The sequence below is a fragment of the Camelus ferus genome, chromosome 19 (assembly GCF_009834535.1).
Source record: "Camelus ferus isolate YT-003-E chromosome 19, BCGSAC_Cfer_1.0, whole genome shotgun sequence".
Classification (NCBI taxonomy): Eukaryota; Metazoa; Chordata; class Mammalia; order Artiodactyla; family Camelidae; genus Camelus; species Camelus ferus.
The window spans coordinates 3826295-4114652 of NC_045714.1; the positions used below are offsets into that span (position 1 = coordinate 3826295).

Sequence of the window (288358 nt, forward strand, 5' to 3'; positions counted from 1 at the left end):
ATATATATATATTTTGAAGTATAGTCAGTTTACAATGTTGTGTCAGTTTCTGTTGTACAGCATAATGCTTCAGTCATACATGAACATACATATATTTGTTTTCATATTCTTTTTCACCATAAGTTACAAGATATTGAATATAGTTCCAATTCAATATTATTATGTGATATATGGTCCGTATGAAAAACTTCCCCTCAAATCCTTTTTACATTAAACAGAAAACCCTGGATCTAGTCAAGGCCCACCTATTGCATTTGGTTTTCACCCCCTTTCCTGCTTTGAAATTTTTAAGAATCCAGGCTAGATGTTTTGTAGCATGCCCCACATTCTGAATTTGCCTCATTGTTTTTTCATAGTTATGTTCAGGTTAGCTATTTTTTTGGCAAGAATCCTACAGAGGGGGGAGTTATGTTTTCCCTGTTGCACCGTATCAGGAGACACATAATATTAGTTTGATCCATTACTGGTGATGCTGAGTGATAGTGACTGGCAATTTGATCACTTGATTAAGGTGGTGTCTGTCAGATCACTCCCCTGTAAAGCAAGCTCTTCCCTTTTGTAGGTAACAAGTTCTCCGTGGCATGATACTTCGGGACAGAATATATAGTGAATATACTATTGTCCCAAGAGCCTTTTATCCAGTGACTTTAGCATATAATATACAGCCCCGTGGCTTCTGACCTTGTGTCTCAGTTTGCTCATTTGAATGATGAAGCTAATAGTGGTCCTTACTGGTCCCTAAGGGATGCTCGTTTTGAGGATCCATATTCGGCACACAATAAACGCTCCATAAATGTTAGATATTACTAGACGAAAACAAATATGAGAAAATTAAGGGAAAGGCTAGGGTTGCATTCCAGTTCCCCAGCCCTGGCCGCAGCTCCCAGGTGGTAAGTGAGCCAAAGCGTCCTTAAGGTCCACACCGCCACGCCCTCGCGCCGCGGAAGCCTGACTGGGCGGGGCCACCCCGCGCCCAGGCCGCGCAAGGCCCCCTGGGACCGGTAGTGCTGGGCGTGGCCACGGGACTACATATCCCGGCGGCCCCCGCGCCGCGTCTCTAGCCGCTGCCGCTTCACCCCTCCACAGCGACAGCGGCGGCCACGGCGGCTGAGTCGGTGGCGGCGGCGGCGGCGGCGGCGGCGACGGCGACGGCTGCGGGCTGAGTGCTGATCGCTGAGCGGCTAGTTTCCGATTTAAAGCTGCTGCGAGGAAAATGGCGGCGGGCGGTGAGTGGAGATAAAGGAAGAGCGGCGGCGGGCGAGGGGGTGGAGTGCGAGGCGGAGGGAAAGGGCGAATTCCCCGGGCTGCCGCGAGCCGGCGGCTTCGGCTCTGGGAGGCGCTGAGGGGCGCGCCGAGCAGGGGACGCGCGGAGATAGTTTCGGGGTGTCGGGGCCGCGCGGCTTTCCTGCAGCCTTGGGGCGGCCCGTGGCAGGAGGAGGGGAGTCGAGGCTGGGTGGCAGCGTGTGTGGGGGTGCGAAGGGGTCGCCACGGGGAGGGGTCACCCCAAGGAGTTTGGGGGGACCGCGGGGCTCCACTTTCCTCTCCTGTCCCTAAAGTTTTATCCTTCCCCTGCCTCAGGGCTGCTTTTGAAAGCTCCCCTCAACCCCCTCTTCCCGCTGCCTCGGCTTCTCGCAGTTACTCGGAAGAATTAAAGGGCGGGGGAAGCCGCGCAGACCTCCACCGACCGCCCACCCCAGCCTCCACGTCCAACTCAGAATCGGGTTGGATTTTGTTGCTGTGTTGCCTCCTGCACTTGGGGCATTTTTAATATTTTAACGCTAATTATCTGCGGAATTTCCATTTTGGGCACGGGCAGGTTCTCAGCAGTTTTTCTCAGTAAAAAGGCATTTTGCTACCTCTTGTGTGAAGGCTGGGAGATGGCAAATGGAAGTTGGTGGATTAAATTTGAGGTTTGGCTGTCTTTATTATTACTTTTTTCCCCACCTCCATTTCTAATCTTAATGCATTGATCAATTTGTGATGATTTAAATTGTTGGTCTTGCACATGCCTTAAAAGAAGAAAAAAAAATCCATGAGTTGTTGGAGGACTTAGTTTGCTTCCTAAGGCAGTTTGAGGACACTTAGGGTGGAAAAGTTAACCAAAAGAGCAGTTGTGAGAGGGAGAGAGCATCGTCTCGAAGTCTCACTAGCAGTTCAGGCTTCCCCAATGGAAAGACGGGAAAGGTATGAAATTTTCTCGAAGTCGAAACTTTTTTCCCCTCTCCCGAATGTGAAAACTTCCTTTTTGCAGTTTTAGCAGCGCTTCAAAGCCAGCCTGTTTTTGTTATTAAACCTCTACCGTAAAGAAACAGGAAGGCCAGTACCAGCTGACTAGCTGCAGTGGTTTTAAATGGAGTTGAATGAGATGAGTGAGAGTGGTAGTAATATTCAGTGAGATTGCTCACCTCCTTGATTCCAAACGCCTGGTCTCGAATCCACCTAATTGGTCCCTGGCTGCAGGAAAGCTTCAGTATTTGTTGCAGCAGGTTGTTTAGAGGATTATGGGGAGGGGAGTGGGGAGGCTTGTGAGTGCTTTATAAACCAGAATGTTAAATGGAAATCTGTTTGTGAAATGTTTGTTCTTGGAAAAAAAGTAAAATTATTGCTTGTTTATTTAGAATAGGTTATACCCAGTATGACTGGTGTAGGCACCACTTGGAAGGTACAAAAACATTGAAAAGTGAGTCTCTCCTACTCTAAACCCTCCAATTTCCATTCCTAGGAGGCAAAGACTGTTACTGGTTTCTAGAGTGTTGTTGGTTTTCGGAATAATTGTTTTAAGAATTTCAATTTGAAACACACCCCTGTTGGAAAAGCAGGGAAAGAAAATGAACGGAAGAAAGGGACAATGTGGTGGGAGTACTGTTTTCTTTTTACTGCCTTAAACAATTGTTGATGGTTATTAGAAAACCTCTTCCAAACTTACTGTTTATATTGCCTTATCTACTAACACCCTTAAAGAAATAATCTGTGGGGCTTCAGGGTGAAGAACCCTGCCAGGGTTCATTGTTTGTATGTAAGATGAAGCCTCAGTTTGTAACATGTAAAATGATATTGAACACTATGCTTCTGTCACTGGAGGTTACTTCAGGTTCTGCATTTAAATAAGCTGTAATCTAGATTGCCTGTGATCCTAAATTATAGGGGTGTTTTATGTATCGATGGAAATGACTTATTTGTCTAATCAGCATTAAAAAAAAAAAGATAAGCCAGCTTCTGGTATACAGAAGTACGTTTTAGACATGAGGATTATGGACTAAGTCGGAGACTGTAATGTTTCTAGAGCAGTTATAGGAAATAGTTCTACCATAAAATACTCTTTAACTACAGAGGCTTTGAAAATGCATAACAGCCCCAGAATAATTAACAGGATTTCTGTTTTTTAAAGTTTTAGAATGGTGGTTTTAAATTTACCAACACTAACAGTTCATTTAAAAATTCAGTGATATTCGAGATAGAGGATTAGGGAATATTAAATATATTTTGAAAGTGAGTATACTGTGTGTTTTTCCCTCTATAGAAATTATTTCTATACCTCGCCCCCCCCCCCCCACAAATAAATTAGAATTTGTTCAGTAATGAGTGAGTGTTCTGTTGGACCCTGGACCCTTTTTCTAGGAGACATGTAAATAAAAATAGTTCTTGAAATGATTACTTACTAATGCCTTCTCAATTGATAATTTGAAATAAACTTTCTATGCCAGGGATATAGTCAAGATAAAATTTTTTCTTTTAAATTCAGTCTTTTGTGCTTTTAGCAGTATGATTCTAGAATAATTCCTTTTAACTTGAAGACTAGTAAGTTTTTGAGAAGACTTTCAAAAGAATGACTTAAAAATATTTTAGTTTGGACAATAGGGTGAGATAAGAAACCCCAGTTGCTATTGTCCTATCCCTAATTGGTGTTAAATAAATGGCTTTAGGGTTCTTTTTGCGTTTTTTTTTAGATTATATAATTTCAAGTTTTGGCCAGAGGATGTAGACTGCTTTTGAAAACTTAATTTGTCACAAGTTTAGAATGAAATGAATATAGCCTCCAGTGACTGTCTACACAGCCAAACAACCACAATTTAACACAGTTGTTACTCTTCAAATGCTACCTAAGACTAGAAAAACAAGAGTTGTTGATGATGATTGAAGAGGTACTGTAGTTTCTCGCAGGTTAAACCAGGGAATACCTGTCCCAGTTGGTTTGAATTTACTATATACTCTGTGGCATAGAATATTCCTTTTTTGTGTTACTGAGTGGTTAAAGCTCTGGAAGCAAAAAATTAGTATTGGAAATACATGTTAACTTTCCTTTTTCAACACATTAAAGAAATAGGTGAGTGTATGTTTAGATTCTCAGGGATAGCATTGAGATTGAGTGCTGCAGTAAAATGTAGGCATTTTCTCCCATTTTATGAGTGCTTTTTGGGGTGGGGGAGGGGATTACAAAATGAACATTTTACAGTTAAGTTGGAGGAGGGACTCTATTGTAATGAGGTTTATTTCTTCACTTTGTTAATACTTGCTCGGAAATTCACTTGGCTGTTTGGTTTTCTGACAGGGTTTCTGGGAGATTATTTTTGGGTTAAGGCTGCAATTTATCCGGAGTCTAATGTTATTTTCAGTCCCCTAACAAATGATGGGATTTACTCGAATTTAATCACCTTTTCCTTTCCTACCTTCTGGTGGAAAGCTGTTAAATGAACAGGAAAATGGCCAGAAGATACACAGCAGGAGTTGAAAGGAAGACCTGCAGTGTCTAGAAGGCTGATTTATCCACAAACTGGATAATCTTCTTAGACTCCATACTGCCAGTTCCCAGCTTTGTCAGCATTAACTCAGTTTGGTAGGTTTTGTGGCCTAGGTCAGTTTACTGCAGGGGCGTGGGGGGACGGGGGTTTGTAATAAAGGTTTATTTAACTAACTGTGTAGTAAACTTTGTGGCCCAGAGGCAAAGGAAGGAAGTCTGACCTAATTGGCAGAGACAATTTACCTATTTCAAAGAATATTCTAAGAGCAAATGGACTTGTCTTTTCTATTTGTCCTTTTCCCTATTTTTCATTAGGAACATTTGTGTCCTATTTTGTTTTCTGTTAATATTTTTTGTTGATATGCTAGGAAAGAGTGTGACTTTGCTGTTCACCTATGAAGGTATTCTTCTGAAATGTTTAATTTCTTTGGTTAGAGACTATGAGTGAGGGTTATGAAACTTCACCTTTTGGAAGATTACTAAAATTTAACTGTTCATCATCCTCATAATGATGAGGAGACAATATTGGCCTGGGTATAACATAGCAGTGGATAATCTACTGCTCCCTGGGGCTTTGCTTTCGGTAGCAATGGCAGCTGAGTAGGAGTGGTAGGTGGATAGATGGGAAAGGACTGCACAAGTCAGCATAATCCTCAATTAGGATAAGCCTCATGGTTAATTGAATGTTGAGTGTACAGGTTAAATCCCATTATAACAAACTCCAGGGGACTAGCTAAATTATTTTGTTGTACTGGGATTGAGCTTTATTGAATATTGTTTGAAATAAATTGATCTTTTTGTTTTTGTTAGAGATGTTCGAAAAATTTTTATTGGTGAAAACTATTGTAACAATTGGACAAATTGTTACTCACGAACCTTCATTTTTAATGCTTTTGCCTTTAAAGGAAAGAACCCGTGGTGAGCTGGGCAGGTAACTTACACTCCCTCACCCCAAACCCCCAGTGTCTCTGTCTAGAGTAGCTCCATTAGTTTATCTCAACAACCAAGTAAATTTATTAGTAAGCACTGCAGCCACCATCAAAGTGTGGTCAGAGGAAATGGGAAATTCCCCGGGTTTCCAGGTGACTGCTGCTGGTAATTTCTTTCTGCCCCTGACAGATTTTTAAATAAATGAATATACTTCATTTTAGTGAACCATTTTGTCAACAATAATAAAAGTAGCCCTTTTCTATTCAGCCAAATGTAGTTTGAGACCTTTAGATCTCTAAATGGCATTGTTAAAGTGATGATAATATTGTAATAAGATACCTTCCATATAAAAAAGGAATTTTTCAGAAATAGGGTTAATATACATAGGAGAAAAATACTATTTTTATGCTTGGCCAGAAATATACTTTTTCTTTCTGTCCTGTACTTTTTAATTGATGTTTGTCACACTTCAGGCATTTATATCCTACCTTCATATCTAAGACTAGCATTTTTAGTTTGCTTAGAGAGTTTTGATTGGGTGCAACAAGACATTTTTGAAGTCATTCTTTTAAATAGATATTCCACGAAGGAGGGAAGATCTGAAAGAGGGAATTTCAAAGCAACCCAAGCAGTGTTTTGAAAGTTCTCAAGTCCTAAGAATAATGACTGACCAGTAGGCAGGAAGCCTGCAGTTGTATTGTGGCATTGTTCCTCCATCTTATGCATTTGAGAACTTGAGTACAAAAGAGGAGAAAGCCTGGGGAAGGGGAAGAAAGGGTTTTAACACACAAAAAGGGGCGGGGGTTGGGGGGTGATTTTAAGAGTAAATATTCTTTGCTCTTTTATTTAAGTGAAATCTAAAACCAAATTATTTTTACTTTGAGAGGAAATGTTTCTCAATCTAACTGTTCTAAACTGACATTTTTATAAATGAGAGTTAATTGTTATTGGTGGAAAGGGCAGTGTGATCACATGCTCAGTTTTAAAACCGAACTTTAATGATCAAAAACCTACATACTTTCCCCCTTTGTTACCTGAGCAATATCATTTGTTTGCTTGTTATTTTGAAAAGAATAGTACCGGTGAAGATTGAGAATAATTTGCAAGTTTGTACTCTGAGATTGCAAATCAATCTCTCTAGGTCTGTTTTTAAATTTATAAGAGGGGTGGAGTATATGATCTTCCAAGTTTCCTTGTATTAGAAAATTCTATAAATTTAAAGCATCACATAGATATATAGAATTGGCCTTTTTATTTAAAAATTTTTGGTCAAATATTAAACGGATTGAGCTCTTCTTACCAGATAATGATGTGAAGATGCAGGTTTCTGTGCTGACTCATGAGACTGGGGACTGGATGACTTTGAAATCCTGACTTCACCCTAGTATTGTATGCTACCAGTGGCAAAATGTGTGTGTGTGGGCTGAGGCTGAGGTGGGGAGGGTGGGAGAGAGAATTTTCAACCTATTTCTTCTGGTGTAAGAAAATGTAGTCATATTTTCCTTACTCTCAGTAAAGCTGTCATCAGTGAAATGGATTATTGAATTTAAGTCACTCTGTAGAGTAGCTATATCAGCTTGATTTTGTTTTTAGATGGGAATTTGGCAACTTTATTTGAAAATGTTTTAAAGATCACCCAATTTTCTCCTAACCAAATTAGTCTACACACTCTCTGCTCCATCCAAGCTCATCTCCATCCTCTTCTACCTGCCTGGTGGTGGTTGTGTTTTATGATGGTACTTTCATCCCATCCAAGAGAGTTGGCTCCATTGCTGTCAGGCTGCATCAAGAAAAATCTAACTTCATCAGTGGGAAAAATAACTCCACATATGTTGCATCCATTGGAGGGTCAGTATCTTTTTGTATAATAACAGGACTGTTACTGTATTAAGTTTTAAAAATAATTTCGTCAGGAATCAGTAACATGAATTCAGGAAGCTGCTTTCAGAGTGCATTACTACATCTAAAATGTGGAAACCTTAGGTTATGGATACCAAGTTAGGCAAACCTGAAATCATGAACCTGCACAGTAACCTTCAGTCTCCCCCTCTTTTAACCCATAGTACAAAATAGCTCCCACCTGTGACTTCTTAAACTGAATTCATACCACCATTCTCTTAGCTATGAGGCCTTGAGCTTCAGTCATCTTTAATTGGCTACTGTTTGGCTACTGCCCACTCCCCCATAAATACACATACTTAATCAGTGTTTATTAAGCTTGTACTGTTTGAGACACTTTGAGAGTTAAAAAGGTTTTGACCTCCCAAGTGCATACAATCAATCAGGTACTCATATCACTTCAGTACAAGGTAATTTGTTTTGCCTACAAAGATCTTGCAGAAATTCAGAGGAAGGGGGCTACCTCTGACCGGGCGATCAGAATGTAAGACTTTGAAGCCTGACTATGATTTTAATACGGAGAGAGCACAGTTCATGTTGGTGGGAAATCATTAGCAAGAGTGCAGAGATAAGACAGTTCAAGACTTTATTTAAATATTCAGTCATCGTAAAGTGAGTTATGGCATTGAATAAACTGGTTTTGTTTTTGCAGAATGCTCTTAATACATTTTTTAAAAAAATATTTTCATTCCAATTTCTAAAACTAGACCAGGCCCTTTATTTCTAGTTGCTATTATAGCTTTCAACTAGTCTCTACTCTTTGCCTTCTTTTGCTGGTTTAAACTTATTAAACATTTTGATAACATTTTTTTGCTTTGAAATCTGTGGGGTACAATCCAAATTCCTTAACCTAATATTCAGTTCTTATTGCAGTCTTTTTTTTAATCTTTCCCACTTTTGTTGTCCTTTGCTTTAGTCCTGCTAATTTTTTTCTGCCTCTTCTCCCTTGCTACCTAGTCTAAGGTCCAACTCAGATCCTGTCTCATTTAAGTACATTTCCCAGACCACCACAACTGAAAATATAATTATTATTTCCTGATATGAATCTTAATTATCTCCTTCCATGCATTGGAGTCAGTATTTATTGATTGGTAGGATGGATTCAGTTAAACTGTCTATTGTGAGGTAGGAACCATTCCTTTTAAAAGCTTTTAAAATCATCTTTTCAAGTATACTTGCTTTCGGTTCACCCAAATACTTGGGTTTGAAAGTGAAAGTTTCTAGAGTTCGACTCTCAAGACACTTTTTATAAGTGGAAATTGAAATAAAATTAGAGTCCTAAGGATTTACTTGGGACCTATATCTCCCTCATAGAGCTATCCTGATAAATCGTGTCTGGGCCTTAGTATCCTACGTTCTTATTTTCCAATTTCCCTAGGACTAGGCAGTCCTGTGAGTTGCTCAAACGTTTTTATTTAGTCCCACTGGTCTTCAAAGAATTGTGCTAAGCATTGTAGTCATTTAAAATCCCTTTGTGATCTAGGAGTTTATAATGAAAGATGAGTAATTGAAAAAACATAGTTGCAGCAACATAAATAAGTGGTCAGAGGAAGAAAAGGTCATTTTCAGCTGGGATTGTTAGGGAAACTTCATGGAGGAGATGGAGTAGATCTAAAGGGGACTAATTGCTGCTTCTAATCTTGCCCACATCTAGTATTTTGTAGTGCTTACTTACAATAAAAAACTGTAATGTTTTAAAAAATCCATTTAAAAAAGGTATACGTGGAAAAGTAAAAGTAAGTCTCCTGGTACCCTTAGGTCTTTGGTCATTGTAGTTAACCTGTGCCCCTCAAGGCCACTAACTGTTAGAAGATAGTCTGTACATCTGATTATGGATGTTTCTTTAGTTTTTTCCTATTCTTTCCTCACTCTTTATTTTTAATTAGCAAATGGGAGCATAGTGGGTTCCCACTATTTTCATTTAACAAAAGAACTTGGAGAGCCTTCTATGCCTCGTATTTTAAAAGGCTGTATAATATTCCAATGTACAAATGGATTTGAGGTAACTTATCTAACGAGTTCCTCATTGCTATTTCCAATCTTGTATTATTTTGAATGATGTGAACTATATTTAGATCTGTGTGCTGTATGATTGTATTTTACTACAAAAATCTAGAAAGTAAAATTTCTGACTCGGAACAAAATGTACGTTTAAAACTTTCATAGCTCTTTCTCAGTTACCTCCAAAGAGGTTATAATATAACCTTATAAACTTATGCTCTCACCTGTTGTCCATGAGAGTGCTGTTTCTCCTTTTTAATTTGTCTTTTAAAAGCTTATCTCTTCATGTTGTTTGCCTGAAGGCATGAAGTCTTGTGTTGTTCATTGTTTAAGAGTTTGAAACTAAACTCCTTTCCATGGAGTTCCCATAGCTTTTCACAATGTGACTCTTACCTACATTTCCAGCATCATCTCCTTTTTCTGTCTATGCATCTTACACTTTAGTTTCTGTTGTCTCCTTTGTTCTGCCTTCCCTCTCTTGCCCAAATAAAATTCTCTTCCCTGTGTTCTGATTCATTTCTTAGATATAAAAGATGAAACCCACCATTTATTGAGTGCCTGTGTGCCTGGACATTGTGTCCTTACTTTACATGATCTCATTTAGTAGTCTGAGTTTTGAAGTAGAGTTCCCTTTTTTTATTCTTCAAATGAAGTCATACACAAAACCCTATTCAAAGTAGAAAAGGCGAGTTTTTAAGAATTTATTTTCTAAGTTGAAATTTAAACTGTTTATCAGTTACAAAGGCAGTGAAAACGAGACTTGCTGAGTATAAAATATGAAACTGGGTTATGAAGAACTATTATGGACCTAAATCCATCTCTGCCTCGAGTTTATTTCTGTATTAAAAAAAAAAATCCCAGCTCATACATAGATATAGTTGCAGATGGTTTCAGTTCAGAAGTATTTTTTGAAATATATAACAGGTGCACATGGGATAAATTCAAAAGGTACCAAAGCATATAGTGGAAAGTAAGGCACCCTTCCTCAAATGTCTCCCAGCCACTTCCTTATCTCCTGCCCAGAGGCAACTTGCCATTGCTGCTCTAGTCTAGGCATGTAAATGCATATACTTAAAAGCTTTTAAGTTTAATGAATTTCTCCCACATTTTGGGGTAAATTTTATGTTGAAGTGTAAGATATGTTCAGAAACCTGCACAAGTGTGCAGTCTGATAAATTTTCATAAAATGAACACATCTGTGTAACTGGTACTCAGAAGCCCTATTCTGGACTTTGTATACTTTTTAAACGATCTTGGAGAGGTTTTGTATCTGTAGCTACTAGGTTCTAATGGTTACACAGTAGTCTACTGTATGGGTATATCATAATTTATTCAGTTTCATATTACTGTGAACAAAGCTGTAAGTGAATATCCTCATACATATTTCTTTGTTCCTGTGTTATAAATATAATAACATTTCTGGATGAAGAATGCTAGAATATGAATTTAAAATTTTTATAGATATTACAACTTACTCCCTGTAGAGGTTGTATCAATTTACAAATCCACCAGCAGTGTATGAAGTGCCTTTCCCCCTCATCTCTGAGAAGTATTTTGTGGTATCACTGTTTTTATTTGAGAAATTTGAAGTCTTTTTCATGTGTTTCTTCTAGTGCTTTTTGGTTTCTTTTTCTTCTTGAACATAAAACATAAACTATAAAAATTAAACTGTAAAAATAAAAAAAGTTACCATGTTAGACTGGTAGCATAGATTAATGAGATTGTAGACTATAGTATGTTGTAGCTGTATATTTTCCTTTTAGTATGTTTAAAGATATTTAAGACGTAGCTGGCGTTTAAAAGCATTGAGTATGCTTTAAAAATTATTTTTAGGAAACTACTCTATTGAGGTATAATTGACTTATATAAAATTGAACCATGTTAAGTGTGCAGTTTGAGTTTTGACCAGTGTAAACGGTTGTTTTACTACCACCACAATCAAGATACAGAACATTTCACCACCCCAGAAAGTTCTTGCCCGGTTGCGTTCAGTCTTCTGGGTTTTGTATTCAGTCATCCACTGTTGTGCTTTCTGTCACTATGGTTGGCTTTTTTTTTGAAATTAAAAAATTTTTTTATTTCATGGGGGAGGTAGTTAGGTTTTTATTTCAATGGAGGTACTGGGGATTGAACCAGGATCTTGTGCATGCGGAGCACATGCTCTACCAGTAAGCTATACCCTCCCCCACTTAGAATTGGCTTTTTTCCTTACTCCCCACCTCTCAGCTTTATAGAGGTGTAATTGACAATCAGTTGCATATATTTAAATTGTACAGTTTGAGTTTGACATATGTCTGACTGTGAATCCATCACAATTCCAATAATGGAAGTATCTCTTACCTCCAAAATCCAAAATTGATACCTCCTATGTCTCTTTGTAGTCCATTCCTCCCCCATCTTCAGGCAGTTACTGATCTGATATGTCACAAAAGATTAGCTTATATTTTTGAGAACCTTTTATAAATGGGATTATACATACAGTATGTACTTTTTTGTGAGGAGCGGCTGACTTCTTTCACTTAGTTGTTTTGAGATTTATTTCCTATTTTTGCATATATTAATAGTTTCACTTTTTATTGTTTAGTACTATTGTGCCGAATAGGTCTATCAGTTTATCTATTCACCTGTTGATGAGTATGTGGGTTGTGTCCAGTTTTTGGTTATCAAAACAATAGAGCTTCTCTGACATTTGTGTTAAGCAGCTCTGTGTGAGCAAATACTTTTCTTTTGAGTAAATATCCAGAAATGGAATGGCTGGGATATATGCTAAGTGTATGTGTAACATTGAAAAATTTTAAGAAAAGACCACCTGTTTCTCAACATAGGTGTACCATTATATATTTCTCCCAGCAGTGTATGGTAGTTTTGGTTATTTCACATGTTCACTAACATTTCGTATGATCAGTCATTTTAATGTTAGTTAGCCATTCTGGTGGGTATATAGTGGTATCTCATTGTGGCTTTAATTTGAGTTTTCCTAATGACTGATGATGTTGAATTTAATCTTCATGTGCTTATTTACCATTGTTATATCTTTCTGATGAGGTTCCTGTTCATATCTTTTACCCATTTTTTTAAATAGCTTTTTTGAGGGAGTAGTTAGCTTTATTTATTTATTTTTAATAGAGGTCCTGGGGATTGAACCCAGAACCTCACGCATGCCAAGTGTGTACTCTACTACTGAGCACCCTCTACCCCTCTTGCTTTACCTGTTTTTTAGTTAGGTTTATAAGATGTAAGACCTCTTTGTGTATTCTAGATACAAAGCCTTTTTTGGATTTAATGTTTTAAAAGTATTTACTTTGAGTCCGTGGCCTGCATTTTAATTTTCATAAGTGTTTTTGGAAGAGCAAAAGTTTTTAATGTTACTGGAATTGAATTTATTGAGTTTTATGTTGCATTTAAGAAATCTTTGCCAAAGATTTTTCTTTTTTTCTGGAAGTTTTATTGTTTTGGCTCTTAAATTTAGTTCTATGACCTCTTTAAGTTAATTGTTATATATGGTATGAGGTAAAGGTTGAGATTCATATTGGTCTATGGCTATTGAATTTTTCCAGCACCATTTGTTGAAAAGATATACATTCTTCGTTGAGTTGATGTGACACCTTTGTTGAAAATCAAATAACCAAATAAGTGTAGGTCAAGTTTTGGAGTCTCTTCTGTTCCATTGATGTATATATCAGTCTGTTTCTACCCAGCCTTGAAATCAGATAGGGAAAATCCTCTTACATTTTTTTTTCCCCAAATTATTTTGGTTATTCTAGTCCTTTGCATTTCCATGTAATTGTTAGAATCATCTCGTCGATTTCTGCAAAACGTTTGTTGTGATATTATTTTTCATTTTTTATTGAAATATAGTTGATTTACAGTCTTGTGATTTCAATTCTGATTACATTATATCAGTTGAACAATTTGGGAAAAATTGATTTCTTAAAAATACTGTCTTATGTTCCATGAACACATCATATATCTATCTATTTGGGTTTTCTTTAATTTGTCTTAATAGTGTTGTGTAGTTTTCAGTGCACAGATCTTATAAAAGTTTTTGTCAAATTCATCACTAAACTTTACATTCTTATATGTGATTGTAAATAGTACTTAAAATTTCAGTTTTCAATAATTTGTTGTTAGTATGTATAAATACAGTTGGTTTTTTGTATATTCCCCTGTACCTTGTCACCTTGCCAAGCTCACTTGATTTAGTAGCTTTTAGGTAGTTTGTTTAGGATTGTGTACATAGGTGATAATGTTTGTGAATAAAGATAGTTTTATTTCTTCCTTTCCAGTATGCCTTTTCTCTTTTTTGCTTTATTATGGTTAATGTTTCTAATATAGCATAGGGCTTTTGATTGTGGTTGCACTGAATCATTTAATCAATTTGATTGGTTTGGAGAGGTGTTTATCTTTGCCTTGTTCTCAATCTTAGGTAAGTATTCCATCTTTCACCGTTAAGTAAGATGTTGGTTGTAGTTTTGCTGATTTGCTTTATTTATTTAATTATTATTTTTTTTTGGGGGGGGGATCGAGTTTACTTACTTTTAGAGAAGATACTGGGAATTGAACCCAGCACCATGTAAAACATGCACTCTACCACTTGAGCTATACTCTCCCCCCTGATTAGCTTTGTATCAGTATAGCTCCCCTCCTATCCCCCATCCTTTTGCTATTGAGTTTTAAGACATTTATTTGTTTGATGTCTTTAATGTATATTCTGGATAAACATCATTTTATCAGATGGATTTTGTAGATACTTTCTCCCAGTCCTTGGCACAGATGTTTATTGGTAATCAGTGATGTCTTTGTATTAATGTTCGAGTTTTTGGTCATAGGTATATTTTGGGGATAACATGTTTTAAAGCTTGAGCAACAGTTATACAAACATGTATTATAGATTTCATTCTTTAATTCATATAAATGCAAAGAAACTGAAATTATTAACCTGGACCATATCAGTTCTTAAACATAGTAAATTATTTTCTACTGTATTTAACTACTAGGTCATTTTTCATTTTTAAATAGTCTGGAACTTGATCTTTTTTATCTCTTTAATAATGGAACAATAAGTCCTTGTTTCTTTTCTCATTTATTATTACAAATTAAGATGAAAACATCAAATATTTCGGTCTGGTATAATCCTAATGAATCGTCCTAATGAAGACCTTTGTAAAAACTCTGCATTTTATCTGTGAGGTTTGTCACTGTTCTCTCTTTCACCTTTACTGAAAAACCCAGTCTTCATGGCTTACCTCTCTTAGCATGGAATGTATGCCTTTTTCACCAGGCTGTATTATATGGTCTTGTCTTTTCATGGTTTTTATGTTTAACTGTTCTGTTGGTTGTATTAGCTTTTGAATGCCTCCACTATAAGCTAATGAGAAAATACCAGCTTCACAGTGTGCTATTTGTCACATTTAATATTTATATTAAATTATTGTAACCTTAAATCACCTAAGTACCTTCCTGGACACTTTTTTTTTTTTACATGAATAGAGTGACACTCACTTCAGTTTACTTACCAGTCCCTTCACCCTAATTTCAAGAGATATATTTTAATTCTTTTCTGTCTGATTTATTCTTTCTGGAATTTTGGAACATTTTGCAATTTACATTTAAGAAGGCTAGTTTAAAAAAACCAGTGGAAATTTCCAGCTTTAAAAAAAATCCAACTACTGGTCTAATAACTGCTTTGTAGGAAGAAAGAAATATGAAAAAGAACCGCAGACGTTCTGGATGTCAGCCTGTGAAATTTTCCACTATTTCCCATAATAACATGCAGGCATGCTTATACTGCTGGATTCAGTGCGACTGCAGTTGCGCTCTGAGTGGAATTTGAAGCTACTCTATCAATGATAGAATAGCATCTGGCCAGCTTTTAGAGAGCAGTGCATAAGATCGCACATCTCAAGCACTGTATATTTGTTTCATCTCTGCTTGAATAGTGTGGCCATAACACTGAACTGGCCAAGTTATTTAAAAATCTTGATTCCCAAATTTCTGTTAGTTGTAAGTGATTTGATTTTTAAATTTTCAGTAGATTTATTACACCTGAGAATATAGATATATAAAATCATTCCTTTAGTCACAATGCTGTGTAAATTTTTATTTTATTACATTTTGTACTATACTGAAGAACGCTCAGAAAATTAAAACAGTTTTAAAAAGGTATGCAGGAGCTCAGCATAAATTTGGTGTGATTCAGGAAACATTTTAGACCTATTAATTTTTTTAGGTGTATTTCAGACCTATTAATCTTTCAAAGAGCTAATAGACTTTATATTAAAATTGATAATTGTGTTTTTATTTGGCTGTTTCAAATTTAAAGGCAAACAGTATTGTACCGTTTTCCTATTGAGAGAAGTCCAGGTTGCCCAGTTCTGAATACTGGCAGAGCAGAATGATGAAGAGTAGATTACAAATATTGTAGGGTAATTACCTACTTCTGCCTTGTTTCATCTCTTTCATGGCAAATGCCTAACAGTGGTATTAAGGAATTAAATTGAAAAATTCAAATTTTGTGAATTAACCTTTTAAACTCATGCATTTCTGCAGTGGGGAATTTGAGCATTCAAGTGATAACAACAGATGAGCATATGTATCTTTGTGTGTTTTAACACTTGTAAGTCATTTAACATTTTGGAAGTAAAGGCATATAATGTGTATCTTTTTCAGGACTGTGAGGTCTTAGATTTGAACAACAGAGTGGTGACATAGCAGTGGCCTCCGCCCCTTTCCTGTGTCCTCTCCTCCCCGCCCCCATACGGTCTCATCTCTGACCTCTCCTGCATCTGTAACTCTTCTCCCGGCCTCTTCATACACTTCCTCTTCTCAGCCCTCATTCTTTCTCCAACTGTGTTATCTCTTGCCTCTCAGCCTAAGTTTTCTTCTGGCCCATAGCCTTTTCTTTCCTTGTCAACTTTCTATCCTTCAAGTCTCTCACTTTTTCTAGTTGCTCACTGTTAACCGAGTCTCTTCTTTGGAAGGATTCTTTGCTTCGTTTCTCTGCTCTTGTCAGGTTGGTTTTCTTTTAGTCTTTGACCCCTCAAACATGCATATTCTCACACTCTCCCAAATGTTTTCTCATTTCTGCCTCCATGTTTTAATTTATCCTGCAGAGATTTGAGTGCTGGCCATGTGTCAAGCTTTTCTCTAGATGTTAGGAATACACCAGTAACCAGAATGGCTATGAAGAAAAAAAGCTGCATAAGGGGACTGGCAACTAGTGTGTGTGTGTGTGTTGTGGGGTTTACATTTTTGATGGATAGTTGTAACCTCTGAGAAAGTAACAGATCCAAGAGTCCAGGAAGTGAGCCTTGTGAATATTTTGAGGGAGTAGGAAGCGTTGTGTGTGGAGGGAACAGCCAGTGCAAAGGCCCTTTGGTAGGAACATTTTAAGTGTATTTGAAGAATAGCAAGGTGGCCAGTATGCTGGAGCACAGTGAAGAAAGGAGTAAGTAGTAAGAGAAGGAATCTGAGAGGTGACAGTGGGATCTTGTAGGTGATTGTAATGTCTTCACCCTTTATTTTGAGCAAAGTTGGGGAACCACTGCATGTTTTTTAATTTTGGTATTCCAAAAAGATCTTGTGATCATTGTTTTTTTCCACCCTCCAATTAAAGCATTTTATTTTTTAAAATTACAAGAGTAATTCATATTTATGTGGAAAATACAGAAAAATACAAAGGAGAAAATAAAGAAGTCAAAGGGCAAATAAAGATAAACCTCATCACCCATTATTAAAGATTTTTGGTGTCCATCTTCCCATTTGCTTTTCTTTGTGCTTGTACACACAACACACAGACACACACAGACCTGCCTCCTGAACTGTAGGGTTTTAGCAGAGAGCAAATAAACTGAATTAGGCTTTACAGAGATCCCTCCAACTGCTTTGTAGCCTAGAAGAAGGCAAGAGGTAGGGAGACCTATTAGAAGGCTATTACAGTAATCCAGGTACGAGATGGTGTGGCAGTGGAGGTGATAAGAAGTGACTGGATTCTGTATATATTTTGAAGGGAGAGCCTACAGAATTTTGCGATGGATTCAGCGTTGGGGGATGGTGGAATGGGGTAGGGCCGGGTGAGAGAGGAGGAGGGAAGAATCATGGGTGACTCAAAAGTTTCTGGCTTAAGCAACTAGAAACCTTTGGTTTCATTTTTCTTTCTCGTCAAACTACCCATCCAAGGTTCAATTCTGGCTCTTTTATTATGTGTTTTTCCTGTTCATTTGAACTCGTGATTATTTCTTTCACCAAACTTTTAGTCTGCTCTGCCCAGCTTGGCACTTGGGACACAGCACAAGATGCTGGATATAACATGTTATTTCACTAGTAGTAGTCTTCCTAACTAGGTAGTAAGCATCCTTTTACTGGATTGCGCTTAATTTATGAATCTGCTCTGGGACTAATGATTTTCTGAGTACATTGTGGGTATTTAGTAAATGTTAATTGTACATTTCTCAGTCTTAGAGCAAGGTATCAGAAAATCTTAAATGTCTACTTTAGCCTTTATTTTGGTATACTGGCGTCTTTTGAGAATGAATTGTTTTGGATGGTTACTTTACTCAGTTACTTTAAGTCTAAAAAACCATTACTTTTTATTTCCTTAGAATGTTGTGTATTTTCTTGAATTCAGTGGTATGAAGACTTTTTGGGGGCAGCGTGGGTAATTAGGATTTTATTTATTTATTTTTAGTGGAAGTACTGAGGATTGAACCCAGGACCTTGTGCATGCTGGCACACACTCTACCACTGAGCTGTACTCTCTCCCAAGACTATTTTTTTTAATATTCGATTTATTTATTATTGTATTATATAATTTTTTTTATTTTGGCAGTGGGTTGGGGAGGAGATAATTAGGTTTGTTTATTTTTGGAGGAGGTACTGGGAATTGAACCCAGGACCTTGAGCATGCACTCTACCACTTGAGCTTTACCCTCCCCACTCCAAGACTTATTTTTTAAATAATGAATATTTTTTTTTGCTCACTTGATACTTGTAAAGCTTTCTTGGAGATAGACAAATGGGTGAGAAATGTCCCTGCCCAGGAAGGAGCTTATGCTTTGGTGCTGACAACGTAACGTATATACCCATGTATTCCTCCTTTATGAACATAACATTGTACTATGATTGAATGCAAAACAATTTGTTACAGTGCCTTTCGCATTTTGAAGATTTAGGGGTTCTTTATTAAATGATGCTAGACTTCTGTGCTTTGGGTTCTTATTTTTAAAAATACTTTTTCAGACTTATGCCTAGCTGTTGGTACTTGATGATGTCAAGTGTGCTTGCCACTCCCCCTTTTACTTTTGCATGAAATGTTTCGAAGCCTTCATTTATATCAGTATTCTTTTTTCTATCCAAGAGAGTCTGACATTTAAATCTTTAACTACAAGCTTTGGAAAAATTAATGTTGACACATAATGTAGGATGATTTTTAAAAAATATAATTTGCTTGCAAAATGATTTGCTGACACAAATGATGACTTTTTAAAAATACGGTTTGCCTTGTCTCCTGAGTTGTGTTTCACACGTAACCAAAATGATTATTTCTCTCTTTCAGATGAATCTAATGTATGTATTATTTTCAGAAACCAGAGACGGTATGTCCTCTTTTCTTTTTTTCAAGCTTTCAGCATCTGTTTGGGCTGTTTTACTTTTTCCCAAACTTTTACTTTTTTTTTTTTAATTGAAGTATAGTCAGTTTACAATGTTGTATCAATTTCCAAACCTTTACCTGAAGCAGATAAAGCTTAGATGAACTGCTTGGCTTCCAGTACTTAATTTTGTGTTTTTTGGTAAGATTTTTCTCTAGGTAGTGTTGCCTAGCAAGTACTGTATTTTGGGGTCTTTCTGTTAACTCCTGTGATTTTTGGCTTTTTCTTCTTGTACCATGGCAAGTCTATTAAGAGCATAAACTCTGTGAGGGCTGGGAGTTATTATTATTATTTTTTTTTGTTTACTGCTATATCTTGAGTGCCTAGAATGGTGGCAGGCACATAGTAGGTACTCAGATATTAGTTGAATAAACTCAGATTAGCAGTAGCAACATTTGCTATTTATTGAGTGTATACTATATGCCGAAGTGCTAGGCACTTTGAATGGCTTAGGTGGTATTTACATCTTACTGCTGAATGAGCTGCTTCCTGTCCATGTGTTAGAATATGAATGGGTGTGAGAGAGGAAGAACAGCTGCCAGCTGTTAGAAAATTTAATAAAGTTTAAGGTGCCATCCATTATTACAACCAATGATTTTATCTCCCACTAGGTAAGAAAAATGTAAAACTGCCAGTTAAACTATGGGATACCATCAACAGCATGACCATTTTGATTTCAAAGATGTAAAAAACACGAAGAAAAAAGCACTAAGAGTTTCTATTATGAATCAACTATACCTCAAAAAAAGGTGAAAAAAATCTGAGAATCTCTGTAATAAATACCAGTAGTTTTACATAACCTCTCTCGTTTAATTATCATTAAAGCCTTCTGTAGGCAGGCATCATTATCCTCATTTTAGAGATGAAGAAATTGAAGTTTATAGGTTAAGTTCATAGATTCTCAAGCTAGAGGATACAGATTGAGACCATGTCTTTTTTGTCTTTTTTTCTTTTTAAAACCACCCCACGCTGCTTCAGGAGTCAGAGAAACAAAATAGTATATTGGCTTATCAACTCTGGCTTGAAGATTCTTGATTTGGCCTGGCTTTAAACGTTTTCTTAATGCAACTGATTTTTCTCTTTTTGTTTTAAGTCAACAAATACCTTTGTATTTACTATGTGCCAACTGCTTTGTATTTTTATGTGTATACAAAACAATATAAGGCCTTATCTTTTTCTCTCAAGGAATTTGCAGTCTATTTGGGGAGATGAGAAATAAACATGAAAGTCAGATAACTAGAGAAGATTTAAATAACATTTCAGAGAATAATGAAAGAGGTTTAACAAGGTAGTGCAGGATTAATTGCTAAATAAATTGTACAAATAATTGCTTTTGGAGTTCTGAGGAAGGAGATACCGCTTGAGGCTGGAGTAATCCAGGGAAGGATTTAAATGAATTCTTGGGAGATGGTTTCAGTTAGTGAGATTTACTTACTTTAAAATCATGTTAATATTTGTTACAAGTGGAATTGCAAACTGTTGAACATGAACTTTGGTACATTGTTTTTTCTTTATGTATGAGAGCAGTGGAGCTACCTGCAGTAGAAAAGGTTTCTGTATTTTTGAAACAGGATCTCTTAGCCAAAAGACACATTTGTTTCATAGCAAACAAGGAATAGTTCATTATGTTTCAGGAGGGATATGATTGGCAATGTTTCCGACTACATTCCTGAATCAGACACAGAACTCAGCATTGGATTGTAAAGTGTGTCACTTGTTTTACAGACCAGTTAAAAGCAAAGCAGTAAAGTCTTGGAAAGCAAGAGAATTGCATTTTGGACCTTGTTGGATAATCTTTAGCATTTTATTTAACCTTCTGAGTTAGATCACATCTAAAGTTCTTCCTCTAATTTTTTGAGAATTTTTTTCTTACTTTTTAAAAAGTTGGTCAATACATGTAGATGGCTAATAAAATCCAGTATCTACAGAAGGCTATAAAGTGAGGGTTCTGTCTACTTTTTTATTTTCTAGTTCCTTTCTCAGAGGCAATCACTGCTACCATTTTCTTCTGTGTATATTTACAAACATATCTTTGTGTCTTTATATATTGACTCCTGCATTTATAAGCACAAATTGTAGTATATTAAAAACATTGTTTTGCATCTTATTGCATTTAACATTGTATTTTGAAAATGGTTTCATATCAGTGCATGCAGATCTAATTCTTTTTTCTAGCAGATTGTCATTTTGTTAATATATTATAATTTGTTTCATCAGTTTATCACTAATGGACACAGTTTCCAGTATATTGCCATGTAACAATAGAGTGCTGGAGTGAATTTTCTTGTGTGCATTTTATTGTAGTTTATATTTGCATCTCTAATATAGGGAATGAGAGTGAACATTCTCCCCTACCTCCCAAATGTTTAAAGGGCATTTATATTTTCTTATTCTATAAATTCTTTTTATTGTCCACTTTTCTTTTGGGTTATTGGTGTTTTTCTTCCTGATTATTTTCATGTAATAAAATAAATTTCATATATTTAAAAAAGGCATTTGCCTTCGAAAAATACCTTGTTGCAAATACTTATTGTCTTTTAAAATAGTAATGGAATTGTACTTTTTTTGGGGGGATAAATGTTGCTTAATTTTGCATTAAAATGCCCTCTTTTCCAGTATTTTTGATTAAGTTCTTTGTAGTTCATCTTGTACATTATACAAGATGAAGTTATGATTTTTAATATACATTTTGTATGTAGTATACATGATATGTTTAAAATTTTTTATTGTGGTAAAATACACATAACATAAAATTTACCATTTTGTGTACAATTCAGTGGCATTAAGTACATTCGCAGTGTTGTATGACCATCATCACTATGCCTTTCCAGAACTTTTTCATTATCCCAAGTAGACCTAATGAGTTTTTAGGTAGCAGTTTCAATTTATGACTCAATAACTGCTTCAAATATTTAAAAGGATACTTGTGCACTCTTGTCAACCCAGAAACACAGAACTGTCTCCTTGCTTGAAGGAGAGAATTTGAGAAAGAGACAGAGCTCTCATTGGGTAAAAGTCTCTTGTAGTTTGAAGATTCTTTTCTAATTCTTATCTCCAATTTAGGTTGTCCTTTTCTTGATCCACTTTAAGCAAAACTGCTTCTTATGCTTTACATTTTGGAAAATTTCAAACATAAAAATGTAAGATAGTATATTGATCCCCATATACTCATTACTCAGGTTGACCAGCAGTTTATGGCCAATCTTACCTGTATCTCCATTTACTCCCTTCCCCAACATTAGTATGAAGTAAATATCAGGCATCCTATGATATCCTTAAGTATCTCTAAAAGGTTAACAACTTCCTTTCCAAAAAAAAAAAAGCACGACCACAATTCCATTATTACATCTAGAAAAATTACAGTAATTCCTTTAGTAACACCAAACACATAGCCACTATTCAGTTTTCCAGTTCTCTGTCTTGCTTCTCCTTTAAAAAAAAAAAAAGTTTGAATCAGATCCAAACAAGATTCACACATTGCAGTTGGTTATGTATCTTAAGTGCTTACTCCTCCATCTCTTTTTGCTCCTTTGAATTTTTTTTTCCTGTAGAATTTCTTATTGCCTAGATTTTGCTGAGTATATCCTTTGATGTTGTTTAAATTGCTCTTCTGTATTTTTTTTTATAAATTGGAAGTTGGCTCTTAAGCTTTGATCAGATTACGCTTCAGTTATTTTTGGCAAATGCATTAGTTGTCTATTGCTGTGTAACAAATAGTCCTAAAATTTAGCAGCTTAAAACAGCATTTGTTATTTTCCACAGTTTCTGAAGATTAGCAGTCCAGGAGTGGCTTAGCTGGGTGGGTCTGGTATAAGGTCTCTCACTGCTTGCAGTGAAACTGTCATCCAGGGCTGCAGTCTGCAGGTTTACCAGGGCTAGAAGAGCTGTTTTTTTTTTTGTTTTTTTGTTTTTTTTTTTTAAATGAAGTGCTGCTTTCAAGATGGCTCACTCCCATGACTGTTGTAGGAGGTCTCAGTTTTTTGTGTGAGTGTCCTAAAGGCGCTCTACCAGAGCAAGTGATCAGGGAGAGAGGAAGATAGGGATGAAGAAGCTGCAATGCTTTTTATGACCCTGAAAGAGTCATACTGTCATTTATGCTCTATTCTTTTGATCATTCAGATCAACCCTGATACTGTGTGGGAGGGGAGTACTTAAAGGTATGAATTCTAGGGAGATGGGCATCAATCACTAGGGGCCATCTTGGTGTTTGGCTCCCACAGTGAGGCTACTTCCACATGTGGTGTGGTTTATCTGGACAAATGATGTTTGCTTCTTGGTCTCTTTGTGATACTTGAAGCTATTGATGATCAGTACCAGTACCCTTCATCTGATTTGTCAGGGGCAGCAAATGCTGATATTCTATCATAGCCTTTTCATTTAATAGCTGTAATTTATCTATAAAGATAAACTTCTTGTAATCAACTATTTGGTCACCCTCTGTGGGTACAGTTCATATAGAAAAGGCAGGCTGGTTCTTTTCCTTTACTTACTAGTTTTTAAAATAACAGATTGGTTTCCTAGTGTTCTTCAATGGTGAAAAACATTGTTTCACAAACTTAAAAAAATTTTTTTTTTACTTTGAAATAATCTAGATTAACAGAAATATTGAAAATACTAGAGTGTTCCCTGTGTACTCCTCATCCAGGTTCCCCTAATGTTAACTGCTTAACCATGGTACAGTGATCAAAATTAAGAAGTTAGTATTGTTACAATACTGCTAACTAAATAGCAGATATTACTACGTTTTCCACCATTGTCTTATTTTTTCCCTTGTTCCAGGATCCAATCCTACTTTTATCTTGTTAAAATTTCTCCTTTTTTTAAAATTTTCTTTCTTTCTTTTTTTTTATCTTTTCTTTCCCTCCCCTCCCCTTCCCTTCTTTCTTTTTTGAGTTGGGTATGAAATATGTTGAGAGAATGTATCTTGTCCTTTATGTAATACTCTGTCTTGCCTGTTTTAGGTTAGAAAATATTTGACATTTGTACTTTTGTTCTAGCTGTTGCTTTTTATATTAACTCATTCTTGTTTGGTTTTTGTCTTACTTTGAGTACTATTGAAATTGCTTAGTAACCTCTTTCTCTTCCTCAGCATTTGATTAAAACTAGTATTCTTTTACTTTCAATTAATGTCTGTAAGGCAGTCAGCAAGTTTATTCTAATTTTTCTTCCCTTATTTTCCCCTCATTTTTTGACAGTTATGTTGTATCTACATTGTCAAAGCATACAGCTGTTATATAACATGTCCCTTATAACCATCATTCAGTTTTTTATAGATAAATATATATTTAATTTCCACCACTATTTTTATGTTGATGTGAATGTTCCAGTAATTTGTGTTGTCTGAAATTCATTCTCCAATAAATTACTCAGGAAGAGCTTATGGGAACAACATTTGTTGAGTTCCACTATGTTTAAAAGTTTGTAGCACTAATACTTGAGAGCTAGTTTGGCTGATGATAAAATTCTTTTCTACAGTGTCTGTCATTCCATTGGCTTTTGGCATAGAGCATTGCTGTTCCAGTCTGATGTCAGTATAGTTTTCTTTTTAAGTGAATTAGCGTTTTTGTCTTCCCCTGAATGTCCAAATGTCATAGTAGTCTTATGTATGGGTGTTTGTTATTCTGACTTATTTTCTTCAAGTATGTAGTAAGTCCTTTCAGTGAGTAGTTTATTGACCCCCCCCCCCCCCCCCCCGCAATCAGGATGGTTTTCTTGAGTTGTAGGATTTGTTTGTTTGTTTTTGTTGTTCCATTTCCTTGGTTTTCTTCTGTGGCAGAAGACTGTATCTAGGACAATACATTATCTTCTTTGGGGACATGCATTTTTTATATATATGTTGGATCTTTGTATACTGTTCATGTGAGATAAACCTTCTGTTTCTAGACTTGTATATCCACTTGTCTTTTCAAACTCTCCATTTAGATTTCTGATAGAACCTCAAAGTCAGCATGTCTAAAACTGAACTCCTGATCTTCTCTTCTAAATCTTCTTTAAGAAGCGATCCATGTCTCCTTTGTTGGTGACTTGATTTTTCTAGTTGTGCAGGCCAAAACCTAGGCTCCTCTTCCTCTCACCTCTGTATCTCTAAGATGTATCTAGAACCTGACCAAATCTCAATACTTCCACTGAGCCCACATCTTCTGTTGCTTACATTACTATAATAACACCCTAAAATGTCTCCCTGCTTTGTAATCCTTGCCTCCTTACTGTCTGTTAATAACATAACAGTAGGAGGAATCTTTTAAAATCCTAAGCCACTTGGCATTCTTCCCCTTGAGAATCTGCAGAGGTTTTGCCATTTCACTCAGTAAAAATCAAAGTCCTTACTTGATGTATGAAGCCTGGTGTGATATGATTTCACCTTTCGTTTGTCTTTCTGTCTTCCTCACCTCTGATCCAGTCTTGTTCTTCATGTTATAAGGGCACACTCCTGCCTTTGGGTGTGCCCTCTGTGTGGAATGCTTTTTTCATCAGGTACCTCTTTGATTAACTTCTTAGCTCTTTTAATGTCTCAAATACCGTCCTCTTAGTGAGGCCCATTCTTACCACCCTATTTAATACTGGGATCTCTCCCCTCATAGCACTAATCCTCTGACAAAGCATTTGACTTATTTACTTATTGTGTTTGGTGGTATGTTTTTTCCTCATGAATATAAGGATGGGGACCTTAGTCCCTCTTGCTCACTGATTTCTCTCTCCAACACTTAGAGATGTACCTGGTGTATGGTAGACGTTCATTATTCATTTGTTGAGTGAATAAATATGCCCTATATTTCCTTGAAAGGAAGGTGTCCTTCTCAAACTATTCTCCCACTCCTGTCTGTGGCATTTTTCTGGGGCATAGTGTATCTTTCATCTTTAAACTTTGTGGGACTAAGTTAGGGAAATCCCTGGTCTCTTTTGGTTTTGTTTTAGCTCCTGGTCTATTTAGACTGGAACTGGTTCTAGAAATCCGGTCAGGATGGAAGTTGGTTAAAGATAGCATGTTCTGTTAATATGAAGAGACTGTGAGCAGTAGTTAACCATTTATCATATGTACAGGGAAATTTCTTTATTTTCTTATTCTGCCAGCCTAATAAAAACAGTTCATATCTTTTACTGAATTTTCAATGGCAATTTGAGGAAAGGGGGTGGGATATATGTAGGTATTAATAAACATGTGATTGAAAATTGCTTTATTAAAAAGTATATGTGCATATTATATCTTGTCAATATTTCTGTGACTTTGTTTTCAGCAAATTGAGAAAGTTGCAATAGTCCAGAAAAGATTGTATCATGGCAGTTTGAGTAGTCTCCCCAAAAAGGCTACTCTACTCTATACATGACTATCAGGTACAAGATGTGGAATATAGCAGTGAGGCCTTCAATTGGAGAATGTGATAAAGTCAGTGAATGTTTTAAAGGGTCTCAAAAAAAAATACCATTTAGTGAGCTTTTTCTTTTTTCATTTACTGAGGTTTTAAAAAAATTATTAGTTATTATTGAAAACATTTGTTAAGTATTACTTTTCTCTGTTTGGATTAGATGTAATGCATAAAAAACTTAAAAGGTGTTACATTAATACACGTTCTCTATAGGTGATAGAAAATTAAAATGTTAAAAAAAACACAGGAAAGATCATTTTGGTGCACACCTTTTCAGTCTTTATAAGTAAGTATACACAGTACATAAGAAATGGAAATGGGATCATATTATATGTTATAATATATTGTGTCCATTTTAAGAGGCTGTCTAGTGTTTTATTATGATGTGGACGTATCATAGTTTATTCAGTATTCTAATGTTGTCCATTTAGGTTATCTTTATTTCCTAGTATAAAATAACTTTGCAGTGAAACAAACCGACTCAGATACAACAAACTAGTAGTTACCAGAGGGAAGAGGGAGGGGCAACAGATGTAGGGGGTTAAAGGGTTATTATGGGATTATATGAAATCATGTGTGTGAAACATTTGAAAACTGTAAAGTATGATAGAATTCAAAGAATCTTTCATTTAATAAAAAATAACATTGCAGTAAAAGTTTCTCATTATTTGATGTCTTATTCAGTTGAAGTGAAACTGACTCAATGGATGTTTAAGTATCCTTGAGAAATTTATATTTCTTTGTCAAATAATTTTAAAATTGTACATGAAATTAAATACGGCAGCCTTAACAAAAAGAGGACAGAGTTCTAGGAGTCTTTTAGACTATTGATACTAGTTAAGATAAAGTTCTTTAGAAGTTTAATTTGCCATTTGCAGTTATGAGTTCTTACTACATTTTTTTTGGGTAAGTAAAATGTTGGAATGAATGAAGGTTGCTTTAGGTGAAAAACCAACATGCCTTCAGCCAACTACAGAGGTGTTTTTTTTTTAAGTACTTGAGACAGTGCTTGAATAGGTACTGATATTAAGAAGTGTAATAGAAGACTGCGGTAACTTCCCCACAATGCGTGCTCATTTTGGTAAGAATTAGTACTGTGTGTTCCTGCTTCCTATACATACATATCTTAAAGTTCTTCTGTGGCACCACAAAGAGCTTATCTGCTGTATAATATTTAAATGTTTAATTAAATCAAGTAAATTAACATTTATTAGTTAAATATTTACATATTTGTTTTAGTTTTAACAATAATAGAATTTTATTTTTGGAAAAAGTTTCAAAACTTTCCATCCAGTTTCTTTTACATGTTTATTTTAGGCATACTGTATCAATACAATTAAGGAAAATGATTTCTTTCCAGATTTTTATAAAATAATTTGTTTATTAAAATGATAGATGCACATTTAAAAAAGAAATTCAAGCAATACAGAAAGTTTTTCTAGAGGTACCTAATACTAATATTTTTGTTATGCACCTTTCTGCATTTCTCTATGTAGACTTTAACGTATGTTAGAAATAAGGGTTTTTTGCATGCTGTTCTGTAATCTTTCATTATTGCATCTTAGGTGATGAACATCTTTTGAGGTTAATAACTTGAAATCAATATTTTTATGATTTGTACTATGCATTCAACATCTTTCCCTCTCCCCTTATTTCTATGCGTGCACTGTCCTTTAAATAGTCTGTCCTTCACCAATAAAATGTTAGGTTGTTTCCAATTAGAAGTCTATGCTTTAAATGCTTTACTAACTTCTTAACTAAATAAGACTAAGACTTGCATAGTTGACTTTATGTTTAAAAATTATCTCCTCTCCTCCAACCTGTTTTTTTTTTTAAATTGAAAAAATCTTAGGAGTTTATTTGAAGTTTAAAAAAAAAGGGAAAAGGGTCTTTATAAAAGCAAATACTGTTGAAGTGAAAAGTAAATCCTCCTTGGGTATGAATGATTTAAATATTTCTGCACTTTTAGTTAAGGTCTTAAACAGTAGTATATTTAATGCTAACTGATTATAGAACGTGTCCAGTAGATTATTTTTCAATTTCTATTTCCCTTAAAAGATTAAATATGTTTTTAGGATAGGATTGTTTATGTAAGTTTTAAGCCACTTAACCTGTGAGTTGATAAATGTGTTTTCATGTTAAAATAGAAGTAAGCAGGTAAGTGGTTGTCTGGTCATATATCATGGTATATATAGCCTTTTCTAAGTAGTTATTCTGCATGTTGTCTCTGAATTCTTTGGTGTTTTGTATAGATGAGACACATCTTTTCCCTTTTTAAAACTTAAATCAGCAAGGAGAATTTAAATTGATGGGACAGTTTTTCTTCACGTTGCAGTCATAGTTGGAAGCAAAGTATTGTGGTTTTTGGAATTTCATGTATTGCATTTTAATAAATCTGGCTGTTTATCTGTAAATACAAAATACAGTTTTCTGTTTTTAAAATTTGGCTGTAAGATTGCTTTGATATGAATTAACAAAGTACTAGTGTATAAGATATTTAGTTCTCCCCCTCCCTTTTACTTATTTAGAAAAGATGTAATAGGAAGAAGGTTTTGAGTGGATATTTGGTCACAGATTTATACTGTATTTTTTTTTTTTTTTTTTTTTTTTTTGTAGGGGAGGTAGTTAGGCTTATTTATTTAATGGAGGTACTGGGGACTGAACCCAGGACCTCATGCATGCTAGACATGCGCTCTACCACTGAACTATACCCTCTCCCCCAGATGTATACTGTATTGATGTTGTCTTAGCTAGATATAACTGTGAGGTAGAAGTTTGTATGGTCTGGAATAATGATACTTGGAATCAATAAAAGTCAGAGTCTTACACTCACTTTGATATGTTATTGTGGAGTCTTAATTCTTTTGTCCAGTTGCTAGCCTTCTGTTGGGAGGGTATACTTTATTTTTTTTTCCTCTTTTAAATTTTTTTTTCCTATTTTTGGGAGAGTATACTTTAAAAAATGAATAAAATAGGTAACTTACACATGTATGTAATTCACAATATATTTATATTGATATGCACAAATATATAACACATAAGATTGTTTACAAGTTTTAGGCCACTTAAATTTTTCCTGTGAGCTGATAAATGTTTTTTCACGTTAAATTGGCAGTAAGTAGTGATTTTTTGGTATGTCTCTTACAAATATACACTAATACAAATTAATAACTTTCTGGAGGAAGTATTTGTTTCCCTTTTTGTGGTCTTAGCTTTGGAATTAATGAGAATTTGTAAAGGAAAAGACAGTGTTCATTAATGCTCAGAGCATCAAGGTGCTTCTCTTCATGTTGATTTCCTGACCTCTGTTTGGCAGTAGGAGCTGTTGAAGTTCACTTGCTCATGGTGTCTTGATGTGGGTTTGGATCTCACTTGGGATCCCTGAAGACTTCCCAAGGTCTGTATGAGCACAAATAATTTTAATAAACTTTTCATTATGAAATTTCAAACATAAAAAACTAAGAATATTGTATATAATGAATTCTCATGTAACTGTCTCCCAGCTTTTCAAACAGTTAACTCATGGCCAATATTATTTTTATTTATACTCATTTTTTCCCCTGTATTATCTTGAAGCTTGAAGCAAGTCCTAGATAATATCCTATTCTGTCTGTAAGTTTTCGTAAATATTTTTAAGCAATAAAAACTAGTTTAAAAAAAGTCACCTTAAAAAATCGCTTGATATCAAATATCCAGGTGTGTTCAGGTATTCAGTTGCTTGAAAGGTAACTATATTTTATAGTTGATTTTAATTAGATTCACATACTCCAATTTGTTATATCTGTTACGTCTTATTTTTAAAAAAATTATTTATTTTTTGGACAGGGAAATAACTAGGTTTATTTATTTGATGGTAGTACTGAGGATTGAACCCAGGACCTTGTGCATGTTAAACAGGCACTCTTACCACTGAGCTATACGCTCCTCACTATGTCTCTTTTAATTTAGGTTCCTACTGCTTCCATCTTTTTTTTTCTTGCTTTTTTTTTTTTTTTGAAAAAAATGAGATTGTGTCTTTCAAAATTTTTCATTTTGTATCTGAGTAGTGTCATTTAGCACATTCTTCTGTCCTCTGTGTTTTCTATAAATCCGTGGTTAGATCTAGAGACAGTAACACAGATCATTTAAAGACAGTTTCCAGATTCATAAACTTTTGTCTTAAATCCTTAAGTCAGTCTGCTTGAGAAAGCCCTGCAGTCTTTCTCCAGGTGTCTTCTTTCACGATTGTTCTAATTGCCAGAAGAAAGAAATAACTCTTTTTACTTTGTTGCATTGACAGTGGGTGTTAGAAAAAGCTCTGGGTTTGAAACATGTGGGCAATTACAAATATTGATGTCAGGGTTTAGTAAGTGAAGGACTCTAATGGCTCAATAACAAGTGGTCTGTCAGGTGCTTCTGAGTCTGTTTTCATAAAAATCAAAATGGAAGGGAGTGTTAATCAAATTGGTCACTGGAAGATAATGAAAAAATAATTTTTGATAGTTCACTGAGATTTTTGTCATGTAACTAAGATTACGTTGTAAGACTTGAGTGACATTGCTTTCACATAACTCCTTCCACTTAATTACCTATTTATGTCAGCAAGTTTTATAATTTGACAAAGGAAAAAAGTATAAATTTTGATGAATACTGTTGCAGTTTATGAATATTATTTGCTGTGATACATGAATGCCCTGGGATGGGGGGATGGAGAAAAACCCTTGCCTGTGTATTTAACAGATTCACTTACAATGAAGAATGTACTTTTTACATATATTATATCAAAATTTGTAATATATTTTAAACAATCACATCCTAATACTGATTGTAGTAATTAGAATAAAATGTGTTTTCAATACCCAGAGCCTATGATCAGATGGAATTTAATTATTTCGATTTATATATCCTTTTGTTGCAGAGATGGAATGATCAATAAGATACTTTCAGGCATAAAATGATACTCCATTATGATTGAATACTGTTAGAGAAGAGGAATGGATATTTGTATTCCAGGAGAAAGGGACAGTTATAAAATTTCTGGCTGTTAGTGAGGGATGACGATAATCCAAGTTCTTTTGAATACTTAAGAGTGATGTAACAGTTTTAAAATGCTTGGAAATGCTTAAAATATCTTAGAAATTACTGCTTTGTAACTAAAGTTGATGAAGAATTTAAATGTCAACTTACAAATATTCTGGGTTGCATAGTTTTGAAAGATTCTTTTGGTAGGTATGTGAGGAAAAAGTTTGAAGTCGTTTGGTACTCACTCATGTCAGGCTTTGTGTCGATTTTTTTGGTGAAAAAATGACTGAAGTGTTAGCCTGGCTTTCCAGGAGTAGATTCTCTAGAAAAACTATGTCTATGTCTGAAGCAAAGACATGTAACTTTATATCAAAAGTCTAAATGTGGAGAAGCTTATGTCCTCTCCCCACCCCACCTTCTTGGCACACTATTGGCTAGCTCTTTAATGTGTACATACAGAATTACAAATTCATATTTTATATTTGGAATTTTAAGTCAACCCTCCCATTCCTCACATTTTCTTTGTCAAAATGCAGTTTGGAAAATAAATGTTCTTACTAAAATGAAAAAAAAAATGACAGTGATTAAAAGAAGATTAGTGGTGATTCTGTTAAATTTTTAAATGTGCATTTTTAAAAATAAAAATCATTTGTTTGTATCTTAGCAATTTATTTTGACCATATCGGAAACAAAATAAGGAAAAGAAGAATTTTTACATGGCTTAATATTTCACTGTTAAGATAATGTGTAGGGCCCCTCCATGAAGAATAAATAAGAAGGCTAAAATAGAAAGGTTAATGTAAATATTTTTTAAAATTAATTTTTAAGGGAGGGGGTGCTTGAAGGTAGCTCTGTTTCCGTAGATTTTTAAATCGTCATGCACCAGGTTGGTCCTTTTGCTGAGGATGAGGCATTTTTGTGGTAGTGTTGCCATGGTGACTGCCTTCCAAGTGCTGCCTCAAGGTCACTCATCACTCATAGCCCTGAATACTTGGATTTTGTTAAAGAAAAATATCAACACTCAGTGGGTAAATTGAAGTTAACTATCACATTGCATTATTCAATCAAATCTAGCAAAATTACATTTATAAACCATGTTTTCTGTCGGCAGTGATGATAAACTGCATTTTCTTTGAATATTGGATATTAATCTGCCAGATTAGAAGGCCAATGATGTATCTATAAATTATCCATAGCCTTATATTGTAATAATTTAATTTCATTTGTGACCATTTAAAAAAAATGAAGCTGCTTTATTTTATTGCTTTTACGTTTAGTATGTCTAAACTTAGCTGCCTCTAAGTATTTGTATTTTTGATTTGAGACAAGGGCAAAGATTCCTTAATATTCTTTTTCTTTTTGGTAAACTTAACTTGAAGTTGCCAGTTGCTTTGTTCATATTAGGATCATCTTTTTATTTTCTCCAAACTAGATTTCAGAGATCTATTGTCTACTTGGTTTCTACTTCATGTATTCTTTGTCTTATACTGCTGTTAGTTTTCCTTGTCCTTCCTGGATTTTTATCTTTTAGTTAAAAATAGATGTTAAATGATCAGAGATTTTCATGTCTTGTTATCAAACTGGTTTTCAATGAAGGAAGATAGGAAAAGAAATGCCTCCTTGCGTTATTGTTTATTTACTTATGAATCTTATTCTAAGGAGAGAAGAATCGGAGCTATGTGCCTCCATTAGGTTGGAAGGTGACTTTGAAATCAGAGATGAGAAACATTTGTAAAAAGGAAAAGTGCCATCGAAACAAACAAAATGCTGTTCAAACACATATGACTAGAAAATTTAGTCTTTAAGCTAATTAGAATCCAACTAGTAGCTCTACCTCCAGGGGAACTGGGTGAATTGGTTTTCATAGAGCATTTTCATCTCTGCTTTTGCAGAGCAGACACCTTTGCAGTGTCTGATCAGGATATTTTACATGCTTGAAATTGTAATGAATGCAGAGCTCTATAGATAGTATTGCAAATGTGCCAGGTAGTATGTGCCAGCTAACGTTTGTTTCATTTATGCATATTTATGAAACCAAGTATGTTATCTGATGCTATTTTTGCTAATTTATTTGAAAAAGGAATTGATTTAAAACTCTGTAAGCTATGATGTGAGGCAATATGATCTAGAAAAAAGAATATTAGACTAGGAGGTCAGGGCCCTGCACTGATCCTCCATCTGTCTTACTGTGTGAGCTTGGTCAAGTCACTTTTTATGCTTTATTTTTTCTCATCTCTAAAGCAAAGTAGTTCCATTTCCATTGTGACCTTCCATGATTCCAGTCTCAGTATTGTTCTGTGTATTAAATTTGGATTATATCAGAAATGGAGAAAGATTGCAGTTCAGACTAATCTAAAATGTTGACTCTTTGCAACTGATTTGTCTAATTTCCAACTAATTTTGGATGTAGATTTATTTTATGTTTTCTTAGGTAATAAATATTAAAGTAACTTAGCGTTCTAGGTGCATATTTAGATTATTTTGAAAGGAGGGGAGGAAGAAGTTTGAGAGTGTGGCTGGTTATGTGACAGCAGTTTTTCTTTTTTTAAAATTTATTTTAAAGGAGACGCTGGTCTGTGAACCCAGTACGTCGTGCACAGTAAGCATGCATTCTGTCACTGAGCTGTACCCTCCCCCTTTAAAATTTTTATTTGTTAATTTTTTAAAATGGAAAATAGCATTTTAAAAAACGTTTTGTGACTAACACCACAAAGTTAGAATTAACTTTAGAAATAGAAATTGAAAAATATCAAATAGAAATTTTGAACGTCTTGAGTGGGCTCATTATAGGTTTAGAATTTTTCAATAAAGAAGGAGGGTTAGTGTACAATATATTTTTCTTTGTATTATTTAATTATTTTATTTTGGCAGAGGGGGAGGTAAATTAGGTTTTATTTTTGGAGGAGGTACTGGGGTTTGAACCCAGGACCTTGTGCATGCTAAGCATGCTCTTTACCACTTGAGCTATACCCTCCCCCCCAATATATTTTTCTTTGAAGTATTCCTTTATGAAATATCTCATTCCATACACAGGAAAGCATTAGACTCAAAACATGGTGCATGTCCACATTTCTTTTTTTATAGGGGAAAAATTAATGAGTTAAAATTTGTAATATATAAGCAGAAAGTGAAAGCTATTGTGATGTGGTATTGCATCTTACATACCCATTTCCATGCATATATAAACATACATAGTTTTTACTTTGTTAGATCATATTACACTTATTCTTTTACTGCCATCTTTTTGTCAGAACAGAGAAATCTACTTCATTTAAAAAATAATGACAAAGAGGGATCTAGTATAGTCTAAGATTAAACAGACCTCTATTGATTGGCTGGTAAAACAGTACCACAAAGAACATTCTTTTTCATCCTTTTTACCCACTTCTGCAGATATTTCTGTTGAATGCTAAGTCCAATTTCTGGGTCATGGAGATATCCCTAATGTTTGGATAGATGTTTCAAAGTTGCCTTCCAGAAAAATTTAAAAGTTTACAGTTCTCTTAAGAGGGACGCCTCCTTTTCATGTACATTTTCTTTGGATGGTGATCTTATCATAGCTACCATTTATTGAGTATCTACCTTGTGTTGGGAATTGTGTCAGGTGCTTAATTTAGCTCTCGCTAATCCTGGTAATCCTGTAAGATATTATTTTCATCCCCCTTTATGGCTGAGGAATTTGAGGGGTCAGAGAGGTGAAACAACTTCCTTAAGGCCACATAACTAGTAAATGGCAACACTGGGGTTTTAATCTGTTTCTCTGAATCCAAAGTCTGTGTTTCTTCTATCAAAAAAACAGTATTTCTAAAGTTGCTCATCTTGAGAGGACTGTCTTTAATAGGTGCACATAAGAATTCAGAATATGCATATTTTCCTTCAAAACAAGCGATAATAGTCACATATTACATATTAATAGTGTTTTAGATCAGCCATAGCCCAAATAGTATAGATAATGTACTTCATTTAAAACAAAAGCATATACGATATATAATTCCTTACCCTGGCTTTAGGTATTTGATTTTTTGACTTTGGAAATGTGTCTAACTGGTATTGAGATTAGCTTGAGGAACCAATAACTATGACTAGAAATACCCTGCCAGTCTTCAAACCCAGTGTAGTTTTAGGAAGAGTAGGCTGCGTTAGTTTGGTAGGGCTGCCATAACAAAGCACTACAAACCAGGTGGCTTAAACAGCAGTTCATTTTGTCATAGTCCTGGAGGCTGGAAGTTCAAGGTCAAGGTTTCTGCAGGGTTGATTTCTTCTGGGACCTCTTGACTGGTAGATGGCCGTCTTCTCCCACTGGCTTCATGTGGTCTTCCCTCTGTGCATAAGTGTGTCCAGGTTCTCGCCTTTCATAAAGGACACTAGTCATGCTGGATTAGGGCCCACTGTAATGATTTTAACTTAATTACCTGTTTGGAACTTTATCTCCAAATACAGTCACATTATGAGAGTAGGCGTTTACCCTATAAGGAATTTTTTTATGTTCACTTTAGTATGAAACCGTCAACTGAACAGAGGAGTGTGTCTGCATCCAAAGTTTGTAATCTTTACTGGCTTTTCATTTTCTGCTTACTTAAAATTTGTCATTTTATGACAGAGATCTCTTCCGTACTATACATGATTTCATCTCTGGGCAGGCTAGTTCCTCACATTCTGCAAAGCGTGGAGGAGCCAGAGGTTTTCTCCTCTGTGTTTGGCAGAATTCCAAACATCATTCCTGGAACCGAAAACTGAAGACATTTGGTATTTTAACAGCATGAAATTAAGTCATAAGTGTGTGTGCTTTAAATTGCAGAAAACTGTAGTAGCTGTGTTGGCATCTTTTAATTATATTTTAACCTCTTGAATCCAAGAGATTTATATCATTACCACAAATTATTTGATGGCAGAGTTATTCTTATTTTTCAGTAGTGCTTTATGTTATTTTCCTTTGTGCTTAATAACCAAAAAGATAATCTTAGAATATCTTCTTTAGAGAATTTCTCAATGTTACAAAATTTTGTGTAAAACCTTCTTATATATTGGTAAGCAACTTCAAGGTGTTTTGACCTCTGTAGGGAACGATTCTCTTCTCCAAGATCTCTGAGCATCCTGTACATACTCACTTGAATGTATCTTTCCTCTTAGCAAGCACATACAATTTTGTTGATACGTGTTAGGTGCTGTGCTTGAAATAATGCCGAGACTTGGACTCAGCCTTCAAGAGGGAGAAGAGCAAGAAGAGAGGCAGTTACTAGATGATAAGCCCAATAGAGATATTCAGAGTTGTTAGTTACCAAGCTTACTGGAGGGGAGGGTATAACCTAATTTGGGATTTGGAGGACCAGCTGAAAGAGACAAAATTGAAGCATCTGGGTAATCTTTCATGAGAGGTTATAAAGTACAAATTGCAAATGGGTGATGGGTCAATAGAATAGCATTCTAACGGGGAGCAGCTTGGCCAAAAAGACTTGGAGCAGTTGCATTGTTCTCTGGGAAGTGGTAAGTTTGTGTAGCTGGACCATTACATACAAGAAGAAGACTTTAGAATAAAGTTAGACTTTTGGAGTAATCCAGGGAAAACGTGCTACCTGAACTACTAAAGGGAGGTAGTAATGAGGTTTGAAAGAAATGGATGGATTTGAGACATACTAAAAAAAACTATACCATGGGATGAAGTAGGTACAGGACATGAGCTCTTAAGAGCATCTTATGTCTGAGCTCCTAGTTTGCTTACAGTAGGCATTTAGTAACCATTTATTGAATAATAAATGAATAAAGTATATAATGTTGGTGATGATCAGAGTTGATACATCTAACATATTCTTTTTTTCAGTTCTACATGTTTTTGGACATCTGAGTGTTGCTGTTAGGGAATGTACTAGTGGGATCTTCACATAAGTCTGTATAAAGATCTGTTAATAGACAACTTGTCGGAATATTTCCTTGTATTTCCCCCTAAGGTCGCTTAAATGGCAGACCTCCTGCAAGAATTCAGATCTTCTCAATTTAGGTGTTCTTTGTGGGGTCTCCTAAGATGCTTTTTTGTCGTGGTCACATTACGTATTTAATTGAATCATATTAAAATTTAATAGAAGCCCTTTTGAAGTCTTTATTTGGTATTATTTTGTTCTAAAGATGATACATTAAATCTTTTTTGGTGAAGGGAGGTAATTTGAATGACTTTTTTTCCCCCAGAGGTACTGGGGATTGAACCCAGGATCTTGTGCATGCTGAGCATGTACTCTACCACCGAGCTATACCCTCCCCTCCTAATAAATTAGATCTTAACTCTAACTTAACCTCATTGATATATTTCGAGAAATGAGATTGAATTGGCAAATTTGGTCTGACTTTCAAAAGTAATCATGGAACACATTAAGACTCTTAATGGGCAGGTAGGAAGGATGAAGTGTTCTTCAAGTTGGGATATGTGAGATCTAGAAGAGGACTTGCTTTAGTTCACTGCTGCTCAGAAGTGTCACTTGCTTTCCTTCAGTGTTTATATCATTTGGGTGATGTTAGAAGACCTCTCTATCCCAGGCCCACTGAATTGTAATCCTTCTGGGTGAGTCCCAGGAATTTGTTTAACAACTCCTCTTCCCACAGAAGATTCTGCTTCCTGAGAAGCACTGTCCTAGGCTAGACAATAGGTCCCACCTTCAGAGTTTACAGTTCTAGCATAGGGTTCAAAAATTTGCATTTCTGAGTTCACTGGTATTGGTGATGGTACTAGTCTAGGGACCACAATTGGATAACCACTGCTCTGTGACAAACGGAGTGATAAGGGACGTAGCAAGCATTGAGTGGGGAGATGGGTTTTCTGATTTTGGCAGGATCTTGTCACCAGCTAATGGTTTTCTAGACCCAAGATTCCTTATTCTGAAAAATAGGGGATGAAAGTATACATATGTATTATAACCCTTGATTACATATTGGAAAAGCTCAGTTTTAGGTAGTTGTTGGGTACCTGTTTTCTACTTGTGTGCCCCCTCCCCACAAATTGCAAGGTAGTTACTACTGGGTACTTTTATAATTGAAATTTGTACAGTCACATTGATTAATACAATTAAAATTTTGCAGGTGGTGGGGGTATAGTATAAAAAGCATGAACTTGGTATCCAGGCAATTCTGAGTTCTAATTAATTCCTGTTCCATCAGTTGTGAGGCCTTGAGCAAGTTATTCTACCCTACCTGAACTTTAGTTTTCTTATCCATGGACAGTGAAGTGCTATGCACCCTAGAATTCTTGTAAATGTTTGTTCTGTTCCTACTCTTTATGGTGGGATCTAGTTTAAAATAATTTAAACAATTTGTTTCTCTAGGTGCAAAATGATGAATGAAAATAGTTGAAGTGACAACAAGGAAAGGTCAGTTAATATGTGATGCTACCCAGATTTTCTTAATCTAGATTCCAATCTAAGGCATCTGGGGAAGCACTGAATAAATCCTTTTAGGGCAGCTAATGTAGCCCATATTTTTAATGAATGTAAACTATAAGATGATACTTAGCAGAATAGTTCTAGTTTAAAAAAAATTGGTTAAAGTTTTTGGTAAATGATGTGGTTACTAAAAAGATTTTAGGGAGATTACGTTAGTTATCACAAAAACTATTTTTAAGATAGGGATAAACAAATGTTAGGTGATTTGAAAGAATGCAAGTTCAATTTGGGCTATTCTGGTTTAGGGGATATGTCAGATGCTAAGTAATTGCACCTGTTCAGTGTCACTCGCCTTGAGGTCTTATTTTTGAGTATTAATTTTGCTTTTGCTTTTCATTGATATTTGAAGAGAAAGATTATAATCAGAAAGTTGTTTATGAGTGGTTTTTAATGACTTTTTTTCTATTTAAAGTGTTTGTATGGGCATATCATTTTATTGTGCATCACAGGTAATTGCATTTTTTTTTTTTTAAACAAATTGAAGGTTTGTGGCAACCTTGGATCAAGAAAGTCTGTTGGTTGTGTAAGCACATTTGACTGTCCTATATGATTGGATTACCCCATTCTGTTTCTTATTTTGTGGTTGGCTTTATTCCTTTGTTTATTCCTATGTAAGTTTAAAAAGCTAATCTGTTCTTAGAAACAATGATCAGTAGATATATGTAAACTAAAAAAATTTCTGCAGTATATTGCATATATGTATTTACATGCAATGTAATGTGTATGTGCAGTCACACTGTGATAATTCTACCTAATAAAACTTAAAAAGGAAAAAAAGTCTATTGGTGCCAAATTTTCCAAAAGCATTTGCTCACTTTGTGTCTCTGTCACATTTTGGTGATCTCAAAATATTTCAGACTTATTTATTATTTGTTCTGGTCTGTGATCTGTGATCAGTAATCTTTGATGTTACTATTAAAATTGTTTTGGGGTGCCACAAACCCCGCCCATACAAGATGATGAGCTTAAATGACTGAAACGACAACAAAGGATTTAAATTTAGCATATTTCATAAAACTGAGTTGATAAAGCAGCAGCAGGGTTTGAGAAGATTGACTCCAATTTTGAAAGAAGTTCTGCTTTGGGTAAAATGCCGTCAAACTACGTTGCATGCTACAGAGAAATCCTTCGTGAAAGGAAGAATTGATTGATGTGGCACATTTCATTGTTGTCTTATTTAAGAAATTGCCACAGCCACCCCAACCTTTAGCGACCATCCCCCTGATCAGTGAGCAGTCAACATTGAGACAAGACCTTCCACCAGCAAAAAATATTACGACTTGCTGAAAGCTCATATGATGGTCACCATTTTTTAGCAATAAAGTATTTTTAAAATTAAGGCATGTGCATTGGTTTTTTGGGTGTAATGCTGTTGCCCACTTAATAGAGACTATACAGTATTGTGTACTGTACTGTATATGGCATATAACGTAATTGTTATATGCACTGCGAAACCAAAAAATTTGTATGACTTCACTGTATAGTGGTGATCTGGAACTGAACCTGAAATATCTGAGATATGCCTGTATAGGACTTACGGAATTGAGTTTTTTCTGGGTTTTAATCTAAATGAATGTAATCAGTGGCTCAAATGTAGCTAAATATCAGCAATTGGCTTAAGCAGATTGATTTAAATCTGCTTAGAATATTTTTATTATGTTAAGAATTCCCACCTACCATAGACAGAATCTTAGCATACTTGAGGGCGTGCTTCATCAGAAAGGACAAATCACAGCTTTTGGAGTCCTTTCTTAACTGTAAAATGACATACTTCCCTTATAAGTTAATGTATATTGTTACTGTAACTAATTTTATAGTAGTGTAAAAATACAAGTGTTATTGTTATATTTTCTGCTTGTACTCTCCAAGTCTCTTGGTAATGGAAATGGAAATTTTAAATTCTAATGTGAGATTTATTAATATCTTTCTTTTGAAAGCCTGAACATACTTTCCCACTATAGTGCTTGAAAACACTGCCTATGTGCAAACTTTTATATTCCCCAAGGCTTGTGATAAAGTGGTGTTTCCTGCTTATGTGTGTCTGGAAAGATATTAGTGTAATAGACAGCAATACCTTAAGTGCTCATTTGGTACTTACAGGCCTTGTCATTATTAGGAATTGTCAAGGTCAGTATTGGTTTCCTTCTGTGTGAATCTGCCCAGTTACTTCAGGTTAGTGGTGGGAGTAAGGAGCTGCCTTTGAAACTGATTTGAAATACTTTCTTCTCTGACTGATTTTAACTGCGTGGTTGTGGTTTTTGTATTTAATAAGTTAAATTTCTTCTTGGTAAGATAGTTCTGAAGTTTTTGTGTGAATTATTAACAGTCTGTAATTCTGCAGCATGTTTTGGTAACATCCGAAGTTTGTATTTTCCCACTGATTACTAGTCCTCAAAACAAGTTTATTGGAGATTTTTCAGTGGAAAATCAGCAGTTTTTGCCTTGTCAAGGAAGTTTATCTATCACAATATATCTGGCTTGGCATATAGTAGGCATTTGTTAAATGTTTTTGAATTGGTGGGGAAAATTCTTAAATTATTTTTTTATGCAGATGATATTGCAAATACTTAGGACAGGTGTATGAGAATTTTAAAGAAAAATTATCCATTTTGAACTAAATTTAAATTTATTATTGAAGCAAGTTTAAATTTTTGTTGAGAACTAACATGTTTGGATTAATAACCCACAGATTGCATTGTCTTCAATGAAAATTTCACATTACTTTTCCTTTTTGGGAGCTTTGGGTAGCATTATAGAAATGAGCATATGGTATAGAAATTCTGCAGCTGTATTTTTTAAAGTTATACAACTCAATTATAAAAAAAGATAAAACTTGATTACTTAATTTATGTTAGATATTCACTTGAGAACTACAAAGAAATATGCTATTTTATCATGATTGAAAAAAATTAACAGACTTTGTTTTTACAATAGTTTTAGGGTTACAGAAATATTGAACAGATAGTGCAGAGTTCTTATGTACATCCCCACTTCCTGCCCCACTGTTTCCCCTGTTAGCATTTTGCTTTTGTGTGGTACATGATACATTTGTTATAATTAATGTATCAGTATTAATATATTATTATTAACTGAAGTCCATAATTTATATTGATTTACTCTCTGTTTATAGTTCTGTAGTTTCGAAAAATGCATAATGTCGTGTATTCACTATTACAGTATCATACAGAGTAGTTTCACTTGTCTGAAAGTTACTTGTGCTTCACCTATTCATCCTCCTCCCTTCTCCCAAACCCCTGGCAACCACTGGCCTTTCTACTGTTTGTAAAGTTTTGGCTTTTGCAGAATATCATATAGTTGGAATCATACAGTAGGTAGCCTTTTCAGACTGACTTCTTTCCCTTATCAATGTGCATTATGGTTCCTCCATGTTTTTTTTGGCTTGACCATTCATTTCTTTCGATTGCTTAGTAATATTCCATTGCATAGGCAATCGACAGTTTGTCCATTCACTTGTTGAAGGGCATCTTGGTTGCTTCCAGTTTTGAGCAATTAAAAGTAAAGCTGTTATAAACATTTGTATGTAGGTTTTTGTATGGACATATTTTTGAATCAGTTGAGTAAATCCTGTGTGTGAATGTTGGATCATATGGTAAGAGTATGTTTAGCTTTGTAAGAAATTGCCAATTTTCTAAAGTGGCTGTACCATTATGCATTCTCCAAGCAGTAAGAGTTCTTATTGCTCCGTATTCTCACCAGCATTTGTGATTGTCAGTGTTACTCGATTTTAGCCATTCTAATAGATGTGTGGTGGTGTCTCATTTTTGTTTTAATTTATAATTCCCCAGGGGCATGCTATGGAGCACCTTTTCATATGCTTATTTTCCATCTTGTGTCTTCTTTGGTGAGGTACTTTCGCCTTTTTTTAAATTGAGTTGTCTATTTTCTTATGTTTCTTGTTGTTTAAGAGTCCTTTGTATATTTTGGATGCAAGTCCTTTATCGGGTAAATGTTTTGCAAATATTTTCTCAGTTTGTGACTTGTCTTGATTTTTTAAATTTAAATTAAATGAGGTCCAGGAAGTAGGCTTGGTGTTTAGCTTAGTAAGGAGTTAGTATTTCAAGTGGAAAATAAGGTTTAAGATTATTTTATGTGTAAATAAAATATACTCTTGTCACATGATCTTTATTATTTTGTGATTATAAAAGCAAAACAATGTATATTTTCTATATATTTCTGCATTTTGCTTTTAAATGTAATTGTACAGAACTTTTAAAGGCTACTTCTGTTATATAATTACTAAAAGGAATGCTGGTGTGAGCACTTGGTACATAAGCTTTGTCTGCATTTCTAGTATTTCCTTTAGATAGACTTCTGGAAATAGGATCTGGATCAATGATTTTTAAGACTCTTGGTGTGTGTTACCTAATTGTTTTCCTAATCTGTTCTTTTTATATTAAGAAGTTTAACATTTTGTAGAGCTTAAAATTTTTTATTGGCATTTCCTTAAATTTTTATTTAAACGTAGTGATAACACAAAATTATTTTAATCCCATCTCTCAAAAGTACAGTAATGAAGGCCTTCCTTCAGTATAGTCACTCATCGAAGTATGTGTACCTTTCTCTACTTATCCCCAACTAAAAGCAGATAAATCTGTGTAGATTGGTCTCACTCTTTAAAACAATCCTGTTATGTTGCCTGCAAGTTTCTTCCAGTTATTTCATGGACGTCTTTTTAGGTGATTATTTTTGTAGATCTACTTTGTTCTTTTCAATGGTTATATAATATACCATTTTGGAGTGTCCTTTTTAAAACCATTTATCCAGTAATCCAAGAGACGTTATTGAGTTCCTGCCATGTGCCAGTTACTGGTGATAAATATCAATGAAGAGAGCATACTAGAATCTCTCACCTCAAGGAGCTTGCATCAAATTAGAGTTTATATTCCCCTACTGATACTTATTATTTCCCTCCTCCCTTTTTTTGCTCTCCTGTTGGATGCTATATTGAATATTCTTGTACATATCTTTTATATCTTGATGTATTTGTGCTATATTCCTAGCTATGGGCTTGTTAAGCTTAAAGGATACTTGTTTAAGATTACTAACTCTTGCCAGCTGGTATAATTTTATTTCATTGCTTGTATTTTACATTTCCCCAATCCTTGGAAGAGTTGTGCATGTTTTCATGTGTTGGCCATTTGTACTACAGTGATCCTCCTATTTTGATTCTTTGCCCATTTTTCTTCTGATGTTGTCTTTCCTTACTAATTTGTGAGAGCTCCTAAGTATTCTGGGTTTTTATTCCTTGTTTGTTTGTTTATTTATTTACTTATTGATGATTTAAGTGGCTATTCCTTGTCTGTTTATACACTGCAGATGTTTTCTCCCAGTCTGTTATTGACGTTTTAAATCATTTTTTATTTTTTCTTAATCTGGGACTTGAAGAAAAGTTTCAAGATCTCTTCATTCATGTTCTTCAGATGTTAACATTTTTCTATATTTGCTTTCTCCTGTCTTTTAAAAAAATGTATTATTTTTTCTGAACCGTTTGAGAGTAAGTTGCAGATACGAAGCTTCTTTACTCCTGAATACTTTAGTGTAGAGAATTCCTCAAAACAAGGACTTCTTTTATATTATCACACTAAAATTATAAAAATCACAAAATTATTGTTGACAAAATATTCTGTAGATCTTATTTAAATTTCACCAGTTGTCCCTTTAGAGGGGAGGAAAATCCAAATTACATGCACTGTAGTCCTTTGTTTTGTCTCTTCAGTCTTTAATCTGGAACAGTTTCTGCTCTTTAGTTTCATGACATTTATATTTCTGAGGACTGTAGATGAATTATGTTAGGGAAGTCTCTCAGTTTGTATTTGTATAGTGTTTGCTCATGTTTAGATTCAGGTTCTCCCCTTTTGGAGGAGGAATACGATGGACGCGATGAGTTCTCAGTCCATCTAACCAGATTATTCCCGTCATTGATAATGTTAACACTGACCATTTGGTAGAGGCATGTCTGCTTTTTCCATTGTAAGATTACTTGTTGGGAGATTCTGTGAAGTTTGCTGTGGGGTTTAGCGGCTTTGAGTGTGTTATTATGGAAATATCCTATTACTCCTTCAACTTAAACCCACTAGTTTTAGCTTCCATTGGTGATTGTTGCCTCCTGAATGAATACTATGATTTTGCCAAATGGTGATTTTCTAGTTCCATCATTCCTTCTATATTTATTAGTTGGCTTTCTACTGTAAGGAAGAGCCTTCCCTTTATATATATATTTTTACATTTATTGTGGATTTATGAATTATTCAGTAGATTGTAATTCTTGACCATTATTATCTTGGTGCTTAGATTGTCCCAGATTTGTCCAGTTGGTGTTTAACTTTGATTACGGGTTTTTTAAAATTTTTTTATATGGAATCTACAAATATGTGCTAATTTTTAACACATTTGAATGTATTGATTTCTTTAGACGTCTGGATTTTGTGTCGTACATACGGAAAACCCTTCTTGCCTAAACTCTGATTTCCCACTGTTCATATCTGAGTCCCAGGTTTTCTAACCTTTGCTGCTTGCCTTCTGAACATTCCATTTCTTCTAAGCACTGCACTGGGGAGTGGCTGAGAATAGAGAAAAAAGGTAGAGAGAAGCCCAAATGGTTGCTATGCATAGTGAAAAACAACCATTAAGACACAAAGCTTGTTTTAAGAAAAAAGAAAAATCAAACTACAGAAATTGAAATCCTGAAGTGTATTCAAATTCCTCTTTTCAAGCAGTGTGCTAACTGTATTTAATCTTAATGATTCAGGACATTAGGAGCATTATTATTACTTTTTTCTTTTTTTTTTTTTTGGCTGTGGGTAACATCTTTTGTATCCCCTGAATTAAAAATTAGGCTGAATGACTTGAGTCTAGACCACTTTAATTTTAAGAGTTTTTGTGTTTTGTTTTTTATTTTGTTGCTTTTCTCTATTTTCCTTCTCTATTGTTTGCTAGCCAGTTAGCTGTACTTTCTTGCTGTTATTAATGCTTTTATTGCTTCTAATAGTCTCTCCCTTCTAGTTTGCTGTGAGTGTGGGAAGCCAGGTTACCCACAGTTCTAATAAGTTGGGCTTAAACGACAAACTCATGTGAGGCCTTGTCATGATTTTGCACTTTAGACATGGCTTTTCCTGACAGTGTTGGTGACAGCGAGAATCTCAGTCATTCAGTCGTCGTAACTGCCCTTTAAGATAGATATGGCAAGAGATGTTATCTCTAATTTATAGAGAAGAAATGGGTGGTGGTAGTAACATAGTAATTAGGAGAGCTGGAATTTGAATCTTTTTTCTCTCTAAATCTATTGAATAATCATTGCTTTTAGTAATATTCCTTTGTGCCATCCATACCTAATAATACATTCTAGAAAGCTATGTCGTATACTGGCTTTAAATACGGTTCTTTAATTGATTTTATTAAGCATAAGTTTTAAAATGAAGCACGCTACTAGCACATAATTTTCACGTTCCCATTAGTCTGCAGTGTGGGTCCCAGACCAGAAGTGGGATGAAGATTGAGAATGTTGAACTTAATGATAATAAAATAGATACTTGATAAGTATTAATTTCATTATCTATCAGTACTATTATATACAGTGCTATCTGCCTGGAACCCTCTTAGCACGGTTGGTTCCTGTGAGCTCTCAGGTTAAATGTTGCATCTTTAGAGCGCCCTTCCCTGACCTGAAATTACTTCCCTCTTCCTACGTCCCTTCTCTTCTATATCCTATTTATTTTTTTTATGGTACTTAGTCACTTTCTAGAAATATCTTGTGTATATGTTTGGTAACATCCAGAAAAATGTAACCTCTGTGATTTCAACCATTGTCCATCCTTAGGGCTTACCTTATCTGAAAACTAAGTGCTTAAGTCTTCCTTTGCCACCCCCATATCATATCTGGATATGATACATATGATCATATCATATCTGGAATATGATACGGTTTTCAGCAAACATTGTGAAATGACTGTAATGACCGTATTCGTCTTTTCACTTGAGAGGTATGGTTGAGGCTTGTAGTCTAATGTGCTTTTCAAACAGTAAGCATATAGCATAGTTCTATTATTGCTGATTAATAATACCATTTTATATGGTATACTACTTTCTATTTTTTTAAACAGAAATGTTCAATTATGGGATAGCCAGTCCATCCAGTTTGAAGCTGTAGAAAATAATTACTGGAATTTTTTTTTTTTTTTGAAACACTCTGTGACTCTTAAAGAGTGATTCTCAGACTTACGTCTATGAAGTACTCTGACAGAGCAAGGAGACATGCAGGCCAATATTTTGTTTGCTTTTATTTTATAGTCAGTATTTCCTTTTAGGTTCTATTTTTGTCACAGAAGCTGCATTAGTACAGGAAGAAGACTAGGCAGTTAGCTGCTGTACCCCCAGTTTGGTTTGTCTAGTTTGCCAAGTGAGGAACACATTGGGTGCTTGGATAAAACCAGGGGAGAAGAATGATTTAGTTGGAGATGTGAGGGAAGAATTGCACCCTGGTATGTGGCAAGAAGCTAGCTGCCTACTGTTTAACTCTATGTCTTGTTCCCAGTTATTTTTAGAATAACGCATTTGATGGAAAAAAAGTATAGAGGATAGGAGAAAATGAGGAAAAATTTATTCCCTCTCAGTGTTTCATAAGGTGTCCTGGAGAGGAGTATAAATAACTAATTTTAAACTTTGTCCATTTTAAGAGTTTGTTCCATCTCAAAGGCATGTGACTAGGTCTTGTTGAATTCCTGAATGCCTTTCTTTGCCATGCCCAGCTACTAGATTCTCTAAATTCAAGACTTCTCAAAGTAACTTTAGCTTAGTTGCCTTCCTTTTCCTAAGGTGATATAAGAAGCCCCTTTATATATACGTAAAACCCTGTGCACATTAAATAATAGCCCTTTCCTGCCAGTCATTGGAAGGTAAAAAATTTAAAAAAGAAAATCAAGCCATATCAGTTTGTTTGCACTTGAGCATCTAATATCTGGTTTTTTTTTTTTTTTTTCTGTTATTGAAGTTACTGAACCAAAACTTCAATCAGAGTGAAAGGATGGGGAGTATAAGGGAAGGATAAAATTCTCAACTTACGTAGAAAATAGAAATATAATGGCTTTGAACACGTTGACAATTAAAGGCCAAATTTTGTGTTTATTATACAACAGTTAGAAGCACATTGCTGATTATGTATCTCTGGAATATCATGGTTTAAGCATAACTCCCATTTGGTAGGTAGGAGGAATGAGGCACACAAAATCAGTCTAATTTACCCAAGGTTACGTAAAGACAGTTATAAGGGGCATGTAGATTTCCTGACTCTACCTAATATTTTAAGCGGTTAGTTGACATTTTATAGAACCTCAGAGAGGACAGGTGAAGTACTTAGTATGGTTTTCTAGCTGTACATAATAATTGCTCAGTTAAATCTTGCCGTTATTAAATTTTCAGGGAGGTTTGTTCTGGTTGCTGATAATGCATATCTTGATGATATGTTTGGGCACAGAGATACATTTGTATTAATGTTGATAAGAAGAAAATTGTATTTCAGTACGAAACTTCTGCAAATATTTCACAATATATAGGCTTTTGTGTTTTGGATTTCTGCTTTCATGACTTTTAGGCCATGTTTGGTTTTAGATAAGATAAATTTGAATCTCTGATTTCATTTTCTTTAGGGGTCTGTTTCTACCTTTGTAGGCAGTTTGCATAGCAAGTACAGGTTGTACTGTGTAGAATGCTAAGTTTACTTCAGTGTCTGGTATTAGATGATTTGTATAGTATTAAGTGAAATGTTTTAATGTATAGAAGATGCTTTTGATATACTTTTGACATGAGTATTATATATACTGATTAACTTTCTGCTTTTAAATGTTAAGGAGTGGGAATATTTTAATCTTTATATGCCAGGAGTTCTGGGATCTTCCAGTTCCCCTCTCCTTTTATAGCTGCTGGTGGAGATGGAAGCCTATTGCAGTGTTAATAAATGCCATCACCCATTCCCTTCCCCCAGCCTTACGCAGGAGCCTAGTTTGCCTGCAGCTGCAATGGTAGGCATCTTTCAGGAAGTGACCTTGGCTTGTATTAATCAAATTCAGAACACACAAAAAGCTTCTTGCTAACATGCTGACTTGATGTAAAATTTTATCGCATCCATTTTCTTTCAAAATGAGGCCATCTTGTAAAAAGAAGATATACAGAAGACTCTTCTAATTTAATACTAAAAAAGCTTCTGCAAGCCATGTTTAAAGAAAAAAAACATAGATTTTAAAAGTGTAGACTTTTTATAGACAAACATGCATAAACTTAAATCATGAAGGTTTGGGAGTTACTAGAAAATTACTTGTTTTAACGCTGAATTAAAAAAAGACCCTGTATTAGCATCAAGTTTATTTACTATCTTAACAACTACATTAAATTGCTATGGAAAATTTATACACTAGGAATGTATTTTGGGGCCCTTTAGCTTTTATATATTATAAGTAAAATACTTTTGTATATTGGTTATCTTTGGGTGTTCAGAAATAACTGTGGTGTCTTACTTTGCTGGTTTGGGTAAGAAAACTAATATCCTACATGAAATCATTTGCTTAGGTAGTGGTAATACCTACAGGGGCTTCTAAATATGACTTAAATTTAAGTCGGACTGCTAAAATTAGTGAGAAATATTGCTAACTATAAATTATCACATCCGTTTATTTGGTATTTAACTGATCATTATGATAGAGCAGTTAATGTTGCTGTTTCACTTTTATCATGTAATGCTTCAAAGAAATCTAGTTTTTATGTGTAGGATAGTTAAGGTATGTATCTTACAGATCTTCATTTTAACCTTGCTCAGTGTTAAATGTAGAATGTTGGAAAACGAGTATTTTTTGGATTAGTTTATTGATGTTTTCTGAATTTGGGGGAAATTTACATAAAAATGAATTAGCAGCTGTGCTATTGCCTAGGGGTTCACTCTTGAGTTTGTGGTATACAGGAATCACTTCTGGGTACTGAAGTGTTTTGGAGGAGAAATATAGGAAAAGAGAGCTTAAACCTTCGGGGCTGTACCTGCATTTTGGTTGATGTACAGTGTGAAAAGTACATATATGTTGCATGTTTATATTAATGATTTGGAGAAGAGGTGCGGAATGTATGCAAATAAAAATTTGGGGTTAGATAAATACTTTAATTAAATGTCTTCAATATCTGAGTTATTTTTAAAGCATTTATTGGAAATACAACCAGCATTATCTTTATTGTATTGTAAATTGTTCTTAGAATTTTGCAACCTCATGGAGATAAATCTCTTTTTAACCTGCCTAAGTTCACTCTTTGTCTTGATATCAGCATTAGTGACTGGTTTGTTAGATACTACAGGATAAAGAAACTGATTTCAAGGAGAATTCCTCAATTATTTTTACCCTCAAATACCAGTTTAAAGTGTATAGTCTTAAATAAAATTGTCACCTTGAACTTTAAATGTTCTTTGCCTCTCTCCTGCGGCTACTACTCCGCGGCCCCCCCTCTCCTTCCAAAAAAAGAGGGAAAAGAGGAAGCCTTACAAGAAAGGGAATATATGCAGAGAAGGAATCCTGGTAGCCAATGAGTTAATGTTCATTTGCAGCCTGAGGGGTCAGCGTGCAGTCTCCGTTTCCTGATTGGCTGCTAAAAGGTGAAATTGAAACCACTGTAAACTTTTGACCCTGTAGCAATTCTTGTGGAACGCCTTCCACTGGTGGAGCCCAGAGCTTCAACTCACCTCTCCACCCAGCCCCTCCCACCCCCTTTCCTGTATTTATTTTGTGTGATCGTGCAGCACTGCATGCAGTTTTTCCAAGAGAGGGGGGAGAGGGAGGCTGAACAAGCACCAGCAAGCGGCTGGCTTCATGCCTGTTTTAGCAACCATGTCATTACTAACTACAACTCAGCCAGAGATATGGGGCCTGTTAATAAACTGGTCTGCTAACTGGATTTTTTAGTTTTCTCCTTAATCTCAAGGTAATTTAAAAATTGCAGAATGGTAATATTTACCGCCATTGTTCATCAGTGAATAGTATCGTTGTGTAAGCAAAATGTATGGCATAATTTCCTGAATATGTTGAGTTAAAAATAGCTTTCATTTTCAGCAACCTGTATATATCCCATTAATGCTTCCTATATCTCTTGTAATTTTTACACAAATGGCTAACGTTTTACAAAAGTTTTTCCTTCTTTGCCTTTGTTTTTTGTTACAGAGAAGCTCTAATGGTATTTTGGTTCTAACTATGGAAAATAATTGCAGAAATTATCTGTACATTAAAATTTTTTTTCCCCTTGGCTGAGGTAAAGGGTTTTGGATTTGTCTTGCATTCACATTTAAATAGTGCTTTACAGTTGTCACAGCAATCCTGTGAAAGGCAGGGCTTTCCTCTCCTTTAATACTGTTGTCAGACTGTGTCTTTGACTTCTGGTCTTCCTTGTATCCCTGGAGTCTGGTGCAGTGTAGCATTTTGAAGCTCAGCAAATGCTTACTGAACGAAACGTAATCTTCATTTTGGAAACTCTAGTGGCTATTTGTGCCTGCTTCTTTCCTAATTAATGGCAGAAAACATAATCTGTTTATAGTTCTGAGTGACAGTGCACCACCTGGCATCTAATAGGTGCACAGCAAATTTAATGCTTTTTACAAGGTCAGCTCAAGAATCTGGACTTCCAAAACCTAGGTTTTCTCAAACTAAGGCTTCTATTTTAACTGCATTATTTAAATTTTCAGGTTGACTCCACGTAGAACTAAATATTTATTAAAATTTATTAAATGACTGTAGAATAAGTTATATAAATCATCTTGGTCCATTCTTGTTTATATCATAGGATAGATGGTAATGCATGGTTTTTTTTTTTTTAAACTCTGTCCTTACGTTACTATACAAATATATGCTGGAATTTTAAATTCTTGCCCCCCTTGTCAGAAGGATTATGGTATTTTAGAAAGTTTGTCATCATTGTATTGCCAGTGTTCTCTTGGATACCAAATACATTTTTACTTGTTTCCTTGAACACGTGATAATGGACTAAATAGTAAATTGTGAAAAAAATATTTTTTTACTGAGTTAAGTTTACACAGCTTTAAAAACAGTGGCACCTTTGTTGAAATTTTTATGTGATACTATACTTATATCTTTTTCTCCCCTTTCAGTATAGCTACGGATTGGCTGCATTTGAATGTTGCAAGTAAAATCTGTTATTACAGTTTTGACAAAGGGTGTATTTATCACTTGATAAATAATCTCAATTGCAAAAAAATCTTGAATTTGATTTGCACCAATATTATGTAAACTTTGAGTAACCTAACATTTAATTGGTGCGCAAACTTAATTCTGTAGTGCTTTGAAGATGAGCAGGCAACAGCTGGCTTTTCCCAAAGATGGTGATTCCCCATTGCTCCATGATTTTAGGGAACTGAGGAGGGAGTTCCTGGGAGCATCGCCGGCAGCTGCATGGGGAGAACAATGAGTGTAATATGATTAATAGTAGAGTTCTTGCTCCCTTCCATGTTCAACAGCAAAAGAAAAACACGTTTATAACATTCAGTGGCCTCTCTTTGTCCAGTTGGTGTCTCCAAGCTTCAGCGTTGTATAGTTTGGACTTTCCTCTTTGTCAACTCCCCTCCCCCAGTTTGATTCTTTGTTCTGGCCTCTAGGCACATCTCAGACTAGCTGTTAACAAAGCTCAGTTTGATCTTCCCCAAGCCCCTAGTAGCTTTCTAGTGATGCAGGTCTTGTTGTTCCTGCCCCTCTGCCCCAACCCCTTCCCCCCATATCTAATATTCTGGGGATGTGTCTTTTGATTTTTATGTTGGCATAACCTGATTTTGTATGTGTGATTGACTAAAGTCCAGATTATGAAAAGGGATAAAGATGAAGGTCAAAAATAGTCTCAGGAAATCTGTTATGACTTGCTTTTACAGAATCTTGGTTCTACACAGGGGCACTGCAGTTTCCCTACAGTTCCACACTTTACAGGATCCTGGCATAGGGTACTTTTTAGACCACCTACCTTTGCAGGTTCTTGAAAGTCAGTCATTTTGATTATTTGAGCTTCTGTCTAATTCAGCTACACACTTCTTGGGAGAAGAGAGTTTTATAGATGGTTTTCCTTCGTATCCTGGGGGTTTTGGGGTACAAATTGTCTAGGTCAGCATTCTTTTGGATAGTTCCCACCAGCAGTACAATAATACTAGAGTATTAATGGAGATTCTCTTGCTAATTTTCCAAATTAGGCAGCAGTACTTGTTTCCTGGGTCAGTCATTAGGGTACTAGGTACAGTCTGACTTAAATTCCTTTCCTGCCCACCCTCTTGTTCTCTAGGTACTAATGCCACCCCCAGACCCCCCCCCACCCCCCGGAAAAGGAGCAACAACAAGAGAACCATTTCTGAAGTGAAACTTAATTTAAAATTAGGGCCAGAAAATCTTGGATTTTCTTCACAGTAGTTCTGCCTACCTTTTCCCTCTTTACTGTTCTCTAATTAGAAAGAAAAATTCAAGTTATAAAGCATTGAATTGATTTAAAAACTTAAACTAATGATTGTGTTTTTTAATTTCAGTGTACTTGGAAATTCTTGCAACATGTGTCAGTCTTGTTTGGCTAGTAACTGTTTTTATTTATTGAGCATTTATGTACTAGATACTAATAAGTAATTTAAGCATTTTCACGTAATCTTCTCAAGAGGCTTACTAGATGCGATCCCCATTTTAAGATGAGACTCTTTAAGATGAGGCTCAAAGATGTCTTAAGGGATACCTAACGAGGAAGTGAAAGAGCTAGCAGTTGATTCTAGATCGGGTGGACTCCAAAGCGTTTGCTCTTTATAACCATTATGCTAACCACTAGCGATACTACTGTGGATTGGAAAATGTAGTTTAAGAGCCAGCTTACCTTTGGCATGTATCTTTATAAGCTGGAGACAATACTGTGATTATCGATAGACATGTTACTAGATGTATGAGCTCTTTTTATAACTTGAGTTGCATGACACTGATAGACTGATACCTGCTTTTCCCTTTTTCAGCCACATATGATGTGCTTTCTATCCCTCCATCCTCAAACCCCTCCCCACTGTCTTCTCACCTTTAATTTGGGTTTCAGAAATGCAGCAGACCCTTCATATCATGTAGCTAGATTGTGGTAGGTTGTCCCCTATCTACTGCATACCCTGACTGTGATGTGTTTGTTACTTGGAACTTGTGAATATATCATTTTTCCTTTCATCCTTTTCCTAACCTGCTGATTCCAGTGTGACTCCTATTAACTTCAGGGTATAGTTATGGTTGTTGTCTTGATATAGATACCTCTAGAATTAGCAGTAGTGAGACTGTTGCTTTATTGTTACATTTGGAAAATCGTAAGGTGAGGGTGAATGTTTTTATTGGCTCACTTTTCTGTTGCACTGGAGCCTGCTCCACATTTCCCCAAGTACAAAAGCCTGCTGTTCTATATGTTCGTGTATTTTATTGCAGATTATTTTGAAGAACTGCCTCTCATTTCCCTGTGTCCCATTTAAAATTATTTTTTGTTGGTGACTCAAATGATGCAGCCTGTCCTAGAGGGGAAGAAAATATCCAGGACTCTTTTTTCCCCCTTTCTTCTTGCTTGCTTTATCCATCCATCTGGTGGGTATGTGTCTTTTTTGGACTTGGGTATTTAAGCATTAGCTTCTGACAGGATATTCATATAGTTTTAAATTACCCATCTGGTTTGATCACTTTTCAGAATTTGGAGCTGGTCTCCTTCATCCCCACTTTGCATTATCCATGTTTACACACTGTGACAGAATATATTGTGTAGTCAATGACTGATTTTTCTAAGCAGAAGTAGTAATATATGGCAAAATAAGGCATCAGCTCAAATTTGTAGGAAGAGGCCTCATACTTGATAGCTTCTTGTTGTTACTGTTCATTTCATATGTCCAGGGAAGGGAAAGATGGGAAAAGTTAATTTGTGTGTGACTAATAATCATATTTATATTAAGAAAAAGCAATAAAAGTCAACACCCTTTTTATTTTATTTTTTTGTTCTCAGGATCAAAATACTTGCTGAACAGTGGAGTCAGAGACCAATAAAAATAAACTCCCACTTGAACGTCATTTGACTGGTTAGCCAGGTAATTCAGCTTTACTTTGACTGGATCCTTTGTAATTTTCTGACTTCAGCCTTTTCTTTGATTTACGATTTAATCCTAAACTTGTTTTGTACAACGTGTTTTCCTCTTTAATGATAACATTAGTTGAATGGATAAAGGGTCTTGGAATGAGTGATTATGTATGTAGATTCTATTTACAAACGTAACTTTTTTGGGAATGATCAGAACTGTTTGTTACAGTTCAATATAAGACGCTACCACCCAACCACTTTTTCCTTCATATGAATATTTGCATGGCATTTAGTCAGAATCTGAATTAGCCTCACCTATTTTGATTATTTCATCTTGTAAAGATTAGTTTCCCCAGATGGCTTTTGCTGCTGGCATATAACATTTCGTCTAACTACTCTCCTAACTTTTATTACTGCATCAGAATAGGAAAAATGAGAATAGAACAAATTATCTAATGGCTGAGAAAGTGGTTTTGCTTTGCTTAGTTACATTGCTTTTTGTGACTAACACCATCATTTTCTTGGTTAGCTAGGTTCGAAATCTGAGTTGTCTTTGAATCTTATTCTCCTTGATACATTTGGTAAACAGCCCTTATCTGGTTTTCTATTTTCATGTCTTCAGTATTTGTTCAACTTTCTGTTACTAATCTTAACTTCCTAGGCCAGGACCCCATCATTTCATGCTTGTGTTTGTCCAGATGTCCCTTTACAGCTTCTTATTACTATTTCTACCCACTTGAAAGTTTGCTAGAAATTTTTCTTAAATATATCCCTTTAATCAAGCCTCTCTTCTGTTCTCAGCTTTGTGCTACTCTTCCCTGGCTTACAGAAAAAAAGTACAAACTCCTTTGTCTTAAATTTGAAGCAGTCCTTTATCTGGGAATTTATCTATGTCTACAGCCTCAGCTCTTGTTATTTCTCTATAAACTCATTCAGTTACTTAAGATATATACCCATTATATCCTGAACGTAATAGAGCACTATCTCTAAAATATGTAGTATTCATACATAGTAGAAAAAACCCTTTATTTGGAGATAATTTCCAGTTTACAAAAGTTATAAAAATCTAGTATAAAGAACATCTAGATAATCTTCAGCCAGATTCTTCCTCTGGTTTTATTGTCTGTATTCATGTGTGCTCTTACTCTTCTTGCACTTGCATGCTCTCTGTCTCTTCTGAACTGTTTGAGGTTACATATGTTTAAGTTACGTATGGTGTGCTTTTTCCGTTAAATACTTTTGCTTTATTTCCTAAGAATAGGGTCGTTCTCATATAACCATTGTACAGTTGTCGACTTCATAAATGGACTTCAATACAAATCTGTTGCCCATCTTTCAGTTTGGTCAGTTGACCTAATACAGTCTCTTACAGCATTTCCCTTGGTTCCTGTAACAGAATCTAGTCTGGAGTCAGGTACTGCATGTAGTTACTATTTTTCTTTAGCCTCCTTTTCCCTGGAGTATTTCCACAGCTTTTCTTTGTTTCTTATGACATTGACATTTTTTGAAGAATACAACCCTTCCCCTCCCTTACAGTGTTCTCCATTTTACGTTTGTCTAAAATTTTCTTGCAATTAGAATGAGGTTATGGGTTCTTGGCTAGAATGCCACACAGGTGACGGGATACCCTGAGAAAGATGTATGACTTTTGGAGGCACGTGACGTCTTCTGTCCTTCATTGTCATGTTAATTTTGATACCTTGGCCAAAATGTTGCCAGATTTCTCCACTGTATAGTTTTTTTGGCCTTCTTTTGCAAGCAAGTAAGCGATTTGTGGGGAGACATTGATAATACCATGACTTTCATCACAGTTTGCCCTAGATTTAGTATTCATTGACTATTCTTTTCTTTTTTTCTTTTTTTATTGAATTATAGTCAGTTTACTATGTTGTGTCAGTGTCTGGTGTACAGCACAATTCTTCAGTCATACATGAATATACGATGAATATACGTATATTAATTTTCTTATTCTTTTTCACTGTGAGTTACTACAAGATATTGAATATATTTCTCTGTGCTATACAGTATAAACTTATCTATTCTATGATGATTCTTTTCTGATCTGATTTTTTTACCGTAATGGTTCCAAAATGGACATTTTCTCATTCCTGCATTCCCTTCACACTTAACCAGTCAGCTCCCTGCGTTATTCAAGAGTCCTGTCTATTGGTGTAGGCTCATGATATTTCTGATTTTTGAATTGTTTGCAATTCAGTACTCAGTTGTTTTGATGCTCATTGTCCTAGGTTTGGACAGTAGAGCTCTGAATCATTCTCCTGTGTCCTTGTGGGGAGTAGTATTAGAGACTAAGGTCTCTGAGTGTCCTCACTGCTCCTGGGTTGTCTTCTCTTCTCGACCCCTTCAGTGGACAGAGCTGGGAAATATATGCACATTTATACACCTATGCCTACATAAACACACTTGTACATATATACATGTTCTTAGCAGCATGCATGTACATAGTTTAGAAATCATGAGTTTATGTCAGTATGTCCAGTTTCACTCCATGTCTACAGGGTTCTTTCTTTGCACCTCTCATTTCTTATTTTTGTGTCCCTTTTTATGCCATGAGAACCCTGGTTCCCAACATGTCAGTGCCTTTACTCATTTGCTGTATCCTGTAATACATCTAAAATAATTTCAGAATAGCTTTGCCCATTTCACTGCAGTAAACAAACTTACTTAAAGTGAGTGGAGAATTAGCATATAGTTCCCCACTTCCCCACAATCATCCTGCCAAAGACTGCGAGTAAATAAATGCTGTGTTCTCAGATTACTTGAGTTAGCCCTCCCTCCTCCTATCTACGCTGCTCTTCCCTCCCCATTTTTATTTCTCACCCTTACTTTCTGCATAATGTAGTTACGGTATTTGTTTGAAATGAAATTAGGTTTATTTATTTATATGCTTGAGTTTCAAAGTTTTTTTTTAAAATGCTCCTTCCCATTCTGATTAGTTTTATTTTTGATTATGTAGAATACAAACATGTTTTCAAAAGTCAAAATAGCACAAAAGATACACATTCCCTTCTGTATCCCTTCTACTCCATTTCCCCATTTCTCAGAGGTAACCACCTTCAGTGTTTCCCTGTGTTTCTTTGTGTAATGACCAGCAGATACATGTACGTTTTATTTTTTTCCTTTTGTTTATAAAAAGGTAGCATACTGTATACATTCTTTTTGTGTTTAGCTCTTTTCACTTGCTAGTATCTCCTGGAAATGATGCCATACTATGCCAAAGGGATCTTTCCTGTTCATTTTTTAAAATTGTGGTAAAATTTACATAACATCTACTTTCTAACCATTTTTAAGTGTGCAGTTCAGTGGCATTAAGTACATTCACATTGTTGTGCAGCTGTCACCACCATCCATCTCCAGAACATTTTCATCTTTCTAGCCTGAAACTCTGTACCCTTTGAACAGTTCCTCATTCCCTCTTCTCCCAGCCTATCTCATTTATTTTTTACACAGATATAGTTTCCATTATGTGCATTTACCACAGTTTATTCAGTTTCCTACGTATGAGTAGTTATCTATGTTGCTTCCAATATTTTTGCAATTAAAATTAATGCTGCAATGAATAACCTTGTGAATATGTATTTTCATATATTGTTGGGGTGTACGTTCAGGATAAATCCTTGGAAGTGTGATTGCTAGGTTGAAAGGTAAATGTATGTGTAGTTTTTGTTAGATATCGTCAAATTACACTCGATAAGGATCGTACCACATGAATTCCCACCAGCCGTACGTGAGAGAGCCTGTTTCCCCACAGTCAAGCTGCAAAGGTTATTTCACTCAGCATCCAGGTCATTGAGTATATCAGTAGTTTCTCTTTATTGTTGAGTAGTATTTCACTGGTTCCTGTTTCTGGCTATCATGAATAACACTTCTGTGGGCATTCAAGTACAAGTCTTTGGATTTTTTTCCCCCCGCTTGAGTAAATACACAGGAGTGCAATTGCAAAGGTCTTATGTTAAGTGTATGCTTATATTTATAAAAACCTGAGACTTTTCTAAAGTGGCTATACCATTTTATGTTCTACCTGCAATATTATGAGAGTTTAAGTTCCACATGGTATCTCTCATGAAGTATCTGTTCAAATTTTGACCAGATTTTAAATTGGGTGGTTTGTTTTCTTACTTTATGAGTCTAAAATTATGTTTTGGATACAGATCCTTTTCAGATACATTTTGAGAGTATTTTCTTCTGGTCTTGGTCTTCCCTTTTTATCTTCCTAATTTTTTTTTTTTCCAGAACAAGCATTTTGAATTTTGAATGCAGTTAATCAGTTTTTTCCTCTAATGGTTAGTTTTTCTTTATGGGCTAAGACATCTTTGCCTACTGTAAGGTTATGAAGATTTTCTCCTCTGCTTTCTTGTTCTTTAGTTCTAGCTTTGTATTTAGGTCTGTGATCCATTTTTATTTAATATTAGCATATGGTGTGAAGAAAGGATTGCGGCTCAGTTTTTAAAATAAGGACATTACGTTCCACTGCTGTTTATTGAGAAGACACTCCTTTCCCCATTGCATTGCTTTAAGTAACTTAACCTACCAAATCTCTTTCTGGTCTTTATTGTGTTCCATTGATTTGTGTATCAGTCCTTACGCCTACATATATTGTCCTGATTATACTGCGACTTTATAGTGAGGTTTGGATATAGGTAGTATGAGTCTTCCGACTTTTTCTTCTTAGTCGTGATTGCTCTGCGTAACGTCAATCTTTGCATTTTGACATAAATTTAGGATCAGCTTATTAGTCCCTACAGTCTTGTCAGTCACTCTTACAAACTGCACTAGTGCTGCTATGAACATTGGGGTGCATATATCTTTTTGAATTAGAGTTCCCTCCAGATATATGCCCAAGAGTGGGATTGCTAGATCATATGGTAGGTAAATTTTAAGATTTTTGAGGAATCTCCATGCTGTTTTCCATAACAGCTGCACCAAACTACATTCCCACCAACAGTGTAGGAGGGTGCCCTTTTTCTCCACATCCTCTCCAGCATTTATCATTTATAGACATTATAATGATGGACATTCTGACTGGTGTGAGGTGATACCTCCTGTACTTTTGATTTGCCTTTCATTGATAATCAGCAATATTGAGCAGTTTTTCATGGGTCAATTGACCATTTGTGTGTCTTTCTTGGAGAATTGCTTGTTTAGGTTTTCTGCCCATGTTTGGATTGGGTTTTTTATTACTAAGTTATATGAGCTATTTATATATTCTTGAAATTGAGCCCTTGTCAGTCGCATCACTTTCAAGTATTTTCTCCCATTCCGTAGGTTGTCTTTGTTTTACTTATGATTTCCTTTGCTTTGCAAAAGCTTGTAAGTTAAATTAGGTCCCATTTATTTATTTTTGCTTTTATTTCTGTTGCCTGGGTAGACTGCCCTAGGAGAACATTGCTAAGATTTATGTCAGAAAATGTTTTGCCTATGTTTTCTTCTAGGAGGTTTATTGTGTCTTGTCTTACGTTTAAGTCTTTAAGCCATTTCGAGTTTATTTCTGTGTATAGTGTGAGGAGTGTTCTAACTTTATTGATTTACATGCTGCTGTCCAGTTTTCCCAGCACTGTTGCTGAAGAGACTGTCTTTTCTCCATTGTATATTCTTGCCTCCTTTGTCAAAGATTAATTGACTGTAAGTCATTGGGTTTATTTCTGGGCTCTCTATTCTGTTCCATTGATCCAGATGTCTGTTTTTGGCCAAGACCACACTGTTTTGATTACTGTAGCTCTGTAGTATTGTCTGAAGTCTGGGAGGGTTATTTCTCCAGCTTTGTTCTTTTCCTTTAGTATTGCTTTGGCAATTCTGGGTCTCTTGTGATTCCATATAAATTTTAGGATTCTTTGTTCTAGTTCTGTGAGAAATGTCCTGGGTAATTTGATAGGGATCACATTAAATCTGTATATTGCTTTGGGTAGAGTGGCCATTTTAACAATATTAATTCTTCCATTCCAAGAGCCTGGAATATCTTTGTTTTTAGTAATTTATTAAATTGAGGGCTAGAGATAGAAGAAAAAGAGACAAGTCTTCCTCTAACCTACTGGAAAACATAATATTAAACAATAATAATCGAAAACAGATAACTACAGTTACATTTGTTTATTAGCTCATTCAGTAAATCTGTTTTGCTTATTAATCTTTTTCTGCAGTCTTCTTTAAAGACGTCATCTGCTTACATGTATAAAGAGACCTAGAAATTTTGACTTAGTCCTCTAGTGCCGTTGTAAAATTGTTTGTTACCTTAACTCAGTAGTCTGTCATCCAGAGTTTACTTCATAAAATAGCAAGATTTAAAGGTACTTAGTATAGTCTTTTCCATGAGAATCTTAGACTTCAAGGCCGGAGGGAAGGAGAGCCACCTATTTGGCAGTAAGACATTTCTGATAAGCCTTTCATTCATCCTTGTAGATAGGAGTTTTCATCTGCTGTCCTTTCCCCTTGGGCTGACGGATAGATAGCCTTTTACTTCTTGAAATCTTTGAGATTGCCACAACTTTTATTTATGTGATTTTTATCTCACATTAATTTTTGAAGGATTCACTGTATATAAAATTGTGGGTCGATAATTTTTTATTTCAGCACTTTGAAGATGTTGTTCCATTGTATTGTGATTATTTCTGAAAAGGTAACTTAACCTTGTTCCTCTGGATGGTCTTTTTTTCCTATGGCTACTTTTAAGATTTTCTCTTTGTTTGGTTTGATATAAACAGTTTGACTATGACATACTTAGGTCTCATTTCCTTTGTATTTACTTTTCTTGGGATTCTCTGATCGTCTTCAGTGTGTAAACTGGTGTTTTCATTAAGTCTGGGGAAGTTTTGGCCATTACTTATTTCAAGTTTTGTTTTTGCTTCAGTCTCAGTGTGGGACTCCAGTTACATGTTTGCTAGACTATTTGCTATTTTTCATGTGTTCTTAAGGCTCTGTACATTTTTCTTAAGTCTTTTTTTCCTTCCATTCTTCAAATGGGCAGTTTTTTGATATACTTTTAAGTTCAGAGTTTTCTAGCATAGAAGCTAAGAGTAATAGTAGTCTTGGCATCAGTTTCCTCATCAATTTGCTGCTTTTATACACGATCTCAGGTTCTTTTCAGCTTTAAGTTTCTATGATTAATAGATTTGGTTCTTCAGAACAGAGCCTTTTAGTTACCCTACTAACTGCTTTCCCCCTACTCACTATAAATGCATGATGGTTAGATTAGGAGATGAAAATATTGGTAAGGTGAAGATACTTAAAACTAGTTTTTTTAAAAGGTGTTACGGGAGTGGGTTGAGAATCTATAGTACTTGGTGATAACCAGCCTATTAAGTAAGGGCCATAATTCTTAACTGTTTTATTTTTGTAAAGACTGGTAGGAAATTCTAGTGAATGTGGCTGGAAAACAGTAACTTCTTACTGGGAACTTCAGCTGGGCCATTTCTAATGAAAGCAGTTGTTAGAACAGCTGTAAATGTACAGTTACACTCAAGAGATTCCATGAAAAAAGGAATAGAATATTTGATTTTATAAGCTTTAAAGGTTTTTTTTTTAAATTAATTTTTAATTTTTTTTTCTTTTTCTGGAGTGGAAATGGTTAAGAGCTTAAGCTCTGACATCAGAAAGACTTGGATTTAATTTCTAGTTCCTTCTCTTACTAGATATATGACCGTGGGTGACTTATTTTACCTCCCCATATGTTATTAAGAGAGGGATAAAGTTGAGCTGCACTTTCATCTGTTCTGCATATCAGAGGACTGTAATGGGTATTAAGTGAGATAAATAAATGGAATACACTCAACACAGTGTCTGGTTGAAATGTTAGATTATTTGTCCATAGAGATTTTTAACTGAACATTAAAAATTATGCAATATTTTATGCAAGCAGGAGTATATACTGTATGTGAGTTATGAAGTGTACTTTGTTCTCTTACTTAGTTTGATCCTACTACTTACACTTAAGAACTGGAAAGAATGGGAAAGTTGTTAGGTGTATCTGCTCCCTCTGTGTTTCTCCATGAAGATCTCCATCTTTAATCGCACTAAAATAGTTCACTTGCTTTTTAAAAGCCACATGTGTGTATTCCTGAACAGTGTTAAGTTTTTCTTGTTTTTTAGCTTTAGAAAGAAGTTTTTAAGCTTTAGAAAGATAGTGTGTAATGTACCTGCTTTTTTTTTTTTAAACTTTTGATTGATTGTAATAGTCAAGCATGTTTTATATAATTTATTTCTACTACTATTTTGCATTTTGTATGATTTGATTAGAATATTTTTTTAAAATTTGGGATTGAACATAAGAGTTTCCTGTGGTTTTTGATGTATGAATGGTATTTCAGTGAACATTTTCATATATGTCTCTTGTTGCATGGAGAATTGTTACTGTTCTAAAGTTTTTAAACATAAACTTGATTTTTAACTGCTGATGCAATAAATTTACTTTTCATGTGGAGCTTCTTTAGAAAAAGTAAATCTTATTGAATCAGCCCTGTATTTTATTAGCTAATTTATCTCATACCAGTCACTTACTGTTTAATCACAGGATTTAGCAATATGTACTGTGATTCTCCTTACATAACTTTAAGTACTTAATTTATAACAACTTTATTAAAGTATAATTTACATATAATAAAATTCACCGTCCTTAAGTGTACAGTTTGAGTTTTGACAAATGTAACCATTATCACAGTTATTAGAGAAAACAGTTCTACCACCTCCTCAAGTTCATTTGTGCCCCTGTGATCTGTCCCCTCTGCTGGTAGCTTCAGCCACTGGTCTGCTTTAAGTCACTATAATTTGCTTTTTCTTGTATTTTATATAAATGGTGATCCCGTTAAGTGTATATTATTTTGTATTTGTTCTGCCATTCTTGGGTATTCTGTTTTTTATTCAACTCACTTATTTTTCTTTTCCCCTCAGCTCTGTCCATCAAGGGCATTCTTCATTTCTGTTAGTGATTTTCATTTCTAATATTGCCGTTTGCTTCTTTCTTACATTTTTCATCTCTCTGCTTACATTACCCATCTGTTCTTGCATGTTGTTTTCTTGTTCCATTTGAGCCCTTAGCATATTAATCATAGTTAAAATTGCACAATTGGTTCCAATTAAAATTTTTTAAAAAAGAACCTGGCCTCTTTCCTGTTTACTAGCAATCTTTGGAGGCTTCTTTGCACATATCATCAAAATCTGTTTTCATTAGTGCTCGTGATTTCTCATTTAAGAATATAGGTGGCCACATAAAAACTTGTTCTGAATATTCATAGTACCAGTATTCATATTAGCCCAAAACCGGAAACAACCTAGATGTCCATTAACTGATGGATAAATAAAATATGATATCTATATAATGAAATACTGTTCAGAAATAAAAAGAAGTACTGATACATATTACACCATGGATGAATTTGAAAGGGTTAGGCTAAGTGGAAGAAGCCAGTCACAAAGAACTAGATTCTGTGTATTTCCACTTGCATGAACTGTCAAGAACAGGTAAATCCATGGAGACCGAAAGTAAATTAGTGGTGGCCTATGGTGTGGGTGGGAGAGAGGTTGTGTGAGGTTGAAGGGAATGAGAAGATTAGGTGATTGACAGCTAAGGGGTATTGGGTTTCTTTTTATGATAATGAAAATGTTCTAAAATTGTGGTGTCAGTTGTACAACTCAATATAGGAAGAACCATTGAATTGTATGCTTTAACTGTATGATATGAGAATTATATCTTGATAAAGCTGTTAAAGAATATAGCTGATGTATTGAGGAATATTAAGAGCTCTGTGAAGCCATAACAGAATTTTACTGGAAAATGTGGCTACTTTTTTCATGGCACTGACCTCAGAAAGTGTGCTATCTCCAACATTCCTGACTTTCAAAAATAGCGTGTTAAACTCAGCTCAATTTTTCTAAAACCTTATTCAGCCTTTGTTTTAGTAGTCAACCTGTAGTTATAGTGTTAATGTTAATTCCAGCACCATACCTTTTTCATGTGTCAAGAAAGTTTTTATCAAAAAGACTTTATTCTTTTAAAACAATTAATTCAAAATCATACCCAGACCTATCTGTACTTTTTTTTTTGACCATTAAATGTTTGTGAGTTACTTATGGATATTTTGTAGCAGTATACCCAGCAATCAATTTTTGCACTCAAGGTTATAAGAACAACTAAAAAAATTACTGAGAAACCTGTAATTTTGATGGATCTCCTATTTTGTGCTAATGAAGTGCTATGGTTCTAAGTGGAAAAGCCTGAGTTATTTTACTTGAGATAATCTGACCACAGTTATTCCTTCACTCCTTTTTTATTTTCTTTTTTGATTTTAAAATTCTAAGAGCCTCCTTCTATGCAAGGAAGGCTGATAACTAGTGATACTATATTAAAATGTGGAGGTCACTGGTTGTGTGATATATACGAGAATATGAAGGCATTTATAATTTTAAAAGCTTAAATATTTTGAATATAATGTTGAAACAGCAGTTTACTGTTAAACGACGGTAAAAATTTTTTTAGCATAGGTCACATACTTCTGCTTTTAAAAAGAAAATTCTGTTGTTAGTTGTGTTCTGTTAAAGTAGAAAACTGATGGTTAAGCTGGTTTGCTATAGGAAGAAGCTTTCAGAATATGTAGAGAAAACTGTTAAGGTTGTAATATTTGCCTTTGGCATGAACAGGAAACTAAACTTACTAATCTAATCATTTTCTGCTCTTGGTAAAAATACGGTTGTAGTAATTTTCATAGAGTTCATAAGAAGGACAGTTTTATTGGACTTGGAAAATACAGACATAAAAAATCAGGTTAGTTGATGGAATACAGCTCTTGTAGTACTTAATTATTGTAACTTAGTTAAGAAATATAATTGGCCTTAATATCAGCTCAACGATCTAAAAAAGTGAACTGCTATACAAATAATCCAGTTTATATCACCGTTATAAATGACCCTATCTCTCTTGTGCCAAAACCTTAGAGTAATTACTTTCTTATGATTCTGTCTTTGTTTTCAAAAACTGTTTTAATAAGATTATGTTTTGGAATCTGTGTAATATTTAACATATAAAGCCTGCATTATTTTGACATTGATATTGAAAACCTCTAAACTTCTGACCTTGAATAGAGTTTTGTAAGTGTAACTATTGCATGCAGCTGGTGGATTCAAAATTGCCTTTTCTGGGAGTCTGCTTTGTGAAAAAAAGTATGTATTGGACACGAGTGCATGACAGCTGACATTTATCAAGGATAACAGGAGCCTTACTCATTTTCACATTTTAAGGTAACTTTGAAAGCTTTGCATGTGCACACATGCTCAACATATGTTCCTACGATTTAAATGTATTTTCCATCATGTATCAAACTTTAATGAGATTCTTATATTAAGCTTATACTATGTAAGTACACAAGCATCTAAAGATCAGAAGTGTAGGTTATTTAATTCACTTCCATAGAATTTTATCTTTTACAGTTTAAAAATCATTATAAGTATAAATGTACCTAATGTATTCCAGGTAGCATTTTTGTTACATAATGTGTGATTTGGCATTTCTTTCATTCCCCTACTATGAAATTTGGCCCTAATGTGGAAAACTGAATTATAGAAATTATTTTTCTAAATCAGCTGCTAGTATATTGCTCTTCTGTTTGAAAGATTTTTATAGAGCAAGTTATGTTATTTTACTGGAAGGTGACTGTGAATAGAATTGGAATTGAATAATTTGTAGTCTTGGTTCTTAGCCTTTTAAAATTTTCTTCTAAATGAGATTGATAATAATTTTAAAAGAATTCTAGAATAAAACCACTAAGTTCATAATATGTTGGCAAACTTGTTAATTAAAATAAACACCTTTTATGGTTGGTATAGGTTTAAGGTACTGCAACCCTTCTATATATTGATATGCAGATCACATTGACTTGCTGCCGCAAGGTAACAGGAGACATGAGCTTTGACTTCAGAAGATAAATTGGCTATGCACAGCTGTAATCTTACTGTCTTTTCATTTCCAGACATGATTCACTAGTATAAAGCCTTTGATTCCTAGGCTCTGGAAAGTAAGTTGAAATTTAATTTTTGTGTACATGAAAGTTTTTACGTGGGCTTTTGATAAGCCTATTTTGCGGTGTGAAGGTACCATGTAAACTATGGATGTTTCATTACTTAAGTAACTCCCAATTCCATTTGAAATATGAGGCCTGAGTTCCATTCTTTCCCATTTTCCTTTTGGCAGTTGAAAATGAAGCCATTTTATTAAGAATGATGAATGGTAAAGGGAATTTTAAATTTAGGCTGGTTAAATTGCCAGTGTCCTTATATTTTAAAAAATTGCAGAGCAACTAATTATGAATTTTAATGTGATTTTTTTCAAAGAAGAAATTGTCCTTAATCACTTGTGATCCAAGTGTCCTTTCTAATAAAAGATAGTTCCTACAAATCCTTTAACTGAGAAATGTACAATATCAGAGAAGTTTAAGGAAAATACTTGAAATGTTTACGAAAGAACAGTTTAAGAGTACTGCCAAAATTGCATTTGTAGAGCTCAGTATCTTTGAGAATTTGGCACTTCCTGAAAGACATCTCTTAGGTACCAAGGTTTAGAGTTGCTCAAGTGTAATGAGCTGATATTGGAGTTGGAAAACACACAAATACTTTGTTTCCTGAAATTACTTGGGTTGTAGACATAATTACTTTACAATTAGAGGCAAAATTCTGTTTTTTAAGTAACTTTGATTCTGTCTGTAAATGGTAAGTTTCTTGAGGGAGTCATTTTTAAGTCTACCGTTTGCCCACCACTGAGCTTTTTTTTTTTTTTTGGTGTGTGTTTTTTAATTCTTTTAGCACCTTGTAAAGGTGATGGTATGTCCATTTTAGAGAAGAGTAGATTGAGCTTCAGAGATTCATATTTGGTAAATACCATGCTGGATCTTAGATCAGCTCTGAAGTCTGTGTTTCCCCCTTTTTACTTCACTGTGCTGCATTCTAGTTGGAGTCATCAGTTATTTTCCAGGTGTGTGTGTGTTGTGTCCAGTCTAGGAATTAATCCTGTTGAGTTTTGTTTCAGATACGGGTTGAAGTATCCCATGCTACCAGATCTATTCAGAGTTCAGATATTTGGTGCTCAGATAATGGACAGTACCATATGTTTTTATACTTCATAATTTATGAAAGTTTATAATTTATTCTTTCTATAACATTGTTTCTTTTTGTGTATTTTTTGACACTGTTGAGTCTTTATCTCATTAAGGATTATAAACATTTAAAAAACTTATTTCAAGATATTTTATTGGGTGGTATTCATCTTTTGGTATTGATGGATTTCTCGGCCATCTTTCTTAGTTCAGTTTTTAAATCCACTTGGAAATGTTAGTTTACAGTTTTTGCATCTTGAGTGGGAAATTTATTTTTGGTGCCCTTCATTTGTCCCCATCTCCCTGCCACTGGCACTCCTTAATCTGTTTTTGTTGCCTTTACGAACCATTTCCACCATACCTTCAGTCTATGTTGAGGATTCTGTTCTGAAGTATTATTGCAGTATCAGAGCTCTGCATGACCCAGGCTTTATGTGTACTGATATTCCTTTGTATAACGATGAGAGTTATGTACCAGTGAGCCCACTGTAAATTGGAAATGCATTTAATGCACTTACTGAATGTCATAGCCTGGCCTAGTCTACCTTAAACATGCTCACAACACTTAAATTAACCTACAGTTGGGCAAAATCATCTAACACAAAGCCTATTTTATAATAAAATGTTGAATTTGTCATGTAACTCATTGAATACTGTCCTGCAAGTAAAGGACAGGATGGTTGTTGGGGTACAGAATGGTTGCAAATGTATTGGTTGTTTACCCTTGGGATGGCGTGGCTGACTGTGAGCTGTGGCTCGCTGCCACTGCCCAGCATTGTGAGAGAGTATTGTGCTGTGTGTCATACGCTACCTGGGACAAGATCAGAATTCAAAATTCAAAGCAAAGTTTTGACTGAATGCTTACTGCTTTTGTACTATGGTAAAGTTGAAAAATGAATCATAAGTCTGAACCTCTGTAAGTTGAGACCTATCTGTATTACCCTTTTTCCCCCTTCTTCTACAACTACAGTTAACAGTTTGATATAATCAGCTAACTAGGTAGTTATTGATAAAGCTTTTTTTTTAAAACCTCTCTTTCAGGAATCTTTTGTTTGGTTTCTATGTGTGAGCCTTGCTTTTAATTCTGTTATCTCATGCATAATTTGATTACCTGACTGCCTTTGCTGGTCCTGGAGTTTAGTAGGTTCATAGAGTCATCAATTCATTGCTGTATGTTTGCTTTGAGTCTTTGTCCATAGACATATTTGTTATGTTTGAGCATGACTGTGTCTTTCAAAATTAAAAAAATGCATATTTTATTTCTCATTTATAGCAAGGGGGAGAGTGTGGTTGGTTGAAAGCAATAATCCACTGCTTACTCATTTATTAAGAAGTCCTTTGTTCTTTTGGTCTCACAACGTGGCTTTTATGTAGGCCTGCATGTAGTAGATAATGAAGTATTAAGTGAACATGTAGAGGATCTTGGAGAAGCCATACCAATTTTAAACCCTCAATCCCAACCTTAATCTAGCACAGTGGTTCTCAAAGAGTGTTTCATGAACCCTTGGGTGTCCCTGAGAACCTTTTACGGAGTCCACAGAGTTAAAATTGCTTTAATAATAATTTCCATTTTCATCCTGTTGTTTGCACTGATAGTGCAAAAGCAGTGATACATAAAACTGCTGGTATCTTAGCATGAATCAAGGCAGTGGTACTACCAGACTGTGCTATTAGTCATTACATTTTTCACTGCCGTGCACTCATACTTAAAGGAACAAACGAAACAAAACACAGAAGCCCACTCATTTCTCACTTAGGATTGTCTTTGATGAAGGAGCAAAATTTGCTCATTTCATTAAATCTTGACCCTTGAGCACTGTAATTTTAAAATTCTATCTAGTGACAGTGTAATATGCAGAAAGCGCTTCTTCCTACCAAAGTATGCTGGTTGTCTTGGGGAAAAGCACTTGTGTGATTGGCTTGTGTACTGAACAGGCCACTTTTTTCTTGGAATGCCATTTTTACTTGAAAGAATGACTAACAGACTGTGGTTATTGAAACTTGGGTATTTGACAGTTTCTTGAAATTGAACAGGGTGAACCTATCACTTCAAGGAAAGCATCTGAGAGTATGTGTTGATAGTGGTAATTTTTGAGTTAAGTAAAAATTATAATGTTAAATTTGAATCTGTCACTGTGAGTGTGACAATTCCTCAGCACTTTAAGTCTGTATGGGTAAGATGGGTGGTGATATTAATGGGAAGTTCTTGTTATTGCATGATGTATCAGTATTTGAAAATCTGCTTAATCAGTGAGCCAGTATTATCCAAATGTTTGATGTTACAAAATCATGCATGAGTAAAAAATTATGCATGGATGACATTTTTTTCAGAATGTAAGTTAGGTTAGTGTATTTTAATGTAACAGTATGAAAGTTCATTGATAGGGTTTCAGATTTCACTTTGCAACTAACCTTTAAGAAAGTACGACTTGTCTCTGAATGCCAGGGATTACTAGCAATACCAGAAACTAAGAGAATGTGGAACAGATTCTCCCCTAGAGCCTTCAGAATGAGTATGGCCCTGTCAGCACCTCTATTTTGAACATTGAGCCTCCAGAACTTCAAGAGAATAAATGTCTGTTGTATTAAGCCACCCAGTTCACGGTAGTTTATTACAGTAGACACAGGAAACTAATAAAATAAGCAAATCTGAGTAAAGGGTATTTGCAGGGTTTGCCTTGTACTCTTTTGTTATGTTTTTTGTAACTTTTTGTTAAGTTTGAAAATATTTCCAGATAAACACTTAAAGTGACACTTGTTGAGTTTTAGCATAATACCAAGGAAAATTATTTATAATTAATTGTGAAAGGCTGTTGAAATGGTCCTTTTTACAAGTATGGGTATCTTTGAGGCTGGATTTTCTTCATATATGTCGGTCAGTGTACCATATTGGAATAGGTTAGATGGAGTCCTAGATAAGAGGATCTAGCTGTCTCTCTGTTAAGTCAGACATAAGTTTTGTAAAAATATGAAACAGTGCCATCTCTCACCTCTCATGGAATTGTTTTGTTTCAAAAGTTAGTTTTCATAAAATTGTTAACACATAGTAGACTTATTTTTAAATGTTTCTAAGTTTTAATTTCTAATATAGTAAATATTGACAGGTATAACTCACATAACCAAAGCTTTTTAGGGTTTCCAATTTTTAAGATATAAAGGAGCCCTAACATTAAAAAAGATTGAGAACTTCTGATCTAGTGAGTGTGGTTGGAATTCCAGAAGCGTTTGGCTTAAACTTTTTACCTTGCTGTATCTGTTTGCTGCCTTGTAGCACATCTAGTTCCTGCTACAGCTGTTTCTGTTCTGTCCCACTTAAACACCAAGATGGTCGGAGCTAACTAGTGAAGTTTGGCCAGTTCTAAAGACACATAGTTGTTGTTAACCTGAATCTGTCTCTCTTAGTAATGTGAACCAGATTGGCTGGAGGAGGTTAGGACCTTGAACAGCTATCTGACATGGTGTGCTGTGTCTGGTACTCAGTTGTTCCTGCTTTAAAATTACAGATGAGCCATTAATTTTCAGTGGAGACCTTTCATAGCACAAAATACAGTGTGATTCTATACATACTAATTGGTTGATCCCTGACATTATGTCATCAGCTTGTTGAAGGCAAGACCCCCCCAACCTTGTCTGTTTTGATAAACAGTTCATCCTAAGCACATAGGCAAAGGGAATGCAATCTCCTTTGTGTGGACAATACCCAGGCTGTTGAAGAGTGACCACTTTAGGGGGAAAAAAAACCCTTTTTCCTCCTAGTTTTATTGAAAAATAATTGACATACATCTCTGAGTAAGTTTAAGGAGTACAGCATAATGTTTGGTTTACATATATTGTTAAAATGATTATCGCAATAGATTCAGCTAACATCCATCATCTCATATAGATACAATTAAAAAAAATTCTTCCTTATGATGAGAACTCTGACGATTTACATTGGGGAAAAAAAAAACCTGTCCTATATACCATACAGCATTTTTAACTACAGTCATGTTGTACGTTACATCCCTTTATTTAGTGACACTACCTTTAAGATACTTGCTGAAGTGGGTTTTGGATTTAACCAGTTTAGTTGTATGAATGGTTTTATAGGAGTTCATAATTAAATTTTTGCCTCAAATGTTCTCTAACAATAATGAGGTTCCTGTAGCTTCATTTACTCCGTATGTACAGGTAGGTTTTGTGGTGCACACAGAGAAGCTCTTTAAAGTCATGATCATGAAACTGACTATTGGACAGAAATCATGCTGTTTTATTTTAGATTGTTTGATGATCTTTTCATCTTGTTCCTCGGTAGTTTATGTACTTGCTTGTTGCAAATTTCTTCCCTTAAATAATCACAACCTAGACGCACAGATTTTTAGATCCATATAGTGTGATAGCTGTATATTTTGGAGGGGACAGGGGAGGCAGTTGAAGTTCAGTTTTGAACATTCTACCAGTGCTGCACCACTGTCTTAACAGGTAAATTATGTTAGGAGTGCATTCTTAAATTTTCTTTTTGGACTTTGATATATATGCTCTCATTCATTATTTGTATTATTGTCATCCTAAAATTGATAATGACTTTTGAAGGTTTATTTGAGGAGATGACTTCTGTTGTTAGACATATAACTTCTAGGGATATGAAAACATTTTTAAAAAAGGATTTCTTTGAATTTAAAGTTACTTAGGGTAGGAGGGGGATTTTATAATCACTGAAGAGTAACAAGCTGTGAGGTCAGGAAAAGAAAAAAGACAATGGAAACAGCAAGACTGTGCACAGACTAACCTGCAGTCTAGATGATGACCCACTCAGGAAGTCTGATGAGTCAGATTCGCCATGTCGTGTTGCTAGAGTTAGAGACCATCTGCTCCGACCTCTTGGCTTGCTTTTAGAGAAGGAAATCTAGCTAAGATGTATTTTTCCCTTGATATATCTTACTCATTTTTTTTAATTAAAATGAAGTTGATTTACAGTGTGTTAGTTTCTGTTGTACAGCATAATGATTCAGTTATACATATATATATATTTTCACTTTTTATTATAGGTTATTACAAGATATTGAATGTAGTTCCCTGTGCTATACATACAGTAGGACCTTATTGTTTATTTGTTTTTTACATATAGTAGTTTGTGTCTCCTAATCCCAAATTCTTAAATTAATTCCCCCTTCCCCTTTGGTAAAGTTTGTTTTCTATGTCTGTGAGTCTGTTTCTGTTTTGTAAGTAAGTTCATTTGTGTCATTTTTAAGATTCCACATGTCAATGATATCATATGATATTTGTCTTTCTCTGATTATCTTAGTTTGTTAGTCTCTAGGTCCATCCATGTTGCTGCAAATGGTCTTATTTCATCCTTCTTTATGGCTGTCTGTTGTATATACATACCATATCTTCTTTATCCAGTCATCTGTCAGTGGCCATTTAGGTTGCTTCCATGTCTTGGCTATTGTAAATAGTGCTGCTATGAATATTGGGGTGCATCTTTTTGAATTAGAGTTTTCTATAGATAAGTGCTGTGGAGCCCAAGAATGGGATTGCTGGATTATACGGTAAGTCTGTTTTTAGGTTTTTGAGAAATCTCCATACCGTTTTCCGTAATGGTGCATCAAACTACATTCCCACCAACAGTGTAAGAGGGTTTCCTTTTCTCCACACCCTCTTCAGCATTTATTGTTTATGAACTTTTCAGTGATGGCCATTCTGACTGGTGTGAGGTGATACCTCATTGTAGTTTTGATTTGCATTTCTATGATAATTAGCCATGTTGAGCATCTTTTCATGTTGGCCATCTGTATGTTTTTGGAAAAATGTCTATTTAGGTCTTCTGCCCATTTAAAAAAAAATTTTTTTTTTTTGGTCTTTTGGTTACTGAGTTGTATGAGCTGTTTGTACATTCTGGGAATTAAGCCCTTGTCAGTTGCATCATTTGCAGATATTTTCTCCCAGTCCGTAGGTTGTGTTTTGTTTTGTTTTGTTTTGTTTTGTTTCATTTTGTTTATGGTTTCCCTTCTTGTGCAAAAGTTTGATTAGGTTCCATTTATTTATATTTGCTTTTATTTCTTTTGCCTTGGTAGACTGCCCTAGGAGAACATTGCTAAGATTTATGTCAGAAAATATTTTGTCTATGTTTTCTTTTAGGAGGTTTATTGTGTCTTGTCTTATGTTTAAGTCTGTAAGCCATTTTGAGTTTATTTTTGTGTACGATGTGAGGGAGTGTTTTAACTTCACTGATTTACATGCGGCTGTGCAGCTTTCCCAGCACCACTTACTGAAGAGACTGTCTTTTCTCCATTGTATATTCTTGCCTCCCTTGTCAAAAATTAATTGACCATAGATGTGGGGTTATATCTTATTCTCTCTTCACCTTCAGTATCTTTTCTTTGAAAAATTAATTCAAAGTGCTTCAGCAGCTTTATATTTCCAAATTGTTAATTTTTGAGATGTTAGTGTTGCGGGGAAACTCTGTAGCTTCTTTATATTGATTTCGGTAGACAGAGCTAACTTGAGTACTGTAGGGCGATGTGTCGTGTTACTTCAAGCACACGTGTTACTTGTGCAGATGCTCCATTTTAGGAATATCTGCAGTTGACTCATGGTTGCCATTCCTTGTATAATTCATTGCTTGGTTAGTCCCAACTTCCTGTACCAGCTTTGCTGCTCTCAGCCATTTGGTTACCAGGTGGCTAATGGCATTAGTTCTTTTAAGTTTCAACATTTCTTCTAGAATCTTTCTTCTCTGAGGCAGATAGAATAGATGAGGAGAGAATGGAGCACATGCTGTGATTATCTCTCCTTTATATCTTTATTGGTTGTTAATTAAATTTATATCAGATTTTATTTCTTTTCCTGCACCCACTCTAATTCCCCACTGCTTATCTTAATCCACAGTTTTATCACTCTTACCTCAGGGGGCTGAATACTTTCTTCTTCCTCTCTTTCTTTTGTTTACTGCTTATATTTTCATTAGGTGGACAACCTTAGGAAAGTAATACTTTTGATGTGGAAATATTTATGTCTGTTGAAGAAAAATTAAACCACAAATGCAGAAATAAAAAGATTAAAAAAACCCAGCACTGTATGCTTTACCTAGTACTATCTGAAGGTACTTGGGTAACCTCTTCAGAATCTTCTAAAAGGTGCTTACTTGTTCTCTGATTAAACTTGTTTATCTTGAGGGCACAGATATCTATGACAATAGTTTTACTCTATTTTCATGGCTTTGTTAACTACTAACTGCCACTCACCATACTGTTTCAGTGGGAAAATGTTTTGAATTCCCAATCAGCAGTCTGTGAATTGAGGATAGCCTGAATAGTTCTGGCTAATTTATTTGACTGAATCTTTTTAATTTGTTGCCATATGGGATATTTGTAACTATTTGTTTTTCAAATGAGAGCAAAATTGGTGTTGCTGAACATACATCTTTGTTCTTGGTATTGTGTACCTCAGCTCCACCGTTCCTGCGCTCGTTGCTTGCTTTGTATTGTCTTCTCATTCTCTCAGTAAATATAAGAATGTGTGAGATGTGATTATCTCCAGTTTTTACAGGCGATAAACTTTTTACAGGTGACAGAAGTTTACCTTTTAGTGAAATTGGGATTCAGTTCTCAAGTGTGATTCCAGCAAAGCTCTGTTGTCTTTTTATTGTATCATTAGTAAATCAGCTCAAGAATTCACTTTGAGCTTTATTTTGATAGACATTGTGAAGCCACCATATTTTTTGGATTGGGAATATCCACATGAAAAAGGACATGTCAGAAAGAAGCCAAACTGTTCTACAAGATATTTAGGTGTCCCTCCACCCTGACCATCTCTAGGAATACTGTGTAGAGTTGGTCAAAGTACAGCTAATGGGATGGGAAGGAAAAGGAGAACTGGGGTTGGAAAAAGGAACAAGGGGCAAGTAGTAGTTAAAAAAGAGAGGAAGGAGTTTGTAATAAAGTACCGTCTTCCAAATTCTTACAATAGTTTAGAGCTTACAGTGTATAAAAGTGGAGACAGAAAAGTGAACAAGACAAGAGTGTAGTGTGTGAAATGTAATAAAAATATGAAAAATGCATTAGGATAAAGAAGGGAGAGTTGGGAATGGCTTCACCAGAGGTGACGGTTGAGTTTGATCTTGAAGGATGAGTAAGAGTATTCTAGGTAAAAGAGGGATAAAGGGGAGATCTAAAAAGAAATTAATGACTCAGGTTAGATATAAATAGGAAATACTTCCATGATGATCTTTTGTCAAAATCTCTTTTAGCATAGGCCACTTGGGTGTTGGACGTGGTGGTGAAGAAGTACAGCTGGATAGTATGTTGTTCAGGAATGAAGCCAAAATCAGGTTTATGAAGCTCAGGTTTAGGTTTTTTACTGTGAATGAGAGAGCTTCATTGCATTAAATTGCAGGAGTCAGTGAACCTTTGAAATAACGAAAGAATTACCCAGCTAGTTAGTATGCTGTCAGGAGAGGGTAATTTGATTTAGATGTGATTGGCTTACTTAACTCCCTCTGCACAGTGTATATTTGTGAACTTCAACTCTCTTGCTCATGCAGAGGTTGAGAAGTCCGTTGGCAACAAGCTTCCAGTTGCAGCTAACACCTGCCTTGGCTAATTGTTATGCCCAGTTCTGGTATTAGAACCTCTGGGGAGTTTGTGTTTGAATTTAGCTTCATCAGGCTTAAACTGGAGCATAAATGTAAAGGGGCTTTGGGTCAGCCTGTTGATTGAGAATGAAAAGGCAAGACATACAAATGGAGAAGAAAGAATGAAACCTTGTGGATAAAATAGCTGTTAATTTACATTTGGGTGCTTTTCAGCTCAATTTATATATTAAAAATAGGATGTTTTACTATATTGCTCTCTGCTAGCCCCTTTCCAAATTTGCAGGCATTATTAACTAAAAGTACAGAAAAGAATGACCAGGATCTGAGATTTATGCTGTTTTCTGGCGTATGCCTGCATCAAGAGAGTTTATTGTAGACACCAATTAATATGCTGTTTCTCTGTTTTAAAAAAAACTGCAGGTTGATAGGTTTCCTATCAGCTGTGCTTTCATTTTAACACTTACCAAATTATGTTGTTAAAATTGTATATTTTCCTCTTCTGCTTGTCTGAGAGTTTTAGCAATGTGTGGCATCAGTTATCTCTATTTCCTGGATTTGGTCGGGGCTTGCAAGTGTTTGGACTGAAAGGAAGTGAAATTAACAAAAATGGGTTGCATTAGGTGTTTTATATTTTATTGTACTAAACATAACAGGTTATCAACAACAAAACAAAAGGATATTGCAAGTTAATTTTTATTTGGAACTTTGCCTTTCTTTCCCCTACACCATGTCTCTTTTCAGCTCTTATCCTCTATACCAGGGTTGAATTAAAACATAAAGGTAGGAGATACTGGAAGAGTCATCCAGTTGGTGAGGAAACTTCCGTAATGATTCCATGTTCATGGACTTTTCCCCGTGTCCCCACCCCACCCCCAACACACACAGGTTCTATTTTGTTTCATTTCTTTCCTCTGTGGTACTGGTTCTGATCTTGTAGGATTAAGCCTAACTGGTGATGACAATATACTAAATTGTCTTGAGTAAGAGCATAAATTTGGAACTTGAATTTTGGGTAGTGCCTTTAGGTATAGATGTCTTATAAATGTTTCCCAAGGACAGTTTTTTCCCCCCAATTAGCTTGATCGATCTCTGCTTTTACATAATGCTTCCAACAGTTCTCAGTGAATCAATTCAAATCCACAGTTGTATGAAAATTTCCTGAAGTTACTGGGATTCTCAGGAGACACCAAGAAACACTCCCTAATTAGCATATTTAATCATACCTTGCTTGTTTGCCTGACGAATAAACTAAATTACTGGTGGGATAGTCAAAGGCTCTTGGCCCCAGCATTTAATCTTAGAACCCCCCAGAATAATATAGTTTGAGTCTGGTTCTGCCACTGAGAAGCAGACAACATCCCAAGCAAGTAAAACAGATGCTATTTATAATTTTTTATGTTGATAATTAAGATTAATACCAAATAAGAAACTGTATGTAAAGAGTTTGTCGTAGTCATTTGTGCTCAGGAATTACTGTATATGCTGAAACTTATTTTTATGCGAGTGGAAATACTTCTGTTTTTTATTTCTCACATTGAACATTTTCTTTAGCCAAATGAAATTTAGGGGATGTATTTGCTCTACTTTGATTTTTGTTGTTGTATTTTGAAATTCACACTTGGACATCATGTGATCTTTTAGGCGTTGTTAATGTGGTACTAGGATTTGTCATTATGTAAGTAAGAACTAGAAAACTATGTCAAACTTGTCCTGAAAAATACAACTGTTTTGTATCTTAAATAGTTACGCCTTCATGTTTGGATAAACACCATCACCATAGTTTTAAATTAGAATCTTGCATTAGTACATTTCTGGATAATTACCTCTGTTGCTGGAGATCATTGGACTCTATAAAGAAGTAAATTCGGTAGCATGTAGACTGCACAGTCAGTCATTTGCACATTATAGCTTGTTCTGCTAGATCAAGGGAAGGAGCTACATGTGTATTTGGACATAGGTAGACGTGTTTAGGTATCTCTTATATGCACGTGAACATGGGCTTAACATAAATGACATGTATGCATTTCTGGTTTAGACTGATAATTGTGAATATATCTTTCATACTAAGAGATCGTCATGATTTTGATTTTTCTACTGATAAAATTTATGACTCAAATTCATATTGGTGACATCCTATATCAACCATAGAAATAAAAATATAAAAAGTTTAAAGTAAGCTTCCAACTTTAACGTAGATGAAGGAAAATCTAAAATAAGACTTGATAAGTTTAATGTTCCATTTACTCAGTACTTATTCAGTACATGTTTATTGACCACCTGTTATATGCTAGGTGTCTTAAATTGTACTGGAGATTCAGCATATTTGTAATAACAAAGTAAGGAAATAATACTGAGAATACAGAATAAATTATGTCTCAAATTAAAGAAGTGCTGTTACTCACTGAAGAGTTTGCTACTCAGTTTTGAGGATTCAGCTTATGTTTAACATTAAAGTTAGGAATACCTAGAATGTGGATAAATTCTTTTAAAAATGAAATGCTGTTACTCATTAGATAGTTTGCCACTTAACTTAAAAGTAACCTTAGAATGAAACAAATGTAAAACCAATAGTCTTGGTGGGGGGAGGGTATTTTAAAAAATTGTTTTGAGATATAGCTAGTTATTCCATTTCTGTACTTAAAGGAATCACTGTTTTAAATATGAAAATTAGAAATAAAAACTGAACAGACTTACGAACTTTATTTCAAAATAATTTTAAACTTAAAGCAAAGTTGCAAGAAAAAGAATAGTACAAGGAATTTTAAAATTTCTCACCAGCCAAGATTTAACCAATGTCAACATTTTGCTGGTCTTCTCTTCTCTTCTTCCCTCTCCCTCTTCAATTTCTTTCTCATTCACTCTCTTATAATGTATGTAATTCCCCTCCAAGAACCATCAGAGGGTTGTTTGTATACATCATAAGCCCTTTTGTCTTAAATACTAAGGATGAGGATAGTCTTTTAAATCAGTCATTTTTACACTGATAAAATACTTTTCTCTGTTGTTCATATTCTAAATTTTGTTATTCGATCCAATAATATCTTTCATAGCATTTTCCTCCTCTAGTACAGGATCCAGTCAGTATAGGATCAAATACTGCATTAAATTGTCACTTCTCTTTAGCTTCCTTTAATCTGGAATACTTAAAGACTTTGTCTTCAAAAATGATAGTGTCATAGAAGATACGGTATTGTGGCATTGTGAGATCTGAATATGCTTTAAAATCGTAATATTGAGCCACTATTGCTGAAAGTTACTTTAAGTTCTTTTCACTCCTTTATTTTAACTTATGTTGTGAGGAAAAAACTACACCAAGTTCTCAAAGCATATCAGCTTTTCAAAGCGTTTACATTTTACTACCAAAATTATTGGTAGAAAGAATTTTGCTGGTATTTAATTCATGCTTAGAACATCTGTAAAGATGACACTGTAATCTAGAACTCCTGATCATGTGATTTTTGATTTTTTAAAGCTTACATATTTCAACTTTAATCAGCATTCTGTGTGAAATTTTGCATTTCTATTAATGTGTCTCTCTTCCTGGCAGTATTGTGCCACCTAGTGGAAATTTATTTCCTTCGGTAATGTGGCTAGACTCTAGATGGAATGCAAGATCATTTTAGCTAGAGAAAGTAGTTTGGAATGTTTGAACTTCTTGATTGACTTGGAATTCTTTATAACAATGAGTATCTTCCTAAACAAGAGTTTAGGACAAATAAAATTCTTAAGTGAAAGCTTAGTAGATGTCTTAAAATTATGAGCCAGTGAGTGTTAAAATCTGCTCTTTTTTTCGATAAGAAATATCCTCCATTTCTTTTCTTTATCAGTGTGACTTTAGCCAAGGTATGTTATATTTCCATCAGTTAATATTAAAATAATTGTTGCTGTTTAGATCTTGTCAGAATCCTCCCCGTTGGAGTTTTATTATTGTATGTATCTACTTTATAAGCAGAATGTATTGGAGTTCACATGTTATTTACACAATCTAGGTTTATTTGAAGTAACAGAAAAAAAACCCACACTGGTTTAATGAAATGGTCTAAAGGAAAAAAAATGTGGCACCTTGAAAATAGCCTGAAAATAATTTAGACTTTTATCATTTGAAGGCTTACAAAGTGACAAGAAAGGCTCTTATTTGTGTAAAAATAAAATGTAGGATTTTATCAGTTGGAGAGTTGATGGTCTCTTTTTCTTGTTTTTAAATATGAGCAAGATGCTTTATTCTTTGTGAGGTGTTCGGTATATGCATTTTTACTAGTACTTGAAAACATTTGTCCTGGGGCTGGACATTCTGCATAATTAAACTGGAATATGAACTCTTGGGGTCTTCAGACTAGTCATTTATGATAAAGAATATTGAGAATTATCTAACCACTTAGGGAAAGCCATTCTGAATTACAAATGGTAGCCATTCAAGCATTCAGCACCTTTATATAGTGATGGGTATTTTATAATGTTTTTATCTCATTATTCTTTCTTAGTTGCTGACGTATTTTCACAATGAGTGGATTAGGAGAGAACTCTTTGGATCCACTGGCCCCTGATTCACGAAAACGCAAGTTGCCATGTGATACTCCAGGACAAGGGTAGGCAGTTTATTTCCTGATGCTTCGCCAAGGTCGCCTCCCTCTGCCTTAATTTTTTTGGTTGGAATATAGCATTTCAGTTGTCTGTTAGCTACAGTCTCTTGTTGGGTTTTCTTTTTGTTTTTGTCTTTGTTTAAATAATGTGATTTTGCTTGGTAGTAAGTAGAGCAGTGCAATGATGTGATGGGGACGTCCTTATGATGGGAGCTTTGTGGCTGAGTCAGATAGAAATGGGAATATTATACTAACTGTGATACTGTAAGATGCATTTCTCAGTGGAGGAGATAGGACTTAGGAATATATAGTCAAGATTATTACAAGTAAGAATTTTAGTATCCTTTATGAACATGTTATAAGTTAGTATTTCGGCATTTTTGTGAGGTTTCGTCCTTCTTTTCCTGAATGAAATTAGATGTTCAGAAAAAAAATAGAAATAAAATACTGCATTTTATGCAGTGATACTCCTTAGCCTTTTCACTTTTCAGTATTTGCCACGGTTAATATCACTTGAATTTCTATGTGGCAGTTGCAAAATAAAAAAGTCTACAATTTGTAAAACTGTATCATTAATAAATAGCTATTGCTGTTTTTATTATTTGTTAATTTTAGTGTCTCTTTGGGGTAAAGACTTTTTATCCCCATTTTCCAGATTATGAAGTGAGACTAATGCCTAAGACCACCAGGCTAACACAGGTGGACCTGAATTTCGGTTTCCATGAATTTCAGCTCTATTGTACTAGTTCTCTATGATAAAGTTTTGGTAGTCTCTGTAGGCTGAATTTAGTTGTTTGTATATGAATGTAATGGTGTAGGGACTGATTTTGCTCACAGCTCTTTTGTGATAGATATGTTTATGGCCTCTTTCCTCCTATTCCTAGTCTTACCTGCAGTGGTGAAAAGTGGAGACGGGAACAGGAGAGTAAATATATTGAAGAATTGGCTGAACTGATATCTGCTAATCTTAGTGATATCGACAATTTCAATGTCAAACCGGATAAATGTGCAATTTTAAAGGAAACAGTAAGACAGATACGTCAAATAAAAGAGCAAGGTAATACAAAGTAAGAAAAACACGTCTTTTAGAAGAAACTTGTTAACTGTGTTCATTGTTCACATTTGCCTTGTGCTACCTTGTTGCTTAGGTGGGAACTCCTACTCCTTGAGGGTTAGCCTCTGTGGGAATGGACGGATGGGTTGACCAGCTCTGTTCTTTGGGAAACAGCAGAATTGGAAGGAGGCCAGAATTGTTCACCTTGTCACACGTTACTTCCCTTTCAGGAGGCAATGGAATAGTATATTTAGTAGGGAAAGAAAATTTAGGGTATCTTCTGCCCTCTTGGGTAGCTCTAAAGTGTAATTTTAACCTTTAAAAATGGTAGCATCATTTTCTTATCAGGAAATGTTATGTGTGTGCATGTCTCTTAGAGTCTGTTCTGGTGACAATTTGAAGGAGGATTTAATCTGTAACTGACATATATGCTATTTGTAGTACTGCCTTATGTCTTTTCAGGAAAAGCTATTTCCAATGATGATGATGTTCAGAAAGCTGATGTATCTTCCACAGGACAAGGAGTTATTGATAAAGACTCCTTAGGACCACTTTTACTTCAGGCAAGTATAAGGTTTCTAGCTATCCAGTAAGCTGTGTTGATTAAAAAAAAATAAATAAATGAAAATTTTGCTAGGATACGCAAGCAAAAAAAAATGTTTCTTTTCATGAGACAGAACTCAGTATTCTGAATATGATGGTAAAATGCTCTTATATTTACAATATACATAACTCAGGAGGTCCTGTGGAGCTCCCCCCCCCCCCCCCCCAAATATAGTTGCAAACTGAGAAAGCAAACAAAAAGTATAAAGAAGCAAGAGAGGAAAGGTAACCCATAATTTCACAAATTTACTATTTGGGCATATTTTAGCTCTGACTTATTTGTGTGTTTTTGTGTGCTTGGTCATATGGCACACTACAATTTTGTATTTTGGAGGAATTTTTTAGACTTAAAATGTATGTTTTTTGTAAGTAGTTGTCTGAAATCTGATTAACCTATAGCACTTACAGCATGTTTCTCTTTCAGTCAGAGCCTGAAGCCCTTTATTAAAGTGCACTTGTCAACTTTTTTCCCCCAGTTAGTTTCTTCCAACTGCTTTTTATTTGATCAGTTCCGTTCTTCTTTGTTAATTCTCATTAAGGAGTAGTGTAGTTCCTATAGCTTGACTTGATATCAGATGGAGAAATGGGAAGCACTGAGGGTGATTTTCTTACTGTTTTGGGTTTTTTTTTTAATTTGGAGGAGGGTAATTAGGTTTGTTTATCTATTTATTTAATGGAGGTAGGTACTGGGTATTGAACCCAGGACCTTGTGCATGCTACTAAGCTTGTGCTTTGCCACTGAGCTATACCTGCGGGGACCTCCACCCCCCAATCTTCATATTGTTAAAAGCGCCTTTGAAGAAATCATTTTTCAAAAATTTGATTAGACAGTAATTCACATTGACTGTGTATGTCCCCCCCCCCAAATTGTCTTTATTTTTCATACAAGCCTGTATTGATGGTGCTAATGTTAATAGAAATGGTGGCTAGCAGTTATTAAATCAACAGTTTGTTTCATATTTTATTTAGTATAGTACTAAGGCTGGTGTCTTAGTCTGCTAAGGCTGCCATAACAAAATACCACAGACTGGGTGACTTAAACAATAGGCTGAAAGTCCAAGATCAAGGTGTTGGCTGGCTTGGTTTCTCCTGAGACCTCTCTCCTTGGTTTGTAGATGCCTGCCTTCTTGCATCTTCCTGTGGCATTTTCTCTGTGCTTGTGCATTTCTGGTGTCTCTTTTCTTACAGGAACACCAGTCCTATTGAATTAGAGCCCTTATGATCTCATTTAACCTTTTCCTCCTGAAAGGCCCTGTCTCCAAATATAGCCATTGAGGGTTAGGGCTTTAACATACAAATTTTGGTGATGGGGAGAGGACACAGTTCAGTCCATAATAGCCAATATTGACATATCCCACTTTAGGCATTGGATGGTTTCCTCTTTGTGGTGAATCGTGAAGGAAACATTGTATTTGTGTCAGAAAATGTCACCCAGTACCTGCAGTACAAGCAAGAGGACCTGGTTAACACAAGTGTCTACCATATCTTGCATGAAGAAGACAGAAAGGATTTTCTTAAAAACTTACCCAAATCTACAGGTAGGCTTTTAATGTGTATCTTCAAAGTAAGGTTAAAAAATGTTTTTTCTTTACCATTTCTTAGAAAATTGAATGTACCTTTTAGATAGCCAAGTGATCAGACTTACATAGAACAAGGCAAGTGGTAGATAGCAAAATTTTCAAATACGAATTTAGAATTTGGTATACATTTCATGGGTCTGAAATATACAGTGAATTACAAAATATAAGTGAGCTATCTTACAAATGTCTTCAAATTCTGTTGAAATCGAGTTTATTCCTATGTTTTATATATTGCCATTTTGAAATGTTAGTGTGAAAATTACTATGGAAAATGTGTAATGAAAAAATATGTAGCTTTAAATTCTTGATTATTGTTGTAGACTGAATTGCCAACTTTTAAAAAACTTCTTTCAATTTGTTTCCCAAAGTTAATGGAGTTACGTGGACAAATGAGACCCAGCGACAAAAAAGCCATACATTTAGTTGCCGTATGTTGATGAAAATGCCACATGATATTATGGAAAACATAAATACTAGTCCTGAAATGCGCCAGAGATATGAAACAATGCAGTGCTTTGCTCTGTCCCAGCCACGAGCTATGATGGAGGAAGGGGAAGGTAAGAGCGATCACGTTTGTGATGTTCATCAGGCAGGTAACAGCCAGACTTGTACTTCTATAATCGCCATTGTTGTAGTTCTTCTTTCTGAATTCCATGTCCTTATTCGCCTACTGAACAGACATATCCAAAGGGTAAATATAATCCTTACCTAGTTACATTTTTTTATTGTAGATTTGCAGTCCTGTATGATCTGTGTGGCACGCCGTGTTACTACAGGAGAGAGAGCATTTCCATCAAACCCTGAGAGCTTTATTACTAGACACGATCTTTCAGGTAAAAACTGTGTGTATGTGTGTGTACATTTTGTTCACTTTGGAAACTTTTATAAAAGTTAACTATTTGTATAGGGGCACCATCATTTTGTGCCTATAGTGAATGCCTTGCATGGATTATTTCCTATGTTTCTTATACAGCCCTACAGGAGATTCACCAAAACCATAGGCATTTGAGTTGGGTGTATTAAAATCCCTCAAATAAACAAACAAAAAAATACAGAGGAACTTGGCTTTCTCTCTTAATCGCATTTCAAATCAGAATTTAGTACTTCTTTTCTGTAACTTCAAACCCATTTTTCATAAAGAAACACACTTCAGAAAATAGGTGATTTAATGAGAATTACTAGGAGTAATTACTAGGAGTAATTCTTGACATCAACATGAATTCAGTCTTAGTTTACCGTTTTTTGACCATGAGAGTAAAGATTTAAAGCCAGTGGAGTTGATAAGGCACAATGATGAAATTAAACACAGTGCCAATATTATCTGTATTTACCTTCAGGATCACTTTTGTGATTATCTAACCCTAAATGGTGATGCCCAGGGTTGTCACATATGCTCCATCCCAGAGATGAGGAAATAGAGGCCTGGGGACAAGTCCACAAGCATGACTGATAGAGTCTGCAGCTGGGTCTGCCTGATGTCAAAGCCTGTACTATTTACTTTGTGTCCACCATGTGAACCTTCAATAAGTAATTTGAGAAAGAGGAATAGGTTTAAATAAACATACAATACAGAGCTATTATATATGTGTGTTTGTATATATATATACACAGGTATATATTCTATGTACACATACACACATGATAATATTTTACTATAAAAACTAGCTATTTTTGAAGTCATCATCATTGTATGCCAGGCTGCTTGAGATTAATTTTTACAGATGAAAAAGTTCTTTGTATTCTGAATTTACATTGATGAATATTACTTTATAATAGAAAATTTTGTCTTTCCTCACTTTCAGATTATCAAACCTGGTAATAGGAATTTTTATGATTTATATTACCCTTGCAGAATAGAGAACCTTTCAGATTCTTTGCATTTGTTATAATTTGTCAGTTTAAATTTTCCCCCTAAAAATGTAGGGTACATATTGTTATTTGTAATTGAAAATGCTAAATAAAAAATTGTTACCTAAGCACGTAGTTTAGTGACTAGAACCTTAAAAAATTATCTCATCGATATTTTCCTTTATTACAAAAGCAATACCTATTTATTATAAAGGTTAGAAATTACCAAGCAAAAAGAATCAAATGCTTCTGTCTGGTTAACATCTGAGAGCCATCTTACCATAGCTGTGGTTGGTACCTTCCAGTTTCTATCTGTTCTTTTGTGGGAGGTTTGTACTCAGTACAGTTGTGTGTTGTTTGTTTTGTTTCGGTTTTTTTTGGCCTCTGGAGAGATTTTCTTCTCTGTTCCTGATGTGTTTGATTTAACGACTTTTTCCTGAACATCTATTTTGTGTTTGCCATGTGGCTCTCAGAAGTGGTTGAGGACAGATGATTCTTACTCTGGCACAGTGTACATGTAGTTTACTCTTTTCATGGAATGCGTTTGTCCCTTCTCCACCCCTCCCCCCCCAAGATTCTTTATTTGTTACCATCAGATCTCAGTTTTAAATAGATTCTTGAGCTGGTGGCTGATCCAACATTAGTGCCTTTGGCATTCTCAGTAGCTTTTCTAGAACTATCTTTCACCATGAAAGCTACACAAGTTTTCCCAGTCCAAACTTGAGTTTTTCAGCGTTTTAGCTTTTCTTACAAATACATCATGGAGAGGATAGATAGGCAGACCTTTCCTGTATCTTTCCCAATTTTTCTGAAATGAAACTACTGACCACTTTTTCAAGTCATTCGTCTACATTTCTTGAGTCATGATTTTCATTGTCTTCCAAATTTGGTGGACCTGTTTGTCTTGAGCATAAGAGGTTGTCTGAATGAATATTACATTTTTTTTTAGTAAAACTTGTGCAAAACAGACAAAAGCAACCATTTGTAGTCTTGACATCAACATAAGCTTCCTTCATAGTTTGAAGTTTTTTAATCAGGAAGCATATTTTGTCATAGAAATCCATGTCATGGATTTTAAAAAAATTGTTTTATTGAAGTGTAGTTGATTTACACTGTTTCTGGTGTACAACATAGTGATTAGGTTATACACATACTTATATATTCTTTTTCATTATAGGTTATTATTAGATACTGAGTATAGTTCCCTGTGCTATAAGTAGCACCTTGTTGTTTATCTTTTTTATATATAGTAGTTTGTATCCGCTAATCCGAAACTCCTAATTTATCCCTCTCCCACCTTTCCCCTCTGGTAACATAAGTGTTTTCAGTCTATTTCTGTTTTGTAAATAAGTTGATTTGTGTCATTGTTTTTAGATTTTACATATAAGTGATAATCATATGATACTTCTCTTTTTTCTGTCTGACTTCACTTAGTATGATAATCTCCAGGTTCATCCATGTTGCTGAAATGGCATTATTTCATTTTTTTTAATGGATAAGTAGTATTCTATTTGATATGTATACATCTTTATCCAGTCATTTGTTGACGGACATCATGTCATGGATGTTTATCACAGTTGTTGCCTTGGACATTGTCAGTAATTATTTTGAATTTTCTAAATGTAATTTCAGCATTAGGCAGAGCTATAAGGCTCACTTTGAAAGTGTAACTCTTGAGGCCTTCCGAAGCAATTTTGGTTCCTTGAGTCTTGGGATTTTCCCCAATATTTTTTTATATCAAACATAGCTTGTACTTTCAGGTCAGACAAATCTTTCTTTAAAAGTGGAGCAACCACTCTTCTTCTTGGCTCCTCTTTTGATACTTTTTATAAGGTGTTTGTTGGTCAGAAAATGAAAAGGCCTAGCCATTTTTGAAGGCCATCTGCACAAAATCTTCTTTAATTTTGTAATAGTTTTGTGTTGTTTATATTCCATCTCTCTAGTGTATCTGATGTTAAGGAAAAGTTGTTGGAAACGTCCATACTTGTGGAAGTGAGTATTTGGTTAATCTTCCTAGTTTAGATTTTGAATGGCCCAAGATGCAGTCACCTCTCCGATGGAGAGAATTGTCCCTCTAACTGCTGAGGCAAGTTTTTCCCTTGGTTCATGATTTCAGGGACAGAATATCTTCAGTTAAACAGTTTTACTGGTATTATTTTTTTCCTTTAAATGAAGATGAACCTGAGGTAATCTAGACATGATATATTCTATACATTCAAAAGGTAAAAGGAGTTATGTGATAATACTCTTTTAGTAGATATCGCAGAACACTCAGTGTCAGAGAATCCTGCAAGCCTGTGTCCTTAAAGAGAGAAGCTCTGAAAATAGCAGAAATTTGGACCAGAGAACATGGGGTAGATTTAATGTCTTTATTTTGTTCTTCAGTACTAAGCTGTGCAGTATACAACCAACAGATACTTGTGGGTTGGATTTACATCTTTTATTTTCTGCTTAATAGGAAAAGTTGTCAATATAGATATGAATTCGCTGAGATCCTCCATGAGGCCCGGTTTTGAAGATATAATCCGAAGGTGCATCCAGAGATTTTTTAGTCTTAATGATGGGCAGTCGTGGTCCCAGAAACGTCACTATCAGGAAGGTGAGGGATTTGGAGGTTGATTGTTGATCTTATTCGTCATTGTGTCTGGTATGCTGTTGCGCAGTAAGTACATACCTGACCGTAGCGGTTGATGTGTCTGTGTGGGGTGGGAAAGTGATTCCTGAGCGTTCTTATTTTAGCCTGTTGCTAATTTTGGTGAGGCCCAGTCTTTCACTGGATTTTGAAAATGTTGCATTGGGGTATATTTTCTTTCTCTCTTCTCCTGTACGTATTTGTTATGCCAGTTGTAGTTACTAGTAATGGGATGTTTTCTCTAACAGCTTACATCCATGGCCATGCAGAAACCCCAGTGTATCGATTCTCTTTAGCTGATGGCACTATAGTGACTGCACAAACAAAGAGCAAGCTCTTCCGAAATCCTGTAACAAATGATCGTCACGGCTTTGTCTCAACCCACTTTCTTCAGAGGTAATACCAGATTACTGCGTGTGCTCATATTAAATGCAGCAGGGTTCCCCTGTTGCTTTATTATTAATGTAAAAAGGGAGAAAATAAGAGAAGGTATGCAGGTTGTTGGGTTTGCTGAAGTGCACTTAGAATCCTGGAACATGATCTGTCTTCTTCAAGGTTGTATTTTTATGTGAAAATGAGGATTTGTTCATTAAATAATTAATTCCTGGGAAAACTGGAGGATGGGAAGACTATTGGATAAAAGAGCATATAAAATCTGACTACCTCTGTTACTTTCCATTCTAATGACTTGTTACATTGCTTTTAGGAGTTGAATTTAAAATTGGAAGGTAGATGTTAAAAATAAATAGTTGCTGTTGCTAGTGGTAAATGGGCAACACATGAAGGAGAATATTCACCCATTAATTATCTTGAGTAATTTGCAGGTATCTCCAGGTTAACCCCTTGAACTCTGGTAAAGCCCCTTTGAGACTCCAGCTGACATAGCTGTGGGCTTTTTATGGTGCTCTGGTGTCACTCATTTAGATTCTGTGGCTGCTGTTATTAAAAAGGATGCTATTAGGTTAATAACTGGTCAATATCTAGATTGTTATTGCCACTAGATATTGGAATGGTGCCAGAGAAGTTAAGCTCCTGAGGCACTTACTTTGTCCTTTAAAAAAAAAAATCTGATTCAGGCGTTTAACATCTACCTGTAATTTTTTAGTGAAAAATTGATGTTCTGTTTCTTTACAGGGAACAGAATGGGTATAGACCAAACCCAAATCCTGTTGGACAAGGCATTAGACCTCCAGCAGCTGGTTGCAGCAGTGCAGTAGGCGGCATGAACATGTCGCCCAGCCAGGGCTTACAGATGCTGAGCGGCAGGACCTATGGCTTGGCTGACCCCAGCCCCGCGGGACAGATGGCTGGAGCTAGGTATGGGGCTTCTGGTAGCATGGCTTCAGTGAACCCCGGGCCAGGCATGCAGTCACCAGCTTCCTACCAGAACAGCAGCTACGGTCTCAGCATGAGCAGCCCTCCGCACGGCAGTCCTGGCCTCAGCTCCAGCCAGCAGAGTATCATGATTTCTCCTCGTAATCGTGGGAGTCCAAAAATGGCCTCACACCAGTTTTCTCCTGTCGCAGGTATTCATGTTGCATCTCTTTTCTTAATTTTTTTTCTTTTTCAGTAATTCCTTTCTTTCCATACCACTATAATTCTAGTAAAGCTAGCTCCTTTTAAAAAAGAAACTTTAATGTGTTAAGTGGTGTTTTGTTATAGCATCTGATAGTCTTAATTCTTTCCCTAATTTTTCTCCAAATCCAGGTGTACACTCTCCCATGGGATCTTCTGGCAATACTGGGAGTCACAGCTTTTCTAGCAGCTCTCTCAGTGCCCTTCAAGCTATCAGTGAGGGCGTGGGGACTTCTCTTTTATCTACTCTGTCTTCACCAGGCCCCAAATTGGATAACTCTCCCAATATGAATATAACGCAGCCAGGTAAAGTTAACAGTCAGGATTCCAGGAGTCCCCTAGGCTTGTATTGCGACCAGAATCCAGTGGAGAGTTCAATGTGTCAGTCAAATAGCAGGGATCACCACAGTGACAAAGAAAGTAAGGAGAGCAGCATGGAAGGGTCAGAGAATCAAAGAGGTCCTCTGGAAAGCAAAGGTCACAAAAAATTATTGCAGTTACTTACCTGTTCTTCTGATGACCGGGGGCATTCCTCCTTGACCAGCTCCCCTCTGGATTCAAGTTGTAAAGACTCTGCCGTTAGTGTCACCAGCCCCTCTGGGGTCTCCTCTTCAACACCTGGAGGCGTGTCCTCCACGTCCAATATGCACGGGTCACTGCTGCAGGAGAAGCACCGGATTTTGCACAAGTTGCTGCAGAACGGAAATTCACCAGCTGAAGTCGCCAAGATTACTGCCGAAGCCACTGGGAAGGACACTAGTGGTACGACGTCTTGTGCAGAAGGGAACGTCAAGCAGGAGCAGTTAAGTCCTAAGAAGAAGGAAAATAATGCTCTGCTTAGATATCTTCTGGACAGGGATGACCCTAGTGACACACTCTCCAAAGAACTACAGCCCAAAGTGGAAGGCGTGGACAGTAAAATGAGCCAGTGCAGCAGCTCCACCATTCCCAGCTCAAGTCAAGAGAAAGAGTCTAAAATTAAGACAGAAGCAAGTGAAGAGGTAATTTGTCTTCACTGTATTGCAGCTTAGTCATTGTGCTTCATCATTGCATTTCTGTGTTAGAAAGGCTGTGTGTTACACACAAAATCTTACTTTCTGCTTTAGGTTTATTTAATGGAAGTTAATCTGGCACTGTCCTTTTTTTGTAACTCTTGAGCATCAGTAAAGTATATTATGTAACGTAGAAGTATCAGATGTGTTTGCTTTAAAATGTGACGATACTTCATTAGTCGCCAATTTGAAATTTTTCATGGAGGTTTTTATTGTTGGAATGAGCAACTGGGTCAGTAAGGGTATAGTATTAAGCAACAGAATTTTGATTTTTACCTAAAATCACAATCCTTTTACACAATCGCATTCTAAAGCATTTCCCAAACTCTGCTTGAGTAACACTATTCTGGGAGACATTAACATGCACCTGAGAAAATCAAACTCCTGGAGGAGTCCTGCTGTGAGGATACCTGTTTAACTTTGTTTAACCCAGTGTTCTTTAAATACACTGACCAAAAGCCCCTTTTAAAGCATGCCCGTGAGTATCTTGTTGAATATCAGCTTGTTTTTATTACTAATCATACGTGTTTTCAGAAGTACGTATAGAGGCAGACATCTCTGTCAGCTAACGATTCTGACTAATGTTAGCTGGAAAATATCCCACAGTTTTGAGAATTAAACATTTAGTGTAAATTTAAAACTGCCTCTTTGAAAGCACCTTCAAACCTATGGGTTTATCTCAGGAGTTGAACTGTTCTTGCTTTAAAGGAGGATTGGGGTGGGGGTCATAGTCGGGTAGCCTGTAAGTTGGACGTTGTCATTTCAGGTAACTGTTGGGCTTTTCTTGTCTCCATTTCATCTCTTCCCTTCTGATGAGTAGTTTATACAAACTATGTGTCTAGTAATGCACACAGGTTAATGAAAAAATTTTGTTTTTAGGGGTCTGGAGACTTGGATAATCTAGATGCTATTCTTGGTGATCTGGCCAGTTCTGATTTTTACAGTAATTCCATATCCACAAACAGTAGCAATCTGGGAACCAGGCAACAACAGATGTTTCAAGGAGCTAATTCTCTGGGTAAGAAACGACTAGGTTTTATTCTTGCTGCCGTTTAAGCTTTTCTTCACGCTTGTGTGTATTCTTACACTAAGACTGGGATCCAACTCTTAAATGTGAGTTCTGCTTCTCAGTTTCTTATAGTAATTTATAATGTATAAGTTTTAAATGCTTTTTGGACATTTTCCTATATTTAAAAATTTCCCATTTCTAAGATGATGCCAGCCATCACGGCACTTATAAAATGTTCATCTTTGATTATTCCAGGTGAATGGTAAGTACTAGGACCTGTGTTTTTCTTAGGCATAGAGAATTGGATTAAAAAGCAAATCAAAACTGATCCTTTGACACTAACTTATAGAATCTTGTCATTTAGCTATGAGATTTTTCTCCGTTGGTGTTTGTTGGTTCTTACCCAGCCTCTCTCCTATAGCTGTGTGTTTCTTTATTCATCAGTTTAGCAAGGATATATGGTGTCAATTGAAAAAGATTAATTCATAGTTACCTGGGATGGTGGTTATTCATTTTTAGTGGCACTATTTCCTAAACCAAAATGGGTAATCAGAGCAATCAAACAGATTGGAAAAAGGAAGAAGAAAAAGATTAGGAGGAAACTTTGTATTTTTCTTTGATTAGAAGGCAACTTACCTGGTTACATTTAATTGAAAAATTTTAAACGGAGAAGCCACTTAAGTGTGCATTTTGAAGAACCTCCAGGAGTTTGAAACATTGGTAAAATTTCCAATATTAAGTGAAGCAGAATATGAATGACCGTATCAGGCTACAGAGCAATGCCCAGTGCTTCAGCCAACAGTGAGACTCTGGTTTTTTACTTTATTTGGAATATGAGGCTTTTTTTTTTTTTCCTTCTTTTGGGTGCCTAGTACTTTGTAAAGGAAGACCATTTTAGTAAGGAAGACATTCTTGGGTGGGTGATATTGGTGTTTATGTCTTGTACTTGATTATTTATGTACGGAATCATCAGAGGATATTTCTGTGTTGTGCTTCTATGTTTTTAACAGGTTTGAGGAGTCCACAGCCTGTGCAGTCTGTTCGTCCACCGTGTAACCGAGCAGTGTCTCTAGACAGCCCTGTTTCTGTTGGCTCAAGCCCTCCAGTAAAGAATATGAGTGCTTTCCCCATGTTACCAAAGCAGCCCATGTTGGGTGGCAATCCAAGAATGATGGATGGTCAGGAAAATTATGGCTCAAATATGGGTATGTTTATTTGTGATGAATATTTATGATTAAAATTTTCTTTTGGGAAAAGCAAAGTGAAAATACTTAAAGCCATTTAATTGGAATTCAGAAACAGGTTTTTGAATAACAGCATGTTTTGTTCATGAGTATCCTTCATGTATTCTGTGTCTGGATGATTTAAACTCTTAAGGACGTTTTTGGTCCAAAACATTTTTTAACCTGTAACGAAGGAATACACGGCAATGCAGACATACGTGGAGATACTGCGAGTTCTGTTCCAGACCACCATAATAAAGCAGATAACAAGATAAAGCAAGTGACGTGAATTTTTTTGTTTCCCAGTGCATGTTAGTTATGTTTACACTATACTATAGTCTGTTAAGTGTGCACTAGCATCGTGTCTCCAAAAAACTGTATGTACCTTAACACACATTTTATTGCTAAAAATAGCTAACCATTGTCTGACAACACGAGGTTGCCACAAACCTTCAATTTGTAAAATATGCAGCATCTGTGACGTGCAGTAAAGCGGGAGCATGCCTGCAGTGGCCTATTGGAACTAAGAGCTTGCTAGCCCTGTTCTTAGAGGGACAAAGCACTTTTTTGGTCAAGGCTGATATTGTGTATGATGACTGTACTTAAATGATAAGAGAAGGATTTCATTCCAACATGGAAAAGACCTAATCCTTTCTGTTTCAGGTGGACCAAACAGAAATGTGACTGTGAACCAGACTCCTTCCTCGGGAGACTGGGGCTTACCAAACCCAAAGGCCAGCAGAATGGAACCTGTGAATTCAAACTCCATGGGGAGACCAGAAACGGAGTATAATGCTTCTTTACCCAGGCCTCCAGTGGGTGGCTCAGTGCCCACCATGCCTCTTCGGTCCAGTAGCATCCCAGGCGCAAGGCCGATGTTGCAGCAGCAGCAGCAGATGCTTCAGATGCTTCAGATGCGTAAGCATCCCCTTCATAACCTAGAACATCCAATGTTTTTTTCAACTTCTCCCATTGGCTTATTTGAAAATTTATCCTTTCTTTTTGCTCCACCAGGGCCTGGTGAGATTCCCATGGGCATGGGAGTCAGTCCTTATGTCCAAGCAGCACCGTCAAACCAACCTGGTTCCTGGCCAGATGGCATGCTGTCCATGGAACAAGGCCCTCATGGGACTCAAAATAGGTGGGGCTCTAGCAAGTGATTCTGAAGAAACTGTTAGCATTGGGTTATCTAGAAAAGAGCACAGGAACAATCCTGAAAGAGAATGGGAAAAACTCTCAGTAACTGAGGGACTCAGTTGCCAACTGTAAAAATGAGCCTGAGGTAGCAGACAGTGGCCTTCATGGGAGAGGGAGGAAACAGAATTGTATGTTCGGCTGTCAGGCTGCTGAGCGATCACACCCGAGAGCCTCCATGTATGGTGCTGGTCTCATGATGTAACAGTCCTCCTCCATGAGCAAGGGGGTAAACCAGTTAGACAAGATGATGCGCAGAGGGTAAGCCTCCATTTCCAGAGAATTCATTAAGAATTGGATAATTCTTTTCTAAAATTATTTCAGGCATTTCAGGGATGAAGGTGAAAGTGAAATATAGCAGTCTTATTTTTGTAAAAGAAAGATGGATTATGTCTCTTTCTTTCCTTTCTTTCCTGTCTTGTCTTTCGTCTTATCTTTCCTTCCTTCCTTCCTTCCTTCCTTCCTTCCTTCCTTCCTTCCTTCCTTCCTTCCTTCCTTCCTTCCTTCCTTCCTTCCTTCCTTCCTTTTTTGCTTGGTCGGTAACTCATTTGCATGGAAAAGGCCACCGGTTAATGTCAGCTTCAACTTGAGTTCTAAAATAAAGTGGGCTGGGAGTATAGCTCAGTGGTAGAGTGTGGACTTAGCATGCACAAGGTCTGGGTTCAATCCCTAGAACCTCTATTAAAAAAAAAAAAAAAGAAAAAGCAAAGAAAAGTGAATTGATGTGTTGAGGAGACAGCAGTGTAACTACACGAGTTCATTAATTTGAGTGCTTCACCAAATTTTTCTGAGGTTGGATAAATGTCTAGTTCCATGCCCCTGTAATGTGTTAGAACTGTGGCATTGTTGTGGGGGTATGGAGTTTGTATTATGCTTATCAATACGTAAGCTTTGTGGGCCAAGTGTTAACACCAAGTTACTTTGGTAGATCCCTGGGCTCAGTTCAATATTTTTTCCTGTTCTTTTGTTGATTGCTTCCGCTTAACAAGTGTCCTAATTATCACCATGTCTATTCTTGTAGGGTCTTGAAAACAAGCATCCTCTTCCATCGCTCCAGTCTCCCCTCACATCTCTGCTATCCCCCAGATAAATGCCAAGGAGCCTAGCAGTTATATTTTGGTGGTGGGGTTGGGAGTGACAAGCTAGATGTGGTCGGAGATGACCTTTTGAGATTTAAAATTGTGGGTCTTAAATTCAAACTGATGCCATTTGCTCTTCTTTGCTACTCGGTTTTTTATTTATGCTTGTAGTATTTGAGTTACTGCATATTAAAAATATTGTGCATGGTTATTTAAAAAAAAAAAAGCACCGTTGAAATTGATTGTACATCTCTTACCAGGCCACTTCTTAGGAATTCCCTGGATGATCTCCTTGGGCCACCTTCTAACCTAGAAGGCCAGAGCGATGAAAGAGCATTGTTGGACCAGCTGCACACGCTCTTGAGCAACACAGATGCCACAGGCCTGGAAGAAATTGACAGAGCTCTGGGCATTCCTGAACTTGTAAATCAAGTAGGCAGCAGTAATGTGGAAATACGAGTGTGTGCGTGCATGCGCGCGTGTATTCATACCTATGAAGCCATGCACAAGAGTGCCCCTGTGTGTACCTTTCCTGTTACTTATGATAATACATCACTACGTTCGTGGATACCAGCATTAATTTAGCAAATGTACTTGATAATTGTGATAGTACTTCCAGCAACCTACTATTTTATAAAGATGTCAAATTTTAGGCATCCATAAAATGAGCCAGTAAAACTGCCATACAGTTTTAAAAATGCTGCTTTCTGCTTATGTTAGTTAAGAGTCCTCATTTTCATAATTACTTCTCTCTACTACCTGGCCAACCAGTGTGTACTCTTGAGGAGGCAAGTTTTTTTTGTGTGTTAAACAAAACGACGGTAAATCTGTGAATGTCCTAACAGCATAATCTCCTATTTTCAATTACTTTTTGAGCCTTATGAAAATATGCCATTCACAGACCTGTAGTTTTGAAACAGGTACATTTTATAGTGGAGGGTGCGCTGTGTAAGTCTGTGTGTTCAGTGATAAGCAGGAGAGATGCTGAGGGCTCAATCTTTGTTGAGGAAACAGGTGGGTACAGAAAGAATTACACTCTAACGTGGCGAACACCACACAGAACTTTTTAAAGGGTGAGTGGGAAACAGAGCAATGACGATGTACACCCAGGGGTCCCAGCCACTGGTGACCCTGGCACTGGGAGTGGTGTCCTGCCTGGCTGGGGGAGGATATGAGGGTTATACAGGACTGAGAAGCTTGAACTACCCACTAAAATTTTATTTAAGTTGGAAATAGCTTTCTTTGTTCTCATGATAAAAGTTAATGTTCGTTGTAGAAAAATCACCGAAGTATATATTAAAAAAAATCAAAAGTCCTTTGTAGGAACAGAGTCATAAGTAACTTTTGAGTATGTATTTTAAAAGGAACAGACTTTTAAAATACTTTGGTAGTCTGTTTTACTTTATGAAAGTCATTGTCAGTCATCTTTTTCTGTTTAATATATACATCTTTAATTTTAATGGCCAAAATAGTATCCATTGTATTGAACAGTTTCTTTAACCAGTTCTCTACTAGTGGAAATTTAATTGTTCCTAAACATTCCCTGTTACAGTTCTATGAGTTACTTCCATCTTGTTCACTTGGTCTGTTTTCTTAGCTGTAATCCAAGAGGTGCAATCTTGGAAAGGGAGAATGTGAAGAATTGACATTACTGGCTTTTAGTTCCAAGTGAAAGGTGTCTCCATCTACTGTGGTGTAGGGAAGATTGGAGGAGAAGTGGGCTTTTTTTGAGGGAGGGACTGTTGGTAATCACGACTCTTGTTCTCTACATGTCAAGTTTGAGATGCCTGGGACATCCAGGTAAAGGTGTTGAATGGGTATCTGTATAAGCAGAATTAGAGTTCAGAGACGTTTCAGCTGGAGACAGAAACTTGGCATATGTTACCAGTAGATAAGAACACCAAGGTAGAAAGTGTAGCAAGAGAAAAGAAGATGGCCCAGGACTGATGAACTCTCGGCATTCCTCCAAGGAAAGGCCAGAGAGGTGGGAGAAAGTCGAGAGTAGTTGTCACAGTTACTATGAGGTGAAATGTGCTTTAGGGTGAGGCTTGGCGAGGGTGCTGACCGCACACTTGCTGTTCTGTGCCCGAGGTTGAGATGATAAAGGTGAATGCAGCACCTGTCAGGCTCTTCTTGCCTTAGCATGGCAGGCTCTCCCCTCCTTTAGAGTATTTATTTTTGCTTCTTTTTTAGCTGAACATTATATTGTACGCATGGCTAGCACGTAGAGAAGTGATGCCTGGCACATAACAGACACTTAAGAAATACGTGTTGAACTAATGGGTGTCTTTCTCCTCCCCATGTTCAAATAATATTGGATGACTGACCACCTTTAGTCTTTGTTCATGTGGTGAATACACTCCAGGGGAAATGAGCTACTGTTGATTTACCTGTCTCTACTAAACTTGCCTCTTGCCACCTTCAAAGACAGTCTTGTAAAATCACAGGAGAATTCATTGATCACAGTGATTTTAATTGATTTATTTTACACTTGGCATGGGAGGTCCATGTTGGTACAGAAATTTTGTCTGGAATAAATAGTACTTCTCAGTTTCTCTCTATATTGTAGATATTTGGCTCAGAAAATATTTGACTGTCTGTGTGAGACCCTACACTAGGTAGGCACTAGGACACAGCCGTGTGAAGATGGGGTGTACTCTGCGTTCTCATGGAACTTCAGATAATAAACTGGATTTTGCTTTTGGAATTCTACAGCAGCATTGTTCACATATATTGACTTTATTTTTTGCTTTCTTTAGAGCATTTGATTTCTGTTGCTTTCTCACCATTCATTTATGTGTTTGATGTTTAGGGACAAGCTTTGGAGCCCAAACAGGATGCTTTCCAAGGCCAAGAAGCAGCAGTAATGATGGAGCAGAAGACAGCATTGTATGGGCAGACGTACCCAGCACAGGGGCCTCCAATGCCAGGAGGCTTTAATCTTCAGGGACAGTCACCATCTTTTAACTCTATGATGAATCAGATGAACCAGCAAGGCAGTTTTCCTCTGCAAGGAGTGCACCCTAGGGCCAACATCATGAGACCCCGGACAAACACCCCCAAGCAGCTTAGAATGCAGCTTCAGCAGAGGCTGCAGGGCCAGCAGGTAACCAGTCACATGCTCTGCCTTGGCCTCACATGGCTTTCCCTTTGGCCTCCTCCTCTGGTTTGTTTTCAGACTGTGTTCTTCAGAGCTCTTGCCACTGGCTCTCCATTCTCTGTCAGCTAAAGAAATTCCTTGTTTTCATTTCTGTGTAACATTTTATTTGGATGGCTCCTTGTGAGGGAGTGGTTGTACTAGAGTTGGATACCTTCCTGTGAGAATCTTCTGTTGTATAGGTTGAAAAAAAAAGTCAGAGGATTGCTTTTGGGGCAGAAGAGAAAAGTGTCTCATAATGGCTGCATAGTTTTAGAGGTAGATAATTTGTATTTTTAAAAAGTCCTTAATATTAGTAGCCAGATATTTAAAACTTACTGATTTGAGCACTCTCTCTAAGGAACCTGTGCTTTCAAAGTTGAACTCTCTTAGTATTTTAAGATTTGTTTATTTTTTTCTTTAACCATAACACATTTAAAAAATTTTAATCATTTATATTGTTTGTATCCTAGCCAAGTACTTTTCAGAACGAATCTTTTTAAAAGGTGAGAGTGTACCGATTCAGCTTTGATGTGACGTATCCAGGTTAATGGGTTTAGAGATACCATCGCGACCTTGCTGGGTGGTGCTGAGGTTGTGGACTCATTAATGTGCTCTACTTGCATTCTAACCAACCTGTCTGTCCTTCCCCAGTTTTTGAATCAGAGCCGTCAGGCACTTGAAATGAAAATGGAAAACCCCACTGCTGGTGGGGCTGCGGTAATGAGGCCCATGATGCAGCCCCAGGTGAACTCCCAGGTGAGAATAACAGGTCTCTCCATTTTCACGGCTGAATGCCCTGCACAGGGCTTGGCCGATGGTTGACCCTCAGTAAATGTTAAACAAATACAGTGCATATTTCCAAGTTTCTTGTCTAAGAAGCCGTCACCTGGTCCCATCACACTTTTCCTCTTCCCTTCTCTCCTGCTGGTGACTAGGAAGAATCAGAGGAGGAGAGATTGTTTCATAAAAACCCACTGATTTGTGTTTTTCAAATTAATTCTCTTTGTGATCAGTTGCTGTTGTGAAGAGTTGCCACCAACTTTTTAGAAACTTAAATAACCTGTAAACTTTTCTCTGTTCCTGGGTTTTGAAACAGTTTGCTCCCTGAGTAGAACTGGAAATTACAAGAAATATAAAGAAGAAAATGAGTCATTCCTAATCCTGCTCAGTTACAGCCTCTGAGGTGGCCTGTGTTCCTGTAGCAGGAGGGGTGCTCTTAAAGTTCTCTCTGCCTCAAGCTCAAGGTGGAGATTGTATGAAGGTATTTCCTTAATGTGCACAAGGCAGATGACTACACGAAAATCCCTTAACTGTGGCTTCAAATATTATTTATAATTATTGTTAAACAATAACAACTGTGAAATGCCTCGTTTTCACAGTCTTAGGCCTACACGGAAGTACTGACATCTATTTTTTTTTTTTTTTTTTTTTTTTGATGATCAGACATCCGGTATAAGCTGAGCTAGGATGCTCTCCAAAAAGACAGTGTTTGCTTTTTGGAGATGATCTCTCCAAGCCAGCAGAGCCCAAATCAGCTTCCTTGTTCAGTGCTTTGATCATGTAACCTCCCTACCCTCCATCTCTTCTGTCAGGAGGTTTAGAGAGACTACAAGACCTTCTGGGGTGAATTACTGCTTATTAGAGTATAACTATCCCCTCCTTTTTTGTTTTGGCTTCTCTTTTTGTTTCTCCTCAGAACATACTCTCATTCCAGACCCTTTTTTTCTTGTAGTTTTATTTCACAGTTCATGAGATGTTTGACTTCAAATTCAATTCCTAAATGTTCTCTCACTTTGAGGAATGTTGTCTGGCTGTGTTAGAGCCTGCTGACTTGTCTCCTTTTGTCTCTTGGCCCCAGATAATTTCCACGTCCCCGTTCTCCCCTAGCACACGTGCTCACGCTGAGCCAGGAAGCTCCCACCAGATGAGAACTGTGCATTTCGTTTTTTGTAATTACAAAGAAAGGCACTGGGTATTGTTTCTCTCCGATACCTCTGATGTGTGGTGGGGATACTCTGTGTATGAAATTGGCTGGTTCTTGCTGTATGTGTTTAAATGTGTTCTTTGTTGGGTACTAGCAGGGGTTCCTGAACGCCCAGATGGTTGCGCAGCGCAGCAGGGAGCTGCTAAGCCATCACTTCCGGCAGCAGAGGGTGGCCGTGATGATGCAGCAGACGCAGACGCAGCCGCAGCCGCAGGCCTTCAGCCCGCCCCCTAACGTGACCGCTTCCCCCGGCATGGATGGGGTTTTGCCAGGGCCTGCGATGCCGCAAGCTCCACCCCAGCAGTTTGCATATCCACCAAATTATGGTAAATTTGACAGTGTCTTCCCCAGAGTAACAGCACTAAGGACATAAGATTGACTAGATCTGTTGTATATAAAAACAAAAACTATTCACTCTGTTTTTTCACAGGAGAAACAAAATTAATTAAAAATAACAAAAATGTCTATGGCGGTGCACAGGGGATTGAAATTGACATAGGTAATCTGTCAGAGCTGAAGTTTTTCCCCTCCAGATCTTGTTTTTTCATAAAGTTCCCCACATCTTAATTTGGAAGAAAGACTTACCAGGTCCTCCCCCCAGTGTATCACAGAAGAGAATAACCCTGCAGTCAGGGAGAGGAATGCACTGTGTGGGCCTTTTGGGTTCCTTTTCTTGGTGGCTTGGACATATTAATTATAGACATGCATTTGCCTCTTCAGGTCAGCTTTTGCAAGGTTCCAGGAACACGGTGGCGGTGGGGCTGGAGGTATCTGTTGGGGAGATGACATTTGAGGTTGCATTGCTGTCAGCTGGGAACACTAGCCCTTGACCTCTAAAGAGGGACAGGGTGATGAGTAGCGTGATATGGTGTCTTTTTTTTATGCAGAAAGTTCATTGCAGTAACTGCCCCTCAAGGGGTCCAGACAGTACACTTCTGTGTAGTGAGCCTGTTGCTCTAGTGTCACTTTGGTGAGAAGGAAGAATTACTGGCAGGCAGCATCTTTTTCTTATACTCACCACCTTCTCCCACCTTTGAAAAGGAACATCAAGTTAGCTGATATTCTGAGGAGGTAGCATTTAAGCATTGTAATTTCTTTTTCTTCTTTTTTTAAAGGGATGGGACAGCAGCCAGATCCAGCCTTTGGTCGAGTGTCTAGTCCTCCTAATGCAATGATGTCATCAAGAATGGGTCCCTCCCAGAATCCCATGATGCAGCACCCTCAGACCACACCCATGTACCAGTCCTCAGAAATGAAGGGCTGGCCGTCAGGAACCCTGGCCAGGAATAGGTGAGGAGCGGGGACTTTAAAAGTCATTCACGTTCTAGTAGCAGAAGTTCAGGGAATTAATTATAAATTAACCATTTCCCAGCCAAGCCTGTTCAAAAGGCTTGGGCTCCTATTATAGAATGTTTTTTGAGATCCTCTGCTTTGTAATGCCTTCCTACTATGCACGTATCCACAAGGGTACTGAGTACAGACAGCTGTGGAAGTAGAAGGTGGGCTGGAGTGTTTTGCTTATGTTTTCTGCTTAAGTACAGTGACACTGACAAAATTGTGCTAGTATCTTTGTGCATGTCCTGTGTTATGAAGATGACCCAGGAGGTAATGTCCCACTTTGTTTACAGCTCCTTTTCCCAGCAGCAGTTTGCCCACCAGGGGAATCCCGCGGCATATAGTATGGTGCATATGAACGGCAGCAGTGGTCCCATGGGACAGATGGCCATGAACGCCATGCCCATGGCCGGTATGCCCATGGGTCCTGATCAGGTACGGGGGCGAAGCGGGGTCTCTTCCTCTCCTTCCTCAAATAGTTCTTCCTGTTCTCCGGAGAGAAAAAAGCCTCAACCATAATGTTAAGGTCCTAGGTAGACTTTTTAACTTGGATTTTTTACTTTAAAAAGTACACGATCATGGAAAACACCTTTGGTTTGAAGGCATTGAGCCGTTTAATACTTTTATAAGTCTGGGATGTGAGGACTGAATCAGCCAGAGCCATGTTGCAAACCATCAGCGTAGACATACAGGTTCTTTTCAGTTGGGCAAAGCGTATATTTTACTCCTGTTTCTTCCGGTTACCAACAGAAATACTGCTGACATCTCCACACCAGGACCTCCAAGGAAATCACTGTACAAAATGACACTGCACTAGGATTATTGGGAGTAAAGAATCACTGTTCTAGGCACCCAGCTTTGAAGAGAGGACCAGCTTTGATCTTTGTCAAGAGTATTCCCAGTGACGTCATTTGAGCAGGACTGGATTTTAAACTGAAGTGTGATATCTACCTGTTTTTTTTTTCTTCCTTCTGTGTATCATGTTTAAAACAAATATTTTTGGCATTCTGCCTTTTAGGGATGTGATTCTGGAGGTGTGGAGTGTTACTGGTCATGAAGTGCTCCTGTGTCACTGTTTTATGTGTGGCTACCCACAGTCTTTGGGAAAAAAATCTAGATGGGCCAGAGAAAATTGGAGAAATCAAGAGGGATTAGAAAGTCCGGTTTCTCTGGTTGCAGTATTGAGTGAAGAGCACAGTCCCAGCCTTTGCGTGTTTGTTTTTGTCACTACCAGGTAGTTCTGTCCCGTGGAATTGGCATTTCCAAGTTCTCCTTTAATGATAGTGTTTGCGTTGCTCTGACCCTACTCTTGTTTGTCCTAGCTTTTTCCTAAATAGGATTTTGATCTGCTCCTAATATCCTATAATACTTCACCTCCAGGAATTGTCCTTGGTGTCAGATGGCTTTGCAGAAGGGAAATGAGATGACAGTATTTAATCGCAGCAGTAGCAGTTTTTCTCATGCTAACGTGCAGCTGAGTGCACTTTATTTAAAAAGTAGTGGATAAATGCAATATTCTCGAGGTCTTGAGGAATGCTGGACCACATTCCTGGTTTTTGTCTAAACTAATCTGTTGGACGAGAACTCTGATTTGTTGTTGTTGAAAGTACTGGTGTCACCCTTTGCCTATATGGTAGAGCAATAATGCTTTTTGAAAATAAACTGCAGAAAACCCAAGGCCAGGTACTGCATTCTGAATCAGAATTTTGCAGTGTTTCTGTGAATAGATTTTCTTTTGTAAATACGACCTTTAAGATATTGTATTATGTAAATTATGTATATACCTTTTTTGTAGGTCACAGCAACTCATTTTTACAGAGTTTGTGAAGCTAAATATTTAACATTGTTGATTTCAGTAAGTTCAGCATGGTGAGGTTAGAGTCATCCCCTGAATTCTGTGGTCTAGGGGCGGGGACAGGTCCACAGCTTTCCCTTGCCCCCAGCATTAGATGCCTCGCTCTTTTCAGTCTCGTAATCTAAATGCTTTTTAAAGAGATCATTTGTTTAGATGTAGGCATTTAAAATTGTTTTAAAAGAAATTCCTCTACCAGAATTAAGCACTTTGTTAATTTGGGGGGAGAGAGTAGATACGGGAAGTAGACTTAAAAAAGCTATCAAGAATTGTAAAAGATCAAGCAATTTGATTTAAAAAAATCTTGGATTTTAAGCGGTCCATAAATTAAACAAAAGCAAGTCTTTTTTTTTTTTTCTTTTCAAATTGAGTATGTTGTCCATTTTAAGAGTGCTACAAGGTTTTGGTTGCTAGGACCCGAGTCCCACGTTGAGATCTCAGGAGTAGAATCCTTAATGTGTGGTTTCTGGTGTCTGCTCAGCTCCCTTGTCATTCTGCTCATGTGATGTCCTTGCCATTCCTGAGAATTAGCCACGTTATGGTGATTTCTCGAGGAGCTCCGTCTCCACAGCAGGTGGTCTCATGCTGAGAACCGCAGCCTGACCGGGCGCCTCTGCTCCTTCCCTCCTCTGCCCCCCGCGCCCTTCTGCTGCTGCCACTTGTCAGTCGGGAGCAGGGAAGAAAATCAGGTTTAATTCCCTTTACCTTTATCAGGTTCAAACAGTTGAATGAAATTGAGTTTTTGGACTGTCTATAAATTTCAAATATCTGTTAGCCTTGGTGTCATTTCCTAGCAATAACTGAGAGGCAGTTAAATTTCTTTTTCACACATTTAGCGAATCTTTCGAGGTGTCTCTGAAGGTAAGATCATTTATTTCTTTGACTTGCTTATGAATAAGTGAAACTTGTATTTCCAGAACCACCACCAGAGTGGATTTGAGCTTCATACTCCCCCCAACCTTCCTCCACCTGGTTAAAAATAATTCTAAGATTGTAAATCCATCAACTTCCATCCTGGTAGCCTGTACTTCTCAGATAACACATCCTCCTGTCTGGAGACAGGCAGAGCTGAGGAAGAGTTTCTTTCTAGACACAGTTGTGTCTGGTGTATTTGAACCTTTCTTGTTGAAGTCACATGTGTATGGGGAGAAATAGAATGGTGCTCTTACCTTCCTTGACTTTTAAAAATTAAAAAAAAAGTTTTGTGAGTATTTCCTCAGTTAGTCCTGACTTCAGGCTAACTAGAAGGCAGCACCCCTGTTTTATATGGGAAAAAAATGCAGTTTATTATAGGTTTTTATATTTTCTACTTGTTCATTTTACTGGTGCAAATTTAAGATTTTGATTTTCTTTTAATAGATCCAGTCTTGAGGTAATTGGTTGTTTTTACCTTTATTCCCCTTTTATCTTTTTTGGATAATTCTCTGTACTCCTGCTGCCTACCTCTCTTCACCCCCCTCCCCCCCGCGCCCTTTCTAAACCTTAGGATCTGTTGGGTGAACAGTGTATCTTTTCTTTTAGAATGTGAGATATTTCCAATACTTACTTTTTTGCTGAATCCAAAGATATATAAATATATATTTTATAAAGATCAAAATGATATAAAGGAGATACATGTTTCTTCGTTTAAAAAATAGAAATCCATTGTTAATGTTCATATTGTGATGCCACTTTTCTAAATTGTGCATCTGGATGGAAAGGTGTAAATATCAATCAATAGGACTGCTTAATCAGTATTTAATATCTAAGGTGAGTTGGGGGTGTATAAGGGTGGGGTGCTACAAACAGGTTTGCTGTCTTATAAGTTCCTTGGTCCACAGAGTGGACTCCCAGTTACCCATGTGCCTGCCCAGTTGTCTTTTTATTTGCAGAAGCCATGGGTTCTTTCACATAGGAGGGAAGCCTCTTGGATAGATGAACTCTCCCTGCTGCAGAGAAGCTGGGGCTGCTGTTCGGCTCCAAGGCAGACTGCTTAATCGTGAGCAGAGTGTTTTTTCTTCCCTTCTCTTTCCAATATGTAGAATTTTGAAGATAGAAATGTCATTCTGAGAGCAATATGTAAATTCTCAGGAATTGACTTACAGTATTGAGAATGAATTCACTTTCAATCAAGTTTACATTAAATGTTGCTTTTAAAAAATCTGAATCATTCTTTACGCTGCAAAAGAATCCAAACCACATGGGATAACTTATGAGATGGTTGGGTGGAAAGCTATGACTCAATTTGTTGATCATTTTGGATGTCACTGTAAATAAAGGTTTCTATTTAAGCCTAAGAGCCTGCTGCCTTTTTTTTTTTTTTTAAATCCTTATTGGATTAAAGGTAAGAGATAAGGTTTAAGGAATCCTGTTTCAGATAATGGTAGCAGTTTCTGTGAGGCTAAAAGAAATCTTGAGGACCATGGACCTGTTCTTAGACAAGGGGCATGCTTAGGGATTGTCTGTTAAGGAGAAATGGTTTGGAGTAGGTGATGGCTGTGGTTCGTCTTCCCATTCTAGCATTCTGACGGCTACCGTCATCAGGTTGGACCATGCTGTACAGAAAGAAGAGCTGGTTAAGGTGAACCGCTTTGCAGTTGGTTAATACTTTTTAAAAGTGCGGTCCTGAAGCTGGTGTGTGATGTGAGACTTAACTTTGGGGTGCCTGAAGCATGGTAAATTCTAGTCAATTATGACTATTTATTCTCTCTTAAAATACCGTCTAAACCCAAGGTGCCCCCTTCCAAATTGAACAAAAAAAAAAACCCAAACACCAAAAAAGTTCCCAAGAATGGCCTTTTACAAAATGTCAAAGGTTACCTCACACCAACTGCTGGTCATTGGCTGGGGTTTTCAACATTGTATGACAATACTTAGACTACAAAATTTCTTTACAAATACAATTTTGTTAAAACTTGGGACATACATCAACTTCATGTTTTTGTAGGACTTGAAAAAGCATCAGTTCTGGGACAGAAAACAAAAGAATCCTGGGAGAAATGGCATCTGGTGAGGGAGAACTGTCCACGAACGCATGGGGTTCTCTCACATGGGCCACAGCGTCTGTTGACACCACCACTCGTGAAAACTGGGTTTTCTTACTAGGTTCACCTAAAAGTTCCCAAGCGTGTAAACGGTCACGTATGTACAGTAAAGTCAGTTTCTTCAGAGGCAACCAGGGCTGCTCTGCTAGGTAGAACTTTGTCCCCTCCGTTTTGCTGTTGACTCACTGTCATGTCTGCGCACCATTCCCTGCACCTGCACATTGCCTTTGCCCTGCTTCTTAGCGCCTGCTTGGTGACGAACCAGAACAGTAAGAGGATTTAACAAACAGGGCTGTTCTTTCCTTGTGATTGAAAAAAAAAAAGTCCAGTGACTTTCACCCTTGGGGAAAATTTCCAAGAAAAATCTCTGTTCTTCTTTCCTTGTGACCCTCTCAGAGAGGGTTAGTGGTGACTTTCTGATATGAAAATGCGTTTTGTGCAGCTGGTGAGGTATAATCCAAAGCAAAAGCAGGGGCAAAATGGACTTCCAGAAGTATCACTACTCCTGATGGTTCTCTTCCAGATTCTGCCATGTCGACGGAAAGCAAGGTCCGTGTCTCTCCGGCCTCCCGGCTAACAGCATAGGTCTGCTTGAAATCATACAGGGGTTTTCCTTGTGCAGTCGGATGATGCCTGTTTTTTGATGCTTCATCTCGTGCTTCTTAACCTTCCCAGCCTTCCCACAGCTGTCCCCTGTAGAACAAAGCAAACAGCTCATTCATCGTGCTGCCTGTGGATTTCTGAATCAGGCCTACAGTTGAGTGAGCTTTGCCTCAAGGATGTGGCTGCTGCTTATTTCTAGGTCTCTCAAAGAGCTGGCGACCACCTGTTTGTCTAGATTGTCAGTTGTTGGCTTACAACACTCTGTGGCTGGCGAAGATGTCACTTAAAGACCTGGCTAGAATAATGGCTAAGGAGAAAGTGAGATGTAAAGTTTAAGTGCTTTAATTCTGGTAGCACCAAAGAATGCTTTAGCTGGCCCATTAGTACCATTCTGTTAAAGCCACAGAGGTTGATGTGCGTATAAAGAAAGAAATGAGTCGGCCAGAGGTTGCAAATGGCAGCTCACCAAGGGGGTTGGTTTGCCTGCGTGGTAACAATGTCAGATTAGCTGCCAGTGTGAACAAAGTCTCACTTGTCTGTGTTTTTGGTTTTTCTCCATGAATCTGAGGATTCAAATTGCATCCCATTTGGTTCCCTTTAGACTAGAATGACCTCTCCAGGTGACCACAGCCTCTTAGCACCCCTGTTGGCACTGGAGAGTGAGTTCATAGCTTGGATGTTGTAGAAACCATTTAATGAGGCCACCCCGCTGCTGACAAGAGGGACCAGGTAGAGCTTCTGCAGCCACAGCCTTCAAGATGTCTGGAATGACAAGACCTAAATGCTGCTCAGCCTCTAAGGAATGCCTTGAGCTTACTAAACACAGATGATCATGTAGAGAACAGCGGTGTATTAGACAGAGTATTAAATCAGAACATGAAAAATGGATCTCAGTATATTAGTTCACGGGAAGGACTGAGGTCACTGCTTCCCCTCTCGTTAGGGGAACAGGCGAGAGGAGTGGGGAGGGCATGCACACAGAACAGCCTCGGCAGAACGAAGCGGATCACACCAGATCTGTTTGGAAACCAGTTCCTCAACTCACAGTGATTTGGAAGAAGGTCTCTTCATTTCTGGCCACTTTCGACGCTGAAACTGCCTAAGTTTTCAAGTGTCAAAAGGAGAAGGAGTGTTAACCATCACCAAGAAAGAAAAAGCGAGCCCCAAAGAATATACTAAGATGGTCTCTGAAGGTGCCACGTATCACTGGTGGGTGACCCCCAGCCCCTGGCAGCCCAGAGAAAGGGCAGCGTCTCAACCTCAGGTCAGACCACAGGGGGCGCTGCCATACGGGGCTGTTCTCAGGCTTTAAAAACAAGACCAGTACCTGTACTGCTCATAGCTTCCTCCATCTTTCAGTCCTAAAGGGGAGAGAAACACACAAGAGAAACAGGTGATTTAGGGCAAAAATGGCACAAGGAAGGACCAACTCTAACTGCCTCTTTTTCTTTTTTAAAACACTAGGTTTTTTTGTCAGAAATCTACGATGTGGCCCCTAGGCAGACAGAGTGGACTGAGTTACGAGGTGAGCTGTCCCTGAGACTCCTTGTAAGTCGCCTGTGCTCCTGTGCCCCCAATCAGTTTTAGGGTCCTGTTGACCCTGGTCACGGTGGGGGAGGCGCACATGGGCACAGTTATGCTGCTGAGGGCAGGGGCTGACCCCGAGTCTGGGCTCTCGGCACGTGTCCTGGGGGAACGTGTGACATGCATGGGCCCTGCACCTAGTCACGTTACTCGTCCATAAACGAGGACCAGCAGATTCACCTCAGGGTTGTGGGAAGGGTTACCAGTTACTGCATGTAAAAGCCTCAGCACCCTGCCGGGCTCGCAGTGATTGGTAAGTGGTGGCACTTATCACAGAAGTAGCACCAGGGTGGTGGATGTTCTCAGCCACTGGTGAGACTTCACCAACTCCTGGTGATGCTGGGTTCACTCTTTGGACCACATACGACCTCCTCAGTTCCCTCTCATGGTCACCCCACTCTCCGTGCTGGGGCGCCTACTCACCCAGGTCCATGTTTCGGGTTCGGGGGTTACACTGCTTGTAACCCTTGCAACTCCGCAGCTCCATGAGCTGCACATGTAGCTGGTTCAGGACATCCCTGTCCAGTGTATTGACTGCATTCATCAACTGGTTGGAAAAAAGGTAAGTTGTCAACTAGGTGAGTACGGGGTCCCCCACCCAGGGGACTTATTTCAGGTAGGTGGGGAGTAGATGGGGCAAGGGGATGGTGACCTCTACTTCTGCAAGAGCTGGAGTTGGGAATAGGCAGGACTACCCTTTGCCTCTAGCAAAAGGTTCTCTCTCCACGTGAATGAAAACTCAAAATAAAAACCACCTCTGTGTACTTCACACTGAACTCCTGGAGCCACTGGTCAGGAAATTTACCAAGCCTGGGAAGCCCTTCACAGCCCTCAGGTCCTCTTGATGAGAAGGCAAGCCATGTGGACAAAGGCTGGTGGAGTGACCTGGGTCCCCACCTGGTCTGGGAGCTGCTGGTGACCCAGTAACCTACTGGCTGTGCTACCCGCTTTTGTAAAATACGGGGATAACCCACTGAAGGAGGAAGCCTGGCAGCCTGACAGGTAATTACAGCAAAGCAAGGTAAGTGATGGAATTGCTGGCATTTAAAAATCAGACTTAGTGTTAAAACTTGCTTTCAGGCTTTTCTTGAAACATGGAAGATTGGACAATACCAAGGCCATGCTACTGAGAAGCTCTCGTGGGTCGTGCTTGTCTGTTTAGAAGGGACACACACACTCCCCTCCCCAGACTCCACGGCTGCTTTTTGTCTTACATGTTCTGGCTACTTCAGTCCTGTCCATGCTCAGGTAGGTTCATACACAGAAGCACAGGGTGCGTGCTGCATGAGTGGTAGTGGCCATCCCATTATCTGTGGGCTGTGGCCTGACCCTCGGGACCCCTGAAGCTCCAAAGTTCTAGGCGTTTTCCCACGTTTCCACCAAGCCTGCTCTAATGTTGCCAGGTGCCTAAGTTAGAGGGAAGAGGCTGTGCACCCCAGGGGACAGCCGGGAGGATAGAGGCAGGGAGGCCAGCTTGCAGGGAGGCCGGCCTTCCGGCTGCCTTCACGTTCACTTCTCCTTTTTCAGGGCCTCCACGGGACTTGGAAAATCTGTAGTCACCTCCTTGGGGAGCCTAACTGGCAGCGCCTGTGCCCCATGCCCCCATTTCTCCAGCCCACGCTGTCCGTACCTGGTAGGGGTCTGTGTTGAGATCAAAGTACTCTAGGAAGCCGGTTGCAAATTCACAGAAGAGGAAGTTGTGGGTCTCGTTGATGGTCCTCATGCACCAGTACGTGTTGTTGTTGGCGCTGGTGCAGGCACAGAAGGGCCCCACTGCCGAAGGAAGAGACAGCGGGCCCTGAGCAGGAAGCAGCCCAGTCTGCCCGCAGCACCGCCCCCAAGCCCGTTCCTGTCTGAGCACTTGAGCCCTGATGATGTTGGGGAACTTGGTCCTGAAAGACCTGCAGGATCTGGTGAGGAGGCGCTCACCAGCTGGGGGCCCCTGGGTCCCCGCCAGCCCCGCTCACGTGTCCAGAGGGGCGCCGTCTGCCAGTGCTGGTTGTCGTGGGTGAAGCACGTGAGGCCCGGCATGCTGCACGTGTCGTTGTTCTGCAGGCGCCGGAGCAGCTTGCGGAGTTTCTTCTTGCGCTTCTGCTCCCGCAGCAGCCACACCTTGTCCTTTTCCTGCAGACCCTTCCTAGGGACACAGGGCCACACCCCTTACACCTCCCCTGGACCCCCGCCCTGCCCAGAGAGCCATGGAAATGGCCCTGGGGGGGCCTCAAAGGGAAGGCAGTGCAGGAGTGGATAGTATTACGGGGTGGCTTGGACTCCTGCTCACGCCTGTGTCCAGTCCAGCCTGGGGTTGCAGTAACCCCCTTTGGCCACAGGGAGGTGCCTGGAGACCGGCTCAGTGCTTATCTGGGCCTCTGCAGGGAGCACTGTGACTCCCAGGGAAAGTCTAGGACTTCCTTTCTCTTGTTCTAGCTTGAGCAAGGGCCGCCTCCTCACGAGGGGCCTCTGTGTCGCTGCCCTTACCTGAAAGGATGCAGGCTGGAGCCTTTGTGCTTGAGGCGGCCTTTGTGCGGGGCGTGGTAACTGCAACAGACCCCAGCCCAGGCTTCAGACAGGGCAGAGCCGGGGGGTGGGTGTGCACACTGCATTCCCTGGGACCCGTTTTCTCCTTCTGGGGCAATGCTGGGAGGTGCTATCCCCAGGGCAGCAGCCCCCAGCCAGCCTGGCTCCTTCCCGCAAGTGTGAGCTGGGAACCCCTGGCTCAGGCCTTGGCCAGATGTAGAAGGTTGGGGTAGATACAAGTGAGCAGAGCCCGGAGGCTGGGCCTGGCTCCACGTGGCTTCAGCCCCGGCATCTCCAGGGAGGCTGCTTCCAGACACCCGCCACACTGCACTTGGTTAGGCCAGCCCCGGGGGCACGATTCCCGAAAATTTCAACTAATTCAGTTCCTCAGTTACGTTGGCTGCATTTCAAGTGCTTGGTGGCTGCCATACTGGGCAGCACAGATACAGCCAGGGCCCATGGTCACAGGAGTCTGATGGGACAGTGCGGCTTGCGAGTTCCGACCTTTGGCAGGGGTCCCTGAGGTGGTAACGTGGGCCGGGGCCACACGGGCTGTTCCCAGGAGGGCAGTTGGAGAAGGCACTTTCCTCTCCTGGGAACCAGCTCCGCAGATCAACAGTCTGCCCCCATCATCCGTGCGTGAATCTGCGCATCCGGCTGGCTACGTGAGGGGCCGTGAGATGTGCCCAGGGGCTGACGATGGGCATGTGCATCATTACTGATTTTTTTTTTTTTTACTCTAAGTGAGGGGACAAGGATATAAAAATAATGAAAGGAGTCACAGAGAGGATGCTGTGTCCCCAGGAGTGGTCCTGCACACACAGGGCCTTCTGCTACCTCCTCACCTGATTTTGTGACAGTCACATTCTTCTGGCCGCTTTTTCTTCAGGTGGCCTCGGACTTCCCTCAGGTTCTTAATTTTGTTCTGCAGGGTCTCGATCTGAGGGAGGGGGCAGAAGAGTGAGAAGGGATTGCCTGGTGGGGCCCCAGGTCACTTCCCGTGTCTGGGGCGGGGTGGTCTTTGGTTCCACCTGCTCCAGGGAAGGGACAACAGGTCATCTCTTGTCCTGCCTGAGACCTTAAAGATCCCCCCCCCCGGGGGGCTTACTGGAAGGACTGAGTGTGGGGTGAGCATCTTGTAACTCAGAAAGGTGCACAGTGTGGCTACGCTGTCCTCCCTGCTGAAGGAGCTGTCTGTCCGAGTCCTGGACCGACACTGCTGGCCCTGGGGGAGGATTCTGTGTGGCCTCCCTCCCCTGGGCCGGGCTCACGGCCCTCCTGCTGTGGCTGGTGGTCCTGCCAAGCTCGCCGTGGTGAGAAACCCAGCCTCCTGTCACCTCGTGGTCGATGTGCAGCTTGTGGTCCTTCCAGGCCTGCAGGGACTTGTACAGGTCCAGGTCGCACTGGACCGTGTCATTCTCCAGGATGTAGCACCTGCTCGAGAGACAGGATCACGTGTGGCCCTTGGGAGAGGTGGGGGAGCCCAGTCTGCCTCTGTGACCCACCCCCCCAACTCCTGCCTGGACTCTCACCGATGTGTGACTTTAATGGGGTTGGGGGCTGAGTAGTCCGGGAGGCCTCCAGTGCCACTGAAGTCTCCGCCATCCTTGTCGTCCTGGTCCTCAGGGGCCCCTGGCCAGTGCCGCTTGGTGAGGTTGCGGGGCTGGGATGTGTCGTCCAGGCTAATGTGGTGTCCCTCGATGGCCACCGAGCGGATGGAGCGATTCCGGGCATAGCTGGCCTTGTACTCTGGGCATGAGAGGAACAGCTAGGCTGGGTGGGCCGGCCAGACTCCCCAGGCAGCGGACTCTTCATCCAGACCAGGCTGTGCTCCCCAGGGAGGGGCCTGGTGCTGCCTCGGTCCTGGGTGGGTAGCTCATGAAGCCTGGACCTCAGAGGGAAGGACCTCATGGTGATTCAACTGGGGAAACAAGTCCTAGAGCTCAGAAGGAATTGGCTGGAGGGAGTCTCACGAAAGAGCTCTGCATGGATAGCCAAACAGTGGGACATCCCCACGATGGAGTATTTGAACATCCAGCAATGAAGCAGTGCGGCTGCTACCATGCAGGCAAGTGTCAAAAACATTCTGCTGTGTGAAGGAGCCGGATGCAGAAGTCACAAACTGATTCTATCTGTCTGATGCCCAGAACAGGTACAGACGTAGGGACAGATAGCAATCTAGTGGCTGCCGTGGGATGGAGAGGGGAAAAGGGGTTTACTTTGGGGTGAGGACAATGTTTTAGAACTAGATAGTTGTGAATTATTAAATACTTCTGAATTGTATACTTAAGAAATTGTAAAAATGTTAAGTTTTATGTTATGTGAACTTCACCTCAATAATAAAAGGAAAAGAATCAGTTATTAGAAATCTTCCAACCCATCAACAAGTCTAAGATCTGATGGTTTCACTGCTGAATTCAGCCACATTCAAAGAATACCAGTCCTTCTCAAACTCCTCCCCCAAAATAGATGAGGGAACACTTCCAGACTTACTTTATGCAGTCAGCATTGCTCTGATAACAAAACTAGACAAGGTTGCCACATGAAAAGAAAATTATAGGCCAGTATCTTTGAACACAGATACAAAAATCCTCAGCAAAATATTAGCAAACTGAATTCAAAAGTACATTAAAAAAAGGATCATACACCATGATCAATTAGGATTAATTCCAGGGATGCAAGGATGGTTCATCGTTTACAAATCACTTAAGGAAAATAATCAAGATTTTTATCCTTAATGTTTTATCTCAATAAACTCAGAAAAAGAATTTGACAAAATTCAGCATCCATTTATGATAAAAACTATTTGATAGAGACTCATATAACTCAACAGCAAAAAAGACCCAACAACTGATTAAAAAATGGGCAGAGGATCTGCATAGACAATTTTTCCAAAAAAGACATACAGGTGGCCAACAGGTACATAAAAAGATGCTCCCCATCACTAATCTTCAGGGAAATGCAAATCAAAACCACCATGAGATACCACCTCCCACGTGCTAGAATGGCTATTATCAAAAAAAAAAAAAAACCAAGAACAAGCCAGTTTTGGTGAGGATGTGGAGAAAAGGGTACACTTGTGCACTGTTGGTGGGACTATAAACTGGTTCAGCCACTATAGAGGTTCCTTAAAAAATTAAAACTAGAACACTAACTCAAAGAGATGTCTACACCCCTATGTTCGTTGCAGCACTATTTACAAAAGCCCAGATAAGGAAACGGCCAGCCTAAGTGTCCATTGATTGATAGATGAATGGATAAAGATGTGGCATGAAGAGATACATATATACAAAATGCAATATTATTCAGCCATAAAACAAGGAAACCTTGCTATTTCCATCAACAGGGGTAAACTTTGAGGGCATTATGCTCAGGGAAGTAAGTCAGAGACAAATGCCATACAATCTCACATGTGGAAGCTAAAACAAACTAACCTGAATACAGAGAACAGATTGGTGGTTGCCAGAGGCGTGGGGTTGGGGTAAGGGTGGGGGGGGTCAAAAGGTACAAACTTCCAGTTATAAAATAAGTCATTAATGGGGATATAACATACAGCATGGTGACTATAGTTAGTAATACTGTATAGTGTATTTGAAAGTTGCTGAAACATAGAGAACAATGTTACCAGAGGGGAAGGGGGAGGGGTAAATTAGGAGTTTGGGATTAGCAGATACATACTACTGTACACAGGAGAGAAACAAGGTCCTACTGTACAGCACAGGGAACTACATTCAGTATCTTGTAATAACCTATAATGAAAGAGTATGAAAAAGAATATATATTTATGTATAAGTGAGTCACTATGTTGTACACCAGAAACTAACACAACATTGTGAATCACCTATACAGTTAAAAAAAGTTGCTGAGAGAGTAGATTCTAAAAAGTTCTTATCAAAGAGGATTGAGCCAAGATGGCAGAGTAGAGACTCACAGCTCGCCCTCTCCCACAAATACACCAAGAATTGCATCTACAAACTCACTGAAGCGCACAGAACACCTACTGAGCTCTGGCAGAGTGCCTCTCACTTCGAAATGCAGGAGGATTCTCTCAAAATCAGATAAACGAGTTTATACAGTACAGCACAGGGAACGATATTCAGTATCTTGTAGTAACTTAACGATGAAAAAATATGAAAACGAATATACGTATGTTCATGTATGACTGAAGCATTGTGCTCTATAACCAGATATTGACACAACATTGTAAACTGACCATACTTCAATAAAAATATATTTTAAAAAAGTTCTTATCACCAGGAAAAGTTTTTGTAACTATTTTAAGTCGACTTAGGTAGTGATCATTTTGCAATATATATACCCAAATCACTGTTGTACACCTGAAACTAATAGTGTTAAATGTTAACTATATCCCCAATAAAAAACACACAAAACCCCTATCACCCCCACCCCCGTTGATTTGAACTGGGGGGAAAAAAAAAGCCGGGTGCACATTCTTGTGGATAAACCAGGGAGGGAGCTCACTTACCACCTCCGAATCTGTTTCCCCAGCAGTGAGCTGCGTGCTCCCCTCGGGGCAGGCGGTGAACCGAGGCTGAGACGTGCTGCTTCTAAGCTCTAAGTCGCCTACTGACAACTGAGGGCACACAGGTGCTGGGGCTCAGAGCAGGCGCCCCCACGTGCCACAGCGGCATACTGATTGTTTTGAACTGAAGTTATGTGAGAAACAGCCAGTGGGAAATAAACGATACAAAACACTCTGACTCTCCTCTTTCCCCTTGAAAGCAGGAAATACATCTCCCATGTGAAGGCATCCTCCCCATCCCAGGAGGAGAGAAAGCACCCTTTTTACCAGAGTCGGGACTCAGGCTAAGAAAGCTGTGGAAATTAGCTCTGGTACTCCTCCATTAGTCTGCCACCCCAAGCCCCAGCCCCTTTGTTAAATCTTCACAAATACTTGCTGCTTTGTCTGAAAATGATACAGAAACAGCCTGCTTGGTTCACTTCAGGGTCCCCAAATTAACCTGCTCTAGACACCCTCTGTGCATACAGATTTTCTGCCCTCTTGTTAATCTATCTTGTGTCGATTTAATTATTCGATCAGCCCAAAACGTAAGAGGGGTGGGGGTGGAGGTTCCCCCTCCCCAGCACAGGCTAAAGTCAGAGCCCAGATTTCTTATATCTTCTATATGTTAAAAGAAAAATTTCATCAAGTTGCTAATATTTCAGAAAAGTAGGGGGTGGGTGGGTGGTCACGTGGGAGCACAGAGCTCCAGCTTGTGAAGAGAAGACAGCAGGTCCTGGGTCCACAGGCAGCGTGGTCGGTGGGGTAGAAGCTGATATGCTGCCACTTTAGATGGGGCGGTGTGTCCTCCACTTGGGCATGGTCCCCACACTCCTTTCTGTCTTAGGTCTGACCCAGAGGCTGTAACCTCACGGCCCTAAACATCGGTTTAGGAGCAGGGTCTGGAGCCAGTCAGGGTGCAGGATTCTGCTGGGCTCTGGATGACCACCAGGTGGCAACCAAGAGACAAGGACCAGCTGGAAGGGTGGATGTAGAGCAGAGAGGGGTGCGGGCAGGAAGGGAGGAAAGGATTCCCCCTCCCACGTGGCCCAGAGCTCCAGGATCCAGTCCTGTTGCCCCGACTCTTGGGGCAGATGCTTGTATCTTTCTGTTCTCACTCCTTGTATGAGAGTCACACGGGCCACAGGATCCAGGTCCAGGAGCGGCATCTCTGACCAAGCCTTGGGTCTTTCCTGGCCCTGGAAAGCTTTCTTGGCTTTTTCCTCTCTGAGTTGAGTTGCCGTGAAGCCACGGCAGGCTTGAAGCACACGGCACTGAGCTGATCTCCCTGTGGGAGCAGGTCGGCTTCCCAGGAGGGCTCTGGAGTAGCCCCACCGGGGTATTTCTGTCCCTCTGTCCTCCATCCCCCAGCCATACACCCAGGGGTTCCCAAACAAGAGCCAAATCCAGGCCTCGGCCTGATTTTGTAACTAAGCTGCTCTCCACCTGCAGGGCCCACGGCCGTTTTCTGGCCACAGTGATGGAACTGAGCATTTGAAACACCGTTGAGCCCGCAAAGCCTCAAATATTTACTCCCTGGCTCTTGACAGAACAAGCCTACCAGCCCCCCATGTACAGCTTTTCCTGGACTGCAGTCACACCACTCACTCTCCTTGTCACCCTAGTTGTCTGTGTTTCCAGGGTTCCGGAGGCGTCCTCTCTACTCCAAGTACTGGGAAGGGGGGGACGCCAGAGCCCAGCAACCAAGAACTGAGGCTCTGGAATTAGATCGCTCGGATGCAAACCCTGGGCAAATGCCCAGGAAATGTACTTAATTTCTGAACAGCAGTGTTCTCATAACGGTACGTGCATTCCAGGGCTCTCTGGAGGATGGTATGAAACAGACCTGGTAAATACCTCAGCACCTGGAAGCCGGCATCCAGCTGCTGCTCTGGGGTTAGGGACTTGGCAACTGTGACATCCTTGTGCTTTCTGGGGCTGGGACCCACTGGAACTCCTGCTTCCTCTTCCCTGACTTAGAGCACTTCCTCTCCGGCCAGTCACAAGGCCTGTTCCTTCTCCATGCTCGGCGTTCATTTAAATGTCAACCGGCCAAAAATTCCAGAGCTCCGCCCCTCTCCACCTGGTCATGCCACTGTTTCGGTTCCTCCAAGCATTTTCCGTCAGGAGAAGTCATCTTCCCACCTTGTTAACTTGCTGACACCCAGTCTCTCCAGTGAGGTCTGACTGGCGACGAGGTCTCTCGAGTTCAAGTGTAACCTCGGCAGCTGACATGTGGCAGGCTTGCAGATTTGCTGGGAGACTGAGTAAACATTAGCCACCTGGACCGGCCTCTGCCCGCCCTCCCCAGTCCTCATCTCCTCCACCAGGTCCTGGTCTCTCCTCTGCTCTGGGTTGGCCACTCTGCCCTGCTTCCTCACCCCACAGCCGGCATCCCAGTGGACCCAGGCGAGCCAGGGTCTGAGCTACTGGAGGCCACAACGTCTCAACCTCAAAACTGGTGACACTCTGGGGCCAGATAAACCTTGGCCGTGGGAGACTGACCTGAACATCGCAGGATGTTTAGCAGCATCCATCACTTCCACCTACTGGATGCCGGCAGCATCCTCCCGCCACCCATCACACACAGTTACGACAGCCGGCAACGTCTTCACACGGCCGAGCGTCCCTGGGGGGCAAAATCACCCCCAGTAGAGAACCCCTGCTCTAGGCTGCTTGCTCAGAAAGGAGGGACATAAATTAGGAGTTTGGGATTAGTAGATACATACTACTAATATAAAAGAGCTAAACAACACGGTCCTACAGTACAGCACAGGGAACTATGTTCAATACCTTGTAATAGCCTATGATGGAAAAAAATGTGTGTATATATGTATAACTGAATCACTGTGCTGTACACCAGAAACTAACACAACATTGTAAACCGACAAGGAGGAGGAGAAAAAGAAGAAAAGGCACTTGCAGGAGGAAGAACGCAGGGCCAGGTGATGGGGCCCGAGTCTCCCAGGCTGCTGTGTGGACCAGCCTCTCCTGCCAGAAGGAGCCCCCCTCGCCACACTCCCAGGAGAGAGGGGGGCCTCAGGAGGGCATGGGTTGAGCTGAATCTCAGCTATTTTGGTGCATTTTTCTTTCCTCTGAACATTAATAGGAAGAAAAAAAAAAAAAGAAAGCTTAACTGAGTCTCAAGTTCTCTTATTATTTAAAGATTCTCCACTGTGCCATGTGCTGAAGCAAGATGTTAGCTGTGTAATTCAGCATGGAAACCAATCATTTTATTCGGCTAAAAACAGATTAGCTGAGTAGTTACTAATCAGCTTGTGAGGAACAGTAACAGGGGAACGACCACTGGGAAGGGCCGCTGCAGGCAGGAGCCGGGTCTTGGCAGAGACGCTGCACCTGCTCTGTACCGAAGGCGCCCTCTGCCAAGGCTGGAGGGACCAGAGGAGCCCAGGAGGCCGCTGAGCCTGCCGCTGGACACATAATCTCTAGTTAGGCTACAAGGGAATCTCATTCAACCTTAAAAAGGACGGAATTCTGACACAGGCTCCAACATGGATGACTTGTGAGGACACTAAGCCAAGGCCAGATGCAAGAAATAAGCCAGATATGAGAGGAGAAATACTGCACTACTCTGCTTATAGGAAGTATCTAGAGCAGTCAAGTTCATAGAACGTGGAAGGCTGGCTGCCGGGGGCGGGATGAAGGGCGGTTGTTTAATGGGTCCAGAGTTTCAGGGCGGCCAGATGAAGAGAGCTCTGGAGACGGGTGGTGGTGATGGTTGCACAGCAGTGTCAATGCACTTAAAGCCACTGAACTCTACAGTCGAAATGGTTAAGATGCTAAATGTTACATAATGCATATTGTACCACAATTTAAAAGAACAGAACAAAAATGTCTCCTTAGGCTTTAGCTGTTGTTGGATTGGGAGCTAGAGTGACCCGGACAATTGCCCAGCTCTGGGGGGAACATTCTAGCCCGATGACCAGGTCTCGCTGAGACCGAGTCCCAGCACTCAGCAGCCGGCCCGAGTGTTTTCAAAGCCCAGGTGCATCCTCGTGTGAATGTTCGGCGGGGAGCGTTCAGCCCAGGAGAGCTGGCCCTTAGGACGGGGCTGCGATCGCCTCAGTGTGACAGCTGAGTCTTGCAGCCAGGTCTTGAGGGCTCCCCTAACCCCCCAGCCCCTGCTTGCTGGCCTTCTAACCTTCTGTCCTCCTTCAGCCCCTGCTAGGGGGAGGGGTGAGGCTAAGGCATCACTGGGATGGTGCAGGGAGCTCTTCCTCCCTCCAAAGTATTGCTGACCCTTGAATGACGCGGAGGTACATGTGTGTAACTTACAACTGGCCCCTGGTAGCCGTGGTTTCTCTGCGTCCGTGGATTCAACTAAACACAGACTGCGTAGCACTGTTGTATTTAATGGAAAAGTATTCGCATATAAGTGGACCCCCACAGTTCAAACCCATGTTGTTCAAGGGTCAGTTGAACAGCCCATGCCTGTCACTCGAGGTGGCTGTTCTATAAAGTCATTGCGCATGCCGAGTGAGCGAATACAGAACCAGTGCTCCTGGAGGAAACACGGGTCAGGTCCCCGCGGGCCTCGGGTCCCGCACTGACCCGTCAGTACAACATCTCATTTTAAGTGTGTTCCATTACTTCTGTCTAAAGACGCCTGATTTGATGCCTATGTTGATTCACTAGCATTGAACTCAGGGCGGCAGCTGCATCACTGAAGGAAGCTTAGCCACGTGTCCCCTCTGTGGGACACATCACGGCCGTCCTGGGCTTGGGGACACTACACAGGATGTCAGCACCACCTTGGGAGCTGTCTTACACAGAGAAATCACCACACAGAGGTACAAAATGTTGCAAACGTGATGCTAAACAGACGTAAGGGCTGAAAGGAGGAGGCAGAGCCATGCCTTGCCGGACCTCCGCTGGGAACCTGCAGGTTGGGGACTTGAAATTTTTTGCTGCCTTGCAAGTGCCCCCATCCAGGGCCTGAAATGCAGCTGGAGGGATCCTCTGAAAACACTATCTGACCCCGGCTCCTCTGCTCAAAACCTCCCAGGGGCTGCTAGTCTCAGGGAGGCCCCCACTGCGCTCTGAGACCCTGCGCCCTGGGCCCCGGTGGTCCCTCTCTCCCTCTTTCTCTTTACGCTCCTGCTCTTCTTGGCCCCAAGGACACACTATCTGGTGGTCTTCCTTCTTTATTACTCTCTGCCCCTTGGAGGATGGGTGGATGGTGAGGGGTTTCACTGCGTCCCCAGCTCCTGGAACGAGACCTGGCCTGTGCTAAGTGTCTGAATTTGAACAGGGTTCCCGGGTGCAGTCCCTCCCCTCCTGTCCCACCATGCTTACTCTTTTTGAAGAACTTCTTGCGGCGTCCGGCCAGGCCGAGCGGGTCGTTCCCACCGTCGCAGACGCAGGCCTCGTTGCCGGGTGCGTAGTACTTGGGCACCAGGTTGGAGAGGGCCCTGCCCCCGGGCCGCGCGGGCCCCTTGCATTTGTGCAGCTTCAGCTTCCCTGTGGCGTCCTCCACGCACTGCCACTTCTGCAAGATATGCCAGGCCCTCAGACTCCCGGGCCTGGGCTGCTGGGCCCCTTCCCCAAACCGGCCACCTTCCCCGCCCTTCCCCATCCACCCCAGAGACTTTCCTCTCCTGGCTCCCCATGCTCTGTGCCTGGGACCATCCAAGATGGAGGGATGTCCGCCGTGGGAGGAGCACAGAAATGGTACCCAGGGTGATGCGCTATGGCTGAGCGTGAGCTGTTGCGGGGAGCCCCTCTAAGAGAAGCACCAGGTGGAGGGAATGGCTCATGTGCATGGAAGGGCATGCCCAGAAGGCACAGCATGAGCGAAGCTGGGGCAGCAGCACCGGGAGGAGACTCCGTCAGCCGGGCCAGGACGGCATCTCCAGGCGAGTGGACGTCTGGGACTGGGGTCCTGGAGGCCCGAGAGCAGGAAGTCCAGGGGCCATGGATCGATGCCTCCCCAGCTGGTCTAGGCCCCGAACCCCACCCCCAGTGCTTATTTCCTTTGGGCTAAATGGTGCATCCGGATAATCTGTTTTGAAGATGCTGACACCTGCCCTTCCTCAGCCCCGGGGCTGCCTGACCCCCAGTCTGTGAGGGGAGGGCGGGGATGAGAAGTGGGTACGGAGGCTCCAGTTTCCCTCATTCTTACTGGTGAAACGGGCGTGAGCCTGAGCCACCGTGGACGAGCTCAAAGCCCCAGCTCACAGACTGAGGCAGGGATGCACTTCCTGTTCCCCTGGGGCCAGACCAGGCCACCCCCCTGCCTGTCCCCTCCCCCTCCCTTTGAATCTTGCCTCCTGCCCGGGTCCCTCTTTACAAGGCCCTGCCCCCTCCACTCTCCTCTCCAGAGCCTGCCTTGCCTTTCTAGGCCTCAGAAAAAGCCTGTTCCCCAAACATCAGTCACAGTTCCTGCTTCCTCTAAATCCTACTCAGATTATAATTTCCTTAACCTTTCTCTTGAAATCAATTCACTTTTTTAAAACTTAAATTTGCTTATTTAAAAAGGCAATTTCCTTCTACTCCTGTAAGTGGAAAACCAGCCGCAAAGGATCAGGGAGAGTGAGTCTAGCGGAAAGTTACCTAACTTTATAAAGGCCGCGCAGAGGCCAGCTGTGTCTTTGTCACAGAGCAGCTGGGCAAGAGGCACAGAGCAGCGAGACACACGTGCACCCACAGGGGACTTTTCCTCTGGCACGAGCAGGGTCGAAAGGGCTTTCTGAGTGTCGCCTGTACCACTGGCATCGCCCTGGGTGTCACGGGCCTCGCTGGCTCCGCTGGCCCAGGGGCCGAGGTTTGGAGGGGCGACTGCTGGCAGGGAAGGAGCACGGGAGGGGCACTGTCCCCCGTCTCCAGGGCACCGGCCGAGCGTCCTTACCTGCCCCAGCTGCTCACACGCAGTCTGGTACTCGGCGCGCTGACACAGGTCTTTCACACGCTGGTACTTGGGCAGGAAGTTCTCCTCCTGAGCATCCACCTTGTCACTGTCCCTCTTGTGGAGCAGTTTGCTGTGGGCAAGAATGGACACGGGGCTGGCCCTGGAGGAGCACGTGGCCCCGCTCAGCCCTGGCGTCATGTCACCACATCTTCTGATTGTCAAGAGACTTAAGAAATGAGAATTTTATAAGAATCCTCCCAAGTTGCATGAGTTGGCAATAAATTAAAGAACATGTAAGTCACTGTAGAGGCAAGACAGAACACGTCTGAAGGGTCCACGTGGTCTCCAGACGCAAATTCTGTATCAACCACGTGAGCAGAGAACAGGCTTCCCTGTGTATCAGGGACTGTGGGCATAAATTCCCAGCCACTGGTAGGAGGCATAGGAACAGTAACATTCTCTGTCTTGCCCGGGACGGTGAGATCTTTAATGCCACGGGTGCAGGTGGGGCTGCCAGGAGCTTCCTGGCAGGGACGGGGCAGACGGGGGTTGTCTGGGTGTGGCTTGGCCCAAATGTCCCATGGCGGCTCCTCCAGCCCCCGGCACTCACCCTCTCTCCACCAGGAAGGAGTCCCGCCAGACCCTCATCTTCTTTTTCAAGTGAAACCTGGGGAAAAAAGCACACTTCCATCTTCTCATCAATGTGGGGGGGCTCACACGTCGCCCCACCCTCCCAGAAGTAGGGATGGTACGCGGGGCCAGCACCAACCCCAGGGATAGTCGGGGAGAGTGGGGGGTGTGCACACTCCCCAGAGCAGAGCTGCATTTTCCCAGAGACTCGGGTCTGAAGGTGCATGGGGCAGGAACGACCCAAGTCAAAGCTGCTCTGAGTCACACACAGTCGTCCCAGGAAGTCCAGCAGTGTCCCCAGTGCTGGGAGACGCCCATTCCTCTTCTGTTCAGCCCCAGATGAAATGGCTGTCCTGACTTTGGGTTAATTACACTGTGTTTCGGGTGGATTTTTTCCCCTTTGATCCTTTATAGTTGGATTTGTGTAATTTAAATGTGCATTTCAAATAGTTTAACTCTATCATTTCCATTTCCCAGATGGGGACTCGGGCTGAGGGAAGAAGCTTCCATCCTGCATCTGACTCCCAGGTGTTCTGGCTCCCATCTCAGCGCTCCCGTCCCCTAAAACATGCCCATTTTGTACCCTTACAGCTCATAAACCTCCTAGTCAGAGGGAGGAGGCTCGACAGAGGTGGTCCCCCCTACAGGACAGTCAGACGTGGACAGACAGTGCCCATCAGGGACAGACCTGAGCTGCAAGGAGTTACAAGCCAGAGGTTGCAACCTTGGGGCCGTGAACTTGGTTGGCAGTTACACTGCTGGCCACCAGATGTCGCTGCTGCAGCACCAGTGACTGTGTCCTTCCCCTTTCCCGTCCCCACCAGGCTGGGCTCACCTTCCCACCAGTTTTTTGCTCACCACCAGTTTTTTTTGTGTCTCCAGGACACCTAGGAACATGCTCCCACCACACCGTCCAGCATGAGAGCCACAGAGTGCAGCAATTAAGAGTGTAATATCTTGCCTAGAGTCTCAATGGCCAGGGTTGGATCCAGACCCCCCAAGAGACCCCTGACAAGTCACTTGACTTCTCTGGGATCAATTTCCAAACTGGTAAAATGGAATCATTGTACTCTATCTCACTGGGTTATTGTGAAGGTCAAAATGATAAAATCCTCTGCAAAGCACACAGAATAAGGCCTGGCTTACGGGATGTGCTGAATTAGTCTTAACTCCTACTGTGTTGTTATTTTTTCAAGTGTTACACAATTTTAGCTCTGAGAGGGTCCTTAACTGGTCTCCGTGGCTATATTCCACCTGGGAAGGTGCAGTCTTAGAGAGGAGGCTCCCTTCTCTCCCACGGCAGGTAAATGGTCAGGATGGGGTCCAAGAACCTTGGAGACACCCCACCTCACACCCACATGGCTCGGCCTGAGTTTATGCAGTTCAGGACGTCTGGCCCCTCCTCACCGATTGGCTGGCCGGTCCGTGTCCAGCAGCTTGAGGATGGATTTCCCGTCCATATCCGAAGGGATGTCCAGCCCTGCGATGTCCAGGATGGTGGGGGCCAGGTCGATGTTGAGGACGATGTGGGGATTCCTGAGGGAGGCAGAGAGACCAGGACTCAGCCACCAGGCAGGCGACCCAGGCTCCCTTGGGAGAGGGGCGGCTGGAGGGATGGAGGTCGCCAGGGGCTGACGCCCTGAAGGTGGGCATCACTCTCCTGACCTCGGCCCTCAGTGCTCCCCTCTGTGTCCCCAATTCAGCTGAACCCCACCCCTTACCTTCTGCATCCTCCACACCACCTCAGGGGCTGGGAGCCACAGGCCCCACCTGGCTTCTCTACTTGGCTGATTCTTCTGCCAGAAATGCCCTCCCTGCCCCCACTACCTGAACAAAGGACAAAGGACACCCTCTTTTAAGAGCCACCCAAGCCCTGGACCTGCCCCCGACCCTTCTCTGAACCTCTGAGGCAAACCCTCGCCCCCTTGCTGTTCCTAGACAGGCCAAGCACCCTGGCCTCAGTCCTGCCCTTGTCCCCTCTGCCTGGAATGTTCTTCCTCCAGACCCCAGCCAGCACTCGCACTTACCACCTTTAGTTCTTTGCTCAACGAGGACCAAGGAGGCCCCTGACACACTAACTGATCCCCGTGCCCTGGTGTTCACACCCTCATGTGATCCCTCCCGCTGAGGGGGCCAGACCGACAGAAAACGGCACAGGTGAGGGGACGTGAGTCTGCGGCTATGACTGTCTTGTTAGCCGCCCCCGCCCTGAGGGGCAGGGCCTGGGCCCTAGGGTTTCCGATGTCCTTCACCTCTTCCCTCTCCCTAGCCCAGCGCCTTATGACAAGTAGCCAGGGGTGCCGGGGGGTTACGGGGGTAAGGCCAGGAAGGTGGGTGAAGCTGCGTGGTGGAGGGGCTTGAAGGCTAGCGAGAGGTCTGAGGACAACCTGGTAAGAGGAGGGAGCTGGAGAAGACTGCAGGGTGGGGGAGTGGATGTTGGAAGCCAGCAGCTGGCTTGGCTGAAGGTCATTCGGGGGTCCTGCTCCCCCCAGTCTGGGTGAATTGGACAGAATTGCTTTTCCCACCCAGCACCCATGCCTTGCTTGGTGGGAAAGGCATCCAATTCTGGAGGAACTACCTACCCTCACCCCCCACCCCAATTCAGATTCCACTATGTGATGTCCTTGGCCTGGTCCCTCAAGGTTGTCCACTGCCCTGGCTACAGTGATTGGTTCAGGGATGGACATATGACCCAAGTTAGGCCAGTGAGAGTCAGCCTGAGAGCTTCTGTTCAAACCACTGGTTTCCCAAACTGGACAGCTACAAGTCTGGGGCTATGGTGACCCTGCCACCATGAGAGAAAAGCCGGCCTGAGAATGAAGCCAATTCAGAGGAAGCAGGGCTGAGAGATAGAAAATGAGAGCTTGCTGTTGGCACTGCATGGCTGCTGGATCCAGCTGTACCTGAAGCCAGAGCTAACCTTGGATTTTCCAGTTACCAAAATAACTGAAGTCCTTAAGTCTTATTTTATTTGCCGTATTCATTTTGAGAGTCATTTCTGCTTACAACCAACAGAGTCCTGGATGACAGCTCCAAGTCACACATTAGCACTCTCTTTCACTGTGGTTTTGGGTCCTAAGAACCAGATCACAGACTGAGGCTGACCAGACCCACAATCTCAGTGCTTGTAGAGCCCTCAGTGGGTCAAATTCTATTTACAGAGCTGTTCAAGGTTTCTGAGAGGCAGTGAGGGGTGGCAGGCAGACAGGAGCAGCGACTACCTGCCTTCAAATTCGGATCTGTCCTTAGCGCTCTGTAACCTCAGGCAACTTAACCTGTGCCTCCGTCTCCTTGGGCTTAAACAACAGCACCTACCTTACAGGGTTGTTGTGACGCTCACCTGGATGTCAAGTGCTTAGACCAAAGCCTGACGAGTAGGCACCGTATAAGCACAGCTATGATATTACAGCCCTTATCATAGGTGGGGACCCTGAAATCCAGACAGGCAGGGAGGTCGGCAGAGGAAGTGATGAGCCCGGGCTGCAGCTCACTCGGCCTGCCTCCTGGAATTTCCACCCCAGCGTCCCAGGCGGTGGGGACACCTTGGTTCCAAGATGCCAATGCCGACGCCCTTCCAGGAGGAGCAGGAACCGTGTGCGCCTGCGTGCGCTCCTGACACCATCCGGGCTCTGGGCTCGGATGAAAGCGGGGCCAAACCAGCACCTGAACGGCGATTTGTCTGCATTTCAAAACACCGTGCGTGTTGGTCTCCATCACATCCCTGCTGACTGGAGGAAGCTGCCACTGTGATCACCAGCCTTTCTGCCTCTCCCTGCCCCAGACATGGCATTTTTGTTGCCAGAATGTGGCATCTCAAAGCCTCACCCCAGGGGAATGCTGGCGGAGGGGCCACGCGGCCCTCAAGGAAGGATGGGGGAGGCTGTTTCCCTCAGAGGCTCAGCTGATCTCAGCGGATAATGCTGCCTGGGTCCAGGTGGCAGGTTCCTCCCTGACAACCCCAGTCTGAGGACTGCTTAGGCTAGACAGAAATCGAGGTGGCCTCCCTATGCCCTGGTGGTGACACACACAGAGTCCAGCCCCCTGATTCCCTGACACAGTGCCCACCACAACCAACCTGCACAGGTGCTAACAGCTCCTGGCCTCTCCTCTCCCGCCAGAGGGGTGGACGTCACATCAGCACCCACCTGGGTGACATCACTACCGTTCCGTGTGGCACCGAGGATCACCTGCCCAAATCGTGTGCCGCCCGGGGCAGCGGCTGGGGGCTGCTGGCTGACTGTCTGCTTCTTGCCCATCTGGGAGCCAGCGGAGCCCCGAGGCCTCCCTGGGACTTTGGGGCGCCTGGGGTTGGGGGTGTGCACTTACAGCGAGCCGGCCTCCACGTTGGGGCCTCTCACGTAGAACGGGACCCTGATGTCGAACTCGTACGGCATGGACTTCCCTTTCACCAGGCCGAACTGGCCGATGTGGTAGCCGTGGTCGGCGGTATACACGATGTATGTGTTGTCTAGCTCGCCCGTCTCCACCAGCATGTTGTAAATCTGAAAGGCAGGCGAGGCGGTGAGGGTGCGGGGAGGGGCGCTGAGCAGCGTGTGCCCGGCCCACTCTGTAATTCAGCAATTAAAAAAAAAAAAAAGGAAGGAAGCACTGACACGTGCTCCCAACCTGGATGAACCTTGACAATATCACAAGCGGTGAAAGGAGCCAGAAGCAAACACCCACATGGCGTAGGATTCCTTTTATATGAAATATCCAGAAGAGGCAAATCCAGAGACACGAGGGTGATGAGTGTGGGGGAGGGGAGCCGGGCTGATGGCCAAGGGCTGCGGGGTCTCCTTTTGGGGTAACGGAACTCTTCCAAGATCGACTGCGGTGATGACCACGCAACCCCGTGGATACATTAAAACCACTGAAACGTACCCGTGAATTGGGTGAGCCGTGTGGTATGTGAATTATACCTCCATACAGCTGCTAAAATATGTCCCTGGCCACCTGCGGCTACGGTATTGAACAGCACGGAGCTGGAATGCAGGTTGTGGGGCGTGGGGGTTCGTCCGCATTGCTCAAAGTTGTATCCCCGGCCTCAGGTGGGGCCTTCTCATTCTGCCTCTGTTTCCATTCCTCGCCAGCTGGCAATGCTGAGGGGTGGGGGTGGGGGGGAAGGAGGGCAGGGAGGTGGCCGGCCTGGCGCGGCCATGGGGCTCGGGAGACGCCCAGGAGGAGGGTGGCCTACCGTCTCCATGGAGTCGTCCACGGACATGAGGGTCTGCAGGCGCTTCCGCTGCAGTATGTTGGTGAACTCCATGTGGATGGGCTTCATGGGCCCCGTGTAGCGCATGATCCAGTGCTTGTCGGGGTTGGGCGCATAGTTGTAGCTCGGCGTGCTGGCGGGCAGGCACACAGCAGTCAGGCGGGGGCGGGGGTGTTGGGGCCCAGCCCTCCAGATCCCCCACCCTCGGCGGGGTCGGGCGCCACAGCCCAGGGTGCAGCTCCCGCTGTCAGGAGGCTGGTGTGTTGGGGCCCTGTTGCACACCAGGTCAGCGTCTCTCCGTGTGGGGTGTGCACACAGGAAGACCTGGAACCCCAAAGCGAGAACGTCCTCCCGGCCCACCCATCACATCAAGGCCAAGGTCTCGGCCTGTGCCGGGCTCTTTTCAACACCCGTCTGGGATCTGCTCATCCCCCTTATAAAGAAGGAGGGAGGATCATGTTCAGAGCCCCCCACAGGCACAGCCTCCAATTCTAATTTACTAGCACTGCATTTATTTTTTCACTTACCTTGGGTAGATGGTAAGTGACAGTTATTGCAGTTAAGTAAGGTGTGACTACAGCATTTCCTTTTGCAATAAATTTTAGGTTTAAAAAAAAAGGAAAATTAGTTTAAAACTTAGGTTCATACAGGCACGTACGGCCAAACCTGTGAGGACGGTGCCTGGATGTGTACCTTTGGGACATGCCACAGTCTATGACTTAGTTGTCACAATTATTCTTCCTGTGTGGTTTACTCCCATGTACAAAAGAGGAAACAGAGGGTCAGAGGAGTTCGAGGACCTGCCCATGGTGTCACAGAGTGGACAGTGGAGCCGCTGGACTCCCATGACTTTTGCTGCACGGTCCAGTGTGATGACAAAGATAAATGAACACGATAACCCTGGACCCCTACTGAGCATGCGCCGTGCGCTGGGCACACTTGGGTTTGCCCCATCATCATTTAATACACGTAATAGTCCCGGGAGCTGGCGCTGCTTTTATTCTCTTTGTGTGAGAAGTGGGGACATGGAGGCACAGTGAGGGGACGACCGTGCTAAAGGCAAAGCTGGGACCTGAGCTCCAGGAGAGGGTCGGGGTGGCCAGGGCGCATGTGTTATAAAACCCCACAAAGCAGGGGCACCCGTCACACTGGGCCTGGGAGCTGGCTTCCCCTCAGAGCTTACCCCTGTCCCCAGGCAAAGCTGTAAATAAAGGTTGGGTTTCCAGGGCTTGAAGACAAAAAGCTTTTCAAGATGGCTATTAAGGGGGCAAACGCTGTGGGGCTTGCAGGAGAGGAGAGCGGGCCTGTCAAAGAGCACCCCAAACTCCCCTCCATCTCGCCTGCCACAGCAGGACCTCAGCCCCCCAACATCAGAAGGCTCCTGGGGCAGAAGGAAGCACACTGTGGCGGCCTGACAGTCACGGAGACCGTGTCTGTGCCGAGTGGGGGTGAGTCACAAGATTCCTTCTGGACTTTGCTTTGAGTTTCTGGCTGATCTCCTGCCGCTAAATCCAACCAGGCCCACGGCCTCCTTTGATTACAAGAAACGCTCCTGGCTGCCAGGGGCCGGCGCAGGGCCTGACCGTGTGCAGAACACCCCCAGGAACAAGCTCACCTCCCCTCGCCGCCTCCCCCACTGGGCGGGGCGGCGCTGCACAAAGAGATGCCCTCACGGCTGTTTGGCAGCTTGGAACGTGGTTCCCGTGGCCCAAGGAGCCCGGATTCAGGATGCAATTTTGAGCAATCGTCCCTGAATCTATTAGATTCTACCGGGCTGGTGTCTGCCCTGGAGAACAGGGAGGGGTGCGTTTGCCAAGTCTGATTTCTGAAGCCCTTTCTCTGGAGACGGCTTCTGGAGCTGGGAGGCTGTGGAGTCTGGGGTCCCGCCTGGAGCCCAGGCTGGCTGGCTCTATGCCTGCTTGAGGCCAGGGTCCCCTCCTCCCCCTGGGCCCCCAAGGTGTCACGTTTTCACAGGAACCCAGCTGCCTGCTAAACAAAGAGTTGAAACCCTCACCTCCTCAAGAATCCGAGGAATGTCTGATTGTTCCCCAGGGGCCTGAAGGATCACACCCCCTCTCTTCCGCTGGGGCTGGGGGCGTGGGAGGGTGACTTTGCCACGAGGCAGGAACCCCCCACCCCACCCCCACCCCAAGGACGTGAGCCCGGGGCCTGGCTCCCACGGGGGACGAAAGGAGAGGCCGAGAACACAGTCAGATGCCACACTTCCAAGGAAGCTCCGGGGGTTGCGGATGTGTGTCTGTGTGTCTGTGCGCACGCCTCTCTGTGTATGTCTGTGGGTCCGTGTATGTCTCCGTGTGTACGTGTTGCGTACCTGTGTGTCTGTGTGTTTGTGTGTATGTGTCTGTGTGTATCTTTGTATCTGTGTGTATTTGTGTGTCTGTCTGTATCTGGGTGTATGTATCTTATCTTTGTGTATGTGTATGTGCTTGTATATATGTCTGTAGGTGCATTTGTGTATTTTTGTGTGTCTATATGTGTGATAGCTGTGTATTTATTTGTGTTCGTGTGTGTGTCTGTATCTGTGTGTCCTGTGTATCTGTGTGCATTTGTGTATGTGTGTGTATATCTGTGTGTATCTCTTTGTGTATTTGCATTTGTATGTGTGTGTATGTGTTTGTGTCTGCATGTATCTGTATCTTTGTGTGTTTGCATCTGTATCTGTGTATCTGTGTATCTATCTGTATTTGTGTCTGTGTGTGTGTATCCGTTTGTATCTTTGTGTGTGTACAGAGCTGGGGAGGGTGGCTGGTGCCCTGGGCATGTGCATGTGGAGTGGGTCCACATCTTCAAGCAGCATTTGTTAGAACCCACAAGACTCAGCCCAAGAACATGGCCCAAGGCTTGACGGGGTGAGAATCTCTGACAGGAGCCTCCCAGTAGAAAGATCTGGAACTCCGACCTGAAGGCTGTCCCCTTCTCAGCCCCCTTGACTGTCATAATTAAACATCCCAGCTGCAGAACTTTCTGGTTTTTTGGTTTTATTTTGGAAATGATTACACCCCAGAGATAAGAGAGCTTTCCAAACACACCCCTAATAAGGCAAGGAGGGGGTGCTCTGGGTGAACATAGCAGGCGTGGCTCATGTTCAATTTCTGTAATTTTCATTTCAAAGAGAAAATAAATGAGCAGGCGACGTCAAACAATCTCATCACGAAACTCCGAGGCTGCGGTGGGGAGGGGGCGTGCTAGCCCCTCTTCTGGAGAAGCTGCAGAAGCAAAGCATACTTCACCCCACCGCATGGCTCCTCCCTCGGGTGGGACTGAGTTGGCCGTGCCTCCATGCCGGCCAAGGTGAGCTGTGGGCGGGGTGGGGGAGGCCGGCATCTCAGACAGGAGGAGACCGGGGTGTATCATTTTCTGTCTAACCCTCCTCCCCTCCAAAGACCAGGGGATCAGAAGGTTAACACGATGCCTTATCCTCTCTGAGCCGTTTTGGGCGCTGTCAGAAAGTAATCACAGCCAGAGGGGTGAGGAGGGCAACGCATTCTGACTGTAATGAAAATTAAACACCCGGAATATTCAGGCAGACTCCAAATTGCCCTGTCCTTGTCGCTCCAATGTCACAGCAAGGGCTGCTGAGTACCATGGCTCAGCAGGAGGTGGTCTGAGGCAGAGAAAACCAGAACTTTCCAGAAAGATTTACTAGCCAGCTGAAGGGAGGAGGAGGACCGGAGGGGTGGGCAGAGAGATGGGAGGTGGGAACGGGGGTCGGATTTGAATCTGAGCTCTGCCATTTGCCAGCTGGGTGGCCTAAGGGAAGTTACCTCCTCTTTCTGTGCCTCAGCATTCTCATCTGTAAAATGGGGGATCAAGTGTGCTCCAAGAGAGTTCTCAACAGATCCCATTTCCTGGCAGTCACACACTTGTGTAACCCCCTCCCACACTGCAGGAGCCCTGGCCCATGCGACCCATACAGCATGGCAGTCAAAGACGGCGCATCACTTTGAGATCAGGCTGTAAGACCGAGACTTCCATCTCGCCCTGCCCCCGACTCCCCCTCCCTCTCCCTCGGATCTTTTGCTCTGGAGGAAGCCAGCTACTAGGCTGTGGGGATGCTCATCAACCCTAGGAGAGACCTGCTGGTCAAGGGCAGCCATGTGGCTGCAGCCCCAGCTGACACCTCGATGACACCCTGGGGAGGCCCTGAGCTAGATAGAACCTTCCAGACAGGCTGCTCCCAGGTTTCTGACTCACAGACACTGTCAGATAATACGTGTCGGTGTTTAAAGTGGCTCGATTTCAGGGTAACCTGTTACGTGGCAACAGATAACTAATACATCAAGGGTCACCGGGAATATTCAGGGACACGCGGTGCTGCAAAAGGCTTAGCACAGAGCCCGCCATGGACTCAACAGCTTAATAAGGCAGTGGGTATATTAGCGATCTGATGCAACTAGGGGCCCCTTTTCAAAAGAATGTTTTAAAATGCATCAAATAAAATACATAGGACTGCAAAGGAAACTTACACTGAAGTGCACTTCTAGCCACAGACCTCTTAGTGGGAGGATGTGGGTCCCAAGTTAAAAACTCTTGCCACCTGCTCTGGGCTGTTATTACTGGATTTGTGTCCCGGTTTCCCCACAGATCAGCTGTCTGTCCCTGGGTTCTTGAAGTGGGAGGACCCGAGAGAAGGTGCAGCCCTGCCTCTGTCACTGTTATCACTGTGACCGAACCTGCCCCTCCCGCCTTCGTGCTGCCGGAAGCTTACATGTGCTGGGACGCGTTGGGGAAGAGGCGTGAGTACTGGGGGGCCGAGTCCTCGGGGCCGTGGGGGGCTGCGTGGCTGATGACCATGAGGACGGGCCTGTGCGGGTACATCTTCTTGGACGTGCGGAAGAAGCTCACGCTGTCGTTGGTGATCAGGTCTGTCAGGTAGTCCTGGGGGTGGGGAGAGACAGGAGAAGGCGTGAGGAGCCGGGTGTCGGGGACACAGCAGCGACCAAGACAATCCCTGCCCATGTGGCGCCGAAGGTCCAGGTACAGACAGGCAATAACTAAGCAAGTAAAACACGGGGAATGTCACAGGACGTCACCCACAATGGAGAAAAAAGGCATTGAAGGGGTTGGAGGGACCAGAGGAGAACTGCAATTTGTCACTCATCCATGACAGTTATTAAAAAGGACCGGCTAACATTATTGAGTCCTTATGGTGTTAATTCTCACATAACCGCAGAGAGCAGGTAATCCCTGTCATCTGGAACAGGAAATGAAGGCCCAGAGAAGTTAAGTGAATTACCCAGTGTCACCCAGCTGATAAATGTTGCAGCCCGGCCTCCTGAGCTTTGTCTCTAAGCCTCAGGTCTTTTCAAGGCTCCAGGGATTCCACTGTGCAGGGTGGATACATCCCTGCCTTCCCGGAGGGTCTGAGCTGGAGGCAGGAACAGATACACATCTGAACAAAGACCCAAGATAGCGATGAGGTGTGACAGAAGGAGGAAGTGAGACAGAGTAACTGGGAGCTAGGGCGGGGGGAATATATTAGCCGCAGCAATCAGGGAGGGCCTCTCTGAGGAGGTGCCATCTGAGCTGAGACCCGAGTATGAGAAGGAGCTGGGCATGGGGATGTCCGCATCACTGGAGCTTACTCACAGCTGCTGCTGGAATCCTTGGGGGGAGCTTTACTGATGCCTGGGCCCACTTCCAGACATTCTGGTTTAACTGGTTCCTAGTTCAGGCTGGGCACTGGACATTTTAAAAGCTCCCCAGGGGATTCCAATGTGTAGCCAGGGTTGAGAATCACTGATCAAGAGGAAGTGTTCCAGGCAGAGGGAATAGAAAATACAAAGACAGGAATGAGCTTGCCATGTATTCAAGGAACAGAAAGAGACTGAGCTGTTAGCAGGTACAATGCAGGGACAATCAAAGGAGTAACACAAACACAGGCACGTAGTAGCATCTCCAGAAAAGTGAGATCTGCTCAGACACAGGCCAGGAGGAGAGAAGAGTTGGGGAAAAAATGATGGACAGGAAATGAGGGCTTTAAAAGCTCAGCTAAGAAGCTGGGCTTTGCCTCAACTCTTCCTGAACTTGGTACATCTTTAGCTGCTGATTTCTCTGGAAGGTAACGAGTTCTTTTACCCTCTGCTTCTTAGACAGCAGCTCTGACGAAAATTATCACTTTCAAAAGGAGATATTATTTTAGAGAAAAAATGAAAAGGTGAATGGCTACTGCTTCTACCCTGAAGTGAGCTGCACAAAATACACACACACTCCAGGTGTACCTGTGCACGTACAGACACACGCCTCCGGGGACACTTGTCCCCTGTGCCTGCGTGCACACGGATGGTCACTGCATCACGGCGACCTGCAGTGGGAAGGTGACCAATGGACTGGCACTGCTTTCATGTGTGCGTTCATTCAAAGGGCAGTAGATCTACAGTTACAGAGGTGGAAAGTTGTCCCAGAAACACTGCTAACGGAAGGAGCAAGCTTTAGAGTCAAGCCCCAGAAGATTCTATTTTTTTGTGGGGAGAGAGTAGGGGGCAGGGTGCAGAGGAGAAACCAAACCCCTACCTTCATATGCTTCTGAGCACCAAGGAAAGATCCAAAAGGACAAGATATGAAAGGACTAACTGGGGACCAAGTAAGAGAAAAGGGGAGAAGGTCCCTTCTACCCTACATACTTTTCCTTGAATATATTTTATGATTAACTTTGGGGAGTAAGAAAAGTTTTTGTAAAGGGACCCTGTAGAACCCATTACATAAACGTGAGATTCCACATTCCATAAATCAAAGAGCTGCTGCTATGGCTGTGGACACGCTCTAAAAGTGTTAGAAATAGTCCGTAACTAGTCATGGATCTAAAAATGGTGCAAAGTTCTCTTGGGTGAAAAGGAGGGGTTGGGACAGAGACAGGGATCCAGGAGAAAGAGAATGTCGGGGCAAGGGCAGAAATGCAGAGTTCAGTCCTTGAGAGGTTCCGTCTGCGGTGCCTGGGGTCAGCCAGGAGGAAGGCATTAGAGATTCGAAGTTGTTAACAGGAAGGGGGAGGCAGGGGGGAGGATGACTCAGGGCAAAAGGTGAATTTTCTAGAACCTGGAGATTGGCTCACAGGTCACGAGGAAGTCACCCTCTGCCTCCCTCTGGCCCTGAGCCAGGCCCACTCCCTGCTTCCAGGTGAGGCGGGCGCACCTGGGCATTCAGGAGCCTGACCTCCCCCTGGTGCGCTCCTGGCCACACCTGTGCAGGGGCGTGGTGATGCCAGGGTTCTGGGGATTTTGCTCCTGCCCAGAGTTCAGCAGTCACAGCTGGAAGACAGCCAGGGGCGAGGACACCCTGATGGACACCCAGGAAGGCACGTCCCCCACCTTCCCTCTCCATCCTGACCTCCACTGACAGTCTGGCCGGTTAGCCAAGAGGAACTGCGGTGCATCGGAGGAGACTCCCAGCCTGTGGCTCTGGGTGAAAGTGTTGTCTTCCTCGAGCGATCATTTAACAGTAGGAGTTCTTGGGATGGAGGAGAGGGAGCGTGTGCGCTGCTCCTGGGGACCGGGACTCAGCGACACGTGGGCTTCTGGGTCTCCCTGCTTCGTTCCCAGGCTTGGCCTTCGCCACCGTTTCTGTTGCTGAAGTGATTACTTCTGAGCTCGCTGTCCCCTGGGTGCTGGGCTCCCTGCTGGGGCTGGGGATGTGGCTGCGGGTCCCTGTCCCCTTAGCACTCACGGTGCAGGGCGTGGAACAGCCTTCCCGTCAGACAGGTGAGAAGGCAGCAGGTGGACTGGAGAGGGATGGAGGTGAGAGGCTGAGCAGCCAAGGACAAAAGGGGGTGTGGCTGAGACGGAGCTCCTCCTCCTCTCCAGATCCGGGAGAAATGTGTCTTCCACGGGTGCCTGCTGGCAGTTGCTCACACTGTGGCCCCATGGAAGCCAGACATTCTGCCTCTTGCTGAACTTGGGTGAGATAAGACAGATCACCTCTGGATGTCACAGGACATCTGCCCAGATCAGAGTCCCCTAGCGCCTTGGACTAAATGTTCTTCTTGGGAAGCCTGACGTGAGCATCACCCAACAGCTTTTAGGCTTTGCCAGGGAACCCATGGCTTTGCTCCCTGACAGCTGGCGGGAGGGTGGGTGGGGAAGGAGCAAGGAGCAGAGGTCGTCTCCGCCCCAGGGGGCAGCCCCCAGACCTGCTTCTTGATATTTTCCTTAACTTGTCAAGTCAGCCTGGTGTGACAAAGGGTCTCCCGTCCTGAGCTGCTGGCTCCCTGGGAGCGGGTCTGTCTTACTTTCATTCCCAGTCTGGATGCTGACCCTCTCCCTTGGGGGCCGCTGCAGCAGTTTGGGTTTAAAAGAGAGTCACACCCCCTAAAAAGCAACTGTTTTACGATGGCAGAGAGCTCTGGTGTCAGAAACACCGGGTTCCAGTTCCAGCTTTATCACCTGCTACCTGTGGGCAAACCACTGCCTCTCCGCACCGCAGTTTTTATACCTCAAAAAATGGGCCCAGTAACAGTCCTTTCTTCAGACGGTGACGTGAGCACTTGACATGGTCTTGCTAAGTGAACAAAGTCTTCAGCAAGGAGCCTGGTGCTGAGAGAACCCACAATGAACACCAGCTCGTACTGTTAGCAGACATGTGCTCAACCGACCTTCACGGCAACTTCGTGAAGTGCACACTACACCCATTTTACAGGTGGGGAAACCGAGGTGGCAAAACTGACAGGCGGTTCACTCAGAGCTAGAGCTCAGGCCTTCGTGTTTTTTGTCTGGTCCATCTTTTTTATTTTAAATATTTTTCCCCCAGAGAAAAATATTAATGGGAGGACTAGCTGGTGGCTTACAGCAGGTATCAAGAAACCTTTTCTGCAAAAGGCAGGATGATAAATAAGAGAGGCTTAGCGGGCCAGAAGCCTCAGTGACAATCACTCATTACTGCCACTGCAGCTCAAGGGCAGCCACTGCATAAATGAATGGGCAGGTCTGGGCTGCGGTAAAATTTTATCTGTGCACACCAAAATTTGAATTTCATATCATTTTCACGTGTCATGAAAATGGCTCTTCTGACTTTTTTTCAGCTAGGCAGAGATGTAAAAACCATTCTCAGCTCAAGGGCTACAGCAAAACAGCTGGCAGGCTGGGCTTAACTCATGGGCTGTAGCTTAGAGAATGGATTTTGAAGCCAGACGGCCTGGGTATGAATCCTGAACGTATCCATTACTAGCTGGGTGGGCTGCTTCCTTGGCCTCTCTGTGCCTCAGTTTCCTGATCTGATGACTGGGAGTAGCAACAGCACACACTTTGTAGGCTCTGGTGAGAGACACGTTGAGTTAATTCAGGTAACAACAATTCCAACAGTATCTGAAGCATGATGCCCTCTGAATGCGTGTCAGCCATTACCCCTCAAGAATCGTATGTCTGCATTTTCCTTGTGAAAATTAAAACCCCACAAACAGAGCCATTTCCTTTGACTCATCCTCACTCCTAATCTGGGTCCCCTTTTGTCCCCCACTGGGAAGTATCTTTTCGGATGTGTTGTTACGTGTGTTACACTATTGCTTTATGCCTCTAATTATATTAATCCCATCGCGCTGTGCGTATTCGTTCTTCATCCAACAAACGCAGCGGTGAACAGGACTGACCCACGTTCCTGCCTTCATGGGCCTGTATTCAAACGGGAGGATGATTAACAGTGAATCTGTGATATACACAGGTGTGGCGCGTCAGTGATGATGGGTGATGGGGGGCCTGGGGGGGTCCCCTGTACCCAGGGTGGTCCAGGAAGGCGACATCTGAGGAGGGACCTGAAGGAGTCCTGCAACTTGCTCTTCCCGCTCAGCCTTCTGTCCTAAGCTTTCCTGATGGCTTTCGACACAGATGCCCTTGTCTGTTCCAGACTCCTCCAGGGCAGGGATGCTTCAGAATCATTTAATTACTTCCCACATCAGTAGGCTTTCTTGGTTGATTTCTTTCCGTGACAAAGTTGTAACCAACAGCTCAGCTATGCCCCCTCTGCACACAAGGGAGGCTCCTCCAGGACACACAGACATAAGTACAAAGGCTGCGCCAGAGGGTGGGCACATTCAAGGTCAGAGACCACCATTTCTGCACAGCCTCCCACCACCTGGGCCCTTCTCTACCTGCCCCCCACTCAACCCGGTCATTCCTATCTCCCTTCCGCTGCCCCCCCTGCCTTCTCCAGCCCTCTTCCACCAGCAGCTTTTGCTCTACATCATTCTTTTCTCATCATCACTGCCTCTCTTTCCACCCTGCCACGGAGACCCCTCTTTGGTGTTATCTGCTCTCCTCTGGGATTAGTGATTCAGGACAGAGTCCTCAGAGCGCCTTCTGAGGGGCGCCTGGGAAGGGCTGCCACTTCCTCCCTATCTGGGCTGTCCCCCGAGGCCAGCAATGATGCTCTGACCTCTCAGAGTGTGGCACCCTCCCGCTCCCTGGCTCTGCCTCGGCTGGAAACTTCAAGCTCACTCCTGTTCCCTCCTGACGCTCCAGCTCCTGCTGCTCACTGCTTCCCTTGGGAGTTGAACCCTGGACCTGAGCCAGCGCTGACCCCATAGGGGCCCCCTGTGCCTCCCTTTCCAGGCCTCCGGTAACCAGGGGCCCAGGAATCCTCCCACCTTTGTCACAGGGGCTCCTCTCATTCATGGGCCTGGGGGGAGATTTGTGTGTTGCAGGAAACGAGGTGACACGGGAGCCACTGCCTGTCCCATCCTCAGCACCAAGGAGACCGGGTACCCCTGGATAACTTCATTATGGGCTGCACTGAGACTGGGCGTGGACATGGTGAGGAATTTTAAAAAGGAGGGAGTGGATTTTTCTGGGCATTTGGAGAACTGGCCTGCGCAGAGGCTGGGAGGAGAGAAATGGCGTGTTCGGCCCTGAGAGACTGTGCTTTATATTTCCAAGGAGTCCAGCAGAGGTGCTAAAGCCCCTCGCCAGGACTTTGGAATTAATTCCCTCGGGAGGTCATGGAGACAGGCCTACTATGCGCAGACTGCATGCATATGTGTGTGCGTATGTGTGTGCGTGCGTGTGTGCGCGTGCTGCTACACTGTGTGTGGTGTTCTGACTTTAATACACATGCCTCACTCCACAGTTTATAACACGCATCCACGTGCCAGACTGTGAGCTCATGAAGATGGTACCGGGTCTGTTTTTGCTCCCCCCTTGGAAACCCAGCAGCTGGCATAGTGCCTGGCACGTAGCAGGCTCATAATAAATACTTGTTGATGGAATGAATGAATAATGTCGTCAAATCCAACTAGTCCACTCACTTGATATGGCTGTTGTGAAGATTAGAAATACTTCACATAAAATACCCAGCACGGTGCCTGGACCATAGTAGGTGCTCAGTAAATAGAAGTGCACGTTATTAAGATGCAAGGATGTGCCCATTTTCCAGCTCTGGGAACTGAGGCTCTTAGGAGTAGGTAGCATATCCTAGGGCAAGTAATATGTTCAGAGTCGGGCTCTGAGGCTACTGCTTAGTCCCTGGAGGGTGATGGGCAGAAGGACAATACAATGGCAGACAAGCACACGGGTCAGCTGTGGCTCTCAGGCAAACGTGATTCATGCAGGATTTTAGAAACGTCTGAATTAGTTGCCAATATTTTAAAATCAAGAGATTTCACAAGAAAAAATGTTCAAATGTGTAGCTTCTGTTGACAAATCAGGGACTCTGGCCATCTTGGGCCCACAATTCTACATGGGACTGACAGGCCTGATCTGAGAGTTGGCTGCCCCCTTTTAGTCAGACACGTTCTCCACAGTCTCCACCACTCCCTACGGCCCACCTGCTCCCAGGCTTTCTGTCCTGTTTGCATGACTGCCTATCCCCTGGGGACGTCTGCCTGGGGAAGCACTGTAGCACTCTGGAGATGACCTAGAGACGGCAGCCCAAGGAATCATCGCGCTAACCCAGAGAACCCTGGTTATGACAGTAAGCCAGGCGCAGGGCTAGTGGCAGTGGGAACGGGGTGGATTTGACAGTCCGGAGAAATAATATATCAGCAGGGGTGGGGGGATGCCGGAGCTGACTTTGAAGATTTAGTTGGAGCAGAAATATTGCTAGTCTCCAATCTTTTTTTTTTTTTTTTCCTAGTGGAAAGTTTGGATGAAATATCACAGTTAGGCTCTCCTCCTCCTCATTATTGTCACCATCATCATCATTATTTCAGCCAGGGGTTAGGAACCTATAGCCCACTGGCCAAATCAGACCTACTGCCTGTTTTTGTAAATAAGGTTTTATTGAAATACAGCTACGTTTATTTGTTTCCGTATTACCTATGGCTGCTTTTGCACTACACGGGCAGATGTGAGCGGTTGCGACAGACACTAAAGCTTGTAAAGTCTAAAATATTTAGCACATGGCCCTTTACAGAGAAAGTGCAGTGTCCTGATCTGAACTACGATGTACTGAGTATTTACTCTGTGCAAGGGCCTCTTCTGATGCTCAGCGTGTATTGACTCATGCAGTCCTCAAAATCCTTTGTAGTAAAACCACCATGAAAAACCACTACACCCCCAGCAAAATGGCTATAATAAAAAAGACAATACCAGTGTTGAGGAATGTGGAGCAACTGGAACCCTTATGCATTTTTGGTTGGGAGTGTAAACTGGTTCAACCTTGTAACAAATCCTATATCCCAGCATTTCTGCTCCCAGGTGTATACCAAAAGAATGGGTTCCTATGTATACCAAAAGCCACGTGTAAGGATGCTCACAGCAGCTTAATTCCTAATAGACCCAAACTGGAGACAACCAAAATATCCATCAGTCGTTGACTGGATGGATATTTGCCGTCTACTTACACAATAGAGTATTATACAGCAGTGAAAAGGACACATGGCTGATACATGCAACCACCTGGATGAATCCTACAGACATTACATTGAGTGAAAAAAGCCAACACTAAAGAGCACATGTGATATGATTCCATTTAGAAGTTCTTGAAGGCAAAACCAACCCATGGTGATCAAAGTCAAAATAAAGGTAACCTCTAGGGTTGGGGTTTTGGCTGGAAAGGCATATGAGAAAGCCTTCTGGGGGTTGGGAACATGCTACACCCTGAACTTGGTGGCAGTTAAAAGAGGCACTCATGTGTGAAGATTCCCCGAGCTGTCCACTTAGGATCTATGCACTTCACCTTCTATCAGGTTAATAAACTAGAACTAGCAAAACCATGACCCAAGGAACAAAGAGATTAAGGTAAAATCACACAAAGGAATGCTATATCACAAGAATGGAGGATCTACACTCACATGTAACAACATGGGTGGATTTCAACACAGTCTTAAGCAAAAAAAGCTAGATACAGAATTAATCTATAATGCTGGAAGTCTGAGTAATGGGCATCCTTGTGGGAGGGGTGGTTGGTGGAAGGAGTTACATGAAGGGACCTTCTGGGGCTGGTGGTGACGTTTACTTCTTGACCTGTGTGGGTGCTGGTTACATGCACTTTCTGTAAGAAAGTTCTGCTTTGGCGAAATGTTATAAAACAATACTCTTCTATCACCTGACCTGAGTTGACTGGAGAACATCAAGAAGACAAGAGATAAGTGCTGATGATGATGTGGAGAAAAGGGAAATTTTGTGCACTGTTGGTGAGAAGGCAAATTGGTGCAGCTGCTACAGAAAACAGCATGGAGGTTCCTCAAAAAATTAAAAACGGAACTACCATATGATCTAGGGGCTCCACTTCTGGGTATTTATCCAAAGGAAATGAAAACAGGATCTTGAAGGGATATCTGCATTCTCATGTCTACTGCAGCATTATTCTCAGCAGCCAAGATATGAAAACAACCTAAGTGTCTTCAATGATGAATGGATAAAGATGTGGTGTACACACACCACACACACACACAATGGAATATTATTCAGTCATTAGAAAGAAGGAAATCCTGCCATTTACAGCCACATCGACGTACCTTGAGGACGTCACGCTAAGTGACGTAAGTCAGAGAGAGAAGGACAAATACTGTGTGTTATCACTTGTATATGGAATCCAAAGACGCTGAACTCATAAAAACCAAAAGGAGGATGGGTGTTGACAAGGGCTGAGGGGTGGGAGAATTGGAGATATGTTGTTTAAGGGGACAAACTTACAACCAGTAAACAAATAAGTCCTGGAGATGCAACATACAGCATCGCGATTCTAGGCAATAATACCGTATTATAAACATCAAACGTGCTAAGAGACTAGGTCTTAATTATTCTTATCACAAAAAGGAAATGATAATTAAGCAACCTGATACATGAGTTAGCTAACATGACAACGGCAGTCACACTGCAATATATAAATGTATCGAATCAACGTGTTTTACCTGTTAAACTTACACAATGTTATGTCAAAGGTATTTCAACTGAAAAAAAAACAATACTCTTATACTGCCATTTGTAGCAACAGGGATGGACCTAAAGAACATTACAGTTAGAGAAGTCAAAGACAAATATTATATGATATCACTTATATGTGGAATCTAAAAAAAATAATACAAATGAATTTATATCCAAAACAGAAATGGACTCACAGACATTGAAAACAAACTTATGGTTACCCGTGGGGAAAGGGACAGGGGGAGGGCTAAAAGAGGAGTATGGAATTAACAAACACTGTATTTAAAATAGCTAAGCAACAAGGATTTACTGTATAGCACAGGGAATTACACTCAATATCGTGTAATAACCTATAGTGGAAAATAATCTGAAAAAATAGAACTGAATCACTTTGCTGTACCCCTGAAACTAACATGATACTCTATATCAGTCTAGACTTCAATTTATAAAAAATTAAAAATAAAACAATATTCCTAGAAACAGAGACTATTTTTTGAGAAATGAAAAAACTGAAGCAGAGCCTGTAAGTAAGCTGCTCAGGGTCACGCGTGTAAGTGTCAGGAGCCCAGGTTCGAGTCCGGCTCTCAGCCTCGCCCCCCGCCCCCCCCCCCCCCCCATCCAGGAAGGGCGAGACTCACCTTGGCGTAGTCGGAGCCATGCTTCTCCTTCACTCCGTTCCGGCACAGCGTGTAGTTATAAAAGCGGGAGTTCTTAAGGAGGCCGACCCACTCCTTCCAGCCGGGCGGCACGTAGGAGCCGTTGTACTCGTTCAGGTACTTCCCGAAGAAAGCTGGAGGGGGGAGGACCGGAGGCCGCGTGAGGAAGCAGAGAGCAAAGGCCTTCTCCTGCCGCCACCCAGCTGTAGCCTCCAGAGCACCCCAGGCCGGGGCCTGACGCCAGCGCCGCCCTCTGAGCCCCGGGGCGCTCAGGGGGGCAAGCAGAGCCTGCGACCCCCTTCTCAGGTGTTTTCACAGGCAGGAAATAGGATATATAGGATTACAGAGAAAATCGACTATTTTGAAAAATAGTTACCAAACCGGTAAGAATATCTGCCGTGCAGAATGTGTCCTTTTAAAAACCGAAGATATTGAACACAAGCTTTTGCAAGGAGTGATCATTTCAAAGCAGTGAGGAGTGAAAATATGTGATTTTACCATATCTACAGCGACTGCAACGGAACACTAAAATGTTGGTGACTTTCAGGGATGACAGAGTTACGGGTGCTGCCAACACGCTGTGGTTTGCGGCCTACATTCATAATGAAAGCAAACACCAAGTGTCAGCTGTAGGTGAGTGCAAACACGAGTAGGATTTTCTCCCATTCAAGTTTATGGCCAATTTGGATTCTACCTGCTGCACGGTGACAAGAATGGCTAACATTAAAAGAAAAAAAAATGGACCAAGGTCAATTGTTGGCGCAGGTGTGGAGCCACTGGAACTCTCACACGCGGCTGGCGGGTGTGCAGCCTGCTCCAGCCACAGTGGGAAACTGGCGGGGTCTTCATACCTCCTGACCCAGCGATCTGGATCCTGGGTATTGACTCAGCAGAAATGCATTCATACGTCCGCCAAAAGTCACGAGCAGGACAGGCTGAAAGCAGCATTGGTCATGGCAGCAGATAACTAGAAACAGAACAGATGTCCATCCGCACAAGAATGGAGAAACACACCGCTGAATGTTTACATACCCGGAAACGACAGAGAAAGGAGGATGAGAGAACGAGTGCCCCACCACTCACACGGACGCGTCTCAACCACCAGCCAGGGGTGAGAGAAACAAAGCAGACACAAAAGCATCGCTGTGTGATCCCATGTGCATGAAGTTCAAAAACAGGCAAGAGGAATCTCAGCTGTTGGAAAGAAAAGCAGTGGTTGTCGCTGGATGTCGGGGGAAGAAGGGATGGAAGCGGTGCGTGGACTTTTTGGGTGGGTAATGGCCTTGTTCGATTTCTTGCTAGAACACCGGTGGTTCAGTTGGTGAAACTCCACTGAACTGGGGATGGAGAGCAGTGCAGTTCTCCATTCGTATGCTTCACACCATCAGCAAAGCTCACTTTAATAAAATCACCCTAATTCATCTACACTGGGATATACTCCCAAACTTTCCAAGGGCGGTGTGGTCCCACAAGATCTTTGCGATGCTTTTTTTGTCTCCCCACCATAAGCAAATGTGATTTTTAAACAGTTATTACCTATAAAGCCATTTTTAAGCAATGGAAAAAAAATCTGTGAGCGTTTTTTTCTAGAGACAGAGGTGCTAGGCCAGCCCTCTCTTCCAGATGAGGACCCCGGGGCTCACAGAACCATCGCTGACAGATTGGGCTGTGGAAGGGATACCCAGAGATCTCGCAAGCAGAGTACTTAGTGCCGTTCCTGGAGAATAGCGAGTGTCTGGTGGGTGTCATTTCGGAGCCCAAGATGAGAAGAGACAGATGGGGCGGTGAACATCCACAAAGCCAGGAGAAGTGAGCCAGGACTGCTCTGAGGTAAGATGGGTCTTCCTGCTTGGAACCTTCTAGAAAGCATGGAAGTCTCCTTGAGACCTGCTGGCCCAGAGAAGAGAAGCCTGGGCCTGGAGATGGAGCCAGAGCCCTCTAAGGGGTCTCCCTGGAGACCTGGTGTGAGACTGGCCCTACCCAGGAGTGGGAAGACCCCTCCGACCCCAAGCAGCCGGATTCCCGCATCCCCCCGGGGTACCAGGCAAAGGGAAGCATTTCCATTATGTCCTCCCCTTGCTTGTGGGGCCAGGAAGTGAGTGCTCCTGAGGGAGGAGCTGATGAAACACCTCCGAGGAGGATCTGGGCATGAGGAGGAATGAAGATAGGAAGGGAGGATCCCCAGCAGCCTCAGAGTGAGGCCCTCCGTTCATGTGGGAGGACAGTGCAAAAATACCCGGAAAGGAGCCCCGGGCAGCCGGGGGCCAGGAAACTGGCTGCCCCGGCCGAGTTCTGAGTAACATCCAACAACCACAGAGTGAAATGTAATCAAGCGATGGGTGCCCAGCCCAACAGCGGCTGCACATCCCCAGCTGGGTGTTGGGGCGTCAAGGATTGAGCTGCCGGCTGGAAGGAATAGGCAGCGTAAAATTATGTCGGGGAAGCTGAAGGCCCGAGCGCCTTTCTCTAGAACATGGCCCGTTCGGACACTGGCTGCACCCACCCCCTTAAAGCAGCAGCTCTCAGCCAGGGGCAGTTTTGCCCCTTAGACACTTGGCAGTGTCTGCACACATTTTAGGTTTGTCCCAACTTGGGGAGGGGGATGCAGGTGGCATCTAGTGGGTAGAGGCCAGGGAGGCTGCTGAGCCTTCGACAGAGCTCAGGACAGCCCCCGCCACAGAGAATCATCCAGCACGAAATGTCAATAGTCTGGACTTGACAGACACCCTGATTTAAATGACTCCACCTGGCCCTCAGCACCTCCCTCCCATCAGTTAAAGAACCACGTTGAGGGAGCGGAGGAGGCCCTGGAGGTCAAGCACAGCCCAGGAAACAAGATCTACTAAACGTCCATGACCTTACTCCCCACCTCTGATGCTTCCTTCCATGCGCAGGGGGCTCTACTCTGATAACACACCCGGCCTCTCTCTCTCTCCTTTCTCCTTCTCGGGGAAGACTGACTCATGGCAGGGGCAGCGGCCCTTTCCTGTAAAGGCCCAGCGGGTAAGTATTTTAGGCTTCGTGGGCCAGCCTCTATTGCAACTATTCAACTCTGCTGTCGTAGGAAACAGTCACAGACAATCCACAGACAAATGGGTGTGGCCGTGTTTCAATAAAGCTTTATTTACAGAGACAGATAGAGGGCCGGATTTGACTCATGGGCTGTAGTCTGCTGACCCTTAGCATGTATGGCTGGTGGGTTTGCAGGGACAAACTGGACATATGCAATGCAGTCCTTCCTTCACCTTCCTGTGGGGAGCGAGCTGCCCTCGGGGAATGCCAGTTTAAGGGGGCTTGCTCGCGCAGGGTTGGGAGGAGAAGGGGTAGGGCTCAGTGAGAAGTCTGTCTGACTCTGGAGTTTAGTATCAGGAAGCCCAAATGCCCTCTGAAGGAAGTCAGGTCCTCAAACCCAGCCTTTATCAGACTCATCAAAGTGCTATTTTGGCTTCCATCTGCTGACTCTTTTATTTTATTTCTCATTTGTTTCAAAACTTCAACAGGGAAGAAGGTGACATTTAATAACCACCCCCCACATACAGCCCCAACACTCTCTCTTCATGACAAGTAATACTGACAGTGAGGTAAACGTTTCCTTTTGAAATAACTGTAATGAAGAGAATAAAATGACTGAGAGAAAAATATGAAGTAAATAACAGAACCGGTGTTCTGGGCACAAAAAAGTCAATATATCCATTTAGCAACCTATTAAACACCTATGGTATGCCAGGAGCTGTCCTAGGCACTGGGCACACAGCAGTGAACAAGATCCAAGGATCTCTAACCTCATGGGGCTGACATTCTGGTGGGGGGAAACTATGACAAATAAAGGTGGTGGTGTTGGTGACAACAGCGATGAAGAAAATAAAGGATGATGATGCAACAAAGTGGCCTGAGATGGACCACGGGAGGTACCACCGGGCTAGGTGGTCCGGGGGTCTCTTTGAGGAATGATGAGAATGAGTCAGAAGAAATATGGGAATACAAGGAAAACTGCTCCAGCCCAAGAGAACAGTAAGTGCAAAGGTCCTGAGGCAGAAACAAGCTTTGGGGGCACACATCCCCTAAAATATCACATGCCAGATTTTGCATTTCTTGTGCATTTTCCTGGAAACAGGTCCACAGCTTTTGGCACATTTTGAAAGAACCCAGGACCATAAGTCATTCAAGAAGCATAGAACTTTACTCCCTTGGTTTGCAGAACAGTGAATGAAAGCCCAGAGGAGGAGGCTCAAACAACCCCCCACTGGGGGATCGAGGTTCCCTCCCAGGTCTCCCCAGTCCCCAGCTCATGATCCTACTGGTTTGTTCCTGAAGATCTGGGCCAAGGTCTTTCTGATGAATGTGCAACTTGGACTGCTAAAGAGCCTATGTTCTTGGCCTGGCTGCTGGGCTAAATATTTCTTGGGGGTGGGAGGTGGGGTGACTTCAGAAGCCCACCCCCGCCTATTATTGTCCAATGCCACGGGTGTCAACATGTCCAGAGTGACTTCCTCGGCTAGAATCTCCTCTTTCACATCTCTCTCCTCTCTCTAACCCCCAACCCTTAAAAAATCCAGAGTTTATTATTCAGCCTCCACCAGGCCCTAGAAAACAGGGCTTCAGTCAAGGCTTTTAGTGCCAAATGAGATTTTGCTCTCATTTGATTAGACTTCCCCAAGGCAGGGTTTAAAATGTTATTCTGGCACCAGTTGAGGTGGGAGAAGCAAATTAGCACAAGCCCGGGGGCTCCAGGGCTGGGAGATACAGGCAGGAGAATGAGCTGGAATTAAAATCAAGATTAAAAATACAGCCTGTGTCATGACTGGAGCCTGGAGTCCCTGCGCCTTCGCTGCTGAGATGGTGTAAAAGGAGGAGCTAACTGGGGGCTGGAACAATGTGGCAGGCAGATGAAGAGAAACTAAATGCCAGGCCAGGGAAGACCATTGACAATGTGTTGGCTGATGGCTGCCCCTAGGAAGCAGGGCTGGAATCCATCGAGAGGACAGGGCACTTACTGCCTCCCGTGTACCAGGCACTGGGTGGAAATTTACACCCGGCAACAGAGACTTCTGCTTTGCCTCCCTGGTCCTGACTGTGATTCTCCGGGTACCACCACCTCCTTACGTAAGTCCACATGGACTGCTCGTGTAATCTCAGCCTGACCAATCAGAGCACTACATCCCTCTGGCTACTGCCATTGGTCCAAGGACATGCATGTGACCCAAGTTTGGTCAATGAGAGTCAGCTCTTGGATTTTAGGGAGCTACCGGGAAAGAGACATTTTCTTTCCATGGGGCTTGAAGCTGGTGGGATATAAACTTAAAACTGCTGGCAGCCATCTTGCTACCAAGAGGGAGAAGTCTGTTTGGAAGATGCAGCAACATGGAAGAAAGCAGGAGAGATGGGGGTAGGGGGGAGATGGATAGAGAAATATGCTGGTTTGAGTCCCTGTGTCCACTCTTACCTGAAGCCACCTTTAATGCTCACTTATATAGGGTTTCCCAATATCAGGGGACATCAGACAATGGAGACACTTTTGGTTGTGACAACTGGGTGGGGTGCTACTAGCATTGAGTGGGTACAGGTCAGGGATGCTGGTAAATATCCTATAATGCACAGGATGGCTCCCCAGGAAAAAGAATGAGCTGGCCCAAGACGTCAGGAGTGCCAAGGTCGAGAAACCCTGAGTCACGTAAACCAGTAAATCCCACCATTTTGCTTCTGTTGTTGTTTTGTTTGCTTAATTCAGTTTGGGTTGAGGTACTTCATCTACAGTTAAGAGACTCAAGGAAAAGACAATGAGATGCTTAGTATAGAGTAGGGTTTTGGCAAACCAAGCCCAGCCCGCCACCTGTTTTTGTAAATAGTTTCATTGGAACACAGCCACACCCATTTGTTTACGCATCATGAAGGCTGCCTGCACACTACTATGGCTGAGCTGGGTTGTTGCAACTGAGACCGTGTGGCTGCCAATCCAAAATATTTCCTATCTGGCCCTTTGCAGGAAAAGTCTCCCCTCCCCTGCTGCAGAGCAAAATTCCCTGTGTGGGGTGAAGGGTCCCCCTGGGACTTAAAACAGGACTGTGGTGACCTGGGGGAAGTGAGGTCACTTCAGAAGTAAACTGGGCAGTGGGGGCTGCATAGTGCAAAGGAATAACACAACAGGGAGGACGGCAGTGGCAACAGGACAGGAGCATCCAGTTCAGGCCGTCCTGGCCGGGCACGGTCCTGATACGCACAGATGTCAGTTTCTACACTTCTGATAAATAATACCAGCCTCCCACAGCACGGTTCCCGTTCAGCTACGGCAGCATAATGACTGTAACTGCGTGAAGTACAAACTTCACGGCTAGCTCCCACGTGAACTAAACAGATGTTCGTTGTGATCAGGGGCCAGTCACGTCACTTCTTGCAGAGTCTGTCGGTGACCGGTCACTGCCCCCGGTTACTCAGTTCACACACAGACAGCAACACGTGTAGCTGTGCTGCCTCCTTGGCTCCCAGGGCTGCAGCTACAGGACATTCTGCAAAAGAGAATTATCGAAAGGAGAGAACTGGCCACTAGGGGCGAAAATGCAGCAAAGGAAAGAAAAGCGAGAAGGCGGAGACTGACGTTGACTGCCAATGGAGTCACAGAAGAAATGGAGCTGACCCTGGGAGTGGTGACGCTCCCTGCGCGGGAAACTCTTGGGGGGGGGCCAAACTTCACCAAAGGTGAACTCAATCACGGACGTAAATAAGGAAAAGCCGCTGTGATGACAAGGATGAAGATGTCCCAGAGGAAGTGATGCTCAAAGAACTCTTGGAACTATTCTGCAACACGGAAAGCTGTGTGTACGTTGTTTGATCTCTCCTACCTCAGTTTCTCCATGTATAAAATGAGCACAACAACAGTATCTACCTCACGGGGCTGTTGTAAGAACTAACAGATGCGTAATGCTCCGAAATGACACAAAACAAGTGTTACAGTGTCACTAGCACCAGCGCATCCTCCTTTTTTGGCCAACTTCTTGCTCCATTAACACCTCATCTAATGGAAGCAGTGCAGAGACAGATGTCAGAATCCACCCTCCCCCGACCACCTGGAGGGGTTTGGGATCCCCCAGGTCCTTTCCTAATGCTCCGTCCTCGTCCTGCAGGCCAGGCAGGCAGCTCTTGCTGGAAAGCTCTGAGTGCCTGCTTCCCCTCCTGGCGGCTGCTTTCTCCATTTGTCTGAGTTAAGTGCTGCTGGGGAACTGTTCAGTCTGATGGGAGAACCAGGCCCTTCTGTTATCTCTCCCAGCCTTGAATCTAACTGAAATTGCCTCGTAATGATCGCATTTGTGGTCTGTAAAAGCTGTGTCTTGGGGCGACCGCAGACTGAGATCAGCTGGCGGTAAGCCTGGCACCGCAGGGCAGACGGTGCATCATTTTGGATACAGGGAGATGGAGGGTTTCAGCAGCTGGAATAGAACAGGCATCCAGGGTCTGGGCTGGAGAGTGGGTTGGGCTGGGCTGGGGTGGGGCCGCTGCTGTTCTGCACCCCTGGGCAGTCATTCTCCGCAGTCCGGGCAACATGGGAGATTTGGGAGAGCAGCCAGGTGCGCATCTCCGCAGCCAGACTGTCTGGTCTGCTACCTCCTACTTACCCCTGCCAAGTGACTTCACCCCTCTGTGCCTCAGTGGCAGCGATGACAGTAAGCCTCTGCCTGCTCACGTGGAGTGGAGGAACCCACAGGTGTACGGCACGTAAACTAGCACCCGGCACGTCCTGAGTACCTAGCGAGTGGCGGGGCTTTCAGCTCCCCGCCTTCGGGGATCCTTCTTTCCCCCATCATGGGCCTCTGGGTGGAACTGTCCACAGGGCTGTTGTAAGGACACTGGTGCCTCTTAGCACACATGAATCCCACACCTTCTCCACCCACATCCTACATTAGAGATAATCAATAAATAACTAAGCGTCGAAATATTCCAGAGTGGACTGGTTGAATCATGTGATGTTTCATTACTTATATTCAAATATAAATATTTCATTAAATATTTATTCATTTTGATTGGGTTGGTTTCCCCATAATTTGGAGCCAATATACCAGTATATACACACATGCATGAACACACACACACACACACTCTGTCAGGTAACCCCTGAAAAGCCACAACCACTGCATTCGTGTTCCTCTCAGATACAAAGATCCCAACTGTCCATCAAGGTATCTTTCCCCACCCAAGGGCCAGGTGTACGGCTGAGGTTGGCCAGTCAGACTCTGCCCTGGGACTCTGAACTTGAGCTAGGAGACTCACAGGTAGAAAAAAGGGTTGGATTTCGGTAACACCCTGGATGAGACAGTTGCTCAAAAGCTGTAATCTGAATCCTCAGATACAGTGCTTGGGAATCCAAATGAAAGAGGCAAGGCCATCAGGATGATGGCGTCCAAAAAGAGAGAGAGAGTGATGTGCCTTGCTCCTCCATCCTCGTTCTCTGCTCACAGAGGAAATGGCCTCCACCTGGACTCGGTGCCTCCCCTTCAGTCTTCCCATCATCCAGATCCCCCCAACGGCCAGAAGGACACTTCTGAACCCCTGGCCCTTCTTGTCAGTCCCCTCCAGCAGCTGGCCTGCCTGTCCCTCTCCCTCCGCCCACGTCTCCGGTCACTCGTCCCTCTGCTCATTCTGTTCATTCGGCCTCTTGTTTCCTAAATTGTGACAAACTCACTGCCATCTCGACATTTGCACCCGCTCCTCCCTTGGCTTCAGACACTTGCCTTCTCCCTTCCCACGTGGACTGGCTCCTCTCACTATGACATCTCAGATCAGATGTCACCCCCTCTGAGAAGGTGTCCCTGGTCACCTTGTCTAAGGCCACCCATCCCTCTACAGTTGCTGGGGTATTTATCTTCTCCACAGCACTCCACGCTCTCCGAAATTATCCTGTAGGTGTGTGTGCTTCCTTGTCTATCGTCATCTCCCCACCAGGATGTTGGGTCCACAAGGCAGGAGCCTCTTCTGAGTGCTGGAGCCCCAGCCTGGCACCTGGCCAAGCGTGGGCACAGAGTGGTAGCTGCCGACAGGATGCCTGGAGCAACGGACTCGGGGGTTGGTGCAAGGCCACCCCTCTCCGGTGTCTTAAGCCTCACATCCTCCCTGGGAGAGTAGGAAGGCAGGAGAAGGGGCAGCTAAATGTTTTATTAAAGGGATTCCTATCACAGCATCTGCAGGAGAGAACGCTGCATGTTGGGAAAAGGCTAAATGAAGGAGGTGGAGACGCAGCCCGAAGCCGTCTGTGTGCAGAACACAGAGAACACGATCAGGCCGATGGGGGCGACCTGCACCTGCCAGGGGACACTGGTGGTGCCTGGAGTCTTTTCTGTTGTCACAGCTAGGGGAGAGGGGGTGCTACTGGCACCTAGTGAATGCTGCCTAACATCCCCCAGTGCCCAGGACATCCTCCCAGCCAAGAATAATCTGACTTCAAAGCATCAGCGGTGCTAAGGTTAAGAAACTCAGTGCTGAGAATGCGGTATCAAGAGCGGGGCGGGTCTCCGGTGATGGAGACGGGGACGCAGCGTGGCTCTGCAGAGCTCGGTTCCCAGAGTCTGAGGCCCGGGGTTTGATCCCTGCCTCCTCAGGCAACGGAGGGGTCCTCTCTAAGCCTCAGGGACTTCATCTGTAAAACGGGGACAGCAGCAAGCGAGATCAGGTCTGGCACAGAGTAAGAACTCCAGAAAAAGGAATTGTGAGTTCCCAAAATAACAGCCCGCTTCCCTTTTTCAGGGAGGGGCTGAGAACGCGGGTCTCTAGAGGGATGAAAACGGTCGTTAGAAACCAGATGCGGCGGCATCTTGGAAAATGACAAGGCCCCTCGGAGACTCGGGTAATGAGCTCAGGGAAGGATGTTTACGCTGCACAAAGAGGTCGGCTGAGCATGACACACATCTATTAGCAGAGAAGGGCCGGAGCGCGGAGCGGAGCCAATGACAATACACAACGTTTGCCAAAGCGAGTCGGAAAGGTCAGCGAAGGATGAAGCAGAGCGCCGCCGAGCCCGTCGATCCCGGAGGAAACCACCCGCGTCTCACCGGCGAGGCGCCTGCGAAAACACACGGGGCCGTCGCCCCCACCCCCGACCTCTTCCGAACTCCAGTCGTCCCGCGTCTCTTTCACACGTTTTGCCATATTTTTATTAGATGAATATTTATTGAACGCCTACTGTATACCAGGTACTCTTCTACGTCTTAGGGATGAAATGGTGAAGACGGACTGACTTACCCCGTCCCAGCGTATTTATGCGTTTGCCCGTTTCCTCCCAATGAGATGGTAACATTGTGCCATTTTTATGTCTCACTTGGACTGTTAACAAAACTTCATCTTTTCCTTCAGATCAGTTCATCTGGTGCCAAACAGGCATTTCAAACTGGACTCTTGATCGATTCCCCTAAACCTGCTTCTCTTTCCGAATTCTCTCCGAATTCCAGGAAGTGCCAGCTGCTCAGGCCCCACACCCGACAGGGGTCTTCAGCTGCTACATCATAGTGGCTCCACTTTCAGAGAACAGACTCAGGACTGAGCACTTCCCACATGTCACTGGGACCAGCTTGGTCCAAGCCACCGCCTAGGGTCTCCTCCCTCCAACCTCCAACTTCAGTCCAACCTTCCACGGTCGCCAGAGGGATTCTGCTAAATCACAAATCTGATGAAGCCCCATTTCTGCTCAAAACCCTTCAGCGGCTCTGAGTCACACCTGAACTAGACCCAGACTCCCTGTCACGTCCTACAACGTCCCATGTGACCTGTCTCCTGTCCCCTCCTGGAGCTCATCGCCCTGCTTTGCCTTGGCTCAGTCCGCTCCAGCTACAGTGGCCTCTGCCTGTCCTCCCAGTCCCCGAAGTTCATTCCTGCCTCAGGACCTTTGCCCTTGCTCTTCCATCTGAAGGAAGCATCTTCCTCGGACACCCGTGTGGACCACTTCCTCACCCTTCCCAGATATTTGCTCATTATCTGAGAGACCCTGCTCCTTGACTGGCTCAGACTAACCCTCCACAGTGCTTTATGCCAGAATTCTAGGCAGAAGAGATTCCACACCGAGGTCACTTCCCCGTGCTCCATCCTTCCAGCGTTCATCCAGCTGTGGGCTTTGGGGATGATGAGCATGGCTTACATACCAGGCCTGGTTCTAGGAACTGAGGACACCACTGAACCAAACAGAATAAATTAAGAAACAACCCCCAAATCGTACTCTCACAGGAGTTACAGTCTAGGGTTGAGAACAGTCCAAAGTGTGGCTCTTGGAGGAGAGAAACTGATGGGATGGTTCTAACCAGGTGGGTGCAGAAGGGTTGGCTGGTTTCAGGCTATTTTTGAAGGTGGAACGAACAGGATTTGCAGATGGATTAGATGTGGTGTAGGAAGAAAGCAAGGCAAGGTTATTCCAAGGCTTTTGTCCTGTGCATCGAGGACAGACCTGCCGTCACCCAGGACGGGGGCACTGTGGGAGGGGCAGGCTCTGCAGGCTGTGGTGATGAAGAGCTCGAGGTCAGACATGTTAACCCTGAGGTGCCAGACAGATGAGGTGGAGACAGGGCGGCCGCTGGGGATGTGGGTCCAGGTGCAGGGAAAGCATTTAGACGGCAGCTAACGCCGCAGGACTGAGTGAGATCGTCTACAGAAGGGGTTCTTAATCGGACGTCTGTGAACCTGGGTGGGAAAACTAGATCTTTATTTTCATTACCCTCTAACTAGCATCGCCTTCAATTATGGGTGAAGACATCAAATCATAGTAACAGTGCCTTGGCCACCAACCTAAGTCACCGTATTTTTATATCACATTATAGTCAACACAGACATCTCAAAATATCACTGCAGGCATCACTATTTCAAAAAAAAAATCACAAAGTTATCACACCTGGCAGTTATCAGCTAAACAACTACTACATCATGTTACTCCGTGTGTGAAGACGCATACCTATCCTGGCTTAGAGAGTATTTTGGAGAATGTGTTTTGATATATCTGCCCTCCTTTGTATTTTCTCCTATGCATTTAATTTGAAAATATTATTCTGAAAAGGATCCATGGCCTTCACCAGACGCCTGAGGGGCGCCCATGGCACTAAAAGGGGTCAAATTCCCAGCTGGGGAATGGGCATAGCCAGAGGAGAGGGCCCAGGTCCTGGGCTCTGGAGTAAGAGGTCAGGACGACAAGACACCAGCTTAGGAGACTTGGAAGGAGGCGCAGGTGGGGTGGGAGGAGAACCCAGATGGAGGAAGCGTCTCCAGGAGCGCGGTGCTACCGACTCAGCTCGATGCTGCTCGGCCCCAGTGCTAGATATGGGAGCACATTCCGCCCAATTATTTCCCAGTCACGAGTTTACGTAACCAGGGGACACATCCTGTACGATTCCACGCCTGCAACCTTTGCCCTGAGCCTGGAGTTCAGCAGCTCCCTCTCCTCCTCTCCCCTGGAAGAGAACCTACATCACTGATAATGGGGCACATAAATGCAACAAGATTCAGGTGCTTCTGCGAATGAATGAAATGGACTGAGAGTAAGAGAAGGAGAGGTGTGCGGTGAATGGAGATTTGGGCCACGGAATCTGCTGTGTCAGCCAGCACAGAAACAGGACCTGCTCCTTCTCCACAGAAACAGGACCACTAGCTGGGTACAAGGCTGCCACAACGGAGGTCACAGGCTCAGCCTCCCTTGCAGCTGGGTGTGGCCCTGACTTTGGGTGGAGACGTGGGTGGGAGTGGCGTGTGAGTTCTGGTTATCCCCCCACCGGAAGTGGGTGTGCCTCCCCTGTATCTTGCCTGGTGGCTGGATGTGGACACGGGGAGCCATTGTGGACAAGGACCATCCCCCAGGATGGTGGAGCAATGTGACAGGAGCCTGGGTGCCAGCACTGTGTGTGCCACATCACCGCCGGGCTGTGATGCCCAAACTGTCAAATGAGAGAGAAATAAGCATCTAACATCCCTAATGCTGAGTGTTATTTGCGGAGTGATGTGCCCTCAGCTGTACGTATATTCTAAAAATACTGGGGGTATCTGCGACACAAATTCAGGTGGCTGTTGCCACCTAGGATGGGTCAGCAAACTTCTTCTGCAAAGGGTCAGACTGAAAATATTTTCAGCTTTGCAGCCATACGGTCCCTGCGGCAATGGTAAACTCTGCCACTGTAGAGCGAAAGCAGCCACGGACAATGCATACACGAATGGGCACGGCTGTGTTCCAATAAAACTTTATTTACAAAAACAGCCAACAGATCCCTGTGGGCTGTGGTCTGCTGACCCCTACCGTTCAAGAATGTTGACAGTATCGGCAAGATCATCATCACCCCCTTTATTTTTTTTTAAAGAAAAGCTTGGAATCTGGATTTTCAGGTGAAATGTCCAGATTTTAAAAAACATCTTGTAACTTGAGCAGAACACAGTTACAGTTGAAGTGTGAACTCAGGCTGTTGGCTGCCACTTTGCAGGACCAAAATGGGGTCCCAAGGGGTGCAGAATGCAAGCTGAGCTGGCCCAGGGTGAGTTTCAATCCCACCACTGCTGCCAGCAGAAGGACCCTGAACTGTGAGACCTAAGCCATCTGTCATTTGGCTTTTGAAGCTCCTGGTCTGGGCAAAGAGAACAATCTCACTAACTTTCTGGGGGTGGAGCTGGGGTCTCCTGAGAAACAAGTGATAAATGAGAAGGAAGTGCTTTTGCAAACTCTAGAACGCTATAAATATTGGATGCGAAATGCCACAGGACTGAAGTCTTCTGTTTTTTTGGCAGACAAATTGGCTGGGGAAGTAGGGCCGGGAAGAAATATATTAAATAAACCCAGAGCCCCAAAGCTCTCAGGGTTGGGGCATTTCTGATAGTCTGTAACCAGATCCTTTTAACTTTGGGCTGCTTGCAAGGTTACATGAATCTCTTTCTTCTGTTTTTGAAAAGACACCAAACGCAAATTGCTGCACACGGTGATAAATCAATGCTGTAAAAGTTCTGGATGTCAGAGATGGGATCTGGCAGAACTGAGAACTGTGGGAACATGAATGAGGAAGGCGGGGGCGTGATTATGCACGAAGGAGGCATCTTGGGCTGGAAGCAGCGAAAGTTGGGGGCTGGAAGAAATGCCCTCTCTCCACTTGCCCCTTGAGAGAGAAGCTGGATTTGGGTTTCTGTAGCAGACATCTGTTTTATTTTTCTGTCCGGCATCAATTCTCCTGCCTTTTGGTAACTGTGCTTCTGAGGAAACCAACATTTCCCCTCACTCAGTCTTGCTTGTTAAGGTGAGGCTGTATCTAGTTCCAAGCTCCCGGGCTGGGCACATGATTTGGATCTGGCCAATCAGGGTAGCCCATCTCCCTTGGCCTCTGTGATTGGGTAAGGGAGGAACACATGACTCTAACTGAGCCAATGAAAACCTGCCCTGAAACTTTTGCCGGAGCATTGGGAAGAGGCTCTCTCTCTGAGCCAGGGTCACTATCCCAGTAAGATGGGAGCTGTGGGGGCTGTCTTAACATCACAAAGGCGAACCTTCCTAAGAACAAAGCCAAACCAAATGAAAGAAAATCCAAGAAGCAGAACGACAAGGTTCTGATGACAATCAGCACTGGGACTCAGCCAAATTTGCCCAAACTAATTTCAATTATATTTCTTACGGCTGGAAAAGTGAGAGAGTAATCTAAATTCCATTTTGTTTTCATTTTCTGCTGACTTCAAAAGCCTAAGGCCCAAGAGTCATCCATTCATTCAAATTTTTATTGGGTACCCAATACCTGCCAGGAACTATTCTTGGATCTGGGGACATAGCAATGAACAAAACAGAAAAGAAATACGTTCAAAATACCCGAGATATAGGTCATAAACAATTGTCAGTTTGAGGACATTTTATTCTATCTGGTTTCTTTCACCAGGAATGCATCCACAAGGCACCTTTTAATACTGATCTAGCTTTCAAGAATCTTGGGCAGTACAGATTTATTCTGCTTTACTTAAAAAAAAACAAACCAAAAGACCCAAATCCTACCTAGATCTGAGAAAAAAAAAATCAATTTTTTCACTCCCTTAAGCACATACAAAACTTCTCACCCATATTACTATGTAAAGCCCCAGAAAGCTGCATCGCAGCTTCACACAAAGACATGACACACGTTTTAATGGTGCTTTTGGGAGTAAGACAGAGGAATACAATGTGGAGCCAACAGGGGATTATCTGATCTTTCCCTTTTACTCAGATCTCTGTGAAAGCCTGGGGAATAGTTCACTGACATCAGCACGTTTGCGTATGTAAATTATACTTGAAACACATGCGTCACAAGTGGTGTATAATCCACATTTTGCACTATTGTTCAAAACACATGCATGTATCAGGAAAAAGAATATTTCTATTTTCCCATGAAAAAAACAGTAACAACAACAAAACACCTGAGGTCATTTCAAGATTTTAAGTCATATGAAGAACATAAGCAGGGAAAAGCAGTAGAGAGGGATGGGGCAGGGAGGGCTCATTGATGCAGGGAGGTCAGGGAAGCAGCAAGGATGTTCGGGATGGAAGGTGAGTTATGAGAAGGAACAAGCTGTGTGAGCACTGGTCTAGGCAGTGGCAATCGTAAGTGCAAAGGCCCTGCGGCAGGTATGACCTGGGACTGTCTGAAGAACTGCAAAGAGGCCAGGAGGTCTGAGTGTTGTTAGAAAGGAAGAGAGAGAGGTAGGAGATATGGACAGAGGGGTGAGTAGGCCGAGGTCAGGCAAGGTGTTGGCAGCCCCGGCAGGGAGCTGTGAGTTTATTCTTAGAGCAGTGCGCAGCCAGTGGAGGGTCATAAGCAGGGAGTGACATGGTTAGATGTCCATTTTTCAAAACTTCCTCTAGCTGCTGGGTGGGGAGGATGAGTGGCTAATTGCTGGGGAGAAGCTGGGCAAGCAAATACACAGAAAGAAGGCTGAGGATGGCTGCTGGCATGTCCCTTCACAAGCCCCTGTGCGCTGCCTCCCCGTTTTGGGCATTACAGGAAGGCTGGGCTGCAGATGTCCCCGAGGGCCCGGCTGAGCTGCCGAGCTGGAGGCATGGAGGGCAAGCTGCTTGGGCCTCTAATTAAATGTTGGCCTCAGCCACTTACTCCCTGGGAGGGTCACGCAGCTTCAGCAGATGAGGACCGGGGCCCATCCATTTCCTGGAAACTTGGAAAGCCAGGCACGGAGCGCTCCCCTGCACCAGCGACAGGTTTTACTGCCTGCTGGGTCAACATTAGGACAAGCTGTCCCTGAACATCTTTTCGGTCCTTTTAAAGTATGTTTTTGTCCAGAAGGAAGGGACAAAGGAGGGGGAGAAAACTCACAAGAGACCTTTAGATCAAGGCCTGGAAAGACGTCAATCACTGTATATTTAATTATCACCTCAGAGGAATCTGACACCAAGCTGATCCTTCCAAGAGCTGTTCTCAACGCCATTAGGCTGATGCCCGATTTCTATGACGAGGATTTTGTGATGCTCCCTTATCCTCCTGCAGGGATATTTAGGGGTAACTAAAGTTACCCATGTACACGGTTTCCAAAAAAATCAGTATCATGCTCTAACTGCAATCCACAAGACAAAGTAAAGGACAGCAATTTATAACAAAGAAAAATCTCAGCAGTGACTTTCGAGCATCCATCAAGAAGACAGGATGGAGGAGTCAGATGCCCGCACCTGGGTTAACTGGCAGTGTGACAGCTATGAGCGCAGACTGGGCAGGCCCGTGGCATCTGCAAGTCAACCACTTCGGGTGGCCCTGCTGTCAGTGAGATCTGCAGCAATAAGGAATGATTCTGGGGAAAAGTTCTGCATTCAAGTTCAATATTCCCTCCACTGACTTATCCTTATGTTCTTGGAAAAATTCAGAGTGTATTAAATCCTTGCCAAAAAAAAAAAACAACCTTTCAGTGTTTATATATAAAATGGATTTAGGGTCAAGGCTCAGATAACAACGCACATAAAACAATCCACTCACATGATGATCTGGTAGAAGGCTCAGAAGCCATGTGGGATGCAAAGCAGTTTGGGGGCTGAGTGGGGCTCCCCCATGCAGAGGAGGACATCAAATCTCCTTGGCCCCTGCCCCCAGAAAGCCTGCAGCATCCCACTTTTATAACCACCAGAAATGCCTTCACAGACTTTAAGCCCTGGGGGTGGCGTGCTCCCTTGAGAACTACCAGGTTAGAAAAGAGTTTGTAAACATGGTGGCCTGTGGGCTGAATCCATCCCACAAGTATGTTTGCTTTGAGCCTGCCTGGTGTTTTTATTTATTTTTTAAAAAGCAGAGTGAATAATCCACATTAGAAAGCTGGTAAATTTCAATAAAAATCTGGATATTGCACTTCCAACAAATCAGAAGATCTGGGAACTTTGGGCCCATTCATTGTCTAATGGGCACGTCTGGCTGGGCCATGTGGTGCTGCCCCCTTCCCTGCGGGGCCCCTCGCTACATTAGAGTTTGGCTTCCCCGAGTAGAAAGGGTTCGCACAGACACAGCAGAGAGCAGACCCCTCCTTGGCCTTTGGAGGCTGATGCATGGGGTGCCCAGTTCCCCTCCTCTGCTGAAGGGCCTCTCTCCTTCTACTCTGACCTTCCCCCACAATAGCACAGATGGGTTCTGAAAGGAAGTGACCTGCTGGACAAAGGACAGGATGTCCTGGATGCTCAGAGAACAAGAACCTCTGTGGACATGTGGGACCCACAGTCCCCAGGATGCAGGGCTCCTGTGAAGCTGCCCTCGGTCCTGACCCTGACCCTGACCCTGACCCATGACACAGCCACAGGATGGCCTGGGAAGGGTTGAGAAGCAGGTACAAGAGTTGGATTACCGTGCTCGGAGGGGGAGGGGACACTACAGGAATAAGAAGGGGGCAAGTCTACCTCACAGGCTTGTGTGAGAGTTAAGTAGGGTGAAAGTGGAAGGTACCCGCCGCCGCCACGAGGTCTGGGCGTGGTCAAAGCCCAGCAGAAACAACCCGCATTTTCTACTATCGTTGTTGTAATCATCATACGCCCAAAGGTCTGTGCATCCCTCCGAAAAGGTTTTGCTTGAATGACACTATTCCAAGGCTGCCCAGACAAACACTCGGCAATGATGGAAACGTTCTATCAATGCACCATCACATCTGGTACCCACGGGTCCCTACGGGGGTGCTTGAAACATCGCTGGTGCGACTGAGAAACGGAACTTTAAATCTGATGTATTTCTTTCTTTCTTTAGATGTCAAATATTTTGCTGAACTCAACTAATAATAGAACTAGTAAGATAATAAGACAAAGTCAAAGAGCATTTGAGAAACTGACTGTTGATAGACAATGTTAGTAGCTAGCATAGCTACAAACCTGAGTGATGTCCAACAGTATCGTAAGTCATAAATCTTTATTTAGCTTACCTTTTTTTTTCAGACAGGAACTATCCGCATCTCTACAAAATCTACGTTTCACCAAAGTTTTACAATTTCACATGTAACCTCACCAACTCTAGGACCTTTATTCAAAAGCACACAGTGGCACTCAGTGAGCATGTGTGGGAGGGCTCTCCCCAAAATGAAGTCATCAGACCAACACACAGGTCAAAAAGGTGTAACCAACCCAGCTGTGAGAACTCTTTTCTCCACACTGGCTAACCTCCCCCTGCATTTGCGGCACGCCACACCAACGGACAGACAACTCATTCAGTCCCATGCAGTCATTACTGACCCTTACAATAAAATCCAGATTCTAATTCGGTAACTCCTCACTCTTCTAACAAGTCCGTTAGTCTAGAGGCCTTTTTGATGCTTCACTTCTGCATATTATTTTACCGTAGAAATTGATGAATTTTATCGAAAAGGTTAATTGACACTGAACTTTAAAATTCCTACTTATTCAAGATCAGAATTACAACCACACACTAACTTACACGAATATTCCAATGGTGTGAAAACGACTGACACTTCAGGAATGGAGACAGGTAAGTTAAGAGAGTAATTTCTTAATTGGAAGAATATTTTCTTAAAGTTATAGGACAGAGGTTCTTGCTCTCTGAATGACTCAGAGATGAGAGCCATCAAGAGCCAGCGTTTTAAATTCACACGTATTTTAGTAATTCAGCACACCGTAAACGTTATTTCCACAGTCTCCACTTGCGATAATGGCCACTGTCCATCTTCTTCTCTCCTGTGGGCCTTCCCACAAGATGCTTAGTTTATAAACCCCCGAGTTTGCTATTTGTCTTTGGCTGTCTCTCCTTTGGCTCGCTAAATGTGAAATAAGTCCCAATCCAGAGAGTTGCCAACGTTCTGTCTTGCTCTGTTTTCAGTCTGTTAGAGCTTCGCATGTCACCACCACAGGCGATACACTATCTTTTTTCAATTTTTCGAAGTCTGATATATTTTTAACTAATTGAAGGTTAAGTAGCTCCCGGTGGCTAGGGGCTACTCTACTGGGCTCTAGTCTAAACTCTTCCAGAAAGTTCAGGGGAATTGCAGCGAGCGCCAGGGAGGGGCCTGCAAAAGGTCACACTTACCCTGAAAAGTACCTCACAGTCTCCTGTGGCTCTAGGAAGACAAGGTTATACATTCACCTACCACAGACATCCCTCCTCACACTTCTATTTTGACTTCCACGATCACTTGAAAGCCCACTGAAGTCAGAGACTCTGTGAGCAAAGCTAATAATGGAGCCGATGGGCTGGGCGGTTACATTGCCCCGACTTAGGACCACAGCCTGGGGGATGATGGGGAGGTGGCTGGTTTCCAACCATCCCTGTCACCTGTAAGGTTTGCTCCAGCTCGAAGTCAAGACTGCAGCCTTAATGGAGGTTAGAGCATCACTAGGATGAAATAAGGTGGTGTGTGGGAAGGACACCAGCTGCTGTGGGTTGGATTGTGTCTGCCAAGATACATGTTCGAGTTCTAACCCCAGGTACTTTAGACGGTGAAATTTATTTGGAAATACGGTCTTCGTGGATGTAATTTAAGTTAAGATGAGACCATCCTGGATTAGGGTGGGTTCTCTCATCTGGTGACTGGTGTCCTCACAGAAGAGGGACATTTGGAAGCAGACATGCAGAGAGGAGAAGGCCACGTGAAGACAGGGACACACAGGGAGGTGGCCGCGCAAACATGGAAGCAGAGATGGGAGTGATGCAGCTATAAGCCAAGGAACGCCCGGGACTGCTGGCAGCCACCGGAAGCTGAAAGAGGCAGGGAGGGATTCTCCCCAGGAGTCTTTAGAAGGAGCAAGGCCCTGCTGACACTTGACCTTGGGCCTCTGGCCTCCAGAACGCTGAGAGAATACGCTGCTGTTATTTTAAGCCACCCAGTTTCTGGCACTTTTGTTATAGCAGCCATGGGAAACAAACACGCCAGCTAACAGGCTGGGATGGAGGGTGCTCCAAAGGGTAGAAATCCAGCCCCGCCAGCCTCAGACCCAGTTTTTGAAAAGTCTAGGAGAAGCATGATCATCTGCTTCCTCTTTCCTCCTGTGGCCCCAGGAAAGCCCTCATCCCAAGTTTGAGGGCCCTGGTCACATGACCCTGAGGGCAGACTCACAGCAAAGGCAGCAGGTGGCCAACACAGTTGCAACTCTGATGCACGGTTGGGGAAACTGAGGCCCAGAGGGGGCGGGGTCACAAAGGAGTGAGAAGCAGAGCCTAATTCTCTGGACTCCTGCACCAGTGTTTCACTTGTTTTGGAGCCTGAAGGTCTTGGAGAAAGAGAGTGACTATTACTCTGGAGTTTAAAGAAACTTAGCTTGCGGGTGTATGTGGAAGGGGCCAATGTGCCCCCCATCAAGGACGCCCTGGGCCCTGGGAGGCGCTGCTACAGCCCTGCCCGCTGATGCCCGACTTTCACGGTGGGGAAGGCGGGATCATGGTGCCCGGGGGAGGACAAGGCCCCCTGCTCCTTGAGGTGGGCCTAGTTCCTGGGACAAAGGCAGATGCTCTGCTGTCCCACCACAGGCTGGAGAGGGGGCGGGCAGGGGGCGGAGAGGGGCAGCTGGAGGGAGGGAAGAAGGGAGCTGTGTGTGTGCACTCAGAGGAGAGGAAGGGAGCGGACAACAAGCACAGGAGGAAGGCCAAGCCCAGAGAAGGCTGCCATTGTGAAGGCGGGACAGCTGCTCCCGGCCCGGAGGCAACGTCCCAGGAAGAACCCAAGTCCCTTCTCCTGTGTGCAGGCAGACGGGCCAAGGAGAGGGAGGAGGAAAAGCCGAGGTGCAGGAGTGGGGGTGGGGAGGAGAGAAACAGGAGAGGGAAGAGGAGTCCAGAGAAGACGAGGGTGGTGGGGGAGGGGCTGCCAGCTTTGGCTGGAATAGAGATTCATCCACTCAGCCTGTAGCCACCCACTGAGCACCTGCGAAGGGGGCAGGCCTCCTTCCCGGCACGGGGATCCTGGGGTGGACAGACCACACATCCCCGCTTCCATGGACCTGACAACTTAGAAATAAGACGACCAAGGAAATAAATGGCAAAATGTATAATCAGTGGTGGAAAGGGCCAGGGAGGCGGATGCAGCAGAGACGGGGAGGGAGGACCAGGGGCCGGCAGGGGATGTGATTAACACGGGCAGTGGGACAGCCAACAGACAAATAGTGTAACGGAGGCTCTGACTTAACGAAAGCAGGCTGAGGGGATAAACGGGGAAGGGGAGCCTCTTTTGGATGCAATAGTCCAGGAAGGCTTCCTGAGGAGGTGATGCTTGAACAGAGGTCTGAGGAAAGTGAGAAAAGGCCGTGCAGATAGGAGGGGAAGAAGCCTCCAGAACAGGAAAGAGCAGGTGCCAAGAGCCGGAGTTGGGGACGGACAGGAGTTAGGGGATGGTTTGAGAAACAGGAAGGAGTGGAGTGACTGAGCCGCCAAGGGAGGACTGTGAGAGCTACCTGGGAGGGGAGGGATGGGGTCAGGTTCAAAACGCTGGTGGGGTTGGAGTGGACATCCAAGGGGAGATGAGGCAGCTGGAGGCTGGCATGTGGGTTTCAGGGCAAGAGGCTACAGGTAGGTCAGAACAGAGAGGTGGACAGAGGGAGGAGGGGTGCGGATGATTTCACAGGAAAACAGGAAGTTAGCCTGAGCACCAGCCCTCATGTCTTTGTGGTCCTGAAGCCACTTTAGGGAAAAAAGTAAGACACACACACATACACCTTTACACACCAGTAGCGAATCTTTGTCAGGGATGCCCAAATGCCCAGCAGGTGCCTTTCCACCCTCCTGCATCAGGGGGGTGCCCCAGCCTCCACCAACAGCCCAGGTGTCCTGCCACTGCGGGTGTCTCGGCACAGAGCCCCTCCCTCTCCCAAGTGACAGTGGCTGCCAGAGGTTGACGGCCAAGAAGACCAGGTCCTCATCTGACCTCCCCTCCCCAGCTTTGTAAGAGGAGAAGAATGGAAATAATTGGGGTGCTTGGGGCCAGATTTCAAAGCAGCTCCAACTGGGAGCCCTGGCACCCCTGGGGCTTGTAATGAGGGGCGTGCTCCCGCGTCTCCTGCAGTGCATTCTAGAACACGAAGGGAGAGGGGCGGGAGGCTCACCACCAGCGCTTCCATCTCTACAAGAGTCTGCACCAGATGGCAGGAGCTGGGCGGGGAAACAGCGTCAGAACTGCCAGACTCAGATGGCAGCGTGGAATGAGAAAGCATTATTACCCTAACGAGAAGAAAACAGGCACCCCTGTCTAATTCATCAGAAAGGGCTGGCAGAGATGTGTTTTTCCTTTGGTGGTGGTTGTCGTTTTGCACAAGGCACGGCAGTGGAAATTTGTGAATGCCACTGCAGTGCATGCTTCCTCCTTATCTTTTGCAACAGCTCTTGATTTGGGGGACCCAGATGTTGGGGGGGGCAATGATTCCATCTGCTGCTCCAGAAACAGGGGACGGAGGCTAAGCTAATTGGCACGCACCGTCTGCCGTCTGTGGTGACTGGCCCAGGGGTTGGCATGTGATTCAAGCTGGTCCAGTCAAAAAGATGCTCGCCCCTCAGGCATCCTGGGGAAAGATCCTGCTGAGTGCTGCAGTATGATGTAAAGGAAGAGGCGTGCGGCCCCTGCCAGTGCCAGCCAGCATCTGGAGACCTCAAGCCTGATGATGAAATCGGGACAATGTCAAACCACAGCATCTGCCTCTGTCTGAAGTTCGCCTGTGTCTTTTTGGTTTAGGGAGCAAAAAAATTCATAGCTTGCCAAAACCCCTTGGGAGTTGGGGTTTCTGTTGCTTGGATCTAAAGGTCATCTACCCACTATGAGCACTGCCAAGAAGTACCCTCTCCTTGCTCAAGCAGAACTCATACATCCCCTCCTCAGAACTGAGAGGTGCAGAGCCAGAGGAGACCTGGCGAATGGAAGGAGACGCATGTTTTCAGCTTTGCCAGAGCTGCCAAATCGCTCTTCAAAGCGAAGGTGCCCATGCGCATGTCCACGGCTTGTCTTCCTGTTTTCCCACATCCTCACCACCACTTGCTGCGACAGGATTTCTAAGCATGGCTTCATTTGCATTTTACTGATCACCAGAGAGGCTGAGCGCGCGCCGCCACCTGTGACCCACGGGTCTAACTTATTTTCATCATCTGACACTACGTGTTGTGACATTCACCTGAACGCTGGTCTGGGGTGGGCAGTGTGAGGCTGTTTATCATCGATAATGTTTCTTAAGTGCTTACGATGTATCACTGTTTCAACATATTTAACCCTCACAAAACCCTGTGAGTTCAGTAACATTATTATCCTTAGTTGAGGTAACCAAGACATAGAGGTTAAATAACTTGTTCATATTCACTCAGTTAGTAAGTGGTCCAGCCCAGATTCGAACCCAGGCAGAGCCCTGGCTCTCAACCGCTTTGCAAAGAGCTGGAGGCATCTCATTGTGCGAATTCTGTAACTTTGACTCGTGGGTATTTAAGCGAGCACAGTCAGGGCTGCGGAAGTGTGCTAAAAGATGACTAAGCACAGTTTGTAAAAACTGAGGATGCAATTTATCCTTTCAAGGGTATTTATATTTGAGATCCAAGTCCCAAAATGAGAGGAAGCCAACACACAGACATATCTGTGAACAAACTGGTATTTATCCTGCTTAAACCTAGCACCTCTCCCTTCATCCTTTGTCAATCTCTACGGCAAACACGGCAGCACAAAGCAAGATGATGGCAAACTGAAACTGCCAATCTTGTAAAAGACGCAAGGTTTTGTGAAATTAATTAAAGTCCTGCTGGAGGACAGCTTGAAGCATGTGCGAATCCACTGACAAACAATAATCTGGTCTATGAGATAACCGTACAAGAGACCACTGAAAATGATGAGGGAATCAGCACTTCCCAGGGAAGTTTCAGATGTCAAAGGATTAAGAGAGACCCTGGGGAAAACTGATCAAATCTTCAAATACTTTTGCAAAAAATGATCCTTTATGAGTTTGCTGTGAAAATTGAAGGTGAAATAAAGGATATCACAGTGCGCTATCATTTAAATTTGTTGAACAAATTACCCTCCACCTCTAACTGACATTTCATCAATTCATTTGATTGAAGAATCAACCTGTTAGTCACCATTATAACCTAACCTTTGCTAAATACTGTCAGATATAACATAGAATAAGGTTATTTTCTAAATTTTGTAGTTTTACTTTTTTAAGATAAGATTAAACACATTAAAAGCATACATAATGTAAAAATACATTGGTCCACGTAAGGAACATTTTTCTGGTTCCAGTCTTCCACAGTTCAGGCTGACCTTCTGTATTCAAAAGGGTACCACATACACAAATGACTGAGAACCATTATTGTCATTGTGATTTTAATCGTCCCTCAGTATCCATTTTCTTATTCTCCTATAGCAATAGAATTTTTAGCTGGGCAAATGGCCACCCAGAATAAAGACTACATTCCCCAGGCTCCTTTGCAATCATGTGTGGTCATGTGACTTGTTTCTCATCAATGGGAAGTAAGGAGAAATAGAAAGCAATTGAGTCTTTGATCAATTTGGGAGCGCCAAAACATATAAAACAAACATTAATAGACCCAAAAGGAGAAACAGACAGCAACACAATAATAGCAGGGGACTTTAATACCCCACATTCATCAATGGATAAATCATCCAGACAGAAAATCAATAAAGAAACATAGGCCTATCAGATCAGATGGACTGAACACACATACAGAGCATTCCATCCAAAAGCAACAGAACACACGTTCTTTTCAAGTGCACGTGAAACATTCTCCAGGACTGATCATATGTTAGGCCACAAAACAAGTCTTAATACATTTAAGAAAACTGAAATCATACCACACATCTTTTTCAACCACGATGGTGTGAAATGAGAAATCAATTACAAGCCGAAAACTGGAAAATTCACAAGTATGTGGAGACTAAACAACATGCTACTGAACAACCAATGGATCAAAGAAATCAAAAGAGAAATTAAAAAAAAAACCTTGAGACAAGTGAAAATGAAATACAACACACCAAAACACATGGGATGCAGCAAAAGAAGTTCTAAGAGGGACGTTCATAGTGATAAATGCCTACATCAAGAAAAATTTCAAATAAACAACCGAACTTTACTCTTCGAGGAACTAGAAAAAGAACAACAACAACAAAAATGCCAAAGTTAGTAAATGGGGAGAACATAATAAAGAAATAAATAGAATATAGAGACTAAAAGGACAAATGGAAAGATCCATGAAACTATGAACTGCTTCTCTAGAAGAATAAACAAAATTGATAACCCTTTAACTAGATTCACCAAGGAAAAAAGATAGAGGACTCAAATAAATAAAAACAGAAATGAAAGAGGGGATGTTACAACTGATACCACAGATACACAAAAAAACCATGAGACTGCTATGAACAATTATATGCCAATGAGTTTGACAAGCTAGAAAAGTGGCTAAGTTCCTAGAAACATACAACCTACCAGGACTGAACCATGAAGAAATAGGAAATCTGAACAGCCAAGAATATTTGATGGGGAAAGGACAGTCTCTTTAATAAATGGAGCTGGGAAAACTGGACAGCCATATGCAAAAGAATTAAATTGAACCACTATCTTACAATATAGACAAAAATTAGCTCAAAAAGGATTAGAGACTTGAACATCATTTGACATGGGTCTTGGCAATGGTATTTTTGGATCTGACACCAAAAACAAATGCAATAAAAGCAAAAGGAAGTAAACTAAAAAGCTTCTGAACAGCAGAGGAACATTCTGCACAACAAAAGGAAAAGACAACCTACCAAATGAGAGAAAATATTTGCAGATCTGATAAGGGGTTAATATCCAAAATATGTATATATAAAAAACTCTTAGAACTCAATAGGAAAAAAGCCAAACAATCCAATTAAAAAATGGGCAGAGGATCTGACTAGACATTTTTCCAAAGAAGACATACAGATGGTCAACAGGTACATGAAAAGATGCTCCACATCACTAGTCATCAGGGAAATGCAAATCAAAACCACAATGAGATATCATGCTTGTTAGAATGCCGGGTATCAAAAACGCAAAGACTAACAAGTGCCAGTGAGGATTTGGAGCAAAGGGAACCTTAGTTCACCGTGGGTGGGAATGTAAATTGGTATCACCATTATGGAAAACAGTATGGAGCTGATCCAGCAATTCCACCTCTGAGGATCTATCCAAAGGAAATGAAGACACTAACTTGAAAAGATACATGCACCCCAATGTTCACACCAGCATTATTTACAAAAGCTAAGAAATGGAAGCAACCTAAGTGTCAATAGATGCATGAATGAAGAATATGTGGTACACACACACAGACACGAATATTATTTAGCTGTGAAAAAGAAATCTTGCCACATGCAACATGGATGGACCTTGAGAGTATTATGCTAAGTGAAATAAGTCAAAGACAATTACCATATTATTTCACTTACATATGAAATCTAAAAAAAAAAAAATTGAGCTCACAGATACACAGAACAGATTGGTGGTTACCAGAGGTGGGTGAGTAGTGGGTAGGTGAAATGAGTGAAGGGGGATGAAAAGTTTAACTTCCAATTATGAAATAAATACATCATGGGGATGTAACGTACAACATGGTGACGATGATTGATAACATTGTACTGTATACTTGAAAGTTGTTGAGAGAGTAGATCTTAAAAGTTCTTAACACACACACACACACTTTTTGTAAGTATGTATGGTGACAGATGTTAAGTAGACTTAATGTGGTTATCATTTTGCAATATATACATATAATGACTCATCACGTTATACATATGAAACTAATAAAATGTTTTATGTCAATTATGCCTTAAAACAAAAAAGAATGAAAATGGTTGAGTCTCTGATCAATTCATGGGGCAGGCTCATCAAAGCAGCACGGACTTTTAATTGAGAGTAATAAACCACTGCTGTCTCGGGTCTCTCACACACAACCAAATTTAAATCCAACTCGACCAACTGCCCTAGACACTCATGAGAGCTCAGGGTTAAATGTGTCTAAGGACCCTGGAAGAACAGTTGACCATCGTTGCCTTGGGGGACTAAAAGTTATCATATAATCTAATGTGAGTAACACAAATCAAATTAATCTAAGAGTGATTTTGAATTCATTCTAGTTTTCTGTCATTTTTCTCAGTCAACTTACAACAGCCAGCAGAACTAATAAGGTGTTCACTTTAAGCAGTAGCTTAACGTAAAACTCAAATCTGAGCTTCCTAGCTACCAGGGCAAAAAGGGAAAGTGTACAGGGTGCATAGCTCTTGTTCTTCCAAGACCTTTCAGCTAGAGGTTCTAAATGTGGGTATCAGCCCTTAGCCATGTTTTGTTCGGTCCATAGTGTACATTAGAAAAAACCCTGCGTTTTGCCAACACTTTTAAAAATCAGATTTCTGCCAAAAAAATCAGATTAGAAGTACTTGGAAGTTGACAACCCTGAGCACAAATGGCTGCCACTACCTGGACCTGAGTAGCAGATGCCCCTTTCAATAGGTGCCCTCTGGTCTGCCGCAGGCTCCCCTGTCCTGCTTCCCTCATCTATACCCTGGTCTCTGCAGCCACATAGGTGGTGGCCTCTGGTAAACTCTAACATGAGTGGCTTTCTGCAGAGACCCAGGAACCAACAGGGTTATGTGTATAGGATTGAGGCTTTCAGGAGTTCTCTCATCAACTCATTTGCTGGGTAATTCTGGCGGTGGAATGAATCTGCAGGACGACACACCTGCCCCGCTTGCTCCCCAACCCAACATGCCCACGGCCAGCCACACTGTGCACGTGAGGGGAAGCTGCCCAGCTCCCAGGGCGGCTTCAGTGCCACAAATCCAGCTGAGGGAGGCTCCGTCCCTCTCGCATGTCACTCCCACCTACACAAGCCCCTTGTCACTTGAACACAGTCTCCCGGCTTACAACACCCAGGCCACAATATCTGATTTCACAACTGCCTTGGCTGCTTACCCAAGGTGGGGAGCGTTTGTTTATTTTTCTAAATTAAAGCAAATTAAATTGAGTTTGGAGGATTTTGCAATGTTGCTGGAGATAAGTGACTGTTTGCCATTGTGCCTTTGCCTTGAGCAACCAGCCTGGCAGGTGAGTCTTCAGACTCCACCAAAGTTATCAACTGCAAGATAAAGACAGGACGCCTCGCTCACTCTCCACCCAGGATGCCACACTGCGGGTACGACTGCAGGAGAGATGGAAAGGAGCACACTGGGTAGTGTAGACGGTCAAGTATAGACACACAGTCCATCGCCATCTGCAGAGTGGTCACACAGTCCCCACATATGCTCCCTTCCAGCCTCCACACTAATTTTAATCCCCATCCCCCCACCCCAATGTTCTTCTGGAAGCTTCTTCCATGCTGATAGCCTCAGGTCAATGAAGTAGTCCCCCACGACTTAAGTAACATAATTCACAAAGGACTCACACTCTTGCCCGGGAACTTCATGACTTCCCTGTATGATATTTCACATTTTAAAGGGACTCACTTTAAAAAAAAACCTCAAATTCCTCTGAAAAGGTCACTTTCTATCACTTCTATAGGCAAATAAATCTGTATTTTTCTAATGCATCTAGAAGTCAACGCACGACTTTTAAAAGAAAACAAAGTTGTTCGCGCACTACAGGGACCCACTGCAGTACAGGGACCACACCCGGAGAGACAGTGGTCCAAGGTGGAGACACCGGGTACCACTCCCGGAGGGGCCCAGCCCACGCGCATGCACGCGCGCCCACCCGCCGCAGCCTGGCTCCCTCACCTGTCCGGTAGCCCGTGCTGTTGAGGTACACGGCAAAGGTGCGGCTCTCGTGCTGCGCCTGCCAGGAGGGCGAGGAGCAATTCTCGTTGTTGGTGTAGGTGTTGTGGTTGTGGACGTACTTCCCGGTGAGGATGGAGGAGCGCGAGGGGCAGCACATGGGCGTGGTCACGAAGGCGTTGATGAAGTGCGCCCCGCCCTGCTCCATGATGCGCCTCGTCTTGTTCATCACCTGCATGGAACCTGCAACCAGGAATGGAGGTGAGATGCGGGCCCGCAGATTTCCAACTAGCGTGTGCCAGTTGGGCACCAAACAGTTAGAGAGAGGTGCTGAGTGAGTGGGTGGCAACCGCTCTCTGGGGAGGGGAGTGCATTTTGGAATTCTCCAAGGACAAACTGGGAGGCACTACTGGCATTTGTGGGCAGCAGACAGCAACGCAGTGTGGGATGGTCCTACACAATAAAGAAATACCCTGGGTCCCCAGTTCCACTAGGCGTTCATGTCAGAGAGTCTGTAAAAACCTGTAAGTTACCTAAGCTGAGTAAGGAACTCTGTTTTGCATATAAACGGAACATCTTCTTTTGCAGGGTATTAATATAAGCTCATTTTTTTTTTTTTTTGGAAAGCAACCACTAGGTAAACAGAGAGAAGATTATAGTTTGTTTTATTTGGAACTTTCCCAAGAATTATTCACTCTTATTGAAATCTGATCACCCAGCCTGCCACCCCCTCAGCCCACCTCAGCTGAAAAGCTCTGTATCAGCCGTGAACCACGCTTTCTCACCTCCTCTATCCAGCTTAGAACCCACTTCCCACCTCCCCCCACATCTAACCCACCAGTCCAGCTGCACCTCTTCTGTCCTCTGGGATCACTCTGGCTTCCAATTCCCTTGAGCTCTTACCACAAATTTGTTGTTAGGACTTAATGATATACCACCAGGTACGGGGATTTCATTCATGCCTATTCTTGTTTCTCAATGAAGCTGTAAGCAGAGCAAAGCGCAGGAAGAAAAGCAAACTAATTTGTGTGGAAACCCTACTGTGTGCAGGCGCCTTGACACTCTGTTCTGGCCAGGACTCCAGGAGGGCAAAGACTGACTATGTGCCTTGCTCAGTGCTGAATCCTTAACACCTCCCACTGTGTGTGTCACACGGTAGGTACTCAATAAATGTGTGAAGAATGTATGTGTAATTGTATACCATGGCTGGTACCCAGACATTTAGTAGGTTCAATGGAAATATCCAATGGAAATCCTTTTTCTTTTCCTTCTACAGCCATCCTCTTTTTTTTCCTTTTCCTTGCGGTTCTTAGGGTCTATTGTCGATTGAATGATGGCCCACCCACCAAAGACATGTCCCTGTCCGAATCCCTGGCACCTGTGCATGTGACCTAATTTGGACAAAGGGTCTTTGTAGATGTACTTAAGGATCTTGAGGTGAGATGGTTCTGGATTACCTGGCTGGGCCCTAAATTCAAAGACAAGTGTCCTAAGAGACCGAAGGAAGGAGACACACAAACACAGAGGGGCAGGCCTTGTAAGATGGAGGCAGAGATTGGAGGGACTTATCTATAAGCCAAGGAATTCTCTGGGCCCCCACGAGCTGGAAGGGCAGGGAAGGATTCACCCCTAGAGGCTTTGGAGGAAAGAGCCCTGCCGACACCTTGATTTCAGACGTCTGCCTCCACAATTGTGAGATAGTAAATCTGTGTTGTTTTAAACCACCGGGTGTGTGGCAATTTGTTAGGACAGCAATAAGAAACCAATACAGGGTCTAGCAGGCATTTGAGGCTCTTGCGGAAGAGCTGCCGATCCCAATCACCAATGACCCCCTAGAGCCCCGAAAGCGTCAGGCCCACCTCAGCTCTCTGTCCCTAAAGGCTAAGAATGAAAAGGAGATTTATGTGGCTCTTTGATCCCATCTTTTTTGCCAAACAAGGAAGGAAACAGAGTTTCCCTGAGGCAAACATAGATCGTATCTCTTCACTGCTTAAAAGCATCCAGTAGCTTCCCACTGCACTCAGGAGAAAACCCAAATTCCTTACTGGGGCCTGAAAGACTATTCCAGACCTGCCCTCCCCGCCAACCCACCTCCAGAGTTTCTTTGACCTCATCTCTTCTCTCCCCACTGCTTGCCCGGCTCCACAGGCTTCCTCATTGTTTCTCAAGGGTTCCAGGCTCATCCCTGCCCCAGGATCTTTGCACTTGCGCTTGCCTCTGCCTGGGACTCTCTTTCTGAGACTTCGCATTATTCACATCTTAACTTAGAGGTCGCCTCCTCTGTGAGGCCTGGCCGACCTCACCATCTGAAGGAGCCCCCACCCTGCTCACTTGCTACCACACCAGTATGCTTCTTCTCCGTGTTTCTCTCCTTCCGAAACAGTCTCCTTTACCAGTTCACTTGTTTATGATCTGCCTCTGCTTCTGGACTGAGCGTTCTGGGTGATCCAGGGCACTGTCCACCTCCAGCCCCAGGAATACAGACCTGATGCCCTGTGATCTCACTGAATGACTGAAGGAAGAGAGCAGACTCTGCCCTTTCGAGCCCAGCACTGAGGCGGTTTTATAAGAGAAAACCAGATGCCCACCAGGAACCAGGAGTGTTTCCTGAGCCTCCTGGCCGAGGTCTCCCCCAGTGGGTGAGGAAAGAACCAGCTTTGTGTTTAAACAGGAATCGTCAGGCCTTGGAACTGCATGAACATCTGTTGTCAAGGTCACACACCCTCTGGAGAAGTCCCCAAGGGTCCCAGCTGTAACTGGTGGCAATTATAGGGTTTCCACCAGGTGTGAAGTCTCCCTCTGCAGGGGATGGAGGAGGCAGGCTCTCTGGGGCCTCCTCTACCAGCTGGTGTGAAGTCGCAGAAGCCTGCAGAGTGAGCGAGCCACAGGGTCGGACAGAGCCCTGGGCCTCCCCGGCCGGGGGGTGGGGGTGGGGGGCGCCCTCCTAGCCTCCTTATTGATCAGATGTCAGTAACGTCCCTGGCCACACACTGAGCCTGCCGCCCCTCCTACTCCGCTTCCCTTCACCCCCCAGCACTTACTGCCCTCGGACAATTCCCTCATTTGTGTGTTACCCGCTGTTCCCACCAGAACAGCTCCACGGGGCAGGGACTTAGGTCTGCTTTGTTCACTGTCCTACTCCCCAACCCAGAACAGTGCCCGGCACAGGGTGAGGGCTCAACAAATATCTACTAAAGTAACAACAATAAAAATTATCTCACTCTTTGGGTTTCCATACAACCCAGGAGCCCAAGCTGGTTTGTGTCCACGACATGCATGTGTGTATATATGTGTTTGTTGTGCACAGTGGATTTTAAACATCTGAATTTAAACAGCACCAAACAGATGATGTGGTCGCTAGTTTGCCACACTCCCCAGTGCTCCCTATAGTCTTATACCAGCTCTGCCCATTCACATTACCTGCCTGGTCCCTGAAGGCTTTGGTTTGGTAACTCCTAATATAACTTAGTGGTTGAGACAGCTCTGACTCGTGCCTGGGGTAGAGAGGGGACAGTGATGCATGCCAATAACAACTGTTATTGTCACTGATGTGATGACTGTGCTGGCTGAGTGTCTGCTGTGTGCGCTGTGCTGGGCACACAATGTGCATCGTTTTTATTAAATCCTCCCAATGAACCATTCAACAGAAGAGGGAGCTAAGCACAAGAAGTTAAATGACTGGTCAAGGTAGCGGAGCTGGGGAAGTGCGACGTGAGGGATGGAACCCAGGCTTGTCTGACAGGAGAGGTGGGTGCTGGGTGAAACCTTCAGGAAACGTTCAGCTTTGGCCACACAGAAGGTGTTGATAATGTACCAGGAAGTGCACAGAGGTCCCCATGCACTCTGTCAACTCTTGGTTTCAGCAAGGCTCAGAAGGGGAGTCCCCTGGACTGTCTGCTGGTCCCCAAGTCATCCCAGAGGTGACATTAGCTGGCACATCAGCAGTGAGAGTGGCACAGGGTCACATCACCAAATGCCAGGGACACCAGTGGTGGGAAAGTGATTCCTGTCCACTCCTTCTGATAAACTCTGGGACAAAGTCTGGGGTGGGCGCTGCCCCGTCCTAATGCCCACACCCTATTTCAGCAGGAAGAGACCCGGCCAGCCGCTAGGAGCTCTGGGCGGGCAGCCGTATTGGTTTACACCTGAACACGTGGTTTACGTTCCTTCAACTTAGGGCACATGGTGCTCGCCTCTCTCATTTAGGGTAGTGGAATCCTGTTCTTTAAAAACAATTACAATTGTTAAAAAAAAAAAAAAAGTAAATAGTAGCATGGGTGGCACACAAATACAGTGAAACTGTGCAAAGGTGAGGGGATGGCCGGCATGTGGCACAAGCCGGCACCGTCTACCCAGTGGTGACATTGGCTAGTAGACACCTCAGATGTCCCCTGATGTCAGAGGTCTGTCCACAGCTCCCCCTGCAGCTCCTCCCCTCTCCTCCAGGTACTCAGGCAATACCCTTAGCTACTCCTTGGTCCCGTCTTTCTATCCCACATCCAATCCAACAGCAAAACCTGTTGCTCTTTCTTCAAAGAACATCCACACTCAGAGTCTCGTGGCCTCCTCCCTGGGCAGGCAGCCACCCTCTTTCCTCTGAACGAGGTCCACTGCTTCCTGACTGCGCTGCAGCCACTTACTCCCTGAGAAGCAGCCAGAGCATCTCCTCCCCTCAGCACCCACCGCAGCTCCCACTCACTCAGAAAGCAAAGTCCCTGTGGTTGTCCGCAGGCTCCTTGGGATCCAGGTCCCCCTTCCCACCCCCTCTCTGCAACCACGGCGGCCTCGACTCTCCTCACACTTACCAGGCTCACTCCCGCCTCAGAGCCTCTGTCCATGCAGCTCCTCCAGGCCATGGTGCCTGGCACACAGCAGGTGTTCAGCGAGTTTTTCTCAAAGGCACGGATCTAGGGCAATCCAGGCAGAATCCACCCTTTGCCAGCTCTTCACAGAGGAGAAAGGAGGAAACAGCTGGCCTCACCGGGTCTCCAGAGAGGGCAGAGAGGACAAAGCCCGGCCGCCCACCTGACCTGTCAGACCCTCTCCTGCAGAGCAGGGGGGCCGCACCTGGTGGCTCATCCACCTGCAGAAAGCAGCCCCGAATGCTGTGCTGGCAGAAAGCAAACAGCCTGCGGAAACTTTTCGCCTTTTAAGGGGCTCCAAACTGGCGTCTCAAAGCCCTCACATCTCCATCTTCCTAATTTTGGAGGAAATGAGCCATTGTCTGCTCTTAACCGGTACCTCCCCGCGCGGGTCTGCTCGGGGCAGTCACCCCTGCCCAAATCGGCCAGCCGAAGGAGAGCTGTGTCAGTCTGTTGTTGGAGCACAATTTAAACGTGTGTTGAAATGACAGCCGCGTCTGTGCATACGCAGCATGACATGTTAAGGCCCCCCTTGGGGACAGTAACCTGCTTTATTAAAACTGCCACAGTGACAAGGTTCTGTAAATCTGCATCTGGAACAGGAAAACACATGATCTCACCTCCGTGCCCCGCGCAGCCCTGATGCAGATGGACAGCTCTGAGGGGAGGGAGGAGCCTGGAAGACCGGCCCACACAGAAATAGAAAGGCCAGCCAACCAAAACTTATGTCATCCAACATAAGCCAGGGGACACGCAGACAAAAACAGACCAGGCTTCTTTCCGTGATCAGACCTGCCTCCCTCGCTGGGCCAGGAGTGAGGTCACCCTGACACTTTTCTCTGTGACTCTAATGGACTGGTGTGGACTTAAAAAAAAAAAGCGCAATCTTAAAGTTGAGGGTTTTGTTTTATTCAGCGGACTTTCCAAGGACTTGAGCCCGGGAGGTGGCCTCTTAGCTGGCTCTAAGAAACTGCTCTGAAGAGGCAAGGGAGGAGCCAGGATATGTAGGAGCTTTGGCAACAAAGATCAGGTAGTCGGAACATTAAAAGATTACTGTTAATAAGAAGAAAGTCACGTATCTGAAGTTAAGGAAATTAGCACTTTTCTATACACGGGAAGATGCAAAAGGCTGGGCTCACTGAAATCATCCCTTTGATGTGCACCTCGCTCTCTGGGGCCAGTGTCCTGTGCTTCCACTGCAGAGGCCCAGCTGCCTACTTGTCTCCATCCTGAGCTCCCTCTGCTCACGGTCGAGGGTGGCGGCAGTGGCTGATGACTTGATGGCCACAGCATCCTTTGTTTACTCATACGACAGGCAATATTTTTCATTCACACTGGGGAGGCCCCGCCCCGACCCTGATGACGGGGACTTGAATTTCAGTGCCCAAACTACTCACCTGCCCAGGAACAAGGCGTTTCCCACAGCAGACCCATCCCCCTTTCTGATTGCTTTTTTTGGGAAGCCTCTCAGTCTACCACCTGGGCTGTTATTTATTTGATCTCACAGTTTTCTTCCAAGTAACTTAAAAAAAAAATAAACTTTCATCTCAACCCAAGTAGCTATGTGACATTCTGGACTTGACGAGCTACTTAGGTATTTTTTGGATGCGTGTCAAAGTAAGTTTACAGTAGGCTAGTCAGTGTTTGTCGACCTGTCACAAGAGATGATTTCGTGCACGACCGGTGTCACAGAAAGGCATTTTGGGAAATGCTGATTTAATGCTCTCTTCTAAAGGTCTGGGTCAGAGCAACCGCTATCTCTGGGGACTTAGTGGGTGCTAGGGGTGCTCAAGATTCAAAATGTGCCCCGATTTTGGCCAGTCCTGGGGCTTAGGTGGCTCATATCCACTTTCTGCCGTAGCGGTCTGTGTCGGCTGGGAGAGGACGCACCCCACGCCCGCCGCTCCCCTCCTCCCCCAGGATAAAGTCCTTGGCCTCCAACTTGGGCGGCACAGCATAGGAAGCACTGGTGTTGATGGAGAACTAAAGAGATGATGCTTTCTGATGCTTGTTTTCTTAAAATTATAGGTAAACAATGAGCGTCTGTGATGTCAGGCCCTCCTCGGAAAAGCAGTGGGAGGTGGGCGGTGGGTAACAAACCCAGGGTCTCGACTTAGATCTACATCTAAACCATCGCCATTTCTTACCTAGACTTCTGCAGAATTTTAACTGAGAAAAATTTATGCAAAGTCTTTGGTTCAATGCTTGGCATACAGAAAGGACTTGAAACATGCTAGCTTTAAAAAATTCAGATTATGGCAGCTCCCAACCACATGCAGTATAACACAGAGTGCATAAACTGCCTCTGGACAGTCTCTTGTCTGCATGTGTGTTGGATTTAGGTCTGCTAAAAAGTGCTAAAAAAAAATCTGAATTAATTGCTAACTTTAAATTTTTAATTGGGAGATTTCACATCAATCCAGCTTTCGGGCTCTGCGTGAGAAATGCCAAGACCTGGCCTTGATGGGCCCAAAGGCAGGTGAATCTGAGTAGCAAAGGCCGGCTTTAGCAGGGCCCCTCTCCGGTTCCCCATGGCCCCCATCAGGCCCACGTCCCTTATATGCAGTACCTGCCTGGCCCTGAAGGCACTGAGTTTGCAACCCTTAGCTGGCTCTGTTCCAGCTAAAGTGACTGGCTAAGTAAACTCGTAAAGTAAGGATTACTGTCGCTGGGAAACCCACAGAAAACAGGCTTTAAGCGGGCGAAGACGAGTTGTGGGCTTAGGTAAAGAGGCTCGACCTGGACATGCAAGGGGTGGAGGCTGCGAGCTCGGGCCACATGTGGGGAAGCATGTGTGTCCACGACCATCCTCCAGCCGCCGGTTCCACCCGCCAGGCTGGAATTCACGTGGCAGCCCTCAACTGGCCTTTGAATGTCCCTGGAATGCCCGCAATGTCACTGGATCAGACTGTGAGTTGCCCACTCATGGAAACACCTGTTTAATGGCCACAGGAGGCTGAATGCCCCAGACTCCGGGGAGGGGGGAAGAGGGGTGAGACAAAGGCCTGGGGGCCGAATAGCAGCAATCAGAGGCCACATCTGGGCCCAGGGGCTCCACTGTTTCCTGGAGCAATTACATTTCCTCCTCGGGCTGGAAGTGCTCACTGTCAGCTGGCAGCTCGTATCAGGCTTGCAATGCAATCTAGAAAAATTCACTGGATTCCTAGGACCCGTTTCTCAGATATGGTGGCAAAGGAGGAACCTTTCCTGACGTTTGGATACAACAAAACACAGGCAAATGTAATTGCTGGTTTTAGCTACAAAAAGCCAAGGCTCAAAACTGGTTCCTAAACCCCTAATCAGTTAAAGCAGATGTTGAGGGGGCAGTCCAGGAATTTCACTAATAAACATTGGACTGAAAAATCAGAAAAGTCCCGCAGTCAATTTTTTTCTCCTGCAACCAGAGCCAGCAGAAGCCCTGGGAGAAAATTCCAACCCAGTCCTTCTCAATGGAGGGGAGGTGCCCTGGGGAAGGGCGGTCGTGGGAGTAACAATGGCGCTGGGCAATCATCGGTCATTTCCTTTCCAAGGAGCTCCACCCAGAAACGTCCCTCCCATTTATAATCCTCCAAAAAAAAAAAAAACGCCGCCGTCGGCAGAGGCTACTGATTCAATACAGCAGAGTCTCCAAGGTGTTTCGCTCACTTTTCAGGCTGGGCTTCACAGAGCCACTCAGCCACTGGCCTGGCAGGTGATGTCTGCAAAGCAGCTTGGTGTCTGTTCTAAGCCTGAAAACCTGTTCCTCCTCCCTCAGTCTCCCATCTCTGTAAACTGCACCGCCATCTGCCCAACAGCTCAGCCAAACACCTCGGAGTCATCCCTGATTCTCCTTCCCTCCCACTTGCAATCCATCAACAAGCCCTTCTGGCCCAACCTTCAAAACAGAACCTGCTCCATCTGTCCCCCACCCCTCCCCCGCCACAGCACCTCCATCCCCTCCCACTGGGACAACTGGTCTCCCTCTTTCTGCCCCTGTCCCCTGGCCACCTCCTCTCCACCTGCAGCCAGAGTGAGCCACGGAAAACATGAAACACGCGTACTTGACCTCAGAACATTTCAGTGACTTTCCATTGGCCTGGGAATAAAATACAGACCTTCCCCATCTCTTCTCTGTCCCCACCCACATCCTTCTCTCCCTCACTCCCCAGGACCTGCTCCTCTTCTAAAAGTTCCTAGCAAGCTCCTCCCTGCCTGGGAGGCTCCTCCCTCAGGTTTCCATGTGAACGTCTCCTTCTGATGGTGCCAGTCCCACCAGTGCCTGCCATTTAACCACACACCCCCTGCTAGAGGTGCTGCCCCTTCCCGGGGCCTGTACTCCAGATCTCTGATACGACTGAGACCCTGGGATGCCCACCAATACCTGTTTCCCCTTTGTCCTTGTGAACAGATCCTGACTTTAATCTTCAATGCACTCAGCTAGGAAACTGCATTTCCCAGACTCTCCTGTAGCTACGCGTGAGAGTGGTCCTCCTTTTGGCCTTCCAGACCCACGCTCTGCCCAGTTCTCCAGCCCAGGGAGCTGACCTGGATGGGCTGTATCCACAGGTGTGTTTATACTCTGGCTTTGGACTGGGTTTGGCCAATGCGGGGCCCTGGCAGGAGATCAGATGGGAAACCAAGGATGGGGTGTGGATTCCTCCACCTCCCTCTCTGTTGTGTCAACAGAGCATGACAGCTCTGGTTGGGTGGTCCTCTGAGTCTCAAGGTTCCAGTAACCATTTGCTCCCCTCATCCCCTTGGTCTTGGATGACCCTACTGTCACTAAATAGCCTTGGGTATTGCACTATCATTTCCCCACACTTGCTCCCATCTTAGCAAAAAAGTTAAACCCTCCTTGAAATAACACAAATTTGAATGTTCCCCTGCATTTCTTACTAAGATTGTGTGGCTAATTAAGTTCTGTCCACATTGGAGGGGATGTCTGGGATGAGGACCTTAAAGGGAGCTGACTTAACCTGAAGGGCCATCCTTTTTGCCTTTCTGCTTCCACCTTCTTGCTGCCTGGAATGTGGCTGTGAGAGCTGGAGTTTCAGCAGCTATTTAGAACCATGAAGATGACCCTGAAGATGGAAGTCACATAATAAGCATGGTAGAATACAAAAGCAGAGAAGGCGCTTCAGTCCCTGATAAACTTGACACCACCAGGCCAGCCCTGAACTGTCAACTTCCAGACATTTTTATGTGAGTAAGGAACAAAATTCTATCTTGTCTCAGCCACTGTTATTTGATATTTTCTTTTACATGCAGCCAAGCCTAATCCTGGCGCACTTAGTTTCCAGAATTTAAGTGATCTCCCAAGTGTTGCTGAATTGGGGGGAAAAAGAAAACCTTGCAGGAATGTGCTTGGCAAGTGGAACACCAGGGTGGGTCCAAAAGAGCCTCTCTTCTTCCTGAGATAACCTGCATCCACATGTTTTTCTAACCCCAGTGTGCGGCGGCAGGAATGTCAGGAATTGGTATCTCAGAGAGGCTGCTTTGGAAGTTACCACCAATCTGATGTCCCGAATCTGGGCACACTCTTCTGGGCTTCCGGCCATTTGGCCCCCACAGAGCACCCAAGCCTGCAATTTAGAATTGCTTTCTGGATATCAGTCTGCAGCACAGGGCGTGGTTTCCTGTGTTCACAGAAGGGAAGAGGCAAACAAGAGCCTGGCCAGAAGCTCTCCGGAGCCTTTCTCCCAAAAGCCAGCCTTTCCCACAAGATAGCCCTCCAGGCGGGGTGCCTGCCACTTGCAGGATCACAGACCCCTCGGAGAATCTGGTGAGGCTCTGGGACCTGGGGAAGCACAAACAGGCGCATGATCTTCATACAATTCCCACCCTCTCCCACTCCTGGCCCGTCCAGGCCTGGGCCTCCCCCCTGAACTTCTGACTCTGAAGGCTGGCTGCCTTGGACAGCTCCTCTTGGCTTCTTTACAGGCATCTGCAAGTTACCAGGTCCAGGACCGAGCTCCAGACCACAGCTTTCCCCATCTCTGTAAGCAGAAAATCCCTCCTTGCAGTCAGTCAGGCCAAAACCTTGGAGTTATTGATTCTTCTCTCCTCCTCCACATCAGGTCCATTAGCACATCTTACCAGCTCCACCCTCTCTGTGCAGCATCTGATGACTTTTCCCCACTCTGGTCAGAGCCACCATCATCTTGTGCCTGGACCATTGCAGTAGACTCCTTCCTGCTCCTATTACATCCCTTCAGTCTGTCCTCCATATAATAGCTAAAGGGGACATATTAACACGTAAGTCAGATGATGTCAAGGTCCTACACTAGTGTCCATCTCATTTAGAAGGCAAAGTCCTCCCCCTGGTTCAAAGACCTTGCATGGCCCACCCTCCCACCACCACCCCATTACCTCTCAGACCTCACCTGTTCCTGTCTCTTTTGCTCACACTGCTCTGCCACTTTGCCCACTTTGCTGCTCGGTGAGCCTGCCCAGACTGCTTCTGCCTCAGGGCCTTTGTACACACTGTTCCCTTTGCCTGGAATGCTCTTCCTGGGGGAATCCCCTGACTTACTCCCTTACCTTCTTTGCCCAAATGTCCCCTTCTCAGGTAGGCCCCCCTACATAAAATCACAACTCTCCCTTTCCCCACCCCTCCTTGCTGACTCCCCTTCCTTGCTTTATTCTTGCTTTTTTCACCATCTTATATATTATATACATATTTTTGATTAACTCTTACCCTAGATATTAGCTCCCTAAGAGCAGAGATTTTGCCTAATATGTTTGCTGCTGAATCCCTGGCACCTGGTGGCTGCTCAGTACATTTCTCACAAATGAATGAGTCTAGTCCACCCTTTGAATCCTTGCTCCCAGACTTGACTGCACACCAGCCATTCTGCCTCCTTCTGGCACCAGCTCTTGAATTTTACTTTAGGGAATCACCCTTACCACCTCCCAGTCCTCATAGTTCATATGGGGGTTGGCTCCATCCCTGGCTCCAGGGACATGCATGTGACCCAGGCCGGCCAACTATTGTGTCATCCCCCTTGGGCTCTGTCTCCTGAACCCTCAGACACAAAAGTTACAGCCAAGTGGTGTCTACATTAACTGTGGCCCCAACACTAAAAGCCTATGACTCACATTCGAGAAAGTCCTTCCCTGTTCCAGTCTCCATCCTGCTGATCAGGTCAAGGAGAAAGTCTCGGGGAGGTGCTGCTTCACCTCTGACACCTTTCTCCAAACTGCCTACTACCTTTTACAACAAAGACACCCTGGCCTTGGCCTCCAGGGAGGCAGCATCTTGCTGAAATGTAAAAACACTGCTGATCTCATGGTACTCAGTTTTGCAGGGACTTTTCACCACAGGCAGTGGATACCAGTTGTTCATTTAGTCATCATTAAAGCTTCCTTTTAAAAATAATATTTAAGCTTCCAAAAGTCAGTCCAGTTCAAGTAACAGAACAGATGGCCCTGGGATGTTGCAAATATTCCCTTGCCCCAGGCAAGGTCCGCGACTAACGCATCGCGGTGTCTCAGCCTGTTCCAGCCCCGGAGGTTCACCCGGGGTTTGTCTGGGTTGAATTAATCTAGTAAACCCTGGCGGAGTCCACCAGTTTCAAGGCCTGTTTGACCAAAGGACACGTGCAAACAAGACCTTGGCTTCTGTATGCTTCTCCCTCATCCCCTCTCCTGGTGAAGAGGGTAGCCAAGACCCTGTTGGTCTCCGACGGTCCCCCAAACACTGGGATTTTCCTAGTCACTTTGAAAATGTATTGATAACAGAGGCCACTTCCTGGGCAATGTGCCCAAGCACCTGTTCCCTGGGCATCGGAGACTTCTGAGTGACAACTCAGGGAGGCACCTCAAATGCAGGGAGGGAAAGGAAAAATGAATATTCATCAAATAGGAAACGGGGCAAGCTTCTGTGCTGTGTCCCACATCTGTCCTCTCATCCAGACCCTAATGAGGATGGACGGCTGTTGTCCGCCCTGGGACTGGAAGAGAGCCTGGAATTATCTTAGTGGAGAAGTCACCAGCCCTGAGAACCGTCTGAACTGCTGCACGGATGAGCAGAAAATAGCAGATGATAAATTTTTTAGGACCACCCTCTGCGTGCCAGTTGTTGCAGACTGTGAGATAATGTGCTGGCCTTTTTGGGAACATGCATTATTGATCTGGGTCTGTCTGATGGTTTATAAAAAGCCCCCCTCCCCCCAACCACCTTGCTATCCTTCATCTCCCGAAAGAAGCACAGCCTCCTTCGAAAGCCAGTCCGGCTGTTGGAGGGGCTGGCTCGTTTGCGGAAGGGAAGACTTGCAGGCACCAATCTGTGCAAGTCAGTGCCGCTGGGTGGGAGAGACAGATGCCACCAAACACGAGGGCTCCAAACCCACTGCATCCGCTCCCCAGAATTTATCTTTCAGAAATCCTCGCTTGCCTGTGCAAAGACGAGCATATAAAGACATTGCCGGCAACGGAATCTGTCACAGTGAAAACTGACAAACATGCTCCTGATCTAGAAACCACTCAGTATCCATCCCAGGAGACTGGTTAAATAGAGCAGTGGTTAAGACCACGGGCTCTGGGTTCAAATCTTGCTGAGCCATGTTCTAGCTCTGTGACCTTGGACAAGTGACTTCACTTCTCTGTGCCTCAGTCCCGCCATCTAAAATGAAGAGGATGGATTTAAGTGTTTCAAGACAGCCCTGGTTTTCTCTGCTTTCCTCTCTCCCACGTCCTCATCATACCCTTAGCCCCTTTCCTTATATTTGGATATTCTGTTGGCTTTATTCAGGTCACAGATGCAAACTGACAATCAGATTCTGACATGAGGCTTACTTAGATAACATAGGAGCAGCACGTTTTTACTGCAGCTAAGAATGGGTGTTCACCGTTCACCTTGGTTCAGGCCAAAACTCCCACCATCCCCCCTCCATCCAACCCATCCGTGCACATTTTACTGGTTCCACTGCTCCTGCCCTGGTCCAAGGTCCCGTCATCGCCTGCCCTGTTACTGTACTGTCCTCCAGTGGGCCTCCCTGTCATCTAATTTCAACAAACAGCCAGAGGGGATCCTAAGTCAGGTCACAGCCTTCCCTTGCTTAAGCACCCCCCCAACTCATGTCGATTTCACACAGAATAAAACGCGAAACCCTCACCATGGCTGCAAGGCCCCGCACGACCTGGCCGCATCTCTCTCCACTTATAACCTGGCTCCTCCACCCCAGCGCATGGGCGTTCTTTCTGTCCCAACCACCAAACTCATTTCTAGAGGTCTTTGCCTCTCCTGTTCTCTCCAGCCGGAATGATCCTTCCCCAGCCCTCCAGCTTCCAGCACGGCGCTCTGCACAGAGGAGATGTTTAATCAGTATCCTGTCAAATACATGAATCAATGTCTGGGGGGGGTCTTGAATTCCCAGGCAGAAGAACTAAGATGGAAGCAGCTTCAGGGGCCCCACGAGGCAAGGCCAAGGTGCCCCTGAGGTCAGGTGCTGCCCGCGAGGACTCCCTGCAAAATTCCACCAGAAACAAAATGCATGGTCCTATGGCCACATGTGGCCCATTCAGAAAGCTGCCAGGGACACAGGTATCAAATGTGTCAAATTGTCAATAAAAGCTCTGGGTGGTGATTGCTTCCTGGCTGCAAATTCTTTTTGCACTGATAAACTCCCCGAGAAGCATCTGTACTTGCGATCACTAACACAAACCATCATGAGGAACGACTTGCATGTACATAAATCCCCTTTGCTTGGTGGTTAAAAGACTGAATCATGTTTTTAATAATGGATCCCCAAAGGGTATAGATTTGCAGTTGGATCTTCACCACCACCTTTTCCTTTGGCTCTGAAGGCTTACCCAGTAAACCTTTCAATTTGTTGCCATCAACAATATTCAGTTATCCTTTGCTAGTGGACAGAGGCTAAAAGCCCACCCCTCACTTGTTCAGTTATTGGCAGGACCCAGGGTGAATGGCTATCTTCCTTGTGAACTAGCAATGGTCCTGATTATCTGCCTCCCTCGCTCCATGAAACAGTGCCTGCCTGACTCATTACTGAAGTTCCAGGCTGTAGAATCTTGCCTGGGATAGAGCAGTTCTCAACAGTAATTGGACAAAAATAACGAATTGGTCGTAACACTGCTTCTCTTTAAGACTTCAGAGAAATCCAGGAACGGTTCTCCATTAGGAAAAAGTTGGAGGCCTCTAACCCTGAGGACCCGGCTGTACAGCCACGTGTGTGGGTGACTTGGTTAAATCCACTGGACGTGACCCCTACAGGGTCTACACGAGTGTCTTGCGTGAGGAGCCTGAGACCCAGCACAGTGAGCCTGGAAGACGCTGCCTGCTAGCGGCCGGGGTGCTTACCGAGCTCCACGTCCTGGTCATCCGTCAGCACCAGGATGATGTTGGGCCGGATGTTTCTGCGGTCCCTCTGAAACCTGCCTTTCAGGCGGTGGTGGGACAGGAACGCCGAAGTGCCATCCAGCAGAGAGAAAACAGTTGCAGAGAGCAAGCAAAGCAGGACCCCGAGGGGTGCCATTTTCTGTTTCCGCGGGTCCCTTGCTTTTGGCAGGACGCAGGAGGCTGGAGTTGCGTTTTGTGGATTTCTTTCTTTCCCCTCTTCCGTCTCTACTCACGATCTAAAGTAAGAGGAAAAGAATCAGGTCAATCTCTATGTAAAGGCTGCCCAAGCGCTCAGACTTGCATAATGATTTCTACGATGGCTTCTGGCACGAACAAGGAGAGTTTCTTTGATCAGGGATGGCTATGGCAAAGCAAAAACCTAATTCAGCTAAAGTTACAGGAAAAGTATTTGCTATTGGCTCAGGCAACCGGCCGACAGGAAAGCCTTCTGAGACCACTTCTGCAGGCAGAATTTCTCCCCTGGACCCAGCGATCCTCTGGACGTGTTGGGGGCAGTCCAAGTCCCAAAGCAGGTGGTCAGCCTGTCTCTGTGAATCATCCAACCAATGCAACAGACAAATCACCCCCCAGAGGAAGGAAAGGAAGAAGCCCTATCTGGGCGAGTGGACACTGCTGGTCACCTCTTCTCTGCCGGCACCAGAGGGGATCAGAGGTGAGTGGATGCAGCCCCAGTGCCCAGGCGGCAGTGATCAGGGAGGGGTCCGGATGAGTGAGGCTGATGCTCTGGGCTGGGGGACTCCAAGTTTCAGTCCTGGCTCCGTCACTCACCAGCTGGGTCTCCCCAACAGTAAGCTAGCAAGGAACCTCCATTTCCCCATGAATAAAATGGGGAGACATGACTGTTTTAAGAACTCAGTCCGACGGGGATGTTTGTGAAGGCCTCCCCACCAACAGATCCCATAGCTGGGTAAGTTATTTGTATTGGTTTTAAGTTGCAAAATAAATGGCAAAAGAGAACACTGAGAGCTTAAATGTTGAGGGAGAAGAACTGTCACATTCACTGTGACCTCGGTCACCCCCTGACCCCAGGTCAGATGGGGTCATGAGCAAAGGTAGGGGAGGGGAGGTGGGCCAGTGAATCTTGGTCTCTGATCTTGCTCTGTATTTCGCTCTCCGTGGTCATTTTTCTACTTCTTGAGGAAATGAGCCTTCAAATCCTGTCCAGATATAGACTTTTGGTTTCATTTATTTAAAATGAGAGAGACAAAGAGCGAGCATGCAGACATGCTGGGAAGAAACCAAGCTCACTGAGGTTGGCTGAGTCACCGTCCCCATGACCTTGAAGGACTCCGTCTGCCCCTGCTGTTGCGGGGAACCCTGCCCCACCCCAAAGCTGCAGCTCAAAGAATTCATCAAGGCCCCCGGGCTCCACAGAAGGGAATGCCTGCGTCATCTCTCCCAGGGCTGCAACAGCCACTACGGGGGTCTCTCACTTCCTCCCCGATTCCCTGCCCCACCCTACTCCCCACCCTATGCACCCCAGGGCAGCCATGGAGATCTAAAATTCAAATCCAAACATATAACCCAGCAGGGCCTGGACTAGGTGAGATAGGGACGCACTCAGGGCACAAGTTTGAAGGGACACCCATTTCAGGTACAGGTGTGAGGCACTCAGCTCACTTTAGTTCCAGGCCTGACACTCACTTGCTCAGACCCTCCCCTGGCTTCTCATGGCTCAGGGCATAAAATGCAAACTCTACCCCAAGGCCTACAGGGTGGGCATGATCCTGCCCCTGTCTACCTCTCCCCCTTCCTCTCAACTGCTTTCCAGGCCACTGGCATCTTTCTGTTGCTTAGACAAGATATGCTTGTTCCTGCCCCAGGACCTTTGCACTGGCTCTTCCTCAAACCTGAAAGAGTGTTTCCCTAGATTTTATACGATGGGTTTATTCTCCTCTGCCAGGTCTTGGCACAAATGTTGCATCCTTGGAGAGGCCTGCCCTGACTGCCCTATCTGGGGTGGTGCCCTGGTCCCAGGCACTCTCTGTACTTTGTAACCTGCTTTTAACATTTCCCTCATAATCCCTACTACCTCCTGCAGTTATCTCACTTACTGCTCAGTTCTCCTCGCTGGGGGCTCAGCACCACGAGGGCAGAGACTGGCTTTGTGCTGGTCACGGCTCTGTCTCCAGCACCTAGCAGTATGCCTGGCACAATGTAGGTGCCAAAGAAATATTCAGATCAATCAAGGAATGGAGACCTTGCTAAGGTTCTCTGAGCTCTGCAGAGTGAGGGATGCAGGGCTGGCCAGGGTGGCGCCAGTGGCCTCAGTCACTGAACCCCTGCCCCCGTCCCCTGCCAGCCTCCCAGGTCACCAAGGAGGCACTGTCCACTCTGAGGTCTCTGGGCATGCTGTGGTTAAAAAGACTCCAGGAAAGGGTCCGAGGCTGGGCCGCTCTTTTTTGGTCCCTTCTGATCAATTTTCCACTCTGCTCGGTACCCTAGGAAGCCGACCTCTGCAGACTGCATCGCCTGAAGCCCCTTCTCTCTGGCTTCCAGCTGGTTCCACCAGTGGAAGCCCTGTTGAGCAGTGGCAGGGCAGGGGGAGGCAGGCAATCAGCATACTTACTCTTCTCTGCTCCCTCCCTAGCATGCCATGGCTCCCCAGTGTCTCTGTCTCCCTGCGCCTGGCCACAGCTCCAGGTGGGGGCCCCTTAACCCCACCTCACTTCTGAAAACAGTGTCTTCAGTTAACTCCCCACAGGGGAGGCTGAGAACAGAGAGCAGCCTCCACGCAGGGCTTCCCTTGCCAGAGGCCTCCGACAGGATATCTGTGCAGAGAGACGAGACGAGGGTCACGCCACTGGGGGAGCTGAGCTGGGAACGGTGGGTTTCATGGGACCAGAGGACAAGCATCAACTTCCCCATCTCCTCCTCGAAAGCTCACGCCTCCATCAGCCAGCACCGCTGCAGTGATGCGTGCTGGGCATCTGCTTTGTGCCATGTTATATGACAGTTAAAACATGGACTTTAAAGTTATTTGCTGGGCAAGCCTAGGCAAGTCACTTAACACTTCTATGCCTCCATTTCCCCATCTGTAAAATGGGTGTGAAGGATTAAAAGACTTAATCCAAAGTGCTGAGACTAGAGCTTGGCACATGGTATGTATGGACTGGAACACATCACCCACAGCGAAAATCATTATTAGATGACCATCACCATCACCGCAGCTGGGTCCCAGGCCAGGCCCTCTTCAAGGTCTCCCTCAGTCTCCCCAACAACGCTCTCACACAGGTATGATCCCCATTTTACAGCTGAGAACAACTGAGGCTGAATCACTGTCCTAAGGTCACCTGGAGAGAAAAACGGCAGGGACAGTGCTTGACCGCTTTCCCTGACAGCCCAGCAAGGACCTCTCGTTTCCCAGCTTCTCCCATTCAAGTGTCACAGCCCGGTCTCTGCCATCTCTGGACAGTCCTCCCACTATTATTTGGTTCACATGCTTCTTTAAATGGCCTCATTTAAGAACAAAAACACAAACATGTGTTTCTGAAAAAGAAAACCTTCTATCCGAGGATAAATGGGAAAGCAGAGCCTCTTCCCTATAGACACACAAAGTCAAAGAGAGCAGGGGCCGTGTTCCTCCAGCCAACAGCTTCTAGTTCACATTTAAGGTCCTAAGCTGAGCCCCGGGCTCGCGGCTCTCACACTTACACTGTCTTTCTTTTCAAGGGAAATTAGCAGGTGTTGAAAGGTGACAAAGCACATTAGCACCATCCGGAGACTTTCTGCAGGAGGTAATGGGAGGCTTCCGAGGACTGAAAAGGAGATATGCCCTAGACATCTAATGGGTCTCTGAATTACCCCAAATCATTGGGGGGGGGGTCCTCGAAACATGTTGCTTATCAGTCCATGTCCCTTCACCCTGGGAAACACACTGGGATGCTTTGTGCTTTGCCCTTGAATCTGTGTGCTTGACTGCCATACCAGTCAGCCCACTGAAATGCACGTTCATAAAACAGCCATCCCAATCAAAAACGGGCAGAAGACCCACAAAGACATTTCTCCAAAGAAGACATGTAGATGGCCAACAGGCGCATGCAAAGGTGTTTCATATTGCTAATTATCAGAGAAATGCAGATCAAAACAACACGGAGGTATCGCCTCACACAGGTCAGAACGGCCATCATCAGAAAGTTTACAAATAATAAATGCTGGAGAGGGTCGGGGAATGCGGGAACCCTCCTGCACTGCTGGTGGGAATGTAAACTGGTGCAACCACTATGGAAAACAGCATGGAGGTTCTTGAAAAAACCAGAGTTACCATATGATTCAGCAATCCCACTCCTGGACATATATCCAGAAAAGACACTTGCACCCCAAAATTCTTAGCAGAACTATTCACAATAGCCAAGGCATGGAAGCAAGCTACACGTCCACTGACAGATGATTGGATAAAGTAGATGTCGATATACGATGGAATATTCCTCCGCCATTGAAAGAACGAAATATTGCCATCTGCAGCAACACGGATGGACTAGAGGACACTGTATTAAGTGAAGTAAGTCAGGCAGAGAAAGATAAATATTATATGATATCACTTACGTGTGGAATCCAAAAAAATTATACAAATTCACTTATTTACAAAAGAGAAACAGGTGCACAGACATAGAGAACAAACTTACAAGGGGGAGGGATAAATTAGGAGTATGGAATTAACAGACACACACCACTATATATGAAACAGATAAATAACAAGCATTTACTGTGTAGCGCAGGGAACTATATTCAGTATGTTGTAATAACGTATAGTGGAAAAGAATCTGAGGCTGTAACACCTGAAACTAACACAATATTGTAAATCAACTATAGTTTAAAAAAATGCACATTCATGTTCCATTAGACAGACATTGAGTGATAAAATAATAGAGAATTTCCAAGGGATGTCTTCCAAACAGCAACTTTCTTATACCAGAAATAATGACAGCAAAAGTTTACTGAGGGCTTGCAACACCCCAGCCCCTGCTCTAAGCATTTTACACATATCAACTTGGTGATTCCACACACCCCCCCATTGATATTATACCCATTTTATGGACGAGAGAGCTGAGGCACAGAGAGTTAAAAGCACTTTCCCTGATCACATGGCTAAATAAGGGGGAGAGATGGGGTTCAAACCCAGTCTGGCTCAAGTCAGCTGCTTCACCAGAACCTCCTGGAAGCAGATCTCTGGGTAAGTTCCTAAGATTTTTCCCAACCTCAGTTTCCTCGTTTGCCTCTGAAGCAGGAGGAAGCCAGGTGCCCTCTGATGCCTTTTTGGCTCTAGGCCTGTGATGCGGAGGCACAGGGGGGCCGGGAGTTGCAGCCTGTATCACAAGCCCTGGACCAGATGGTGGGTGGAGCTGGGGGACACGGTCAGCTGGACTCTGTTCCTGGTACCCAAGTAGGTCTTCTGAGCACCACTCCCTTCTGCTCCCGGGCAGCTGTAACCCTCCAGCCAGGATGCTGCTCCTCTGGATGGAAGTCAAAGCTCCACGAGCAGAGACAGAATAAAAGGAGCTAATTATTTCATCAGATCAAGTCATCACTAGGTTGATTTTTGATGAATTCCCTCGGCTCCCACATTCCCTGGTCTTGTGCGAGCTTCCCTCCGGATGCTGAAGGAATCAATCAAAAATGACACAAGGGATTCTGCCTCCATTTTTTTCCTTCTTGGTAAAGGATGCAAAGTGGCTGAGCCAAGGGAGTATCTAGTGAATCCGCGCAGCCCTAGCTGACCGAGGCCTGTCCATCCCTCGGACTCGGCCACTCACTCCCGCCAGCTCGCTGAGAGGTCCACCTGGCTCCTTGTCTTTGTCCTGCATCCTTCTCACAGACCGTGGCAAAGCCTTCCCAGCCCAGGAGGACATCTTGGGAAATGTCTCATGCCCCGAGCATTCAGAAACATCACTCCTGCTTCTGGCTTTATCTGCTGACCTACAGAGAGGAATGGGCCCCAGGCTGACTGCACACCACAGCTTTGGGGTGACCCCTGGCACGTCAGCCAGGCCTGTCTGGCAAGACCCAGATGGCTGTTTTCCTCTGAGGATCCCCAAATTCAACAAGAGTAGCCAAGAGGAGACTGGCAGTGATCAGGCAGCCGAGGGGGGAGGGGTCAGGAGGGGAAGAAGTGGCCAGAGGCAGAAGGAGGTGTTGATCAGACGGGAGAAGTCCCCTGGGAGGTGAGAAGAAAGGAAACTGGGGTGAGGAGATGCCCTGTGCTGAGCCCGGAGCCCCTGCCCCAGGCCCGGGGTCCCGCCTAGGTGGTCTGGAGAGCCCGATCACTTATGTCTTCCTTCATTTACTTTACAGGTATGTATTTAGGGCTGACTACGTGCCAGTCATGGTGGTAGGTGGTAGGGTAATCCTGTCTTATATAACAGCCTCCTCACTGGTTTACCTGCTTCCATCCTCACCTCCTTCTATCAAGCAGGCAGAAGAATTCTGTTACAACAAAAGCCTGTCTTCCTCCACTGAAAGCCCTCAGGGGCTTCCATCTCATGCTGAATAAAACCCCCAAACCCTCCAAAGGGCCTACAGGACCCTATGCAGCCTGCCCATCTCCTCTCTGATGCTGTCACCTTCCCCTCTCCCCCTTGCCCACTTGGCTTCGGCCACACAGACTCTGTGCTGTTCCTTGCATAGGCCAGGCATGTCCCCACCCCAGGACCTTTGCACCTGCCATTCCCTCTGCCCGGAGCCTTCATCCAGATCTCTTCATGGCCCTTTCCTCACCTCCTTCAGGGTCTTTGCTTAAATTTCACTTTTGCAGGTTAAAACAGAAATCTCTTCCCTCCCCAGGAGCAGCTACCACCTCTGACAGCTAGATATTTTACTGATTTCTCTGTGGGTCTCCCCTACTAGAATGTCAGCTCCCTGAGGGCATGAGATTTTGTCAGCTTTGTTCACATCTGTATCCCAACACCTAAAACAGTGCTTGGGATGTAGCCACACTGAAGATATTTACTGCCCTGGCAAAGAACGTTCTCCCTCCAGTTAACAGTACTCCAGCTGCAGCTGGTGCACTGTCACTCCCTCAGTCTGCTTAAATGCAGGTGGAATGCAGGGTGGAACACGTGACCCAAGAGGAGCCAATTGGCACATTCCATCTCTCTAGCTCTAGTGATTGGGCCACAGAGAGACATGTGACCCAGGCCCGGCCAGTGAGAGAGGAGAAAGCAACAGGAGGTACCGGTGCTGGGAAGGGGTGAGCCCAGCCCAGCTACCAGGTGGACTGCAAGAGAGGATGCTGGTGGCCCGGGCTGAACCAAGGTCACCTTGTCGCCAGTTACAGGCTCAAAAAACTGCTGCCCTTAGTTGCTTGAGCTCACCTGAGTTGGGGCTGTCATCCGCAGCAGGGAACACCCAGACCAACACAGTAAACACTCTAGAAGAACAATGATGAAGAATGACAAAGATGTATGTGGCGTGTTCATCACGGACCCTGTCCAGTTCTAAGCACTCTCCCTGTGTTGACCTGGGGCACCCCCACAATAACATTATGAGTTAGGAGGCTCCATTTGAGGGTGAGGAAGCTGACGCACGGAGAGGTTCAAGAACTTCCCCAAGGTCATGCTGCTTGCATGCTGAGTATCATCCCTTGGCTGGCCACTCCCCATTCTCTCTCTCTTCCCCGGGCCCCAGGAGGTTCGCTTGGATGGACCACATCAATGGGCTCTGTGCTCTCTGGCTCCCGGCTGGGTCTGGCTAAAGGAGACGCTGCCCAGGGAAGGGAGGCTGGGAGGAAAGGCCTGGGTTCCTCCCAGGTGCTTCCCCTTCGCTGCCCGGCTGCTAGGAGCTGACCCCATCCCTCCATCGCTCCAATGAAGGCTACGGCTCCTGTGGGCGGCCCTTGCCAGGTCCCAGCAAATGCTCCCCGCCGTCCCCAGCCTCAGGGATCTGCATTGCTCATTTTCTCACACGCGCCTGGCTCACATCTTTGTTGGAGGGCACCCTCTGTTTCCTGCGGGGCCCCACGCTGATAAAGCAAGCAGCTAGCATGGCTGAGATTTACACCCAGATATTCTGACCCCAGAGTCCTCTCTTGACTCCTCCTCCATGTACTTGGAACCCCCGACAAATGATACAAAAGGCTGACGTTAAGTATGTTGCACAAAGAGGAAGAAAAAGGGGAAACTGCTAGTGTGGGAGTGGCCAGGGAGGGCCGCCTGGAGGAGTCCTTGCAGAGAAAAGCTTGTGAAGCCCAAGAGGAACAAAGTTCCGAAGAATCTACAGGATGTGGGTAGACTGAAGAAGAGGTGGAGTGCAGGGCGCTTCAGGCAGGGGAAATAGCTTGAGCAAGGAGCAGGCGGAGTGGGAGGAGTGGAGATGTGTGGCCCTGAAACTCACTAGCCCAGAAGCTGTCTAGACAGGGGATGACACTTGCACATCTGCTAACCGTTACACTCCCCTGGCATCTCCTCTTCTTCCTGGCCGCGGCTTGCCCCAGCCTTCCTGCCTCCTCTCCAGGGCTGTGGACTCCTACAGTCCACAGGCTCGCTCTGTCTCCCCTACCCAAGTTCACGGTGGCAGGTGGCTCTCTGTGCCTGTTCTTGGAATTTCAGCCAGAGGCAGAGAATCAAGCCAGCGCTCAGGAACAGGACAGAGGACAGGAGAAGGGGCCTTCAGAGGGAGAAGGGAAAGATCAGGTTTCAAGACAAAGGCTCAGGGTCTGGAAAGGAAATTGGGCATAAGGAGAAGAGCTTAAGAACTCAGCTGCCTTCGTGTAACAAGAATTCTCGAAGGCCTGCTACGTGCCAGGCATAGTTCTTGGCGCTGCAGATAAAACAGTGAAAAAACAAAAACAGAAACAAAAACAAAAAAACAGTACCTCCTCCCACAGAGCTGATGTCTTAAGGAGTCAACATGTCAAAAGCTGGAGTTGAAAGAAAGACTCTCACTAAAGGTGAGAAGGGTCAGAAAAGGCGAGAAGTAAACCACAGGTGAACTCTTAGAATGGGGATGTGGAGCATAGATAGAGTCCAGAGAAAGTTTAAAAACCATATATTTGAAGTCTTGGGAAGCTGGGCATCACAATGTTGTGCACGTCAAGTGAGTGGTCGTATAACTCACACACTCACGTATGTGAGCATCTGACACGTGCCAGTACTGTATCACCATCAGTGAAAACGAGCAAAAAAGACACAAATCTCTGTCCTCATGGAGCTGACAAAGGGAGTGGGGAAAGGCTAGCAGATAGACTGGTAAGTGCTGGGGGGAAATGCAGCAGGAACGGGCTGGAGATGGGACCTGGAGCCACAATGCCTGGGCTCGAGTCTTGGCCCCACTGCTTAACAGCTGGTGAGCAAGTAAGTTAACCTCTTCTGGCCTCAGTGTCTTCATCGGCCATGTGGGGCCAGTAATGGCACTTACAGGCTTGTGAGGATGAAACAGCTTAATGCCCATGAAGCCTTTAGAACAGAGCTGTACACAAGTGCCCAATAAATGCTGACCCATGTTCTTTGTTGGGTTCGGGCCACCCTCCAAGACCGGGCATTCAGGCCTGAGCCAATCAGAGCCTTCCAATCCCCATCCCTCAGTGACTGGCCAATCAGAGTAAGCCAGGCGCTTTGTTCCGAGTAGGAAGAAGCGCCTACTCTTTCCAACTGCCTGACTCAGTCCATGCGGTTCCACCACAAGGACGAGGGAAGACTCTGATGCCATCTTGCCGCGTGTGGATTTGGAATAAATCCAACACACCGAAGACAACAGAACTGTGAAATGGCACATACTTAGGTTTTGACAACATTCGAGACCTGGATCCAGCTAAGCCTGAAGGAGGAATATTTACCTCTGGGGCCTTTGTTTCAGGCACCCATAGATTATTCTCTGTCCTTCAACTACTTTGAGATATTCTCTTTCTTTCTGGGTCCACTTTCTTACACTTTGACTCTCTAAGGATATGAATCAAATTCTCTTTTCTTCTTAGGTCACTCTGTCACGTGCAAACCACTGAGCCTACCTGGCAGAGCACGGCGCGGACAGAATGTTGACTCAGGTGGCTTCCCAGATAGCATCTGCCTCCGTGCACAGAGAGCCCTGCCAGCAGGGCCAGCTAGCCCTCAGCCTGGGCCCAGCGCTGCCTTATCACAGGCAAAACTTCCTCATCCTTATTTGCTAACCGATAAGAGAAAGGCGGGCGCAGAAACAGGGAAGAAATGTGGGCGTGGGAGTCCTGAATTCTGGTCCTGAATTGGCCTCAGTTTCCTCCCCTGCCAAGAAAAACAGACTGTTCCCTGGGCACAACCTGGAACTTTGGGGCGGGTGGAGGCCCTCCCCGAAGCACGCCTCCCTCTCTCACTCCTGGCCTCTTCTAAGCTGTGTTCCCTTCAGAGCACTCATCGCAGCTTCTGATTCCTCTATTCCCTCTTCTGTTCAGGTTTGTATCTTGCAGGGGCTCCTTTTTCCCAAGGGAAGCTCCGCATGGGTAGGGGCTGTCTCTCTCTCACGCCAGAGTCCCAGCCCCTGGCACAGCCTGGGTGCTAATTCTTCAAGTCAGTCAGCAAATAAGATTTACTGAGCACCTACGATGCAGCAGGCCCTAGTCTACGTGCTGCGGGTCCAGAAACAAATACTTTGGTGTCATGGATCAGACACCAAAATAAATGACAGGCATGTGAGGTGACGAGTCCTAAGGAGACAGAGCAGGGGGTTGGAAGCACGGGTAGGGGGGAGGTGGCAAAGGGCTCTCTGAAAGGTGACACTTGGGCAGAGCCCTGAGGGAGGTGAAGGAATGTGCCTTGTAGATATTTAGGGGAACAGTGTTCCAGGCAAGTGCAAATGTCCTGAGGCAGGAATGTGGCTGGGATGTTAGAGGAACATAAAGCGGGCAAGTATGGCTGGTGTGGGCTGAGTGAAACGAAGGCTAATACTTGGAGTGCACGAGGGACCTAGAACATTCTAGCCCAGGAGTGCTGTGATCGGATGTAGATTTTAACAGGACCCTTCTGGCAGTGTGTGGACAACAGATGGTAGGGAGTGAGGGTGGACACACACAGGCCAGGGAGATGACTGCCGTGGACAGCACCTGGACCAGGTTGGGGCAGGGAAGGGGTGAGAAGTGAGATCCTGGGTATGTTGAATGAATAAATGACCGAACAGAGAGAAGACTGGCACGTGCCAAGTGCTCCAGTGACTACTTCTGGGTAACAACTGACCCCCGAATTTAGCATTGGAATAAAGTCTTTTTTTTATGCTCAGGGACATAGGTTCAGGAATTCCAACGGGACACAGGAGGAATGGCTGGTCTTGGCTTTATCATGTCCGAGGTCATGGCTTAAAAGACTTAAGAGCTAGAGGCCTGACTTCTTTGGGGGCAGCTGCGGGCCATCAGCTGGGACTTCGGGGTTGGGGGGACCCCTCCACGTGGCCTGGGCTTTCTCACGGCACGGCAGCCTCAGGGTGGGGGCTGATTTCTTTGGTGGCGGCTCAGGCCTCCAAAAGTGAGCGTCCCAGCAGTCAAGGTGGCACTGCCTCACTTCCCCCCCCTCTGAACCTCATCTTCTCTGCCATCCCCCAGCATTACTCCCAGCATTCTGCTGGTTACGAGCGAGCGAGACCCACGCCTGGCTAGATTCACAGAGGGGACTCCAGGGATGGCCCCCTCTAGCCAGAGGAGAGATAAGATCACACTGGAGATTAGCATCTGCGGTGTTATCTTGTGGCCACTGGAAAACGCAGCGGGGCGCCAAGTCACAGAGGCCCGGGCACGGCAGGGGGTGAGAGCCTCGCCCGGCACACGTCACCCCTTCTGGGAAATGAAACCTGACCTGTGTCAGATTCTGTCTGCCTGCATCTGCCAAGCTTTGGAGTTGGTGCCCACGCCCATTGCAAAGATCCCTGAGCCTCAGGAAGCCCTGGAATGACCTGAAGGCTCCGACCCCACTCCTCCTTCCCAAACAACCCAAAGGGGTTAGATCAGCGGGGCCGTGTGCAGCCGGTTCTGGGGGGAGCAGAAGAGGCAAAAAGCAGGCTTGCACAGCCACCACCTCTCCTCCTCGCTCCAGAGCTGTCCCAGGTATAGCTGCATTACGCACATTTATTTATTTCCACTTTTTCAAAACTTCCCTCCTCTTTAAGTGGAAAGGAAGCCACTGAGTCAACGCAGAAACCCAAACAGAAGTGGGAGATCTGACTCTGGGGAACTGGCTCTCACTTCCCTCAGTCCTTTCCTCCTGCTGATGTGAGCAGTGACGCTGGGGCCACCAGGAGCTCAGGGCCACCGTCCACATGGAACCGTCCAAGCTGGGAGGCCGCCGTCCCCAGGCTCACGGCACGGCCCGCCAGCTTGTCATGGTGGGCGACGTAGGCTGGGGGGTGCCGGGCCCCGGTCCAGGATTGGGTTTGGGAGGGACATGAACAATGCCTGGCCGGGCAGGAGAGCTGCAAACAGCTCCCAACCTTCCAGAACTTGGCCCTAGACAACACAGCTTCTCCGTCTGGCCCGGAATCAAGCACTGTAGTTGCCAGGTGGCTCCCAGGAATTTTCTGGCGAGAAGGCAGCGGCTTCTGGTGGGAACCAAAAGGTCCGCTCTGCTCCGAAAAGGGCGACATGACCGACCTTGACCAGAGCATCCCGTAAGTCAGGGTCCTGGAAGCTCTGCTTCTCGCCTGCACTCTTGTTCTTGCCAGTTCACGCCCTTCTTTTCAGTACCTTTATTTACAGAGGCAGTTTCCTCTCTCCACGGGGAACCGGCACCACTTGCCCTAAACCAGGGTCTTTCAACTTGGGCATGAGTGACATTTGGGGCTATGTCGCTCTCTGTATGGGGACTGGCCTAACCACTGGAGGATGTTTAACAGCGTCCCTGGCCTTTACCGGTCAGGTGCAGAAGCACCCACCCCTAATGGTGATGATAAAAATGTCTCCAGACTTTGCCTAATGTCCCCAAGGGGCAAAATCGCTCCTGGGTGAGAACCCCTGCCAGAGCAGCACAAAGAAACAAATACAGTGACACTGAGGCTAAATTCCTTCTTGCCAAGGGCACTGAACATTTTCTTGCAAGGGAAGCAGGCCTCTTCACAGACAGAAGCCTCAAAAGAGAGCACAGTGAGGTTCAATGTTATTTATGGCCTGTTTGTGGACCCTGAAGACGAGGACCACAGGGTGCTGCCCCCCCAGGAACCATGCCTCAACCCAGGGAACAGGGCTGGGCGGGCCAGAGGGCTGGGCGGGCCAGAGGCCTGGCCCACGGCCTGGGCTCACAGGAAGTCTGGATGTTGTCTGGTCACCTGCAGAGAGACACCTGTGTGCAGGTGTCTAAAGCAGGGACACAAACTCAAATGCCTGCAGGGCCCAGGCTAAAGGAGTGAGTGAGTGAGTGATGCGGCCTGGATTCAGGGTCACAGGGAGGGGTGGGGTCTGAACCACACCAGAGATGCCATTTTCAAAACGAAAACATTCAATACACTTGAAACACTGAGCAGGCCAAACAAATCCCCGCTGGAGCTTGGCTGGGGAACTATTTGCCACCCTTCAAAGCTGCTTGATCTTTTCTGAGCGCCTACTATGTGCCAAGTGCTGTGTGGGCCAGGACTCTGTCCTCAAAGATTCTGTAGGGGAGACAGACAATTAACAAATGAAGATGAATTTCAGATGATCTTAAGTTCTTTGAAGGGAGTGGTCAGGGTGACAGGATAGAGAGTGAATCAGGGGAGGCCTCTAGGAGGCAACGTCTGGGCTAAGACCAGAAGGTGGGTGAGAAGCCAGCTGTGGGCGTAACACTTCCTAAGCAAAGGAAAAGGGAAGTGCAAAGGCCCTGTGGTGGGAATGAGCTGGGTGTTCTGAAGACCAGAATAAAGACCAGAATGGCAGGAGCAGGAGCGGCAGCCTGGCACAGATGGGGTGTGACATCACCTGCCCCCAGCCCACACCTTCCAGGCAGGCCACACCCGCTGCCCTTCCTGGGTGTTTAGGGGAAACAGGAATCAGATAAAGATCTTCCCACCTCTGCTCTTTGTTCTTTTGTCTTGGCTGTGGACAAAAGCTTCCCTGGCAGCAAGTTACAAAGTTATTTCTGCAAAAGGCCTTTGGCCAAAAGCAATAAAGTAGGACCTCAAAAGAGTCATTATTCACGCCTAATTGCAGGCTAGTTCTTGGTGTAGACAGCCTCTGCGGGGCTGACAATTCCACTCACACCCCCTCCCATTTTTTAAGCTCACACTTTCTCAGCACTGTTTACCCCCACAGAACCCTATTTAGGTTTCCAGAGATGGTAGTTTCCTTCGAGAAGAACATGAAAGGGATAAAAGGCTATTTTGACTGCCCGGTATTAATAATCCAATTATTTCTTCCCTCTCACCCCATCCACAGCGGTGCCCACCGTCCTCGCCCATCAGGCCCCTGCTATTAGCGCACGAGCTTCTCATTAACTCACCGTGGAAACGGCCGACGCGGACAACGATTTGAGAAGCCTGCATTCATGGGAGGGGGAGGGAGGCTGAAGCAACTTTTACTAAATAACCCGCTAAATTTAGAGACGTGAGTGGAGAGAATTGCGAATGACAGGTCCGCTTCCAACCCTGGTGTGCTGTGCTATCTAATTAGCAGCTGGAAATAGACTGTCACATGGGAGGAAAGCCAGGGTCAGAGGTGTTCTTTGAGCTGGCATCAGTTTCTGATGGGTGGTCTCCCCAGCGCTGGGGGACTCACTGGGTGTCACCAGGTGTGCTTTGTGTCCAGGTGTACGGTGGCTGGAAGAAAGGGAGAGAGGGCTGGGCCGCCCGTGCCCAGGGTGGGGCGGGGTCTGGGGAGGCAGGGGCACACCCACTGGGCCAGTGGTTCCCTCCTTACCCAGCATGCTCGCCCTTCCAGTGGGGTGACTGCTCCTGTGAGAAGGACATTAGCACAAAGCCCAGCTCCTCCGCTGGGCTGGGTGCTGGGAAGGGACAGGGACTGGTGATGGGGCAAAAGCAACCCTCTCTACTCCCACCTTTGATTTCGGCAAATGACAAACACATTTTGACCCCCTTGCCTTGACCTCTGAGCAAGCATCCCCAAACACCAGATTCAGATCCATAAAGCTGATGTCTGAGCCTCCTTTCTTGATCCTTTCATCCAAAAAGTATTTCCTGAGCCCTCAGGGAGTGCCAGGCCTTGTTCCAGACGCTGGGGATACAAACAAGGTCCCCACAACCATGGGGCTTACTTTTTAGCAAGAGGACAAAGGACAAACAAGTAAATTGAGGTAATTCCAGAGAGGCCATAAGTGCTATAAACTTAAACCAGAATGGTATTCTTGGCATTCTGAGGAGGTGACATCTGAGCTGAGACCTGACCGATAAGAAGGAGCCAGATTTATGATGCTACCAGGGTGGAGAGGTCCAGGTAGATGGAACAGGAAGTGCAAAGGTCCTGAGGTTGGAATAGGCTTTGAAGCAGCCAAGGAACAGAGAGGAGGCCAGTGTGACTGGGTGTAATGCCCTTCGAGGAGCAAGGAGGGAGACAGAAGTGCAGTCCAGGTGGTGACAAGGAATCTGGACTTTATAATAGGTGCCATGGGCCTCTGGAGGGAGGGTAAAGGAGCTACCAGCCCTGACAAGCCCTTTTGGGACTTTGCAGAAATCCCAGCAGAAGGCACCCCATCTAGCACCTATTCTCCCTGCTTCAGCAGTCGTCAACTTCAGCTGTGCAGTGGAATCATCTGGAAGCTGTTAGGAAGCCCTGCTCTACTCATCAGCATCTCCCCGTGCACATGGTGACAGGGCCCATCCTGGGCTCCTAGGACTGGCTCAGGCCCCTGTCCTCTAGGTCAGTTCCCTACAGGAAAGCGCCTTTCCTGAGGTGGCTGCACTAAGGCTTAAAAGAGGAGGTGGGCGGGGCAGGGTGGGGAGTAGACATGATGTAATCCATCAGCTCAGGAAGCCACGGAACCATACTATACTATATATAGGAAACCCTCAACGCTCCACACAAGAACTACTAGAGCTGATAAAAGAATTCGGCAAGGTAGCAGGATACAAGATTAACATACAGAAATCAGTAGGCATTTCTTTACACTGACAATGAAATATCAGAAAAGGACAGTAAAGAAACAATCCCTTTTAAAATTGCATCCCCCCCAAAAATACTTAGGAATAAATCTGACCAAGGAAATGAAAGACTTATCCGTGGAGAACCACAAAACATTGACTAAGGAAATTAAAGATGACTTAAAGAAATGGAAAGATATCCCATGTTCTTGGACTGGAAGAATTAATATTGTTAAAATGGCCATATCACCCAAAGCCATCTACAGGTTTAATGCTATCTCTATCAAATTACCCAGGATATTTTTTTCACAGAACTAGAACAAGTAATCCTAAAATTTATATGGAATCACAAAAGACCCAGAATTGCCAAAGCAATACTGAAGAAAAAGAATGAAGCTGGAGGAAGATCCCTCCTCCCAGACTTCAGACAATACTACAGAGCTACAGTAATCAAAACAGCATGGTATTGGTACAAAAACAGACATCTGGATCAATGGAACAGAATAGAGAGCCCAGAAATAAACCCAATGACTTACAGCCAATTAATCTTTGACAAAGGAGGCAAGAACATACAATGGAGTAAAGACAGTCTCTTCAGCAAATGGTGTTGGGAAAACTGGACAGCAGCATGTAAATCAATGAAGTTAGAACATTCTTCACACCACACACAAAAATAAACTCAAAATGGCTTAAAGACTAAACATAAGACAAGACACTATAAACCTCTTAGAAGAAAACATAGGCAAAACATTATGACATAAATCTTAACAATGTTCTCCTAGGGAAGTCTACCCAGGCAATAGAAATAAAAACAAAATTAAACAAATGGAACCTAATTAAACTTACAAGCTTTTGCACAGCAAAGGAAACCATAAGCAAAACAAAAAGACAACTTACAGAATGGGAGAAAATAATTGCAAAAGATGAGACTGATATGGGCTTAATTTCCAGAATATATAAACAGCTCATACAATTTAATAAGAAAAAAAAACCCAATCAAAAAAATGGGCAGAAGACCTAAACAAGCAATTCTCTAATTAAGACATCCAAAGGCCAACAGGCACATGAAAAAATGCTCAATATTGCTAATTATCAGAGAAATGCGAATCAAAACTACAATGAGGTACCATCTCACACCAGTCAGAATAGCCGCCATTCAGAAGTTCACAAACAATAAATGCTGGAGAGGCTGTGGAGAAAAGGGAAGCCTCCTACATTGTTGGTGGGAATGTAGTTTGGTACAGCCGTTATGGAAAACAGTATGGAGATTCCTCAAAAGACTGAAAACAGACTTACCATATGATCCAGCAATCCCACTCCTGGGCATAAATCCAGACGAAGTCTTAATTCAAAAAGATACATGCAGCCCAATGTTCATAGCAGCACTATTTACAGTAGCCAAAACATGGACACAACTTAAATGTCCATTGACAGATGACTAGATAAAGAAGCTGTGGTATATTTATACAATGGAATACTACTCAGCCATAAAAATAATAATAATGCTATTTGCAGCAACATGGATGGACCTGGAGATTGTTATTCCAAGTGAAGTAAGCCAGAAAGAGAAAGAAAAATACATATGATATCACTTATATGTGAAATCTAAAAAAGACATATGAACTTATTTACAAAACAGAAACATAGTCTCAGACATAGAGAACTAACTTGTGATTACCTGGGGGGGGGGAGGGGATAAATTGGGAGTTAGAGATTTGCAGATACTGATATATATAGAATAAACAAGTTCATGCTGTATATCGCAGGAAGCTATATTCAATATCTTGTAGTAACTTATGGTGAAAAAGACTATGAAACGAATACATGTATGTTCGTGTATGACTGAAGCACTGTGCTGTACACCAGAAACTGACACAACATTGTAAACTGACTATACTTCAATAAAATATATATACAAAAAACCCAATACTGTATTGTATATTTGAAAGATGCTAAGAGAGTAGATCTTAAAAGTTCTCATTACAAGAAAAAAAATTGTCACTATGTGTGGTGATGGCTATGTAACTAAATTTACCGGGGTAATCTTTTACAATGTGTACATCTATCAAATCACTATGTTGTACATCTAAAATAAATACGAGGAGGGTATGACTCGGTGGTGGAGTGCATGCTTAGCATGCATGACGTCCTAGGTTCAAGCTCCACTACTTCCATTTAAATAAATAAACAAAAATAAGTTTTTAAAAAATTAAAAAAATAAAATGAATACAATGTTATATGTCAATTATATCTCAACTTTTAAAAAGCTAAAAAGGACCCACAAAGAGGAGCAATAACACTATCTGCCTTTTGAAGCACTTTCCACATGCCCACGCACTGTTCTAGTGTTTCACGGTAACTCTAGGAGCCTGCTACTGCGATTATCCCCATTTTACAGAAGGTATCTGAGGCTCAGAGAGGTTAAGTGACTTGCCCAGCTCTACCCAGCTACTGAGTGGCCAACTGGGACTGGAACCAGGAATTCTGGTTCTGGAGTCCAGGCCCTTAACTATCATGACACATGGATTCTCAGGGATTTCTTATGTCCAATATTCTATACCGTCTTCATCTCCTGCCCAGGTGGAAGCCACTGATACCCAGATTAACCCAAGAACTCATAACCCCATTCACTGGAGAGGCTGGCCCACACCAACCACATGGGTTTATTTCACTGGCTGGACTGGGATGTTTTAGGAACATGTCAACAGGAGGTTGAGGAGCAGAAAGAAGAGCTGGGGGACAACTCTTGGGGCAGACACTGTGGGTGCCTCACTTTCTGGTCATTCCTTGGTCTATAGGACCCCAATTTTTTCAAGGGTGGGTCCTCCCCCACCTTGGCAACATGCCAGCATTAGTCTAAGCCAGTGGTTCTCAGAGGGGTCAAATTACCCCTCCAAGGGGGTACTCTCAAGAACCTGTGAGGTTTTGATTGTCACATGACTCGGGGGTGCTTCTGGCATCCAGTGGGGGTGCAGGGCTACTGGATAACTTGCAACACTCCACGTGGTGAGGAACTGCCCAATTTCAGTACAACTTTTTAATGTTGCACCAGACATTCACGTAGGTGAAGAAGCTTTCACAGTTGCCTGACCCCAGACATGAACTCCATTTCACACATCAATACAAAAGATGCTTTTGCAAGGTTCTATCCTATGCTGAATTTTCCGGGAATGCGACCACTAAGTAAACTGAGGGAAGACTGTAGTTTATTTCATTTGGAAATTTTGGTAAATTGTTCACTATTTTGGAAAATCACATTGCTTATGGCCACAGCACATGTGGTATCTGAGCTGCAAAACCAAACATTTGTATTCCACTGCAATTGTAGCTGTCAGATTTATGTCATCCTGAACTAGTGTAAGTATCTGACTGCTACGTTGCATCTTCTAATGCAGTTGTTCCTAAGCGTTCACAGGCTGTAACGCATATGTTTAATTATAAATCACTCTCCTTTTTAATTTTCCTTTAAATTACAGTCAGGGTACTTTACTGATTAAAATATATGTATAGATAGGTTGTATTATCTATGAATTTATTTCAGGAAAACCTGGCAAAATATATTTGCTATAAGAGAGTGTTTGATCTGTTAATTTGGAGAACCACTGAGCTAAGTCAAATGTGAAAAGCCCTTTGCCAGTGTTTAGCTTAGAGGTGAATACAAAACCCAACCTTATGCCAATGAGGCACAAAGCAAAGTCTGCAGGCGTTGGGGTGTTCTTAGAAAGATTTTGCTCTCTGATTAAAAGAGAGACATCAAAGAGTCCTGCTCTTTAATCCCATTTGTATGGGGATATGATGTCTGGAGCTGTGGCAGTCATCTTGAGATCATGAAGCAACAAAGATCAAAGACATGCTGAAGACAGAGGAATGGGCTAGGAAGATCCTGGGTCTTTGATGACATTACTGTACCAACAAATTGGCCCCTGGACCACCCTGCTTTGGACTTTTGTTATGTAAGAATTAAATGTTTCTACTGCATAAGCCACTCTCAGCCAGGAATTCTATCACTGCAGTGACTACATTTTCATCCACACTCAAATGATGAGGACTCCATGCCACTAAGCCTCTAGTAGGCTTTCCTGTTCTCTGAAATATCCAGGTAAATGGTCTGCTTTCAGAAGTCTGTGGACAGTGTCTGTCTGGAGAACAGGCCAGAAAAGCTGCTTTTGGATGACCTGATTTTCACCAGAGCATGAACATCTCCCTGAACTTCTGCGGCTCAAAACGATTGCCTTTTCTGGCTGCTGAGTTGGGTCCAGTCACCCGCTGGGGCCCTGATCTTGAGCTAATAAGAAAGGCTGCTGGCAACATTCCTCCCCGAACACATCTGGCTTCCACCTGGCCAAACACATCTTGGGCACTGCTCATGGTCCCCTGGGATGGCCCTGCCTGTCAACTCACACACACAAGACTCGCTCATAACAACTCTGAGTTTGGGATAGAACTTATCTAACCTTCAAGCAAGGCCCAGGTGTGCAAAGTAGTGGGTCCAGACCTTTTTTAAGATGCAGCTACATGTCAGATGTCAGGGCCACTGGGCCACGTGTGTTTTGGAATCATTAAGAGACTGTGGAGTCGGGGAGGGTATAGCTTAAGCATTAGAGCACATGCTTAGCAAGCATGAGGTCCTGGGTTCAATCCCCAATATCTCCATTAAAAAAAAACAAACCTAATAATAAATATACCTAACGAACTGTCCCCTTCCCCCCAAAAAAAAGGAAAAAAAAAGAAAGAAAGAAAGAAAGGAGAGACTGTGGAAAATTCAAACAGTGGCGGTTGCTGGTTAGAGAGAATTCCATGAAGCGTGGGTCTGGGCTGGAGGAGAAGCTCTGAAGACCACGCCAACAGCTGCTCTACCAGGGAGGCGTCGCGCTGCCTGCGAGACCCAGGATCCCATATGAACTTCAGCAACTTCCCAAGGGCATCTGTTGCAGTGATGACTACTCAGCTCTGTCTGCTAACCACTGAGCGATGAGAAGATGGACAGGGGGGAGGGGTGGCACTCAGCCTGAGCCTCTGGGAATTTCTCAGGAGCGTCATCAAGAGGTGAGTGTGTGGGATGTGCTAAAAATATTCATCAAATAGATGCACGACAGGCATTCGGGCAGGGGAGGAGGGAGGAAACCACACCAGAGAACAAAATGCATTCTCCCCAGATGATTGTGTCCAGTCCCCTAGCTTAAAATAACATGGATGCACTGAACACTCCCAAATTTCAGTTGCCAGCCCCAACCAGCTCCAGACTTGTGTATCCAGCACCCAGTAAGCTTTCCACCACCCAGGGCGAGAGTCATCTCAAACCCAACATTTCCACAGCTAAATTCTGGCTCATCCTCCCCGCTCCAAACCATCTCTCCTAGACTTCCCTATTTAGGAATCACTATACACAAAACTGTCCAGGCGTCTTTGACTCCTTGGTCCTACAGATTTTGGGGGCTGGATCACTCTTTGTTGTGGGGGGTGTTCTCACATTGGAGGATGTTTAACAGCATCCCTGGCTTCCACCCACTAGACAGCAGTAGCATCTCTCTCTAGCTGTGACGACCAAAAAATCTCCAGACATTGCTAAAGGCACCCCCTGGGTGGGAGGAAGCAGTTTTCCTTGGTCGAAAATGACAGCTCGTCCCTCATCCAGAGCATTGGCTCCGCTTCCAAAATATGTCTCCAATCCACCCATTTCACTCCACCTCCATTGCTACCACCACCACCATCCTGGCCACTATCAGCTCCCCATCCTCAGGTCCCAGCTTCCACTTGCAAAGCAGCCCTCTCATGGTAGCTGCTGAGGAGTTTTTAAAAACACATCATGTCATTTCCTGACTTAAAACTCCCCAACGATTTTCCATTTCATTGGAAACAAAATCTAGATTTCTCACCATGGCCCACATGTCTCACCACTGACCCCATCTCTCTCCTTCCCCTGCCTACTCATTACCCTCCACCCCACCGGACTTCTGTCTGTGTTTTAAACAGGGGACTTGGACAAGCCATTCCTCTCCATCTCCAGGCCTTTGCACTGGCTGCTCCCTCTACCTGGAATGCTCCTTCCCCAGATCTTCCCAAGGCCAGCTCACTCTCAAAATTTAGGTCACAGCACAAATGTCACATCCTCAGAGAGGCCGCCCCTGACCACCTGCCAAAAGCTGTCCGCCCCGCCCATCGTCTTCCATCCTATCACTATCTTGTTCCCACCGCAGAGCTGGCCGCTTTCAGAAAGAGCCTCGGACTTGTTTGCTTGAGGATTATCTGCTTTTCACCCTCTGGGGTATAAATTCCATGAGAGCAGGGGTCTCTTTTGTTCATCCTAATGTCCAACAGAGTGCCTGGCCCACAGTAGCTACTCAGTAGACACATGTGCACTGACAAGTAAAAGGAATGCCCTCTTAACCTGTATAGCAGTTTCCAGAACCCCTTTACATGTCTGATCTCCCTTAGACCATTTCCTCTGCCTTTCTGCAGCCCCTGCATCAGATTAGAGGGTCCTCTTTCCACCTCTCTGCTGATGTGGAACATACACACACACACACACACACACACACACACACACACGGAACTCTGGTCCCCTTCCAGCAGCCAGGGCCCCCCTTGGGAGTTTGATTCAGCAGGGCCTGGAATTTGAGCTTTTTAATAGATACCTCCAGATGATGCACACGGTGGAAGGCTGGGCAAACACTGCTCCTGGCCACCAGAAAATGCAGAATCAAGGCCAGGTAGCACACGGTGGACACTCAGGTAGAAAAGTCCGGCCTCCAGTGCCTGCTGACCTCAGTGGAGGGGGCAGTGGGGGAGGCTGCCCACCCAGTAGCTAGCTGTTTCCATGGTCCCCACCTTGACCAAAATGGAAGCAGGTCCATCTGGCCATCATCTCTTACACTTGTGTCCCCCTTATCATAGACATTGGCCGTCTGCCTCCCCAGAAACCAGGTTTCCTTTCACTGGTGTCCTTGGGGCTAAGCCCCTCTGCCCCCAGCTCCAGGGTGGGCCCTGGGAGCCTGGCCTAAGCCCATTATCAGCAACTCATTTCCATGGCCAGTCACTGCCTTGGAGTGAGCATGACACAAAATGGTCTAATCAGGACAAAGAAGTTGTGTGTGTGTGTGTGTGTGTGTGTGTGTGTCTGTATACACACACAATGGAATACTACTCAGCCATAAAAAATAATAAAATAATGCCATTTGCAGTAACATGGATGCACCAGGAGACTGTCATACTCAGGTGAAGCAAGCCAAAAGAAAGAAAAATACCATATGGTATCACTTATATGTGGAATCTAAAAAAATGAGACAAATGAACTTATTTACAAACAGAAAGAGACTCAGAGACATAGAAAACAAACTCAGGGTTACAAGAGGGAAAACATGGGGTAGAGGGATAAATTGGGAGTTTGGGATTTGTAGAAATGAGCTACTATATATGGAATAGATCCTACTGTATAGCACAGGGAACTATATTCAATAACTTATAATAGCCTATAAGGAAAAAGAATATGAAAAGGAATATATATAAACATGTACAACTGAATCACTGTGCTGTACACCAGCAATGAACATGTTGTAATCAACTATACTTCAATAAAAAACAAAACAAAACAAACAGTCCCATCAGAGGGAGGCTTGGGGCTTGGGAGGGCATTACCGGAAAAGAAGCTTGTTCTTCTTGGGTGGGCTTGAACCAGAGAGGATGAGGGGACAGCTCTTGAGCTCAGCACCTTAACCATGAGAACAGCCAATGTTTACCGAGGGTCTGCCTGGGTCAGACACGGTGCCAAGCACTTGATGTGGACGATCTCATTTTATCCTTTCCTACTAGCCAGGAGATAGGAGCTGTGACCGTCATCATCTGCCAGACTACAATACTGAGGAATAGAGAGGTTAAGTAATGGGCCATGGATCTCACAGCCGGGCAGGTAGCCAGGCAGCCCAGCTCTCCTGACCTCAGTGCCCGAGCCCGCCCACCTGGCTCTTGTTGCTGGAGAAAGAAACCAGCCCTGTGGAAGGAAGAACAGAGATGGAGAGGGACGGATTCTAAGGTCAAAATCTGAGCCCTGACTCCAGCTGTGCCTGAAGCTGTTGCCTTAGCGTTTTCTGGTCATAAAAGCCAGTAAGTCCCCACCTCTTCTCCTTAGATTGGTCTGAAGTTTTTTTCTCCCTCTCTGTTGCTTACAAGAGAAAAGGTCTTGATTCCTTCACAGTCTTTCTAGGAAAATATCCCTAACCGATAATCCACTTGCAACTTGCCCACAGCAGCTGCCCAGTAAATACGGGCAGATGTGGGTGAAGATGGCTCCGGCTTCCCACCCATTAACCCGCTGGGTCTGTAACCCTGACACCCACCTGCGGCCAGCCCAACGCCACCTCCCCTCTCTGCTCCGAGTGAGGCCTGGTTCCCTAGCAACCACCCCAATTAGGCAATCACGCCATTTATCAGGATGCCAATTAATTATAATGATCTTAATGATCTTCCAATTAGGTAGCGTCTTGAATCCGAATCAGGGGCACTGCAGATTCCCCACCCAAAGCCCATCACAAGAAGGCTCATGGAAGGCAGGCCTGGGTAAGGCCTCCCTCGCCTGCAGGCTGGCCTTCAGAGGAGGTCCCACCTTCCACTTCCACTGGCCACACAGGGCCCAGGCCAGAAACAAAGGGCCCTGGCCTGGGCCACCCTTCCCGGGACAGGATGATGCGACTCCATTACCAACCACAAGAGGGCCGCACCTCTAGGAGAATTTTAACCCTCTCTCCACTGTGTGCTCAGGGGGGCACAAACCCGCACCTCAGATCTCATGGCTGTTTCCCCTCAGCCCCACCTAACAGTTCCCTTTGCATCCTGACTAGGGGAGTGTGTACTTGCAGGGAGAAAGAGACCTTGCCAGGCAATCACGTATTTTCCTCAGGGCAACTCCCACCCCCCCAAACCAAAATACAAACCCCAGACTCCCCTCAAACGGTGGAGGTTTTTGGAAAGAAGAGGGATTACTGAGGGGCTTCTGCCTTTCAAAGCTGGATTGCCTAACTGCATTTTCTGCTGCTGTGCATGTTTCTTCTACACATGGAAAAAAAGGCCAAGGTCAAGAAGGGAGGAGAGGACAGAGGGTCAGAGTGGACCCCAGAGCCTTAGGGCCCTTCCAGTCCTGGCTCTACCACTGACCAACTGTCAGAAGGTCACGATTCTCTTAGTGCCTTAGTTTCCTCGTCTTTAACATGATGACAATCACAGGACCTACTTCAGAGGTTTCGTGTGGATTAAATGAGTTATTATGCATAAGGATTTGTAACAGTGTGTGGCCCGTCAAACACTACATAAGTGTTATCTGTCATCTACAGTCTAGACAAAGTTCTTTCTTTCAACTACAAGCTGGTCATGCTGATATTCTTCAGGGCAAGGCTTTTGGTCTCTTTGTGGTGGGAGGAAGTCAAAGAACAAATTAGATGGAGTTGGGTGACATTCCAGGTCTGGCTAACTCAGGAGACCAGAAGCTGCCTTCTTGAGGCAGGTGCAAACAGATAAATGGAACACATCCAGGGAAAGGAAGAGGGACAAGTGATTCCCAAATCCAAAGGATGGACTTCAAGCATCAGGATGTGCAACCAGACACCAACTAAGTCCTCGGGATGGCAACTGAATGGAGTTGTTGGGTGGGGACACACACATGCCTGTTTGTATGTGCACAGCCTCACACACAGCCACACTGTCCTTCCTCACGCCGAAGCTTTTTACAATCAACTCATCAGTCAGCTCTTAAGTCTGAAAACTTAACATGTTATTAAGGTTTCAGAAAAAGCCATAAATTCAAATTTCAAAAACCCAGTAAATATACACAAAGCCCAAAGCCCAAAGCCACAATGACTCTCAGCCACAGCAGCTATGCCAACATCATGCACTTACGTCCATAAACTTGGCCCAAAGAAGACCCTTCACATGAAAATGTCCAACTGCCTATCAGCCAAGCTGCCACCATCTCCCCTCGGTTGCTAATTGGAACACTAAGTCACACACCTGGACAGGCTTTTGTGATGAGTTTCCTCTACTCCACGCGTGGGAGGACCTCTCTTACAGGGTGAGGTGTCTTCAGTCTGTCCTCCCCACCCTCTTTCTATATGGGGTGAGTGGATTTAATTTAATTAACCCCCCCTCTGGTGGTTCTGTAATGGGTAGTGGAGGTGTAGTAAGAAATCCCCTTCGCTATTAACTACAAGATGCGGAGTAACTCTTCCTGCTCTGGGGAGAGACACCGGGTGTCCTCTAGGGAAAGTCCGCCCTCCCTGCGTCTCTGTCCCCCAGAGAACCCGCTCATGAGCAGCCTCCCTTCTCTGCCCCAAAGGGAGGGCAGGCGGCACTGTGGGAAAGCGGGCAGGGGACAGATGGAGGGGCGCGCGGGCGGGTGTCCCGACATGCACAGATGTGCAAATACCCAGATTCAGACGTAAGCTGAATGTAATTACTTGGTTAATTAAATATTGACTTTTAACTCAAAAAGTGATTACAACAAGCTGCAGGAAGACTGTCCAGAGAGGAGAGGGGGCAGGGAATGATTTAGAACTTTCAGGAAGGGGAAGAGGAGAAAGGGATGGTCAAAATGAATGTCTGGGCTCGTCCTACTGTGTGCGGGGGGGCCGTGGTCTTCGTCTCTAGACCTGGAATTGCAGACAGAGTTCATTGTGCAAAACTAGGATTTCCAGGTGCCTCCTTACATTTTTCCACCCTTAGACCGCATCTCTTTTCCCAGCTGCCCTCAAAGTGAACTGAGAGCTTCTGGTGCTCAGGAACTCGATACTATTCATTGCCTTTCTCTGGAACGTAACGCGGTGCCGGGCACCAGGAGGTGCTCCATAAATGTTTGTGGAACGAATGAATGAACTACTATAAAGAACACTGGAGAAAAAAGAAAGTGCACTCTTAGAAATCGCTGCAGCTTCACTGTCAGACTTCTGAAATCCTCGGGAGCCCGGGGAGGGGAGCATCTCTCTACAAGTGAATGAGAACTGGTTCTGTCTAACCCGGCCTGGGAGGAAGTTCGTCTTTTTAATCCCATTTGCCCTTTCGGTATCTTTGAGTTCCCACTCTGAAGATTCGGTCCACCGCTTTCCCGTGTTCTGCCTGGACAAACCCCACGTGGTCTGGCTTTCAGCCGGTCCGCTGAGTCTAAACTCAAAGGGGTCAAGGAGGCCATCCCCCTGCGGCCCGGGTCCACGAGCGCTGCCCCCGGGGGCCTCCAGGGCTCCGCGTGGCGCGTCGGCGGGTCAGGGGAGCGGTGGGAAGTCTTCGCCCGCTCGCCCAGCCCGCCAGCGGGGTCAAAAGGGTCATCCTCCCGCGGCCCGCCGGCGCCAGAGCCACCCTGCAGCCCGCCGGGTCCCACCTCCGCGCTCTGCGCTGGGGCCGGAGCCGGGCGGTCGGGACCCGCCCGGGCTCACCTGGGCGGCGCTCGCGGCCGCGCTCACCCGGGCCGGCTCCGGCCGCGGGGAGCCCCCGCCCCGCCCACCTGGCCCCCGCGCCCCACTCACCAGGGCGCACGGCCCGGGCGACCTCACCCGGCGCGGGGCGCTGCCGCCTCTGCCGCAGCCCAGCCGGGCCGCAGGGCGCAGGGGACTCCGCGCCGCTGCTGCTGCCGCCGCCGCCGCCGCCGCCGCTGCTGCATCCCCGGCGAGTGCTGCTGCTGCTCCTCCTTCCCTCCCTCCGCCTCCTCCCGCCTCTCCGCCCTCGGGCTCCGCCGCCGCCGCCGCCCCCGGCCCCCGCCCCGGCGCGCCGCCCTCGCCAAAGTCCGGGTCCGCGCCCCGCCCGAGCCGCTCTCGCATCGCCCCAGCCCCTTGGCACCGCGCGGCCCGGCCGCCCGCCCGCCTGCCTGCCGGCCGCCGGCCTCCGCGCGGGGGAGGCGAGCGCGCGCCGGGGCGGGGAGCGGCGGGAGGGGAGCCGCGGGCGGCGGGGGCCCGGGGGCTCGGCTCCCCGCCGCGGCGCCCTCCCCGCGCCCCCGGCGCGCGAGCACTTTACCTCTGGCTCGAAGGACGGGCGGTCCGGCAGGCCCGGCCCTGCAGCTCCCAGAGCCCGGCCCTGGCTCCGAAGTCCGGCCCCGGACGGGGCAGTGGCGGAGAGCGTGGGTCCGGGCAGCACTCCGCCTCCCGATGCCTCGGGACCCCGCTGGCCGCGCTCCCGGCGCCGAGCGCGCACCCTCTCCGGGACACAGACGCACACACACCCGACACACTCGCTCCCGCTCGCCCTCGGCGGAGAGTTGAAACAGCTGTGGGATTCACCCAGGAGCTAGAAATGAGGGAGGGACGCGGGCCAGAGCTGTGCGTGCGTGCGTGTGTGTGTGTGTGTGTGTAATACACACACACCAGGGGGGCATCTCTAATAAATCAAATATCGCAATAAAGTCAGGAGGGCCATCGATCAGGTCCACTTGGCTGGAAACGGAGAGGAAGAATCCTTGCCTCTTTTCCGCTTTCTTTTCCTTCTCCTCTCGGATGGAAGGAGCCAAGTGTTCCGTGGGGCGTGCAACAGTCCTGGCCGGGCGCTCCCCTCCTAATGAAAGGTTAATAAATATTTTCTTTTATCTGCTTTCACGGGACCTCGACCTGGTTTCCAAACACCCTACCGCCTTCGCTGAATGCCCAGCTCTCTCCTCTAACCATACACATTTCTCTTTGGAGACGCGGGCTGGAGTCGGGACCCGAGGCTAGATCGCAGGGTGAACTGCCCAAGCGCCCGGGAAGCTCCTTGAGACATTAACTTGAGCTCACGTGAAAATAGCTGCCTTGCTCAGAAATGGTCCAGGAATAAGAAAGGAGAAACTGGCTTCCTCTGAAAGGGGAGGAACTCGACTCAAGGTGGTGCTGTCTACCGCGCTTTCCGCTGTCTCCAGCGTCACAGAAGAGGCTGGAGGGGGACAGGGCTGAAGGGTGGGCAATGCGCGGGCAGAGAACCAACTAGTAGCTGCAGAAAACAAAGCTAAATTGCTAAGGGCAAACCGATTCAGCTGTAGCTAAGTGTACTCGCAGGCAACAGCAGCTGATTTAAACCTAGTAACGCTCTTACAAGGTATTATACCTGTAGTACAGATGTGGAGACCAAGTCACAGAGAGGTTAAAGTAACTGACTCAAGGTCACACAACTGTAAGTGGTGGACCCAGGATTTGAACGCAAGATGCTTGGCTCCAGAGTTGTTTTTAAATCCCAGGCCATCGTCAACTTTGTAATACAGCACCTCCTTTCTCTGCTGTAGTCATCTTTCATGATAGCTGGGGTTGTCATATTTAGCAAATAAAAATACAGAAGGTCCATGAGGATATACTTATACTAAAAAAAATTTCTTCGTTGTTTATCTGAAATTTAAATTGGCTGTCCTGACACAGCTGGGGGCTTTAGGCTCTCTGCGCCATAACCTCTCTTAGCTACCCCAGATCAGCTTACAGTCTAAGTAAATCAGAAAAACCTGGAACGTGTTTTTCCAAATCAGATTCTGCTGCACACCTTTTGGGACCACTGAAGTTGCTGATCTTCTGCCCTCTTTTTGCCTTGGAACAAAATGTGGAGCTTACCTCTTCACCATCACCGACGAAAAATAGCGGGGACCTCCCAACTCCTTCTGTCTCATCTTTGCGGAAGGGACACATTTGTTGCAGAGTCTCTAGTCCCGTGCTGTTTGGGAGGGGTATAAAGCCGGCTATGTGTGTAATTTAAAATTTTCTAGTAGCTGCATTAAAACAATAAAAAGAAACAGGTGAAATTAACTTTAATAATATGGCTTACTTAACCTAGTATATCCAAAATATTATCACGTCAACATGCAATCTATGTACAAATTAGGAATGAGATATCTTACATTCTTTTTTTTTACTAAGTCTTTGGAAACCAGTGTATGTTTTACACTTACAACACCTCTCAGTTCGGACCAGCCACGTGGGGCTAGGGGATCCCCTACTGGACAGTGCAGTTCTAGGAGTTTCTGGGTGTTTCCCCTAGGTGATCTATGTAACCCTCTTATGTTTCAAGAAAACTGATGCTCAAAAAGGTAATGGGTCTTAATCAAGGTCACAAAGGTGACAAATGGGATTTTAACCCACTGGAGGCTGTGCCTAACTTTGGGACATGTTTTCCCTATGGTAGGAATTTTCTAACTGGGGCCTCAGAGCCCCATGGGGGTGGCTCCCAGGGCCTGGGGTGGAGGAGGAAGGTGAAATCTGCCAGGAAGGAGATCTGCCTTTGCTTGCTTTTTCTTTGGGGTTCTGGAGAGTATTTCAGAGGTAGGGGGGACTTCCACAATAAAAATGTTCAAAAACATACTGCTCTTCCTTTAGGCCTCAAGTTCAGGAATATGACTCTCCCTTCCTTAATGAGCCGTGCCCACAATTCTCTCCTCCATCCCTGTCTCCACAGCAGGGAACCCTGGTAATGGAGGAGCAGCTCACAATTGCTTATGTGGGGCTGAGATGGTGTCATCTGATTATCTTTTTGGCTATTTATTCTTTCCGCTGTTGCTGTTCAAACACCAAACATGGTGATGTCTGTGACTTAACTCCTTATACTTTCTTAGGAAGAGACAGATCTTTTGTGTGAGTGCCTCTTCGTGTGTGTGTACCTGTGTGTATCCCTGAGTTCGTGTACACACACCTGTGTGTGTGCAAGCACATTTGTGTTCACTGCAAGCAGGTGCGTGGATCAGGCTTCAGGTCAGGATTTAACTCACCAGTTCAGGCACTCACTGGGTCAGAGGGTCTGCAAAGTGCCCTCTGGCCATGTTTCTTTCCCGTAATTCACAGCAAACTCCATGGTTTTCTAGGTCCAAGGCGTTGGCCTAAGTGTTCCAGGTTCCCTCCAAGCAGGTGGGGACTCCCGGACCCATTCAGGAGCTCAGTGTCCACTTGGGAAACAAGAGGGGCCTAAGGGGGCTCAGATGTCCCCCAGCCTGGGAAGTCGTCCCTCAGCCACGACTGGGCGGGGCCCTGGGCGGGGCCTCAGTGTAATTCTTAGAACCCTTCCTGTCCTGTTTCAGCAGCCCCTGACCGTCTCCAACCACCACGTCTGGGACAGCCTGCTCCCTCTGTGTCCCCCTGCACCTGGTGGTGTCTCTCGTTGTGATCCTCCTGGCTGGATAATCGGGCTTTTCAGGCTCCTTTCGCCAAGCCCGACTTCCTGCCCCCTTGTTGGCTTAACCTGGAGGGGACCCATCTCTTGACACCCACAAGCCCGTTTGCTCCTGTGAGTTCCATGGAGGCCCTCTGGGCAGAACACCCGCCTGGTTCTATCCATCTGGCTAAGCCAGAGTGCTCTTCTGCTCCCTGGACTCATATATATAAAACAATTAAAAAAAAGTCATTCCTGCTGTGTTTCTTTATCTCCAGCAAGAGGCTGAAACTCAATCTGACTGAGCATTTCTGGCTGCATTTGGGTTGGCATAGATGAGATTTTATGAGGGTTGTAAAAGTCAAGCTTTTAACGTGTCTCGAACAAATTGGCATGTGGAAGGAGAAACTTAAGAGCAGACACGTGATGGCAGAGGGGAGGCTCGAGAATGTGAGTGAGCCTCCGAAGTGGGGCACAGGTGTCTTGAATAATCCACCCAAGTTTGGCTGTAACTTGTTTCCTCTGCGATGACGCAGAAGAGGCTGCAGTCACCCCCAGGGGGTTGGGAACCAACGTCTCAGTGCCTGAGTGGGGACAGTTTTGCATGGTTTATAAAATACAAATTCCAGCATCATCTATCACATGAGTTTGTGGTTAATTCTGCTGAGTTTTCACTTAGACCCAAGCTGTCTTGTCTGTAGTATTGCAACTGCATTACAGAAAACCTGTTTACATTTCTTGAGGTATTGTGATAATGAAAAACAGCGCCACAAACCCCCATTAAGTCAGAAGAACATTAATTGTATTTCATGCTGCCTCCCTGGGCTGGCACGCTAACACAGACATGCTTTACTTCAGCAAAACAGGGCTCATCTTTGCAGCACGGTACCCATTTTCCTCCTTAATTACACGTAATTGTATAGTCTAATTTATTCTAACGCCCAACGCCTAAAAGTGCACATTCATGAATCAAGGGTGAGATTGGGAGGTAGAATTATAAACGGGTATAATTACAGTCTCCTGGGGGCTGCTTGTGAGTAATCTCAAAGAGCAATGATGTTTACTCTGAATTCTTACCAATTCTTACCAATGGCTGCCTCCAGTTAGGAACACAGATAACAGTGACGATTTGTCTGGTTGCCTAACAATACACCAATAGTTCTCTTTCGGATAAGTGAGCAAGAAAAGACTAAACATGCGAATTTCACGTAATTTGTGATGGGATGAAACAGGGGCACACAGGCACACCATGTAACTGAGTATTAAAATGATCACTGCTTCCCCCGGCAGCCCAGCAGCAGATCTCCGTGGATGAGGCAGAACTCGTGGGTTTCTGGTGGACGAGTTTTCTAAAGGGGAAAAAGCAGGGTCCATTTGACCACAAGTGTTACTCAGTTTAGTCTCCCTCTGTGACAGCACACCTCGTTTTACAATTGCTTTCCAGAAAAATCACTTTTGAACTTTGCTCCTAATTAATCAATTAATGGATCAATTATGATTAATGTTGGTGGTTGACTTTGTAAAAGGGGAATTATGAGTCAGCGCGCCCCGGGGGCTGAAGTGCTAACTAACCTGGACTCTGCCCCCACTGGCTGGTGACTCCTTAGCTGACCTCCTTGGGTCTCAGTTTCCTTATTTTAAGAATGGGGATAACACTGAGGACTTTGCAGGTTGTCATGTGGACTAAGTGAGATGAATGAAGGTTAACCCACGGGGGTTGGCTAGGAGGCACACAGTGAGTGTTGGCTGCATCAGAATCAGAAATGTGCTACCATGGGCCTCTAGAGAGATTCCATCGTCTGCGCAGTCTGACTGTGAAAAACCCAAAGCAGTCCACACATCCTCCCTCCCCTGGAAGTTACGAGGGGAGAATGGTGGCTGGGAACTGGGCTGGGTGTGGAGGAGCTTGTAGGACCCCCTGCATGACCCAGAGCCGGCACCATGAGGGTCACTGTTGCCAGAGGGGCGAAGCACCACCATCTCTGAGGGCACACAGCTGGGCAAAAACAGGAGGGTAAAGGGGTCCTGTTCCTTCCACATTGGCACAGCTCTGTGAGCCCGGGGGAACTCTGCAGAGCGGCTGGGCCAGCTCTATCCTGCTCATTGTCCAAGGACCCCCAAAGTGTCCCCTTACCTTCCTTCCAGCAGGACCTGGTCTTGCCCCACGGCTCTGTCCCGAGAGATGCCTCCCATCAGGCACAGCGCCGTCCCTGCCACGGCGAGGCAGGACCTCAGCCACTTGGCACCCAGGCTTTTCGTCGTCCTGTGCTTGCTCTGGGTGACTCATCCGCTTGTGCTTATATCTGGTCGCCCATGGCTCTGGCAGGCGCCAGGGCCCACAAGGGCTGGGCTGCCGACCAAGACTGCAAGCGGACGCCGCTGCAAAGAGCGGTCCCCTTCACCTTGGAGAGGGCGACTTAGGAGAGTAGCACTTATGGTTCAGAGAACACTTACTGCACGTGCCTGCGAACGCGGCTGCAAACAGCAGACCCACCTTGGTTAGCTAAAGCAAGAGAGGGATTTGTTAAAAGATGTAAATGTTCCCAAATCCGAAGCGGTGGTGGTGGTGGGATCAGAACGCAGGGTCTAAGCGGGTGAAGACTGGGACCACACCATGGGGGCTGCTTTGGTAACACACCAACGCCGCTGCATCTGTTCTGATGAAATTGGGCCCAGACACTGAAGGCCTGGCCATGGCTGAGCCGCTGAAAGAACCAATGACCTTGCCACAGTGTCTTCTAGAAGCTCAGACCCCTTGGGCACAGCCCACTGTGAATTTTCGTCTCCTGTGGGCGGGCGTGTCTGACTGGTGGAATCTGGGCCACGTGACTGTATCCCATCGCAAAGAGGTGCGGGAATTGGAGTTTCTGGCACCGGCGTGGGAAGGCTGGACTCTTTATGGGAGATGTTAGCACAATGGAGAGAGGGAAGTGGGTGGCTGTGCAAGACAAACGCCTGTTCCACCTGCCCAGTGCTAGCGCGTGGGCTGGGCACTCAGTGCCTCGCATTTCATCCTCCTCCTCCTCATGCTTAGAGAACCAAGGATCAGAGAGGGGAAGTGACTTATCCAAAGTCACAGGGAGCTCAGAATCCAGAACTTTCCCCAAACTTCCAAAGGCAGGATTAGATGGAAAATGGCACAGAATTCTCCAGACCCCAGCCATCTGGGTGCCGTAATGCTGGCCAGGGGGCCCAAGCACAAATGAACTCATTTTGTGTGGCCAGTGCAGTCCCAGGGTGGGCTGCGTACACTTGCTCATTGAGTCCTCTGAATGAAGCAGGAAAAAACTTAGGTTTCATCCATTCACGAATAGCCAGATCACATAAAATTCATCTGGGTGTCCCCGGTCAGAGAACTTGGGCTCCGGTTCTGACTTCTTGCTGCATGACGCTGGGCCTCGTTCCTTCTCTGACCTCTGTTGGCTCATCTGTTAAATGGGCAGCAAGATCTCTCCCCACTTCGCTCCTCCCATGACTACCATTCTGTTCAAAGTTGAATGTGAAAAGGAATATATGTACGTATGTGGACGACTGAAACATTATGCTGTACACCAGAAATTGACAAAACGTTATAAACTGACTATATATCAATAGTAATAATAAAAGTTGAATGGGAGCATGGGGTAAAGGGTAAACTTCATGCAGGACAGCTCTCTTTTTCCTTGACCTTATTCCCTACCTGCAGCTGGTGGATGAGGAATTGGTACGACCTGAGTCCCACTGCATGGACTTGGGCTCATAAGGAGTCATAAGCCGGGTGATAGGAGCCCTGAGTGTTGTCTGTTTAGACAGTAAGTAGATTGAGAGCTGGATTTTTTTTTTTTTTTCCCTTTAACAGGGAGCACACGCCTGGGAGCCATTAACAGACACTCTCTGGGTCCGAAGGCCATCGGCTGTCTGCTTTGGGGGGAACTTTATGGCTGAGCCTGGTGGGGGAGGGCCTCGCTCTGTGCCTCAGGGCTGCTTAGGAAGGTGCTTTGATCAGCCTTGTCAGAGCATGCAGAAGCCTTGCGCATCTTTGGTGAAATGCTCATCTATTCATTCATTTAACAAATCTGTTTAAAGTTGCTACTAAGGCTCAGTAACTAAATCTCAGGCCTCAGGACCCAAAAGATGATTTTCATGACTCCAGCTCCCAGGGGCTTAGAGTCTAGCAGGTGACAAAGATACAACACTGAGTTCGACAGAGAGTTTGTGGCAGAACATCTTGCTTTTCACCAGCATCTGCCTCTGTTTTTCCTTGCTGATAGAAACTTGATTTTGTTCAGGTGGCAGTGTACCCCACTCAAGGGATGGCTCAGGACTGTTTCAAGCCACGGGTTCTCACGTGGTGGTTCCAGGACCGGCAGCAACAGCATCACCTGGGAACTTGTTAGAAATGCAAATTCTTGGGCTCCACCCCAGACCCACGGAATCAGAAGCTCCTGGGGTGGGGCCAGCAATCTTTGCTTTAACAAACACCCCCAGGTACCAATCATATGCGTGGCACAAGGCCATTTCTTGCCCATGAGGTGTAGGAAGGTATCAGCTGGGGGCTTTGGAGAAATAGTTTTCTTCCTGTTTAAAAGGTCAGAGTCTTAGAAGGTGGAGCTCCTACCTCATTTCCCCTTCCTCTGCTCCAGAAGTAGTGGCGTGTGCACATCTGCCTGGTGTTGGAGAGAGACATTGTGTGGCCAGGAGGGGGCGATGTTACTGATCGGCTGTGGACGGCCGAGTGGCAACTGCCCAACCACTTGGGGACCTTGTATGAAGAAGAAAACAGTAAATGCCCTCACAGCATTGCGACTTGTAGCCAAGAGCATCCCCGACAGACCCAGGTTTACCGGGCTGATAATGATCTACACTGACACAAACGTATCCCTGTCTCATTATGATGTTGCTCATGTCCTTTTCTTTATCTGTGTCATTTCCATATCTGTAATTTAACATCTTTTGACCACCTCACACCCATTAGGATGGCTACTATCAAAACCCCCAGAAAACAACAAGTGTTGGTAAAGATGTGGAGAAACTGGAACCCTTGTGCCCTGTTGGTAAGAATGTAAAGCGGGTGCAGCCACCATGGGAAACAGTATGGCGGTTCCTCAAAAAATAAAAAAGAATTACCATATGATCCAGCAATTCTGCCTCTGGGAATATGCCTTAAATAACTGAAAACAGGCTCTTAAAGAGATGTTTATACACCCATGTTCATAGCAGCATTATTTGCAATAGCCAAACGGTGGGAGCAAGCCAAGTGTCTCTTGATGGATGGTTAAGATGGTAAATTTTATGTTGTGTGTATTTTACCACAGCTAAGAAGAAAATAACAAGACACACACGCACACACACACACAAACCTCTTGAAACCCACCGCTTCCCCTCATTCACATCTGCTGGCAGGTAGCCTGTTGCTCTTGCCTCTCCTCTGCGTTCTGGTCCCATATATCCAACAGGCTTCTTGGCATCTTCACCTGGAACTTGGGAAGGCAGCTCAAGTTCAACATGCCTGAGTCTGAACTCATGACCTGCCTCCCCAAACCTGCTCCTCCTGCCATGCTTGTCTTGGGGGTGACTGACACTTCCATTTATGATGTCAGAAATCACCCTCTTCCTTTGCCTCTTCACCCCAGCCTAATCCGTTGCAAATTCCTGGTGATGGCTCTTAAATATCCGCCAAGGGCGGGCGGCTCCCCCTTCTGCTCTCCTTCAGTATCACCTCTGACAACAGTAGTGAGGCCCAATAGGGCTCCCCCAGCATGCCCTGGCACCCCAAACCCATGCTTCAGGGCAGGGCCAGAGTGAGTTTTTCCGGCTGCAGATCTGATCGACCCCTTGCTAGTTTCACTCTCTGTAATCAATGCCATATGCAAATATTTCACAGAACGACCCAGCTCCTCCCAGAGTAAACTGCCCTGCAAGCTCCTCCCTGAGTTGATTTCACATCCAGTTGTAAGAGCCAAGTTGTCCTCTGGGTCTCTTGGGACTGAGTCTGTTAGATTTGGGGTCTGACATCAGGGAGGCAGGAGTGGGACATATGTCACTGACGATCACTGTCTTGGTTTGGGAGGTCCTGGCTGCAGACTCCGAGAAGAACTGGAGAGCAAACAGTTTATTTGGGAGGTGATTCCAGGAGATGCTGGCCAGGAGCAGGAAGTGAGAGAGGAGGGAGGAGAACAATTTGGGGTAAGCTATTAAGCCTGCTGGTACAGCAGACAGCTGGAGGACAGCCCCATGAGGAAGTCTAGGAGGTGGAGCCTTCCACGTGGACATTACCGCAGGATGGCGGGAGCCCCAACTCCTACATGCCACCCTTGGGGGTTGCTGGAAGGAGTATCAATTCTCTGGCACCTTCGGTCTGTCCTCTGTAGACAAAGTGATCTGCTGTGGTTGTGGACACATGCCTTTAGGCATCAGGAAGCAGGTATTAGTGGTTGGAAGTGGTCTCAGCCCACTGGAGGGCACAGAGAGCACTGCCTGGGGTGGGGTGATGATGAGTGATGCTAAGTAACTCAGACCCTCATGGCAAAACATGGAGACACATGGTTAGAACGTCTGTCCGTTCAAACCCTCCTCTCCCTCAAGGAGAAAAATCTCCGTTCGTGCTACTATGTCTTGACTCCTTTCTAACACTTGATCAGCTCCCCTTTGAACCGAGAGCGAGCCAGCCTTGGGCTTTGCACCTTCCCGGGCTGTAATCGATACCATTGAAACCATGGCTATGGTTTCTAATTTATTTTTCCAATTAAGTATGTAAGTTTGCTGTTAAAATAAATTTCTCCTTCCTCTTTCCTTTGTCCTGCTCATGCTTGAGGCCCAGTGGGAATGAGAGTGAGTGTGTATGGTTATTGATCATGTGTGTGAGTGTGTGAATGAGTGTGTATGGTTATGAGCGTGTGTGTCACAGTGTCTGGAGGAGAGCGGGGGTGGGGAGTCGGGGGCAGAGAGTGCAGAGGTGGCCTCCGAGGAGGGACGGTCCAGGTGGACAGAGCAGCCTGGACGTGTGGGCCTGGGGGCTGTGACTGGGAAGGGAGAGGAAGGGCTAGGTGGCTCCCGGGTCTGGTTTTACTTCGTCAATAAAAATCAGAGCAGCTAAACTTCACCGAGTGCACAGGCATCAGACACTGATCTGAGCACTACCATGCACCTTATAAATGTATTTATTTGATACGTTGTGCTTGCTCTGTGGAGGCCCTGCTCTGGTTGTTTTACAAAACAATAACAACTCAACAAACATTTAGACCATGTAATCATTAAACCATTCAATCCCCACGACAACCCTGCGCGGAGGCGTTCCGCCGTCTCCATCTGCTTATGGCGGCTGGTGACACGTCTAGAGGGAGCGCATGGAGGGGCTGGTGCGTTGACCGGCTGTCTATTTCCAGGGTCAGAGTCCACCCTATGATGATGCCCGGGTTTCCTCATGCTTGTAAAAAGCCATGAGTCAGTATGCTCATCAGCCATTTTACAGATGGAAAAACTGAGGCACACAGAGGTGAGCAATGTCTCCATTTGAGAGTGGCCAAGCCAGGACCCAGCCTAGGCCTCCAGCTCAGGCCCACATTGTAACCACGTGTCATCACCCCACAGTAATGAGCCCTTTGAAGAAAGGTGAGTCACTTACCTTGGCCATGCCTCAGTTTCCTCATTTGCCAAGTTGGGATCTAGTCATCCTGTCCTACTGACTCACCAGGGGTGGTGAGAGAAAGGACCAGGGCCAAGGCTCCCAGAAACGTCCATTAGGATGGCTCTCTGGCTGGGGAGGAAGCTGGCTGTGGCCGGCTCTGCCCCTGTGTCCTGAGCACCTGTGGCCAGTCATGTCCCCTCATTGGCTGCAGTTCCCTCACCTGGAGTGTGGGTGGGCTGAGGTGAGATCTGAGGTTCATGAGGCTCTACACGTGCCCCTGGTTATCCGGCGCCATCCTGATGCACAGCGGGGCTGCCTGCGGTGACTCTCTGGGTGGTGGATCATGGCAGAGCAGACCAGCTGATCTGAGACTTATTGTTCTAGGAAAGCGCATTCGGGAGGGGCCAGGCTCGGCTCTGGCCTCCGCAATGACCCTTGTGGCCACATAACTGGGAAGCGATCCTCTGTGCTGAGACGTCACAAACACAGGTGGAGCTCAGGCCCTTACAGACTCCGCCTGGATGGATGTTGGACAAGAGGTCCAGCCCCGGGTTCAGATGCTCTGGGCCAGGCCAGCTCCTGTCAGTCTCCCCTGAGTTCTCCTTTGAGGCGGCGCTCTCAGAAGGGTGCATCATTCACTCATTCGGTTCATTCATTCAACAACTCTTTGCCAAGCGACTCCTGTGTGCCAGGCACTGTTCTGGGCGCCAGGGAGACAGCTGTGAGTGAAACAGACCAAAGGCCCAGTTTTCATGGAGCTGACAGTGCAGTGGGGTGGGGGAGAGGGGCAGTGAACAGTAAGGTACACCCCCCCCACACAAGTACAATCGTATAGATAAATGTATGTATGTGTGCACACACACTTATACACATGTACACATACACATTTAAGTTGTGTGTTATTGCAGGTACTAACAGATGCTATAAAAATCAGGCAAGGTATTGGGATAGAGAATTCTGGGGGGCTACTTTAAGTAGGGGGGCCTGGAAGTCCTCTCTGAGGTGTGCCATTTGGGCAGAGGCCTGAAGGAATTAAAGGAGTCTTCCACGTGTTTATCTGCAGGAAAAATGTTCCAGACAGGGGAAACAGCATGTGCAAGGGCCCCGTGGTCAGGGCATGTCAGGCATATTCTAGTCAATGCAGGGAGACCATGAGGAGGCAGCTGTGACAGTCCAGCCAGAGATGATGGATGCTTGGACCATTCGTGGTGGAGGTGGAAGGTAGTCAAATTCTGGCCATAGTTTAAAGGTAAAGCCAACAGGATAGGTTGATAGATTGGATGTGGGGGGACAAGAGGATGAGAAGCATCAAGACCACCCTCATGGCCTAATCACCTGGAAGGATGGAGTTGCCTTTTACTATGGGAATGACCAGCTTGGGTGGAAAAGGGGGCATTGGAAACCTGCACCTTGGACCCTGATGCTGGGGGTGCCCTCACCCTCAGTCCCTGCAGCCTCTGTCCATCTGCAGAAGGGCCCTGGAACACTAACCTTGGATTTAACCCGGAACCAACACTTCCTTCCTGAAATCCCATCTCTAAAGTTTCCAGGGCACTTTTGACTTTCTCTTTTAAAGACTCAGCCTGCGTTTTATTTTAACGGCTGGCGTTCATTCCAGCCCCTGCAGCTAGAGAATAAATGGATGAACATTCTCTCAGCACCCAGAGTGCCCCAGGCCCACAGAGGAGATTTAGCGTGGCTGCCACCTGTCCAGACGGGTTTGTTGGAAAGCACTACATCTGTTAAAGGGAGTTTGAATGTTAAAGAGGGGTATCAATTGTAGGAAGGAAGTTACTGAGTCTTCAAATGCCATCAACTGGGAAAAAGACGGATGGGGTTTTTATGGACATGGAGTTTGTCCCAATAAAATAAAACATCTTAAAACCTGTCTTTACTGGTATCAAAGTACTGCAGTGTTGTCTAACAAAGCAGATTACATCTCAGTGATGAAGTTTCTTAAAAACAAAAACCAAAGCAGTGCTGTTACCCATCTACCTGGCTTTCTAAAGCAACTGCAGTAAAAATATATATTTATCTGGGCAATGAAATTTACAAAGCTCCTACTGAGCGCGGGGCCCTGGGCTAAGGAGGGCGGAGAGCGGAGTCAGAGCTTTCCTCAGCAGGCTCATGGTTGCTGGGGGATGTGGACATGGACACAGACAGCACACAGGGTGCAGGGGGTTAGTGCAGTGAGAGGGGTCCTCAGGTTCAGGGGTGGGAGGGATTGCCAGGTGCTGGGGGGGTCAGAGAAGGCTTTTGGAAGGGATGCTGTGTCCATTAGCTTGCATTTGCTGGCACGTAATGGAAACCCTGAATGAATCTGATTTACACCACAAGGGAATTTATCTCCTACAACAGAGTCTACCAGTCAGATGGACTTCAGGGTAGGTTGGTTCAGCAGCCTCACACTACCACCCGCCTCTCTGCTTTGCCGTCTGTGGCTTCATTCTCAAGTCAGTTTCCCCATTGCTCACAAGGTAGCTGCCATTAGCCATTAGGACCACCTGTCTCCTTGTCCGGGTCCACTGGCATTGAGAGAGAAAGCTCTCCTTCAAGGGTCAGATGTACATCCTTGTCTCCAATACAGCTGGCCCTCTTAGGTCACGTGCTCACCGTGGACCACTGACAATCTCTGGGGGATTGCTGTACACCAATTACTGCTGACGAATCAGGATGACCCTGGAGCAGAGGATGGGGTCAGTATCTCCTGAGCTAAGGTGCTGATGGACACCAAAGTGAGATTGGGCCAGCATCAACATGTCTCACTTTTGAGTGGGTGAACTGTTTGGTATCTGAATGATATCACAATAAAACTGCAATTAAAAAAAAAAAGACCAAAGCAAGACCAAACACAAAGCAAAGTTGGGCTTCTGTTTGCAAAGAGGAATGGGGAAAGGGTATTGGTTAGAGAGCCTTCTGAGCAGGGCGTTGGTGGATTGACTGGTGGGCTTTTACACTGGCAGTAGTAACAACCACCACCATAACTTGATAATAATATTAACAACAGTGGGCAGTAATTTTGAGCACATTTTAGAACCTATTCATTGCACGCAGAGCTTTAATGCAGAGCAGAGTCTCTCTGATCCAGCCTCCCTGACCTGACTCACCTGTTCATCTGAGTTAAGCTCTCCATTCCTCTGTAAACATATATACGGATAAGCCTACCGCTTAGGGCCATCGGCCCCTGCCTGAAACAGACAATGAGTTGCCTGTTGACTGAGTCACTGGTTTTGTTCCCAAACCTGTTTACTCCAGGTGTACTTTAGATCGTAATTACACAACTTAAATAAATGTAGCAAATGGGTAACTAGGAGTGCAAAAAGGGATGAGTGGCTGCTTCTATGAAAACCAAGTTGAATTGTTTACAAGATTTCTTAATGGCAAAAAGCTTAAGAAGAGATTTAAAAAACAGATGACGAAGAATAGCCCTAGAAGGGTACCACCCAATATAAATAGTCAAGTGCCGTGTGTGGCGCTGGAGCGCTTGAAATGTGGCTGGTGTGGCTGAGGAACGGAGTTTTCGATTTTGTTTCATTGTAGCCAATTTAAATGATTCGAGCAGATTCAGTTACCGAAAACCTTTTCAGTATATTTGGGGCAAAGTCTTTATATGAATCTGCTTTTTCCACTTTAAATTCCCTGAAATTGAAATGCAGATCAGCTATTTCTGATAAGCATAAAGATGCATTGTGAGTATAGCATACACACCAGATTTTGAAGTTTATACCAAAAAAAGTAAAATATCTTAATTTTTATATTTATTATGTGTTGAAATGATAATGCTTCAGATATGTTTGGTTAAATAAAATATATCATTTAAATGACAGCTTTGTTTTTTTGAATGTGGCTACTAAAATTTTTAAAATTACACATGTAGTTCACATACTTCTATTGGACAGTGCTGGTCTGGAAGGATTCAGCATTGACATTGCTTTGCTCGTGTCTTTAAGTCGTGATCCCACCTTCAAGATACTAGAAGGTGGGATTAGTGCCCTTATCAGAATTGTATGATTATCTGAAAGAAAGGAGACTGGGAGAATTCAACAGCAGACTCACATTAAAAAAAAAAAATTTAATTGGCTCTGTCATGAAAATCTTCACTAAGTAATGCACATGTATTTGTTTTCTGTTAACCTGTGTAAGGATGTGACTCTACCTTTTAAAAAAAGTCTCCACTTCAGCCAATTTAGTTTTACAAATGGGCTTACTGCTGGTCCCAGTCGTCCTGGGTGAGACGGCCCCTCCCGGGTTTTACAGCTGCTCGGGGATAATGATTCCCACCTTGGAGATGGGGGACACGAGGATCAGCAGGGGAGAGCAATGCACAGGGGTGCCCCAGGCAGGGAATCGAGGAACAAGGAGGACTGGGTCCCGAGCTCCCTGACATCATCCCAGGCTTGCACTCTTCCCACCCTGATGCTGCCAGGGTCCTGGACATGGTGCTCTGGTAGTAAGCCAGTTACAACTCACCTCACAAGAGAAACCCCACTTGCTCGGGAATTTCATCAGCCTCTCTAGGCTGAAGGCTTTCCAGGAGAGCAGGACTGACTTTCTGGGACTCCCAAGTTGTCATCGTGAAGTAGAAATAGCCAGTGAATGGAGTGCATGCTTCCTTTGGTGGCTTTAACAGTATGCCAGGTGACGGATGCCATGTGTGTGTCTCTCACCCCCTTCATACGGTGGAGCCCTAATCCCAATGTGTGAGATGGGGCCTTTGGGAGGCAATGAGGTCGTGAGGGTGGGGCCCTCAGGTTGGGATTAGTGCCCCTTTCAGAAGAGACCCCTCTAAGGAGAGAGCTTGCTCCTGTGCTCTCTGCTTTGCTGTGCAAGGAGACAGTGAGAAGGTGGCTTGTCTACCAGCCAGGAGGTAGGTGCTCAGCAGGAGCAGAATTGGCCTTGGCCTTGACCTTGGATGCCCCAGCCTCCAGCACTATGAGACAAAAACGTTGTCTAAGCTGCCCAGTCTATAGTAATTTGTCATAGCAGCCTGAACCAGGACCCCATAATTCCTCCCTTGTCCCTTGGTTGACATCTTGAGTAGATCTGGAAGCTTCTCACACTTCCTCAGCTCTAAGAACAAGTGCATCTTTCAGGCACTGAAGAGTCCAGCCAGGATATGTTAACAATCACTCTCACAACAGTCTCAGAGTCTCCTGCTGTGAATTCCCTTCCCGGAATCTCCTTCCACATGTCCCTCCTCTCTCACGTCGGGGTGGGGGTTGCTGGCAGGCATGGGTGTTTCCAGCACTGTCTTTAGAATGAGTGGGTTTTGCCTCTAGCTTTGGAACTTCAGCCAAAATCCCAAAATTCCTCCAGAAAAGTCTTCTTCAATGTCCAGTTGCAGTGGATTCCCTGTCTCTGGAGAGAAGGACTGTTTTTTGGAAAGAGGTGTCGGGAGCAATGTGTGTGTGGGGGGCTGTCACCGAGGCCCCTCTTCCACCCACGAGGGCACAGTCAGCAGTCAGTGCTGTGGGCTGGGACTCTGGCGCGGTGTCACCGGCCCCCGGGGGCGGGGTGTGGGCCCTGCCTGACTCTGCCCTGACACCTGCGGCTCCTGATGGGTCCGTGTGGCCTCGTCCAGGTGAGGACTAGGCGAGTCAGCGCACAGGAGCGCTCGGGACCCCGGCGCCCACCCGGTCAGTGCCCGTGAGCTCAGTGCACTGTCGTCCGCGGGTCGCCCATCAGCGGCAAAGGTGAATCTGGTCAAGAGGCCGCCCTGGAATCGGGGCTTTGGGTTTAGGAGGAGAGATTTCTGTAGGGCTGTTTTGAGATTTAGCCTGTAATTGGCAGCTTTGCTTCCAATAGCTCTCGAGAGACAAGCCATAAAAGGTTGCTTATCCCTAAGCCGAGAGCAGCGCGGCCGGCGCGGGAGGAGCGGCGGCCCCGCCCCCCCCAGGGGCGCCCGCTCTGGCGGCTGCTGCTGTCAGGCGGCCCCACGCAGACGGGCCTTCCCAAGCCCCGGGCCCAGGGCCTGCTGCTCTCCCTCCTCCTGCTTCTTAATTAAAAACAAATTATATCCCAAAGCCTCCATTACTGCAGACTCCCCGACACTCTGCTGTGGGCTCATCTCCTGGATAAAGTATAGGCCTTCTCGAGGGGTTTTGTCCTCTGGGTATCTCTTTGATCTTGAGACCAGGAAGAAACGAGTGCTCTCGCTCAATGCTGGAAAATGCCTCCCTCGCTCATTCTGAAATCTCTCCTTATTCCCTCTCTTTCTGGCTAAGTGTTTATCTTTCTTTTTCAGGGGTGATGGATGTGTAATTCCTTGAAGGCTGTAAAGAAGGTTGTAAGTGGGATGGTGTTATTATTAGGAACGTGCACGATGATAAAGGCATGCTCCTTCCCTGCCCAGATCCTGGGGCCCTGTGATGCTCCCCTCTAAGGTGACCAGCTCCAGCCACTCTGAGCAATTACAGAAGACAGCATGGAACCAACCTGGTTGAAGGAAGGTCTTTTATGAGCAGGAAGAGAAGAAAGTTCTAGAGAGAAAGAAGCACTACCAGGAACCTACACCCGCCAGTCCCTGGGGCTCATCTTTGATCAGTTCATTCAATAAACATTTATCAAGTAATTTCTGTGCACAAGAGTTCATCCTAGGCACTGGGTTTACCAGAAGGACAAAGTCTCTATACTATGGAGCCCACATCTAGAAGGCAGAGATAGGAAATGAGCAATTAAACCAGTAAATAGTGTAATTTCAGATCAGATGAAATAGTGTAAAGGATATTGATGTGATAGTGACAGACTAGGGGCTGGGTCTCTTTCGGGACAGCTCTCTCTAAAGACATGATGTTTGAGTTGAGACCAGAATGAAGAGGAGTATTCCAAGCAAAACCTCGTGGAAGATGAGTGATGGATAAACAAAGATGTAGTCTTTACACACAATGGAATATTATTCAGCCTTCAAAAGGAAGGAAATTCTGACACAGGTGACAACACAGATGAATCTTAAAAACACTATGCCGAGTGAAAGAAGCTGGTCACAAAAGAACAAACACTGTATGATTTCGCTTAAGTGAGGGCCCAGCAGAGTCAAATCCATACAGACAGAGAGTAAAATACTGGTTGCCAGAGGCTGGGGGTGGGGTGGGTGCATGGGGAAATGGAGAGGTATTGTTTACTGGGTGTAGAGTTTTGGTTTTGCAAGATGAAAGGAATTCTTTGATGAATGACAGGGCTGATAGAGTGACTACGTGAACATACTAATGCTGCTGAATTGTACACAGAAATTGTTTAGGTGGTAGATTTAGGTCATGTTTATTTGACCACATTTAAAAAAAATTATTGGAAGAGGGTTCCAGGCTTAGGGAACAGCAAGTGCAAAGGACCTGTGGTAGAAATGAGCCTGGCACACTGGAGAAACAGAAAGCAGTCTAGAGCTTTAGGAGCAAAGTAAGTCAATTTGGGGAGTGGAAAGAGATGTGATTGGAAAGAGAGGGGCCAGAGCAGGCCAGACCTTTTAAGTTTAGATTTTGTTTTACAGAGGCTAAACCCGAGATTCCAAAAAAAGAGTCCCAATAACTTGTTCAAAGTCAAATAGCCATGAAGTGGAGGCATCCTAGTGGTCTTCTGATAGCTTAGCTCTTCCCCCTCCTTCCTTATCAGATGTGCCTATTGTCACCCAGAGTGGTGACTCCATTTCCCAGCTTCCCTTGCAGCTAGGCATGGCCCTGTGACTTAGTCCAAACTAAGGGGAATTTACAAGATCTGGCTTGCTCTGGGCCCTGCCTTTCCAGTCACATCTCTAACATTTTACACCCTGCTTTCTATGGGCAGACCCTGCTGAGCATTACTGCCACTTTCTGCTCTAATCTGTCCCATGGTCTTATCCAATAGGGACTGTCATTATCCTCATTTTTCAGACAAGGAAATTGAGGCACAGAGAGGTTACATGACTTGCCCAAGGTCACACAGCTAGTAAGTGGTGGACTGGGATTTGGACCCAGAGAATCCTCCTCCAGAGGCTGTGCTCTCAGAAAGCTAACAGTTGTGATGTGCTGTCTTCCTGCACAGAAAACACTCACAGTGTCACTCTGTGACCTTCTTAGGTCACATTTCTTGGCATTCCAACATCTGGCTTCCAAAAAAGGCAAAATGGAAATACTTCACCCAGGTGTTTCCTCTTTTCCAGACGCCATCCACCCCTCCTGTGACCTCCCACTCTCGGCTCCAGACTCATCCACCGCCCCCGCTAAGAACAGGCAAGCCCTGATTTCCCAGGTGCCTGCAGAGCCGGGCTGCAGAGTCGGCAGGTGGGGTCTGGGCCCCCCGCCTCCAGGAGAGAATGAGCAGGATCTGTGTAGCTTTACGACCCAAGACGGACCGTGTTCAAGTTCATGCTACTCGCTGGGATCCACCTGCAGCAGAGAAAATGAGGGGCTTTGAGCTGTAATTCCTGGATTGAGAGTCTTCTGGTCTCTTAGGTGGGACCATAAAACCAGAGATTGCAGCAACGATGGCCCTTCCCAGGGGGCCAGAGAGTAGCTGAACATGAGCCCACCCTGTGCTGTGGGGACAGACCTGCCCCCTGCTGGGCTGGAGCAGCTTCCCAAGGCTCGTCCCTGGTGACCCGCGCACCTGCCAGTGACAGGAGGAGCTTGGCAGGGAGCCAATCCGAGAGCAGTGAAGATGGAAGCACAATTTCCAGGGACCAGGCAATGAAATATTCATGCCAGGTGAACTCTGCATCTGAGCCGAGCAGAGTCTTGCCGTCTGGACTTTGCAGGCTGCTGGTGCGGTGTCTACACGGCACGTCTGCATAGCCCGGCAAAACTTTCTGACCCTTTGGAGCCCAGCAGCGGCAACCTGAGACTGAGTTGGTGGTAGAACTGGGTCCCCTTGGAAATTCTGAGGAATTTATAACTGTGGGGCCCCCCCATCCTGCTCCATTCACAATGTCATACATCCTGGGTCAGTCCCGCAGAAGCCCGAGTCCTGTGCTGGGACTTTCCTGGCTTTGGGGCTTAGTAACACGTGATGGTCTGGAGAGGTTGCTGCACACAGGGGAGGGGTGGGCCAGTGGGGGAGTTTCCCTGGTCTGAGGCATCCCCTGGGTGCTGGGAGGGGCTCATCTAGGGGGAACGGTAGGGGAGGGGTGCCCTGGAGCCCTGGGTCTCTCTCTCAGGCTGCAGCCAACACTGGGTTTCCCCAGGGATCAGGAAGAAGTTTCCTTGTAAAGCCCACATCTGTTCCTCCAACTCCCACCCCCTTTCTTAGTGCCAGCTGGGCTCTGGTCTCCTAGGAAGGGGTTGTTTTTGCTTTGCTCAGGATCACTGGATTATGTTAAGTGGGACATGTCAGAGCCAGTGTTGCTGTTGGGAAGTTCAAGATGGGAGAAGAATGTGATGGGCGGTGAGTAGCCTCCGTCGACCTGAAAAATGGGACCTTCCAGAATCTCTTGCATCTCGGATTCTGGGTATGAGCTTGGCTCTGCCAAGAGACACTACTTGTCTGGGTCCAGGAAGCAGAAGTTTGGTGGGGCCTCCCCTGAGGCCTGGCTCCTTTGGACACAGAATTGGGGGGGCACATCAGGGCTCAGGGTGTTGGTTTGAGCCTTTGTAGGGTCATGCAGAGGTGAATGGGGCAGTTGCTGCCAGGTGGGAAGGTGACCCCTACTGGACATGTTCCCATGGGTATCCAAAGAATGATTTCTTTGTTTATTTGCTCTTGGGGAAGAGGGTATCAGACTCCACACTCCCTTACTCACAGCCCCCGTAGAATTTTAGCTCCAGGAGGGACGGGATTTTGTTCACTGTTATATCCCCAGGGCAGTGTCTGGTTCAGTAGGTGTTTGTTGGAATATTAAATTAATAAATGAATGAAGGTTCTTATCTGTCCCTGTCAACCTAGCTCCTAGTAGAGAGCCTAGCACACAGTAGGAACCAATAAATATTTATTGAATGAATAAATGAGTGAATGAATGAATGAAGGATCTCAATCTCCCCTTCCCCCACACTTCTATTGCCCTCAAGTGTCCTTCCTCATCTTATTCCAGCATCCCTGTTTTCTGGCCTTCTCGAGGCATTTACCTACCACCCCTCTACACACTCCTAGGGTCCTGCTTTAACTGCTTCCCTTCTGCCTAGATGACAAATCTCTCTCAGCCGTGGCAGCCAAGCACTGATGCTCCCGGATCTGCAGGTCGCCTCCGAGTGCAAAGCTGATCCGGGAGCACTGTCCTTCCACCATCACTTGCTCCTCACTGAGCCCGTGAGGTTGTCAGAACCTCCTCTGATTGGTTGGCCTCCGTGGGTCGTACTCCGGGGAAACAAGTTCCCGCACAGACAGCCCCAGTTCCCAGAGTCTAGGAGTCAGTCATCTCCTACTCGTGCCACCGCTAAAAAGTGTTATTTTCTCAAACTCAGCTGCACCTGTGGACATGGACGCACCAACAGCCTATTTTTAGTAGGTGACAGACTCAGCACAAGGAGCTATAATTAGCATCTGGTTCAAAGCGGGGAGTTTCCAACCCAATGCAGAGAGTGACTGCCTTCAGCTCAGCACCTGTCTCTGGTGCCTGGTGGGGGACGGAGCCTGCTGCACAGAGGGAAGACCTGGGGCTCCCCGGGAGTCCCAGGAAGTGGGGAAGTCCTTTATGGGTGGTGTTCCCTGTCCTTACTTCCCACTCTTCCCCCTCTGCTGTTGTCCTGCAGGGATGCCCTGGCCAGGCAGTGTGATCAAGATGTCCTGTCACATTGGTGCCGGGCGTGAGGGTCATCTGTCCCCCATCTGTCCTGGTGAGGGACAGGACAGGAGTTGCTGACCTGCGGCAGAGACTGCAGGGTGCCTGCCAGGGTCCCTCTCTCTTGTTTCTTGTAGAAGCAGGGAATGTGGGTGCCTAGAAGAAAGACTGCATTTCCCAGACTACCCTGGGACCACATGTGGCCAATGGGGTGTGAGCATCGTCTCTCTTTCCCTCTCCATTGGCTGGGAGAGAACAGGGGAGGCCAGTCTGAGATGAAGACAAAAGCCACAGCCTCAGACATCAGAGTAAAGAGATGGAAGGAGGCGGAGCCTCAGTTTCCTCATCTGTAAAGTGGGAGAGTAATCACACCCCTGTTTTCTGTAAATTAGGATACTTTCATCTGCTAAATGACAGGAAATTCAACCCCAGCTGTCCGAGGCAAAGGGAGCTTTATTGGCTCAGGTAACTGGAAAAAAAAAATGCTTAAGAAAGAGGCTGACTCAGGTATGACTCTTTATCCTTGGTCTGGGGACCCAAGCATGTCTTACCCACAACTGTTGTTTTCACAGTGAAAACAGGACACAAACTATTCTGCCTTCAAAGAACCACAGAATCTCATTGTAACCCAGGTGTCGGCTGGTGTGCTCAAATCCCTCATCTGTGGGAAATCCAAGGCCATCCTCAAGGTTTCCGCAATTCACTGACCTAACGTGCCTCCTGTTCCTCCTGCTCTCACTCGCGGCCTCCACTGAGCTCTTACTTTCTGCTCTGCATCTCACTGATACCCCTCCCACGTCTGCAGGGGTCCATCATCCACACATGGCACAGGCTCCTTCTTTTTGTTTTTCCCTCCCCAAATTCCACACCCTGATAACATCTGTGATGGGCACATTTTATTGGTGACTCTGGAGCAGCACAGGGCGAAGCTGATTTTATCGATGCCATTTCTGCCAACTCCAGCATCAGGCTGTGTTGCCAGTCCCTTCTACCGCCTTCCTCTGGCCCCTGCTCTGGCCCCCTCACTGCTGCTCACATCCCTTGTGTAGCTTCTCAGCTATTGCCTTGTGGTCTTCTTCCAACCTTGGGACTGCACAGTCCACACCTTCAGATTATTTCCCCGCACTGTGAAAGTCCCTTTTTTCTGAGCAGCTCCCATCCCAACTGGCAAGAGCTGTGTTTTCTCCTCATTTATACTCGTGATAATAATCATGGCCACTTCTGGACCATCTACTCTATAGATGCCAGGCACTGGGTCTGTGCCTTTCCCACATTCTCTCGTGATTCTGCCCAAGGCCCCCTATGAAGCAGGGCCTGTTTTCCCGTTTTATAGACGAGGAAGCAGAGGAGGGGTCAGGAGAAGGGACTTGATGGTCCCTTGGTAAGTGACAGATTTGATATTTGCCCAGTGCTGTCTCACACTGTCCAGGCTCCTAACCATTACTCGCTGTTTTCTCTGTTTTATTTGTATTGAGATGTAATTGACATATAACATTGTATTAGGCGTATAACATGATGATCTGATGCATGTATATATTGTGAAATGATCACCATGATAAGTTTAGTTAACAGCCATCACCACACATAGTTACAAAATTCTTTTTTTCTTGTGATGAGAACTTTTAAGACCTACTCTCTCAGCAATTTTCAAATACGCAATATAGTACTGTTGCTTCAGTCACCATGCTGTGCGTTACATCCCCAGGACTTAGTTATTTGTTAACTGGAAGTTTGTACCTTTTGACCACCTTCACCCATTTTGCCCACCCCCTTAAATGGTCTACCCAGTTTTATTCATTCGCAGGCCACTGTCTCTGTTTCTCTACATCCACACACCACCAGGACCACCCTTCATTTAATATTTTTCTTTAATTAAACCTATTTTTGTTTTTACTAAGAAAATTTTCTTTGAAAGGAAGATTCCATCAGTGGCGTAGATGGGAAACCAGCATGTCTTGCTGCAGGAGGATGGTAACCATAGAAATAAAAACAATACATCTTAATAGAGGGGCTGCATTCTGCACGAAGCCCAGGACCTGTTCTTTGTTCCAAAGGATGATAGGCAAGGCTTAGGGAGGTGATAAAGGCATATTAGCACCAAAACAAGATGTTGTCTTTGACATAATCGGAAAAGTAGAGAAGAATCACTGTAGGATTCAGTGTTCCTGGATGCCACATACACTAGCTCTGTCAAATCATCTCACATTTGCCATCTGGGAGACCCTGAGGGGGAAGGAAGGAGTAGGGAGGGGGAGGGAGAAGAGCCCTCCAGGCAGGGAGAGTGGCATTGCCTAGCCCTGAAAAGGGAGGAGCCCAAATGGGCAGCAAAGAGAGGGCAGAGGAGGCTGGAGTAGTGGGTGGGGAGGGGCCTGGAGGTCATGGTCAAGAGTTCCGAGGGCAGCAGTAGCTAAGCCATGCGAGGGCCGAGAAGCCAGGGCTGGGAGGGCTCCAATGCGAGCTGTTGAAGTCGAGGTGGTCCTGGGACAGGAAGAGGGGTGAAGACATTCAGCCAGATGGGGCAGCATCCAGTCCGTGAGCCATCCTGTTTGTCACCCGCCCCTCCCTCCCTCGCCCCCAGCTCCCAGACACCCCTCCCCAGCAGGTGCCTTGCCCACTGCATCACCAAGAGGCTGCACTTGAGGGATAAGCGGAGGCTCTGACTCTCATCTTCTGAGCCTGCGCCTCAGCCTCCCCTTGGCCAGCTCAGGGGAAGGATATAGTGACAGGCAGCGGCAGCCCCTGCATCCCCTGGGAAATGCCCTGGATTGGATTTCCGAGGCCTCGCCAACCCTGAGGACCGCACTGTTGCCCGGGCCGGGGATCACTCCCTGCCCTCCCACCTGCTGCCCGAATTGAACCCACTGACTCCCTTCTATCAACACCTTCCCTGAAACATGCAGGAGGTGATGGTTTCAATGATTTACTTATTTCTTATTTCAAGCCACTGGCTCATGACAGAGAAATCAATAGGCATGTGTTAGAATGATTTGCCTTCATTATTCAGGCTCTCCTAAGAGCAGTGGAAATATCTTAACATGAATGGAGCCACTCTTAGAGCTAAGGGCGGGGGTCACGGACTGGGGTGTCTAAACCACCTGCCACCCATGTGGGTTCTCCAGGGCATGGGCAAGGCATAATTAATTCAACTCTAGGTGTTAATATTGATCAATCATCTTTGCCACATTGAGACTCATTTTAGCCTGAGGGATTTAGTGATGACGTGGCCCCGATCTTCAGGGAGCTCACAGTCTAGTGAAGGGGGTAGGGCATGCACAGAACGGCCTCATGACACTGCAGCACGATTTCAGCTTAATAAAAGGGCAGCTAGACTGCCTTAGGAGCAGAGGGAAGATGATCTGGAGGGAGATCGCCAGAGAGAGAATGTTTCATGTTTAAATATTTTTTACAAATTACTTTTTTTTTTTTTTTTTGCTGTTGTTTCTTTGGGGACAAAAGAAACCTTAACAAAATTTTAAAAATAAAGACTTTTACAGGCTGTGTTCTGATCATAATCAAATGGCATTAAAACCAACAATAAAAAGATACTCAGGCTGGGAAAGTTCTGTGTCTTAACTGGGGTGATGTTTATCCCGGTAGACACGTTTGCCAGAACTCACTGAGCTGGACACTTAAAATGGGTGCACTTTGTTGGAAGGAATTCACTCCCAATAACACCCAGATCAAAGCAGAAATCAAAACTAAAATGACATTTGTAGGAAACAATGAAAGGGAGCAGAGCTCACGCCCAGGCCTGAGGGCATGGCTAAGCTGGACGTAGAAGAAAATTCATGTTCTTAAAAGCTTGCATTATTTCAGAGGAAAGAGCACTGGTAGAGGCATTGAGTTCTTAAAAAAAAGGAGTGGGCAGAAGAACAAAATAAACCAAGATAAATGGGGAGAGGGAATTAATAAAGAACCCAAATCAAACATGCACATGGTCAGGGCCTAGAGGATGAGGTTTTTAGAGGAAACAGTGATGTGAGAATTCAGGTTGGGCAACTTATTTTTCCCTTTCAGGAGATGGAAGGTTTTTATGCAAGAGAGCAATGTGTGGGGAGCCGGACTGGGAAGGGTGGCTCTAAATGCAGCCTGAGGCAGGGGAAACCAGAAGCTGAAATAGTGTCTGTACGGTCCCTCCCTCCTTCTCCTGGGCTCTCAGTATCTCTTTTCCTTTTCTGAACCATTGCAGAGAGTTGGGGTGCTAGCTCTGCCCTGCCTCTGAGTGACACAGATCAGAAATGAAATTTTGAGAGAGTAGATTCATCTACCTAAAGTCCCATCAGGACTAAAGATGTCGGTGATCTGGGGTGTCTGTGATGAACTTGTATACTATCTGGGGGAGGTGGCAGTCACGATGGGTCCGAGTGGATTCTCCATCAGGGGAAAGGAGTTCTCCAGAGTGAGGACAGAGAGGGAGGGCCATAGGGAACGCTGGGATGGGAAGGACCAGCCCAGCCAGGACCTTGGAGGACCTTGGAGGACCTTGATGGTCCAGCTGCCCTCGATAGGACATGACAAGGCAGGAAGGTGGGAGGAGAGTGCAGAGTGGAATCTTGGAGCAGCAAGGGCTGGAGCAAATCCCCCTGGGAGAAGGCCAGGAGTGGTTTCCGGGTGACTGGCTCAAACACCCTTGGGGGTTGGTGGCTCACCTTTAAAAAATGTCTCTGTCTTCTTCAATCAAAATCCCGCTGGGGCAATAGAAATAAAAGTAAAAATAAACAAATGGGACCTAATTAAGCTTATAAACTTTTGCACAGCAAAGGAAACCATAAGCAAAACAAAAAGACAACCTAAGGAATGGGAGAAAGTATTTGCAAAAGATGAGACTGATATGGGCTTAATTTCCAGAATATATAAACAGCTCATACAATTTAATAAGAAAAAAAACAAACAAACAACCCAATCCAAAAGTGGGCAGAAGACCTAAACAAGCAATTCTCCAGTGAAGACATACAAATGGCCAATAGACACATGAAGAAATGTTCAGTATCACTAATTATCAGAGAAATGCAAGTCAAAACTACCATGAGGCATCACTTCACACCAGTCAGAATGGCCGTCATTCAGAAGTCTACAAATGATGAATGCTGGAGAGGCTGTGGAGAAAAGGGAGCCCTCCTACACTGCTGGTGGGAATGTGATTTGGTGCAACCAGTATGGAGACTCCTCAAAAGGCTAAAAATATGACTTATCCTATGATCCAACAATCCCACTCCTGGGCTTATATCCAGAAGGAACCTTAATTCAAAAAAAGATACATGAACCCCAGTGTTCATAGCAGCACTATATACAATAGCCAAGACATGGAAAAACCTAAATGTCCATCAACAGATGACTGGATAAAGAAGCTGTGGTATATTTATATAATGGAATACTACTCAGCCATAAAAAAGAATAAAATAATGCCATTTGCAGCAACATGGATGGACCTGGAGATTGTCATTCTAAGTGAAGTAAGCCAGAAAGAGAAAGAAAAGTACCATATGTTATCACTTATATGTGGAATCTAAAAAAAAAAAAAAAAAAAAAGACAAATGAACTTATTTACAAAACAGAAACAGACTCACAGACGTAGGAAACAAATTTATGGTTACCAGAGGGGGAAGGGGGTGGGAAAAGATAAATTGGGAGTTTGAGATTTGCAGAAGTTAACTAATATATATAAAATAGATAAACAACAAGTTTATACTGTATAGCACAGGGAACTATATTCAATATCTTGTAGTAACTTATGGTGAAAAATAATATGAAAACAAATAAATGTATGTTCATGTATGACTGAAGTATTATGCTGTACACCAGAAACTGACACACTATAAACTGACTAGATGTCAATAAAAATGTATATACAAAAAAATCCCACTGGGAGTACATTTATTGGAGTATAACCTGTGTGAGTAAAGCACCCAGATCACAATGCAGTCCTGATGAATCACCACCAGGTGAGGTGGGTGCACCTGTAGCCAGGCCCCCAGATCAAGAGACAGCATGACCAGTAAACAGAGGTCATGTGGATACACTCTTAGAGGGAGTGTATCGTCGTCTTCAACATAAGGGAGACTGGACCCCAAAGAGCCTCAGTCTCTCCCAGCTGTTGCACCAGAGTATTCTATGTGCAGATTTTTACGTATTGGACTTCTGGAAATGAGACCTATTGGTGTTTTCAGGTTGCAGTTCCTCTTGATTCCATCCCCCTGAGTGACCAGTACTCCAAATCACAGGACGTGAAGCTGGAAATCTGGAAACAATTCAGATGCTTGTTTTAACTGCTGAAAGAAAAGCTGGCCAGAGAGTCGGCCAACTGAGGCAGGAGCTCGGCTCTCCTGAGTTAGAGGAACAGTCGACCAAGAGCAGGGATGAACTACTTACAGGCCCCAGGCCAGCAACTGTGGCCTGGGAGCTGCTCCTGGAAGCCCTGAACTGGGTGGGACCCGGGGAGGAGCCCGGCGGGGGCTCAAGGGATGGGTCTGAGATGGTATTCAGGTTTATCTATGTCAGAGAAACTCCCACCATGATATTGGGAACAATAAGCCCCGAGTCCCATCATCCCAGCTTCTTCATTTCCCTCCTTCCTTTTTCTCTCTCTCTATTCTGCCTCTGTAAGCAAATGTATTATGGTTTCTGAAGGTAACTGCTTTCTCGTCCTCTCTAGTGAACAGCCGGGCAAAGAATTCATTTAGATTTTTGCAATGTCGGGGCCTCTCTCATTAAATTACTCCCACTGGCTCTTGGAAGCCCTGCTAACTTAGTTTAACGATCTCTCATTCTCTGTATCCTTGAAAAACGCTTTGTGTGTCTCCCAGCTCGGGCAACCTTAAATCTGTTGGCAGCTTTGCATTTCCTGGTCACGGAGCCACAGTCCAAGTTCCCACTCTGTCTGCACTTCCTTACTCACTGACATTCCCATGTTTTTCTCCTCCTACAAAAAGCCTGATTGTACACCATGATTTTTCTTTTTAAAACAAATGGTGTTGATCATTATGTTCTTTTCAAAAGTCACTGCCTGAAGGTTTACATGTGTCAGGATGGGACAGGCAGACAGGAAACAGTGGGCAAGCCCTTGGCCTGTGCAGGTGGAGCAGTGGACAAACAATCACTTGATTCACCAACATGAATGTGTAAGAAAGAGAACTTTCATGTCTTAATAGGCACCCCTGATTACATGTGATGGAAGTGAGAATTCTACACGTCATTTTTGCTCTCTGGGAAATTCAAACAAAGAAAAAAGTTTAGATCTGTTCACATCAAAGTGAAAAAAATTCTCTATAAAAGACTTCACCTGATGGGTCATGTTATGTCTTAAACCTCTAGATTGGACTCTGCCTCGATCATGTAGATGCCTGTTTTGTTCCCCTGAGTCCTTGACCCCACTGTATTCAATCAGCAACATCATTGAGACTGGGGAAGGGCAAAGCTCAAGGAGAACTTGGGATCAATCTCTGAGAAGCCCCCACCTCAGTCAGGCCTGGTAGGGAGGCTGGCAAAAAAGATGAAGTTGGTCTTGAAAAGCTCCATGGGAGGAGGATCAGATATTTCTACATTGTTGCAGGAAGGTGGTGAGTGCTCAGCCAGGGCTCAGTGTGTTTGGTGCAAGGGCCACATTCTGAGATAGAAGAGTGTTGACTAAGTTAGGGCTGTGTATCAGCCAACTACTGCTGTGTAACAAACACCCCCCCCTCAACACACATTATTTCACACAATTTTTGAGGTTCAGAATTCTGGGAGCGGCTTAGTTGATATTTTAGGCTCAGGATCTCTCATGAAGCTGCAGTCCAGCTGTCCAACGGCCTGCCGTCTTTGAAGTCTTACAAGAACTGAAGTAGCTATTTCCAAGTTCACTTATAATTCTGTTGGCAGAGGATTCAATTCCATCACTTGGGCCTCTCTACTACATGGCTTCTAAGACAGAGAGAGAGAAAGAGCGAGAAGCTGCATCCTTTTATAACCTAACATCAGAAGTGACAGGCCATCACTTCAGCCACAAGCTATTGGTCATTCACACCAAAGACGGTATTACATGGGAGGAGACAGCAGAGTGCCAGGAGAGGGATCACTGGAGGTCCAGCTTCTGCAGCCTGGATGCCTCTCTTTTATTCAGAAAGTATTTGTTGATCCCCTGCCAGGAGCCAAGCATTGCTCTGCTTTCTGGAAATTCAACAGGAAGCAAAATAGACCAGGTCCCTGCCTCTGGGAGTTTGCAGTTTAGCAGAGAGACAGACAAGACAGAAATAAATATATATTTTGATGATTCTAAGATGCTCGTTTTTTCACATCTTTTACCTCTCTAAAATTGGTGTGTATTTTTTAAGTTGATGCTGTGTCATAGTATATTTGACAATGTTTTTATTTTCTTCTCTTTGGGGAAGGACACAAAAGCCTCATTAAGAAGATGAATGGAAGAGAGTTTAGTGAAAAGATCGTTAAGTGACCATTAATGGTGGGGCTGGGTTATGGGGAACGAGGGAGGGAAATGCTGTCCACAGGGACTAGCCCCGACTGTCCCAGTCCTGAGGGGCAAGAGGAGGGGACAGTGTATCCAGAACCAGGGGAGGGGGACTGCCGACAGGAGCCATGGGTGCTGAGAATTACAGCTGCGTCAGCACCACCCAGAGTGGAGGAGGCAGGAGGGACCCATCTCCCCTCTCTAGTCCTGCCCTCAGTCTCCTGCCAGTGGTCCTGGGGACTGAGTCCAGGGGGATCTGCGGGCAGGGGGTCTGGGGGAGGCTGTCCCTAGAGATCAGTTTCCCAGGGCTCAGAGCAGGTAAGAAGAGGAAAGAGAAGCAAGGAGAAAGTGACCAGCACATGGTATAAGGAGATAGTGAATGACAGAGGGGACATCCCAGAAAGGCAGTCAGGAAAGGCCACTCTGTGAAGTCACAGCTGAGACATAGGTCACGGGGATGTCTGGGGAGAGTGTCCCAGCCAGGACAGGACCTGAGTGGGCAAGAGCATGGGGAGAAGGACAGCCAAAGAGGAACCGGTTTGCTGGGGAAAAGCAAGCAGTGAGAAGAGAGGCCGGTGATACAGTCAGAAACTTAGGAAGATTCCAGACGAGGTGCAGGGCCTGGGAGCCACGGTGAGGAATTTAGGGGTGACTGGAGCTGGAGCCATTGGGGGCTTTGAACAGAGGAGGGACTTCCTCCAGGGAAGGTTTTATCGGATCCCTTGGCTGCCATGTGAAAAATGGCCTGTAGGGGGCGAGATGGAGGCAGGGGGACCAGTGAGGAGGGGCTGCAATAATTCAGCAAGAGATGATGGGGACCTCTTCAGGGCTGGTGGAGGCGGAAGAAGTGTTCGGATTCAGAATATATTTTGAAAGAAGAGTGAGCAAGATTTGCTGATCAGTTGAACAGGATGTGAGAGAGAGGAGTCAGGAACAAATTCAAGGTCATTCTACACAGCTCCTATGGAGATGTACTCAAACCGTTAGAATTTATTAACTATGATCAATTTGCAATTAAGAATATATTGACAGGTACTTTACAGTTCCAGGCATTCTGTAGAATGTTCTAAGGACGAAAAACAAAGCTTAGGGTGTGACCCACAGCCATCTGATGTTCATCCTTTGACCCATAAAAAGTGTGTTTTAATATCCAACATGAATCCTTGAAGCTGTCCTCTAGCTATCTATATGCTGAGAAATAGCCAAACCATTTGCTACAAGTCTGAAGACCATCTGTGTCAGCAGGGAAATAGGATGTGAACACAGGAAGATGGAGAGTATCGGAATGAATGAACCAAATTGTCTAGTCCTCCCTCTTGGCCCCCCATCCCCATCAATAGAAGGAGGAGACTTTTTTTTTTTTTTACATGAAGTATAGTCAGTTACAACGTGTCAATTTCTGATGTACAGCATAATGAGAGGGAGGAGTCCTGTGTCCCACCAGCTCCCCCACAGGGTGCAGTGATAGCACCCAGACCACTGTTGTAGTTGGTCAGTTCTGTGGGGAAGCTGGACCCTGCTGGGCAGAGTTGACAGGTGTGTCTGTCCAGGTAAGCAGGTGCCATGCAGTCCAGATAAGGGAGGGCAGGGAGGTCTCCAGAGAGGAGCCAAAGTGTGAGCTGGGCTGAGAAGGTGGGAGGTCAAGGGAGAGGATTCCAGGGAGAGAAAGAGGATGTGCAAAGGTGCAGCTGAGGAAGCGACCTGAATATCCAATGACAGATGATTGGATAAAGAAGATGTGGTACACACACACACACACACACTGGAATACTAGTCAGCCATAAAAAAGAATGAAATAATACCATTTGCAGCAACATGGATGGACCTAGAGATGATCATACTAAGTGAAGTCAGACAGAGAAAGATAAATATATGATATCACTTATATGTGGAATCTAAGAAAAATGACACAAATGAACCTGTTTATAAAACAGAAACAGACTCACAGGCATAGAAAACAAACTTGTGGATACCAAAGGGGAAAGTGGGGTGGGGGGAGATATAAATTAGGAGTTTGGGGTCTGCAGACACTAGCTACTATATATAAAATAGGTAAACAACAAGGTCCTACTGTATAGCACAGGGAACTATATTCCATATGTTGTAATAACCTATAATGATAAAGTATATGAAAAAGAATATATAAATGTAACTGAATCATTATACTGTACACCAGAAACTAAAATAACACTGTAAATCAACTATACTCAATTGAAAAAAAACAAATTACTATATACAAATTAGATGAGCAACAAGGATTTGCTGTGTAGCACAGGGAATTATACCCATTATCTTGTAATAACCTGTAATTGAATCTGCAAAAATACTGAATCACTGTGCTGGACACTTGAAACTAATACAATACTATAAATCAACTAGATTGCAATTTAAAAAATGTAAAATCTAATTTAAAAAAAGGTGCAGCTGGCAAGGCTGGAGGGACTTATTCTGGACAATGATGCAGGAAGAGGTGAGAGTCTGGAGCCATTTAAATTCATTAAGGCCATTTGGCCACAAGCAACAAACAGATGCCTAACTCAACAGAAATGGGGATTTAGGGGAAAGCTCTATGGGATGCTCTCAGGCACAGGGAGGGCTGGGGACCAAGTGTGGAAAGAACACTTCCAGGGCCAGGGCAGGGGATCTCAGCTGAGGGAACTGTGGGGCAGCCTGGTCCAGGCACTACCTCTGGATTCCATGACTCCAACCATCCTCAGTCTTGGGACTTGAAGTAAAAGAAACCACAGAGCCATTGTAATCTCTTACTGTTACAGATAAGGAGCTGGAGGTCCAAGGAAGCCCTTCAATGTGGCCAAAGTCACATGGCCAGCAAGTACAGAGGGAAAGTGTGTATCCAAGTCCACGGGCTCCCAGACTTACAACTTTTCTATTCCAAGAGTTTCCCAAAGTTCAGGCATTCCTAAGCTACCTTCATGATTTTTATCATTTGCATTTTACTGTCTCTTCTATTATTACATTTACCTTTAAAGCTATTCACTTAAGCTTTTTATTCATAAGTGTCATAGCTAGTTTTGCTTTGGTCTAATACACATTGAGTACTCTTACGCTACTAAAATAAGCAATGTTCACCTGAGAAGCATCCAAATAATCTTTGGAGGTGTATGTACTGCATTTTGGGAAACCCTGTATCAAAGCAAATAGCCTGAGTCCAGAGTAGCTGTGACAGGTGAGTGAGGGGTAGATGCAGGGATGAGGTCAGAGAGGTGGTGCGGGCTTTCCCTCCGAGGGAGCTGGGAACTGTTGGAGTGTCTGGATAAAGGCAAGGGTGTGATCTGACTGAGGTTCTGGCAGGATCCCTTGGGCAGCAGTTGGGAAGAGCAAAGATACAAGCAAGGAAATCTTGGAGGCTGGAGAAATGATGCAGAGTTGCTGGTGGTCTGGACCAGAGTGGTCTTGGAGGTGGAGAGAGCAGGGTGGGTCTGCGCATATTTAGAAGGCTGAGATTTTCACCTTGTCCTCTGTAGCCACGAATGCTGAGCTTGGAGCCTGGCAGACAGGAGCGCTCCTGGTTGAATGGGTCTTGTCGCAGGGTACACACTTTCCCACAGTCAGAGGGACCCGAGACCCTCCCTTCCTCCTATAAGTGAGTTAGCAAGTTTTGGGGTCAGCGAGGTGGGTAGTGGGTCAGGGTGTTGGTGACCCCCTGTCCTCAGGGAAGACCTCGGGGGCCAGGGCGTCTGCGGGGCACAGTCCCCAGGGGCCCAGGGATTAGCTGGGCAGCAGGAGCAGGGACATCCCAGAGCACAAATCACTCCGAGGAGGAGGCAGGACTTTTCTCGCTGTCCTTTTCCAACTTGCCACAGCGGATTCCTCTTTTCAGTTGGGGAAAGATGGATGATTTCATGACTTGGGGCGCGCTGCGATCCATCTGGGAGTTTGGGCTAAAGCGAGCACTTCCCCGCGTTGCGCCTTCCGCTCCCTGTTACTCATCACGTGTGATCATTCCTTCACCTCCTGCTGCGATGGAGCAGCTGTCACTGACCTGACAGGTTTTACTGCTCAGGGGCTGCGGGGAGGGGACCGGGCACAGGAAGGGACAGGGCTGGGAGGGAGGGTCCCGCTCCAGGTGGGCTGGGGCAACGGAAGCTTCGACCAAGGCAAGAGAACGGGGATGAAGGGAGGTGACGGAGAGACCCTCATGGGGCCTCAAAGCCCGGGCCCACTGCCAAGAAAATCCCCCACGGGAGGGAGGAGACGGAAAGCAGGAAAGAAGAACTAGCCGGAGTTCTCTGCCAAGGGAGCGTCGCAGATTTTAATTCAAGATGAAATGTGTTCCTGTTTGTGTACAATTAATTTTCCTCCTAAATGAGGGGTTTTGTCTGTCACTGGAGTGTTTCAATAGCAACCGTGTAATTAAGGTAGCATGTGCCTATTTAGTTTGTGAAAGCAGACTGTTTGTGTTAACATGTTGGGGAAGCAAGCGTGGCTTGGATAGGTTCCTCGGTCCAAGAAGGAAGAAAGCAACAAAGAATGGAAGAAAACACCTCCGAACAGAGACTTGGCTCCCGCCAGGATGACGTCATCTGGAAAACGTGAGCAGGTTCCCCCGAATGAAGGGCCTCGAGTTTCCTGGTCATGAGAGCAGACAGGAGGAGAATTTGGTGTCCAGAGACTCTGGAAGCTGGAGTTGCACATTCACGGACCTCAGGGGCCTGGTGGGAGGTGTATGTGAAGACAGCAGCGGGGGTTGGGGGCCTGTAGGGTTTCACACAAGTGCATTTTGTTTGCACAGTAAATATATGGGTAAATCCTTCAGTTCCACACACATAGAGATATACTCACATTTTTTGGAAACGTATGGAGTTCTTCGTTTAACTTGTGAGTTTTTTTCCGATCTTTTGGTAATTAACAAATTGCCACTAATTTAATGGCTTAAAACAATAGCCATTTGTTAACTCACAGTTCAGTACGTCAAGAGTCCAGCATGATGTGGCTGGGTTCTCTGTGAAGGGTCTCACCAGCGATAATTTAGGTTTCAGTGGAGGCTCATCTGGAACTCGGGCTCGTCTTTCAAGTTCAGTGGTTGATAGTAGAACTCATTCCCTTCTCATGCTTTCTACATGGTCTTTTTCCATCTTCCGGTCGGCAGTGGTGGGTCAAATCCCCCTCATGCTCTGATTCTCTCCACGCCTTCCTCTTCTGCTTTTCAGGGCTCAGGTGATTATGCTGGGGCCACCTGGATAACCCAGGACAATCCCCCTACTTTTAGGTCAGCTGATAAGTCATCTTAATTGTATGTATAAAGTCCCTTTTGCCATGCAGTGTGACATCATAATAGAAGTCACATCAGATGGTGGAGATTAGGGGGCCGACTCGATATTGACATGATAAACCACCGGATAATAAAAGGGCAAAAGATCTGAATAGACATTTCACCAAAGACGATCTGTGAGGGGCAACTAAGCACATGAAAGGATGCTTAACATCTTTGTAATGCAGAGCAGAATCACTACGTATACCACTAGTCACCCAATAGTATTGCTAAAATGAGAAAGATTGACAAGACCAAGTGTGGACAAGTATTTGGAGCACGTGGAACACTCCTACAATCCTGGTGGTAATTCAAGTGGTACTGCCACTGTGTGAAAATAGTTCCCCAGTTTCTTATAGAGCTAAACAGAGTTATCATTTGACTTAAATTCTCACTCCTCCCAAAATGAAAACATACGTCTGCATAATGATTGGCACTCTAGTTTATACATAACAACCCCACATTGTAACTCAAATGCCCATTAACTGGTGCTAAGGGAAGAAGTCACACACAAAAACCACATACTGTATGATTCCATTTACATTCATTTCTATAAAATTCAAAACTAAAGTAACAAACAGTAATGGCTGCCAGGGTCTAGTAGTGGGGGGACGGGACTGATTGTAAAGGGGCAGGAGGGGGCTTTTTGGGGGCGATAGGATGCTCCACATCATGATTGATTGTCGTGGTTTTTACATAACTGCATTCACTTGTCAAAACTTAAATTTTTCACTTAAAATTGGTACCTTTTATTGTATGCAATTATACTCCACTAAAGCTGATTTTTGAAAGCAACTTTCTATCATTACCATTAATGGAAAATCAGCGCTCCCTGCCAAAATAGCAGGCGATAAAAGAAATTCATAAGAAGAAATACAGATATTTTTAAAGTGTATGAAAAGAAAGACATCTCAGCTTTGAAAACCTCTACTCAGGGCTTCAAAGGCTACACAGTGTTGGCTGGGACTCATCTGAGACACGGGGTCTTCTAAGCTCCAGTGGTGGCAGAATTAATGTCCTTGTAGTTACAGAACTCATGGCAGCTTGCTTCTTCAAGGCCAGCAGGAGGGCATTCTCTGGCTTTGAATATCTCCCTTCAGGGGAGTCCTGGGCTCTCCTTTAAAGGACCCATCTGATCAGGTCAGGGCCACCTAGGATCATCTCTCTTTTGATAAACTCAGGCTCAACTGATTGGGGACCTTGATTACATCTGTAAGTTCCTCCATCTTTGCCACATGACATAATCTAATCATGAGTGTGAAATCCCATCTATTCCCAAGCCCCACCCACACTGAAGGGGAGGATGTCATACACTAAGGCCCGTGCACACTCGAGGGCGGAAATCTTGGGTACCATCTTAGAATTTTGCCTGTCACACAGGCCCTCAATAAATTTTGTAGAATGAACGCTCTCCCCTTCTCTAAATCCTTTGTTTAAAAAGATTCTTTGCCAGGACTTCTTTCCATCTTTCCTTCTGGCTGCCATCTTTGCTTGTCAAAGTCTCCTGTATCTTTTGAGACCTGGCTCAGATTCCCTACTTGTTGACAGCTTTGTCATTGCTTCAGGCAGATAGATATTTGGGTTCACCTTCCTCACCTTGAGTCCAGCTGGTCTGTCAGCATTATTATGTATAGACACGCACATTCACATGAATGGGGTCACAGGGGGCATGCTGCCTGCTGGGGACACTTTCCTCTCCTCTTCTCTTCCCTTCACCTCTGCTGTCTCCATCTCTAAAGATAACCTGAGTTAAAAGATGAAACTAATACATACCCTTCCATGTTTTTCTTTGTACTCACATAATCCCATAATCCTATAAAGTGCATGTCTCTCACACACAGATAAAGGGCATTTTTGGGGGATGGGGGGGTGGGCAGTCATTGTTTTATAAAAATGGTGTTACATAACACTCTTTTTAACATCTTGATCTTACTCAATCCTTTCAAGTCCTTTTATAGCTCCAAAATAAAGTTAATTCTTTTCAAAGGCTGTGCAATATTCCACCGGGTAGATATATTTGCAAAGTACTCAGCTACTTCTCTGGAAATGGGAATTTGTTTGCTCCTGGTTCTACACCATTTGAACAGTGCTATAGTAAATGTTTCTGTACACATTGGTACAAATAGGATGGATTTCCAGCAGCTCAAGAGCTCGGTGTATACATACAGTGTTTGCACTTAAAAAATTTTTTACTACATGTTGCCTGATCACCTGCAGAAAAGACCAATATTCCACATTTCTACCCGAGTAGAGGAGAGAGCACTTATCCTCGTTGCCCAGTCAGCAACAAGATTTATAGCCCTTTAAACTTTTTGCTAGTCTTCCAGGCACAGTCATAACTCAGAGCTGGATATGAAGTTTCCTGACTCCTGGTGAATTCAAACATCTATTCTTTTCCTTACTTCTTTTTCTTTCCTTTACTGTTTTTTTCTTCTCTTCCTTTTTCAATATTGTTCTTCCCAGAAGAGCAAATGGTCTCTTTATAAACTTTGCCCCCTTTTCTGATTAACTTTTCTGATTAAGAGTACTCCATACACTATAGAAATGAATGCTTTATTATTTGCTTTATACATAATTTTGCAGAGGCATAGTTTATATGTAGATTTTGTTTAATCTTATATGCAAAATTTAATATTCAAATATGCCTTTTAAAAAATACTTTTTGGGTTCGCATTCTTGATTTATATGTTCTCCCTTACAGATTCTATATTATCACTTGCATTATCCTAGACTTTCTTGTAAATTTTTTCTTTTACTTTGTACAATTAAGTCTTTAATTCATCACAGTTTAACTTTATATGAGACATGAGATGGGATGCATTTGACTTTAATTCCCTTGCATTGGGGAAACCAGCTGCGTTGGTATCATCTGTTAAACAGCTCATCCTTCCCCCAAGTGATTCAAACCATCCTCTTTCTTAGGTTTCCTGGAAGTTTCTTGGCTGCTTAGCCAGAGAAGCAGCCTTTCCAGAGCCCTGCATTCTGTTTTCTGCCCAAGATGGTAAATCTTATGTATGAACTTTTGTTTTCTCTATAACCAGCTTGAGTAAGCAGAGCAAACCGGAGTGACTCTGGCTGGTTTGTTCATTCATTCATTTCACGTTAGTTGGCATCAACTATGTTCTAGGTTGAAGAAAATGTCCATTCTATGTTCTCAGAGTTTTTTTTTTTTTTTTTTTTTTGGCTGAATATGAGAAGACGAGCACAAGAGGTCCTTTACAACCAGAGAAAATAGCTCCTCCAAGTGAATTTACGGAGGACAAGGATTCCATAGTTCAGAATAAAGGAGTGGAAAAAATGTGTGATTGAGACTTCACCTTCAAAAGTCAAATGAAGAATATATTTTCTTTAGAACTTAACAAAATTTATCCTATAACTGGAACCATCCACTAATACTTCGAACAGAGAATGAAGTATTGGTTGGGGGAGTGTACCATTTTCCTATAACCTTTCTGCCCCTTTAATGTTCAGTTTAAACAAAAGTTTAGTTTTGCAAAATATTTCAGGGCTCATAGATTTCCCCAAAGGATTCTTAATTCTTTCATAACACAAATAATTCTCTTTGAAAGTACCCATTGCTAACTGGTCTAACTGCCTGGCCATCATGCACCCGTGGCTTCACGAGCTGTGCTCTCCAACATCACTTTCATGAATTTTGTGAACCGCTGTATGTAGCCTTTGCAAAATTTGCTTCCACACTTTGCTATTGGTTTTCATTTACTTAGTTATGAAGGTAGATGTTTTTGCATCATCCTCAGGGACAGTGGCCTTTTAGCAAGTGCCTGCCGCCTCTGTCCAGCCTTCATAGATTGGGCCTGGTGTCAACCAGTAGTCTTACCAGGAACTCGAGTTCTGAGTGATGCAGCCATGCTGGCTGTACCTGGCAAAAACCTTGCACTCTGGGGAGATGAAGGAAAGCACTTGGGTTTGCCAGTCTGTGGCTCAGAGCACACTTTGCTCCTTTGCAGGAAGCACCTGAGCACACTTGAAGCTTGCCCCTCAACTCTCCACCTTAGTTAGTGCTGGTTCTGAGGGGTCAGCTGGCCCCTCTGAGACTAGAGGTTTGGAGAGAGAGACGGCACCAGTGAGAACTAGCAACTTCTAGGTCAAAGGCTTAGTCAATATCCCAGGTTTCAAACCCAAGAGCTGAAAATGGTCTGTGGATTGCAAGTCTCTAGAAAATGGCCTTCCCTCACTCCCCGAAAATGCAGAGAAATCAGCAGCCTCCAGAGGCGTGAGAAAACAAGAACATTAGGCTTTAAGAACAATTTCATTTCCTAGTTAGGTTTCTGGAAAAAAAGCATGCAAAGACAGTGGTGATTTCACCACTTGGCTGAGAATTCCCTGGAGGAGCCGCTGAGAAGGGACCTTCTCCAAGATGATCAGCTCACCCTGGGGAACACTGAGAAGCTTTCTGTTAGAGATGGTTGTCAAGAACTGGGGCCTGAAAGTCAAGCGCATGATGCAGCTGCCAAAGAATCTCTCCCAGCAACTCCAAGACTGCAGCCGATTGGGCCAGCGGCATCTAAGAGTTTCCCCCATGTGCTCAAGGCAGGCTTGCCTGTTGCAGAGGGGCCTATGGAAGCCCAGGCTCGGTCTCACTTGGCCACCATGGAAAATTTACCCCATGAGGAGGAGGGCGGGAGAGGTGACTGTGTGACCTTGAAGAAAGAGAAGTGAGGAGGCTGTTGGAGACTCAGAGCTGAACTTGAGAGGGGAGCACAAGAGGGTAGAGGTTGACATGTAAAGAACCTAAATGTCCATCAACAGATGACCGGATGAAGAAGCTGTGGTATATTTATACAATGGAATACTACTCAGCCATAAAAATAATAAAATAATGCCATTTGCAGCAACATGGATGGACCTGGAGATTGTTATTCTAAGTGAAGTAAACCAGAAAGAGAAAGAAAAATACCATATGATATCACTTACATATGGAATCTAAAAAAAAAAAAAAGACAAATGAACTTATTTACAAAACAGAAACAGACTCACAGACATAGGAAACAAACTTATGGTTACCAGAGGGGGGAAGAGGGTGGGAAAAGATAAATTGGGAGTTTGAGATTTGCAGATACTAACTAACATATATATATATAAATAGATAAACAATAAGTTTATACTGTATAGCACAGAACTATAGTCAATATCTTGTAGTAACTTATGGTGAAAAAGAATATGAAACGAAAATATGTATGTGTATGACTGAAGCATTATGCTGTACACCAGAAATTGACACAACGTTGTAAATTGACTATCTATCTATCCACACACACACACACAATATACAGGTTGAAATACCCAAGCCCTCACTTCCTTTCTGAGCTTGTTGGGGTGTAATCTTCCTAGTAGATGACCAAAACAATTTGCCTCCCCAGCAGAGATCACAGACAAGCTAGTCTAGGTTTCTGGGCAATTTCCAGGTAGAACATCTTCAGCCCAAGGCCTCCATCAGGCCCGCGGCCTTGAGTGCCCCCACCAATGTTTACTCCTCCTGGCAAACTTTCTCTTTTAATATATATACACACTTAAAAGCAGTTCAATGCTAACTCCCTGTCTGTTTGGCTCATACAAAATAGGGTTAAAACTCTCAGTGAGGAAAAACCAAAATGTGTCCAATTGTATAAAGGCTCTCCCCTTGCAGGAAACTGGAATAAAGCTGATTCCATCCCATTTCTCCTCTTTTGCAAAGGAAGTCTAATTGGAAAATCGTATTCTAACTCCAAGATCCAATTTTTGGGCCATTTCCCCCCAAACTCTGATATGCGGGCCAACCAGTGTTACAGAAGAAAATTATTTTTTCCCCCTAACTCCAGTATGTTGTACACAGTAGGGAGTCATGTAGAGGACCAAGAACATAATACGTTAAAATTTACAGACTAAAAGCACACAGCTAGAACCACCGTCTTCTGGTCAGAAAGGACAGGTGCAAACGGAACAAAGCACAAGCTTGCTGAGAGAGCTCTCTATCCAGAGAAGTCTCAGATGCCAAGCCTCTAATACCGTCTGCATTAGAAACATTGTCTCCATCTTCAAAAGACTTCAAGTTTCTCAGGCCACTTTCTAGATGTATGTAACGTTTAAGAGCTATGCTCAACAATCCCACTAAAACTTTTCTTATCAAGTTTGCTTGTGTTTTAGAAGATTTCTCACTGTTTTACAGTTGGCTAAATGTAGGCCAGGCTGGACCACCGTATTTCCTATTTAGACTGCAAGTAATTATATAAAATCCCCGTTTGTCTTGTTGCTGCCTTAATCTCAACCTCCCTTAAATACTTGTTCATCTAACAACATTACCCCACCTGTCTTGTTTCTCTTGACTCTTTGCCTGTCATTGTCCCTCTAAAGACACACAGCTGTGTTTTTTAATCTGCGCTGAATACCTGCTTAGAGAATTTCTTCTAGCTCCCATTTCACTGGTTTTACCGCTTATATTTATTTTTAGTTTGCTTACTCTGTCCTTAAACTGACCGGTACAATCACATTTTTCTTCTTTTTTCCCCCTGTCCTGTTAAATTAGCAGGTTTACTGTTCCCCATGTTGGAAGTTTTTCTCCCCTGGATGATCAGAGCAAAAAGACAAAAAACAGATTCAATGAAGTTTTGCTGCCGTCATCCAGTAGTTAACCACCGTTAGCCAATTCCTACCAAATATAACAATCAGATGTAGATAACCTAGACAAACAATCCAGAGGCCTGGGACTCTAATGCAGGGTCAGAGTATCTCAGGGGCTGCAATCTTTCCTGCGGTCTCTCTTGTGGGGGGCCTACTAACCCACGATCCTAGCCTGGGGTCTCCAACCCAAGGTTCTGGCCTCTAGCCCAACTGAAATCTCCCCCAGGCAAGCCTCCAACCCACAATCTCGATGAGACTATCCCCAGAGCAGACTCTCACCCATGATCCTGACAACGTTACGGAACAATTTAGGCACAGGTGCAATTTACAATGCTACTCACCCCAAAGACGTCTGATCCAGGCACTGTTTCTTCTTTCAAAAGGGAAAGCAGTACCAAGGACCCTGGAGGTGAGGGGGCAGGAGGAAGCAGAAACCCAACAGCTGACTCTCCAGGCAAGTTCACTCTGGTTGGCCACTCAGCGTCGGTGGTGTAGGCCCACACTCTGCTGGGGGCCACAGTGCCTTGGACAGGCCGTCACAAGACCTAAGTCCCTCGCTACCCAACACACATAGAAGCCAAGACTTCTTTCGGCACTGGCTTTTGAGAAGAGACTTGTGTGTGTGTGTGTGAGGTTCACTGGCAAGGAGACAGGAGGCAAAGCTGTCAAATCTGCCTCCCCGTCCAGGCTTCAGGGTGAAATTTAAGGGGTTAGGGGAATTTCAAACTTAGAAGCTGATTGGCTAGTCTTGAATCCGTCCATGTAAGTTACCCATGCTGCTGGAAGCCAGGTGTTCCTCACTGAAGGACTTCTCGCTTTGTAAAGGGCTCCGATGGCAACATTTCTATTCTTTGTGTTCCGTAGACTGGAGATTCTTTGTTCTGGGGTCCATCCTGGAAACACAGTTCCCGTCTTGCACATGCATGGTGCTGTCTCTGGGAGATAATTCAAGGTTTGATTTTACCTACTCAGGTAGGTTGATTGGTTAATCAGTTTAAATAAGTTGGTCTATTTCAGGAGTCTCTCTATTCCAGCTTCTGTTTCCTTGATTTGTCCCCGTCATCCTTTGAGTACATCCTAGCTTTCTGGTACAAGATGAAATATTTTTTAAACATGTCAAAATCATGAAAGACAAGAAAGGAGAGTTCATTGTTCTAGGAGAAGAGTCATGACAACCAGAGGCAATGCAAGATCATTTATAGGATGACAGGATTAAGGGGAAAAGCTCTAAATTTGTATACTAAACTATATTTCTGCACCAATGTTAGATATTATGAGGGTAAAAATGGTTGGATGCTTTGTAAGAGATCTTTTTTTAATGACATATATCACTGAAGTGTTTAGGCATGAAATACCATGTTGTTTGTATCATCCTCTCAAGTGATTTAGGCAAAAAAAAGAAAGAAAGAAAGAAAGAAAAAATCCAGACACATAAATAACACACACAGAGGCTGAAGCAAACATGGTCCGGTGTTGCCAGCTGGTGGCTGAGATAAAGGGGATGTGATATGTGGGTGTTCACTATTCTAGTCTTTAAACTTCTCTGGAGCTTTGACATTTTTCAAAATAATAAGTTGGGGAAAATGAAAAGAAAATCAAATAAATCAGACAGGGAACAGGAATTGTGGTTGGGGACAAGGCTTTGGCCCTCTGCCTGCCCTGTAAAAATAGCTCCTATCACAGCTGCCTCTGTGTGACGTGAGGAATCACACACCGTGTGCTTTTACCCACTAAAGGATAAGTCTAGACAGATTTGGAGAGCAGTTGTTTCCCTGTCATTCAGGAGAAGGATACTAAGGCAAAGAGGGAAAGAGGGAGAGAAGGAAGAAAAGAAGGACGGAGGGAGGAGGGATGGAAGGGAGGTGGCAGGAATTTACTGATCAGCATGTCTGAGGCAGGCACTCCGTTAGACCCTTCCTTCTACCTTATTCATCTGTTTCTAGCCACGCCCTTTAAAAGACAAGAAAATTGAGGCTTAGAGAAGTCAAAAACCTGTCCCTTGGCCACAAAATAAAAACTGGTTATCTCAGATAATGTTGTCCAATAAAGAAATATGATTAAATCAATTAATCGTAAGAAGAGAGGGTCAAATTTATCCGAACATAGAGATTTCTAAAATCCTGACCACAGTTTATTGTTTTTAAAAGAAAGCTTTGTAGCAGGAAGGATTTGTGCCCTTTAGTCTGAAACATAGGTGAAGACACCTGAGCCTCTCACCGCTGAACCTTGGGATCAGAGGGTGAGTACAGGAAAGCTAAGGGGCTTCCTCCTCGATTTGAAAAGCTCCCAAGGCTGTTATGATGCACACAGGTTTCCACCTTCTACTGTATTACAGTGAGGTGGCTGGTGTGTGAGAATGTTGATGTTTTATTTGGGGTGAACGGGTGGGGATATATTCCACCTTTCCACTGCCCTACCCTGGCTCGAGGCCACCTGTAGACGTAGAAGGAAAGGATACACTCACCAACATAACCAGCATCCAACGAACACACTTTCTGATTGTGCTCCCGGAGAGACAAGCAAATCAGCCAATTACAGCAGCTTCGTTAACGACACGCCACATTCAGGCAATTTGTGTCTGCTTCCCACATGGACAAAGAAATTAAAAAGGAACCAAATCAACATCTTGGGAGGAAAAATATCTTTGATGAACGAATTAAAGTGAAAGATTTCTTGGTTATTGAAAGTATCTGAAGTGATTCTCATTCTGAGGTCAAAAGCCAGCAACCCCTCCCCAAAACAGTTTCTGCCATTCCTTCAGGAAAATATTCATTCAGGGCCTACGATGTGTCAGGTGCGACATGAAAAATTCAGGGGAAAGTAGAACAAGGAGGATCTTAATCAAAGAGTCAAACAGATGTGGCAGATATGACCTCTCTGTCCACATCTCCTGAGGTCTGGTGTCTCTCAAGATCCAGGTTAACAACGGGCTGGGAAGGAGACAGACGCCATGTGTGCTGAGTAAGCAGAGCTGGTTTGCAAGCTGTTGAAGCCTCACAAGGTGGTGGGCCTGACTGTGTCTTTGAAGCTCCTTTCTGAGGTCATGTCATCCTGAGGGTCTCCTGTCCTCCTCTCCCCAACTCCATCACAGTCCTGGTCTGCATGGAGTGACTGACCACTGGCCACAGTGGGGACCAGAAGAGGTGGGACCTCTGGGACGAGGTGAACAGGCCAGGGAGTCGGACTCTTCTTTTTGTGTGTGCTAGGCCCATATAGGATAGGTCGACTTATTACAAACTCTAACACCCCTTTCCTTGTCTGATAGGTGAATTCTGCTAGTCAGGGATCTGAGATCTTTGCACCACCCAGGGTCAGTTGCTCCTGAGACAAATCATTTCAGCACCCGGGACAGCTCCTGGCACATAGTAAGCCCTCAGCGAGTATCCGTGTAAAGACTGACTATATGTCGTAGAACAAGACCAAGGCGGCTGTTGGTGGACGGGGGCTGAGGAGCAGAAGTGGCCTCAGCACAGTAATTTCAGGGCTCTCGATCCCCTTCTAGTGAAGTGGGTGTAAGGAGAAAGCTGGACATGGGAGCCCCTGGGAGCGGGGCCCAAATTTGATAACAGGGGTTTCCACCCAAAAGTCAAGGTTGTGCATGAGATGTGACTGCAGTGGCATGTAGGTAAACTGATGCTTTAGGAAAAGAAAAACAACCCTGATTTGTAGCAACTGCTGATTTCCATGGTGTAAATTCTCTTACCATGGCTGGTTCCAAGCCACCAGTTAGTAAAATTCCCTAACGTTTCACAATTGGCTCTCAGAGCTATCTGCCCTCTGCACACCACTGGGTGTGAGTGGCCAGGTGAGTCCCCACGAGGGGGTCTCACAGTGCCATGGGGCTGTTGGGGAGCATGTACATCTCACTGCACAACAGGAGGCATTCCTTCAGTCACACACAAGGTCACAGAAAATGAGGATCTGGCAGTTTCAGACCAATTAATACTACAGAAGAGAAACCAGCAGGGATGAGGATGAGGCAGGGTCTTCAAGAGAGAACCAGGACTGTGAGAGGATTAGGAGAGGCCCCTGGGGAGGCTTCAGAAAGCCCTTGAGGCTTTTTGAAAATGATGCTCCTTTGATCAGGCTGCAAAAGTCAAATGTGGAGGGAAAGATGTTGACTGTGCTACAATTTTATCAGAAAAATTATGCAAAACATTAGTGCTTGATTCGTTCTTTGATTACTCTAAGAATTAGGGCACATTTGCCACTATCTCCTAAAAGTTGTGAAATATGAGATAAAAACTTATTTTTCATCGAATTTTGCTTCATTTTTTTCTAGACAAAGCCCTTAGTTAAGAAGAGATGGTTGAGAGGAGGAATTCTGACAGTTCCAATTACTAGCTGGCAACCTTCCTGTGTCTCAGTGTCCTCACCTGAAAAATGGGGATAATAGTGATGGTATCCGTGGTACAGAGGACTGAGTGATTTAATACGTGTAGGGTACTGAGAACAGCATTTGGCTGAAAGTAAATCCAGGTACATGTTTGTTAAATCACAAAACATTTACTATGAAACTTTGGTACCTAATTTAATTGGATTTGCCTCAAATGGCTTTTTTTTTTTTTTATCTGTTTAGATTGTCCTCAGATGACAAAGACCTTGTATGGTCCTTGCTGGGAAGGAAGGGCACCATGGTGTCATGGAACTGACCCAGGTCCTGAGCTGACCCGGGTCCTGAGCTAGGGTATGAGGATGATGAGAGACACAGAAGAATCCACCAAGGAGGTGACATTTCATCTGAGACATGACAGGTGAGCTGCAAGTAAGCTAGGTGAGGAACTGGGGTGCAGTGGTGAGGGAACATTCCAGGAGGAGGGAACAGCATGTGCAAAGGCCCTGAGGTGCTGGGAGTCTGGTACGTCCAAGGCCAGAGGAGAGGCCAGTGTGACCGGGACCTAGTGAACACAGAGATGACTTGTGGGAGGTGGGACTGGCAAGGGGCAGGGACCTGGGAAGTTTGGCTGCATCCTAAGGGCTTTGGGCAGCCACTGGAAGGTTTGGAGCAGTGGTGTTACTGGGATCGTGTTTGCCTCTTTGAATGTTCCCAGTTATAATGGGATGGCCTCCTTGTCAGGGGTGTTCTCATTCCCCACTACAGCCTGTTTCATAGCTAAGAAGCAAGGTGGGACGGCAGACCTGTGTTTTATGGCCTTGGTCACATCTCAGGAGAAAGTCAGAGAGATGGTCAGGAAACATTCAACAAGGACCTCCAGCGTGGACAGCAGGTCTGAGCGTCAGTCAGCAACGGTGTCTTGTTCTGTGGACCGAGCCTGAAGCAGGGCTTTGAGGAGGAGCATCAGGACAGGCCTGGAGTCACAGGGTTGATGGGGGGACCGGCGAAAGGGTCAGAATGGAAGAACCCGGCTCTGGGAGTATCGGCTGGTGAGCACCAGCTGAGAAAGTTTCAGTCCCGCCAGGGCTGAAGGTTTGCGTGGGGACCTGGGAGACACAGGTGCACCTCCGAGCAAACAGCTTCAGTGCCCGTGGTTTACATCGCTGCAAAATGTTAAAATTACTAAAATTCCTTGAGCCTCTCTGTTTCATCTGTGCTTATTGTGGGCTGAATTAACTATTTCATTAAGTAACACAAGTAGCATTTGGAGTAAAAAAAAAAATAGAGAATTAACTAAAAATAGCTGAAGCGGTGGAATTCCATCACAGGGACGTTTATGAATAATTAAGGGACCGACAACACAGGGCTGTTTGTCAGCGAGGCCCGCCCCCTCAGCCTGCTGCTGTTCCCTTCTCGACACCGGCAAGACTTTGTTTTCTAGCTTGAAGAGTCTCTTAATTAAATTGTATTTGTCAAGAAGGAGAGATGTATTTGTGTTTCCTCCGGCTCTCATTGTTATAAACTTTGCAATGTTTTCTCTGAAAAATGTTCCTTTTCTGCTCGAAAGAGCTGCATTGTAGCTTTTTCTCTCTTCTATTGTGGGGAGGAAATGCTACAGGTTCTCTGTCAGGCAATCAATTATCCTCCATAAAAGATCCCTGCAGTCATCATCTGAAAATGATGGCTTCTGAAGAATAATAAAGTGCCCATTTTAACATACTGTCACATGTCAGAGTGATTTTACTCCCCCCTCAGAGTCATAAAGCCTGTCAATTGTCCGTGTTAATGACCTCTGGCTCTTAATGTGGTCATTTCTGTTTGTCACGTCTGGGTTTCATTGTTGACACCGTATTTCTTTTAACTTCTCAGAACCCCTGTAATGATGCCCCAATTAGTAATGCATCCTTCCCCTCCTTCCATCTCACTCTGATTGCTCTAATTTGTGTCCCTCGACAGAACTCCCATCATGCATGTCATCTGTACCTCTGTGTGGAGTAGGAAGTTCTTAAGTTCAAGGTCTCTGGCAGGTAAACAACAATTGAAGCAATTTCAAGTTCGTGGACATCCTCGGCACTCAACATCAACCACTGCGTCAAGAAAGCAAGACTTGGTATTGCTGGTGAGTAGCAGATAATTTATGAGCTTGTCAGCATAATCCATGGTCCCTGATCTGTATCAGTACAAAATAAGAAACCATTTAAGAGGTGTCAGGAAAACATGGCACGCCCCCCCTAACCATTTGACATTGACTCATTCATGTATGAAATTGAGTCTTTGTGATGGTGAAACATTAAAGAGACCATGTAGTCAAATTAATATCATGAAACCAGAGAGTGGAAACAGGTTATTAAATGTCCCCTAGTTTGCCTTCCTTCATTAGGCAGAAGAAAACAAACAGAAGGCTTAGATGCAAAAGTGAATTCATGCCCACGGACTCCTGAAACCAGCACAGACTGAGAAAGGAAAGAGGGGTAGATGCCCCAGATAACGCAGGTTAAAAGGCTTTTACTGGAAAGACCACAGTCATCCAGACAGCTTGTAGACTCTGCCATAGCTTATCCATCCTTTCTTCTTGCAGAAGAACCTCAGGGTTCACACCAACGTTTAGTGGAAATGGCGAAGCATCACCGGAATTCCTGGAGCCAAAGACAGATGTTCAGGGCCCAGCCCTGCAGCTGCCTGTGAGATGGACAGACCATCTTCCCTCCCTGGGCCTCAGTTTCCTCACCAATAAACTTCACAAGCTTTTTGACATTCCCTGGTGTTGTCCACTGCAAGATAAGGGAGACTGAGAGCTGGTAGAGAACCCACTCCTGCTGGAATTTCAGGAAGAGAAATCTACGGGGCATCCTGAGATATGTCCTGGGGAGAATGAGGCCTTGAAGTTACACATGAGGTGTGTAGGAGTCATAGCCTCTAATGGGACATCAAACTTCCAGACTTACCAAAAAAATAGCTGTTTAGGGTGGGAGAATCCCTCCCTCACCAACTCGGTGAATAGGAGATGAGCAGATCCCGTGCACCGACGCTGAGTCAGTTCCTGCCGTGGGAGACAGGTGAGGCTGACAGAATCTGATGTGGGATAAACATTGTGTCTGAGGCCCGTCCCTTACATTTTACATCTTTATTTTTTCCCCAATTTCCCTCCACTAAAAAGTGAGTTCCCAAGGGAAGAGATTGGGGCCTGAGTTTTCTCTTACATCTCAAGCCCTTGCAGGATTCCCAGCACCTAGTAAGTCTTCAATAAATATCTTTGGCATGAACAAATGAACAAACCAGTGCAGTCACAGAACAGCCTTAGCCGGGAAAGAAGGAAGATGTGGTTCTTGCAGCAGAAGTAGCCAGTATCTCACTCCTGTTTTGTGATCCTGGAGAAGGTGATGGGGAGGCAGAACCCTCAGGCCTTCACTGGACTGCGGCCTCTCACCCTCCGTGTCTTGGCTCCCAGTGCAGAGGTGGCGTGGACGGGGGACAGTGGACGGGTGAACTCTCTCCTCCTTTCTCCCCTCCCTGTCGCCCCCACTCCCGGCCTCCTCACTTGGCCTGGGGAGAGGCCCTCACAGCTGCTACCTTTGCTCCTACACTTCACTTCCCAGTTCTCCTGTGGAGCCCAGGCCACTGCTTTAAAGTAGGAAGGAGCCCGCACAGCCTTGAACTGGTGTTTATGCCGCGCACTTGTCTGCTCTTCAGTGCACTTAGGGAGTCGGTTAAAGTGGGGGGCTGCCTGCTGACCACACTCCCACACTGGGCGGCACGTCCGTCCTTGAAGGGAGATCGGGGCAGCGCATCTTCCCGCCCCCACAGCCTGGTGATGGCCACCGGGGGGCTGAGGTGACATCTCAGGCTTGTCCTCTGGCCAGCAGTGTGTGTGGGAAAGGACCAGACCTCGGAATCAGTTTCCGAATCTATGAAACGGGAGGCGCACTGAAGTGCACTGATTCTAAGGTGCGCCGTTTTCACATGTTAGTGTCTCTTGGATCTGGTTGTGTCTTATAATCGATGGAGTCTCACCGTTGCCTCATAATTTAATTGTCACTGTTTTCTTAGTGACACGTGAAACAATGACGCATCATCTGGTCAGTTTTGTCTTCGATGTGTGAAGTGCAGTGTCATCCTCGTCGACCAACTATCATGAAGGTCAGATGTGACAACACAGGGCTGAGAGGCCTTTGCAAATTATAACACTGCACGGTCCCCAGCTCTGCCTGGAGAGCATTCTTGGCAGACGTGCCTCCTCTCCAGGCCTCAAGGTCCTCATCCTTTCACTGAGGACGGTGGACTGGACCCGGGATGCTGAGAACTGCTCTGCTGGGTGATGTCTCAACCAGCCCAAGGGCAGGGGGCCCAGCACAGCCACTGTGAGCAAAGTTCTCCCGGATGGAATGGAGACGAAAGCCCCGGATGAGATGACTCCGAGGGACCTTCTGGACCTGACCTTCTGGGAGGGGTGAGGGTCTCCCTGAGGACCTGAGGGGAGGGCGGCTGGTAGAGGCTGGCCCTGCACACTCCGAGGCACCACCCATGCCCACTCTGGTGGGAACGGGGCCCCCTGGAGGTGTGCAGGGAACGAGCCACATGATCACATCTGCTGGCCTCCATGCTGCTCTTCAGGGAATGGGGTGAGAGGCCCCGAAAACGTGCGGCTCAGCACACAGCACGAGGTGCCTTATGGAGAGAGGCCACTGCGGAGAAAATGGAAACCTGACAATGACACTGTTTCCCAAGACAGGTCGGCCGCGAGATGTGTGCGTATCAGCTGTGTCTGCACGGGCAAATGCAGCAAGTGACCTGCTCCTGATCCAATCCCGTCATCGGCAGTTAAGGGCTGGTCTGTCCAGCTGGGCACCTGGAGGCCGGTGTGTCCATGGGACTCACTGTTCCAACCCCCTCCCCCGGGCGCCGACCACAGCCCTGGAGCCACCATGGGGACTGGAGGTGTGCGGATGGCGTGATCGGAGGCGTTTGTGCCCGTTAGCCTCAACTTCTGGCTTGCTGCTTGCAGAAGCAGTAGCTTTTTTTTTCTAAATGAAAAATCATTTTTATTATGAAAGTGATAAATATTTATTGTAAAAGGAAATGACCCCACCAGGACAGCCTTGTCACATTTCAGATGGAGTCCAGAGCCCTGAGAGCTGCCTTTTCTGTAAAGGTCCGTCCTGTGTCCCCTGCCCCACCTGCCTCCACGGGGAAGCTGAGAGTCATTAGTCCAGCCCCCAGGGCTCACTGTGGTCCTGTCCCAAGTGACACACAGGGGACAGGGTCATTTCCAGCCACCCAGGATCCCCTCCCTCTACCTGAAGCTGCCCGATATTCTTTGGGAATTGCCTCCCCCATGAGGGAGGGGTGCAGGGTAACTCCTGGTGACACCTCCCTCCATCAAAGCTGAGGGGAGAGGTCCTCCCTCTCCATCCAGCTTTCCTGAGGGGTGGGCACAGGTTTAAGCCTGGCCCCTCACACGCTCTTTCCTGGACTTCTTTTGAGCAAGTGAAGGAAAGAAGAGGGAGCTGGGGGAGGGCACTTCTTCCAGGGCAGCGCCCTGACAGCCCGTCCCAGTGTGAGATGCTCCGTTTTCGCCCCACGGATTCCTGTGGTTCCTGCCTGGCCCTCCCTGTCTCTTCCAGCCTGTGGGGTTGAGATCCTGCAGAGAAAGCCCACTGTGCTCACATCACCCGTGTGGGTCTCTATTGCTCAACACAAGGAATCCTGACTGCCCCGTGGCCCACCTGGCCATCCAGGTGAGGGCACCCCTCCCCCTACTCTTCTGATGCCAGAAGAAATGACAACCCTCAGGTGCCAGCTGTCACCAGGATCCCTCCTTTGAAACTCTGAGACCTTGTCTCCATAGGAGAAAACAAAGGATCCTGGTGAGGTAACTTCTGGTCGAGCAGGGCAGACACCCATTCAGACCAGGTGGACTTCAGGAAGGGGCTGCATTGCTGGGACACAGGACATCTGCAGGAAGGGGGAAGTGCAAGGTGGGGCCCAGGCTCAGGAGGGCAGGACCCTTACCTTCTCCTAGGTGAGTTATCCTAGTTGAAAGGGCACCCCCCGCCCATTTGTAGGAGACCATATCTTTGATGGAGTTTCATTTGAACAATTATTCTGACCAACTGCAATGGCCAGGGAGAAGCAGACACTGATGGACCATGACACTGATGGGTCATGTCCACCCAAACTCCAGAGATAGAAAATTAGGGAGAGATGGCTTTTCTAAAGGGGAATTGGGAACCAGAGCAAGGAGTGACAGATGCTGGTTAAGAAACCTGTGATGTCCCAACACTCATCCCTGTCTGTCTCTCCTGTCACTCGTGGGGTGTGTGTCTGCGGTACCCTCTCTAGTCTGGAGGACTCAGCTCTCATCCTCTCCTATTCCTGGCTCCAAGCCTGCCCTCCTGGAGCACAGGTTTCAGAGAATGGGGTGTTGGAGGAGCAGTGATGTCTCCTGACCTGACACCCTGCAGGTGCCCTCCCATGGGGCAGCTCCTCACCCTCCTCGGCCGTGGCTCACACCTCCTGACCATTTCTGGGGACAACACACTAGGGTCTTTGAGGCTCATGCAAGGGTGTGGCTGGAATGAAGACCAATTTGTGGTTCTTACCCTGCTTCTCAGGAGCTTCGTGATCTCAAGCAAGTTCCTCAACTTCTCTGATCTTTCTCATCTGAAAGATGGCCCAAGAATGCCTTTCTACAAGGGTATGAGCATTGGGTGAAATGATATTAAAGTGCACTTGTAAGCCATCAGATTACCAGACAGTGTGATAATATTTGACCATTTTGAGGTTTCTATTTAGAGGAGTAATGTTTACAAATATAACCAACAAACTGGGATTCACCCACAGAGATCGCAGGTGCCTCTCTGCTTGGGAGATGGACAGGACACTGGGTCGTTCACAGAGCACATTCAGGGCAGCGTGCAAACCTGTTGTCATCCCGTGTTCATGGTCAAGTGTTGTAAAGCAGGATTGTCAGTCCTTCTGGCCCGAGGATGAGTCCACACCCTGTCTGGATGTTCAAAGTGCACGTGTGGCCGCTCGGTCTTGGTGTTTCCTAGACAAGCCTGTGACGAGCATGGAACTTGTGTTCCTGTGGGTTCCACATGGCCAGAGCACAAAATACGTACTTCCTGGGAACATTTCTTCCTAAAATTCCCATCATTTCATTTTTAGACACAATTCTTAATTTATTTAGAAACAGGTGCAGAAAAGCAATGAAGAATCAGACCTACTTTGCAATGCAACTGGCAACATATAAAATCTATCGAGGCAGCCTACATTACATTTCAGATAAAAAATTATTCTGAGCTAAAAAAGCTGCCCTATGTAATTCATCTTTTCTGTGGTGGGTGGTTGTAACCGTTGCAGACAGATCATCATGATACTGGACAGAAGGACTTGTGTTCTCTGGGAACCAGATTCTCCTCCGAGAGCCCCAGAGACCCTGTGTGGGAGATGGCTTTTCTGTCTGCGTGGAGGAGGGGCTCACATCCTCCAACCAGGGACCCTGAGGTCTGAGCGAGGTGCCCAGGGAGAGTAATCCTCTCTGCTGTGAAATAAAGCCAAGGACACAGCCCACAGAGGCCCCGATCCTGTCTGTTGTTCTGTCCCTCACCCCTTCCTGTGGCTCTGCCCTAGGAGGTGGGGAGTGCGGTGGCCTGAATGACTCCTATCAACTCTCTTTTATTCATTGATCAGCCGATGCTGCTCTCCATCTGTTCGGCCTCAGTTGCGTCCCTGTTGGGGCGATGTCAGGAACACAGAAAACCAAGGTTTTGGATCCAATGGAAATGAAAACCCGAAATCTGCTTTCCCTGTGTTTTCTTTTTTTCCGACATCAAACACTGACAAAAGACAAACCCGAATACAACCATAAATGAATTCCATGCGGTGAGTTCCCATGTATCCCTTTGTGGCAAGTGGTGGGCCCTTGGAGGATCTGTAGTGGGGTTTCAAGCATTTGGTTTATTCATCAGACAACCTTCCACATGGGACTTAGAATTGGTGCTACGTACCCAGGCAGTTTTGAATTATTTTTTCCTCCCCCCTTCTTTTTTTTATTTTTAGCAAAGTAGCACAAAATTGGCAGGAATCTTCGCAAATCCACTAGTCAGTCAATCAACAGTTGTTAGCAGACAACATCCTGGGAAACAGGTAGGCATTAGTTCCCTGCCCTCATGAGGATTCCAGTCTAGAAGGGAAGGTAGCCATTCAAAGAATAAATAGAAATGGTCACATACAATTGGGAGTGAGGGAAAAATGCGGGTGCTGGGAGAGTAAAGCATTTTCCCCGGGGGCAGAAGACAGGAGCCTAGGGCTTGGGGGCTGGGAATGGAGGGAAAGCATATTGAAAGGGAGACACCAAGGTAAGTAGGAATTAGCCAGGCTCCTGCAGGTGATGGGAGGGGAAGTGTGTTTCAGGCAAAGGGCACAGCATGTGCGAAAGCCTGGAGGGGAGGAGGACACCATGTGCTCTTGGAACAGAGGAATGTCCCACAGGCTGGAGGTAAGTGAGGCAAGAAAAGGATGGGGTGCTTTCTTCCATTGTTCTGTTCTTTAGCTGGTACCACCTTGACTTGATTACTGTAGCTTTATAAGAAGTCTTGAAATTGGGTTGTATCAGTCCAGTCCTCCAACTTTGTTCTTCTCCTTCACTATCGTGTTGGCTATTCTGCCTCCTCTCCATATAAACTTTAGAGTCTGTTGCTGGGGTTTTGATTGAGATGGCATCTATAGATTGAGTTGACACCTTGATGATACTGAGTCTGCCTATCCATGGACATGGACTAGCTCTCCACGTATTTAGTTCTTTGATTTCTTTCATCAGAGTTTTGAAGTTTGTCTCGTATAGACCTGTATATACTGTACATTGTAAGGTTTACACTGAAAAATTTCATTTTGGGGGAAGGGTGCTAATGTAAATGGAATCGACCTTTTAATTTTAAATCCCATTTGCTCATTGTTGATAGAACAGGAAAGCGACTGACTTCCGTACATTAACTTTGTATCCTGAAACCTCGCTGTAACTGCTTATTACTTGGGGGCTGATTCTTTCAGATTATCTAAATAGACAATCATGTCATTTGCAAACAAAGATAGTTTTATTTCTTCTTTCCAATTTGTATAGCTGTTATTCCATTTTCTTGTCTTATTGGGTAAGCTAGGACTTCTGAATGGGGCGCTCTGCAGAGCATAGCAAGTGCAAAGGCTTTGAACTGGGCTGAGTCTGTTCTGTGTGAGGAACTGCAATAAGGCTGGTGGGCAGGAGCCTGGCAGCAGAGAGGAGAAGGCAGGACCAGACCACCCTGGGCATGGGAAGTGAATGGAGAGTTGGGATGTGCTAGGGCAATGGGAAGGTAGTAAAGGATTTTAGGGAACAGGGTACCATTTGGGGATGTTGCATATACTGGGACTCTCAGTAAAGTAAATTAATAGTTTGAATGTTAAGAAGGTATTTGTGTTTGCAGAGACAAATGAGACTATTTTATAACTGTATGATAAAATCATGTAAAAAGTGCTCAAAACTAGTTTTTTTAAAGGCTATTCAAGTCTACAGCCATACCACCCTGAACGCACCTGATCTCGTCTAAAGGCTTTTCAAAACGATAGATTTATTTCTGAAATTCATGATGGTGATGCATTTTAAAGTTGACAGAGAGCAGAGACATTTACCGAGTGGCATTAATATGTTAGAGATACCAATTTAAAACCAAACCACTGATTTTTATACCTTCCAAAGTAATTTGACTGCTGGGTTTCTTTCTCAAACACAAGTAGAGAATGTTAATGAATGCTTTGAACATTTCTTTCCTTACATCATTTTATAAGCTTTGATATCAGAATTTTAATTGAAAATAAAATTTCAATTATTAAAAGACCTGTATATTTTATGAAAGGGCCTGTATTTTGCAGAAACTATTGGGAAATAGTATTCTTTTTACCTGGTAGCTACTGGCAACTTTAAATAACTTTTTTCTTTCTGATTTTTAAAAGATTTGCTCATTCTAGAAAATTTGGAAAATTACTCTAAAGAAGGAAGTGAAAACCAACTATAATTATGCTCCTCATATGTTACCACTGTCGGCATCTTGGTTTATCTCTTACTCAAGTCTTTTTCTCTGAATGTGGGTGTATATGCGATGGGAGCAGAATATACATAGTTTTATATCCTGCTTTTTTTTTTTTTCCACTTCACATGATATCATGCACTTTTCCTATGCTATGAAAAACTTCTTGTAAACATATCATAAAATTATCCTTGAATGTTCCCTTGTCTAGACAATTTATGCCATCTTCTCCATTCTTACACTGTTGAACAATTGTGTTGTTCCCATTTCTTGCTTTTCAAATTTATGTGGCAATAAACATATTGCTAGGTAACTTTGGTTCACATTTATGACTCACTTCTTAAGAGAAAGTCTTATGTGTACAATGACTTCATCAGGAGTTAACTTTGTTTTTTTTAAGCTCTTGGTTTGGCCACCATATTGTTTTTGGAGACACTGGGACTGACAGCCCCCACTGGTGGGCGTTCCGTGCCCACGTGACCCTGGCCTCCGGGCACAGAGTGTGCACATCCGAGTTGCTCTTTTGATTTGCAGAGAGTTGGTTGCCGAGAGCAGCTCGTCCTGGGTTCCATCTTCTCAGGGCCGGATAGGAACCCGCCTTCAAGCCAGTGAGGAAGCCGAGTCCCCGCTGACTGAGAGGCACCTGTGCCCCTGCAGCCCCGTGTGACTAGGGTCTCCAGCGCTTCACTTGGAGAGGAGCTGCGTCAGGGACCCCGGGTGTAGACGGGAGCTGCTCTGTACCGGAATCCAAACCTGCTCCCTGATGGGAGGCCGAGGGAGTCAGCGCTGGTGAGTCTGTGCAGGTAACCCTGGCTCGCCCCCTTCCAGCCTCCTGAGGTCGGGGTGCCCGCGGACACAGGCGCATCTGCGGCGCATTGTGACCCGGCCCCGCGCACCGTGTCCTGCTGGCGCCCCGCCTCCTGACACCTCGTCAGTCCCTCTGGGCGCCGGGCCCCGCCGACCGACCGCTTCGCCCTGGAGGCCGGTCCCAGAGCCTATTTCACGGCTCAGTCACAAGGAAAACGAGCAGGACTTTCCCATTTAATCTGTTAAATGATTTAATTCATGAGGGACTCAGTCCCCACGGCATCCCGGCGCTGCCTGGTTCCCGGGTCACTGTCAAATCCCCATCCTGATGAAGCCACCCAAACCCCGTCAGGCTCTGCGCTGGGCCCCAGCAGAAGTCGTACCGCTGGGCCCTGGGGGACACCTGGTCGAGGTGACTGAGGCTGGAAGGGGAGGGGAGCAGAGTGTGTCCGATCATTTCATGCAACTGATGTGTGAAGCGACACCCGCGAGGGACGGGATCCAATCCCCACTGAGGACTGGGTCCCACAGAAATACAGCTGATAAATGTCTAATTAAATGTTAAGAAGGACTGTTATTCCTGGAGCAGTTTTAGCCCCCGAGGACTTCAAGCTCCTGACCTTGTTCGCACCCATGTTTACATGCAAATCATCGCCCCCTCCCCTTCCCACATCCTCCTGCTCCTTGTTGGGGGGCAGTGAGGAAAAAGCCTGGCCAGCCCTCAGGTCAAAACAGGTGACACAGGGCGTGAGCGGGAGAGCTCGGGCTGGTCTGCTGGCGGGAGATTCTAGCGGGGGACACAAGCCAAGGGCCTGAGTCAACCTGCCGGGGCCTGAACAGTGGCCCCGCCCAGCCTGTCCCATGGTCTCCACGGTGGTCTCCCGTCGGGGCTCCCCCCTGGAGCTCTTGATGCTTCTGAGGGTGTCGAGGTCCCAAGGTTCCTTGGAGATGCTCTGTCACCCATGATGTGCCAGGAAGACCCTCCTGAGGCTGAAGATTCAGGAATCCGTCCTGGTAAAGGTGGTGATTGCATCATTCAGGTTCTGAGGTTGCAAGAGACAGAATCCAGGTTGGATTCTGAGGCCAAGGCAAGAGTAATGACCAGAAGGAAATGAGGGAGCAGAGCACTGGTCCTTGGAGGGGTGGGAGCCAGGGTGTCCTTGGGTCTGACAGCAGGAGGAGACGGGCAGACAGTGGGAATCGGTGAATTAGATCCTCCAAGTAGAACTGACTTACCCATGAGAAGACAGGACCAGAGCACCAGCGTCCACTCTGGGAGTCAGTCCCCAGCCCGATCCCTCTTCCCCAACCCTGTCAGGGACCCTCCCTCCTTCCCCCACCTCCTCTCCTTCCTTCCTTTGAAGTTAATAGTACCCACAAACACTAGAAACAAGTCTCAATATCTAAAAGCCATTTTTCAGTCATCACCAACTTGGTCTTGTATTTTCTGTCTTTTTATCTTGGTCTCTAAAATGAGCATAAAATCAACATCGAGGAAAAAGGAATGTGAATTGGGTGGATGGTCAGGGGAGGGAACTTCAATCTGTCAGAATGGTCTTTTTCATGTAGAAAATGTCAGCAGATGAATAAAATCTGTCACCAAGTTGGTTTCAACCCAGAGGTGAGTGTCATTGGAATGACATTTATTCAAAAAATATCGCAGTAAAAGACTTGTAAAAGACACTCTCGTGAATGGTAGGAAACTGATATATGTGATTAGTCAGGGGTTGCCAGAGAGCAGAACCAGGAGGATGTGTGTAGAGAGAAATGTTTTAAAAAGAAACTGGCTCATACAATTATGGAGACTGGGAAGTCCAAAACCTGCAGGGTGGGCCAGTAGGCTGGAGACCCAAGGGAGAGTGGATGCTGTAGTTCAAGTTCAGAGGCTGTCCACTGCTGAATCCTCTCTTCCTCAGGGGAGGTTAGTCTTTCTTCTATTCAGGCCCTCAACTGATTGGATGAGGCCCACCCACATTATTGAGGGCAATCTGCTTTACTCGAAATCCGCTGATTTAAATATTAATCTTATCTCATTTCTCACAGAAATATCCAGAATAATGTTTGTTCAATGTATGGGCACTATGGCCCAACCAAGTTGACACAAAACCATCACACCTGGGTTTGGGTTTTCAACCTTCTGATTTCTGAACATCAAAGAGGGGTAGGATTTTAAATTTTCTGTTCACCAGTATAAACATCATCAATTGTTTCTTTTTGTCTCCTGAGAGCAGCATCTCAGGAACCACCATACCTTCTTCATGTCTGGGCCAAGTGGTCCCCTGTTTCATTCCCCTGGACACTGTGATTGGTCCAGCAACAGGCATGTGACTGAAGGCAGGGAGAGACATCTGGGACTTTGCTGAAACTGTTGAGAATGAGGATTATCCTTTCTGTTGGAGTCACTGAGGGACTTTGTGGTAGAGCTGCTGGTGCCATCTTGCCACCTCATATGAGGAAGCTTCCTGAGAATGGAGCCAACACAGAGGAAGGCAAGGCTGAAAGAGAGAGAGAGAATCACAAGGAATCTAGGTGTAGCTGTACCCCAAGGAAGATAAACCTAGGAACTTCTCAGTTATGGTGGCCAATGCATTCTTTTTCTTTTTAATTAAAATTTTTTTGGTAGGGGGAGGTAATTAGGTTTGTTTTATCTATCTATCTATCTACCTATCTATCTATCTATCTATCTATCTATCTATCTATCTATCTATCTATCTTTTAATGGAGATACTGGGGATTGAGCCCAGAACCTTGTGCATTCTAAGCATGCTCTCTACCACTGAGCTATACCCTCCTCCACCAGTGCATTCTTTCTTCTCTTAAATGGTTCAGATTTGGCTTTTGTCTCCTGATCTCCTGATTCAGAAACCAAAGATCCTGATTCATATCCCTGGAGATAGGAAATCTTAAAAAAAAGAAGAAACTAGATGGTACTATTAATAGGAATTAAGCCATGATTATCATGACTGACAGAGACAGAATTATATATAAGTATGATAATCTCTTCACTCTGATATTAAAATAAAAAATAAGTGGGAAGAGAGACCCAATCAAAGCTCTGGAAAGTTATTTCACAGAGAAGAAATGGAGGACAGAGATCGACCTGAGAACGGCTGTTCAAGAGGAAACGTAGCCTTGGGCACGTCACTTGCCACCTTGAGGTGCACAATGATTGCTCAGGAGCCTTGACGGCAGAGTCACCATCCACAGCGTGGTGGGGTGTCACGGCAGGATCCCATGGGGCCCCAGCTAGTCCACCTTTGCTGTGATTAACTGGGGCCTGATACCTGACAAATGAGTGTGCCTTGTGGGGAGGCTGGTCCCTTGAGCAGGAGAACAGCCTGATGTTCATCCACGTTCCTACGGTTTCATGTGTTTGATTTGTAATTTTACTAAATATTGAATAGGAAAGAAAGGGCATTTATGCAAATGTGGGAAGTGTGAAGAATATTGACGCAGTGAACACATGTGACCTCTCCCTCGCTGAAGACAAAGAAGCTGCAGAAGTACAGCGTTGATGCTCCTGGGAGCCACTCTTGAATCCCAGTCCCTTCCCTTCCCCCACAAAGGAAACGATGATCCTGATTTTGTCTCTACAACACCTGTGTTTTTCTTCATAGCTTTGCCATAGATGTGTACATCACATACATGTGTATAACATGGCTGTTACATAGACTGAATGTCTGTGTCCTTGAAATGCACACATTGAAACCCTAACGTCTGATGTGACGGTATTACAGGTGGGGCTTGGGGGCAATTAAGTTGTGAGGGTGGAGCCCTCATGAATGGGATTAGTGCCCTTATAGAAGGGCTCTTCTGCCATGTGAGAACGCAGTGAAAAGAACAAGGAGGTGGGGTTTCACCAGATACTGAATCAGCCACTGCCCTGATTTTTGGTCTCTTCTGCTTCCAGAACTGTGAGGAATAAATATTTTTGTTTAAGCCACTCAGTCTACAATATTTGTTTCAGCAGCCTGAATGGACCGAGACCACAACACTTAGTTTTAGAACTTTGGTATTAGGAATTCTACTGTGCAAAGGCTTCTGTGTTCACACTTGCTGTGCACATTTACCACATGTCTATTTTTGCTCATGGTTCTCTTCCCGAGACCCCTCCATGTTGATGTAGTAGTCTGTGGTTTATTTTCCATTATATGATGGTAACAGGATACATGTATCTATCTATCCTCCCACCGATGAGCATCTGGGGTCATGAAGGACAGTGTTGCTACGAATATTTATACACTTCTCCTGTCCACAAGTGCAAGTTTCTTCTAGTCAGTTGCTTTCATTTTTTGGATTTCATCCCAGATAAGAAATATAATTTGCACCATAACCCACACCACCCACACATACACCTCCCCCTTCACGTGGGTGTCTGACTAAGATTTCACAACATATTTTTACCCTTACAATGTGTGAGTGTGCTGTTATTTATTTTATTTCACTTCAAAATGCTGGTGTTTTCAAGACCCATGAATGGAGACCCTGCCCTTGGTTATACACCAAGGAGTGGAATTCCTGGACCATTAGGTGTGCGTAGCCACAAAGTAACCAGAAAAAGCTGAGCATTTCTCTGCAAATGGTTGCAATGACTTCTTTCCCGCCAGCAGTGGGTGAGAATCTCCCTGACACTTGAAGGTATTGGGTTGTGAGATTTTTGCCAATCTGGTGGGTGTTCCATGGTCTCTCATTATGTCTTATTTTACATTTCCTGTGGACTATACAGGTAGACAATCTTTTCATGCTTTTACTGGCCATTCATTCACATTTCCTCTTCAGCAAAGGGCTGGCTCAGCCTTCACCTATTGCCTATCAAACTGTTGGAATTTTGGTCCTTTTCCTTTTCTTCAGGGGAGTCTTCATGTATTCTGGATGTTAACCCTGGTGACTGTATGTGGGAAACACTGGTTCTAATGCACCAGGGTCAACCTGAAGAATGCGCCTCTTAGTTTGTCAGAACTTTCTGAGGGTCCTAAAAACTCTCGGGGAAGGGCGGGGCCAGGCAGAGAGTCCCTGCCGGGCACATGGGGTCCTGGGAGGGGCGAGCATTTTCTGCCTTCTTGTGGTGAGCTGGAACCCTGGTAGGTGCTTCTCACTTAATCCTCCTAAAACCCCAGTGAGATGGGTATTTCTACCCCATTTCTAGACAGGCCACTGAGAACCAGAGGGGTTAACTGGGTTGCCCAATTTTAGGCACCTCCTCCTTGGGATTCAGGCCTTTCTTACTGCAAAAATGGTGTTTCAGAAACAATGTTGTTCTGTTTCCTCCATGAGGCGGGTCTTGGTAGGTTCTGTTTACAAACGAGAACATGGAGGCATAGGTCTAAGTCCTGTGTTTAAGGTGATGTGGGTATTACGCGGCACTGTTACAATACAAACCCACGTTGACCTAACTCCAGCCCACCCCCCACTCAACCCCCATCCTCACAGCCCATCTCTTGTGGGTGAAATGGATGCCCCAGGGTGGCTGTGTCCGTCCAAGTGTGAGATGAGGTTGTCATGCCAACACGGTCATGGAGAGAGCGACTGAAATGCCTCTGGGGAACCCCTCTCGGATGTACCAGCCCCTGCTTGAGGGAGGTTCATGCTGGTTCCAGCATCCAGGAAAAACTCCAGCATCTAGGTAAGTTTTCTACTCAAGATTTTTCATGACTCCCAAGCTAGGGACTCCATAAGAGTGCTCCCTGTGGAATAAGAGACTGCACAGCAAAGCCAGAGATGCTGCAGACACATTCACCAGAGATTTGTAGAGTAGAGAGAGCCCAACAGTCCAAAAGGACATTCTGGGCTGACCGGCACTGGTCACTGTTGGCTCAGTCCAACCTGCTTCGTGAACAAGACGGGACTGCTGACGTATCCACTCCAGGCACCCGTGTGGCCGGGTGGCCCAGGGGCCTGCTCTGCCCAGGCCTCTTCTTTGTGGCATTTCTCACGTTCACCCCTTCCCAAGTCTGACCCATTATGAGCCTCATTACATGTGGCACAGAGAACAAGGCTCGGCAAATGGCTCATAAGGCATCTTTTTAAAGGTTAATGGTCACTGGCGAGGGAAGAAAGGGCCACTGAGCATCTATGCTCTCTTTGATGATGTGGATTTTTCAATTAAGTGAAAATGAGAGTCACGTCTCCTTACAGGTACCTGGTCTGATTACCAAGCAGCCAAGGAGGCCTCGGGGTGTCTTGGAAGATGGAACCATCAGCCCTGTGTGAGCTACAAGCACTTTAGGTAAGCTGCTCCTGGGGGAGGGGGAGGGTCAGATGACCCCCAGCCCCTCTGCCTGCTCCCCCCCAGGTGAGCTCTGTGTGTGTGTGGAGACAAGGTTCTGGAGGGTTCCATGCTCTGGCCGGTAAGCTCCGGGACAGTAGGGTTAAGGTCTGTTCTCAGAGTCGTCGTGTACGGTGCCTGGCACCTGCTCTGGCCACGGCAGGGGTGCAGGTGTTGGGCTGATGTCAGATAGTGGGCCTTCCCGGGTGGCTCTGGGGCAAGGAGAGAAACTGTCCCAAGGGCTCTCCTGGTCACATCTCCCCAAACTCACATAGCCTTTCTCGGTGAGAGGGTGACTGTGTGTTAGTCAGGATGAGTTTCAGCAGCTGCTACGACAATAACCTCCAAACCTCAGAGGTTAAGACGCAGGGGTCCTTTCTGCTCCTGTCTCAGTCTGATTTGGTGGAGACCCTGTCCTGGCAAGACCTCCTCCTAGTGGTGGCTTGGGGAGTTGGGCTCCTTCGATCTTGTTTCCAGATTCAACTTGCAAGTTCAAGGTCACTGTGTAAGGGGACGGGAGACCAGTGGTTCGTGCAGAGGGTTTTATGGCCCAGCCTGGCATTGTCTTACATCCCTTGCACCTTTGTTCTCTTGGTCAGAACTCAGGCACATGTCTCCAGATTCACTACGAGGAGGCTGAGAAGTGTCATTGTCCTGTGTGCCCAGGAAGGAGAAACGGGGCTGGCGAGCAGCTGGCCAGCCTCTGTCACACCCGATCCAGGCTCGTGTGGTCCATTCACCCAATGTGCACAGTGTTTACTGAGCAGGCTCTGTTCTAGGCACTGAGAACACAGCAGGGAACAAGACAGATAAAGTTCTGGCCTGGTGGAACCTCCATTCTCCTGGAGGAGAGACAATAAACTAATAAACAAAATGAATGTTTGCTACAATGCCAGTCGGGGGTTGGTGATAACTGCGAGGCCACTATGGGAGGACAAGGGGCTGGAGAGGGATGGACAAGCTATGATATAAAAGTGCTTGGGCGACTGCTCTGACCTGCTGACCTTGAGCAGGGGCCGGAGGTGCAGGGCAAGCCTGGGAATAATCATGGAGAAGGGGTTTCCAGGCAGAGGGAACAGAGTTGCTGAGGCACAGAGGCCAGTGTGTGCTGGGCCGTTTGAGGACAGTGGGGAGGGAGGTTGAGGGTGGAAGGAGGGGGCGGCCAGGGAGGTCGGAGAGGTTGGAGGAGGGGGAGGGTTTCAGGGTCATTCTGGGCTGAGTAGGGGCTGGGCGCAGGCTGCACCACGACTGGATCCTGGGTCCTGGGTCCTGGGTCAGAGGAAACCCTCTGGCCACTGGGAGGAAAAAGGCAAGGCCTGAGGCTGGAGAGGGCAGTGGCTGTGAAGTTAGAAACCATGGAGGCAGCAATGCGGGGTGGGGGCCTGGTAAGCGGGGAGGGCAGCAGGCTAGTAAATTGCCCAATCGTATGTTCATTCTTGTCACCTTGTTCCCTGCACCTTCAGGTTAGAAATCTCTCGTTGGGTGTAGAAGGCATCGATTAGGAAGGACTTTCCCTCCATCAGGAGGCTCATGGGACCATCTCACTTTACAAAAAGCACTTGACAAATGGATGTGTGAATGAATGAATGAATGAATGACTGGTCTGATTCTCAGTAGATGTAGAAGCAAATTATGGCCACGTGACCAAGAAGAATGTTCAAGAGAACTGCTGTTTCCTGAGGACAAGGATGGGCCATTTCCTGTCCGGGCCGCTGTGTCCCTGTGGGTAAAGTGGAAGCGTGCTTAAATAGTTTCAATGGACACCTCAGGAGGTAAGCACCCGGGACCAGGCTGTGCGTCTTGCCAAGTTCTAAAGGGACAGTGGGGAAACTCCTGTCACCCCGCAGTGGGGAGGGGCGCCCGCCCAGACTCCCACCTGGAGCAGGTGGGCCTGTGATTCCTTCCTCATGTTTCCCCCATCACCTTGGGCTCCTGGCCCCCGCCTGCCTCTCTGACCTCCCCTGTCTACCAAGTAGGTTACAGTCTCAGCGAGCATGACAGGGACCCCGAATCACAGCGCCCTCAATAAGACAGGTTCTTTTTTTTGCATAAAATCCAAGCCTGTAAGGTGATTCTTTGTAGTTTTCAGGGTCTCAGGCTCCTTCCAGCTTACTGCTCTGTCACCCTTAGGGTGTGGCTTCTCCCACAAGGTCCGTCACATCCCCATGGCCGGCCAGCAAAGGGGGGAGAGGGGACGGATGGGCACAAACCTTCTTTTTCCTTTAAGGGTGGGACCCAGCAGCTGAGCACACACATCCGTTCCCCACTGGCCACAGCCCTGTCACATGACCACCTCTGACTGCAAGGGAGGCTGGGAAGTGCAGTCCTCACTCTGGCTGGCCGTGTGCCCAGAGAAAAGGCTACTACTGGGAGAGGACAGAGAACATTGGGAAACAGCCAACTCTCCCCACCCTGGCTCACACTTTGCCCCAGCCTAGGGTGACCAGCTGTCCTGGTTTGCTTAAGACTGAAGCATTTCTTTGGACATAGGACTTGCAGGGTTAAATCTGGGAGAGTTATGGGCAAACCTGGAGGAGTTTGTGCACACTGGTTTCATTTCTCCAAAGGAGCCAGGCATGTTCCTGCCTCACGGCCTTTGCATGCGCCTTTACTGCTGCCTGGAACACACTTGCCACAACTCCTTCCATTCAGAAAGGATTACTGGGTGCCCACCTCAGGCATGATCTGCCGTTCTAAACACTACATGCCAGGAGCAGAGTGAAAATTCCAACAATGCTCTTAACGGGAATAATTCTTCCTACTCATCCCTGATCACTTCAGTTTCCAAATCTCTGTGGATTAGTAATTTTTATTATCTGCAGCTCTGAAAGGAACACCTCTTTCCCTAAGGCTCTGGCTGGGCTCTCTCACAGTCTGATAAACCTTATATGAGTAAGAACCCGAAAGAAGAACATGTATTAAATTCTAAGATCATGATCTAGGAAATAAGAATTTTGAAGAGATGTGTAAGCCTAGTGAAAGGAAATGTAGGGCGAAAACTTTCCATGAAATGAAACCACATCTCTTGGGTGAGTTCACCGGTACAAACTTTCCAGAGGGCAGCTGGGCACCAAGTGGCAACTGCAACTAAAGGTGCGTAACTTTAGGCCCCAAAGATACATGCAAAGATGGATCTCTAAGAATTTTCGTAAGAGGAGAGAAATATAAAAAAGCCTAAATGTCTGTTGGTGGGGGAGCAGAGACTTATCCTCTGCCCTGACACCAGTATGCACTTCAGATGAGGAAACGAAGGCACAGAGAGCTTAAGCAACCTACTTGAGGTCACACAGCAGGAAGTGGCAGAGCTGGATTTGAACCAGGGAGGTGACTCCATCCCATTGTCCCCACTCTGTAGCCATGTCCCTGCTTTCCCTTCTTCACAGCACCCCTCGGGTCAGATGTTACCGTCATCTTTCAGCTCTTGTTTCTTGTCTGTCTGTCCCCCTGGAGCTTCGTCTCCCCCAGGACAGGAGCCCGTTCCCTGATGGTCCCCAGTGTGAGCCTAGTGCCGGTGCAAGGATGGGGCACCCAGGTCCCCTGTCTTGAGGGTGCAGGAACCTGTGGTGGGGGGATGTCTGCAGCTCAGGGGTGAGGTCCCCAGAGCAGCCAGGAGTGGTGGGCTCCTTTTTCTGAGCATCCCCGATTCTCCTGCCCCCCCCCCCCCCGCATGCCCCCTGCCTGGATCCCCGCTGCGTCGTCCATGAGGGTCCCAGCTGCCAGGCTGGGCTCTGCAGGAACTCCAGAGGCCAGAGGTGCTGGGAGATGAATGCCCCGGGACCCAGGTCTGATGGAGCTGGGGCCACACCCAGCTCTCTTGGCCCTTGGATCGGATGACCCTGTGGTGCCTGCTTGTGCTGCGGGCTCCCTGGCGGAGGTGACTTGCTGGAGGTAGGCATGTGCCCCTTCCCAGGAACCTCAGGCCCATCTTCCGACCGCTGCTCGGGACCAGGCTCCATGGGCGTGCAGACAACCCCTAGGCTGATTCCCAGAGAAACAGGCAGAATTCTGGCTCACTGCCACCACCATCCCTCCCAGTCTCCCTGCCCCGCACCCCGACTGGCAATGTTTGTGATCACCTCCTAAACAGATTCCTTGGATTGAAACCTTGCCTCAGGGTTGGATTCTGGGAAAACCTAAACTGAGACACAGGGTGGAGGGCTTGCTTCTGGTCTGTGTTCACATTCTGTGCCTATGATGCACGTGTGTGTGTGTTCACGTGTGCGTGTGTGTATCTACGCGTGTATTTCCCCTGAGTTGGGGCGGATTCACAAGACAAGACAATGGGTCCAAACCAGTGTCTAGGGTTTTACGTGGCAGGCGGCGGGGATGTGGTTCTCATCCCAGAGCCCATAGTGGGCGGGGGGAGGGGACTGCAGGACAAAGATGCTGCAGTGAGAAAATGAGATGGGGGCAGGGAGGCAAGGAGGGTGGTGGAGGGGGAAGAGGAAGGGGAACAGGGGGATGGGGGGGCAGTAGGTTCCTGTGAGAGAGAGGGAGCGAGCCGGGAGTTTCCGGGGCTGGAGGAGCAGCTTCCTCAGCGCTGAGTCAGTAGCCGCCCAGCCAGTGACCCCCAGGGGCTTTTGGTCCCTGTTAGGACATGAAAGGTGTTCAGCAGATCTTTGGGGCCATTCAGTTTTCATCGCATACATGTGGGGCCTGGACACACGTGCGTGCAGACTCACAGACACGCACACTCATAGATACCTGCCCTCTCTCAGCCCCACACACTCAGGCTCGGTAAGTCAGGCGTCGTTAAAATGCCAGGCCAGGCCTCTGCCTCCTCGCGGAGCCCGTGTGACCCTGCTGATCAGAGGAGGCCCTGAGTCCGCAGGGTGAGCCCGGGCATCGGTCCACCGCTCTCCATGGCAACCCAGCAGATACCTGTTTGCAAGTTTAAAAGCTCCAGGACTCACAGGATCTTCACGTTAATTCATGCAGATCAGCTGTTCGCTATTCAGGACTCCCACTGTTAGGTGAGGCAGCGAGAAAATCCCAGCACGTCCCTCACAGGGTCTGCAGTGCTGGCGGGGCCGGGACCCCGGGTAACCCAGGACTCCACGTGGCAGGACTCCGGGCTCTGTGTGCCTTGTCCTCTGGGTGTGGGACATGGTGGGAGGCGAGGCTTTGGAGAAAGAGGTAGAGATGGAGAAAGCTGGGGAGAAATGGCCAAATCTGGTTCCTCCACCTACAACAGGCTCTCAAATCCCAACGTCCACACGGGCCTGGCAAGTAACAGAAGGAGTGAACCAGCCACCAGGCAGCATTTCCTGAGGGATTACCACCTGCAGACGCGTTCTAAGCAGGTTCTGGCTAATGGCTTAGCCAATCCCCCCAACCCAGTGGGAAACACTCAGGGAGGGAGAGGAGGTTGCCCAGGACACATGGCCAGCAAGTGGCCTATGGACAACACAGCACAGGAGTTTAAGTGGCAGGTCCGGGGCCTTTGTGTTGGGAGACGATGGGGAGGGGTGGAGACTGTGGCAAACCACAGAGCACGAGCCTGTCCAGAGGGGCAGCTGGACTTTGCTGCATCAGTTGCTACCAGGAGAGGATTTGGGCCCAGGGTGGCCCCATCTCCTGAGACCTTAAGTAAAATCTCAAGTCTTTCTCGTGTTGACCTTAGGTTCACATTTTTCAACAAACACCGGGAGGGACACGCTAGCCACATCTGCTGGCTGGTTTCGGTCCGCAGTGTGACCTCTGACCCCTGGGGAGAAACGATCATTCTGGAATGTTGTGAGCATCCCCCAAGAACCTAGACCCCCTCAGCGGGTCAGTCATATTTGAGGTGACTGCCCACCCACCTAATGCTGTTCAGAGGGGGCGCCTGCTCCATCCACCTGAGGGCCCAGGGAGGGCTCTCGGCAGCGGGGGAGGACTCAGGGTCACAGGCATGGGACAGGACACGCCGCTGTCCTGACATAGCTTGCAGTCTTGGAGTGGACCGTGACCTCTGTTTTCCCGGGGTTGCCGGCTGCCAGAAGGTCAGGCAGTGTTGGGCCTGCATTTCCATGGGGTCTCCCTCCACTGGAGTCAGGGCTCACCCTGTGGGCCAAGGCCCCTCCCCCGGCCCCTGCAGGGGCCCCCTGACCCCCAGCCTGTGGGCATTTGCATCTGCAGCCCCACCCCCACGTAACCTCCCCTCAGCCAGGCCAGGGCAGGGTCAGGTTCAGGACACTGTCCTCCTGTCCCCACGTGGGCGGAGCGACCCCTCCAGAGGCCGAGTGGCGGCCCCACAATAACCATCTTTGTCACAATGGCCGTCTCTCCTTAAAAGGTCACTTTAACAATGCCAGGTGGCAGGCGCCAGAGTTTGGCATCTGACGCGTTCCCATAAGCTCCCTGGGACCAAAGCAATCCTCTTTGTCAGCTCTGATGGGGAACAACTGGCCGCTGTCCTTTAATTAGGAGGGGACATGCTAAGCTATGGCCTCCCGCGGGGCCGCACAAACGTCCATGAGCGCGGCGGTGCCCTCCGTCGCTCCCCGCAGACCGCCAGGGCCTGCCGAGGCCCCGGAGGAGCCCCCAACCCCAGTCTGGCTCCTGAGTGGAGGACAGTCGCCAAGAGAAAACGCCAGTGAGCCTGGATTCCTGGCAGGCGCTCAACTGGGCAAATTGTTTCTTGCAAATTACTTCTTAAGGCTGAAATCCGGGCAGGACTCCGCAAGTTCAGGGGCATCTATTATCTGCTGGTTCCAGGCACCCGGGCACATCCGAGGCAGGGTGCTCATCTGCGGCGGGGAGATGTTTTGGAAACCGTGGCCTCCGGATCAGCCAGGCCCCTTCTCTGTGACTTCTCCTCCCTGACAGGAGATGGTTCGGGCCATGAGGACAGGGCACCAAGCCCTCCTCCTCCTGCATCTCCAGGAGCCTCGGCGTCAGGCATGATGGGCGTGATTCAAGCACCATTTCCTACTGTCGGAAGGGGCCACGGGCAGTGTCCCAGGTCCTCCCCATCCCAAGTGGTGCCCGTCTGAGGCTGCACGTGGGCACCAAGTGGGGTCAGGTGTGCAGGACACACTCAGGGAGGTCAGATAACAGGGGGCAGGTCATGGGCACCAGGGGCCAGAAGGGTGGATGGAGATGTTGGAGCTTATCCAAGTCCCAAAAGACAGAGCGAGGGAGCAGAGGGAGTCCCCGTGTCAGAGGCTGAGACGTGGGGTCCCAGGGCGGCCACACCTGCAGATGGCAGAGACCAGCAAGCCCGAAGTGGCCACACGGAGGCGGCCCAGGTGTGTTCTGTTTCCGCAGACCCACCGTCCATGGAGACCTCCTGGGAGGGGACCCACCACCCAGGAACCTGCTGGTCTCTGTCACTTTGTCTCCCTTTGGTCACTGCAAAGATGGATGCTCACAGCTCCATCTGGGCCTGTCGGCGTTGCCTGCTCAGCCCTCTCCCCGCTCCCCGCCCCTGTGCTTGTTCTCTGCTTCTGGTTCTTGGCGTCTGTCCAGCCCAGGCTTGCTCCCAGGGCTGGTGTCCGCCTCCCGCAGAAAGCCCACCCTGCAACCTGGCACTGCCCAGGGTCTGGGCAGAGCAGGGGCGGTGGCGGAGGCACTGATGAGTTTTCTTCTCCCCTCTCCTCCTCTCCTAGTGTCCCACGATCCCCTGTCTCAGAGCTTCTGCCCCGATCCTGCTTACTCTCCCAGTGTTTCACTGTCAGAGCCCCGGGGACATCCCACTTCTGTACATGTATAATCAGCAGTTTCACGGCCCCCTAGGGGTGGGTGGGGAGTTTGGCAGGTTAAATTGGGAGAACAAGGGAGGGGCAAGCAGCAGGGGTAATGAATTCTTGAAGAATTGCCAGGCTGCCATTAAATTCCTGGTCTATATAAAATTGTAGGCACAGGCTCTAGGAAAATAGACATTCTGGGTCCAACTGTGCTTGTCTTTCAAGTACACCCTTTGCATATCAAGTTGGGCATCCTGGTCTATTCACATTGCTTTTTTGGAATCCCATGCAACATGCTAGACTTTTCCACCCAAACAGTAACGATGGACAACACACATTTCAGGTCGAGCACTGTGCTAAGTGCAGGAACCCATTTCATCCTCACAGCAGCCCCGGGAGGTCGATGCTCTTATTATCTCTAGACAAAGAATCAGGCACAGAGAGGTTAATTAACTGGCTCTAGCCCTCACCCAGCTACTAAGTGGCCGAGCTGGGATCTGAACCCAGGCAGCCTGACACCAGAGTCTATGTTGTCCATCACTCGGTGCAGGGGCTCTTCACAACCCCTAGGCTGCAGTTGCAGGGACTTTTGTGCAGGGGCAGGGAGAGGCCGTTTCTCCATGGGTCCTGCAGGGCCCTCTGGGAAGGGTGGGTTGGCCATGCCTCAGACGGCACTTCACTGTTGTCTCTGCCGACAGCCTGGTCCTTGACCCCTCCCACGATCTGCTGCTTCTTCTTCTGGACTCAAATGTCCCCTCCTCATTCTCTGAGTCTCCATCCAAGTTGACCCACGCCTGCCACTCTG

At 44.8% G+C, this 288358-nt stretch overlaps 2 protein-coding genes and 1 pseudogene across 12 annotated transcripts; 1 reads left to right on the top strand and 2 right to left on the bottom strand.

The window, feature by feature from the left end:
* The first annotated feature begins 1051 nt into the window (after positions 1 to 1051).
* NCOA3 (nuclear receptor coactivator 3) lies at positions 1052 to 106786 on the top strand. 7 transcript variants are annotated; one of them, XM_032461315.1, is made up of 23 exons: positions 1052 to 1226; positions 55037 to 55118; positions 81253 to 81357; positions 82236 to 82408; positions 82868 to 82968; positions 84372 to 84546; positions 84957 to 85145; positions 85320 to 85421; positions 88895 to 89035; positions 89317 to 89464; positions 90203 to 90594; positions 90776 to 91644; positions 92575 to 92713; positions 93715 to 93909; positions 94591 to 94845; positions 94942 to 95068; positions 96461 to 96632; positions 99013 to 99306; positions 99991 to 100095; positions 101418 to 101649; positions 102439 to 102613; positions 102952 to 103093; positions 103409 to 106786. In XM_032461315.1, the coding sequence occupies exons 3-23, from the start codon at positions 81272 to 81274 to the stop codon at positions 103418 to 103420; spliced, it is 4224 nt and encodes a 1407-aa protein (XP_032317206.1). In that variant the 5' UTR covers positions 1052 to 1226; positions 55037 to 55118; positions 81253 to 81271; the 3' UTR covers positions 103421 to 106786. The 7 variants fall into 7 exon arrangements, with proteins under 7 accessions (XP_032317206.1, XP_032317211.1, XP_032317208.1 ...); XM_032461320.1 differs by having other exon boundaries at positions 101421 to 101649; XM_032461321.1 differs by having other exon boundaries at positions 1053 to 1226; positions 94591 to 94836.
* Positions 85950 to 88305, bottom strand: LOC102517556 (annotated as a pseudogene).
* A 485-nt stretch (positions 106787 to 107271) lies between the features above and the next one.
* On the bottom strand, positions 107272 to 216956 carry SULF2 (sulfatase 2). 5 transcript variants are annotated; one of them, XM_032461324.1, is made up of 21 exons: positions 216720 to 216956; positions 188727 to 189001; positions 173568 to 173807; positions 144417 to 144568; positions 134199 to 134368; positions 129452 to 129602; positions 128584 to 128759; positions 125665 to 125793; positions 124238 to 124294; positions 123628 to 123757; positions 122076 to 122268; positions 113770 to 113986; positions 113575 to 113671; positions 113083 to 113177; positions 112199 to 112258; positions 111688 to 111857; positions 111351 to 111493; positions 110144 to 110267; positions 109464 to 109497; positions 109182 to 109235; positions 107272 to 108226 (listed from the first exon to the last, which is right to left on the bottom strand). In XM_032461324.1, exons 2-21 carry the CDS (start codon positions 188899 to 188901, stop codon positions 108196 to 108198), a joined length of 2598 nt encoding a protein of 865 aa, XP_032317215.1. In that variant the 5' UTR covers positions 188902 to 189001; positions 216720 to 216956; the 3' UTR covers positions 107272 to 108195. The 5 variants fall into 5 exon arrangements, with proteins under 5 accessions (XP_032317215.1, XP_032317213.1, XP_032317216.1 ...); XM_032461322.1 differs by lacking the exon at positions 216720 to 216956 and adding an exon at positions 216236 to 216401; XM_032461325.1 differs by lacking the exon at positions 216720 to 216956 and adding an exon at positions 196097 to 196117.
* Between the last annotated feature and the right edge of the window lie 71402 nt (positions 216957 to 288358).

Bases quoted from the DNA above. Each gene is read 5' to 3' on its own strand.
- NCOA3 (XM_032461315.1), top strand. From the start codon at position 81,272: ATGAGTGGATTAGGAGAGAACTCTTTGGATCCACTGGCCCCTGATTCA. The intron at 82,409-82,867 runs GTAATACAAAGT...ATGTCTTTTCAG, and splicing joins ACGTCAAATAAAAGAGCAAG to GAAAAGCTATTTCCAATGAT. The intron at 99,307-99,990 runs GTAACCAGTCAC...GTCCTTCCCCAG, and splicing joins AGAGGCTGCAGGGCCAGCAG to TTTTTGAATCAGAGCCGTCA.
- SULF2 (XM_032461324.1), bottom strand. From the start codon at position 188,901: ATGGCACCCCTCGGGGTCCTGCTTTGCTTGCTCTCTGCAACTGTTTTC. The intron at 113,672-113,769 runs GTGAGAGTCCAG...TCTCTCGAGCAG, and splicing joins CCCATTAAAGTCACACATCG to GTGCTACATCCTGGAGAATG. The intron at 110,268-111,350 runs GTACGGACAGCG...TTTTCCAACCAG, and splicing joins TCAACACAGACCCCTACCAG to TTGATGAATGCAGTCAATAC.